The sequence below is a fragment of the Geotrypetes seraphini genome, chromosome 5 (genome assembly GCF_902459505.1).
Source record: "Geotrypetes seraphini chromosome 5, aGeoSer1.1, whole genome shotgun sequence".
In the NCBI taxonomy this organism is placed as follows: domain Eukaryota; kingdom Metazoa; phylum Chordata; class Amphibia; order Gymnophiona; family Dermophiidae; genus Geotrypetes; species Geotrypetes seraphini.
The window spans coordinates 2,698,729-2,987,086 of NC_047088.1; the positions used below are offsets into that span (position 1 = coordinate 2,698,729).

A 288,358-nucleotide genomic window follows, 5' to 3' on the forward strand; every position below is an offset into this window, starting at 1 on the left:
ACATATTCCTCCGCTTCACTTTTGAGTCTCATAATGCCACTTTTGTACTTCTTCCTACCACTGATATATATCTAAAAAATGTTTTGTCTCCCCATTTGATTGTGTCAGCTGTTTTTTCTTCCATTTGTATCTTTGCTTTCCTGACTTCTTGACCAGCCTCAGCGTTTCCAAATATTTTTGCCTGTCTTCCTCTTTCTGCAATATTTTGTAGTTTATGAAAGCTAACTTCATTATTCCTTAACTTCTCAGCTACTCCTTTTGAAAGTGAAAGTGGCCTTCTTTTCTTCTTACTTTTACTTACTTGCCTCACAAAAAGATTTGTTGCCCTTACAATAATGCCTTTCAATTTTGCCCACTGCATTTCTACTCCTTCCAGATGTTCCCATCCGGACAACAATTCCTTGATATAATCCCCCATCCAAACAAAGTTAGCTGGGTTTTTTTTTAAGTCTAGAAAGTTTACTTTTGAATGAGCTCTCTCTATACCTGTCTTAATAGTAAACTGTACCATACAATGATCACTGGATGCCAGATGATCACCCACTGTAACATCAGAAACACTTTCCCTGTTTGTAAGCACTAAGTCCAGTATGACCCTTTCTCGGGTGGGTTCCATTACCAACTGCTGGAACAGTTCTCCTTGTAGAGAATTCAGGATCTCCCTACTGCTAGAAGACCCCGCAATAAGAATACCCTAATCAACATCCAGCATGTTAAAATTACCTATTAGTAAAACATCCCCTTTTTAGATATATTCTGAATGTCTACTATTAAATCTCTGTCCACTTCTTCCGTGAAGAAGGCCTGTATATAACACCAATATAAATATATTTACCATTCCCTCTTTCCAAATTGATCCACAGTGCCTCTTCCTTGCCCTGCAGATCCTGCAATCGTGTGGCTTTACTATGATCTTTAACATATAATGCTACTCCCCCTCCTTTTCTTCCTACCCTGTCTTTCCTAAACAGATTATAGCCTAGTATAACTACATCCTAGTCATGGTTCTCCGTGAACTATGTCTCTGTGATCACTATTCTATCCAACCTGGATTGGCCACCATGAGAATGGGCTACTGGGCTTGATGGACCATTGGTCTGACCCAGTAAGGCTATTCTTATATTCAACTCATCTTCTTCCATTACTGCTTCTAGATCCAGAGTCTTGATTCCGATACCTCAAGCATTAGTATATACTGCTTTCCAGACATTGCTCCCTTTCCCATCCATGTAGAGATATTCAGTGATTTATAAGAACATAAGAATTGCCGCTGCTGGGTCAGACCAGTGGCCCATCATATCCAGCAGTCCGCTCACGTGGCGGCCCTTAGGTCAAAGACCAGTGTCCTAATTGAGTCTAGCCTTACCTGTGTATGTTCTGGTTCAGCAGGAACTTGTCTAACCTTGTCTTGAATCCCTGGAGGGTGCTTTCCCCTATAACAGCCTCTGGAAGAGCAGTCCAAATTTCTACCACTCGCTGGGTAAAGAAGAACTTCCTTACGTTTGTACGGAATCTATCCCCTTTTAACTTTAGAGAGTGCTTATACTCACCCAGTGGCTTTGATCACCCTGCCCAATCACTTCTAGTTTAGAGCCCTCTTCAGTAGATTAGCCAGCCTGTCGCTGAAGACATTTTTTCCCTTCTTTGATAGATGTATACCATTCCTACTCAGCAATCCTAATCATCTCAAGGTCCAGGAAGCCAAAATGCTCTTGACAACACCATCCATGTAGACTGTGTCTAAATTCAAGAGGGCCTGGGATAGGCACGTGGGATCGCTCAGAGACAGAAAAAGATAATGGTTACTATGGATGGGCAGACTAGATGGGCCATTTGGCTGTTATCTGCCATCATGTTTCTATATAGCCATGCATTCATCTCCAGGATACGTGCTTCTCTGACCTGGGAGGATGGATGAGAATATCACCTGTGCACCTGACTTCTTCACCTTCTCTCTCAGAGCTACAAAGTCACTTTTGATATGTTTGCAAGGGGAACCTGGCAGTATCATTAGTGCCAATGTGGATGAGCAGCACTGGATAATAGTCATCAAGCTTGATGAGTCTTGGCGATCACTCTGTAACATCTTGGATTTTAGGACCAGGTTGACAGCGTTCCTCCCAGGTTAATCCGGCAGATGTACTGTACTAAACCAAACCAGCAAGTTAAAAATCAACTGGACTGGATAGTATACATCCCAGGATACTAAAAGAGCACAAACATGAAATTTGAGTCCTGCTGTTAGTGATCTGTAACCTGTTGCTAAAATTATCTGTAGTATCTGAAAATTGAAAGGTGGCCAATGTTACACCGATTTTAAAAAGGGTTCCAGGGAGATCTGGGAAATTACAGACCAGTAAGCCTGACTTCAGTGCTGGGCAATATGGTGGAAACAATTATAAAAAATAAAATTGTGGAACATGTAGACAAACAGGATTTAATGAGACGGAGTCAGCATGGGTTCAGCCGTGGGAGATCTTGCCTTACAAATTTGCTTGACTTCTTTGAAGGTGTGAATAAACATGTGAACCGGTTTATTTATTTATTTTTAAAATTTCTATACCGTTTTTATCCAAAATGGTTCCTAAGGGGTTATATATATATATAAAATGTTAAGTCTATACAAAATAAGAAGATAAAATAGACATATTCAGTGTAGCATAAATTCAGTAATTAATTGGTTACAAAAAATGCATTAACAAATAGCTGAGTCTTCAACATTTTCCTAAAAGAATTCCTCTCTCCACATTTTCAAATTTGGCCAACAAAGCCATTCCATAGCATAACTCCTGCACATGTAAAAGTCATAGCGTTCGTATCTACATGTTTAGGATTGCAGAACGCAGGGACCTTTGTGGTTGATAACGAGACATATTCTTAAAAATTTCAGGCATCGTACCATATAAGAATTGATGATATAACATGATTGTCTTGTACTGAATTCGAAATGCAATTGGCAACCAATTAAATTGTTGAAGATATGGAGTAATATGCTCATATCTTGATGTTCCAGTTATCAACCTAGCTGCGGTATTCTGATGTAATGTATTTAGATTTTCAGAAAGCTTTTGACAAAGTTCCTCATAATAGGCTCCTGAAAATATTAAAGAGTCATGGGATAGAAACATAGAAAGATGACGGCAGAAAAGGGCTATAGCCCATCAAGTCTGCCCACTCTACTGACCCACCCCAATAAGTCTAGATGCTAGTGATTCGTCCTACGTAGGGATCCCACGTAAATGTCCCATTTACTCTTAAAGTCGAGCACGCTGGTGGCCTCGACCACCTGCACCGGAAGCTTATTCCAGTGATCTACCACCCTTTCCGTGAAAAAATACTTCCTGGTGTCACTACTAAATTTCCCCCCTCTGAGTTTAAGCGGATGCCCTCTTGTGGTCGAGGGTCCTTTGGGGAAGAGGATGTCATCTTCCACCTCGACACATCCTGTGATGTATTTAAATGTCTCAATCATGTCCCCCCTCTCCCTGCGTTCCTCTAGAGTGTAAAGCCGCAGTCTGCTCAGTCTCTCTTCGTACGAGAGACCCTTGAACCCCAAGATCATCCTAGTGGCCATCCGCTGAACAGACTCGACTCTAAGCACGTCTTTACGGTAATGTGGCCTCCAGAATTGCACACAGTATTCCAGATGAGGTCTCACCATGGTTCTGTACAGCGGCATTATGACTTCTGGTTTCCGACTGACGAAACTTCTGTTGATACATCCCATCATTCGCCTTGCCTTGGATGTGGCCTTCTCTACCTGTTTGGCAGCCTTCATGTCTGCACTGATGATTACTCCCAAATCTCGTTCTACTGAGGTCCTAGCTAATGTTACTCCATTTAAGGTGTAAGTTCTGCACGGATTTCTACTACCGAGGTGCATGACCTTACATTTCATAGCATTGAAGCCTAGCTGCCATGTCGAGGACCAGTGTTCAGTTGACCAGGTGACAAAGTTCAGTTGTGGATTAGGAATTGGTTATCGGATAGAAAACAGGGTAGGATTAAATGGTCATTTTTCTCAATTATTTAAGAATGGAGTAACAAAAAACAGAAACTAAAGTGATGATGTACAGGACGCCAAGACTTTATTAGATTATCATAAAAAACATAAAACAGTTTGTTTCCAAAAGAACTAACCTTTTGGCCCTGCGTCGCACAAGAGCATTTACAGATATTCACTGCTGTTTCCAGTTTTTGTACAGTTGTTATCCATCAGGTTATTTTGTTGTGATATGCATTAGGACCCCTGAGGAAGGAGTGTTTCTTCAAAACACAGACCGTGTTGGGTCCGGTCTTATCAGTCCTTATCAGGAAGAATAACCTGAATCACAGTTACCGGATGGTAGAGTCCACCTTGGGGGTTAGCGCCCAAGAAAAGGATCTGGGTGTTATTGTAGACAATATGATGAAACCTTCCGCCCAATGTGTGGCAGTGGCCAAAAAAGCAAATAAGATGCTAGGAATTATTTAAAAAATGGATGGTTAACAAGACTAAGAATGTTATAATGTCTCTGTATCGCTCCATGGTGTGATCTCACCTAGAGTATTGCATTCAATTCTGGTCTCCTTATCTCAAGAAAGATATAGTGGCACTAGAAAAGGTTCAAAGAAGAGCAACTAACTTTACAGTTACTTTACAGTTAACACAACTAAACAAGCTAACAGGCAGACCAGCTAGCACACAGCTAGCAACAGCTAGCACACAGCTAGCAACAGCTAGCACCCAGCAGAGAGACAACACCAGCACCACCAAGCAGGCCCAACTGACACGGCCAAGAGTACCCAGTCGAGAGACACAACCAGACAGACCCAGTCGAGGACACAAACAGGCAGTCCCAGCAGACAACACAGCTAACCAAATTAACAGTTAACACAGTAGTAGTCACTCAACCAGGCAGACACAGCTAACCAGCTAGCAGGCAGACCAGAGTAAAGATAAGATCAAGATAAGATAAGAGCAAGAATGGTGGGGAAGACTAAAAGCACCAAGACCAAGACTAGAAGCACCAAGATATGAGCAATCAAAACCAGCATTCTGGTTGCCGAAGAGATCAAAAGGACAGCCACAATCTCTGTGCAGACTGAGGAGGACCCCCGACGGATGACGGAGGTCTCTGTACAGACCAAAGTTGTGCCCCAGCTGAAGACTTCGGTTTCTGTGCAGACAGAAGTCATCCAGCAACAGCCTGATGGAGACATCCTGCAAGAGCTGATGAGTCTGAGGGAAGAAGTGCTGCTCCTGAGAAGTATCCGGGAAGATGAGGTATTCATCGATGAAGTCCTCTAAGAGCTGTCCCAAGTGTTCCAAGTCTCCGAGCAAGCGCATGAAGACAGGACCATCTTCAAGACACCCAAACCAACAAGACATACAGTGTTGGAAGTAACGGCTGGGGTACAAGAAGAGACTAGAGACGACACCTGGCAGCTAGTCACCTCTGCAAGCAAACACAGAAGGCAGTCCTCTTCTTCATGCAAGCACAGCAACCTTACATCGACCCCACAGATCACCTTGAGGAACAGATTCCAGCTTCTACAGGAAAAACCTGCCAACAGAATTCAAGAGGATATCCAGGAGTGTGATCTTGAGGCCCAGCGGAAGACTCCAACTCCAGAAGCAACGCAGACCCCAGCTCCAGAAGCAACAGATAAGCACCCCCCCCCCCCAAGAAGCGCAGAGTGGTTGTCATTGGGGACTCCCTGCTGCGGGGTACCGAGGGACCAGTATGTAGACCAGATCAACAATCAAGAGAAGTTTTCTGTCTGCCAGGAGCCAAGATCCGGAATGTGACCACCTGCTTAGGAAGACTGATCAAGCCCCAAGACTACTACCCAATGCTCCTCATCCATCTTGGGACAAATGACACCGCCAGGAACTCCCCGGAGAGGATTCTGTAGACTTTAGTGCCCTGGGTGAGAAGCTGAAGCAGATGGAAGTGCAGGTGGTCTTCTCCTCCATCCTTCCAGTAAGAGACAAGGGGAGAGCTAGGGAAGAACATATCCAGAGGACAAACGAGTGGCTAGCGGATGGTGTAAAGAGATGAACTTCGGCTTCCTGGACCACGGAGAGGCACTTCAAGGACTGCAGGGATCAGACGGGCTACACCTGACCAGAAGAGGGAAGAACGTCTTTGGACGACATCTGGCTCGCCTGCTCCAGAAGGCCTTAAACTAGGTGAGCTGGAGGAGAGGACCCACTCTCATCCTAGTAGGGTAAATAAATCCATCTTTGAGTCTGAGGTAAGTATTTGCATCAAAGGCAATACTGAGGTAAGTATCTGCGTCAAAGGCAATACTGAGGGGGACAAACTAACTCGAACAGGAAAATCTCCATGCAAACCGGACAAACATAAAGATTGGACGGCCATGTATGTTAATGCACGTAGTTTGAGCAATAAAATTCTGAAACTGGAAACAGAAATGAGAAATGACCTAGATGTGGTGGTGATAACAGAAACCTGGTTCTTGGAGTTCCATGGATGGGATATGACTATACCAGGATATAACTTGCTCCGTTGAGACAGAGAAGGCAAAACAGCAGGAGGAGTAGCATTATACATTAGAGAGGACATCAAAGTTACTAGGATCACAGACATCAAGTATACAGGAGAATCCCTCTGGGTGAACCTTGCCAGGGGCACTAACAAATGCCTGTATCTTGGTGTATACAGACTTCCAAGACAACAGAATAACATAGACAAAGAATTAATCGAAGACATCGAGATCATCATTCTGCGTGGAGACACAGTGCTGTTGGTGGACTTCAATATACCTGATGTAGACTGGAACAAACTTTCTGCTATGACCAGCGGCAGGAAGAGGCTACTATCCTCCTTACGGGGAGCATGCCTCAAACAGATGGTATTGGAACCCACCAGGGATCAGGCGATTCTGGACCTGTTACTCACCAATGGAGACAGAGTCACAGAAGTTTCAGTAGGAGATGCTTTGGCCTCCAGTGACCACAACATGGTGTGGTTTCACCTCAGGAAAAGAATCACTAGGTCAAATACATCGACAAAGGTCCTTAATTTTAAGGGAGCTAACTTCCAGAGCATGGGAGATTTTGTCTATGAGGCACTGCAAAACCAGGGCACGACGGACAGTGTGGAGGTACTGTGGTCAACTCTGAAATCTACCCTGCAAGAAGCAACTAATCTCTACATAAAAACCGTGAGTAAACGACGGAGAAATAGTAGACCCCAGTGGTTCTCCGCGGAGATCTCGGAACTAATAAAGCAAAAGAAAAAAGCATTTGTATCCTACAAACAATCACAACGACCGGAAGCTAAAAAAACCTATCTGATAAAATCTAGAACTGTTAAAACAGCAGTCAGGGATGCCAAACTCCGGATGGAAGAAAATATAGCTAGGCAGGTTAAAAAAGAGGATAAATCCTTTTTCAAGTATGTTAGCGACAGAAGAAAGAGCACAGATGAGATTGTGCGCCTAAGGAAACCTGACGGTAACTCACGGATCTCACGTATGAAGAAAGGCTAAATAAATTGCAACTGTACTCACGAGGAACTAAGAGAGAGGGGAGACATGATTGAGACGTTTAAGTATATCACGGGCCGTATCAAGGTGGAAGATGATATCTTCTGTCTTAGAGGACCCTCGATCACCAGAGGGCATCCGCTGAAAATCATGGGAGGGAATTTTCATGGTGATTCCAGGAAGTAATTCTTCACCGAAAGGGTGGTCGATCATTGGAACGAACTACCTCTGCAGGTGATTGAGGCCAACAGCATGTCAGATTTTTTTTTAAAAATGGGATACTCACTTGGGATCTCTAGGGGAGTAAAGTCGGGGTGGGTCATTAGAGTGGGCAGACTTGATGGGCTATGGCCCTTTTCTGTCATCATTTTCTATGTTTCTATGTTTCTAACTTTGTAGACTCGGACTCAGATAAAGCCGAACTACTCAATAGCTACTTCTGCTCAGTCTTTACCTGTGAGGTGCCAGGATCTGGACCGCAGCTACAGACAAGGGGGTGCTCGGAGGACCTGTTCTGGGATTTTGAATTTACCGCGAGCAACATCTACCATGAGCTATCGAAGCTATAAGTGAACAAAGCCATGGGACCGGATAATCTACACCCCAGAGTACTTAGGGAATTGAGAGATGTCCTGGTGGAGCCGTTAGCCGCGCTTTTCAATCTTTCTCTAAGCAAGGGAAAAGTTCCCTTGGACTGGAAAACTGCTAACGTCATTCCACTCCACAAAAAGGGATGCAGATCAGAGGCTGAAAATTACAGACCGGTGAGTCTCACATCAATAGTGTGTAAACTTATGGAAACGTTGATTAAAAACAGATTGGATACGATTCTGGGTGACAAACGACTGAGGGATCACCACCAGCATGGATTTACGAAGGGAAGGTCTTGTCAGTCCAATCTGATAAGCTTCTTTGACTGGGTAACAAAACAACTGGATGGGGGAGAGTCCCTGGATGTCGTGTATTTAGACTTCAGTAAGGCTTTTGATAGTGTCCCACACCGTATGTTATTAAATAAGATGAATACGATGGGACTAGGAGAAACATTGACCACATGGGTTAAAGACTGGCTTAGTGGTAGACTTCAAAGGGTGGTGGTAAATGGTACTCCATCAGAAACGTCGGAAGTGACCAGTGGAGTGCCGCAGGACTCGGTCTTGGGTCCGATCCTATTTAATATCTTTGTAAGGGATCTGCCTCAGGGACTTCGAGGTAAAATTACATTATTTGCCGATGACGCTAAGCTATGCAACGTTGTGGGCAGCGCAACCGAGCCCGACAGCGCAACCGTGCCCGACACTATGAGGCAGGACCTATGTTTACTGGAACAATGGTCCAATACTTGGCAACTGAGTTTTAATGCCAAAAAGTGTAAGGTTATGCACCTTGGTAGCGGTAACCCCTGCAGAACATACACCCTGAATGGTGGCAGAACGAGACCTGGGTGTAATCATTAGTGAAGATATGAAAACTTCCAATCAGGTGGAGAAAGCTATAGCCAAGGCTAGATAAATGCTGAGTTGCATCCGAAGAAGTTTTATCAGCCAAAAGCCTGAAGTTATAATGCCGTTGTACAGGTCCATGGTGAGACCTCATCTGGAGTACTGTGTTTAGGCCACATTATCAAAAGGATGTGAAGAGAATGGAGTCGGTTCAGCAAATGGCCACTAAGATGATCTCAGGACTTAAGGATCTCCCATATAAAGAACGTCTAAGCAGGCTGCAGTTATATTCTCTCGAAGAACGCAGAGAGAGGGGTGACATGATAGAAACATTCAAATATCTTACGGGCCGTATTGAGGTGGAGGAAGATATCTTTTTCCTTACAGGTCCCAAGGCAACAAGAGGGCATCCGCTCAAACTCAAGAGTGGGAGATTTCATGGTGACATCAGGAAATACTTCTTCACTGAGAGGGTGGTTGATCAATGGAATATTCTTCCACATAAGGTAGTTGAAGCCAGTAACGCGCTCGACTTCAAGGGACGATGGGATAAACATGTGGGTTCGATCCGGGGAAATGCTTAGAAGGAGGGTTCTTGTTAAGAGAGGGTTCTTTGAGTGGGCAGACTTGTTGAGCCGACGGCCCTTTTCTGCCGTTATACTCTGTTTGTATGTAACCAAGATGATAAAGGGGATGGAAATCCTCTCGTATGAGGAAAGACTAAAAAGGTTAGGGCTCTTCAGCTTGAAAAAGAGACGGCTGAGGGGAGATATGATTGAAGTCTACAAAATTTTGATTGGAGTAGAACAGGTAGAAGTGGATCGATTTTTCACTGTCAAAAATTACAAAGACTAGGGGGTACTGGATGAATTTATAGGGAAATACTTTTAAAACCAATAGGAGGAAATATTTTTTCACTCTTAGAATAGTTAAGCTCTGGAATGCATTGCCAGAGGTTGTGGTAAGAGCGGATATCGTAGCTGGTTTTTAGAAGGGTTTGGACAATTTTCTGGAGGAAAAGTCCATAGTCTGTTATTGAGAAAGACATGGAGCAAGCCACTGCTTACCCTGGATCGGTAGCATGGAATGTTGCTACTCTTTGGGTTTTGGCCAGATACTAGTGAACTGGATTGGCCACCCTGAGAATGGGCTACAGGGCTTGATGGCTTGATGGTCTGACCCATTAAGGCTTTTCTTATGTTCCTATTATGTCTGGTCTGTAGTCTTTATCTCTACTACCTTCACCAGGAGGCCATTCTATGAACTCACCATCCTTTCCATTAAATATTTCTTGGGTTACTCATGAGTCTGTCCCCTTTCACCTTTACCCTTACTTTATTGATTGCATTTGAGCCCTTTGGGGGGAATAGCTGACTAGTTTAGTTATATTTGTCTTATGCGGATGATAGTTTTATTTTGAATCAAACTTAGAAAATTTTGAGGAGACTTTTAGATTTATTCAGAATACAATAACATTAGTTGTTAGTTTTTTTCTTTTTGTTTAAGCGTTTTGGAATCTTTTTTTTAAGCCAAAACAGCAGCCAGCTTGAATTTTCCAATTTTTGTAAATCACCTTGTTTTGCCTCAAAACTGGCAAGGAAGGAGTCCTCAGGTTCTTTTAACCCTCTTTCATGCCAGGTTTGCACTGGATGGGTGCCCGAAGAGTGGCTGTGCGCCATATGCTGCACAGCACATGAAGGGTCAGCTTAACCTCCCCTTTGCTCTCTAGGGTTGAGAAACAGCTAGGTAGTCTATTGGTTGAGGTTAAATTTCTTCAGGAGCCCCAGAATGGTGTTTGTCCTAAATGCAGGGGCGTGGGGGCCATGGAGCCCAAGAGACACTGAGGTCAACTATAGGAGGCTCCTTGCTGCTTAATAAGCGATATTCTCTGGAATTAGTACATTTGGTGTGGAGTGCCTTCAGGATGGCCGCAATCCATAGGGAGAGTCACATCCAGTGTTCCCTCTAAGCGGGCGGGTGTTGTGAGCAAACTTTTTTCACCGTGAGCCAAAAATATCGGGCGCCAGCAAGTTATGAGCCAACTCGCCCGATTCTCCTCTCGCCGCCCTGCCATCTGCCGTACGCCTCTTCCGATCGTGCGCTGTGACGAGAAACGTGTGCGCTGCGATGTAATATTTTGTGCGCCAGCGCACGCCAGCGCAGCTTAGCGGGAACACTGGTTCAAATGGTTTTATTTATTTCCCCAAATTTATTTTTGTTATACGCATTGAAAATATTTGATATTGCGTTTAAATCAAAATCTCAATAAACTTGAAACGAGTGCCCGTGAGATTGTGGGAGGGTTAAATACTCAAAACTTAGAAGTTTTTGCTACGCCAGCTTTCTGGTATCTTTACATACAGTGGCGTACCTAGCATATGTAACATCCGGGGCCCATCATTTTTTGGCACCCCCCCCCCCCATCTGTAAGAAAAACATGATTTTTAGTAACAAACCACACGTCACACATGAGTACCTAGGAAAAGGCAGCATCTTACATATTGCAGTGAGCAGTACATCAATACACCCATTGTAAAACTAAACAAGCCAGACCAGCACAGATCAATCCTACACCGTCAATCCTAACAGAAAACCATGTCTTTCGAACACACAGAACACAGAAAACACCTTCGCCTAGTAAGGAATATGTAATCACAAACTAACCCCTCCCTCTTTTACAAAACTGTAGTGTGGATTTTAGCTACGGAGGTAACAGCTCTGATGCTCATAAAATTCTGAGCATCAGAGCTGCTACCACCAAGGCTGGTGCTAAAAACGCTTCACAGTTTTGTAAAAGGGGGGATAAAATAAAAATACATAGACAAAGGTTAAATTGAACCAGCAAGAAGCTGGACTCTGCATACAATGCTTCACAGAAACAGTGACACATGTCTCCTAAAGCAATAAATAAATAGAAATTTTTTTCTACCTTTGTCTTCTGTGGTTTCTCCTTTCCTCATCTTCTTGTAACTCTCTTCCTTCCATCCACTGTCTGCCGTCTCTCTTCCCCTATATGGCATCTTCTCTCCTTCTATGCCCCTTCCAGAAACTGTATGCCTCCCCCTTCCATCTCTCCTTTCACCCCATTGGTCTGGCATCTCTCTCCTCGCCTTCCCTCTCCCACACCTCTCCTCATAGTCTGGTATCTCCCCTTCCCTGATTCTCTGGCATCTCTCTCCTTTCCTTTTCTTCCATCTTTCGCTCCCCCTCCATGCTCTCACATCTCCCCCTTCCTTTTCCCTTAGACTGGCATACCTTCCTCCTACGCTCCAAGCCCTGGCATCTCCTTTAATTCCCTCCCTCATCTTCCTTCTCCCTCCAGCTGGGTACCGCAACCCTCTTCCCTGCAGCTCTGCACTTCCCCACAATTGCCATGCTTCGGTTCCTCTTCTTCCTTCCTCCCTCCCCCCCCCCCCCCCCCGCGGGACCCTGCGGCACCATCAACTCTTACTCCCTCTAATGTCGGCCCTGCAGCTCCAGACTTCCTCGCACCTTCTCCCCTCCCCCTTTGGATCGCTATTATTTTAAATGTTATAGCCGCGGAGCTGTATCCATCAGTGGAGATGTCTAACCTCGGCCTGCCCCGGAACTCTTACTGCAACAGTGACTTCCTGTTCCTGCCTAGACGGGCGTCTGCTGCAGTAAGAGTTCCGGGGCAGGCCGAGGTTAGACATCTCCACTGATGGATACAGCTCCGCGGCTATAACATTTAAAATAATAGCGATCCAAAGGGGGAGGGGAGAAGGTGCGAGGAAGTCTGGAGCTGCAGGGCCGACATTAGAGGGAGTAAGAGTTGATGGTGCCGCAGGGTCCCGCGGGGGGGGGAGGAAGGAAGGAAGAAGAGGAACCGAAGCATGGCAATTGTGGGGAAGTGCAATCCCCCCAATGCGTCCCCTTACCTTACCGACGCGTGTGTGCGCTGTGAAGAGAAACTTTGCGCTGCGATGTAATATTTTGTGCGCGAGCGCAGGCCAACGCAGCTTAGCGGGAACACTGGTCACATCTGGAGGCATTTTTTCGGTATTCGCTCCAAAGATCTGGAATGCCCTACCATTATTCGCCGATGACGCCAAACTGTGTAACATAGTAGGTAATAGCAATTTGCCCGATGGTATGACACAGGACCTACTCTTGTTGGAACGTTGGTCCTCGACTTGACAACTTAGTTTCAATGCTAAGAAATGTAAGGTCATGCACCTTGGCAGCAAAAATCCGTGCAGAAATTACATTCTTAATGGTGAAACCTTAGCTAGGACCGCAGCAGAGCGCAATTTAGGAGTAATCATTAGTGAAGACCTGAAAGCTGCCAATCAAGTGGAGAAGGCTTCATCCAAAGCTAGACAAATGTTGGGATGTATCCATAGAAGTTTCGTCAGCCAGAAGCCCGAGGTCATAATGCCATTGTACAGATCCATGGTGAGACCTCATCTGGAATACTGTGTGCAATTCTGGAGGCCACACTACCATAAAGATGTACTGAGAGTCGAGTCGGTTCAGTGTATGGCAACCATGATGGTCTCAGGGCTCAAGGATCTCTCATACGAGGAGAGGCTGAATAAACTGCAGCTGTACTCTCTTGAAGAACGTAGGGAGAGGGGAGACGTGATTGAGACATTTAAGTATATCACCGGTCGTATCAAGGAGGAAGATTATATTTTCTTTCTTAAATGACCCTCGGCCACAAGAGGGCATCCGCTAAAAATCAGGGACGGGAAATTTCATGGCGACATCAGGAAGTATTTCTTCACCGAAAGAGTGGTTGATCATTGGAATAGACTTCCTGTGCAGGTGGTCAAGGCCAGCAGTGTGCCAGATTTTAAGAATAAATGGGATGCGCATGTGGGATCTCTAAGAGGGTAAAAGTAGGGGGAGGGTCATCAGAATAGGCAGACTTGATGAGATATAGGATATCTGGGAGGATAAATTTAGGGAAGGGGATCTTTAGTGTGGGCAAATTTGATGGGCTATGGCCCTGTTCTGCCGTCATTTTTCTATGTTTCTATATCTAAGGGAAGATAAGAACATGGACCACTTCTAAAGTAACCTAAAGTGTTTCCTATGTAAGGACGCTTACAGCTGCTAAATGTTTCCTTAGCCCTATTTACTTTTTACCCCATTCCTGTCGTATTTGCCTTTATTGTTCTTTTCTTCAGAAAAATTGTATTTCTCTCTTTCTTTATCTTTTCTACGAATCTGCCTCCGGTTCATAATAATAATAACAATAATAATAACTTTATTTTTCTATACCGCCATAGTCAGGCGACTTCTAGGCGGTTAACATGGTAAGAAGGCTGGACATTCAGCGAATTACAATTACAAGAGGTCTTTAAGCAATACAATAATTCTGCATACAATACAATACACTGAGTCTGAATACAGTACAATACAATACAATGAGTCTGATTAGAATACAATACAATGAGTCTAAGTACAATACCATATAATGAGTCTAAATATTTTACAATAATCTAAATGGGAAACTTACATTCTAATTGGAGTTCTATGGGTTATGAATACCTGAATACTTTAGTACTAACATATTAATTGGAGTTCTATGGGTAGAGAATACCTAGTACGTGAAAGGAGCTGCTTGAGAGAAAGAAAGGTGATTACAGGGGGGAAGTTCTAGTGAGGGAGGGGACTGTTTTAGTCAATGAATTTGGCGAAAAGGGCGGTTTTGATCGATTTTCGGAATGCACTGTACGTCAGATTGGGTTCGTTTATGTAGTTTTTCAGCCAAACTTGCTGTCTGTTCGCTTGGAACTTAAAGGTTCTATCCAGGAATGATATGTACCTGCAGCCTGTAATTTTTGGGTATGTAAAGAAGTTTTTGTTTCTAGTTGCTCGCGTGGGGTTATGTAGGATGGCCAGGTTCTGGTGGGCTTTTCCTAGGGAGTTTCAGAAGATGAAGGGTCTCTTCTATGCCCTTACTTTCACAGAGCAAGCTCTCCCTATCGGGAGCTGCAGGGTCAAGGTGCGTGTGCACCAGATACCCAATGGTGACCCTCAATCAAGGGGATGCCTCCATGTTCAGCTGACTGTTCAGACTCTCAGCTTTCTTAGATGTTTTACTGATACTTTGCAGGAGGTTTTTGGCGGTAAAATTCTGTATAGGGCGGCAGCTGAGAATCATATCAGCATCCTATACAGAATCGTATAGACACCTATCCTTGCCTAATTGATTGTCTAACCAGTGCCCATATCAAAGGTGCCGGTTAGAGAATCACATTTCCATCAGCTGATCACAGCAAGGGAATCTCCCTGCCATGATCAATTGAGCAGCAGTGGCTGTGGCAGGGAGCCCCACCCCCAAGAATGTCTGCGATAAGAGGAATGCCCAATCCCTCCTGCCACCCGTGAAACACCCCCCTTCCCCCAGACTGTTCCTGGAAGGAGTGATGCCCACTCCCTCCTGCCGAAACCTCCCAACTGCAATGGCAGAAGGGATGTCCCCTCCCTCCTGCCAGCACGCCCCCCCAAAACCAATGACTCCCCAATCAATGACACCCCCAAAAAAACCCTGTACCTTTTGTAGTATGACCGGCCAGAGGAATAATAATAATAACAACTTTATTCTTCTATACTGCCACAATCTTGCAACTTCTAGACTTTCAAAGGATTAAGCCACAACCACGAGGAAAAACAGCAAGAAAGGCGAACAAACGGGACTTACTTTGCTTATACACTAATGCTAGGAGCCTAAGGGCCAAAATGGGAGAGCTGGAAGTTCTAGCCAGCAAAAAGGGACTAGACATAATTGGAGTCACAGAAACGTGGTGGACTGATGACAATAAATAGGATGTGGCTTTACCAGGTTTTAAACTATACAGGAGCGATAGGTCACACAAAAAGGGTGGAGGAATAACGTTATACATAAAAGAATCCATACCTTCAACCAGGATGGAAACAACAGTAAGGGCGGGCGACTTGGAATCACTATGGGTTAAGCTACCAGGAGGAACTGGAGCAGACACAAAATAAGTTCTGTACTATCGCCCACCTGGACAAACGGAAGAAATCGACCAGGATCTGGAGGCTGAACTGAGGCAGGTATGCAAAAGCGGAAGTGTGGTGGTGATGGGAGACTTCAACTTCCCAGGAATAAACTGGAGCATTGGGCACTCGAACTGCATGAGGGAGACCAAATTCCTGGAGGTCACAAGGGATTGTTTCATGGAACAGCTGGTCACGGAACCAACACGGGGTGATGCCACTCTTGACCTAATCCTCAAGGGACTAGGGGGACCCGCTAAGGAGGTGGCGGTACTAGCCCCACTAGGAAACAGCGATCACAACACGATCCAGTACAGGCTAGAGATTGGATCATCAAAGGTAAAAAGAACTACAACGACTGCACTTAACTTCAAAAAAGGGAATTATGATGCCATGAGGAAAATGGTGAGAAAGAAACTCAACGACAGCGCAAGGAAGATGGTCTCCGTAGAAAATGCTTGGGCCCTACTCAAGGGCACAGTGCACGAAGCACAGAACCTGTGCATCCCCAAGTACAGGAAAGGGTGCAAAAAAAATAGAACAAAAAACCCAGTGTGGATAACAAATGCAGTAAAAAAGGCGATAAGTGACAAGAAAGCATCATTCAAAAAATGGAAAAAGGACAAAACAGAGGAGAACCAAAAGGAGCATAAAAAACACCAAAAGGAGTGTCACCGAGTGGTTAGGAATATGAAGAGAGACTGGCGGGGGAAGCAACAAACTTCAAATCATTCTTCAGGTACATTAAGGGGAAGCAACCAGCAAGGGAGGAAGTGGGACACTTGAATGATGGGGATAGAAAGGGAGTGGTAAAAGAAGAAAAGGAGATAGCTGACAGGCTAAATAAGTTCTTCACGTCAGTGTTCACGAGGGAGGACACAACCAACATTCCGGAACCTGAGGAGATCGTAAAGGGGGAGCAGGATGAAAATCTGGTCCAACTAGAGGTAAGCAAGGTGGATGTCCTCCGGCAGATAGACAGGCTAAAGAGCGACAAATCGCCAGGTCCGGATGGCATTCACCCAAGGGTACTCAAGGAACTAAGGAACGAAATAGCTGAACCACTTCGACAAATATGCAACCTATCCTTAAAAACTGGAGAGTTTCCGGAAGACTGGAAAATAACAAATGTCACGCCCATCTTCAAAAAAGGCTCAAGGGGAGACCCAGGAAACTACAGGCCGGTGAGCTTGACCTTGGTCCCGGGAAAGATGATGGAAGCACTGATTAAAGACAGCATCTGGGAACACATCGACAACTATGGGCAGCTAAAGTCGAGCCAGCATGGCTTCTGCAAGGGCAGGTCATGCCTCACGAACTTATTATACTTCTTTGAGGGGGTAACCAGCCAGGTGGATAAAGGGGAATCCATAGATATCATTTACCTTGACTTCCAAAAAGCCTTCGACAAGGTGCCACATGAAAGACTACTAAGGAAGCTATGGAACCACGGGGTGCAAGGGGAGGTCCACCGATGGATCAAAAACTGGTTGGCAGACAGGAAACAGAGGGTTGGAGTAAAGGGCCATTACTCAGACTGGCAATGGGTCACGAGCGGAGTTCCACAGGGGTCGGTGCTGGGACCGCTACTTTTCAACCTATTCATTAATGTCCTGGAGGCAGGAACAAAATGTGAGGTTATTAAATTTGCGGATGACACCAAACTATATCGCAAGGTAAATAACATGGAGGACTGCGAAGATCTCCAAAAGGATCTGACAACACTGGAAGAATGGGCCAAAAAATGGCAAATGAGTTTCAACATAGGGAAATGCAAAGTCGTACATATAGGGAAAAAAACCCCGATGTTCACTTACAAAATGGGGGGATCAGCGCTAGGGGTGAGCGACCTTGAAAGAGACCTGGGAGTGATGGTAGACACAACATTGAAGGCGTCGGCGCAGTGTGCAACAGCCTCAAGGAAAGCAAACAAAATGTTGGGTATCATTAAGAAGGGTATCACGATCAGAAAGAAGGAAGTCATCCTGCCACTGTATCGTGCTATGGTGCGCCCGCACCTGGAGTACTGTGTTCAGTTCTGGTCGCCATACCTCAAGAACGACATGGAGGTACTTGAGAGAGTTCAAAGAAGAGCAACTAAGCTAATAAAGGGTATGGAGGACCTCTCATATACTGACAGACTGAAAAGGCTAGGGCTTTTCTCCCTGGAAAAGCGGAGACTTAGAGGAGACATGATAGAAACCTTCAAGATCATGAAGGGCATAGAAAAAATAGACAGGGACAGATTTTTCAAATTAAGGGGATCAACAAGTACAAGGGGGCACTCAGAGAAATTGAAAGGGGAGAAGTTTAGAACAAACGCTAGGAAGTTCTTTTTCACACAGAGGGTGGTGGATACATGGAACGCGCTACCAGAGAATGTGATAAACAGGAGCACGCTACAGGGGTTCAAAGAAGTTTTGGATAGGTACTTGGAAGACAAAGGGATTGAGGGATACAGATAAGAGTAGAGGTAGATTATAGGGATGGGATTAGAGGTAAGTTATAAAATTAATCAGGGATCACTGTTCAGGCACTAGGCCTGATGAGCTGCCGCGGGAGCGGACTGCTGAGCAAGATGGACCTCTGGTCTGACTCAGCGGGAGCAACTTCTTATCTTCTTATGTTCTTAAGAGAGCTGGACATTGGCCTACTCCCTCTGGCCAGTGGGCCTTTCCCTTCCCAATGCTTCCTGGGATGCACCAGGGAGAGGCCTAGGATCCTGATTGGCCCAGGTGCTTAAGGCCCTTCCCACAGGAGAAGCCTTAAGCGCCTGGGCCAACTGGAGTCATAGGCCTCCCCAGTGCATTCTGGGATGCACCAGGGAGAGGCCTAGGGTCCCGATTGGCCTAGGTGCTTAAGGCCCTTCCCATAGGAGGGGCCTTAAGCGCCTGGGCCAACCGGAGTTATAGGCCTCCCCAGTGCATTCTGGGATGCTTAGAGAGTATCCTAAGAATGATTGGCCAGATACTTAAAGTCCCTCTCATGGGAGTAGCCTTGGGTATCTGGCCAATCAGAGTCTTTGGCCTCTCCCGGTACATCCCAGAATGCACTGGGAAGGAGGCCTAAGACTCCAGATGCCTAAGGCCCCTCAGCCAATCAGGGTCTTATGCCCCTTCCTGGGGCATCCCCGCCATTGTGAAGATATGGACCTGCCAGCCAGAGGAATCCTGGGCAAATCACTTAATCCTCCAGTGCCCACCACTTTGAATATCAAAGCCACAAAAAGACGGTATACAAGTCCCCATTCCCTTTCCCCTTAAATAGTATAGTTGATTGGGAGGTATTTTTCTGACAAAACTTTATTATGAGAACAATATAATTCAGAGCTAGTGAGATTGCACATATTGGTAGAGTATGAAACATGGTTGAATAAACAAGCTTATTGGGACATCATACGAGGAATATAAGAGAAAAACAAGTGTAAAATCGTTATATGTCACAGAAGTGCTAGTTTAAAGCTGTGTAAATCGCTGAAATATATTTGGCATATTTGTTCAAACAGGGTTTATTGAAGTTGAAGTGCATACATTGCTTAAGGATATATTGAAAGCTGAAATTAAGCGTAATTAACTTCAATGCGCATGCACTAGCATTTGCAATAAAAGCACCATTTTGAGAGTATGGTTCAGCAAAGAGAATGAGCTAAACGCCATCACACTGAGATTGAGTAAGCTTCTATTAGTTGTTTGGGGGCTTTGGTTAAATGTTTCCGCTTAGATTTTATAACATTTTTCTAGATAAAGCATGATTGTCACTGCACATTTGAATCCCTGAGGAAGCCATAAGGTGAAATGGTCCACATTGGGCTTGGAGAGTGCAGTTTTTTAAAGAAAATAAAAAATTGATGAAGATAAGTTAATTTTGCTTATCAAGTATGGATTATGTGGTGTGAAGTACAATATATTTGGTTTTCCTCACTAATGGTCTCAGATCTTTTCCTCCTATAACATTAGTTATAGTGATTGAAATTATAAGTTAATTTTGATCAGATCTTGCTCTGTAGGAGTGTTCCCAGTACGTCACCTTTTTCTGCAATTGAGACCTATGAACCAAACTCTTACTAGACCTGAATCAAACTGTCATGGTTGCCTTCTTCCTGCATCTACATTCTGACTACCATCAAGGACACTGGCGTATCAAGAAGCATCTGCTCTTCATCTCTGAGTGTAAAGTTGCTAAAAGGACAGATTTACAATGACTAAGGTGACCATACATCCTATTTTGAACGGGACTGTCCCCTTTTTAGATCCCCTGTCCCGTTGTCCCCACACATAACTTCGAGATGCCAAAATGTACCGTTTTCAGGGATAGCGTGCCGAAGCTGTCCGTGGGGACAACAGGACAGGTGACCGCTTCTCCTCCCTCTAGCACCGAAGCCGAAGCCTGCCCCCCCAGACCGGCCCACGCTGCTACTGCCTACCGCTGCTTCAACCCCCCCCCCCCCAGTTTTGAAGGTGACGTTGGACCGGCACGCTTAACTGCTCTGTTCTCACTTCCTCTAACGCCAGCCCTGCAGCTCCGGACTTTAAGAATAAATGGGATAAATATGTGGGTTCACTTCGAGGAAGTGCTTAGGGGGGGGGTTATTCGAGTGGGCAGACTTGTTGGGCCGACGGCCCTTTTCTGCCGTCATACTCTATGTTTCTATGCCAGGGAATTGGAGAAGGGATGATGCCAGACCGTGGGGTTGGAAGGAAAGGAGAAAAGAGATGTCAGAGCATAGGGGATGGGGTGGTGACAGAGAGAGAAAAATGGAGAGGTGGCAGAGCTGAGGGCACAGGATAGATAGTTTATGGAAGGAGCATAGAAAGAGGGAAGATGCCATATGGAAGAAGAGAGAGAGTGCAGACACTGGATGGAAAGGGCAGAGAGGGCAATGAAAAGAAGGGGTGAGACAGAGGGTGAACAGTAGATGGAAGGGGTAGAGAGAGGGAGACAGACACTGAATGGAAGTGTGGGGGAGAGGTGGGACAGCCGCTGAATGGAAGTGTGAGGGAGAGGAGGAGCAGACGCTGGAAGGAAGTGGGGAGGATAAAGAAAAAAGGGCACATGCTGGATTGAGGGAAGAGGATAGAGTTAGATACTGGAAGGAGTGAGGGAAAGAGGTGGCAAGCTATAGGTAGACACAGTGAAAGAGGGAAATTGAGGACTGAATAGTAAAAAAGAATTTAGACAGAGGCAGAAAATAAATTGAGAAGGAAGATCAGGGAATAACAGGAGGAAGGGAGCGGAGAGAGATGCCAGAGCAGGGGGGGAAGGGGAGGAGACAGATACCAGACCTGGGAGGAGGAAAAGAGGAAGGAGACAGATACTAGATCTGAGGGGAAAAAGGAGGAGAGAGAGATGCTAAAATCTGCTGGGAAGGAGGAAGGAATGAGGCAGAGAAAGGAGGGTGGGTTGTAAGCAGATTAGAAAGACTTCAGAGAGAAAGGCCTGGACAAAAGGGAAAAAACAGGAGGCAGATGCAGGACTATGGGAGGTTCAGACAGAGAGAGAGAGAGAGAGACCTGGAACAAAGGTACAAAATCTCCCATGCGGTTGAAATCTGTGCCTCTAAAGTTGAGAACCCTCGTTGCTGTGTTAGACTTAGAGAAACCTTTCTTGAGGTTGAGCCATACCATATTATGGTCGCTGGAGGCCAGTGTATCACCTACTGAGACTTCCGAGACGCTATCTCTGTTGGTGAGTACTAGGTCTAGTATCGCCTGGTCCCTGGTGGGCTCCAATACCATTTGCTTGAGACGTGCACCCTTTATGGAGATTAAAATTCTTTTGCTGCTACATGTAGTCGCAGAGAGTGTGTTCCAATCTGCATCGGGCATGTTGAAGTCTCCTAGCATTACTGTGTCCCCGCGCAGTGTGATGTTCTCTATGTCCTCGATTAATTCCATGTCTTTGTCTTCCTGTTGCCTGGGAGGTCTGTATATCACACCAAAGTATAGGCATTTTTCATTCCCTCTGGCCAGGTTCATCCAGAGGGATTCCCCGGTGTATCTAACATCTGCGATTCTGGTAGTTTTGATGCTTTTCTTAGTGTACAGTGCTACACCTCCTCCCAATTTACCCTCTCTGTCGCAACGAAGTAGGTTGTAGCCTGGTATAACCATATCCCACCCATGCGAGTCCGTGAACCAGGTTTCGGATATCGCTATCACGTCTAGATCGGCATTTATTATTTCAGTCTCCAATTCTAGAATTTTATTGCCCAAGCTGTGTGCATTAACATACATAGCCTCCATATCTGTGAAGAGATTCCCTTATGAGTTAGTGTGGCTCCTAAATTATCATTGATAATTCTCCCTGGATATCATGGGTATCGTGGATACCTTAGACTCAGAAGTGTGGGTGCGACTTGCCTCCTCAGGGTGGTTTCTTACTGCTCTGGGATATAAGTATGTACCCTCCCCCAACTTACCTAGTTTAAAGCCCTATGGAGTAGGCGGGCCAGTTGATGTCCAAATACGTATGAAGAAAGACTAAAAAAATTGCGGCTGTACACACTTGAGGAACGAAGAGAGAGGGGAGACATGATTGAAATGTTTAAGTACATCACGGGACGTATCGAGTCGGAAGATGATATCTTCTGTCTCATGGGACCCTCGACCACCAGAGGGCATCCGCTGAAAATCAGGGGAGGGAAGTTTCATAGCGACTCCAGAAAGTACTTCTTCACCGAAAGAGTGGTGGATCATTGGAACAGACTCCCACTGCAGGTGATTGAGGCCAGCAGCATGACGGATTTTAAGAGAAAATGGGATACTCACGTGGGATCTTTAAGGGAGTGAATTCAGGGGGGCGGATACTTGGAATGGGCAGACTTGGTGGGCTATAGCCCTTTTCTGCCGCCATTTTCTATGTTTCTAAAGGATAACTGACACTGGATCTGGGGAGGGTAATAGAGGGAAAAGAGAGAGAGACCTGGACCCAAAGGGTATAGGGCTGGATTGTGAAAGAAATGTTGAATGCAAAAGAAAGAAAGATTGGATGCACAATCAGAAGGAAGTGCAATCAAGAGACTCATGAAATCACCAAACAAAGGTAGGAAAAATTATTTTATTTTCAATTTAGTAATCAAAATGTGTCTGTTTTGAGAATTTATATCTGCTGTCTATATTTTGCACTATATTTGTTTATTTTTCTATAGTTACTGAGGTAACATTGCATATTTTAAAGTAATCTGCCTTGACATCTTTGAAAAAACCCGAAACTTGTAAATGATAATTAACATTTTCTCTGCGTACAGTGACCTTTGTGTTTTTTTATATATTTTATGTTTACCATTATGAATTAATAAGATATTGTGTGTACATGAAAATGAATGGAAGAAATTGGGGGCGGGACTGGGGGTGGGGCTTGGGCGGTATTTGGGAGGGACTGAATATTAATAGATGTCCCATTTTGATGAAAAAATAAATGGTCACATTAGTCATCCTGAGACCAAAAGGACAATTTCCAACTGGTTGGCTCTCTGTATATCATTCTGCTATACTCAGACCGGACTGCCTCTGGAGAGTCGTGTCACTGCTCACAAAGTCAGTTATGGCAGCTTCTGTAGCTTTCCTCAGATCCACTCCTATTGAGGAAATCTGCAAAGCTGCCACCTGGTCCTCAGTTCATACCTTCACTTCACATTACTGTCTGAAAACTTTTTCCAGATGGAATGGGCAATTCGGCCAGTCAGTTTTGCAAAATTTGTTTTCTTAAACGCCAACTCTCCCTCCATTCCTTCCTAGTTAGCTTGGAGGTCACCCAAGTGTGAGAATATCTGACTGCTGTTCCTGGATAACACCTGTTACAGTAAGTAATTGTGCTTTATCTGGGGTCAGCAGGCAGTTATTCTCACATCCCTCCCACCCACCCACCTCTGGTTGACTTCTTAGCTTGTTTACCGAGCTGAGGAACCACGAGCCTACGTCGAAGGAGAAGACACTCACGTATGTGCAGTGCAGACAGTTTTGAAGTTTTTTAAAACTCTGTGAGTTCATTTTTAACACTGTCCGTACCAGGCTCCGTGGATGACAAGACCCACATGTAAGAATATCTGCTTGCTGTCCCCGGATAACACCTGTTATGGTTAGTAACTGTACTACAGTGGATAAATCTAAGCTTTTCAGAAGTGTATAAAGTTGGTTGATCTTCTACCTGTTTCTTGCCCTCAATACAAATGCAGTGGCTCAGGATATATAGTTCTTTACTTTAACAGTTTTTGGGTAAAGTCACAAGATATTTAGAGCATTCAAGCAAGAAGCAGATATCTCTGTTTATATTAAGAAAAATTTGAACCAGTAGCATACCTAGCATACCTGATACCTGGGGCCCATCATTTTTTGGCACCCCTCCCCCCATCTGTACGAAAAACATGATTTTTATTAACAAGCCACACGTCACACATGAGTACCTAGGAAAAGGCAGCATCTTACATACTGCAGTGAGCAGTACAACATCAATACACCCATTGTAAAACTAAACAAGCCAGACTAGTACAGATCAATCCTAACAGAAAACCATGTCTTTTGAACACACAGAACACAGAAAACACCTTCGCCTAGTATGGAATATGTCATCACAAACTAACCCCTCCCCCTTTTACAAAACTGTAGTGTGGATTTTAGCCACGGTGGTAACAGCTCTGACGCTAAAAAACACTCCACAGTTTTGTAAAAGGGGGGAATAAAATAGAAATATTTAGACAAAGGTTAAATTGAACCAGCAAGAAGCTGGACTCTGCATACAATGCAACACCACAGAAACAGTGACACATGTCTCCTAAAGCAATAAATAAATAGAAAATTTTTGTTCTACCTTTGTTTTCTCTGGTTTCTGCTTTCCTCATTTTCTTGTTACTCTATTCTTTCCATCCACTGTCTGCCATCTATCTGCCCCTATATGGCATCTTCTCTCCTTCTATGCCCCTTCCAGAAACTGTATGCCTCCCCTTCCATCTCTCCTTTCACCTCCATTGGTCTGGCATCTCTCTTATCTCCTTCCCTCTCCCACACCTCTCTCCTGCAATCCCTTTCTTCCCTCATTTTCCTTTTCAATTTATTTTCTGCATCCATCTAGATTACGTTCTTACTACCCTCTCATCAATTTCCTTTTTTACTGTCTACCTACAGCTCGCCATCTCTTTCCCTCCCCCCCTCTAGTATTTCCCTAATTCAATCCTTTCCCCCCATCATGTGCCTTCCTTTTATTTATTCCCTTCTTCCATCATCTGCCCTCTTCTCTCTCCCCCTTCTCTCCATTTCCATCATCTGCCCCTTCTCTCTTTTACCCCCACTACCATCATCTGCCCTCTTCTCTCTCCCCACTTCTATCATCTGCCCCTTCTCCCCACTTCCATGATATGCCCTCTTCTCTCTCCCCCTTCTCTCCATGTCCATCATCTGCCCTTTCTTTCTCTTTCCGCCCATTTCCATCATCTTCCCTCTTCTCTCTCCCCACTTCCATCATCTGCCCTTTCTCCCCACTTCCGTCATCTGCCCTCTTCTCTCTCCCCCTTCTCTCCACTTCCATCATCTGCCCCTTCTCTCTCTTTCCCCCCACTTCCATCATCTGCCCTCTTCTCTCTCCCCACTTCCATCATTTGCCCCTTCTCTCTCTTTCCCCCCACTTCCATCATCTGCCCTCTTCTCTCAATCTCCCATCCACCACAGGCCCATCTTTCTCCCTTCCTCACCTTTCTGATTTTGGCAACAAGATCGGCAATGCCCCCCCCCCCCCCGCAATGATACTTAAGATTGGCAACGGGCCTCCTTCTACCCCCAGCATTAATAGAACTTCAGATCGGCAACGCGATACTCAATCAAAAGCTTCCCTCTGACTGAACTGCCTGGACGGAAACAGGAAGCTGAGTCAGAGGGAAGTTTTTGACTGAGCACCTGTTGCCGATCTGAAGTTCTGTTGATGCCGGTAGAAGGAGGCCAAACTTGAGTGCTGTCGCATGGGAGGGTCGCCGATGCCGCTGAGTGCTGTCGCGGGGGGGGGGGGCGCTGATGCCGCTGAGTGCCGTTGCAGCCTAGGAATTTTCCAGATCTGGCTAGCTGTGCACCCCCCTAAGGCTGCCCCTGGGGCGGATCGCCTCCCCTTGGTACGCCACTGATTTGAACAAGGGGTTTAATATTTTATTGTAGTAGTTCTGCAAGTTATATTCTTTCATTCCCTGACTTCTCAGAATATATAAACCATGATGTTACATGCTCTTTTAAAATAAATATTGTTTATATGTAATTTTAATGATAATAAAAAGTCTGGATTTGGTGGAGTGTGCTGGCTCTGCATCCTCACTCTCCGGAAGTTCCTCAGATTGCCAGATCACTAGACCTGGACTTGGTAGATTGTTCACAGTCTTTGTTTGCGCGTCTCTTCTCTTTTTCAATATTCTCCAACCTGACCACCTTCTCACCAACCTGGTTCTCCTTACAGGCATCATGTTGCTGGGAAAGTTGGCTAATATCAGCATTGTATAACAGTCCATGTTCTAAGTCATAGCCATATTCCTTGGGTCCCTTCTGTGAGGAATATTGGGGGTGAGGTGGAATTAAATGTGTTACTGTGTCAGAAGTCTTGCAGTCTAGGTTTAGCTTGTAATGAAAGGAAAGGCCCTCCTTGCACTTGGTGCAGGCCAGATAATACATTTCAATCAGGTTGAGCAGCAGAGAGAGACTGGCAACCCCTAACATGAAAAGGATGAAGATCGTTTTCTCGGTTGGGCGAGAGATGTAGCAGTTCACTGTGTTGGGACAGGGCCAGTGGCTGCAGGTGTACAGGGGTTTCAGCTCAAAGCCATATAGGTAATACTGGGCCACAATGAAACCTATTTCAAATAAAGTTTTGAAGATGATGTTAAATATATAGGTCCTAAGAATGGCACCCTGCATGCAGATTTTGTCTTGCTTATCTTTCAGTGGATGGTTGCTGGATGAGGGCAGCCTCTTTCTCTGCTCCTCCTGTACACGCACCAAGTGCAGGATGTGTCCTAAGTAAATGAGGGTAGGGGTGGACACAAAAACTATCTGTAGTACCCAGAGTCGTATGTGTGAGATTGGGAACATTTTGTCATAGCACACATTCTGACAACCTGGCTGCTTTGTGTCGCAGGAAAAGCCAGACTGCTCATCTCCCCAGACTTTCTCTGCAGCAGTTCCTAAAACCAAGATCCGAAAAATAAAGAGCACAGTAAGCCAGACTTTCCCCACCACAGTAGAATGTTCTTGGGCACTTTCCAGAAGCTTTCCCAGGAGACTCCAGTCTCCCATCTATGCAGCAGTATCTTACCTATGGAAGAGAAGGATAAACCAGTATCGTGAGAGAGATGCACCAGAATATAAGAAGAATCATGCTGATTCAGACAGGTCCATCTAGCCAACATTGGCCAGACAGAATCCCAAAAAGCAGATCTATTTCTCATAGTTCATTTCTGGGGTGAGTACATTTTTATAAATGGCATTGTAGAAGGGTTACTTTATAAGGTTTGCCTCTTTATTGTTTGTTTTTATTAAAAGACTTTCAAAGTGGTGTACAGTCTAAAAATAGGATAGAAAGGAACTATAGAACAGAACAAAGGAATCATACAGTACATACCAAATTACATAAAAGACTAAAATCTAAAAAAAACCCAAAAAGAAAATAAAAATTATACAAATGCTGTTACTTGTTCCAGGACACCACTACACATGCTGCTCCAACACTAAGACCAAAGAAAAGCCTGATACAGAATAGGATTTTAAAGCTTGCATAAAGTGCGTGAAACGGATCAATAAGAGGAGGGAGTTCCATAACCGTGAGGCTAAAAAGGAAAATACAGGCCTGGTTCTATTAACAGCGCTTAAATCAGCTAGCACCTAGAAAAATGGTGCCAGCCACATGTCAATCACACTTGGGCTCCATTTACACAATCACGCTTATGTAAAAATGTAGGTGCTGGAAATGTAGACCAGCACCTAAGTTTTTGGAGAATCATGCTTAGCGGTGCTTAAGTCATAAAAACACCCACATAGGCATTAGGTGCTGCTAAATGCCATGCAATCGCTGCCTTAAGAAGGGACGAGCAAAAGAAGGAACACTAAGGAAGGACACCTATACAGGCAAGTAGTAGATAAACACAGTAGTAGCACAGGGCAATCACAGCAGACAAAGAGGACACATACAAGCAACAGGAGTAGCAGGTTTAAAATCAAGAAAAGGACTTCACAGTAACACCAAGGATGCTACACGGATTCCTACACAAGGAGAAGCCACTTCAGACAATAGTCCGGCAAGCGGACAGCAATGGATGCAGCAGACAGAAGCAGGATGTTGAGCTACCCAGTTTTCTGCACCGTTTGCCATATGTATGACTATCTCCCCTCTGGGAGACGGCCTTATGTATGCACTCGATACGAGGAACTGGAGGGCCTAAAGAAGCAAGTCAGACTCCTGGAGGGCAGAATACTGGAACTAGAAGCACTTCGTGCAGTAGAAGAGGAGGACAGAGAGGCAGAAAACTTCATGACAGAGGAAACCATTGAAGAAGTCAGGGAGTTAGAGAAATTCATCAAACAGGCATATAGGGAGGCCGTGGAAAATTAACAACAGTGGAGCTACCAAGATACACCCACAGTGAGCGAGGACCAGGATACACCTACAGTGAGTAAGGACCACCTGGAGGAACACCACAAGGAAGACGAGTCTGGTGCAAGCCAACGCCAGAATGAGGGAAGATGGAAGTGCACAGAGGATACAGACCTACGGCTGGAGAGATGGCCATACACCAGGGACACAGACCTGCAGCTAGAGAGGCAAGAGAAGATAGAGAGGACAGCAATCATCATGGGGGACTCCATCATCAGACAAGTTGATAGCCACATAGCGGGAAGAAGACAGGATCGGCTGGTGACCTGCCTACCAGGAACCAAGGTAGAAGATATAGTGAGCCGCATTGGCAGCGTGGAAGAGGAAGATACGGCGGTGGTGATCCACGTGGGGACAAATAATGTGAGAAACAGGAACTACTGCAGGGAAGGACTGAAGGACCATTTAGGGATGCTAGGAGGGAAGCTGAAGGGCAGAATGCCGAGGGTAGCATTCTCGGTGATCCTGCCGGTATCCAGGGCTGACAAGAAGAGGCAGACAGAGCTGCAAGCAGTCAACGTGTGGATGAGGCGCTGGTGTGAGGAAGAAGGATTTCACTTCATGCGCAACTGGACGACCTCAGCGGCGACGGAATGAGGCTGCTTGCAAGCAACATCAAGAGAGAAATTGAGAAGTTTTTAAACTAGGAAGAAGGGGAAAGCTGACAGTCGACCAAGAGTCGATAGTTCGGCAACCGGTATACCCAGAAGATACTGTGCAGAAAATAGTGGGGAAGACTCACCAGATCATAGACAAGACAGAAATCCTGACAGATCGAAAGGGACACAAGAGGGAAGGAAATGCAAGAAAGTAACGCCGCAAACTCAAGTGTATGTACATGAACGCAAGGAGCCTAAGGAATAAGATGGGGGAATTGGAAGCTATAACACAAAAAGATAACCTCGACATCATCAGCATCAGGGAAACATGATGGAACAAGGAAAAAGTCTAGGACACTATGCTACAGGGATACAAGCTATACCGCAGAGACAGAGTGGGTCAAAAAGGTGGGGGTATTGCCCTATACGTCAAAAAGGGAATTGAGTCTACTGGAGACAACACGCCGGAAACAAAAAATAAGGTACAGTCTCTATGGGTCAAAATTCCGGAAAAAAATGGAACGCAAACGAAGATCTGCATCTACTTCCGACCCCCAGGGCATTCCGAAGAAATTGATGGAGAAATAACGGATGAGATTAAATGCAACTGTAAGGGAGGAAATGCAGTTATCTTGGGTGACTTCAGTTATCCGGGGATAGACTGGAACCTAGGTACCTCCGGCTGTGGTAGGGAGACCAAGTTCCTGGATGCTGTAGGCGATTGCTTCCTGGAGCAACTTATCATGGAAAATACGAGAGGAAATGCAATTCTGGACTTAATTCTAAATGGACTATGAGGACCGATGCAAGGTGTAGAAGTAAAAGGGACGCTGGGAAGCAATGATCACAATATGATCTGCTTCAACCTGGACACAGGGGCAAAACATCGATCCAGAATGACAGCCACGGCACTGAACTTTCAAAAAGGGAATTATGAAGGGATGAGTCTCATGGTGGGGAAGAAGATTAAGAAGAGGAGAAGTACTGTAAAAACGCTAGCGCAAGCATGGTCCCTTTTTAAGGACAGAGTCACCGAGGCGCAAAATCTATATATACCGCTTATCAACAAGGGATCCAAGAGGAAAAAGAACAAAGAACCGGCGTGGCTCACTGTAGAGGTGAAGGAAGCGATCAGAGACAAGAAAACTTTAAGGAATGGAAAAGGTCAAAAACGGACGAAAACTGGAACAAACACAAACAACATCAACACAAGTGCCATAAGGCAGTAAAAGGGGCCAAAGGGGACTACAAGAAAAAAATAGCCAAGGAGGCAAAGAACTTCAAGCCGTTCTTTCTATATATTAAGGGGAAACGACCTGTGAATGTAGTGGTGGGGACCATTGGATGACCATGGAATAAAGGGAGCGCTAAAGGACGACAAAGCAATCGCCAACAAACTGAACACATTTTTTGCATCTGTATTTACCGAAGAAGATTTACACAGCATACCGGAACCCATCAGGCTATATGCTGGAAACGAAGACGGAAAGCTGACAGGATTGACGGTCAGTAAAGAGGAGGTGTGTAGGCAGATTGATAGGCTTAAGAGCGATAAATTCCTGGGACCGGATAGCATCCATCCGAAGGTCATCAAGGAACTGAAAGGGATCATAGCTGAACTGCTTCAACTAATAGCCAATCTGTCGATTGAATCGGGAAAGATTCCAGAAAACTGGAAGATGGCAAATGTTATGCCGATCTTCAAGAAAGGTTCGAGGGGAGATCCAGGAAACTACAGACCGGTGAGTCTGACCTCAGTACCGGGAAAGATGATAGAGTCTCTGTAAAGGACCGCATCATGATCATCTTGACAGACACGGGCTGATGAGGACCAGTCAGCACGGTTTTAGCAAACGCAGATCATGTTTGATGAACTTGCTGCACTTCTTTGAGGGAGTAAACAGACAGATAAACAAGGACAACCTGGTAGACATTGTATATCTGGATTTTCAGAAGGCGTTTCACAAGGTTCCTCATGAACGACTACTTCGGAAAATTGCGAGCCATGGAATCGAGGGTGAAATACTCACGTGGTTTAAAAACTGGCTGGAGCATAGGAAACAGTGAGTGGGGGTAAATGGACAATACTCGGACTGGAAGAGCGTCACCAGTGGGGTGCCACAGGGCTCAGTGCTTGGACCTGTGCTCTTCAATATCTTTATAAATAATCTGGACATTGGTACGACGAGTGAGGTGATTAACTTTGCGAATGATACACAAGAACATAAGAACATAAGCAATGCCTCTGTGGGGTCAGACCTGAGGTCCATCGTGCCCAGCAGTCCGCTCATGCGGCGACCCAACAGGTCCAGGACCTGTGCAGTAATCCTCTATTTATACCCTTCTATCCCCTTTTCCAGGAGGAAATTGTCCAATCCTTTCTTAAACCCCAGTACCGTACTCTGCCCTATTAAGGCCTCTGGAAGCGCATTCCAGGTGTCCACCACACGTTGGGTAAAGAAGAACTTCCTAGCATTTGTTTTGAACCTGTTCCCTTTCAACTTGTCCGAATGCTCTCTTGTTCTATTATTTTTTGAAAGTTTGAAGAATCTGTTCCTCTCTACTCTCTCTATGCCCCTCATGATCTTATAAGTCTCTATCATATCCCCTCTAAGTCTCCTCTTCTCCAGGGAAAAGAGCCCAAGTTTCTCCAATCTCTCAGCGTATGAAAGGTTTTCCATCCCTTTTATCAAACGTGTCGCTCTCCTCTGAACCCTCTCGAGTAACGCTATGTGCTTCTTAAGGTACGGCGACCAATATTGAATGCATTATTCCAGATGCGGGCGCACCATCGCCCGATAAAAGCGGCAGGATAACTTCTTTCGTCCTGGTTGTAATACCCTTCTTGATTATACCTAGCATTCTATTTGCTCTCTTAGCGACCGCTACGCACTGTGCCGTCGGCTTCATTGTCATGTCCACCATTACCCCCAAGTCCCTTTCTTGGGTACTCTCATTCAATAACATCCCTCCCATCGTATAGTTGTACCTCAGGTTTCTGCTTCCCACATGCAATACTTTACATTTTTCAACGTTGAACTTCATCTGCCATCTCGTTGCCCATTCCCCTAGTTTGTTCAAGTCTCTTTTCAATTCTTTGCAGTCCTCTTTAGTCCGAGCTCCACTAAATAGTTTGATGTCATCCGCAAATTTTATTATCTCACACTTCGTCCCTGTTTCTAGATCATTTATAAATAGATTAAATAGCAGCAGCCCGAGCACCAAGCCCTGCGGAACACCACTTGTGACCCTTCTCCAGTCCGAGTAGTGGCTCTTAACTCCTACCCGCCAACCAGTTTCTGATCCATCTATGTACATCTCCGTCCACCCGCATATTTCTTCAGTTTCCGGAGTAGACGCTCGTGAGGCACCTTGTCAAAGGCTTTTTGGAAATCAAGGTATATGATGTTTATGGGGTCTCCTATGTCCATCTGTTTGTAAATTCCTTCAAAGAAGTGCAATAAGTTAGTTAGGCATGATCTCCCCCTGCAGAAACCATGTTGGCTTGTTTTCAGAAGTTTGTTTCTTTCCAAATGTTCATCGATGTTTTCTTTTATCAGTACTTCCGCCATTTTCCCCGGAACCAAGGTCAGACTCACCGGTCTGTAGTTTCCCGGGTCACCTCTTGATCCCTTTTTAAAGATGGGCGTGATGTTGGCTATCTTCCAATCCTCCGGGATAACGCCTGTTTTCAGGGATAGGTTGCAAATTTGCTGCAATAGTTCCGCTATCTCCTCCTTTAATTCTTTCAGAACCCTTGGATGGATTCCGTCCAGACCCGGGGATTTGTCAGTTTTTAGTTTTTCTATCTGCCTGCGCACATCTTCAAAGCTCACTTCCATGGATGTTAATTTTTCTGCTAGATTTTCATTGAAGAATTGCTCAGATTATGGTATGTTGGTTGTGTCTTCATTCGGAAATACAGACGAAATGAACATGTTATGTCTTTCCGCGACTTCTTTCTCCTCCTTAACTGCTCCCTTCCTGTCTCCGTCGTCCAGCGATCCCACCTCCTCCCTAGCCGGCTCTTTCCCTTTAACATATCTGAAGAATGGTTTGAAATTTCGTGCCTCCCTGGCTAGCCTCTCTTCATACTCTCTTTTAGCTTTTCGAACCACACGGTGACATTCTTTTTGAAACTTCCTGTGCTCTTTCCAGGAGTTATTCATAGTGATGACGCAGGGGGATTGCGAAGATCTGCAACGTATCATAATCAGCCTCGAGGAATGGGCATCAACATGGCAGATGAGGTTCAACGTGGATAAGTGTAAAGTGATGCATGTAGGTAACAAAAATCTCATGCACGAATACAGGATGTCCGGGGCGGTACTCGGAGAGACCTCCCAGGAAAGAGACTTGGGAGTTCTGATCGACAAGTCGATGAAGCCATCTGCGCAATGTGTGACGGCGGCAGCAAAAAGGGCAAACAGAATGCTAGGAATGATAAAGAAAGGGATCACGTACAGATCAGAGAGAGTTATCATGCCACTGTACCAGGCCATGGTATGCCCTCACCTGGAGTACTGCGTCCAGCACTGGTCGCCGTACATGAAGAAGGACACGGTACTACTTGAAAGGGTCCAGAGAAGAGCAACTAAGATGGTTAAGGGGCTGGAGGAGTTGCCGTACAGCGAAAGATTAGAGAAACTGGGTCTATTCTCCTTTAAACAGAGGATATTGAGAGGGGACATGATCGAAACATTCAAGGTACTGAAGGGAATAGACTTTGTAGATAAGGGCAGGTTGTTCACCCTCTCCAAGGCAGGGAGAACGAGAGGGCACTCTCTAAAATTGAAAGGGGGTAGATTCTGTACGAACATAAGGAAGTTCTTCTTCCCCCAGAGAGTGGTAGAAAATTGGAATGCTCTTCTGGAGTCTGTCATAGGGGAAAACACTCTCCAGGGATTCAAGACAAAGTTAGACAAGTTCCTGCTGAACCAGAACGTATGCAGATAGGGCTAGTCTCAGTTAGGGTACTGGTCTTTGATCAGAGGGCCGCCGCGTGAACGGACTTCTGGGCACGATGGACTACGGGTCTGACTCAGCAGCGGCAATTCTTATGTTCTTATAAGCTCATTAATATTGAAATACCATGTAAACTAGCAGAGCGTTTGATGATCTATCATGGCTTCCCGATGCACAAAAAAAAAAAGTGATCGCTTTTAGCGAGCAAAAAAAACACAACTGGTCAAGACTAGTTGCTTACCTAGCTTAGTGATAGGTCAGTCCATTTTTTTTAAATGGGCATATCTCTCATTTAAAAAATCAGAAAAAAGCCCCCCTCCGCTAAAGATGGCCTCCCCGACATCCCCCCGACAAATAGTACCAGGGACTGATCCCTCCGGTGCCAGCAAAAATTGGCAGGAAGGATGGTCACTCCCCCCTGGCATGAGAAAAAATTGACAGGAGAAATGCCCACTCCCTCCTGCCACCGGATGCTTCCCTGAACCCCCGTACCTTAAAAGGAGCAAGAGAGAAGCTCGGTCTCTACTGCTCCTAGGTCTCCCAATCCAAAATGGTGGGCCTTCCCGTCACTGGTGCACCATGTGATGCATGGGGAGGGACCTAAGCCCCTGATTGGCTCAGATGCCTAAGGCCCCTCCCCTTGCATCACATGATGCAGAGGGAGGGGAAGATCCACCATTTTGGATTGACGGGCCTAGGAGCAGGAGCAGTTTCTCTCCCAAATTCTAACTAAGGTATAGGGAGTCGAGGTGGTTCAGGGGAGCATCCAGTGGCAGAAGGGAGTGGGCATCCTTCCTACTAATTTTTTTCTCACGCAGGGGGGTCAGCATGGCAGGGAGGGAGTGGGCATCCCTCCTGATTTTTCATAGTGTGGGGGGGAGTTGGTCCCAATTTCTAATACATGAGAGGGATGTCGGGGAAGGCTGTCATTGGTGGGGGGTGGCTTTTTTAAAATGAGACAAATATTGTGCATGTGTAACACGCCCATAACTTTGTGTCCATTAAAGGAAAAAGATTTCCTGACCCGAACAGCTGAGTGGCAGGAGGCTGCCCCTGCATATCAGCTGTTCGGGCTTCCCCTGCCGGCTCTGTACATGTGTGAGAGTCACAATGATCAATCAGATGGGAGAGACAGGGATTATGACAAACCTCCACGTGAATCATTTGCATGCAAAATTTATGGTGCATTAAAAGCTCTTTTAGAATCAGCCAAAAATAGGATTTGTGCAGACCCACGCGGTCTTACTGATCCTGTTTAGTGCCTCCAACTCTAAGTAAGAAATTTAAAACAAACCAGAGAAAATATTTCTTCACTCGCATGTAATTAAACTCTGAAATTCGTTGCTTATCAAGATTTAAAAAGGGGTTGACTAATTCCTTAAAACTTCCTAAAATAAAAGTCCATAAGCCATTATTAAGATGGACTTGGGAAAATCCATTGCTAATTCCTAGGATAAGCAACAGCATCTGAGACCCAGACAACTGCAACAATTATGACGCCAGCCATGGAAGCCTAAGAGAGCATAAAATCTGTTTTACTCCATGCCAGGTATCTGTTACCTGGATTTGCCACTGTTGGAATCAGGATACTGGGCTTGATGAAAGACTTAAAAACTTTCTTTACTCAATTACAATCTCCCTTCACCTACTCAAACACATGAAAAAGGCCATCATTTAGATGTGGTAGCGATGTCCATAAAGGAGATCATAAATCCTCCCATCTCTCTTTCGGACGGTACTTGGTGTCATTATATCTGGTCTGACCATTTCACTTATTATTTCAATCTATTCTGGACTCGGCTAAAATCTAAGACACGCCTATGGACAAAAAGAGAACACCTCACAAGGGGCCATATCAACCCAGAGGAATATTGGTCACAATATGATCTACAAGCGAAGATAGAAGAAGTTGATTTCTATGATCATTGGTTGAAAACTAGCACCTCCATTTTAGATAAAATTGCCCCTAAACGAAATAGTAAAAGCTGCTCAAACAAATACAACAAATGGTTTGACATCGAACTCCTAACAATGAAACAATCAGTAAGACGATTAGAAAGAATCTGGAAAAAACGGGAAAGCTGTCAGACTGGGACAACTGGAGATCCAACATAAAACTCTACAAACAACAGATAAAAGAAAAATGTAAAACATTTTACTCATCCAAAATTAACTCATCAAACACTAGCTCAAAAGGAACTAATACTAAAGAACTGTTCAACATAGTTACGAATTTATTTGACACCACATGCTACACTCAACCCATGCATAACATCAAATTACCCTCAGCAAATGATCTAGCACATTTCGATTCAAAAATTAAAAACCTAAAAAATAACTACTCGATAATTCCCGAATACGAACATCAATCAACTGATATACAAAGAAATGAAATACCAGCGGACATGATTTGGAGTTCCTTCCGCAATTTAGAATGGAATAACTACATCAAGTTATATAACAAATACTCTAAATCATACTGTGTCCTGGACTCATGTCCCCCAAAAATTATGAAAGCAGCTCCATTAGACTTTAAACTATCTCTATTGAATTACCTAACCAATAACCTAAACAATGGAAAATTCCTCACTAATAATGGTCATATTATAATAACCCCAATTCCAAAAAATCGTAAAGAATCACCAACATCGGTAACCAACTATAGACCAGTAGCATCCATCCCATTTATTGTAAAAATCATGGAAGGAATAGTACACACCCAACTGATGGAATATCTCGACCAGTTCTCTCTCGCACGAAACTCAATCTGGTTTTAGGCCTCTGTGTAGCACTGAGACAGTAATTGCGGCTATCCTGGACAATGTGCGCTACTTGTTTAGTAAGGGCCTCAACACCCTAATCATGCAATTTGACATGAGCTCTGCCTTCGACTTGGTGGACCATGGGAAACTATTACTAAACTAAACCTTAAGTTTATATACCGCATCATCTCCACGGATGTTGTGGAGCTCGGCACGGTTTACAAGAACTTAAAATATAGGAAAAGAAGGAAAAAAAGGTTTACATGAACTTATATATAGAAGAGAAGAGTAAGGGGGGATAGAATTACATTTTAGTGAAAAGCCAGGTTTTCAGTTGCTTGCGGAATAATTGAAGGGAGCCCAGGTTCCGCAGCGGGGTAGTAAGGTCGTTCCAAAGACCTGTGATTCTGAAGAGAAGGGATTTTCCCAGTTTGCCTGCATAGCGAATACCATGTAGAGAGGGGAAGGATAATTTATACCTTTGGGCGGGTCTGGTAGAGTCAGGACTCGAGGAGTTATAAGATAGTGGGATTAAGAGAGGAAGGATGCCGTGAATGATCTTAAAAGCCAGGCAGGAGCATTTAAAATGGATTCTGGAAATCACTGGGAGCCAGTGAAGTTTGGCTAGGAGTGGGGAGACATGGTCAGACTTGCATTTTGCAAAGATCAACTTGGCTGCAGTATTCTGGATTAGCTGGAGTCTTTGAAGACTTTTTTTTTATAGGCTTAAGTAGATGGCATTGCAGTAGTCTAATTTGGAGAGGATGATGGATTGGACAAGGACAGCGAAATGCTGTTGGCGAAAATAGGATCTTACTTTTCTCAGCATGTGGAGGCTGAAAAAGCATGATTTAGCCAAGGAGTTTAGGTGGTCATTGAGGGAGAGAGAAGAATCGATAATGATGCCAAGGACCTTGCTTGAGAACTCAAGCTGCAGTGCAGCGCCTGAGGGTAGTGCGAAGAGGGTGGGCAGGTGTTCTAATTTTTGGCTGAGCCAGAGTAATTTTGTTTTTGATTCATTCAATTTCATCTGTACCGAGAAGGACCAGGAATGGAGTCTCATTATGCAAGCTGTAATGTTCTCGTTGAGGTTGGTGAGGTTCTGGTCTGTCCCAAGGAGAACAAGGAAGTCATCAGGGTATGTGTAGATTGTTTCAAGGGGGGATAATTGGAGGAGTTTCAGGGAGGACATATAGATGTTAAAGAGAATAGGGGATAGGGGTAATCCCTGAGGGACACCGCAAGATGGTGGCTATTAAACTCTATGAAAGGAGCAAGCCTCAGGCAACTGGTGTTGGAACCGACAAGGTATCAGGCAATACTGGACCTGATACTTACCAATGGAGAAAGTGTCACAGAGGTCTCGGTGGGCGACACATTGGCCTCCAGTGACCACAACATGGTATGGTTCAATATCAGGAAAGGTTTCACTAAATCTACTACACTAACCAAAGTCCTCAAATTCAAGGACACAAATTTCAAAGAAATGGGAGACTTCGTTCACCAGGCGCTACAAAGCCAAGAAGAAACCGATAACGTGGAAGACATGTGGTCGACTTTGAAAGCAACCATACAAGAAGCAACAAACCGCTATGTAAAATCAGTAAGTAAACGGCGAAGGAACAATAAGCCACAGTGGTTTACTGCGGAGATCTCAGACCTGATCAAGGAGAAGAAAAAAGCATTCATCTCTTACAAACAATCAGGGAAGCAGGACTCTAGAGCAGACTACCTGGCCAAATCAAAAGCCGTCAAAACAGCAGTCAGGGAGGCTAAATTCCTCATGGAGGAGTCTCTAGCAAAGAACATCCAGAAGGGAGATAAATCCTTCTTCAGGTATATCAGTGATAGAAGAAAAAACTCAGGCGGGATTGTACGTCTTAGGAAACCAGACGGAGACTATGTGGAAAAGGATTCGGAAAAAGCCCAACTATTAAATGAATACTTCTGCTCAGTCTTCACCCGAGAAGCGCCAGGGCTCGGCCCTCAGCTACAGACAAGGGTTGGCTCAGTTGACCCGTTTAGTAACTTTGAGTTTACGCCCAGCAGTGTCTACGGTGAGCTGTCAAGGCTCAAGGTTAGCAAGGCAATGGGGCCGGACAACCTGCACCCCAGGGTGCTTAGGGAGCTGAATGATGTCTTGGCGGAGCCACTGTCTGCGCTCTTCAACCTCTCCCTTAGTACAGGCAGCGTCCCGTTGGACTGGAGGACGGCTAACGTCATTCCACTCCACAAGAAAGGCTCAAAGATGGAGACAGCAAACTACAGACCAGTGAGTCTAACATCGATAGTGAGCAAACTAATGGAAACTCTAATCAAACACCAATTAGATAAGATCCTGGATGAGGAGAATCTACGGGATCCCCGACAACATGGATTTACTAAGGGGAGATCCTGCCAATCCAACCTGATCAGCTTCTTTGACTGGGTAACGGGGAAGCTGGATATTGGGGAGTCCCTGGACATCGTGTACCTGGACTTTAGCAAAGCATTCGATAGCGTACCACACCGCAGGTTACTGAGCAAGATGAGTTCTATAGGATTAGGTGACACATTGACGAAATGGGTTGGGAGCTGGCTTGGAGGTAGGCTCCAAAGGGTGGTGGTGAACGGCACCCCCTCCGAAATGACGGAGGTGATTAGTGGAGTACCACAGGGCTCAGTCTTGGGCCCAATCCTATTCAACATCTTTATAAGAGACTTGGCAGAAGGGCTTCGAGGTAAAATAACATTATTCGCCGATGACGCCAAACTGAGTAATGTAGTGGGCAAATGCACAACAGACGAAGATTCAGTGCCCGACAACATGATGCACGACCTACTCCTACTGGAGCGATGGTCTAGGACATGGCAACTCAACTTCAATGCCAAAAAATGCAAAGTTATGCACCTGGGCAGCCAGAATCCATGCAAGTCTTATACCCTTAATGGCGAGATCCTAGCAAAAACGGTAGCAGAACGAGACTTGGGGGTAATCGTCAGTGAGGACATGAAGTCTGCCAATCAAGTGGAGCAGGCTTCGTCCAAGGCAAGACAAATCATGGGCTGCATACGAAGGGGTTTCGTCAGTCGTAAGGCAGAAGTCATTATGCCATTGTATAGATCCATGGTGAGGCCCCACCTGGAATACTGTGTGCAATTCTGGAGGCCGCATTATAGCAAGGATGTGCTGAGACTGGAGTCGGTGCAAAGAATGGCCACCCAGATGGTCTCGGGACTCAAGGATCTACCATACGAAAAACGGCTTGACAAATTACAGCTATACTCGCTCGAGGAGCACAGAGAGAGGGGGGACATGATCGAGACGTTCAAGTATCTTACGGGCCGCATCGAGGCGGAGGAAGATATCTTCTTTTTCAAGGGTCCCCCGACAACAAGAGGGCATCCGTTGAAAATCAGGGGCGGGAAACTACGAGGTGACACCAGGAAATTCTTTTTCACTGAAAGAGTGGTTGATCGCTGGAATAGTCTTCCACTACAGGTGATTGAGGCCAGCAGCGTGCCTGATTTTAAGGCCAAATGGGATCGGCACATGGGATCTATTCACAGGGCAAAGGTAGGGGAGGGACATTAAGGTGGGCAGACTAGATGGGCCGTGGGCCCTTATCTGCCGTCTATTTCTATGTTTCTATGTGTCCAAGGAAAGGACATGGTGCCATTTGTGTTGACAGTGTAGGAGCGAGAGCGTAGGAAGTTTGAGAACCACTTTAGGACGGTGGATTCAATTCCTATCTTGGAAAGTTGATAAAGTAGTATGTCGTGGTGGACAACATCGAAAGCTGCAGAGAGATCGAATTGTAATAGGACAGCGAATTTGTTACGAGAATGTAGTTGTTGCACCTTAGAAATTAAGGACACTAGGAGGGATTCAGTGCTGAAGCTGGGTCTGAAGCCATATTGGTAGGGATGGAGGATGGAGAATCTCTCTAGGTAAGAAGAGAGCTGGGTGGTGACTATGGCCTCAAGCAGTTTAGTTAGGAGAGGGATATTTGCTATGGGGCGGTAGTTAGATGGTAAGGAAGGGTCGAGATTGGCTTTTTTCAGAAGAGGGGACAAGGCAATGTGTCCCATTTCTGTGGAGAACAGGCCCGATAGTAAAGCAGAATTTATAAGCCTGGTAAGGGAGGAGATGGCCTGCGCGGGAATGTTTTCGTAAAAGTAGGAAGGGAAAGGATCCAGGATGCAATTGCAGGATTTCAGTTTGAGACAGAGTTTAGAGATCTGGGATTTGGATACAAGTTCAAAGGCAATCCAGGATCCATCAGCAGGGATAGGGTCGGAGTCGTTGGGAGGCAGAGAATTGTAAGAGACTGCTGGGGGGAAAGAACTCCGTAAGGTAGTAATCTTTTAATTGAAAAATTTAGCTAGGTCGTTTGCGGATGGGGGAAAGGGGAAAGGTGGAGTCGTTTTTTGAGGTTAGGTGCGCCAGATGTTGAACAGTGTACTATTTTGGTTTCTTGATCTGGTGATTTTATCTCCATAGAAATTCTTCCTTGCTTTTTTTAGTACTGTGTTATAGAACTTGATGTTGTCTCTCCAGGATTGTCTGTCTGAAGGGGATTTTGATTTTTTCCATTTACGTTCCAGGGCTTGACATTTCTGCTTTAATTCCCTGTGGTATGGAAGATACCAGGGAGCCTTGTGGGAGTGGGAGATAGGTTTAGTAGACAAAGGGGCAAGAGCACGGTAGGTAACATAGAAACATAGAAAGATGACGGCAGAAAAGGGCTATAGCCCATCAAGTCTGCCCACACTACTGACCCATCCTCTTAAGTCTATACCTAGTGACCAGTTCTTTAGTTCGACCCTCGTAGGGATCCCACATAGGCATCCCATTTATGCTTAAAGTCCAGCACGCTGCCGGCCTTGATCACCTGCACTGGAAGCTTATTCCATCGGTCAACCACTCTTTCTGTGAAGAAATACTTCCTGATGTCACCATGAAATTTCCCGCCCCTGAGTTTGAGCGGATGCCCTCTTGTGGCCGAGGGTCCTTTGAGAAGGAAGATATCATCTTCCACCTCGATACGTCCTGTGATGTATTTAAATGTCTCAATCATGTCTCCCCTCTCCCTACGTTACCTCTAGAGTGTAGAGCTGCAATTTGTTTAGTCTCTCTTCATACGAGAGACCCTTGAGCCCCGAGATCATCCTGGTGGCCATCCGCTGAACCGATTCGACTCTGAGCACATCTTTACGGTAATGTGGCCTCCAGAATTGTACACAGTATTCCAGATGAGGTCTCACCATGGTTCTGTACAATGGCATTATGACTTCAGGCTTCCTGCTGACGAAACTTCTATTGATACATCCCATCATCTGCCTTGCCTTAGATGAGGCCTTCTCTACTTGATTGGCAGTTTTCATGTCTGCACTGATGATTACTCCTAAATCTCGTTCTGCTGAAGTCCTAGTTAAAGTTTCCCCATTCAAGGTGTAAGTTCTGCATGGATTTCCGCTACCGAGGTGCATAACCTTACATTTCTTAGCGTTGAAGCCCAGCTGCCAGGTCGAAGACCATCTTTCCAATGTAAGAAGGTCCTGTGCCATACTATCCTGCAAATTGCATTCACTTACTATATTACATAGTTTGGCGTCATCGGCAAATAATGTTATTTTACCCTGAAGCCCCTGAGTCAGATCCCCTATGAATATGTTGAAAAGGAGTGGACCCGGAAAGGGTTACCCAATTATGCCAGTTAGAATCTGGGTCGGCATGTTTAGGAAAAGGGGGGAGTTGGTTGAGAAATTGGGTCCAGAACAGTTCACTCGTGATTTTTTTGCAGTAGGTGATAGAGTTTGTGAGTCGTGGTGGAGTGCCAAGATGAGACATGAAAATGGGAAGGCAGAAAGAGCCTAGAAGGTGATCAGACCAGGGGACATGTTCCCAAAGGGCCTCTTCGGCAGAAGTTTTGTGCTCGGTCAGGTCAAGGAAGCTGATGATGTCTAGTGTATGCCCCTTATCGTGGGTAGGGGTGGGCGAAGGAGCGGTGAAGCCTAGGGAGGTGAGGAAGTCTTTGAATTCGGTTGCATCCTTGCTAGTGTTATCGTCTAGATGGAGATTATATCTCCAATGATCAGTAATCTCTGGAATTTTAGGAAGGCCCTTGTTATGGTCTCGAGAACGAGTTCAGAGGATTTGTTCCAGGGGGTTGGTGGGCAGTAAAGTAACAGGATACCTAATGGGTAGGGATGAAGTTCATCGTTGACTGAAGCTAACATGAATTCTAAAGAGGTATGGCTGCCCTTTTCAAGGAGCTGGACATCGAAGAATGATTTGTAAAGCAGAGCCAGGCCTCCTCTTTTCCGGTTGATTCTAGGTGAGAAGAGGCCATAGTAGCCAGGGGGACAGAGTTCGTTTTGTATGAATATTACAATGCTTAGACGCAATTGGAATCAGAGGAGAGGTATTAAACTGATTTCGAGGTTTCCTTATATCACGCACCTACCAAGTCCGTTTTAATTACAATCTCTCTGATACATGGAGCAATCCATCTGGCATGCCACAGGGATCACCATTATCCCCACTGCTCTTCAATGTTTACATGGCCTCATTGGATGCGAAATTGTCCCAACTGGGGATAAAACTATTTAGCTACGCTGATGACTGCAGGTTAGAGTCCAGGAGCTGGAGGGACTCTGCACCATAGACGAACAGTGCTGGGCAACTGAAGACACCACCAGGGAGAGCCACATCACGGAACAAGTTAGAGAGCTCGAGAAGTTCATCGAGGAGGCCTGCAGGATGGTGGAGGCACAGGACCACCAGCACACTAGGAGAGAACCAACAGTTGGACGACAGAATCCACCAGATGCCATGGGAGTAGGACCTTGCGGAGGATCTGGATAGACAGATGAGGTGGAGACCCAACAGAGCCCGGAGGAAGGACTAGCGGACTGCGCCACTGACACAGACCTTAGACCAGAGAGACAGTTGAGGAAGGGGAGATCTGCTATCGTAGTGGGAGACTCAATCCTGAGAGAAGTGGACAGTCACATAGCCGGAGAGAGAGAGGACCGACTAGTGACATGTCTCCCGGGGGCAAGAACGAAGGACGTCATCGACAGAATTGAGAGGATCCTGGAGGGAGCCGAGACGGAGGAGACAGCAGTAGTAATCCACATTGGAACCAATGACGTCAGCAGGAGGAACTACAACAGGACTACACTAACTGACCAGTTCAGGATCCTGGGGAGGAAACTGAAACTGAGGACAAGGAAGATAGCCTTCTCAGAGATCCTGCCAGTACCGAGAGCGGACGCAAGGAGGCAGAGCGAACTACAAGCAATAAACGGTTGGCTGAGGAGATGGTGCAAAGAGGAGGGTTTCCCTTTGTTTGGAACTGGACAACTTTCTTGGGGAAGAACAGGCTCTACAGGAGAGACGGACTGCACCTGAGCACGGCTGGGACGAGGATGCTGGCACACAATGTCCAGAGCGTCATAGACTTGGCTTTAAACTGAGGAGAAGGGGAAAGCCGATAGTCGATCTGACCTCGACACATCAGACAATAGTATCAAATAAGGATACTGAGCAAGGACATTGTAAAGGAGGGCTCGGGACTGAGTGGGAATTTTTGGAAAAAGGACCTAAGGACGCAATGCAGGGGCCCAGGGCACAAATGAAACTAGCAAGCAGGATCAACAGAGAACAACGGGAGCCAGAGGGGCAACCAAAAATGGGGAAACAGGCTGAGGACGAAACAGACACACCGCAGGAGGAGGATGACCGAGACAAGGCTCAGGGATTGGCAACCCATGAGGGGGTCGGCAAGAGTGCCAAACCACGAGGAAAACCAGCAGAGAGGGCAAACAACCGGGACTTACATTGCCTATACACTAATGCTAGGAGCCTAAGGGCCAAAATGGGAGAGCTGGAAGTCATAGCCAGCAAGAAGGACCTAGACATAATTGGAGTCACAGAAACGTGGTGGACTGATGACAATAAATGGGATGTGGCCATACCAGGGTACAAACTCTACAGGAGAGACAGGACACACAAAAAGGATGGAGGAATAGCACTATATATAAAAGACACCATACCCTCAACCAGGATGGAAACAACAGTAAGGGTGGATGGCTTGGAATCACTATGGGTTAAGCTACCGGGAGGAACTGGAGCAGACATAAAATTGGGTCTGTACTATCGCCCACCTGGACAACCAGAAGAAATTGACCAGGACCTGGAGGCTGAACTGAGGCAGGTATGCAAAAGCGGAAGTGTGGTGGTGATGGGGGACTTCAACTACCCTGGGATAGACTGGAATATCGGGCACTCAAACTGCACGAGGGAGACCAAATTCCTGGAGGTCACGAGGGACTGTTTCATGGAACAGCTGGTCACAGAACCAACACGGGGAGATGCCACTCTTGACCTAATCTTCAACGGACTAGGGGGACCCGCAAAGGAGATGGCGGTACTAGCCCCACTAGGAAACAGCGATCACAACACGATCCAGTGCAGGCTAGAAATTGGATCATCAAAGGTGAAAAGAACCACAACGACGGCACTCAACTTCAAAAAAGGGAATTATGATGCCATGAGGAAAATGGTGGGAAAGAAACTCAACGGCAACACAAGGAAGATGGAGTCCGTAGAAAAAGCCTGGACCCTACTCAAGGGCACTGTGCACGAAGCACAGAACCTGTGCGTCCCCAAGTTCAGGAAAGGGTGCAAAAAAAATAGAATAAAAAACCCAGTGTGGATAACAAATGCAGTGAAAAAGGCGATAAGTGACAAGAAAGCATCGTTCAAAAAATGGAAAAAGGACCAAACAAAGGACAACCAAAAGGAGCACAAAGAACACCAAAGGGAGTGTCACCGAGTGGTTAGGAAAGCAAAAAGAGAATATGAAGAGAGACTGGCGGGGGAAGCAACAAACTTCAAATCATTCTTCAAGTACATTAAGGGGAAGCAACTAGCAAGGGAGGAAGTGGGACCCTTGGATGATGGAGACAGAAAGGGAGTGGTAAAAGAGGAAAAAGAGATAGCTGACAAGTTAAATGAGTTCTTCACGTCAGTCTTCACGAGGGAAGACACAACCAACATTCCGGAACCCGAAGAGATTGTAAATGGAGATCAGGATGATAAGCTGGTCCAACTAGAGGTAAGCCAAGAGAATGTCCTCAGGCAGATAGACAGGCTAAAGAGCGACAAATCGCCAGGTCCGGATGGCATTCACCCAAGGGTACTCAAGGAATCAAGGAACGAAATAGCAGAGCCACTTCGAAAAATATGCAACCTATCGTTAAAAACTGGAGAGATCCCGGAGGACTGGAAAATAGCAAATGTCACGCCCATCTTCAAGAAAGGCTCAAGGGGTGACCCAGGAAACTACAGGCCGGTGAGCTTGACCTCGGTCCCGGGAAAGATGATGGAAGCGCTGATTAAGGACAGCATCTGTGAACACATCGAAAACAATGGACAGCTAAAGTCGAGTCAGCATGGCTTCTGCAAGGGTAGGTCATGCCTCACAAACTTATTGTACTTCTTTGAGGGGGTAAATAGCCAGGTGGATAAAGGGGAATCCATAGACATCATTTACCTTGACTTCCAAAAAGCCTTCGACAAGGTACCATACGAAAGATTGCTTAAGAAGCTATGGAACCACGGGGTGCAAGGGGAGGTCCACCGATGGATCAAAAACTGGCTGGCAGACAGGAAACAGAGGGTTGGAGTAAAGGGCCATTACTCAGACTGGCAATGGGTCACGAGCGGAGTTCTGCAGGGGTCGGTGCTGGGACCGCTCCTGTTCAATATATTCATTAACGACCTGGAGGCGGGAACAAAATGTGAGGTCATTAAATTTGTGGATGACACCAAACTATACAGCAGGGTTAAAACCACGGCAGACTGCGAAGATCTCCAAAAGGATCTGACGACACTGGAAGAGTGGGCCAAAAAGTGGCAAATGAGCTTCAACATAGGGAAATGCAAGGTCATGCATGTAGGGAAAAAGAACCCGATGTTCACTTACAAAATGGGGGGATCACTGCTAGGGGTAAGTAACCTTGAAAGAGACCTGGGAGTGATGGTAGACACAACATTGAAGGCGTCGGCACAGTGCTCCACAGCCTCAAGGAAAGCAAACAAAATGTTGGGTATCATTAAAAAGGGTATCACGACCAGGACGAAGGAAGTCATCCTGCCACTGTATCATGCAATGGTGCACCCACATCTGGAATACTGTGTCCAGTACTGGTCGCCGTACCTCAAGAAGGACATGGCAGTACTTGAGGGAGTCCAGAGAAGAGCAACTAAGCTGATAAAGGGTATGGAAAATCTCTCCTATACTGACAGACTAAAAAAGTTGGGGCTGTTCTCCCTGGAGAAGCGGAGACTTAGAGGAGACTTGATAGAAATATTCAAGATCCTGAAGGGCATAGAAAAAGTAGACAGGGACAGATTTTTCAAATTATGGGGAACCACAAGTACAAGGGGGCACTCGGAGAAATTGAAAGGGGACAAGTTTAGAACAAACGCTAGGAAGTTCTTTTTCACCCAGAGGGTGGTGGATACATGGAACGCGCTTCCGGAGGCTGTGGTAGGCAGGAGCACGTTAAAGAGCTTCAAAGAAGGTTTGGATAGGTTCCTAGAGGACAAAGGGATTGAGGGGTACAGATAGGAGTAGAGGTAGGTTATAGGGATAGGAGTAGAGGTAGGTTATAGAAATAGTCAGGGACCACTGCTCAGGCAATAGGCCTGATGGGCCGCGGCGGGAGCGGACTACTGGGCGAGATGGACCTCTGGTCTGCCTCAACGGAGGCAACTTCTTATGTTCTTATGTTCTTACTACCTCTGTCTCAGAAGTCACCCCAAAGCAACAGAAGCACTAAATCAGATGGAGCAATGGATGACTGAATTCAGACTAAAGCTAAATTCAGAGAAAACAAAATTTTTTATATCATCGCCACGCCCATTTGACACAAGCATCATTGTGCATTAATAACCTTAGTTATCCCATTCACTATGAAGATATTGGGAGTAACACTGGACCAGAGCCTGACCATGAAAGACCAGATAGACTCCCTGATTAGAAAGCTTCGGTCCATCAGAGCTTACTTCGATGTCTTATCATTTAGAATTCTGGTACAATCCCTCATACTGAGTCAACTTGATTATTGTAACATCTCCTACTTGGCACTCTCCCAGAAGAACATGCGGCGATTGCAACTGGTACAAAATGCAGCAGTTAGGTTACTTTGTGGACTGAAGAAGTTTGATCACGTGACACCTTCCTATCGACTTCTGCACTGGCTGCCGATGGAGGCACGTGTGAAATTCAAGTTTGGTTGTTTTTGCTTCAAGGTACTTTACGGCTTAGCCCCTAAATATATAACAGACCTTTTCTCCTTCACAACCAACAGATTCAGGAAAACCTCACATCCGAACTTTGTTTCTACACCGGTTAGAAGTTATAAAATTTAAAAGTCATCACCAACATCTTTTCTCACATCAAGCAGCATTATGGGGTAAAGACCTGGAACAACTGCTCGTGCCTACTATAGGGAATTCAGGAAACGCCTAAAAACATACCTGTTCCTGAAGTACTTAGGTAACTGACCTATACAATCTTAGTCCTCAACAAATGATCTTTAGAACTTTGTTTATTCCACTCGATCTGTAATACCTTTTAATCATTGTAAACCGCATAGAACTTCACGGTCCTGCGGTATATAAACTGTTATTATTATTATTATTCAGTCTGTTGTGGTGTGGCAACTCTTATGTTCTTAATATCATCGCCAAGGTCAGTTTCACGCTACACTGTCATTGTGATAGCTGGACTAAATGGGAGAGAGAAGAGAGAGCTAAAAATGGAGGAAATTCTTGAATAAATATGTATGTTAACCTGTAACCCGTCCTGAGCTCTTTGGGGAGGAAGGGATAGAAAATTCAATAAATCAATATTGTTATGTGACCTCTAGGTGTCACTATCAGCCCTGTATAATTTCTTTGGTGGTACTGCCTGGATGCAGCATGAATAGAAAAGCCCCTTGAGATTTCTAGCTCAGTGCTCAAAGGGATGTGCTTAGTGAAGGACCTAGATGGGTTTCCTTAGTTTATTTGGAGGGAAAATAGTGTTTTCTGGATTTATTTTCTGCCAGCCAGAAATAGTAAAGCTTGCAGAGAAAAGCCGAGAACCTTGTAGATCTTGGAGCAAATGAAAGGGAGATTCACCATTTGAAGTGGTGGCTGGCCAAGCTTATATTTCAGAGCAGAAGCAGCCTGAGTTCTAATCAGGGAAGATTGTGGAGGTAACCCTGAGCCACCCACAGTGGAGAGTGCTTGGATTGAATAAAGCCTGGGACATAAGGATATATGCTAGTTGCTAAACTCAGGACTGATACAGGATTGAAACCCATACGAATATGAAATACACATGACACCAAACAGTTATGGATCGGCAATGAGTCGTCCTTTCTACAGAAGAGGAGTGAGAGGTAGCACATGAATGCCCCATGGAGTAGAGAAGATATCTGGAAAGGAGACTGTAGCTACACCTAAGATCATAGGTGTACAGATGTTTTACTCAGTACCTTCTCTGTGTGGAGTTATCACGGTTTAATATAAAATTTCTGTTCTGTGGATGTATTTGTGGACAAGAGAGAACATGACCTGAAGAGAGAAGAGGCCTTAGACAGAAGTCTTCCCCCCCCCTCATGCCCTTGGGATTCATAAAATAAATATAAGTCTTAGTTACATAGCCCTAGAATCTACCTCAAATAATAGGGGGGAGGGTCACTGTGGACCCACTACAATTTTAAGCCCAAAAGTGGCTAGGTCTGATTAATATGAACCTCAAAAAGTAGCAAAGCAAACAACCAGAGAAAAAGGAAAAGCACCAAAGTGTCAAGTTGTGTTGCTATCTGGGTTCTAGGTATAGGGCAGCAACCTCCAGTCCCTGTGGGTCATACAGTTAGTTTATTTGACAAATATAAAAACAATACACGTATGATCTACTAAATCTGAGAGGGTACCAGCCCTGCCTATGTAATGCTTTGAGGTATCATGTTTTGGAAATTAACTGGTCAATGATTTAACTGGCCAGAAATAGCCGCTAACCAGTTAAATCCCTTATTCCGGGCTATTCGCTAATTTTGGACAGCACTTAACTGGTTATTGTTCTTGAAAATGAGCAGCCAGCACCTAAGTGAAGATTGGCTCTATTGGGGACGTTTTGGGGGGGTGGAGTCGTCACTTGGCTGCTCTTAACCCGCCAAGGGAATTGTTCTGAATGTGGACTTAACTGGCTCCCCATAAACTTCATATTCAAGAGCAAAGCCCGGCATTGAATATCCGGGAATAACGCTCCCGAAGTCTATAATTGTATAACTGAAATTCCTTCGTCATTTCTATGCATAGGATCCTTCTTTCACTTTCTCCCCACCCCCAGCCTAATCATTCATTGCTCCCCAATTCCTGCTCTCAACCTTTTCCTTGGGCGAATCTCTACCCCAGCCCATCTTTTTACCTAACAACAAATACAGCTACACTGCTATTGCAATGAGATCTATGATTAATACCTGTATGTTAGAGCATCAGCGTCCCAGCTTATTCTGCACTAAGCACTGAGCTGACATGATTCAAACGGAACTTGCCTTGGAAAAATGTGTGAGCTAAATGCTTAAGAAAGAATCTATGAAATAACAAAGACTAAAATGCAGCTGAGGAGCTTGTCTGCGTTCTTTTCCTCTCTTTACACACCAGTCTGGAATGTTGTCTCACTCACGCTGTCCGCCTTCGTGCTGCTTGCGGGGACCTTTGACTGTATTCCTCAGAGAATTTGAGACTTTCCCTGCATGAATGATTGTACAATTAAATTGTATTTGTACAAATTGGCAGCAGAGGAGCTGCCAAAGAAAAAAAGAACCAAGCCTGCATGTACTGCTCCCTTCTGGCAAGATGTTCAGACTTTGGGTGACTTTGAGTCTTGGCCATCGGGTCATAGTTGCTCTTTTCCGTTTCAGTCAGTGTCAGCAGTCTCTCTGTGCAGGGTTCTTGAGTTCACATGCTCCTGCCCTGCTCTGCAGTCTGAAAATAACTTCTCAGAGGAGCTGGTGTCCCAGAATGGCTACAGAAATCTCAGGCATGACAGGCCAGGCTGAAGCCCCCCACCCTTCCCCACACCTGTCTGCTGGTTCCTGCTGACAGCCACAGTCCATATATTTGATATTCTCATTAATCTCTGCCCAAATGCTATTCTAAATATACAGCATCTATCACTGAAGAAAAGATGAAAGAACAGAGCCAGTCCTCTCAGCCAGAGAGAATCGTCACCAAAATAAAACAATGATCAATCCAACCCAACAAAACGTCTCTAGAGAACTCCCCTAAGCTGAAGGACTAGTACACCAGTTGTATCATTCAAGATACTGTGACCGATTTTTACATGAAACAATTGTCCAGAAAGTTTTTCTATACTAAAAATATTAGTAACATTGTACATGATGGCAGATACCTGAACTATCTATCCAGTCTGGTCAATCTTCTATATTGACAAGGATATGTGCCTCCTTATCCCAGGACAAGCAGACAGCATGTCTTCACATGTGGGTGACATCATCTATGGAGCCCCAGTAAGGACAGCTGCAAAAGCGCTGTTGCACTTTAAGAACTTAAAAATGTTCACAACTGACCACACCGCACATGCACGAGTGCCTTCCCGCCCGACATAGGCGCATCTCCTCAGGTCTCAGTTTTCCACAGAGCTACAAAGTCATATGTGAAATGTTCTGCATTTTATTTTTGCCTTCCCGCTTGCAAAACGACTGATTTTAATATGGTTTTTCTTTTCTGTTACTAAATCATTAAAAAAAACTTTCTTTTTCTTTTTACATTTGGCTGAGGTGGTTTTCCCTCCCATGTCCCACCCATTAACTGGTTTTAAAAAGTGCCAGCACACTATTTCTTTGATCCCCACAAGTGGTGTATCCAATGCCTGGGCCCAGACCATCGCATAGAGTCTTGTTTGCGCTGCTGGATGCTTCAGAAGCATTCTATGAAAAGGTATAGAGTAGTCGTACCAGCCAAACAGAGACTGTTGATGCGGCTTGCTTCGATTTCGAGGAGTGCATCTTCATCCATGTCATCCTCTCCAGAGCGAGCCGCAGCACCATTGATACCGGCATCCAAGCCACAGATATCGGTGCAGGCCTTCAAAGAGAAACTCAATGCTGTCTTTAAATTGGAGTATGGGGATATGTTCAAAATTATTACTCCCATGTCAGCTCCTCCGGTACCGGGCTAGCCTGAGCGTCACTCCATGTGAGATGCAGATACCACCACTGCCTCATCAGTACCACCTTCTCGGCACTGATCATTGTCATCGAGCCATGCTTTTAGACACCGTCCTTCACACTGGTCTCCTTCACCGAAGCATTGCTCCTCAAGACACTGATCTCCTTCCCCGAAGCATCGCTCCTCAACGCACCAGCCTCCTTCACCGCAGCATCGTTCTTCAAGGTACAGATCACCTTCTCCAGAACGTATGTCTAAGAAGTGTCATTCTTCTGGGCATAGATCCAGTCATTCCAGACATTCCTCTCCACATCTTCCATCTACTAAATTTGGCAAACATTCTTCTAAGTCCAAGCATATTTCTCCTACGCACTCAGTCAAGCACAAAAAGTCTGTTTCACCTGCTTCATCGGGTCGGTACTTGTCCAAATGTGAACACTGTTCTCCCTCCATTCCTGTGGTTTCAGATCTTCATCTTCAGTCTGTTCTGCGGAAGCTTATGGTTCTCAGGAAGAGCATTTTCCTCCCTCTACTTCTTATGGAAAGCCTTCTCTTTCTCAACCGGTCTCATTTACTCATTTCATCAGACAGATGAGTAAAGACTTGACAGTAAAATTGGAGGCAGATTCCAAGTATTCAGCGGAGTTTCTAGAAACCATGGACATTAAATATCCTCCTAAGGAGCTTCTCAAACTTCCTTTGCAGGGTATCCTAAAAGAAACTCTTCGTAAGAATTGGGACTCCCCTTATTCTGTTCTGACTGCTCCTTGATTCTCAATATAAGATTATCCCGATTCCTGGTTTCAATAAGCCTCAGCTCTCTCACCAGTCTCTCGTAATGGAGTCCACTCTCTTAAAATCTGCTTCTTCTGAGGTCTATGCTACTATCCCTCCAGGACATGAAGGTCGATCAATGGACAGGTTTGGTAGACATCTGTAACAGAATTCCATGCTGGCTAATAGAGTCATCAATTACAATTTTTATTTCACTTGTTATTTGAAGTACTGGGTCAAAACTATGCCAGCTTACTTCAAATATCTGCCATCACATCAGAAGTCAGAGTTTCAACACATGTTCCATACTCTCACACAGCTCAGGCAGCACATGGTACAATTCTCTTATGATGCCTTTGAGCTGTCTTATAGATTGTCTGCAATCTCGATGGCCATGAGAAGACTTGCATGGTTAAGGGTAGCAGATATGGATACTAACCTTCAAGACCAGTTAGCTCAGGGATCTCAAAAGTCCCTCCTTGAGGGCCGCAATCCAGTCGGGTTTTCAGGATTTCCCCAATGAATATGCATTGAAAGCAGTGCATGCACATAGATCTCATGCATATTCATTGGGGAAATCCTGAAAACCCAACTGGATTGTGGCCCTCAAGGAGGGACTTTGAGACCCCTGAGTTAGCTAATATCCCCTGCCTAGGAGATGAACTTTTTGGGGACACTATTCAGAATGCAACTAAACAAGTACACAAGCAGATAGACAAGGGCGACCCGATCGACATTGTATATCTGGACTTTCAGAACCGCCCACGGCGAGCAGCCATTTGCCGGGCCCTCTCACAGCCACCAGCAGAGCCGCCGGAGATCCGAGGAGAGGAAAGCGTGGGAGCTCTGCTCCGCCCCTCTCCCTTGACCAGCGAGGGACAGATCGTTAAATTTTGACTGCCCACGGCGAGCAGCCATTTGCTGGGCCCTCTCACAGCCACCAGCAGAGCCGCCGGAGATCCGAGGAGAGGAAAGCATGGGAGCTCTGCTCCGCCCCTCTCCCTTGACCAGCGAGGGACAGTTCAATAAATTTGACTCGCCCACGGCGCGCAGCCGTTCGGCGCGCCGAGTATGCGCCTTTGTGAAGCGTCGGCAGTGAAGCAAACAAGAAACAAACAGCTCACTGGTTCTCCAGTAACGGAAAAAGCCACAGCCAAGAGATAAACATCTCTGTCAGATCACACACATCGATTATCTAGCAACCAACTCCCCAGCAACTTTACTCACCAACAATGGCAATCCGCCCTCCCAAAATCCTGCTTGTCCTCCTGTTGCTCGCCCTCCTCATATCCAACTGGAAAACAGCAGGTTACCATACATACTCCATCCCAATCATGACAACAGCTTACAGGCAAACCCTACCAGCTAGGAAACTCCACTCCCTCAGATCTCTGACACCATGTCCTATCTCCAGCCTAGAAAGCATTCCGACATTCTGGGGCAAACGACCTCCGCCAAAACCCAAGACAAACAACCAAACACACCTGACACCTCCAAGAATCTCCCTCAACTCAATCAGTACACCATTCTCCCTCACAAACTTCGCACCAATAAAATGTGCATACATGAACATAAGATCAATCAGTCCGAAGGTGGAACTAATCAAAGATTGGCTGACTAAAGAACAACTAGGCTGCCTATTCTTATCTGAAACCTGGCTCACATCAGACTCTGACCCAAGCATAATAGATCTCTGCCCAAAAGGATATAAACGGGGAGGGTTAGCCGTCATAGTAAAAAACAACCTTAACCTAAAAGTCCTAGCCAAGCAATCATCCCCTCACCTGGACCTTCTATCCTGTCAACTCTCCGATAACATTCTCACAGGAAACCTGACTTGCATCCTCTGCTATGTCACACCAGGAAAATGGTCCGCATCAAAACAAGAACTCAAAGAATTCATTTTCCAGAATTCACTAACTTCCACCCACAATTTACTCCTCGGAGACATAAATCTCCATCTAGAAGACCACTCCTCCAAACAAGTAGAGGGAATACTCTCATATCTCAATACTCTATCCTATCAGATCCTTAACCCCGAACCCACACACGAAAAAGGCCACCAACTGGACATTGCAGCATTCACGTCCCCTAACCTTGACACTCAAAACATACACATATCCAACGGTGTATGGCACCCCTCTCTCTGGTCAGACCACTACAAATACACTTTCACTATAAACTGGGCTCAAAACAACCACAAACCCGCACTCCAAAAAATACTCATCAACACACGACAGAAAATCAATCCTAATACCTTTTGGGATAAAGTAGACCCAGCAATCGACCACATCAACCCCAAAGAATTCGTAACCCACTGGCGTACCCTAAGCGAAGCTACTATGAACGAGCTAGCACCAATAAAAACTAAAAACAAAATCTGTAGACCCTCAGACAAATGGTTCAACTCCGAACTACTCCATCTAAAAAGGCAATGTAGACACCTCGAAAGAATATGGAAAAAACAGAAACAAGACCAAACAAAAGTAGCATGGAGAAACCAAATCAAACAGTACAATATCAAACTAAAGGAAAAAAGGAAAGCATACTACGCCAAACTAATTGGCACTGAAACTCCAGACTCAAAAATACTCTTCAATCTTGTAAGAAAACTCACTGACACTAAACCTTTCCTAGCTACCCAAGGTAACCAATCTCCTTCAGCCCACCAATTAGCAGACTACTTCAAGCACAAAATCACCAATATCAGAACCACCTTCAACAATTCATTAACCATCCTCGATGAGATTATAATAACGCCAACAACAGATGAAGCCTTAGTAGCAGACAGAACGTGGACTAACTTCCCTAAAGTACAATGGAGCGACATGATCCGACTCTACAACAAATACAGTAAAACATCATGTGACCTGAACAACTGCCCATCGTACCTGCTAACAACCGCATCCACCAAGTTCAAAGCCAACCTCATGATCTGGTTACAATCCACGCTCACAGATGGTCAGTTCCCACCAGAACTAGGCAAGATTATTATCACCCCCATACCGAAAGACCTCAAAGCCCCACACAATAACCCAGCCAACTACAGACCCATAGCTTCAATCCCATTATATGTCAAACTACTAGAAGGTCTTGTAGCACAATACTTCTCCAACTACCTAGAAGACCACAACATACTACATGCATCACAATCAGGATTCAGAAAAAAACACAGCACAGAGACACTGCTTGTATCTCTAATGGATATAGCCCGTCAACACCTCAGTAAAGGAAACAGGATACTAATCATCCAACTAGATCTCTCAGCAGCATTCGACCTAGTTGATCACTCCATACTACTCCAGATACTAGACGCCATAGGGATCTCAGGTATGGTACTCAACTGGTTTCAAGGCTTCCTTAAAACTAGAACATATAAAGTAAAGACAAAAGATCTCATATCGGACCCTTGGTCAAACCCCTGCGGAGTACCGCAAGGATCTCCATTATCACCCATACTTTTCAACCTCTTCGTATCCTCACTGGGCACCACCCTAGACACCCTAAATATAATATCATTCAGCTACGCAGACGACATAACAATCCTTCTCCCCTTCAATATTCAAGACCCCAATTCATCAGGACGACTGAAAACAACATTGGAAACGGTAGAAACATGGATAACGAACCACAAACTGAAATTGAACACGGATAAAACCAAATTCCTTCTGCTAGAAAAAAACAAAGAACCAACCTTAACTGAATTGGTGACAAATGCAATCAAATACCCAATACAGCCCGCGCTCAAAATTCTGGGAGTAACAATAGACAGGAGCTGCACAATGCAGATTCATACCAACAAAACTATCCAAAAAGCTTTCTACACCATGCGCAACCTGCGGAAAATAAGAAAATTATTTGACAAAGTACATTACAGGATCATAGTCCAATCACTTGTGCTAGGACTTGTAGACTACTGCAATAGCCTTTATCTACCATGCCCCACTTACATGATCAAACAATTACAGACAGTACAGAACACAGCTCTCAGACTCATCTATTCACTAGGAAAATATGATCACATCACTAATGCCTATCTCAACTCGCACTGGCTACCGATACGAGCAAGAACCCAATTCAAACTATACTGTCTATTATTCAAAGCACTAAACGGAACAGCACCTCTCTACCTAAACAGCCGCCTAAACCGAAACCTCTCATCTAGAGTAAGGAGAACCCAGATCCCATTCACCTACCCCCCACTCAAAAGCACAAGATGCAAAAAACTATATGACAACCTACTTGCTACACAGGTGTCAGATGTGGAGGACAAGGCCCAGATGGTAGAGGCGGAGGTGGAGGTACAGGTGGTGGCGGAGGTGGACCAGCAGCATGTGGTCGAGGAGCAGGGATCATGGGAGGTCCCTGATGTATATGCAGACATGCCCCTCTTGAAGGGGATGAGGAGGTGGTTGTGGAGGCAGCAGCCCCGGCCCCAATAGTTGCTCCCCCTCCTGAGGCATATGGAGAGCTGCTGAACATTGTGGGCCAAATGTGCAGTGAACTGCAGGAGGGGAGGCGCGAAACAATGCAGACCCTGCAGGAAATTGTCAGCCTTCTGCGGCAGCTGGTTGCCATATTCAAGGAGCCACTATAGAGGGTGAAGGGGCTAAACTGAAGGCCAAGCTGCCAATGGGCCATTGAGGCCCAAATCATGTTACCAACAGTGTCCCTGACAGCTCACAAGTAGCTGCCAGAAAGCCAATGACTGAAAGGACATCACACGGCCTCTCCTTCACATATTCAGGAGACTTTACCTACTGTATCTCATTGGGACATACTTGGATGTTAACTTACTTGATGTTACTGGCTGTCGTGTACAATGCTGTCATCTATTTCTCTGCCAATGATTGCAAGTGTTGAGATGTGATGTACAGATGCAAACTGTACAGTGATGGTTAAGGTGTGCAATAGTTGCACTAAAGGTGTGTTCCAATCCCATGACTAGTGTAGGAAGACATGCATATGGTGGGACAGTGCTATACGCAATAGAGGGTACCTTCCCCATATCAGTGGAAAACAGGTATGCAGTGAAATGAAAAGACCCTACTATCAGATGGGATGTGGTGAGGAGGCCATAAAGATTGACACGGAGAAAGTGGGAATGCTAGGCTGCATTTCTGAGGTCACAAATAGCTTCTATAACCTATAGCCAATGGATGATGATGATGTAACCAGGCCAGGGGTACAGGGAGCACCATTGAGATTAGAAGCCACAACCTCTGGAGACAGAGGCTGCTGCAGCAGGACAGCCCTCACAGATATTTGCTGACCCTTACAAATGAAAAGGTATGTGAGGCTCAGAACTGCTCGCTTACTTTGCACAGGTTGGAGCAGTGTTAGTCATGTTGGGGCAATTGGACAGGCATGTACCATAAGTATGATATTGTATGTTCTCATAATGCATACATATTTGTCTTTTGTGACCAGGTGTTCTACCATTCATGTCTACCTCAGCAAAGATCTTGACTACAAAAACAGACCAAAATAAATAGCAGATATCTACTGCTAAACTGGATGTCATGTGTGATCCCTTGATATCATGTCACTGACCTGCACCTAACCAAAGGGCAGGCAGGCAGCCAACTGAAAGTGGGAACGTGGCCATCTTGTAAGTAAGTTCTGGATGAGACCAGGACCATGTCACATGCAGGACCTGAGACAGAGGTTGTGTTAGTAACAGTTCAAGAAAAAGGGGAGAGATGTAGACTTGGGAGTTCCATGATTTGCAATGGATGTAACACCTGATTGTCTGAATAGCTCCCCCTCTTTCTAGAGGCCTCTGCTAACCCTCGACTGAAGGGACTCATGTAAAAGAGAGCTGCTGACTGCTGTACAATGCTGCCGGTCATATGCAATCAGTTAGATCCCATCAGAGCTACACATGTGCGAGGTGAGGCACTAGGAAGCAGACCAGTGTCAACTGAGAGGGTATTCTACCCCCCCCCACGACACCAAAAAGCTGTAACAGCTGAGCCACCAACAAGGCCACACATACACCTGTGGCCAGGATCAAGGGTGTGTAAGGAACGAATCCCAGGGGAGGGGGAGGGGAGGGGGGGTAAGGTGAAGCAATCATTGGAGGAAGGAGGTGGCATTGTGGGATATGGAGCCCTCCCCCTAGGCAGGGATGGAGGATGGGGAGAGTGAAGAGGTGTGTTCCAGGAGGCTCACCCAGTCTTTGCCCTTACCCTGTTATGGCCCCTATACAGATTGCTCCTCCCCTGTTCTTCTAAACGCTGTTTCAAACAGGCTTTCCAGAGGGTAACCAGCAACATGAGGCCCAGACATCTCTATAAGCATGTAAGACATCATAGATGAAGCAGGAATACTTGCTTACCTGAATACAGCCACAGGCTTGAAAAGGCAGATCATGTAATCTGTAACATCCAGCAAACGAGTTAGGATTGCATCAGTAGATAGGAAGGTGTCTCCGAACAGATAGGAGACGGACGTTTGTGCTGATGTAGACGTATCCCGGCCCCCTGGATTTAAACGTACCAATAAACGTGTCCTAGACGTCTTTCGGATTTGTCCATAACCGACCAGATGGACGTACTTAATTGTCAATAAATACATCTAACCTCATATTATCAAAAGTGTGAGTACTTTGACACCATGCCTCCCATACCAGTCAAAGCTCTGTCCCAAAAGCCTAACTTCTCCCAGGCTGAGACAGAAATGCTGGTGCAGGAGGTGCACACAGTGGCGTACCAAGGGGGGGGCGGGAGGGGCGGTCCGTCCCAGGTGCCAGCCCTGAGGGGGTGTTCCGGGCCTTGCCGTTCAGTCCCCCCCCACCCCCGAAGGACCGCTCGCCCCACTGACCTTCCTGCACCACCTGTGAAGCAGCCCGCAGCAGGATCGCGACATCAGCGATCCCTGAGTTGCTTGGGCGCTGCTTCCTGCGCCGCGGTCCTGCCCTTCCTCTGACGTCAGAGGAGGGGCGGGACCGCAGCGCAGGAAGCAGCGCAGGGATCGCTGACGTCGCGATCCTGCTGCGGCTGCTTCATAGGTGGTGTGGGGAGGCCAGGGGGGCGAGCAGTCCTTCGGGGTGGGTCGGGGCATCAGGCCTTCAGGGTGGGGCGGGCAGGCAGGCAGGCTTTCAAGGGGGGGGGGGGTGACAGGCAGGCCTTCAAGGGGGGGGACAGGCCTTCCGTGGGGGGGGGGGGCAGACCTTCAAGGGGTGCAGGCCTTCAAGGGGGGGCAGGCAGGCCTTCAAGGGGGGGACAGGCCTACAAGGGGGTGGGACAGGCCTACAAGGGGAAAGGCCTTCGGGGGGGTGCAGGCCTTCAGGGGGTGCAGGCCTTCAAGGGGGGGCACAGGCCTTCAAGGGGGGGACAGGCAGGCAGGCCTTCAAGGGGGGGACAGGCCTACAAGGGGGGGACAGGCCTTCAAGGGGGGACAGGCCTTTGGGGGGGACCCTGGTTTAGAAGTACACAGAGGGAAGGGAGTGTTCAAAGAGACATGCATATGCCAAACTGGGGGGGAAGAAATAATGGGTCTGAAAATAGAGGAGAGGGAGAGAGATGATGGACCATGGGATTTAGGGAGGGAAGGAACAGAAAGGGAGAGAAATTGGACACAAGGGATGGTGTGGAGGAGGGATAGAGATACTGGATAGGAGGGTAATTGGGAAAAGAAAGGGAGAGATGGTGGACTCTGGGATGATGGGGAAGGAGGGAAAGATGCCGGATGAAAGGGTAGTTAAGAAAAGGTGGATCTGTGGAGGGAGATGAAAAAAAGGAAAGATACCAGACTTCCTGGGGAAGGAAGGGAAATGGAAAGGGAGGACAGAGTTGGCAGATGGATGGTTAGCATGCAGAAAGAAGAAAGAAGGAGACCCTGGCAAGCAAGTTATCAGAAGAAAACCAGAGCCTTGGACCAACAAGATTTGAAATATAACCAGACAACAAAAGGTAGAAAAATTAATTTTATTTTCTGTTTTGTGATTATAATATGTCAGATTTGAAATGTGTATCCTGCCAGAGCTGGTGTTGGACTGCAAATGTGAGCTAGGATTTAACAGAGAGAGGAAAAGTCCTTTTTGTTTCTTTATTTTATTTACATCACAGCGCCAGTGTGGTTAGGAGAAGCCAAAGGGGGTAAAAAAGCTATAAAACCCACCAGGAGTTTTGAAAAAAAATCACCCAACTGGGCAGGAAAATCGAATTGAAAAACCAATTCAATAGGCTGAATCGAATCAAAATTTTTTTTCCTGAATCTGGCAGCATTAGTTTGCGCTACTGTCTTAGACTTTAGGACCTGGGATTGGGGAGAGATGGCATACTCAGTACTTTATAAAGCAAGTGAAATGAGGATTTGGTCAGACTTTTGAAGGGTCTGCAGAAAAAAAATATTGTATAGGCCGGGGACATGAGACAGCAGGAAATGGGAACTTTTCTTCCTTCTATTTTTGTGAATGGAAAGGCTGAGGATGTCAGAGAGTTCAGTTAAAATATGTGCTTTATAAGAAAATATAATAATGTGTTTTATAAAGTTTATAGCATAGCTGGCCTACCCAGTGAGGTGTTCCTAGTGGTGGTGGTGGCAGCGTGTCAATGTGTTGAGAGGAAGAGGTGGTCTGGGAAATTCTGCTGAGCAAACTCTGGGCCCATTTCCACCCCCTAGTTAGTCCACTCCACTCAACTGGTTCACACACTGAGTGGGTCTTTGGGTGTTGTTTGGGATCTCTTCCAGTGGTTTATCAGTATCTCCTTCTGGTCCAAGGAAGGAAACTTTGTTATCCTTAGCATTGATCTACAGAATATGTTTATAACAGCGCTGCTTGTGTGGCATTAGGCTATGTAGTGATCGAAAGAAAAAAACAGACCTTTGCACATTTTTGCACTATATGGTGGGTGTATGAGGAGATTCACATTTCCTGCACAGCTAAGTCCATGTGAAGTTACCTTGTGCTGTATTTGACATCTAGCAAGGTCTCTGTTTGAAAGGAAAGATCTAAACTTAAAAATGAAGTGGCCAGAAGTTATGGTAAAAGCAGATAGTGTAGCTGGTTTTAAGAAAGATTTGGACAAATTCCTGGAGGAAAAGTCCATAATCTGTTATTAAGACATGGGGGAAGTGTCTGCTTGCCCTGGATCGGTAGCATGGAATGTTGCTACTCTTTGGGTTTTGACCAGGTATTAGTGTCCTGGATTGGCTACCATGAGAATGGGCTACTGGGCATGATGGACCATTGGTCTGACCCAGTTAGGCTATTCTTATGTTATGTTCTCATCTGTAGGGGCCTTTGTTTTCACTTCTTATTTTAATGTATTTTTTTTCTGGGAACTTATCAGTGTTTTTTATAATGGGAACAAAAATGGAAGAGAATTAATGTGTGTGGAATGGGGGGTAACTAATTTCTTCAGCTAAATAATTCAATCCACTTCAAACAGACATAGGAGAACTCACGCACCATTCACACACCCTCCAACCAAAAACGTCAAAAGAAAAAAACTGTTCGACAACCTCCTAGCCATTCGAGCTGCAACACTCAACCCCCAACCCTACAACCAATTGACATCGACCACATACTGCAAAACCTTCAAAAAGAAATACAATCCCTTCTATTCAAAAAACACATAAAACCGAACTAACACAATCAGAACTGTCCCAAGCATCACCTGCAACTACTCCATATGTACTTCTGATGTCATGACAATTCAGACATAATTTATGTTATGTTATGTTTGGAATATAAGAAAATTTTCACTGCCTGTTTCTATTCTGACCATTTATTCCATTTCATGGTCATTACAAAAAATATTTTTTTACATGGGGGGGGGTGTCAAAAAATGATGGGCCCCGGGTGCCACATACCCTAGGTACGCCACTGGGTGCACACACACCATCAGCAGCTCTTCTCACCCCAAGGAGAAAGACTCGGAGCATACTCAAAGAGCAAAGTCTGGACAGCAATAGCTCAGTGCCTGAATGCAGTCCACCGCCATAAGCGAGATGTGGAGGACTGCAAGAAAAAATGGAGAGCCATCAAAAGGGAGTTCCGAGCTAAGGTGGGCAACCGGCCTCCAGATGCTGACATGGCAGACCTCAGCCCCAAGAACCAGCTAGTGCTCACCTATGGTGTGGGCACACAGGACACATCAGCTGCCCCAACTGCACAGCGTTCTGGTATGTACGTGTCTTCATCCCCAGACTCCCAGCTATGTCCCATATTCTGAGAGACCTCTCTTTCATCCTCCTTCTTCTACTCCTCTAATGGGGTAGTGAGTACACCTGCTCTTCAAACCTTTCCATAACACCTGTTTGGTACTGCTCCATGTGCTGATGGCAGAGCATGGAATTAGATTCCTACACCCTTATACTGACAATTTGGAACATTTGCTATGATCAGCAGGTGTGCTCATGTAAGGTGTCTGCACATATACTGCTTTCATCCCCTTCATAATGTCACCAACACACCGCCCTATGGTAGCTGGATATGTAGTCACACACCTTTGGGATGTATGTTACTGCCAACTCCTCTCACGTAGACACAGGTAGCGCACCTGTGGTATGCTGTGACATCTATATGTGCTTTTCCACTATGTAGATGCCAGCTCTGACGAGGATGAGGCTGGATGTAGTGGCATTGACACACTGACTGTGCAGGGACAGCAGGATGAGGCGGATGTGCAGGCAGCTGCAACACTCAACCAGCAGGAGCCTGACGAGTCCCAGGACACCCAAACACAGGAGCCTGCCAATGGGGATGATGAGGACATGCCAATTCCCCCACCACCTGAGCGGTTTGCCAATGTGGCTGTGGATACTGAGGAGGGCAGTGAGGGACCACAGCCTGGCCACTGGAGGGCACCCAGTCACCACCTACTGAGACTGGCCCAGAAGCTACTGGGGCACAATCTGACCCTGGAGGAAGAAGCTCCAGCTGCTGAGAGAGGGTGTGAAGGCAAGACAGCAGTTACTGGAGGCAAAACAGTTGTCACTGGAGGCCCAACGGGAAACCAATCAACTTCTGAGGCAGCTTTCATATGCCAACACTGGCATCGTTGCAAAGCTGGAAGGCCTCCACAGTGAGCTCAGAGCTCGATCGAAACCGTACTCCCTCCACAAGCCAGCACACTGATCAGGTGCCTGCACCACCCTCCAGCACTGGCTCAGTGGCAACAGGACGCAAAGCCACAGAGAAAAGAAAGCACCCCAGATGTTGGGGCCTGCCTAGAGGTGGAGCTGGGAGGGCTGTCAGGGGCCGTGGGAGACCATGTGGGCGAGGGAAGGGGAAGGGGAGGTAGGTAAGGGGCTGGTGTGGTTCGTGTATGTGGGTGAGGATGGGTGTATGTAAGGGTGGTGTTTTGCACAAAATGTGGGAAAATAAAGGTGTTTCTTTAAAAGAGCCTACTGTCCGTGCTGTTTACAAGCTTCAGCTTATGTACATTGAAGCTGACTATTGTCCGTGCTGGTTACAAGCTTCAGCTTATGTACACTGAAGCTGACAGCCTGGGCTGGTTGTGCAGTCCAGTAAAACGGCACTGGACTGATATACAGTCAGATGGCTAGGGTAGAGCGTCCATTTCACAGGAAGTGGGTCTGTATTAGATGGTGCCTGGCGTTGACCCCTTCCTGGCTGGCACTCTGCTCGGCTCTGTGCTGTGGGGGTGGGGGAGGCTCCTCAACATCGCCATCAGGTGGCTGCTGAAGTTGTTGCTGTGGGGGATCTGGCAGTGGCTGGTGTTTGCGTACTGCAAGGTTATGTAACATGCAGTATGCCACGAAGATCTGAGCTGCCTTCTGAGGCCTGTACAGCAGCTGGCCCCCCGATCGATCCAGGCATCTAAAGCGTTTTTTTAACTGGCCAAATGTTCTCTCGATGATGCTCCTGGTGGCTTTGTGATGCCAATTGTATTCCTCCTCAGCTGCAGTGTGAGGGTGGACAATTGGAGTCATCAGCCAGACTCGCTGAGGATACCCCCTGTCACCTATGAGACATAGAGAAAAAGAGAGAGAGAACAATGAGTGGCAGTGATTTGCAGGTGCAGGAAGAGAGTGTTGGAATGGGGGGGGAACAGTGTGTCCCTGAGGTGCTTATCAAGAAGCCAAGCGTCATTGAATTGCCCCTGGGTTGCTCTCTTGTGGAAGCTATAATGCTGCACTATATAGGCGTCGTGTGTGGAGCCTGGGTATCTGGCACACACATCCAGGATCTCTCCCTGTGCATTGCACACCACCTGCATATATATTGAGTGGAACGCCTTCCTATTCTGGTAACTGGCCTCATCTGCCCAAGGGGGTCTGAGGGCAATATGTGTGCAGTCTACCACTCCGATGACGGAGGGGAATTGTGCCACATTGTAGAACTGCCTCATACTGCCCTGTAGGGCCTGGAGAGTGGTGGGGAGGGAGATGTAGTCATGGGTGTGGGTTAGGAAGGCATTAAGAAATTAAGTGAGGCAGTTGGAAATGGCAGGCTGAGTGAGTCCAGTGTTGGCTGCCAGAACAGACTGGAAGCTCCCAGTTGCCAGGAAAGTGAGGGCTGCTGTTACTTTTAAATGCACTGGAATTGGGTAATTCCGCCGAGTGCGGGCCTGTAGCAGGGGCTGCAATTGGAGGCAGAGATCCTGGATGGTGGCCTTGTCAAAGCAGTATCGCTCCAGGCACTGCTGGTCAGTAAGCTCAAGGAAGCAGGAGCGAGGTCTAAACAGCCTCCTGTGGTGGACTCGGTGATGGGGCCTCTCATTCTCCAACTCCTCTTCCTGCAGAAGGATCTCTACTACAACAAGCACATTGACCCCTTCCATCGCCCGCAAAGAAATCACCTGGCAAAGAAAGCAGAGCTCATTACAGTCTAAACAGGCCCCAGCCAAGCAGTCACCTGACACCACCCCTCCCCCCAGGGATTGAGCCAGGTGGTGAAACTGAACACTTACTAGTGTGCAGCTTGAGATAGATAACCTGGACATACAGATGGATAAACTGGACACACTGGCCTCACTTGTGTATGCTGGACACTACAGACATTTTAAACATATTTTCCCATAGCCAGGCCCAGCCTGTACCTTGCTGTCTGTGAACACATGTATCCTTTGAAATGCTAACCCAGCTGGCTGCAAAGTTCCTGTCTCCATTCCCTGCTGGGAGTATATTTCTCCAAGGTTCTGCTGAACTGTTATCAGTGCTGTATGACTTCACATATGCCAGGCACCCTGGAAAGCCATAAAACATTTATAACGAGCAGGACGATGTGGGTGTAGAGAGATGAGAGAACTTGGTACCACAACATTTGCTGCCTCTGAAACGCGTTATGGGAACCAAGCACAGCTGGGGTATTGAAAGGTTACCCTTGCCAACTTTCTGCATACAAGGACGCCATCCTGAAGATGTACAGTGGTGTAAAACCACAAATTAGCATCTGCAAGGTGATAAGGATCTCAGAGCTGGAGGAAGAAAGTTCATGAAGAATTCTCTGTTTCTGCAAGGGCCCCTCTCCTGGGGGGGAAGTGAGAGAGGCGTGGACTGAGGGGAGGAATAGTTAGGTATATATTTTTGTACCAATAGGGAAGTATATGACCAGAGTTCGGGGATGTGCTTTTTGAAACAAAGGAAGAATTTATCTGTATAAAAAAACACGTGCATCACAGGTAGAGCCAGAGAGATTCACTTACGGTACTTGTGCTATGGGGAACTGCTAGCCCCCTGCTAAGCGTATGAGTGCAAGTTCTACTCTCCATTGCATATTCTGAACTGACAATATATTTTTTTCTGCTATGCTTTTGCTGCTGTAATTTTGTAAGTTTTTATACTAACAATAAAACAATATTGTCTGTTTTGGAAATACAATGCCGTCTCGTAGTCATTCCAATGAGGTAAAATAAGTGGCATTACTTCAAGCTCATGCCACACGATAGAGACCACAGTGAATGAGTAAGCTGAACTAGATGTAAGAGAATGAGCTGATGATGCTGATAGGAGGTAAGTGGGATGAGAGAGGGTTTTTGCAGAGGTGAATGATACGTGGGAAGACACACAGCAGTGAGAAAATAGGTGGGGAGGTTGAGATAGAGATGGTCAGAGTGAGGGGGTACACACACACAAAATTACACACCCATTACCTGTACACACTCAGGAACAGGTTAGACGTTGTGAAAGCAGCTCTAAGTTGAAACGCTACTTTGAACACCAGCTTTGGTTATCGTATTTGTACGTTTGGGGCCTAACCCTGCCCCCGGAACGCCCCATATTATATGTCTTAAGTTGGACATTTTGCGGCATAGGACGTGCAGCTGGCCAACTTTTGATTATGGTCGCTTGGACGTTTTGTCGGGTAAAACGTCCAAACTCCGACTTAGGCAGTTTTTTAGACGTTTTTGTGTTTTGATTATGAATTAGAGAGCTGAACGGGGACGACAGGAATCCCGCGGGACCTGCGGAGATCCCACGGGTTCCCCCTTCGGGTCGCAGAGATCCTGTGGGGATGCCCCCTTTGGGTCGCGGGGATCCCGTGGGGACGCCCCCTAGGGTCGCGGGATTCCTGCGGGGTTGTATGTACTCGAGTCGCGAGGCTTGTCTTCTTTTCCCTACCTGTCCTGCCGCAGCACACAGCCAACCGGAAGTCTTCCAGGATGTCAGCGCTGACGTCGGAGGGAGGGCTTAAGCAAAGCCCTCCCTCCCTCCGACGTCAGCGCTGACATCGGGAAGACTTCCGGTCGGCTGTGTGCTGCGGCAGGACAGATAGGGAAAATTCAAGGCAATGGCGTACCAAAGGGGGGGGGTGGTCCGCCCCGGGGCAGCCTTAGGGAAGGGTGCAGAGCCAGCCAGATCCCCTTACCTTCGTGGCGCTTCCCCCGACCGACCGACAACAGGCCCGGTCCAACAAAGCTCCCTGCCCTGTAGCCACGAATCTAAATTACCTTCTTACAGCAGATGGATTCAGGGCAGGGAGGTTTGTCGGACCGGGCTTGTTCTGTTGGGCAGGCGGGGAAGCGCCACTAAGGTAAGGGGCAGGGAGGGAGAAAGGGAGGAAAGGTGTAGTGGAGAGGAAAAGACGCTTAAGGGAAATGGGTAAAACTGAGGGGGGAGAAGGACGCTGAAAGCACATGGGGAAGACAAAGGGGGGGGGAGAAGGACTCTGAAAGCACATGGGGAAGACAAAGGGGGGGAGAAGGACGCTGAAAGCACTGGGGGAGAAGGATGCTGAAAGGACATGGGGAAGACGGGGGGGAGAAGGACGCTGAAAGGACATGGGGAAGACAGAGAGGGAGAAGGATACTGAAAGCACATGGGGAAGACAGGGAGGAGAAGGACGCTGACAGGCTATGGGGAAGACGGGGGGGGGGAGAAGGACGTTGAAAGGAAATGGGGAAGAGAGTTTGGGGCGAAGACGCTGGCAGGGAAGAAGACAGAGATGCCAGACTATGGGGGGAGCGGAGGGAAGAAGATGGGTGCCAGACCAATTTGGATTGGGGGAGAAAGGGAGAAGCACAGTAACAGAGCAAATGGAAGACGCAGAGAGAAGAGAGATAGTGGATGGAAGGAATTGAATGAGAACATGAGGAAAGCAGAAACCAGGCAACAAAGGTAGGAAAAAAATTCTATTTCTTTTTTTTTTTTTTGCTTCAGGATAAAGTAGTATATTAGTTGTGTTGATAAAAATTTATAAACATTAGAGGCTCTGGTAGTATGTATTCTTCCCAATTAATATTTCCAAATTAATAAAGTCTCTTTGCTTATTTGTAAATGGGTTTGTACCAGAGCCTTTAATTCAGTAGCATAATTAAATGAAATAACTATTTCTGAAGTTTATAGGGACGGGCGGGGATGGAGGGGATTCCTCATGGGGATGGGTTGGGATGGAAGGATTTCTCACGGAGACGGGTGGGGACGGGTTGGATTTCTGTCCCCGCGCAACTCTCTATTATGAACCCCAATGCTTCTTCTAACGACTGACCAGGTGCATGGAAATTTTTTCTCACATGAATGACAAATTCAAAATTTTTGTTGTTGCATAAGCAACAAGTTCTAAAAACCAACAATTTTCCAGATTTCCAAGTGTTTTTGTGAGTGGCACTCCTGGAATGTTTGAACGATTGCTTGTGTGCTCAGCTTAGAGGGAATATATATATATATATACACACACACAGTATAGAATACTAGCTTGGCATCTAGCCTAAATTTTAGCACTCTGTATACAACTGCCCTTTCCCTTCCTTAGTGTAAGGCTACAAAATGCCCTGAAAGATCCAGAGAGGGAAGTGAGCTTGTGTCGAGATTTCTCTCGTCACTAACTACACAATTGTCAGAAGCTGTTTAAACACAAAAATCAGCAATTTGTCATGAAAGATCAGCTTTAATAACCTTCATGCACACTGCCTCATCCAAGGTGATAGGAACATTTTACAAAAAACATTTGATTAATCAGTAATATATAGACTCCCTCAATCGTAACAGATTTGCCTCATAAGTCAATGCTTGTATGAGGAGGTTCTTCCAGGCATTTCCTTGGGGCCAGGTCTTTAGTGAGGCATGAAATACTGAACAGACTCTGGGAGAAGCTTCAGGAGCTCAGGATCCTTCCCACTCAGACTGATGTCTCCTTTCCCCTTGGCAGTAGCTCTGAAGCGTTTACTCACTCATTACTGCAATGGCAAGGACCCCACTAGTTTCTTCACTGGAAATCAGTCCACCCTCTAGAAATAAATATTGCATTGTAATAAATGAAAGACTGGGGCAATAGAGGAATACACTCAGACTCCAGGTGTCGCCAGCTCCAGTCTGTGTCCTGTACACCTCCCCTAAGAGGTGGAACAGTGAGCTCCCTTCTCATGCCCAGCGCTCCTCTTTAAACCATCTTCTGTGAGCATTAGGTTGTTCTCATTCTGTTTGTACTCTTTGCTGCTATAGAAAGAGCATTTCCCTGATGGCTCACTTCCCCACTGCCTCCGCCTAGCACAGGCACTTGCAATCAGGAAAACTAACTCTGCCACATTCAGCAAGATGCAGATTGCAGAGGTTGCCAGCATGAACACAGTGAAGATGGTCTTCTCTGTGGGCCGGGAGATGAAGCAGTCGACAGTGTTGGGACAGGGGTAGGCCTCACATTTCACCAGTCGAATCATCTTGTATCCAGGGTAGATCATATAGAATATGAACATGAAAGCTGCTTCAAAGATAATCCTGAAAAAGACGCTCAGGGTATAGGTCCACCAGAGGGTCCCTGAGATGCGAAATTTGTGCTTCTTTACCTCCTCTAGCTGCTTTGCATCGCTGTGACCAGACATTCGTAGCATCTTCTTTTCCTGATGCTGCTGATGGGCCACGTGCATGGCAACTAGCAGTGCTGGTGTGGAAACGATGATCAGCTGCAGTGCCCAGAGCCGGATATGAGAGATGGGGAAGAAGTGGTCATAGCAGACACTGTTGCAGCCGGGTTGCTGTGTGTTACAGGTGAAAGCGGACTTCTCATCTCCCCATACACTTTCCGCCGCCACAACTAGCACCATGATTCGGAAAATGAAGACAACAGACAGCCAGATACGACCGATGCCGGTGGAATGCCGGCTCACTCCACTCAGAAGAGTGTAGAAACCTGCCCAGTTCATCTTTCAAATCTGTAAGGGAAAAAGAGTGAAGAATTAGTCCCAAAACATGTCCTAAACATGCCTAATACATGATTCATCATAACATCTGTGTTCCTCAGCCAAATCACAAACTTTCGGGGTACCACAAGGTTCTATACTATCTCCTTTATTATTCAATGTATTTCTCTCTCCCCTCCTTACACTAGCCCAATCCATCGGATTCACCATATTCGCCTACGCCGACGATATTCAACTCCTCCACCCTATCAATACTACTAATATTTCAGATACAAAAGACATAAATAATAAACTGGATAACATACATGATTGGCTATATACAAACAAACTCGCACTCAACATAAATAAATCTCGTGTACTTCTACTTCCCATCAAAAAATCAGAATCATTACTCGGAACTATTTCTATCAAATCCACTCCATTACAAATGGAAACAAAAATTAAATTACTCGGCGTCATCATCGATAGCAATCTCACCTTCCATGAGCATATCAGCTCTGTAGTAAAAGTATGTTTTTTTAAACTCCGCATTATCAGATCTTTAACATCCATTCTGAACACTGACTCTATCACTATCTTGACCCACTCTCTGGTAATCTCTCACCTAGATTACTGCAATTCCCTCCTTAACGGCCTCTCACAAAAAGAACTACGACGTCTCCAGCTAATACAAAATACCGCTATAAAACTTATCTATAAAAAAAGCAAATATGACCACGTCACCCCTCTTTTAAAGGAAGCTCATTGGCTTCCCATCTCCTACCGTATTACTTACAAAATCATTCTTCTCACTTTCAAAATCAAACTTCTACATCAACCAACTTTTCTTGATAAGCTTCTTATACCTCAAAGTTCCCCGCGCACTTTGAGATCTTCAGACCAAAAGCTCCTCTTTATACCGTCCCTAAAAGACTCTTATTATACTCGTAAAACCAATTTCGCTGTTACCGCCCCAACATTGTGGAACTCACTGCCACAACATCTCCGTGATGAACAACAACTTGCTAAATTTAAAATAAATCTAAAGACATTCTTATTTCAGGATGCATTTAACCAAACCTAAAAAAAAAAAAAAAAAAATGCTCTTTTTTATTTATTAGACAAATATCCATTATTCATTACATTAACGTTCCCCCCTCCTAATGTTCATCCCCTCCCCACTCTCTCCATTTCTTCTATACAATGTAACTTTTTTCCCTTCCCCCACAATTTCCTCACATTCAAGTATGTCAAGTCTTTGTCATTTATGTTTAATTTAAGATATTTCCATTCACATCCTATTACTATTAATTCTTTTTTTAAGCTGATTGTTAACCGGCCAGACAATTGTTTGATGGTCGGGATATTAAAAACCAATAAACTTGGAAACTTGGAAACTTCCTGGGCTGAATCCAACTAGAATATTCAGAACATGACCCATTATAACACCTGTGGAAGGATGATGTCCGATAGTTGAAAACTCCAAAACCACTCTGGCACTATCCAGGGCAGAGTGAGGGAGGAATGAGGGGCTTTCACCCAGCTCTATGGACAATGGCACTATTTGTATAGTGGAGCAGTTTGTTAGGCCTGAAAAATTGCCTTGTACTCTAAACTGCTTTTAGCACCCTATATACAACCAAAAATGTCAATGTGTGTAAGTGTTGACCCACAAGCGTTGTTTGTCTTCTAGGAAGGATGCTGGCCTGGAGAAGTGGCCAATTCCTTAGAGCAGAGGTGTCAAATGTCGGTCCTCAAGGGCCGCAATCCTGTTGAGTTTTCAGGATTTTTCCAATGAATATGCATGAGATCTATTAGCATACAATGAAAGCAGTGCATGCAAATAGATCTCATGCATATTCATTGGGTAAATCCGGAAAATCCGACTGGATTGCAGCCCTCGAGGACCGATATTTGACACCCCTGCCTTAGAGCTATGTGGGCTAATTACTGGAGAAATCCAGCAGTCACATCCAACTGCTGAGTTCATAACCTTTCTGTAAAATTATTATAAACCAAAAGAGTACAGATATTTGAAGAAACAATACTGCTTAAATCAGGGGTGTCAAAGTCCCTCCTCGAGGGCCGTAATCCAGTTGGGTTTTCAGGATTTCCCCAATGAATATGAATGAGATCTATCTAATCTAACCTTTGGTTTATATACCAGTCATCTCCCAGTGGAGCTTGACTCGGTTCACATATAATTAAGACTAGAGTACATAGCAGAAAACATAAGAAAAGGAAGAACTAATTAAAAACTAAAGTACATAAGAAAAATAACTATAATATTATCATTTTGTTGAGGCTGTAGTTAAACCATTTAAAAATTGCGAGAACAACAAAGTTTTCAGGAATTTACGAATATATTTGCATGCATTGTTTTCATTGTATGCCAATAGATCTCATACATATTCATTGGGGAAATCCTGAAAACCCGACTGGATTGCAGCCCTCAAGGACTGACTTTGACACCTGTGGCTTAAATCATCATTGCAGAGAAGGTATAAAAAGAAGGCTTCTGTCTGGATTCAACAAAGCTAGCCAGGGATCCATCAAGACCAACAAGGACAGGTAAAAGCTGATTTTATTTTGTGTACCCTCACAGTTTTAATTCAGACCCATCCATAGACCATCCACATGTGACCTTAAATTTTCACCTGTATTCTACCACCTCCTTATTGACTTAGGTGCCAGGCTCAGTATTACCTCTATCACTGACTGTAATCTTCAGGAAATGCCAAATCCATCCTTTCAGACAGGCACAGTGTACTCATTGGTATATTTTATTAATTTGGGCTAAATAAAATACAATCTTAGGGCCCCTTTTACAAATGTAACAGGAAGAAAAAATTTTTTTAAGCATTTACAGGGGAAAGGTAGGAGGGAAATGCAAGAGCTGTTCAGGCTGGGCCCATGCACAGAACCTGGGAGATGGAGAGTCTGCAGCAGGAAGCTTGGGGGAAGTTATACTTAATAGCATCTGTCTTATTAAGAGCCCCAGGACTGTTATTGTGAGCTGGAGAGCAAAGAGTTTAAAGCAGTATAAGAAATTAATGAGGAAATGGTGTGTGGCTGCTGTAAAAATGTCTATGTCAGCTCTGGAGTGTGTGTGTGGGAGGGGGGGGGGGGAGGAGTTAAATATTTTTAAAATAATATTTCCAAAAAAATGTTTGATTTAATGATAAATGCTGCAAATTAAACTTGCTTATTGGCTGTTGAGCTGAGGTGAGTAATGAGAAGGCTGTGAAGAAGGATGCAGCTGAGTTTATTTAATGCAATGGGAGAGTATCTGAAGAAAGAGCTGTTAGGATGGGAGGACATAAGAGAAGTGGAAAGACAGTGGTCTAAGCTGAAAGGAGCGATAACAATGGCTACGGACCTTTATGTGAAGAAATCAATAAAAAAAACAAGAGAAAAAGGAAGCCAATATGATTCTCCAAACTAGTGGCGGAGAAAATAAAGGCGAAAGAGTTGGCGTTCATGAAATATAAAAAAAACCAAGAAGAGGAGAGCAGAAAGGACAACAGAGTGAAACTGAAAGAAGCCAAGAGAGAGATATGTTTGGCGAAGGCACAGGCGGAAGAACAAATGGCTAAAAATGTAAAACAGGGAGATAAAAATTTTTTCAGATATATTAGTGAAAGGAGGAAGATAAAAAATGGAATTGCTAGGCTAAAAGATGCTGGGAACAAATATGTGGAGAGTGATGAGGAGAAAGCAAATGTGCTAAACAAATACTTCTGTTCTGTGTTCACAGAAGAAAATCCTGGAGAAGGACCGAGATTGTCTGGCAAAGTTACACAAGAAAATGGAGTAGATTCTGCGCCGTTCACGGAGGAGGGTGTTTATGAGCAACTTGAAAAACTGAAGGTGGACAAAGCGATGGGACCAAACGGGATCCATCCCAGGATACTAAGGGAGCTCAGAGAGGTTCTGGCGAGTCCTATTAAAGACTTGTTCAACAAATCTCTGGAGACAGGAGTGATTCCTGGGGATTGGAGGAGAGCGGATGTGGTCCCTATTCATAAAAGTGGTCACAGGGATGAGGCAGGAAACTACAGGCCAGTGAGCCTCACTTCAGTTGTTGGAAAAATAATGGAAGTGTTGCTGAAAGAAAGGATAGTGTACTTCCTTGAATCCCTGTAGTACTGTGTCCCATTTGTTTTCTTCATTCCACCATGTTTCTGTTATGCCAATGATATCCAATATGTCACGTCTTGCTATTGTCTCTAGTTCCCCCATTTTGTTACCCAGACTTCTAGCATTTGTATACATACATCTAAGTTCTCTTCGTGTTACCTTTTTGGACCTTCTACTCTTGGCCGTCCCTGTAGCTTCAATTTTGGTATCCTTTACTGCTCCTGTGTTATCACCCTTTTTTGCTGTGTGGTCGTCCCCTCCTATGTCTGAGTTGTCCCTTCCTGCTTTTTCTCCCTTATTGGCTGTGAGGTCGTCTTCTCTTGTGTAGGTGTAGTTGTCCTTGGCTTCTTCGTCGGGGCATCCTGCTATCCGTACCATCGACCGGTGGTCGACTGTCGGCTTTCCCCTATCTATCAGTTTAAAGCCTTCTCGATTGCCTTCTTCATGTTGCCTGCCAAAACTCTTGCTCCTTCCTTGTCGGACTACACCTCAACAAGGAAGGAGCAAGAGTTTTGGCAGGCAACATGAAGAAGGCAATCGAGAAGGCTTTAAACTGATAGATAGGGGAAAGCCGACAGTCGACCACCGGTCGATGGTACGGATAGCAGGATGCCCCGACGAAGAAGCCAAGGACAACTACACCTACACAAGAGAAGACAACCTCACAGCCAATAAGGGAGAAAAAGCAGGAAGGGACAACTCAGACATAGGAGGGGACGACCACACAGCAAAAAAGGGTGATAACACAGGAGCAGTAAAGGATACCAAAATTGAAGCTACAGGGACGGCCAAGAGTAGAAGGTCCAAAAAGGTAACACGAAGAGAACTTAGATGTATGTATACAAATGCTAGAAGTCTGGGTAACAAAATGGGGGAACTAGAGACAATAGCAAGACGTGACATATTGGATATCATTGGCATAACAGAAACATGGTGGAATGAAGAAAACAAATGGGACACAGTACTACAGGGATACAAACTGTATAGAAGAGATCGAATAGGGCAGAAAGGTGGAGGTATTGCTCTATATGTTAAGGAGGGGATAGATTCTGTTGAAATGGTTAAAACAGAAAGGAAAGAGAAGCTTGAGTCACTCTGGATCAAAATTCCTGGTCAATATGGCGCAGATACGAAAATTGGCCTTTACTATCGTCCACCAGGACAGGCGGAGGAAACTGACGCAGAAATGATGGAGGAAATCAAACAAGAATGCAAGTCAGGCAATGTAATTATATTGGGAGACTTCAATTTCCCAGGGATAGACTGGAAACTAGCAACCTCCAACTGCGGCAAGGAAGCCAAGTTCTTGGAGGTGCTAGGGGATTGCTTCCTGGAACAAATGGTAAAAGAGCCGACAAGAGGCAACGCCACCTTGGACTTGGTCCTAAATGGCCTCACGGGACCGATAACAGAAGTGGAAGTCATAGTTCCACTGGGAACGAGTGATCATAATGTAATCAACTTTAAACTACACATCAGGAAAGGGAAACATGCCAAAACCTTAACCACCACCTTGAACTTTAAAAAGGGTAAATACGATAGCATGAGAGCCATGGTAGAAAAACGACTCGAGAAGATGATGGACAAACTTGAAACGGTTGATCAGGCATGGACACTACTGAAAAATACTATCACAGAAGCACAAGATCTCTACATTCCGAAGATTTCCAAAGATCGGAGAACAAAGAGCAAAAGAGAACCGGCATGGCTTACCATACAGGTGAAGGAAGCCATAAAAGAAAAGAAGGACTCTTTCAAAAAATGGAAATGCATAAAGACAACCGAAGCCTGGAACAAACATAAAGATGATCAGAAGAAATGTCACAAGGCGGTGAGGAATGCAAAACAGGAATATGAGGAAAAAATAGCCCAGGAGGCCAAAAACTTCAAGCCCTTCTTTAGATACGTGAAAGGGAAAAAACCTGCAAAAGAGGCAGTGGGACCCCTGGACGACCAGGGAAGAAAAGGGTACGTCAAGGAAGATAAACAAATCGCAGACAAACTAAATTCCTTCTTTGCGTCCGTCTTTACGAAGGAGGACACCTCAACAATACCTGAAGCGGAGAAAGTGTTTGCAGGAGAAATAGAAGACAGCCTCACCACAGTTGAAGTGGACTTAGACCAGATATACTATCAGATCGACAAACTTAAAAGCGACAAATCCCCTGGACCGGATGGGATTCATCCGAGAGTCTTAAAGGAATTGAAGGTTGAAATCGGAGAGTTATTGCAAAAACTTGCAAACCTGACAATCAGAACTGGACAGATACCGGACGACTGGAGGATAGCGAACGTCACCCCAATTTTCAAAAAAGGATCGAGAGGGGAACCGAGCAACTATAGACCTGTGAGTCTTACGTCTGTCCCTGGCAAGATGGTTGAAGCACTGATCAAGGATAGCATAGTCCGGCACTTGGACGCATATGACTTAATGAAACCCAGTCAACATGGATTCAGGAAAGGGAAATCATGTTTGACTAATTTACTCCAATTTTTTGAGACCGTGAACGAGCAAATCGATAGTGGGAAGCCGGTGGACATAATATATTTGGACTTCCAGAAAGCGTTTGACAAAGTTCCACACGAAAGACTTCTCAGGAAACTACATAGCCATGGCATAGAGGGGGATATACAAAGATGGATAGGCAAATGGCTGGAAAACCGAAAGCAGAGAGTGGGCATAAATGGGAAGTTCTCCGACTGGGAGAAAGTGACTAGTGGTGTGCCCCAGGGCTCGGTACTTGGGCCGATCCTTTTTAATATTTATATCAATGACCTAGAGGAAGGAACATCCAGTGAGATCATCAAGTTTGCAGACGATACAAAACTATGCCGGGCAATCAGATCGCAGGATGATAGAGAGAAACTCCAGAGCGACTTGTGTCAGTTAGAAACATGGGCGGAGAAATGGCAGATGAAATTCAATGTGGAGAAATGCAAGGTAATGCATTTAGGCAATAAAAATAAGGAATACGAGTATACAATGTCAGGTGCAACTCTGGGGAAGAGTGAACAAGAAAAGGACCTGGGTGTGCTGATAGATAGGACCCTGAAGCCGTCGGCACAATGCGCGGCAGCGGCAAAGAAGGCAAATAGAATGTTGGGCATGATAAAGAAAGGAATCTCGAGTAGATCGGAGAAAGTTATAATGCCGCTATATAGGGCAATGGTCAGACCACACTTGGAATACTGCGTCCAACATTGGTCTCCCTACCTAAAGAAGGATATAAAACTGCTGGAGAGGGTGCAGAGACGAGCAACAAAACTGGTGAAGGGTATGGAGAAACTGGAATACGAGGACAGACTTATAACACTAGGATTGTTCTCCCTTGAGAAAAGGAGACTGCGTGGGGATATGATCGAGACCTTCAAAATACTGAAAGGAATCGACAAAATAGAGCAGAGAAGATTATTTACATTGTCCAATTTGACACGGACTAGAGGACATGTAATGAAGCTAAGGGGGGACAGGTTCAGGACTAATGTCAGGAAGTTCTGCTTCACTCAGAGAGTGGTTGACACCTGGAATGCTCTCCCAGAGGAGATTATTGCGGAATCTACCGTCCTAGGCTTCAAGAGCAAACTAGATGCATATCTCCTTAAGAGAGGCATATAAGGATATGGTGGAATATAAATTACGCCAGGTGTACACCTGGCAGGGCCTCCGCGTGTGCGGATCGCCGGACTTGATGGACCGAAGGTCTGATCCGGAGAAGGCAGTTCTTATGTTCTTATGTTCTTATGTTCTTATGTTAATGGGTTACAGGATCTGAGGCAACAGGCTTTACAAAAGGTAAATTATGCCAAACGAACCTGATTTAATTTTTTGTTTGGGTGACCAGAGAGCTGGATCAATGACATTTGCTAGATGTAATTTACTTAGATTTCAGCAAAGCCTTTGATCCAGTTCCTCATAGGAGACTGTTGAACAAACTTGAAGGGCTGAAGTTAGGACCCAAAGTGGTGAACTGGGTCAGAAACTGGCTGTCGGACAGACGCCAGAGGGTGGTGGTTAATGGAAGTCGCTCGGAGGAAGGAAAGGTGAGTAGTGGAGTCCCTCAGGTTTCGGTGCTGGGGCCGATCATGCTCAATATGTTTGTGAGTGACATTGCTGAAGGGTTAGAAGGAAAAGTATGCCTTTTTGCAGATGATACCAAGATTTGTAACAGAGTAGACACCGAAGAGGGAGTGGAAAATATGAGAAAGGATCTTCAAAAGTTAGAGGAATGGTCTAATGCCTGGGAACTAAAATTTAATGCAAAGAAATGCAGAATAATGCATTTGGGGATTAATAATCGGAAGGAACCGTATATGCTGGGAGGTGAGAAGCTGATATGCACGGACGGGGAGAGGGACCTTGGGGTGATAGTGTCCGAAGATCTAAAGGCGAAAAAACAGTGTGTCAAGGCAGTGGCTGCTGCCAGAAGGATGCTGGTCTGTATAAAGAGAGGCGTAGCCAGTAGAAAGAAGAAGGTGTTGATGTCCCTGTACAGGTCATTGGTGAGGCCCCACTTGGAGTATTCTGTTCAGTTTTGGAGAATGTATCTCGCGAAGGACATAAGAAGACTTGAGGCAATCCAGAGGAGGGTGACGAAAATGATAGGAGGCTTGCGCCAGAAGATGTATGAGGAGAGACTGGAAGCCCTGAATATGTATACCCTAGAGGAAAGGAGGGACAGGGGAGATATGATTCAGACGTTCAAATACTTGAAGGGTATTAACGTAGAACAAAATCTTTTCCAGAGAAAGGAAAATGGTAAAACCAGAGGACATAATTTGAGGTTGAGGGGTGGTAGATTCAGGGGCAATGTTAGGAAATTCTACTTTACGGAGAATACCTGGAATGCGCTCCTGAGAAAGGTGGTGGAGAGTAAAACTGTGATTGAGTTCAAAGACGATGAACACAGAGGATCTAGAATCAGAAAATAATATTAAATATTGAACTAAGGCCAGTACTGGGCAGACTTGCATGGTCTATGTCTGTGTATGGCCGTTTGGTGGGGGATTGGCTGGGGAGGCTTCAGTGGCTGGGAATGTGTAGATGGGCTGGAGTAAGTTTTAACGGAGATTTTGGCAGTTGGAACCCAAGCACAGTACCGGGTAGAGCTTTGGATTTTTGCCCAGAAATAGCTAAGAAAAAAATTTAAAAATTTAAATTGAATCAGGGTTGGCAGACTGGATGGACCATTCGGGTCTTTATCTGCTGTCGTCTACTATGTTATTATGTTATGTTACTATGTATTTGAGTTGTGTATATGAAGCTTATCCGATACCTGCTGCTTCTCATGATTTATTGAGCTTTCTAAATTAAGTAGTTCAAAGAAAAATTCATAAGAACTTTTAGGGGTCCTTTCACTAAGGCGTGCTAGTGTTTCTTAGGGCGCTGTGACAGAGACCTGCAGATGGCTGAGCGAATGCCTACACAGTGTCACAAGGTCAAGATGGCTACTTGGTCTTACTCCTGATTTCCCTTTCCCCAGTATCTCCCAAGGCACACCAGGACTCTTAGAAAGAAAACAAGACTGGTTTATTAGCACACAAAAACCCACCAACAATTTTTCCTTCTTCAGTATGTCAGGTTGTCAGAATTTTCAAACACATAATCAACAGAGAAAAAAAACAACCCGGCAAGAGCAATTTTCAACATGCATTCAAAGTGTCTCACATTGCTTTAGAATCCTCCCCCCCCCCCCCCCCCCAGTTCTCTGGAATCAGAGCAAGGCTCAGATTCCTCAGTTCATTTCCCCTGTTCTGAACAAGAAAGTCCAACAAAAGAAAAATATCCTGCTATGGATTTCCTTTTTAGTTTCCTGGTATGTAGCACAATACAGGATTTGAACCAGTAAGTTCACTTTAGTACTGTTCGTTTTCTTAATTCCAAACTGGAACACAGGGCTCTGGAGCAGCCCAGCTGCCAGCATCAACAGCCAAAACAAAACATTTCACAAAAATGCTTCTCTCTCCCTTCTAGCTCTGACCTTAGCAAGGCAGGGCTTTTTGCCATGTCATATGGTAGAGCTAATACCCACTGGTCTTTATACCCTCCCCAAAAGTATACAGCTTCCAACCCTCCAAAGTCCTTGCTGGTAGCTTTCAAACAGAGCATAGTTCTCTTCAGAGAAGAAAAAAATGTTTGGCAAAAGTACACAAGGAGCATATGTTTTCCCTTCCTGGGTTTTATCACCAGCAATCAATTAGCTTTAAGTACTTCTTCAAGATAATAAAGCCAAAAAATGCCCCATATCAGCTTCAGTCTTTTCAGCAGAAAAAAAATCCATCCAAACACTTGTGCAGTTGCTCACAGTTCCTCCATGTTCTCAGGACATTGTTCAAAGTCCATGCTTTCCTCTACATTTCCCAGTGTTTCAGGAGCAGGCTGCCAGTCCATTACTTCCCCTTGTGGGTTACAAACAGCCTCTTCTGAATCCAATTCCTGCATTTCAATATCATGCAATTCTACCTGCTTGTGTTTTCTCTCTAGCAGTTTTCTTAGCAGCTCTACATTTGCCTTTCTGGACTGCTTCCTTCCTCCTTGGCCAGGTGCTGGGTCTCTCCTTGAGGAGGAAAGCTGCTCTCTAAAGTTCTATGCTCCAGGGTCCTACCCCCTTTCTCTAGCTGGGCCAGGAGAATATTTAAAGGAACCTGCACTCTTAAACTGGGGCTCAGCTTTTGCAGACTTTATAGTGACAGCTTTATAACTGGGACTTTTAATTTGGTTCTGCCTTTCTCTTAGGGGTTCTAAACCTTTCCTTCTGGGATGCTGGTAGGACTAGGTTCATATTCCTGAGGTTCAAGCTCAGAGTTTGCAGGGCCTCTATCAAAGCGCACTGAATGCTAACGCGTCCATTATATCCTATGGATGCATTAGCACTAGTGCGCCTTAGTAAAAGGACCCCTTAAAGGGAATTTCAGAATTTCAACTGGATTTTTGTGACACTTGTTGTTAAAAGGAAGTATTATGTACTGGGAAATAAAGAATGTTAATTCCTTCATTGTGTAAGTCTACTGATTCAACTCAGATGGCCTAATATCATTGGTGTTTAAAGCAAATGTTTTATATTTAATTTCATATTCAGCTCTTTTTTTCTGCTGCAGTGTTGGAGAGTATTTCTGCAGTCTCTTATGATTACTAATCTGCTGAGACATTGTGTGAAGCTTGATGAATCTGATACTATTTTTTTCTTTTTTGAAAGCTAAATGTTCTTTTGATAACTGAAGGTCAAGAGTTATTTCTTGCCTTAGAATTCTAAGAAGTTCTGTGGTACAGAAAGACCTGTGTACAGTCAGTATTCCTAATACTCTATATACTAGCAGGATCTGTGTGAGGAAACCATGAGATAATTACCTTAAGTTTAATTATTTCTGAATCAAAGATACTTGGATATACAGATAAAGCTGAGGTTGCTCAGATATTGTGTGAATCTGTGTTGAAACTCTGTGAGCTGAATTTAATATCAGAAGCTTTTTTATTCCTGAGGGGGTCAGCTTATCTGTTCTTTTGCACATGTAGTTAGAAATACATGGCCTTAGCCTACGATTACACTGACTTTAGCCTGCATTCATCCAGAGAGGTTAGGGCTTTGCTTCCTTTCATTTCTATTCAGATAGGATAGTAGCAACCATCCAGATCTTCAGAGGAGCTGCTGGTTCCAGACAGGTGACAGGACAACTCGGTAGTACCCAATGTAAGGAAGCAGTTTTTTTATAATACGTACTTTATTTTCATGTACACGCATATATACTGGTTTGTTTGTTTTTTTATTGAACTGAAACTGAAAAATGCTCTCTGGTTTTGAAAGTCACCTAGTCAAATACCTGTGTTTTTGGATATTCTAGGGCAAAGTTAGTAGCTGAAAAGCATGACATGTTTGTTTGAGGTTTGAATATTATCACTAACTATAATGGTGTAATCAATGTAAATTTGATTACATGTGAATGGTAAATTAGCCTTGCGATTCATTTATATTTAAATTTAATTTACCTTATTTAAACAACATCTGATAACAACTGTTGAACATACTTATTTAGCTTTCTTTCACCCTCAGTTGTTTAAAAGTTTAACCTCTCTGTTTGTGTGAATTGAAGGGGAACTCTATTGAAACATCTGACTGTATGCCCGCAGGGATACAAAATAACAGTGACCTGCAGAGAGAAAAAAAGAAGAGGAGGACTAGCAATAATCAAGGACTCCCTAACCCTAAGCATACTAGAAAAAACATCCACCCCGCAAATGGACTTCCTCACCTGTCATCTCACAAACCCTACGCTAAAAAATTCACTAAACTGCATGCTCTGTTATATAACACCAGGTAACTGGACCACAGTGAGACCCGAATTTGAAAACTTCATTTACCAAACTCATTAACAGCAGAATATAACCTTATCCTAGGAGACCTAAACCTTCACCTAGAAGACACAACATCCACACCAGCAAATAACTGTCTATCCTTTCTCAATGCCTTATCCTTCCATATCCTAAACCCACAAACCACTCATGAAAAAGGTCATCAACTGGACATTGCAGCATTCATGACTCACCAACCATCCAACCCAGCAATCCAAACTCCCAACGGAACCTGGTCCCCATCCCTATGGTCAGACCACTACACATACAACTTCAACATCAACTGGACTAAGACCAAAACCACACCTCAATCCAAAAAAATCACATACACCTCACGCAAACATATCGAGCCAACCATTTTCTGGTCAAAAGTAGATGAAACTATCCAAGACTGCGACCCAAAAGACTTCATCTCTCACTGGAAGAATCTGACCACCAACATCCTTGATGAACTGGCCCCACTACAAACCAAAACCAGAACCAGCAGGAAATCAGACCAATGGTTTGACAATTAATTGCTCCAACTCAAAAGACAGTGTAGAAGATTAGAAAGAAAATGGAGAAAAACTAACCTAGATCAAACAAAAACTGATTGGAAAAAAATCAACAAACAATATAAACATCTACTAAAGGACAAGAGGAAAACTCATTACACTAATCTTATAGGCACAGAAACCCAAGATTCCAAAAAACTATTCCAAATCCTGAAAGATCTAACAGACACCAAACCCTACACAACCACCAACAACACCTCCCCCCCTCAGCTATCCTCTTAGCAGAACACTTCAAGAACAAAATTACCAATGCCAGAGCCACCCTCAATCTTACCCCACCCCATCAAAACGCAATCACAATTCACCCCTCAGAAAAAGATTCAACTGCAGCAGACAGAACATGGTCTCAGTTCCCCAACATACAATGGTCCGAACTCAATAAACTCTACAAAAAATACAGCCATGCCTCCTGTGACCTCAACCACTGCCCTTCATATCTCCTTACTACCTCCAGTGTAAAATTCCGCACTATACTTCTACAATGGATTCAATCCATGCTCACAGACGGCATTTTCCCTACTGACCTCGGTGAAATCGTCATCACCCCAATCCAAAAAGACCCAAAAGAACCACCAGACCACCCATCCAACTTCAGACCTATTGCCTCAATACCCCTATACGTCAAAATTACAGAAGGCCTAGTAGCCAAACTCCTCACCAACTACCTAGATGACCATAACCTACTCCACCCCATGCAATCAGGCTTCAGAATAAACTTCAGCACAGAGACACTACTAGGCTCCCTAATGGACACAATCAGACAACACCTTAGCACAGGGAAAAAAATGCTTCTCATACAACTGGACCTAACTGCAGCATTCAACCTAGTTGATCATAACATCCTTCTACAGATCTTGGATGCAATAGGTATCTCAGATAAAGTATACTCTTGGTTTGAAGGCTTCCTAAAATCCAGAACCTACAGTGTAAAATCAAACAAAGAAAAATCAGAACCTTGGTCAAACCCCTGTGGCGTACCACAAGGATCCCGACTATCCCCTACCCTCTTCAACCTATACACTGCTTCTCTAGGAACACATCTGGACAATCTAGGCATAACCACCTATAGTTATACAGATGACATTACCATCCTCATCCCTTATGATCAGCCTTATCCCACTATGACAAACACACTACATCAAACATTAGAAACAGTCACGACCTGGATGAAAGATCACAAACTTAAACTCAACCCAGACAAAACCAAATTCATCCTACTTGAAAATGACAAAGTCCATACCATAACCAATTTAGAACTCAACTCAATCAACTATCCCATCCAAACCACTATAAAACTACTTGGCATGACTATAGACAGATGCTGCTCCATGCAACCGCAAATAAATAAAACAATGCAGAAATCCTTCGCAATCATGAGAAATCTGAGACTAGTCCGGAAATTCTTTGAAAAAACACAATTCCAGCTTATAGTACAATCCCTAATTCTAGGACTGCTGGACTACTGCAACAACCTCTTCCTTCCATGCCCAGCTACTATGACTAGACAACTTCAAACAATCCAAGATACAGCTTTGAGAAAACATGACCATATCACAGAAGCCTACATGAACTCACATTGGCTACCAATCCAAGAAAGAATACAATTTAAATTCTACTGCATGTTATTTAAAACCCTAAACGGAGACAGCCCATCCTACCTGAACAACCTCCTCATCCAAGCATCCACTACCAGACACAGAAAAACGCACTCCCCATTCATACCTCCCCTGATCAAAGAAGTAAAACGATCAAAACTACACGACGGCCTACTAGCCACTCAAGCCGCAAGACTGGACAACCAGATCTCCATCCTTCTGACGACCACCCCAGACTACAAGACATTAAGAAAAGAAATAAAAACAATACTTTTCAAGAAATTCCTGAAACAGCCATAACATCACGTACTCTTAATAACTCTACAATTTACAATTGATCTGCTCTTTACTTCACTAGTAACAACTATTGTGCTTCCATTGTTACCCCCTTTTAATTCTTTTGTAAGCTGCCTTACCCTTAACAACCCGAGAAATGTTAAAAGATCTACTCCTTACCTCTCTAGTTAATCAATAGTTCTCCCATTGTAACCCCCATTTTATTCATCTTTTGTAAGCCGCCTTGAACCGCAAGGTAATGGCGGAATAGAAATCCCTAATGTAATGTAATAACATCACATACATTTAATTATAAAAATTAAATTGTAATGTAATTACATCACATCACCACTAGGGTATTTTTATACAAAGCCATGGTAGCGATTCCTGGCACAGCAAATGTGATACAGCCCATTCAATTCCTATGGGCTGTGTCACATTTGCCACACCAGGACTTACTACCGTGTCATTCTCCGTTATAATATATATTCACTTTTTTAAATCAAGGATAAAATTATGAATGTTTTAAATGAACCCATCTTAGGTATGTGTATTATACATAATCAGCTTTCTCTTTCACCATATCCCTTATTCCTATTGATCCCTGTCCATGACTTCCCAGCTGTACGAACAGATCTGCCAAGTTCCCAGTTCCAGGAGGGAGATCTTAGGCCACTCCTGGATTTCAGACAGCTCTATTTTGCAGCATTTTGAGACCCATCAGTGCAGATTTCAGTGGATAGAATCAGAGACTATAAATACTGCACTGAATTGAGATGTGAGTTCAAATCAAGAACTGCGCAAAAAGTCTTCCTCCTGGAACTGGATACCTTGGAAGCTCTGAAACTGCTTGGAGCATCATTTGGAAATGTGGTTAAACTGAAAACTTGTTATACTGACTGAACAGGGATTTCAACTTAAGTTGAGATGGAGAGCAACAACCTTTTACAATTTGATTTGATATTTATTTGTATTTTATACCTCTAGGAGAAGGGAGAATCATTAGCGAGGTATTGGCTATTCCAGTGCAATAGGTGAGACATTTTAATCTAGACCATAGAGTTATTTCTCTTTACCCGCATGGATTGCAGAAGAGAACCATTCCAGGTTTTCCACTCCGCCTCTAGAGTACTTCACAGGTTAGCTTAGTTCCTCCCATCAGTTTTTCTCTTCTATAAGCATGGTTGCAGGTGTTGGAGTTATGCTCTCCCACATTTATTATTTTTAATTCAGTGAAGAATCGTTCCCTTTTGCGGTTCTTTCGCATGTCAAGCAATTTTAACAAGCTGCCTGCTTGAGAATTCACAGTCTTTGGTCTGTAGCTGACAGGCCGATCCCTTCGGGGTACCTGTTAGCCAATCTGCTAGTCTTCCTTGGAGCTCAGGGCTATCCCTGATTAGGTCTCGCTCCCTGTTAAGGGGGGGGGGGTTGGCCACGGACTGTTTAGCATGCTTAGGGGGCTCAGCGAGATTCCGCAGTGTGCAGGTTGCGTTTTGCTCCTCCGCCCGTCCTGGTGCGCAGTCGGTGGTCCGCAGGGGTGGAGGCATAGTCAGACAGTGGGTCTGACCAGCAGCCCGAAGAATCAGCTTGGTATCAGCTTTCCTGGCAGTGTGGCAGTGAATTCTGAGTCTGGCTTCTCACAGAGGCTAGAAAGCAGGTGCAGTGTCTATCTTCAGTACTGTGAGTAAGAGGCATTGACAATTTTCAAAACCTAATTTCGACAGGTTTGGGGGGTTTTCTAGTGTTCCCTTGGGTTCCCACACCTGAAATATACAATTTTTGGAATTTTTTAATTTGGGGAAGGCCGGTTTTATTTAGCATTTTTTGGCACGAATTTGATCTGGGGGCCATCTTGGATTTTTTTGCGATATTTTTTTTCAATTTTTCCCTGCTTCATTTTTTTAATTTTTGCAAGGAAAATTGCTGGGATAGAGTCCTCAGGGTCTCCAAGTGTGGATTCATGTACAATTTGTGCACATTTGCCACTTTTGGAGCATCTGTGCACCACGTGCTGCACGGCGCGGTCCGGTGGGGGGGGGGTAACTTCGGGTTCAGCCTCCCCTCTGCAGAAGCAGATGATAACACGCTCAACTAGTCCATTGGGGCAGCCGCCTTTATTTTTAGGACTTGGGTCCGCACCATTATTGTCGAGCCACGAGATGGACTCTCCGCAGCCTAAGAAGTGCAAATCTAAGTCATCTAAGGATGACTCTATGCCCAAGGGTCTAGATGCCTTCTTGGAGTTCATGAAATTTTTATGGTCCGAGTTTCAATCAAGGGGTCTGGCTGCTGAATGTTCATCTGTTGCCCCGCCACCATTTCACAATACCAGTATTTCTTCAGGGACATCAGTTTCTCAGACCATCCCAGGCTGTTTCATAGACTGTTCAGGAGACTGCAGCGACGGATCCAGACCTCGCTGATCATTTATTCCCCAGATTTGAGGATCCGGATTGGGATACTGGATCCATAGATCCCTTAGAGGCTCCGGATCCTGGAGAAGACCCGACTGTGGAGTGCTTGTTTAAAGTTGCAGCCCTCCCTAACTTGATTGCTGAATCTTTACAGGAATTGGGCTTGGATGACAAGCCCACTCCTTCCTCTTCTTCAGCTTCTTCTCCATGGCTCCACAGTTCGCGCACCAATCTGCCATTTTTCCATGCCATCTGAATTTGAGTTTTTTAGTCACAGAACAGTTTGACTTTCCGGAAGGTTCCTTGCGGAATGCTCGGGTCATGTCTTGTTTGTATCTTCTGGCGCAGGAGTGTCAGCAGCTGCTGGGACAGCCCAAGGTGGATTCCTTGGTGACCTAGGTGACCCAGCGCACTTCGCTACCTAGTGACGGGGGCGTTGTGTTAAAAGATATGCATGTAATCCTCAGGAAAAATTTTGAGACAGCTAATTTATTTATTAAAAAAATTTCTATACCATTTTATATCAAAATGGTTTACAAAATGGTTACATACATAAAATGTTAAAGCAAATCAGGACAAGTAGAAACAGACAGCATTAATTCTAACAATGATCAATACTCAGAAAAATGCATCAACAAATAATTGTGTTTTTAACAGTTTTCTAAATGAACTCCTGTCACTTCATTTCCGAATTTGGCCAACAAGGGCATTCCATAGTTTTACCCCTGCACATGAAAAGGTCATTACATTGGTTTCTGCATATTTTGGGTTGACATTTATTTTCAACAATGCAGACTTTTCTGAATGCAGTGACCTTGTTGGTTGATAATTAGACATCTTACTCTTAAAGAATTCTGGAATCATGCCATATAGAAATTGGTGACAGATCATAATTGCTTTGTATTGGATTCTAAATACACCTGGAAACCAGTGAAGTTGTCGAAGATATGGCGTAATGTGCTCATATCTTGATGTTCCTGTTATCAATCTAGCCATGGCATTCTATACCACCTGCAATACCATGCACCTGGCTTTGGCTATTCCCAGGTACAGGACATTGCTGTGGCTATGTCATTTGTGGCCCGCACCTGTATGGCTCGGCTGCATACACTAGAGATTGAGGCAGTAGATCCTCCTCCTCAGCTTCTTATGGCTGGGTTTGGCAGTAGGCTGGAGATTCAACCTTCAAGGCAACCCTGAAGGGTTGAATGATCTCATGGATGCTGTGATGGACCGTTGCCCTAAGTCGCTGCCAGACCTAAGGGGCCTGGGCATTCTACTTTTCTAAACTAAACTAAAACTTAAATTTATAGATCGTGTCATCTCTATACAAATAGAGCTCGACTCGGTTTACAGTAAAATCAATGATAATTAAAAAACGGAAAAAGCTGTATAATGGCCACCTATTAGACCGCCAACTCTCTACTTTGCTGATAGCGACCCCTGACTACAGAACATTTAGAAAAGAAATAAAAACCATACTATTAAAAAAATCCCTGATTCAAAACCAACCTAACGCCACAAGAACCACCTCATCTCTATGAACCAAGTTGAATTCTAGAATTGCTCTGGAAATGGCCAGATAGATTCTTTTTGTAACCCGCCTTGAACCGCAAGGTAACAGCGGAATAGAAATCACTAATATAATGTCAAGTTTTACAATTTTGAGAATATTTGAAGAGAGCCCAGATCTCACAGCTGTAAAGAAATATTCTTCCATAGATCAGTTATTTTGAAAAATAACCTTTGCCCCAGGTGACACCTTTCAGTGAAGTGAAGGAAAGGTTTAGGACTCCTTTTACTAAGCCACGCTAGCGGTTTAACGTGCGTAATAGCGCTCGCTAAACCACAGGACGCGCTAGCCGCTACCGCCTCCTCTTGAGCAGGCAGTAGTTTTTGGCCAGTACGGGGGTTAGCGTGTGATGAAAAGTCAGCACGGCTTAGTAAAAGGAGCCCTAAGTTTTTGAATGGTTCTGATACTACCACATCGTAAAGGGCAGATGCCAAACAGGATCTTAAATGTTAGACAGGCACATTTGAAGTAAATCCTAGAGATTATTGGAAGCCAATGAAGGTTAGTCAAGAGCGGAGATAAGTGCTCGAATTTGCTTTTACCGAAAATTAACCTAGCCGCAGCCATGTCTTTGTAGACTTTTTTTGCACATACTTAAATAGTCTGCAAAATAATAATTGATTGGACAAGACCTAACTTTTCTCAGCATGTGGAGGCTGAAGAAATTTTTTTTACCAGAGAATTCATGTGTTCGTTAAATTAGAGTGATGAATAAATAATGAAACCCAAAACTGTATTGAGAAGTCAATCTGCAAGGATGTCCCTGATGGTAATAAGATAGAAGCAGGAAAATGATCTAACTTTGGGCCAAACCATAACTTAATTTGAACAGAAAGGGCCCAAGATTGAAGTTTTCTTATGCATTCGATTATGTTTATGGATAGGTTAGAAATAGTCAAGCCTATCTCAAGGAAAACAAAAATGTTGTCAGAGATAATTTGATAGATTGCAGAGTGGTCATGTAAATGTTGAAAAGAATGGGAGAAAGAGGTGATCCCTGAGATACCCCGCATAACAGCTTCCAGGGAAGAGACATAGTGCCATTCATATTAACAACATAAGATTGAGATTGCAAAAATTTAGAAAACCAATCTAAGACTGTAAGATCGAGGCCTATCTCAGAAAGCCGATGGATCGGGATATTATGGTGGACGATATCAAAAGCCACAGACAGATCAAACTGTAGTAATAGTGCATATTTATTGCTCAGGTGTAATTGCTGAACCTTTAATATTAATGGATCTAGTTCTCACAAATGGGGAGAGTATATCTAATGTTTGAGTGGGTGCTCACTTGGGAAGTAGTGATCATCAAACAGGTTGGTTTGATATAACAGCTAAAGTGGAGAGCAGCCGCACAGTACTTAAAGTTCTAGATTTCAAACGTACGGATTTTAATAAAATGGGAGAGTACCTGAAGAAAAGCTGTTAGGATGGGAGGACATAAGAGAAGTGGAAAAACAGTGGTCTAAGCTGAAAGGAGCGATAAAAATGGCTATGGACCTTTATGTGAAGAAAATAAATAAAAACAAGAGAAAAAGGAAATCGATATGGTTCTCCAAACTAGTGGCAGAGAAAATAAAGGCAAAAGAGTTGGCGTTCCTAAAATATAAAAAAACCCAAGAAGAAGAGGTGAAACTGAAAGAAGCCAAGAGGGAGATATGTCTGGCAAAAGCGCAGGCGGAAGAGCAAATAGCTAAAGGGTGGCGACGTGGTCATCTCTTCACATGTTTGCCAAATTTTACAGAGTGGATGTTGCTGCCAGATGGGACATGGCTTTCGGGTCCTTGGTTTTGAAGGCCGGCGCAGCAAGCCCACTCTGACTCTGTGGGGGGACTGCTTTTGTACATCCCTATGGTCTAGAATGTGTCACCTATTGCACTGGAAAAGGAGATTATGTTCTTACCCTGTATCTACTTTCCAGTAGATAGGTGAGACATTCTAGACTCCCTGCCCTGTCCTTGCTGTCCCTGCTTTCAGTTTTCAGATTCAGATTTCAAACTTCATTGTCACACTTCAGTCTCCTTCGCTGTTACCATCTTGTTTTGTAGAGACCGGTCAGCCCTTAGAGGCTGGAAAGTAGTTGTACATAAGTTCACCCTGTTTTGGGAGTAATTCCTGAGGTCATTTGAAGCCTATGTTGGCGGTTACAGGTGCTATTTAGTTGTTTCGAGCAGAACAATGTTTATCCTATCGTTACAAGTGCCTCTACTTCATGGATATGAGTGTCCGTTCATGGTTGGGTACTGACTGATGGGAGGAGCTAAGCTAGCCTGTGAAGTACTCTAGAGGCGGAGTGGAAAACCTGGAATGGTTCTCTTCTGCAGTCCATGCAGGCAAAGGGAAATAACTCTATGGTCTAGAACAGGGGTGCCCAATACGTCGATCGCTTAGGCAACCCTGGTCGATTGCTGAGCCATGCGGTTTCCCTTCTGCACTGTCCGGCTTTCTCTCTGGCCTCCCGCGCATCCCTTTACCTAATTTTAGCAGGGAGCAACCTGAAGAAAAGATCACCAGTAATTTAGCGATCCTTGTAGGTTGCCATAGGCCTCAGAAACTATCTTCCCTCTGCTGCAATCCTGCCTCTGACATCAGAGGAGGGGTGGGACCGCAGCAGAGGGACGACAGCTCCTGAGGCCTATGGAAACCTGCAAGGATTGCTAAAGTACTGGCGATCCTCTCTGCAGGCTGCTCCCTGCTAAAATTAGATAAAGGGATGTGTGGGAGGTCAAGGAGGAACACACAGGCCTTTTGGGGGGTAGTCCTTCGGGGGGGGGGGGGGGACAGGCCTTCAGGTGTGGTGCATTTGGATGGGGGTGCAGGCCTTCAGGGGGGACAGGCAGGCCTTTGGGGTGGGGTGCAGATCTTCATGAGGGTAGTGCAGGCTTTCAGGGGTGGGGTGCAGGCCCTCAGGGGGGACAGGCAGGTCTTCAGGGATGGGGTGCAGGCCTTCAGTGGTGGGGTGCAGGCTTTCAGGGGGGACAGGCAGGCCTTCAGGGATGGTGTGCAGGCCTTCAGGGGTGGGGTGCAGGCTTTCAGGGGGCACAGGTAGGCCTTCAGGGATGGGGTGCAGGCCTTCAGGGGGGGACAGGCCTTCAGGAGAGTATGGCCATGGTGTAGAAGGGGGGTTCAAAGAGACGTGCATATGCCAGACTTTGGGGGAAATAAATAATGGATCTAAAAACAGAGGCATGGGAGAGAGATGGTGGACAATTGAATTTAGGGAGGGAAGGAACAGAAAGGGAGAGAAGTTGGACATAAGGGATGGTGTGGAGGGGGGGATAGAAATACTGGATAGGAGGGTAGTTGGGAAAAGAAAGGGAGAGATGATGAAACCTGGGGTGGTGGGGAAGGAGGGAGAGATGCTGGATGAAAAGATAGTTGAGAAAAGGTGGATCTGTGGATGGAGACGGAAAAAAAAGGAAAGATGCCAGACTTCTAGGGGAGGAAAGGGAAACGGAAGGGGAGGACAGAGATAGAAAATGGATGGATAGGACAGAGAAAGAAGAAAGAAGGAGACCCTGGCAAGCAAGTTATCAGAAGACAACCAGAGCCTGGGACCAAGATTTGAATAATGACCAGACAACAAAGGTAGGAAAATGGTTTTATTTTCAATTTAGTGATCAAAATGTGGCCGTTTTGAGAATTTATATCTGCTGTCTATATTTTGCACTATGACCCCCTTTTACTAAACCCCAATAGCGGTTTTTAGCGCAGGGCATTCAGCGCAGCTCCCTGAGCTAAAAACCGCTATCGCGGTTTAGTGAAAAGGGAGGGGGTATATTTGTCTATTTTTGTATAGTTGTTACTGAAGTGACATTGCATAAAGTCATCTGCCTTGATATCTTTGGAAAAAACCCAGAATATAAATGATAATTAACATTTTCTCTGCATACAGTGTGCTTTGTGTTTTTTAAAATTTTATTCTTGGTAGATCATTTTGACTTGGTCATTTTAAAAGTAGCTCGCAAGCCCAAAAAGTGTGGGCACCCCTGGCCTAGAATAATTCACCTATCTACTGGAAAAGATCTTACATTACATTACATTACATTAGTGATTTCTATTCCGCTTGTGCCTTGCGGTTCTAAGCGGATTACAATTAGAAGAGATCTGGACATTACCGAGAGAATTACATAAACAATGATTCAAGTAAGTTACATGTTATGGTAGAATATTACAAATTTAAAGATATCAGGAATTTATCCGAGAGAGTTACATAGCAAGATTCAGGTAATTACAGGATACAGTGTGGAATAACATTAAATTCGGGTAACAGAAGAGAGTTACATATCATTGAGGTTATTAAAGGATACAGTGGGGAATTTTTTCTGATAAAATTACATAGCAAGAATCAGGTATTTATAGGATACAGTGGGAAATAACAGGGTAAGTACATAATGTCCTTTTCTGCTGAAGAGAAATGGAGTTCTGAGAAGATATGAATTAATGCCTCGGATAAGTCAGTGTTGCATACATGGTATAGAATTGCAGGAAATTTTAAATGAGATATGAGAGGTTATTGGTAGCCAGTGAAGTTTACGAAAGTAATCTGATAATCTGTCAAATTTTTTTGAGCCTGAAAATGAACCTGGTTACAACTGATACAAAATACAGCAATCTGCATATTCCCATCAGCTGCTGCCCCAGGATTCTGTGACCTTCACCACTCCCCCCTCCATATCATGGTTAATTCCCTTTCAAGGGGAGGCGTAACACTGGAAGTAAAAAGTTGCTTCTAGCTAGAAAGAAGGTGTCAAAAGAAGGTAAAAAGTAAATATTAACCCAAAACAATCAAAGCAGAGCCTCAAAGACATTTCTGAGCCCTTGCTCCTAACTTGTGCAGGATGTCCATCCAAATGAGTGCCTGTTCTTATCTCCAATTTAGCCAGAACTGTAAATGGCCCTGCAATGCAGAAAGTGAGCAATGTGTGACTGATGGTCAGTGGGGTGGAGCTTTTCATCTCCCCATAGTCAGTTAAGCCTGAGACTGAAGAGGGAGGTGTCCTGAGTATGGATATGCAGATATTTGAAATGACATGGGAAATGTCAAAAATTTCCAGGTTATTTTTGCCAGAAACAATAGGGAGCTTTTACTAGATTGCGGTTTTTGCACTTAACACACATTTAACATAAAATGAATGTGTGGTAAGTGTAAGGGATGTGCCTTGAACCTGCCCAGCATTCAGGGCACAGCGTTAATGCACAGTCACATGATGTGCCTGGGCCGATTAATGCACTTTATCTGATAGCTACCCACGACGGTATAGGTACTACCTGTTCATAACCCCAACCCCCCAGATAAGCAAACCAACCTCCTGATCTAAGCCTCCTCTTCCAGAAGCCCCCTAAGAAGAAATTCTACCTCCTGTAACCTACTCTGCCCTTACCCCTAACTCCTCCATGACTTGTTCAGGGGATCAACAGTGGTGAATCACTGGTCCCGGGTGATAGAGATCCATATCACCTAGAGATAGACTCCTGCTATGGGTCATCAGCAGCATTTTGGATTATGGTGCCAATCCGAGCAGCAGTGGAGGAGGATTGCTGCCATGTGGGACCAGTGATCCCCAGGTAAATCCAGGACAGGGGATCAATGTTAAAATCGGTGCACTGGTTACTGATAAAACATCCCTTGACATATAAAATTATACTGCTGGTCTTCAAACACATTATAATCGGTCACCACCATACCTAGATGACTATTTAATATCTTATTCATCAATACATACACTTTGTTCTCTACAGCAAAACCTCTTAGTAATTCCATTGATTAGGCAAATTGTGTATTTATCCACTGGAGATCACTGTTATGCAGTCATTGGCCCCCAGCTTTGGAATACCTTTCCAAATTACATTCAAACAGAAAACAATCTTGAATATTTTAAAACATTATTAAAAACTTTCCTATTTGCAGATGCATTTAATCAATCATTTGTAAAATGAGATAAGAAGCTTTATTGAGACCAGTCCGAATCAGCTTTTAACCCTACATTTCTTGACTTTCTTCCTTGCAAGTCCCAACCACAAACTAACATCCACCACCCTGCAACTTAATGGCTTAACGTATCCAATCAACTCTACTATAAAAATCCTCGGAGTCATCTTGGACCGATGCCTCACTTTAGAAGAACACACTAACACCCAGGTCAAAAAATGTTTTTCCACCCTGTGGAAACTCCGCTCCATCAAACATTACTTTGATTTTCCCACCTTCAGATTGCTGGTCCAATCCCTAATTCTAAACTCCCTGGATTACTGCAATATCATATATCTGGGCTCCTACAAGAAAACCATTAAACGACTACGACTTATTCAGAATACCGCCGTCCGCCTCATCTACGGGCTCAAAAAATCAGACCACATCAGCCCTTTCTACAGGAAACTTCACTGGCTACCGTTCGAAGCAAGGATCATCTTCAAATTCGCCTGCCTCTGCTTCAAAACCCTAACGGGCTCAGCCCCGATATATCTTTCACGCCACTTCACCTTCCCAGGCTCTAACCGTACACGCAATGCACACCTGTTTGCCTACCCCTCCCCAAAAGGATGCATCCACAAAAGATTCTTCGACAAAACCCTCTCTTTCCAAGCTGGCAAATGGAATGACTGCCTGTCCACTCTCATCTCTCTTGCCCCAACTTATCAATCCTTCAGGAAATCTCTAAAAACATACCTCTTTGATAAATTCCTCTAACCCCCCCCCCCCCCCCCCGACCAAACTAAAAATCCCTTGCCTCCCTCCCTACCCTTCCCCTCCCCCCATGCAACAATTATTGGATCATTTTGTAATTGTCACTGGTTTATACCATATAATTGTTAACTAATTCTCTGCACCTACATTGTATAAATCGCTCTGAACTGTTTTTCGATATGCTGTAACCTCGATGTAACTTCGCTATAACTAAGCTGTAACTTCGCTGTAAATGTACAGTCTCTTATCCTGTAAACCGCTCTGAACTGTTTTGTGGTATTGCGGTATAGAAAAATAAAGTTATTATTATTATTATTTACTATTGATATTGTAGTTCTACCTTTACTTATATTATTTTACTTATTAGTTTTATACGTAAACCGCATAGATGTTCTTCCATTGTAGTATATCAAGTGTTAAACTTGGAAACTTGAATGGAAAGGGGAAAGCACAGGGGATAGCATATCCTGTTGTTTGGGTACAGCATCATGAAGAGGTGGATATTTGGGGATTGTGGGGGTCAGGTTGCTTATTTGAAAGGTCAAGTCTTAGATCAGGGGGTTGAGTTAGAACCTAAAAACATGAGTTGCCATTCTGGGACACATAGAAGGTCCATCTGGCCCAGTACCCAGTTTCCAACAGTGGCCATCCCAAGTCACAAATACCAGGCAGAAACCCAAAGAGTAGCAACATTACAGAGCTGAGATTGTGAGCAAGGACTAAGATACACCTACAGTGAGTGAGGACCACCTGGAGGACAACCAAAAGTAAGACAAGTCCAGTGCAAGCCAACACTAGGATGAGGGAAGATGTAAGTGCACAGAGGACACGGACATATGGCTGGAGAGATGATCAATAAACAGGGACACGGACCTGTGGCTAGAGAGGCAAGAGAAAATAGAGAGGACAGCAATCGTAATGGGGGACTCCATCATCAGACAAGTCGACAGCCACATAGTGAAAGCAAGACAGGATCGGCTGGTGACCTGCCTACTGGGAGCCAAGGTAGAAGATAAAGTGAGCCGCATCGACAGGATCATTGACAGCATGGAAGAGGAAGATACGGCGATGGTGATCCACGTGGGGACAAACAACGTGAGCAACAGGAACTACAGCAGGGAAGGACTGAAGGACCAGTTTCGGATGCTAGGAGGGAAGCTGAAGACCAGAACACCAAGGGTAGCGTTCTTGGAGATCCTGCCGGTACCCAGGGCTGACGAGAAGAGGCAGACGGAGCTGCAAGCAGTCAACGCATGGATGTGTGAGGAAGAAAGATTATACTTTGTGCGCAACTGGATGGCATTCTGGAAGAACGGATGGCATACAGGAAGAACGGACTCCACCTCAGCGGAGACGGAATGAGGCTACTTGCAAGCAACATCAATTGAGAAATTGAGAACTTTTTTTTTTGAAAAGTATATTTTATTAAATTTTTTCAATAAGAAAAAAACAACAACAAAGCACTCAAGTGCACATGGTGTACAACAAGTTTCATGAATACCAAAATTCTGCTCAAATTCACCAACACATTCTTGAGCCCTCCCCCCCCATCCCACCCACTCTCCCCCCCCTCCCATAACCCAAACAAACAAATCATAACAAAAGTCCACTCCATTACAGTCCAAATTATATAGTCAAACATTTAACAAATGACTTCGAGCTCTAGATGTTAAAGTATCCCAGAAGGGAGCCCAACATTGACAGAACAATCTGCCCTGTGCGGAGTCCAGACTAGAAAAGCAAAGTCGCTCCATGGAGGCTTGCTGTATCATCAATGTCCGCCAGCGAGAAAGCGTCGGAGATTCAGACGAAATCCAGTTAAGTAGAATAGTCTTCTTCCCCAATAGTATAGAGCGGGCGAGAAAGCTCCTAAACCCCTTAGGAGCTGACAGAGGCACAGAATCAAGGGTAAACAGCATCTGTTGATCTAAGGAAAAGTTGTAATTCCACATGTTTTGAATATGCTCACACAGCTGTTGCCAAAAAGCTTGAATCCGAGGACACATCCAGAACTGATGTCCCAAAGTGGAAGGAGAATGAGAACATTTAAGGCAACCATCAGACAAGCACAGCTTTGCACGATATTGGTATGAAGTAGATCTATACAAACGATGTAAAAATTTATAATTCATTTCAAACAGAGTCACACTGTGCGAAACTCGAGCCGTTCGAAAGACCCCCCCTGCGGATCATAGTAGCTGTTACCTCACAGGAAAGGTCGTGTGACCATTTTAAAGCATAAGAGTCATAGGAAGGCTCGCCCAGACATTCCTGTAGATGACGATGATGAAATCGCAAAGGAATCTGTACCTGAGCAGATAAACTCAGCGCTTCAGATAAATGTTCCATACAACGGTCCACTATAGAATCCCGTGGCAAGGAGCCAATGTAAGAGGAAAGTTGAAGGTAAGAGAACCAATCAGTAGGCCTCCAGCCATGGTCCCGCTGAAGTTCTTCAAACGATTTCAAGGCGCCAGTGGAATGTACCAGTTGAAAGATATATTGATTAGTAGGCAATGTCCACACTTGAGAAGAAACTGGGTCCATGCCCGCTGTAAAGTCACCATTACCCCGCAATGGTAAGTAAGGAGTAACCTGAGAGGTAATCTTGAGCTGATTACAAAGTACTTTCCAAAGACGCCGCAAAGGCAGTAGAAATAAGTCTCGTGCTGATGAGGTCTTCCTTGGCAGGTGGGAAGTGTGTAGCAGGTAACTAAAATGGTATGGAGCACAGAGCAACAATTCCTGCGTGGAAGCCGAAAAATGTGTAGTCCCCCGGTACCAGTCATTCAAATGTCTCATCTGGCACGCCCAGGATAATAAACGAAGACTCCGGAGACCAAATCCTCCGCGATCCCTAGGGCGCGCCAGATGAGCCAAAGACATACGGGCCCTCCTCCCACCCCACAGGAACTTTTGCAAATATTTCCCAAGAATTTTATCATGACGTGAGGATAATAATACAGGTATCATTTGAAACACATAGAGCCATTGAGGGCACAATTATCATATTATACAACGCTATTCTACCCATTAAAGAACTTTTTAAACTAGGAAGAAGGGGAAAGCTGACAATCAACCAAGAGTCGATGGTTCGAGAAAGGTATACCCAGAGGATACCATGCAGGAAGATAGCTGGGAAGACTCATCGGATCATAGGCAAGACAGAAATCCTAACGGATCGAAAGGGACACAAGAGGGAAGGAAATGCAAGAAAGTAACAGGCTGCAAACTCAAATGTATGTACACGAACGCAGGGAGCCTAAAGAATAAAATGGGGGAATTGGAAGCTATGGCACAAAAAGATAACCTCGACATCATCGACATCACGGAAACATGGTGGAACGGGGAAAACGTATGGGACACTGTGCTACCAGGATACAAGCTATACCACAGAGACAGAGTAGGTCAGAAAAGTGGAGGTATTGCCCTATACATCAAAGAGGGAATTGAGTCTACCGTAGAGAACACGCCGGAAACGAAAAATAAGGTAGAGTCTCTATGGATCAAAATTCCAGGAACAAATGGAACGGAAATGAAGATCGGCATGTACTACCGACCCCCAGGGCAGTCCGAAGAAATTGATGGAGAAATGACGGACGAGATTAAACGCAACTGCAAGGGAGGCAAAGCAGTTATGGGTGACTTCAGTTATCCGGGGATAGACTGGAACCTAGGCATCTCCGGCTGCGGTAGGGAGACCAAGTTCCTGGATGCTGTAGTCGATTGCTTCCTGGAACAACTTGTCAAGGAAAATACAAGAGGAAATGCAATTCTGGACTTAATTCTAAATGGACTACGAGGACCAGCGCAAGGTGTAGTAGCAGAAGGGACGCTGGGAAGCAGTGATCACAATATGATCCGCTTCAACCTGGACATGGGGGCAAAAGATCGATCCAGAACGATGGCCATGGTACTGAACTTCTGAAAAGGGAATTATGAAGAGATGAGACTCATGGTGGGGAAGAAGATTAAGAAGAGGATAAGCACTGTAAAAACGCTAGAACAAGCATGGTCCCTTTTTAAGTACACAGTCACCGAGGTACAAAATCTATATATACCGCGTAACAACAAGGGGAAAAAGAACAAGGAACCGGCATGGCTCACTGTAGCGGTGAAGGAAGCAATTAGAGACATGAAGACTTCGTTTAAGGAATGGAAAAAAGTCAAAAATGGACGAAAACTGGAAAAAGCACAAACAATATCAAAGCAGGTGCCATAAGGCGGTAAGAGGGGCCACAAGAGACTATGAGGAAAAAATAGCCAAGGAGGCAAAAAACTTCAAGCCGCTCTTTTGCTATATTAAGGGGAAAAGACCTGCGAAGGAAGCGGTGATGCCCTTGGATGACCAAGGAATAAAGGGAGTGCTAAAGGAGGACAAAGCCATCGCCGACAAACTGAACACATTTTTTGCGTCTGTATTTACCAAAGAGGATATATACAACATACTGGAAGCCGACAGGCTATACGCAGGAAACGAAGATGGGAAACTGCCAGGGTTGACGGTCAGTCTAGAAGAGGTATGCAGGCAGATTCATAGGATTAAAAATGATAAATCCCTGGGACTGGATGGCATCCATCCGAGGGTAGTCAAGGAACTGAAAGGAGCTATAGCTGAACTGCTTCAACTAATAGCCAATCTGTCGATCAAATCAGGAAGCTTTCCAGAAGCCTGGAAAGTGGTGAATGTTACGCTGATCTTCAAGAAAGGTTTGAAGGAGATCCAGGAAACTACAGACCGGTGAGTCTGACCTCGGTATCAGGAAAGAAGGTAGAGGCGCTGATAAAGGACCACATCATTGATCACCTTGATGTACATAATCTGATGAGGTCCAGTCAGCATGGCTTCAGCAAAAGAAGATCTTGCTTGACGAACTTGCTGCACTTCTTCGAGGGAGTAAACAGGCAGATAGACAAGGGTCACCCGGTTGACATTGTATATCTGGATTTTCAGAAGGCGTTTGACAATGTTCCGCATGAACATCTACTTTGAAAAATTGCAAGCCATGGAATCGAGGGTAAAATACTCATGTGGATTAAAAACTGGCTGGCGGATAGAAAACAGAGAGTGGGGGGAAATGGAGAATACTTGGACTGGTAAAGCGTCACGAGTGGAGAGCCACAGGGTTCAGTGCTTGGACCTGTGCTCTTCAACAGATTTATAAATGACCTGGAAATTGGTATGACGAGTGAGGTGATTAAATTTGCAGATGATATGAACTTATTCAGAGTAATGAAGACGCAGGAGGATTGCGAAGACCTGCAACGTGACATAAATATGCTCGAGAAATGGGCCACGACATGGCAAATGAGGTTTAATGTGGATAAGTGTAAAGTGGTGCATGTTGGTAACAAAAATCTCATGCACGAATACAGGATGTCCGGGGTGGTACTTGGAAAGACCTCCCAGGAAAAAGACTTGGGAGTTCTGATGGACAAGTTGATGAAGCTGTCTGCGCAATGTGCGGTAGCGAAAAGGGCAAACAGAATGCTAAAAATGATAAAGAAGGGGACCACAAACAGATCGGAGAAGGTTATCATGCCGCTGTACCGGGCTATGGTAAGCCCCCACCTGGAATACTGCATCCAGCATTAGTCGCCGTACATGAAGAAAGACACGGTACTACTCAAAAGGGTCCAGAGAAGAGCGACTAAATGGTTAAGGGGCTGGAGGAGTTTCTGTACAGTGAGAGACAGGAGAAACTGGGCATCTTCTCCCTTGAAAAGAGGAGACTAAGAGGGGACATGATCGAAACATTCAGAATACTGAAGGGAATAGACTTAGCAGATAAAGACAGATTGTTCACCCTCTCCGAGGTAGGACGAAAGAGAGGGCACTCTCTAAAGTTGAAAGGGGATAGATTCTGTACAAATGTAAGGAAGTTCTTCTTCACCCAGAGAGTGATAGAAAACTGGAACGCTCTTCTGGAGTCTGTTATAGGGGAAAACACCCTCCAGGGATTCAAGACAAAGTTGGACAAGTTCCTGCTAAACTGGAACATACGCAAGTGAGGCTGGACTCATTTAGAGCACTGGTCTTTGACATGGGGGCTGCCGTGTGAGAGAATGTTGGGCACGATGGACTACTGGTCTGACCCAGCAGCAGCAATTCTTATGTTCTTATAAGTGTAAGGTGATGCATGTCAGTAACAAAAATCTTATACACGAATACAGGATGGTGCAGTACTTGGAGAGACCTCCCCAGGAAAGAGACTTGGGAGTACTGGTTGACAAGTCAATGAAGCCATCCGCGGGACGTGATTGAGACATTCAAGATACTGAAAGGAATATACTTAGTAGATAAAGACAGGTAGGTTGTTCACCCTCTCCAAGGTAGAGAGAACGAGAGGGCACTCTCTAAAGTTATAAGAGGATAGATTCCGTACGAACGTAAGGAAGTTCTTCATCCAGAGAGTGGTGGAAAACTGGAACGCTCTTCTGGAGGCTGTTATAGGAGAAAACACCCTCCAGGGATTCAAGACAAAGTTAGACAAGTTCCTGTTGAACCAGAACGTACGAAGGTAAGGCTAGTCTCAGTTAGGGCACTGGTCTTTGACCTAAGGGCCACCGTGTGAGCGGACTGCTGGTCACGATGGTCTGACCCAGCAGTGGCAATTCTTATGTTCTTAATGCCCCATTCCACCAATGCTTAAGAGCCAACCTCATCAGTGATATCACAATGGCTTGATTGTCCTATACTTGGCTCACATAAGAACATAAAAGCTATTCTGGAACAGATCAAAGGTCCATCAAGCCCAGTATCCTTTTCCCAAAAGTGGCCACCCAGGTCCCAACTACCTGTCAAGATTCCAAGGAGAAAAACAAGATTTTATGCTTCTTATCCTAGGAACAAGCAGTGGATTTCCCCAAGACTACCTTAATAATGGTTTATGGACTTCTCTTTTAGGAAGCTATCCAAACCTTTTTAAACTCTGCTAAGCTAACTGCTATCACCACATTCTCTGGCAACGAATTCCAGAGTTTAATTACATGTTGTGTGAAGAAATATTTTCTCTGGTTTGTTTTAAATTTACTACTTCGTAGCTTAATCGCATGCCCCCTAGCCCTAGTATTTTTGGAAAGAGTGAACAAGCGAGTCACCTCTACCTTTTCCACTCTATTTGCAGAACCATCATATTCTTGATGATCATCGGTATGCTTTCAGGAAACACCATATCACTGAGATGTTGTTGGTTTCTATGCTTGATGAGATGAGGTGTGGATTAGATGACAGTAAACAGTTTCTGGTGGCATTTTTAGATATTTCAGCAGCATTTGATGCCGTAGATCACACCATACTGTTAACCAGATTGAGGAGTTGTGGAATCTGTGGGACTGTATTGGCATAGTTTGAATCTTTCTGAGTGGGAGAATGCAAGAAGTCTTGGTTGGAGGAAGTCTCTCATGTTGTAGAGAGGTCAGGACAGGGATTCCACAAGGGTCTTCTTTGTCTGCTGTTTTGTTTACTCTGTATTTGGTGCCTCTCTGCAAACTATTATTGAGTCTTGGTGTTTCATATCGACTTTTTCCTGGTTGAGAGAAATTTCAGTGAGGCAGTCGGTTGTAGCTGCAATTAAGAAGTGGATGGACTGCAGCAGGCTTAAGTTAAGCATCCAGAAAACAAGGATAATGTGCATCGGGAGGTCATTTGGCCCAGATGTTCCAGTTTATCTTGATTTGCCAGTAATGCAGGAGGTAAAATATTTGGGTGTTCTTGTTGACTCGGGGCTTACATTTAAGGGGCAGGAGCAGGCAGTAGTATGGAAAGTGTTCTTTCAACTTCGTTTGGTGAATGGATTTAGGCCCTATTTGTCAGCCCATTTGTTTAAATCAGTTCTGTAAGTGACAGTTCTTTCGGTTCTTGACTACTGTAATTTGGTACTCCTGTGGGTACTGATGTCAGCATTATGTGCCCTCCAGGTAGCCCAAAATTCGGATCAGAACTTTGTTTAGGCTGGGAAGACGTGAGCATGTGACAGAGTGCTATGTGAGCTTGTTTTGGTTGAGATTGATGGATAGGATTCATTGTAAGCTAATGCTAAATGTCTATATGTGCGTGCACAATCTGGCACCCAAACATCTCATTGAGAGCGTTCTGCCACGTCCTCTTCGATCTGCAGAACAATTGGAGTTACAAATTCCATCTGTCAGGCAGCTGAAACTGACAGTATCTAGAGACAGTATATTTCATTGCATAGGGCCTAGGGAAGGGGTGCCCACACTTTTTGGGCTTGCGAGCTACTTTTAAAATGACCAAGTCAAAATGATCTACCAACAATAAAATCTAAAAAAAACACAAAGCACACTGTATGCAGAGAAAATGTTAATTATCATTTATATTTTGCGGGTTTTCAAAGAGGTCAAGGCAGACGATTCTATGCAATGTCACCTCAGGAACAACTATACAAAAATAGACAAATATACCCCCTCCCTTTTTACTAAACCGCAATAGTGGTTTTTAGTGCAGGGAGCTGTGCTGAATGCCCTGCGCTGCTCTCGACGCTCGTAGGCTTCCTGCGCTAAAACCGCTATTGCGGTTTAGTAAAAGGGGGCCATAGTGCAAAATGTAGACAGCAAATATAAATTCTCAAAACGGACACATTTTGATCACTAAATTGAAAATGAAATCATTTTTTCTACCTTTGTTGTCTGTTGATTTCATGAGTCTCTGGTTGCACTTTATTCTTCTGACTGTGCATCCAATATTTCTTCCTTTCTTTCAGCCTGCTGTATGCTTCCAGACCTCATTACCTCCACCAACTTTTTCTTCCTCTCTCCCTGCCCCCTCCTCTTTCTTTCTGTCTTTCTCTCTCCATGCCCCTTTCTTTCTGTCTCCCTGCTCCCCCTTCTTTCTGTCTCCCTGCCTGCTCCCAAGCCACTGCTGCTGCCATCAGGGAACAGGCCTCCAAACCACCACCGTCACCATCGGGGAACAGGCCTTCAAACCACAGCCGCCCCAAGTTCTCCCTGCTTCCCCACACAGAAGCATCAGGCCGACCAGATTTCCTCTCCCCGACGTCATTTCTAAAGTCGGAGAGGAAGTTCCAGGCCAGCCAGGCAGCGATTGGCTGGCCCAGAACTTCCTCTCCGTTGTCAGAATTGACGTTGGGTGGGGAAAGTTGGTCGGCTCAGCGCTTCTGAGTTGGGAAGCAAGTAGAACGCGAAGGCAATGCAATCGACTTGCGTTGCCTTCGCAATCTACCGGTTGATCCTGATCGACCTTTTGGCCACCCCTGGCCTAGGAATGGTATATTCAACGGCAGCAGAATACATAAGAACTTTATGAAAGATAAGGTTTGAGACAACAAATATCTCATATCATGACTGTGATAGAGCAGTGGACAACTAATTTTAAATTGAAACTTAATACAGAAAAGACTAAACTTTTTTTGGCTAGGTTCAAATGATAAAATAACTAAACCATCACTTCACTTGAATGGCTATGACTACCCGATTTTAAACTCTATAAAAATACTGGGAGTCTCTAACCATGACAGAACATAAGGATTCAGTGATAAAAAAAATGCTTTTTTTGCACTATGGCAATTAAAGACCATAAAAATGACTTCGATCCTTTGGTGCAGGCTTTGGTTTTATCTGTTCTGGATTATTGCAATATTGTCAAAACCATATACCAAAACCATACTATTCAAAAAACACATCCCAACAACCTAATCTCCCCTCATTTCCTATCCCTACCGCACTTTCCTTGCAATTCCTCCCTTTCAGGCAACATCTAATCAAGTCTCTATGACGATACGTCAATACATACCCGGAAACATTGTAACCACTAAATATCTCAAAACGTCCGATACCTCTACTTATAAACTGAATCTAGCTTTCTGTAATGTAAAGTAATGCAAAGTAAATCTATGTAAATCTATGTAAAGTAATGTATGTAAAGTTATGTAAAGTAAGGTATGCAAAGTTTGTAAAGTATTGTATTGTCATTGCCTGGAAATGACCAGCCATCTTCTAATTAGAACCGCAAGGTACAAGTGGAATAGAAATCACTAATGTAATGTAATGTAATTGTCTATTTGGGAGCTCCACAGAAAGTACTGAGAAAATTGAGAATAGTACAGAATATGGCTATTCAACTAATATTTGGATTGAAGAAACATGACCATATCAGTCCTTACTATCGTTTGCTGCATTGGCTGCCGGTGGAGGCGTGAGTACTATTAAGATTTTCTTGTATCTGTTTTAAGTTGATTTGGGGATTGGCCCCAACCTATCTTTGATCTCATTTCGTGTTGTATAGTCCTATAAGGAAAACTAGGAATTCACATTTATTTGCTTCTCCAAAAATTACTGGTTGCAGATACAAGACTTTTTTGGATAAGACTCTCACATTTCAAGCAGGTAAATAGCAATTTTGGCTGGGTAAATACATTGGGGAAGCTATGTTGTCTTATGGTGCATTTTGTAAAGAAATTAAGTCAGCGCTGTTTAACAAATTTATTTCTTAAATAATAATAATAATAACTTTATTTTTGTATACCGCAGTACAACAACAGCTCAGAGCGGTTTACAGAGGAAGAGACTGTACACAGACAGCGATTTTACATACAAGACATTCAGAGTAGCTTAGCAGTTGGGATTAGTCGGGTATATCCAGAAGCATATCAGGGATACGAGGCAGGGAGGGAGTCAGAGAAATTTGTCAAAGAGATAGGTTTTAATTGATTTCCTTAAAGTTTGGTAGGAGGGTGAATTTGAAATGAGGGTGGTTAGACATTTATTCCATTTGCCTGCTTGGAATGACAGAGATCTATCAAGGAATCTCTTGTAGATGCAGGACGGGAAGGCAAACAGGTAGGCATTACATGTGCGGGAGGGGCCTGAGAATTCAAAATGATCTGACAGGTAGATAGGGGAAGAACCTGTTAAGGTTTTGAAGCAGAGGCAAGCAAATTTGAAGATGATCCTTGCCTCCATCGGCAGCCAGTGCAGTTTTCTGTAATAAGGGCTTACATGATCTGATTTTTTAAGATCGTAGATGAGGCGAACGGCAGCATTCTGTATGATTCTCAAGCGTTTGATGGTTTTCTTAAAAGATCCCAGGTATATAATGTTGCAGTAATCTAAGATGCTTAAGATTACTGATTAGACCAGCAGTCGAAAGGAGAGGAAGTCGAAATAGTGTTTGATGGTACGGAGTTTCCAGAGGGTACAAAAGCATTTTTTAACCTGAGCATTAGTATGGACTTTGAAAGTCAGGCAACGGTTCAGGATGACTCCAAGGATTTTGATAGTAGAGCTGATTGGGTAGTTTAACCCGTTTAATTTCAAAGAAGTATTTGTTAACTTGTTGGTAGGACTTGCCAAGAAAATCTTGGTTTTTTCTGGGTTCAGTTTTAATTTGAATAGTGTGGTCCATTGTTCTATCTTGGTGAGGACGGATGAGGTGAATTGTTCCGTCTCTTGTGTTAGAGAGGTTATGGGAATGATAATTGTGATATCATCTGCGTATATATATGATTTCAGTTTTAAGTCAGATGACATATGTCCCAATGAAGCCATGTAGACATTGAATAGAGAGGGGGATAGAGGGGAACCCTGTGGAACTCCGCAGGGATTGTACCAGGATTGGGAGAAGGTTCCGTTACAGTGAACCTGGTAAGTGCAGTTTTTTAAGAAGCTTGTGAACCAGTGTAATACCTGATGCCAATGGAGTCGAGGCATCTGAGCAAAATGTCATGGTCAACCAGATCAAAGGCACTGCTCAAGTCGAACTGAAGTACCAGGGCGTTTTTCCCAGTGAAAACAGATGGAAAAGGTAATTAGTCAGTGAAGCTAAGACAGTTTCTGTGCTATGATTTGACATCGGTTCCGGGCAAGATGGTAGAAGCACTGATAAAGGACTGCATCCGTGAGCACATTGAAAAAAATGGGCTGATGAAAGCGAGCCAACATGACTTCTGCAAGGGAAGATCGTGCCAAACAAATTTACTGCACTTCTTTGAGGGGGTAAATAGCCAGTTGGACAAAGGGGAACCCGTGGACATCATTTACCTCGACTTCCAAAAGTCTTTGACAAGGTACCCCATGAGTGGCTACTTAGGAAGCTGTGGAACCACGGGGTGGAAGGGGACGTACACAGATGGGTCAAACACTGGTTGGCAGGCAGAAGGCACAGGGTTGGAGTGAAGGGTCACTACTCGGGCTGGAGGAGGTTCACGAGCGGAGTTCCACAGGGGTCGGTACTCGGACCGCTGCTGTTCAATGTATTTATTAATGACCTGGAAACGGGGACAAAGTGTGAAGTTATAAAATTTGCGGATGACACTAAACTCTGTAGAAAGGTTAGAACTGCGGAAGAGTGTGAGGACCTACAAAGGGACCTGAACAAACTGGAGGAGTGGGCGAATAAATGGCAGATGGACTTCAATAAATATCTTAAAAATACGTATTGTGAAATCCAGTTATGAGTAGGGATTCATCCAGACCATATATACCAAAGATATAGCTGACATACTAGAAATCAAAAAGGTGAAAAGGAGAAAAATAAACCTCAATTGAGGGATGTTGGGACTACACAAGTACCCAACCCTCCACTCATCATCACGGGTTTATAAAAAACTCCAAAACATGTATAAATAATCAATTCTCACGTTTTTCATTCATACAAAATCTTCTTTTTGTTATTTTCTCAAAGTCTTTTTTATAAATTCAATGTAAATGTCAAGCAATAGAAGGCCCGAATCCCAAACTTAACCACATTAATTGGCGAGGACTCCAGCTGGATACAATAAGTGTAAGCAGTTTTTAGAGATATGAAGCATACAAATGGAACTGTGAAAAAATACACTCATCTGAAATCGAGGGTTTTCACCAAAGGCTTCCAACTCAAAATCCCGACAGAAAAGACTTTCTGTTTCGGCCGGCAAGGGCTACTTCAGGGGAAAAGTGCCAACTCGAATATCTCTCTGCTTCTTACTGTCTACTGGTAGTCGTATTTGTAACACCAAGGACAAATTTGCACAAGAAGCAAAAATACTGGAACAAAAATTATTGTCAAGAGACTATCCTGAAAACATAGTAAAACGAGCCAAAAAACGTGCGTTATACAACCCTAGGGAAACATTGTTAGATTACAAAAAACCTCATTCAGATGACATCATAATTCCATGTGTGATTAAACAAACTCGTATGTCATCACAAGTGATCAAGAAAATTGGGAGCCTGATAGTAGTGCTTGTGTTTAGCCTATCGTGCATCACGTAGTTGATGACGTCATGACGCCCGGTTCGTGTTTTATTCGAGCCGGGCGCGTCTCACAGTCCCAGCACCGTCCTGAGAGGAGTCGGCTTTACTACCAGTAGACAGTAAGAAGCAGAGAGATATTCGAGTTGGCACTTTTCCCCTGAAGTAGCCCTTGCCGGGCGAAACAGAAAGTCTTTTCTGTCGGGATTTTGAGTTGGAAGCCTTTGGTGAAAACCCTCGATTTCAGATGAGTGTATTTTTTCACAGTTCCATTTGTATGCTTCATATCTCTAAAAACTGCTTACACTTATTGTATCCAGCTGGAGTCCTCGCCAATTAATGTGGTTAAGTTTGGGATTCGGGCCTTCTATTGCTTGACATTTACATTGAATTTATAAAAAAGACTTTGAGAAAATAACAAAAAGAAGATTTTGTATGAATGAAAAACGTGAGAATTGATTATTTATACATGTTTTGGAGTTTTTTATAAACCCGTGATGATGAGTGGAGGGTTGGGTACTTGTGTAGTCCCAACATCCCTCAATTGAGGTTTATTTTTCTCCTTTTCACCTTTTTGATTTCTAGTATGTCAGCTATATCTTTGGTATATATGGTCTGGATGAATCCCTACTCATAACTGGATTTCACAATACGTATTTTTAAGATATTTATTATTAGTTTCACGTTTGTGCCTCAACAAATTGTAGATGGACTTCAATGACATATAGGGTGAAACAGACCAATGAAAACGGGAAGCAGAACGCTGTCAGTACCTGAACTAATTTAAACAAGCTGGGACTCCCAGCGTTCTTTCCTTTCTGCTGTTCCCCCTTTGAGTTTCAATTAACTCCCTGGCCGCATCAGTAAGTGGATGTATTATATACTATATTACAGGTTTTTGATTTTGGTTAAGTTTATGATTAGATTTGATTTTTATCAAACAGCTTTAGTGTGTTGTTTTTTGAGTATGTATTTTTTATTTATTTCTGTTTTTTTCATTTATTTCTAGTGCCCCCTTCTTTGATTATTGTTACATGAATATTGGTTGGGTAAGGGAGTTATAAAATTATAGCTAGTTAGATAACTCTATAAATTTCTTATATGCATGAACTTATTAATTAATATTAATCACTAGTCTTAATTGTGGTTGTTAAAAATCATTTTAGAATCCTTTTATTTATTACCTTTAGTACTCAAGTTTTTACTATATTATTATTGTATTCTAGGGTGGTTGTTAATGATAATTTTTAGGGGGAAATACTTAGGATGCCTGGGGGGGCTGGGCTGCTTGTCTGTATGTGCGCTTTCAAGTTGTCGTATGATTTTGGGGAGGGGGCAGGTGGATTTTATGGTAGGGGTATGGACGTGTATTGATCAAGGGGTGTTGTTAGGTATTAATGGAATTAAGAGTAGATCTATAAAAATGTGTGTTTTATGTTTATCATATTTAAAAGGCATCACAAAGTACAGATCCGGACAAGCAACACAAGAAAGAGTCTCTCAAGACAATCATATGACATGCCTTCCCCCATCAGACCCCCTACAGCAGAGCCAAGTGCTACAGAAAAGCAGAAAACAACATTTCATATCACAAATCTAAGAACAAAACTGAGCAAACAGGAGTCAGTTCATAGAGCAGAAGCTCATTGACCCTTACCAGGGAATCTCGGAATGAAAATGTAAGAAGCATTTAAGTACATCATAAAATAATCTGAAGGGGATTGGCAGAGAAATCACTTCTTGCTGCTTTGTGCAAGCTGCTATCAGGAAGGAGGGTCAGTGTTAATGCTGACGCTCTTATCTTGTGTACTCTGCGCTTGTTAATCTTCAGAAATGGACAACATGACCTCTTGCACACACGTGTTCAAAGCATGTCTGGAATTTGCAGTGATGCAAGCTGCTATGAATCACAGGAGTCAGTCCTCAGTGTCCAGGTCTTTTCTGTCTTTGTCCCCCTTCCCGCCAGTAAAGGGAGGCATTGCAGAAGCTGTTGGGATGCTCAGAGCAGGCCCAATATTATCTGCCGGCTTCCATGGCAGGAATTAGGGAGGCATCCCCAGAGCCAACTGGCAGGTTGTACCTTCTCCCCCCTTTGAGCAAGCACTTTGCAAAATTCAATGCCAACATTCCAATTTCCTTCCCTGACATTCTGTGAACATCTCTTTTTAATGTACTCTAGAAACCTATAAACACGTTGATCCCCTCTGAAGAGATCAACCCCAGCCAGGGTGTTCTACAAGATAACATCCCCTGTCCTTCAGTAAATTCCTTTTTTATGGGGGCAGGGTGGTTTTATCCTCTGCCTGCTCATAAGAACATAAGAGCTGCCATCCTGGGTCAGACTGAGGGACCATCAAGGCCATCCTCTTTTCCAGCAGTGGCTAACTCAGGTCCCAAGTACCTGAATACTTTTATGCAAGGGCCGCAGTACTTGGGCTGATTTTTACTTAAGAGATCTTCAAAAAGAACCACCCAAATTAGTAGCACTTGGGGGCCAGGGTGCACTGTGTCTGCTCCCTTGCTGGAGACACCCCACATCACTGAAGTCCTGTGACTTTCCAGCACCCTCTCTAGGAGGCCTCTTCTCACCCCCACCTTGTCCACGCACCTCTTTGTTTCCCTCATTCTCTCTTGGTGAAAACAGCCACATTATGGCCTACCTCTGGAAGGCCATCCCATGAATTTCCCATGATATAAGAGAAGGTATACCTGAAAGATGGATGACTCTCCTCTCTGCACAGCCTCTAAGACATGCTTAGCTGGAAACGGAGCCCTTAGCTGTCCTCATCTGCAGTCTCTACCCTGCACCGAGGAGTCCAGCTGAATTATAAACTCCATCTTACAATAGAGCCTTTATCAGGCTTCCACAACACATTTACCATTCACATCAAACGCTGTGACTTCCGCCCACACTCCGTGTGATCCCATTCCTTATTGTGTCCAGAGCCTGTGGCATGGCGCAATCAGGAACCTTTCTAATGCTAATTACATCTAGGGCACACTTCCCCACTCCACACACTTCTGAGTAACATTCAGACCGCCTTTTCACATTACCTCAAATTCTAAGCAAAGATATTCATCAAACCAAGATCTTAACTCTCCTTACTTAGCCCAAATCAGAGATCCTCTGTATGATTGATTTTCACCTTCTGTGACCATGTAAAAATCACACCACCACTACCTTCATTCTGTACATGTCACAAATCCCCAACACACACCTATAGCTACAATTGCTCTGTCACACCCTCCAGCCACTGCCTTCACCTTGTCACACACCTATAGCTACACTCGCTCTTGCTTGGTCACACCCTCCAGCCACTGCCTTCACCCCGTCACACACCTATAGCTACACTCGCTCTTGCTTGGTCACACCCTCCAGCCACTGCCTTCACCCCGTCACACACCTATAGCTACACTCGCTCTTGCTTGGTCACACCCTCCAGCCACTGCCTTCACCCCGTCACACACCTATAGCTACACTCGCTCTTGCTTGGTCACACCCTCCAGCCACTGCCTTCACCCCGTCACACACTTAAGAACATAAGAACATAAGAATTGCCACTGCTAGATCAGACCAGTGGTCCATCGTGCCCAGCAGTCCGCTCATGCGGCGACCCTTTGGTCAAAGACATAGAAACATAGAAGATGACGGCAGAAAAGGGCTACAGCCCATCAAGTCTGCCCACTCTGCTTACCCACCCCCTGTCTATGCCCTAATGACCCAATTTCCTTATCTTGACCCTCGTAGGGATCCCACATGGGTATCCCATTTATTCTTAAAGTCTGGCACGCTGTCTGCCTCGATCACCTGTACTGGAAGCTTGTTCCAATGATCAACCACTCTCTCTGTGAAGAAATACTTTCTGGTGTCGCCATGAAATTTTCCGCCCCTGAGTTTGAGCGGGTGCCCTCTTGTGGCCGAGGGTCCCTTGAGAAAGAAAATATCATCTTCCACTTCGACACGTCCCATGAGGTACTTAAATGTTTCGATCATGTCTCCCCTCTCCCTACGTTCCTCGAGAGTGTAGAGCTGCAATTTGTTCAGTCTCTCTTCGTACGAGAGACCCTTGAGCCCCGAGATCATCCTGGTGGCCGTCCGCTGAACCGATTCAATTCTGCGCATATCTTTACTGTAATGTGGCCTCCAGAATTGCACACAGTACTCCAGATGAGTCTCACCATGGCCCTGTACAACGGCATTATAACTTCAGGCTTTCAGCTGACAAAACTTCTATTGATACAATCCAATATCTGCCTTGCCTTAGATGAAGCCTTCTCCACTTGATTGGCAGTTTTCATGTCTGCACTGATGATTACTCCTAAATCTCGTTCTGCTGAAGTCCTAGTTAAAGTTTCTCCGTTCAAGAAGTACGTCTTGCATGGATTTCCGCTTCCGAGGTGCATGACCTTACATTTCTTAGCATTGAAGCCTAGCTGCCAGGTTGAGGACCAACTTTCCAATGTAAGCAGGTCCTGCGCCATATAATTCTGTAAACTGCATTCACTTACTATATTACATATTTGGTGTCATCAGCGAATAGTGTTATTTTACCTTGAAGCCCTTGAGTCAGATCCCCTATGAATATGTTGAAAAGGAGTGGACCCAGGACCGAGCCCTGCGGTACTCCACTGGTCACCTCCGATGTTTTAGAGAGGTACCATTAACCACCACCCTCTGAAGTCTGCCACTCAGCCAATCATTGACCCATGCAGTTAGTGTCTCTCTTAACCCCATCGATTCCATCTTGCTTAGCAGCCTGCGGTGTGGGACACTGTCAAAAGCTTTACTGAAGTCCAGGTACACGACGTCCAAAGACTCTCCCAAGTCCAACTTTCTTGTTACCCAGTCAAAGAAGCTGATGAGATTGGATTGGCAGGACCTACCCTTGGTGAATCCATGCTGACTGGGATCCCGAAGATTCCCTTCATTCAAGATCGTGTCCAATTTGCTTTTAATTAGTGTTTCCATGAGTTTGCACACTATTGATGTGAGACTCACCGGTCTATAATTTGCAGCCTCTGCCCTGCAACCCTTTTTATGCAGAGGAACGACATTAGCTAATTTCCAGTGCTCTAAATGAGTCCAGCCGCACCTGTGTACGTTCCGGTTTAGCAGAAACTTGTCCAACTTTGTCTTGAATCCCTGGAAGAGCGTTCCAGTTTTCTACCACTCTCTGGGTGAAGAAGAACTTCCTTACATTTGTACGGAATCTATCCCCTTTTAACTTCAGAGAGTGTCCTCTCGTTCTCCCTACCTTGGAAAGGGTGACCAACCTGTCTTTATCTACTAAGTCTATTCCCTTCAGTATTTTGAATGTTTTGATCATGTCCCCTTTCAGTCTCCTCTTTTCAAGGGAGAAGAGGCCCAGTTTCTCCAATCTCTCACTGTACAGCAACTCCTCCAGCCCCTTAACCATTTTAGTCTTCTCTGGACCCTTTCGAGTAGTACCGTGTCCTTCTTCATGTACGGCAACCAGTGCTGGACACAGTATTCCAGGTGAGTCGCACCATGGCCCAGTACAGCGGCATGATAACCTTCTCCGATCTGTTCGTGATCCCCTTCTTAATCATTCTTAGCATTCTGTTCACCCTTTTCGCCACCGTCGCACATTGCGCGGATGGCTTCATTGACTTGTCGATCAGAACTCCCAAGTCTCTTTCCTAGGAGGTCTCTCCAAGTACCGCCCCAGACATCCTGTATTCATGTATGAGATTTTTGTTACCGACATGCATCACTTTACACTTATCAACGTTGAACCTCATTTGCTATGTCACTGCCCATTTCTCGAGCTTGATTATGTCACGTTACAGATCTTCGCATTCCCCCTGTGTCTTCACTACTCAGAATAACTTTGTATCATCCGCAAATTTAATCACCTCACTCATCATACCAATGTCCAGATCGTTTATAAAGATGTTGAAGAGTGCGGGGATCACGTGATGCTGAGCTAGAGAGCAGACGTGTGTGCCTCAAGCTCCCGAGCCCCTCTCTCTTTATCGGCACTTTGGCCTTGTCATTTTATTTTTCTCCCTGCTCAGTCTTGGCGACGCGCGATCTTACCGGCAGTAGCTCTCAGCCCGTGGACCTTTATGGCTGCTAAAACGCTTTGTCGGGAGAAGGAGAAGTTGAAGCCCGCGGATCCCAAGATGGAGGAGGGAGAGGGCCTGGAGGGGATGCCGGTGAGCACTGCATGGCTGCAGGAAATTGTTTCTGAGGTGAAGGAAGCCATTAAATCCTCCTTGGATCCGCGTCTTCAATCCATCACTGATAAGCTGGAGGTAGTGGATGGCCATTTGGAGTCTCTGAAGGGAGAGTGATGCCAGAGAGTGTCCGCGTTGGAGGATACGGTGGCTCAGGTTACCACTACGCAGACCGACTTGCAATCCCGGGTTCGATCTCTTGAGGATAAGCTGGATGATGTTGAGAATCGCTCCAGACGGGTGAATCTGCGGCTGGTAGGCCTACCGGAATCCATCACCGAAGCGGAACTCTGCAAATTTTTGGAGCACTGGTTGGTTGAGACCTTGGAGTTGCGTTCTGCAGCGGGTCCCCTTCAGATTGAGCGAGCGCACCGTCTTGGGCCTCGGTGTGCCCCTTCTGAAAAACCGCGGGTGGTGATTCTTAAGCTTCTTAATTATGTGCACAAGATGGAGATACTCCGCGCCATCCGACAGAAGGGGCCGCTTCTGTACGAAAACCACCGCATCCTCTGTTTCCAGGATTATTCCCCTCGGGTCTCCGGTCAACGGCGAGCCTATGCCTCCCTCTGCGCGGATCTGCACCGCAAACACGTGCAGTTCGCATTGTTATATCCTGCCAAGCTTAAGTTTCAATTTTTTATTGGTATTTAATGGATCGCTTATTTAATTTACTAAGCGATGTACAATTTAATAAATCAAAACAGACAAACAGGGAGTGCTGACGAACAAAATAACTTCAAAGTTATTGGGTAAAACTTACATGAGTCATGAGGAAAAGGGGGGAAAAAGTTACAATTCTGTGATAGAGAAGAAGAAAAACAGTGATGGGAAGAACAAAAGGAAGAGTGAATTTGATTTAAAACTTGAGACGTCATTTTATTGGATGGAAGGTAAAAGATTGAATGCATCTTTAAAAAGGTGAGTTTAAAAATTTTTTTTAAACGATGATAAGATGATTAAGATCTTTTATGAGGGCAAGCCACACTTCTTTGATACTCTGCAGGATGCCTCGCGATTTGTGGCCCAGATGGCGATCCCATCTACTAGCTCTTCAACCCCATAATGCTGACAGGCTACCTGCTGTGGACTGCTGGCATTTCGGAGCTCTGAGCTGGATTCCTGATTTCGTGACTCCTGGGATTGCTGTCTCCTACCATCCATGTTGGACAGCCTGTTGACTATTCTGGTAGTCTAGGGTGGAGGGGGGGTGTTCCCCCCTTTCTCTTCCCTTGGAGTTTTGGATGGATGGAGCCTACTGTTCCTGGTCTGGAGGAGTTGTGACCTGCATATGGACCACCATTTTGAACTTTGGGTTGCTATGCATTGCCTTTGTTTAATTTCTTTTCTTTCTGGGACCCTTTAGTTGAATGAAGGGGTGTTTCGGGTGGTGTCTTGCTTGTTGGGGTGAGGTGTGTATGTGTTGAGGATGCGCTAGGGTGATTGGTTTGGTTGTAGTGGAGCTGTGAGAGTGGGAGCGGGTGTTACTGATGGTTCGTTCCTTTCTATTTCTTGTACCTTTGGGATTGTTTGGTTGATGGGGTGTATAGACTTGGGGTCTGGATGGCTGTGATCCCTTATGGTGTCTGGTATGGATCAGCGGACACCCCTATCACCTGGATTTGGTTATAGCTGAATGGGGCTTTTTGGCAGGCGGGTGATTGTTGTGGGGGAGACCCCCTTTTTGCAGCAGTGCTATGCCTTTTCTCTGTTTTTGTAGGGGCTCCTTAGTAAGGTTCTTGGGCTGGGTTGTGGGGGAATGTTGTTTTCTCTGTTTCTTTCTGGTTTTGGGCATAGAGAGAGGGACTATGGGGGGCTTGAGGCAGCCCTGGGCTGTCCTCTGGGACACCGGTGTTTCGTGGGTGGTATGGGGGATAGGGGAGTGGGGGGTGGTTGGGAGTGGGGAGGGTGCTGGGGATTGTTTTTTTTCTTTCTGTTTTCCTTTTCTGTTTGGTATGGTGGTTTTTTTGTTTGTGTTTCTCTTTTTCTACTGGCTTGGAGGTCCGGCTGGGGGGTGGCTCTTCAGGGGCTCGATGCTTCAGTAGGCATCTTGGGTTGTTGCTCACCGCTTGGATAGAGTTGAGGAGTTGGTGGTCTGTAGGCTGGGACAGCCTCACCATCCTTTTACTCAGTTAATGGGTTGCCTTTTGTTCTGGGTCTTTTTGGATCCTGATGGTTAAATTCATATCTTGGAATGTTAACGGGGCTACCTCACCTGTTAAGAGACAGAAGATATTGCAGACCTTAAATCGACACAGGGCATATATTGCATTTCTACAGGAGATGCACCTGACCTCTCAGGAACATGAGAAATTCGCTCGCTGGTGGGTGGGGAGGGTGGTGGGCGCGGCCGCTGTACACTGTAAGGCTGGGATATTGATTCTCTTGTGAAGGACCATGGACACTTTAGTGCACGGGGTCTATGCGGACCCGCTCGGATGGTTTGTGCTGGCTCACGTTACGTTGGCTAGGACATCTTTTCTCCTTTGTAATATTTACGCGCCGAATGTCTATGATAAAGTATTTTACACTCGCCTGTTTAATGCGCTGAGCGCATATTCTGGTGTACCATTGGTGTTGGAGTGACTTTAATATTGTCCATGATCCATGTTTGGATAAGTCCGATCCCCTTCCCCATGAGCGCATGGATTCTTCTAAGGGCATTCCCTTTCTTTGTTCTTCTTTAGATCTGGTGGACGTTTGGCGCATGTTGCATCCCGGGGAACGTGATTATACTCATTTGTCCCGGGCTCATGGTACTCAATCCCGGATAGATTATTGGCTTTTATCTTCTAGCCTTTTCTCTTCTACGAGAGATGCGGAGATTGGTCCGTATTGCGTTTCTGATCATGCTTTCATTTGGTGTGCTTTGGATTTAGGGTTGGATAATGTGGGTTCCCGGAGTTGGCGGTTTCCGCCCACGTTGTATAAAGACCCCGGGTTCTCTGATCATCTGCTTCAGAAGTGGACAGATTATAAGCTTCACAATGTGGGCCATATGGATGATCTTGTCCTGTTCTGGGATGCAGCCAAGGTTGTGCTCCGTGGGAAAATAATAGCGTATGCTAGTTTCAAGAAGAAGGCATGGGACCGTGAGATATTACGCTTGGAAAAACAGGTGAGGGCTGATCGGATGTGGTATGCTTGTAATCTGACCCCCCCGGCGATGCAGCAATTTGTTGGCTTCTCAGGCCTCTTTGAACGATTTGCTGCAGGCTTGATCTGCTTGCTCATTGCTATATTTTAAACATCAATTCCATTTGCATGGCAACAAGGGAGGTAGGCTTTTGGCTAACCTGGCACATATTGCGGACGGGTGTTGCGGGTGGTGGGGGACGGGGGTGGGGGCGGGTTGGTTAGCTCGGATGCTGCGATAGTGAAGGTTTTTCGCACGTTTTATCAGCAGTTGTATTCACGGTCTGAGCCCGACCTACCTAGTGCTCTTTATTTAGATAATGTTTCTGTGCCTCTAGTGACTGCTCTTCAACAACAACGGTTGAATGCGCCTATATCCACTGATGAAGTGGCTTTGGCAATTCAATCTACTCAGTTGTGGAAAGCTCCGGGACCTGATGGCTTTCGAGCTGAATTCTATAAATTGCTTTCGTTGGAGATTACTCATATTCTGGCATCCACCTTTACTATCTACATAGCACAGGGGTCTCTGCCGCTGTCTTTACGCGACGCTCACATTGTGATACTTTTGAAACCAGGCTGCGATCCTACCTTGCCGGGTTCCTACCATCCGATTTCCCTCCTTAACTTGGAAGCCAAATTTTTTGCGAAAATCCTGGCCAACAGATTAGCTCGTGTCCTCCCGGACCTTGTAGAAACATAGAAACAGAAAAATGACAGCAGAAAAGGGCCAAAGCCCATCAAGTCTGCACACTCTAGTGACCCTTCTCCTTGATTTTGCTCACCCCCCCCTGCCCTTACCTCATTAGAGATCCCACATGAATATCCCATTTATTTTTGAAATCTGCCACGCTGTTGGCCTCAATCACCTGCTGTGGGAGTTCATTCCAATGATCGACCACCCTCTCAGTGAAGAAATACTTTCTGGAGTCACCATGAAATTTCCCTCCCCTGATTTTCAGCGGATGCCCTCTGGTGGACGAAGGTCCCATAAGACAGAAGATATCCTCTTCCACCTCGATACGACCCGTGATATATTTAAATGTCTCAATCGTGTCCCCTCTCTCTCTTTGTTCTTCAAGTGAGTACAGCTGCAATTTATTCAGCCTTACTTCATACGGAAGATCCTTGAGCCCCGAGACCATCCTGGTGGCCATCCGCTGAACTGACTCAATTCTCAGCACATCTTTCCGGTAATGTGGTCTCCAGAATTGAACACAATTTTCCAAATGAGGTCTCACCATGGACCTGTACAGTGGCATTATGACCTCTACAGTGGCATCCTGCTGATAAAACCTCTACGGATACAACCCATCATTTGCCTTGCCTTGGAGGAAGCCTTTTCCACTTGATTGGCAGTTTTCATGTCATCACTAATGATTACTCCTAAATCCCGTTCTTCCGTGGTCCTAACTAAGGTCTCACCATTTAACGTGTAAGTCCTGCACAGATTTCTTTTACCCAGGTGCATCACTTTGCATTTTTTAGCATTGAAGTTAAGCTGCCAAGTCGATGACCATTGTTCTAATAGTAGTAGGTCCTACGTCATACTGCTTTTACCTACTATGTTGCACAGTTTGGCGTCGTCGGCGAACAATGATATTTTTCCTCTGAGCCCTTGGGTCATATCACTTATGAATATGTTGAATAGGATTGGACCCAAGACCGAGCCCTGCGGTATTCCACTGGTCACATCCGATGTTTTGGATGGGGTACCATTTACCATCACCCTCTGAAGTCTACCGCTCAGCCAATCCTTAACCCATGCAGCTAGTGTTTCCCCTAATCCCAGTGATTTCAACTTGTTCAATAACCTGCGGTGTGGGACGCTGTCAAAAGCTTTGCTGAAGTCCAAATACACTACGTCCAGGGACTCCCCGGCATCCAGTTGTCTTGTTACTCAGTCGAAGAAGCTAATCAGATTTGATTGGCAGGACCTGCCTTTGGTAAATTCATGTTGATGGGGATCATGTAGATCTTCTTCATCCAGGATTGTATCAAGTTTCTGTTTGATCAGTGTTTCCATGAGTTTGCATACTATGGATGTGAGACTTACCGGTCTGTAATTCGCCGTCTCTGTCCTGCAGCCCTTTTTGTGGAGTGGAATAACGTTAGCTGTTTTCCAGTCCAAGGGGACTCTTCCTGTGCTTAGGGAGAGATTGAAGAGCACAGATAATGGTTCCGCTAGGACTTCCCTCAACTCTCTGAGCACCCTGGGGTGTAGGTTGTCTGGTCCCATGGCTTTGTTTACTTTGAGTCTTGAAAGTTCGCAGTATACGCTACTGGGCGTAAACTTGAAGTCATGAAATGGGTCTTTCTGGCTTTCCCTTGTCCGTAAAAGTGGACCGGATCCCGGCGCCTCGCAGGTGAAAACAGAGCAGAAGTATTCATTTAGTAGTTCGGCCTTAGTGGAATCCGATTCTGCATAATTCCCGTCCGATTTCCTGAGTTGTTCTATCCCATCTTTGTTTCTTTTCCTGTCACTAATATACCTAAAGACAGATTTATCCCCTTTCTTAATGTTCCGCGCTAGATTCTCCTCTATTCGGAGCTTGGTCTCTCTGACTGCCTTCTTGACAGCTTTAGACCTGTCCTGATAGTCTTCTTTTGCCTCCTGCTTTCCTAAATGTTTGTAGGCAATAAATGCTTTTTTCTTCTCCTTAATGAGGTCCGAAATTTCAGTACTGAACCACTGGGGTCTTTTGTTTCTCCGACTTTTGCTGACCGTTTTTGCGTAGCGATTTGTTGCTTCATGCAGGGTGGATTTCAGAGTCAACCACATATTCTCCACGTTGTCAGTTTGTGCTTGGTTTTGCAGCTCCCGATGGACAAAATCTCCCATGCGTTCGAAGTCTGTGCCTCTAAAGTTGAGGACTCTCGTCACTGTATTTGATCTAGAGAAACCCCACTTGAGGTTAAGCCATACCATGTTATGGTCGCTGGAGGCCAGCGTATCGCCTACCAATACTTCTGTGACGCTGTCTTCGTTGGTGAATACCAGGTCCAGTATCGCCTGGTTTCTAGTGGGCTCCAGTACCATTTGTTTGAGTCGTGCACCCTTTATGGAGGTTAATATTCTTCTGCTGCCACAGGTAGTCGCAGAGAGTGTGTTCCAATCTGCATCGGGCATGTTGAAGTCCCCTAGCAGAACTGTATCCCCACGCAAAGTGATGTTCTCTATATCTTTGATCAGTTCTATATCCTTGTCTATATACCACACCAAGGTATAGGCATTTTTCGTTCCCTCTGGCCAGGTTCACCCAGAGGGATTCCCCGGAGTATCTAACATCCGTGATTCTAGTAGTCTTGATGTTTTGTAGATGATTCTCAGGTTGGGTTTGTTTGGAACCGACAGAGTTCTAGAAACATACGCCGTCTTTTGACTTCCTTGTAGTTTGTCGCTTCTCGTCGAACGCCTTCTTTGTTGGTCAGTTTTGACGCAGAGAAGGCCTTTGATAGGGTCTCTTGGCGCTTCATGTTTGCCACGCTTCGGCATTATGGTTTTGATGGGTTCTTTCTTGAGGCAATTACTGCTCTTTATGCTTCTCCGTTGGCGGTGCTTTGGTGAATGGTTTCCTTTCTGAGTCTTTTGATATCCAGAAGGGTACGCGGCAGGGATGTTCTTTATCCCCTCTCTTGTTTGTTCTTACTCTGGATCCTTTGATTCGGGATGTTTTACAGAACCCTGACATTTGTGGGGTTCGCATTGGTCGGGAGTCCTTTGTGGTTTCGGCTTTTGCGGATGATCTCCTTGTACATCTTACTAATCCGGTTACAGCCTTACCTGCTCTTTTGATGGTGATGGCTGAGTATGGGGATTTTTCCGGTTTTCGGTTGAATTTAGACAAGTCCCTGGCCCTTCCAATCTCTCTGGAGGTCCAGGATACTTGGCTGGGGATTTTCCCATTGCGCTGGGCGGACGGTGCTTTTTGGTACTTAGGAATCCAATTGACCTCTTCGGTTGACTCCCTTAAGCGGATTAACTTACGCCTGCTTTTTGATTATACTCGTCAACGGCTGGACCAATGGAGATTTTTTCCCCTTTCGGTGCATGGTCGTATTCACCTTTTCAATATGATTATTTTTCCAAAATGGCTTTATGTCCTGCAGTTATTGCCTATACGTTTACTGCAGAAGGATCTTCGGGCGTTTTATAGACTTCTCTCTCGGTTTCTTTGGAATGGGAAAAAACCGCGGATGAAGTTCCACTTTTTGATAGGGTCTTGGTTGAGGGGGGGCATGGGTGTCCCCGATCTGCAGAAATATAATCAGGCTTGCCTACTCCGTTATCTTGGGGATTGGATTTTGGACCAAGACATTTACACCTGCTTTGCTTATGAACGGGCGTACTATTATCCTTGGCATTTATCTTCCCTGTTACATGTACCTCGGTCTTCTCTTCCTTGTGCTCTAGCTTATTGTTAGGATCTTTATGTGATATCTGGAAGATTTTGGTGTTGAATTTGGGGGGGCAGCCGGGGGTGTCTGACCAGTTGCCTTTGCAGGGGAATCTTCAGTTCTTGCCAGGTAACTCTTCGGCTTCCTTTAGACATTGGGCCCAAATCGGAATGATTACTTTGGAGCATGTCCTCACCGAGGCTGGAACTCTCTGCTCTTGGCCGGCATTTCGACTCCAGACAGGGGTTCAGGAAACTGACTTTTTTGCATATCTACAATTGGACCATTATGTTCATTCCTTGCGGGCGGAGGACTTGCAGCTAGGTCTGGGCGGCCGGCTTCGCTCATTTTTCGCTAGTTTTGCAGATGGGGGGCTTTCTGTTTCAGCGTTGCATAAAGCTCTCTGTTTGTTGGCCCCGCCTCGCTCTTGGGACTCTTTGTGTGTTCGGTGGGCCCCAGAATTGGGTCTCCTCCCGGCGGACTTGGATGTGGGAGGCCTTATTCGGCGCACCCCGACTATTTCTGTCTTTGCTGAACTTCGGGAGTGCCAGTTTCGGGTGCTCCATAGGGCGTACTTCACGAGGATTCAGCTGTTCCGTTCTGGTTTGGCTGACTCGGCTCAATGTGAGAAATGTACTGCTGCCCCTAAATCCTTCTTTCACGCTTTTTGGAGTTGTCCGGTAGTTCAGTCCTTCTGGAGGAGGGTGGTCCGTTTTTTGGAGGCTCTGTTGGGCTGTTCTATTCCTCTCAACCCAGTGGGGTTTCTTTTAGACAAATTTGAGGCTTTTCATTTGTTGCCTGGTATCGGCAGTTTATTCCTGCGGAAGGCAGGCTTGGTGGCTAAAAAGGTTATCTTGACCGAGTGGGTGTCAGCTGAACATCCTGCGTATTGGGCATGGCGCAATCGGCTGCATGCTTTGATGTTGCTTGAGAGGGGTCGGGTGCATGCTTCCTTCCGTCAGTCCAAGTTTTTTCTGCGGGTCTGGAGGCCCTATATCTATTCTCTGTCTCCTAGAATTCGGAGTTCGATTCTTAATATTCTGAGGCTTTGAGCTGCTCTAAGTGGTGGGCATGGGGGCTCGGGATTGCCCCTCCCTGGCTATGGACCTCCTTTGAACTTTTTTTTTTTTTTTTGTAGGGTGTTGGGGAGGGGAGAGGCCTTGCATTTCTTCTCAGGGCTCATCAGAGTACTGGGCTCTGTTTGTATGGTATTTTGGCCTATATTGTCTAGGCCTTTCCAATGGTGTAGGCTTGAAGTTTTGTCTGTTATTAGCCCTGCATAGTGTTGCTTCCCCCCTTTCCTTTTTTTTTGGGGGGGAGGAGCTGGTTCTGGTAGGGGGGTGGGCTGGGGAGTGAGGGGGGGAGTTGGGGAAGGAGTTGTATATTCTCTACACCACCTGTGCCTTTCTTGTGTTTTTCTCTGTTCCGTAAATGTTGATTTCCAGTAACATATCTGTATTTCAATTTATGAGATTATAGACAATTTCCCTGATATATGTTAATGCTTTCAATGACTTTCCTGAACTGTATATGTTCTATGATGTTCCTGTATATTATTATTGAAAATTTAATAAAACAGTTTGAACTAAAAAAAAAGATGTTGAAGAGCACGGGTCCAAGCACCGAGCCCTGCGGCACACCACTGGTGACGCTCTTCCAGTCTGAGTATTGTCCATTTATCCCCACTCTCTGTTTCCTATCCTCCAGTCAGTTTTTAATCCATGTGAGTATTTCACCCTCGATTCCATGGCTCGCAATTTTCCGAAGTAGTCGTTCATGTGGAACCTTGTTGAACGCCTTCTGAAAATCTAAATATACAATGTCGACCAGGTCACCCTTGTCTATCTGCCTGTTTACTCCCTTGAAGAAGTGCAGCAAGTTCATCAAACAGGATCTGCCTTTCTGAAGCCGTGCTGGCTGGTCCTCATCATATCGTGTCAGTCAAAGTGATCAATAATGTGGTCCTTTATCAGCACCTCTACCATCTTTCCCGGTACTGAGGTCAGACTCACTGGTCTGTACTTTCCCGGATCTCCCCTCAAACCTTTTTTTTTTTTTATCAATAAATGTTTATTGAAAAAAGTTTTGTGGAAAATATACAAACCAGAATATAAATATCAGAGACATCAACAGATAGGAGAGCAAGCATATAAAAGCTCCCAAGTCACAGAATGCTCCCCCAGCAGTACAAACAGTAGAAATTGCTCCCAACAAAACCCAAACAGCCCCCAGTACTTATCATCAATCAGAACTCCACAATACCCCCCCCCCCATCTTACCAACTGTATTACCCTCAGAGAGGGACTCCCTGTGGTTTCTTCAGGGAAGTCCCCCTGTACACAATCCCTCCCCCCCCCAGAAAAAAAGCTCAGTGTAAAGATTCGATTTTTTCTAATATTCTTGTCCAAGTCCTGGTGTAAGTATAATAATACCCATGTCGCTTTGCAATAGATAATTCCATTTGAAAAATAAACTGAAGCTTCAAAGTCCAATCCAAATGATTAGGTGCCAGTCCCTGTTTCCAATGAGCAGCAATCAAACATTTTGCTGCCGCCAAACCCCAACGTCGGAGCTTTGTCTGCCAAGAATACAGACTAACATTATAAAGGCCTAATAAACATCCCTGTGGAGAAAAAGGCAAGGAAATCTGTAACAATTGTGATAAACATCCCACAACAGTCCTCCAAAAGGGCTTTAAAACTGGACAATCCCACCATATATGTAAAAAGGTCCCCCTATCCACCCCACATCTCCAACATAAGGCAGATACTGTAGGAAACATACGATGGAGACGGGCAGGTGTGTAATACCAGCGCATGGTTACTTTATAGGCATTTTCCTTAATAAGTGCACAAGAAGAGGCTTTTCCCACTTCGATATGAATTCTAAACCACTCCTCAACAGAAAAGGTACAGTGCAAGTCTACCTCCCAAGCCCGTTGATAGAGAGCCGGAAAGGAAAAGGAGCCCCGAATATATTGGTAAAGAACAGAAATGGGTTTAGGTAAGTTCCGAAGAGTGACCCACAAGTGAGCGAAGGGGTCTAGAGATTGAATGGGTCCCCTATCCCACTTTTGAGAGTGAAGGAAATGACGTATCTGAGAATAAGCCAAAAAGTCTCCCCTGGGCAAATCAGCACTAATCTGGAAGGTTTCAAAAGACACCAGGACCCCCTTCTGAAGCACATCTCGAAAGGTAGACAACCCCAACCGTTCCCACCGCACAAACACAGAACTCTCCCCACCCGCCGGGAACATAGGCTCACCGCGCACCGCACCAAGAATCGAGGGGCCTACCCCAGCCCCCCAACGCCGTTTAGTAACCCCCCACACTCTCAGAAGATGTTCCAAAAACGGATTTCCTGGGACCGCCAGTCGCTCAAGATCAATAGAGGAGGACCAAAGCCAGCGTTTCAAACATGGGCGTCCCACAAAATGTTGTTCAATACGCACCGCCAACTTAAAATCAGCAATCTCCCAATCCAATAATAGCCGCAGCTGTGCAGCCCGGTAGTACCACAATAAATTAGGTACCGCGCGCCCCCCCTCTATCCCTAGCTGCCCACAAAGCAGCTCTGGAGATACGAGGAGATTTCCCCTGCCAAATAAAGCGAAAAAACAAAGCATGTAATTGCTTCAACACCAAATGTGGGACTGCAACCGGCAACGTTTGAAAGAGAAAGAGCAACCGGGGTAGGACATTCATTTTCAACACTGCTATGCGACCCCACCAAGACAACCAAAACCCATTCCAGCGTTGAATATCAGTCCTAATTTGTTGAATAATTCTAGCATAGTTAGCTGTATACAATTGAGATAGATCGGTTGGTAAACGAATTCCCAGGTAGCGAATAACCCCCGGAGCCCAGCGAAAAGGAAACCGGACAGCTAAGCGACGTTGATCCTCCTCCCCCAGGGTTACATTCAACAATTCAGATTTATCCATGTTTACCATGAACCCCGAAAGCTGCCCATATTCTAAAAATAGATCAACTAAAATTGGTAACGAGTCCTCCGGGTCCCGAACATACAATAACACATCATCAGCAAAGAGTGCAATACGATGTTCAATATCTCCCACTCGTAACCCCATTAAGTCACCATGTTCCCGAATACGAATGGCCAGAGGTTCCATAGAAAGGGCAAACAACAGAGGAGATAAAGGGCACCCCTGTCGAGTACCTCTCGCAATGGAAAAAAAGTCGCTATAAATCCCATTAATACACACAGTAGCTTTTGGAGCTGCATAAAAGGCCTGTACCCATGCCAAAAAGAAAACTCCCAACCCCATCTTCGACATCACCTGCCATAAAAAGGTCCAATCAACCTGATCGAAAGCCTTCTCGGCATCAATCGACAGAAAAGCTACTTTAGCAGATGTCCGCTGAGCAGCCCACATAAGGTGTAAAGTGCGTCTAATATTATCACATACCTGTCTATTATGCACAAATCCAGATTGATCCAAGTGTACCAAAGACGGCAGTACCTTCCCCAACCGAAGGGCCAACACTTTAGCAAGGATTTTTGCATCAGTATTTAGTAACGAAATCGGTCGGTAAGACCCGCAGCCCATCGGATCTTTGTTTGGTTTAAGCAGGACCGAAATCCCAGCCTCCCCCATGGTGGACGGCAACGAAGAGCCATCCCTCACCCCATTCGCAACCCGAACCAGCAACGGAGCCAGGACCTCCCGGAAAAGTTTATAAAACTGATTAGAATAGCCATCCAAGCCCGGCGATTTCCCTAACTTCAACTCAGCAATGACTCCCAAGACTTCCCCTAACTCTATAGGCTCATTAAGCAATTCCCTATCCTCATCCGAAAGTCGAGGAAGCCGCATCTGGGAAAGGTATTTTTCAATAGCAGCCGGATCTCGCCCCTGTGAGGGTCTGTATAAATCAGAATAAAAATTAAGAAAATCTGATCTAATATCTGAGTCAGTCCGATGCACCGTCCCTCCTGCATCCCGTATCTGAGTAATAGCCGCTCTCGCCTGTTTCAGCTTAATCAACCGAGCCAAGCGAGATCCAGGGGTATTATTATATTCATAGACCGATTGCCGCAAACGTGTCCTCAAAAACTCATATTCCTCCATCTGCAGTAGGGAGAGCTCCGCCCGTGCCTTAACTAATTGTTCATATATTAAGGGGTCCTGGTGTCTCTGGTGCAGCCTCCCCAACCGTTCCAATTGTTCCCTTAACCTCAGGTTGCGCTGAGCCCGGAAGCGCTTACGACGAGCACCCCATTTGATAAAGATACCCCGTATTACCACCTTCAGAGCATCCCACAATATCGCATCAGTAACCGTAGCATTATCATTAATCTGAAGGTATTGGTCCACAGTGTCGTACACCTCCCGGACCACAGCTGGATCTTTCAATAGAGATTCATTAAGTCTCCAGAAACGGCATCCCTCCCCTGTCCAGTACCCCACACTAGTTACCCACACAGGCGCATGATCAGAAATTTGAATAGTTCCAATTTCCGCCTGGCGAATCCCTCCCCACGAATTGCGGTGGACCAACAACCCGTCTATGCGTGTGTATGATTTATGTGCATGTGAGTAGTGAGTATAAGTTCGTTGTGTAGGATGCAACAACCTCCAGCTATCCACCAAGCCCAGAGAAGAGAATAGGGACAGTAAAGCCCGTCTAGCAGCCCTAGACGGAGACCTAGTCCCACCCCCAGAATGATCCAGAGCAACATCAGGTGTAACATTAAAGTCCCCACCGAGATACACCGACCCCTTTGCAAAACCAACCAGTTCTTCTTTGATAGACCCAAAATAACTAGCTTGACCCTTATTGGGGCCGTACAAATTGATAAGGGTAATTGTGCAACCCTGCAACGTAGCCACGAGAGCCAAACATCTCCCTGCACCATCCCGATATACATGATCGACCACCAACCCCAAGCCCTTTCGTACCAAAATGGCCAAACCCCCCACCCTCCTCCCTGGGGTCGACCCCTGGTGGGTCCAAATCTGATCATAATAGCGTGATTTTAAAACCCCCACATCTCAAGGCCTCAAATGTGTTTCCTGAAGTAAACAAACATCCCATTGCATGCGATTCAATTCCTTAGTCACAATACTACGCTTCCCAGGACTATTAAGTCCATTAACATTCCACGAACCTATAGTAAACAGCTTCTCCTCTACCCTCCCCCTCCCCCCTCCCACCTGAACCCCCCCTAACCCCTCCCCCCGCCCCCCACCCCTACGCTGCATCGAACCCTGTAGGGTAGGATTCGCCAGCTGACAGAAAGTGCTATCCCTCCCAAAGGCATGTATCCCACTTTCAGAAGCATTGAAACCCCCAAAGTGTAAAACCACACACTTATATTCCAAACGCCACCCTTCCCCCCCCCACCTACATTCAAGTCTCAAGCATTCCCCACACTCACCAAGCCCCTTTCAACCCAGCCAAATACCCCCCCTGTCTCCCAACATCAAACAATTATGAACCAGTACAACACTTCCTGGAATAAAATACAGTGCGTTAGAGAAAGTCATACAACGTTGAGAGCGCAGGAAGCCCCCAAAATCTCCAACACCACCGAACATATGTATGCAGGCTGCACGAAAGCCAAGGGATCAACTCCCTCCCTGCAAAAGCAGGGCAATGTCCAAGCTCTGTCAGGATGGAGGTTTCGCTGGTTTCTTCCCGGACCGCAATGCCGTGCTCCATGAGGCACCCTGTGTTGATGTAGATGCTACTGCAGGGGGCCGATCTTCCACTTGCGAAGTCCCGCATCCCAAGGCTCGCATCTCCGCCCAGGCTTCCGACACTGTACTCACCCTCCGGGATGCCCCATTAACAGTCATCCACATCCCAAAGGGGAAAAGCCAGCGGTATTTATGGCCCCCAGTACGCAGGGCAGAGGTGACATCTTTGAATGCCCTGCGCTTCTGCAATGTAGACCACGCTAGGTTTTGGAATACACCCACCGCCATATCCTTCCACCGGAGTGTGGCCTGTCGCCGGCCAGCCAGCAAGATCCGTTCCTTCAATGTTAATTCTCCAAAGCACGCAATGATATCACGCGTGTTCTGAGCTCGTGCAGCTCCCAGACTGCGGTGGGCCCGCACCAGAATCATATTATCAGGCAGGTCAGCCCCATCAGCTCTCAACAAATGCTCACAGAAGTCCCGTACCACCGCCTTGCAATCCTTGTACTCCTCCGTTTCAGGGATGCCCTTAAAGCGCAGGTTGCAGCGCCGAGACCTATTTTCCAGATCTTCAACTTGAGTCTGGAGGTCCCGCAGTTCAGAGGACAGGCGAGCCGAATCTTCTGTGGTAGTTGTCACCACCGTATTTAGGGTAGCCACGTGGTCTTCTGTTGCTGTAACTCTTGCTCCCAGCTCGCCGACATCTGCCCGCAGCTCCGCTATCGCCGCTCTCACGTCACTCCGCACCCCATTAATATCTGCCTTGAGCTCCTTAAACCAGTCTGTTATAGACTTCTGGGGCGCATCACCGACCTCCCTCCTCTGATCGGGGATACCCTCATCTTCCGACTCCGATTGAGTCGCTGGTCCAGTCGCCATTTTCTTTTTCTCTCTTTCCCCCATGCTGCCCGCCGCCTCCGGAGCCGATTTCTCCGGCGGATCGCCGAAGAACTTAAATTTTTCCAGGCGCTTTCGAGTGGCCATAGAAAAGGGAGCCTGTGCAGGCGAAGGTTGTGGCAAAAAAGCGCACTTTGGAAGCGCCAAGCGCTATTATGCACAGAAGCCCGACGGAGCTCCTGTTTCACTCAGCCATTTGCGAGATGACGTCACTTCCGTCTCCCCCCTCAAACCTTTTTTGAAGAGCGGCGTAACATTCACCACCTTCCAGTCTTACGGAATCTTTCCCGATTTGATCGACAGATTGGCAGTTCAACTATAGTCCCTTTCAGTTCCTTGATGACCCTCGGATGGATGCCATCCGGTCCCGGGGATTTATCGCTTTTAAGCCTATCAATCTGCCTGCATACCTCTTCTAGACTGACCGTCAACTCTGTCAGTTTCCCGTCTTCATTCCCAGCATATAGCCTGATGGGTTCTGGTATGTTGTTTTAAGTTTATTAAAAAAAATTTTAAACCGCTTAATCAGATTTCTAAGTGGTGTACAATATAAAAATTACATAAAAACAGATTAAAAGTTAGGGATACTAGACAATACCAAAATAGCTTAGTGAAACACATAATAAGACAAATGAACCTTAAGTTCTAACACTGTATGTTATAAATTTTTGCTCTTTAAAAAATTTTTGTTAAGAATTTTTGTTTTTAATACTGTTTGTTATCTTATATGATGTTTTAAATTGTACATCGCTTAGAAAGTGTTATAGGCGATTCATCAAATAAAATTGAACTTGAACTTGAACTTTAAACAGTAGGAAAGAAAAGGGAGAAACAATCGTGAAAGAAATAGCACAACAAAAAGGGAAAAGAACAATAGGTTAGGGTAAAAAGTTATAAAACTTGTTTGTTTTTGTCCTTAAGAGGACAGTTATTGTCCAAAGGCATCCTGGAACAAAAATGTTTTTAGTTTTGATTTTAATTGTTTTAGTACGGATTCACTGCGCAAATGATTGGGCAGTGAATTCCAGAGAGAAGGGGCAGTGACAGCAAAATTATTGGAACGCAATGTGTTGATTAATTTTAATGCTGGTATGACAAGAAGGTTTTTTTTACATTGAACAAAGTGATTTTGAAGGATTATAAGGAATTAAAAGTCTGTAATTGAACTCTGGTTGATTATTTAAACGTGTTGTAAAAGTTAAAAGTAAGATTTTATAACTAATTCTATGTTCAACGGGTAACCAATGTGTGCTGAACAGGAGAGGTGAAACATGATCGTATTTCTTGGCGCCACAAATAATCTTGATAACTGTGTTCTGCACAATCTGAAGCCATCTAATATCCTCTTCGGTAAATACAGATGCATAAAATGTGTTAAGTTTGTTGGCGATAGCTTTGTCCTCCTTTAACGCTCCCTTTATTACATGGTCATCCAACGGTCCCACCACTTCCTTCGTGGGTTGTTTCCCCTTAATATAGCAAAAGAACGGCTTGAAGTTTTTTGCCTCCTTGGCTATTTTTTTCCTCATAGTCTCTTTTAGCCCCTTTTACCACCTTATGGCACCTGCGTTGATGTTGTTTGTGCTTATTCCAGTTTCGTCCGTTTTTGACCTTTTCCAATCCTTAAATGAAGTTTTCTTGTCTCTGATTGCTTCCTTCACCGCTACAGTGAGTCACACCGGTTCTTTGTTCTTTTTCCTCTTGGATCCCTTGTTGATACGCGGTATATATAGATTTTGCGCCTCGGTGACTGTGTCCTTAAAAAGGGACCATGCTTGCTCTAGCGTTTTTACAGTGCTTATCCTCTTCTTAATCTTCTTCCCCACCATGAGTCTCATCCCTTCGTAATTCCCTTTTCAGAAGTTCAGTGCCATGGCCATCATTCTGGAACGATGTTTTGCCCCTGCGTCCAGATCGAAGCGGATCATATTGTGATCACTGTTTCCAAGCATCCCTTCTACTTCTACACCTTGTGCCGGTTCTCGCAGTCCATTTAGAATTAAGTCCAGAATTGCATTTCCTCTTGTATTTTCCTTGACAAGTTGTTCCAGGAAACAATTACCTACAGCATCCAGGAACTTGGTCTCCCTAGCGCAGTTGGAGGTGCTGAGGTTCCAGTCTATCCCCGGATAGTTGAAGTCACCCATGATAACTGTGTTGTCTCCCTTGCAGTTGCGTTTAATCTCGTCCGTCATTTCTCCATCAAATTTCTTTGGACTTCCCTGGGGGTTGGTAGTAGATGTTGATCTTTGTTTCCAGTCCATTTGTTCCCGGAATTTTGACCCATAGAGACTCTAACTTCATCAGTTGTGGCGTGTTCTCTCCAGCAGATTCAATTCCTGCTTTGACGTATATGGCAATGCCCCCATCTGTCTCTGCGGTATAGTTTGTATCCCAGTAGCACAGTGTCCCAGACATTTTCCTCAGTCCACCATGTTTCCGTAATGCCGATGATGTCAATGTTATTTTTTTGTGCCATAGCTTCTAGTTCACCCATCTTATTCCTTAGGCTCCTTGCGTTCGTGTACATACACTTGAGTTTGCGGCCTGTTCATTTCTTGCATTTCCTTCCTGCTTGTGTCCCTTTTGATCTGTCTTGCCTGTGATCCAGTGAGTCTTCTCCTCTATTTTCCTACATGGTATCCTCCGGATATACCAGTTCCCGAACCATCGACTCTCTCGGTCGACTGTTGGCTTTCCCCTTTTTCCTAGTTTAAAAACTTCTCAATTTCTCTCATGATGTTGCTTGCAAATAGCCTCGTTCCATCTCTGCTGAGGTGGAATCTGTCCTTCCTGAATAGCTTGCTCTTCCCTCAGAACATCATCCAGTTGCGTATAAAATGGAATCCTTCTTCCTCACACCAGCGCCGCATCCACATGTTGACTGCTTGCAGCTCCATCTGCCTCTTCTCGTCGGCCCTGGGTACCGGCAGGATCTCTGAGAATGCTATCCTCTGCGTTCTGGTTTTCAGCTTCCTTCCCAGCTACACTCGCTCTCGCTCGGTCACACCCTCCAGCCACTGCCTTCACTCCATCACACACCTACACTCGCTCTCGCTCTCATACACCTATAATAACTACATCTTGAGAGTCCTGCTCTATCCAGAACAGAAAGAAAAAGATATTTGTTGTCAGCAGGATTTCCGTTTTAAATTCTTTATTCATTTTTGCACATTACAACAAGTGTAGCAGATAAACTCATATGAACTTATAAATACACACTTGATTAATTCTCATATAACACTTTAAGTATAACATTTCATTACAAATATTCTATAATATTTTGAATATTATGTAATAAACCTAATATTTAAACTATTCTTATTAAATAGAAAATCCTCCCCTCCCATCCCGCCCATCACAATATTACATACAAGTACCATTACAATGAAACTATTGATATAATCATATATTATGAAATACTAAAAATAACCCCCCCCATATTTCCCCTCTAATCAAATATCTTATCTTGGGAAAAGTTTATCATTCATTACAAAAATTTGTTAATGGTCCCCATATCTTCTGAAATTTACCAAAATATCCTTTTTGTGTTGCTATTGTACGTTCCATTTTATATATATGACATACAGAATTCCACCAAAAGTTATAATTTAACCTGTCATACTTTTTCCAATTGTATGTTATTTGCTGTATTGCTACTCCAGTCAAAATAAATAAAAGTTTGTTATTATTTGACGAGATTTGACTCCTTGCTCTCATTGTTGTTCCAAATAAGATAGTATCCTATGTTAAGGCTACCGGATTTTCCAACATCCTATTTATTTGAGGCCAAATTGATTTCCAAAATAATAAAATAAATGGACAATAGAATAAAAGATGATCTAATGTCCCAGCTTCAAGATGACAATGCCAACATCTATTAGACTTAGAGCTATCAGCAGGATTTCCAAGGAGCACCCTAAGAAAACAAGAGGATCTCTACAACATAAGATAACAGCTTCCAGACGAGCCACAGTGTGTCTAATGAACTGCCTGCAAATTGTAAGTTTCAAGTTTATTATGTCTTGATATACTGCTTTTACTTTCCAAAGCGGTTTACGTCTTTACTGTGTTAAAAATAATTAATTAAAATTCGGAGGAATAGACAAACTAAACTAAAAGTAATTATTGAGACAAAAAATGAAACAAAGGGAGAAAGGGTAAGGATACAATATTAAAAATAAAAAGGAAAGGGAGTTGACTGGAGCAAGGATCTTTGCTTTTTTTTTTTCATTATCAATCGTAAATCTCATAAGCGTCTTTGAAGAGAAAAGTTTTAAGATTTATTTTAAAGTTATTTAAACTAGTTTTTTGCCTTAGTGTAAGGAGAAGAGCGTTCCATAGTGTTAGCGCAACTACCGTGTTGTGTCGTAGAAAAGCTGTCGGATTGAGGGAATAGTCAGAAGATGTTGCTGAGATGATCTCAGTGACCTTGAGGATTCGTAATAATAATAACAACTGTGACGTTCTATGTGGTTTACAATGATTAAAAGATGTTACAGATTGAGTAGAATTAACAAAGTTAGATCAGTTGTTGTGGACTAAGATTGTATAGGTCAGTTACCTAAATACTTCAAGAACAGATATTTCCTAGAGTCCCCATAAGTAGTATGCAGAAGAAGTTGTTCCAGATCTTTACCCCATAATGCTGCTTGATGTGAGAAAAGATGTTGATGATGACTTTTAAATTTAAATCCTCTAACCACTGGGGAAACAAAATTCAGATGTGAGCTTCTCTTATGTCTTTTGGTTGTGAAAGAGAAAAGGTCAGTTATATATTTAGGGGTTAAACCGTGTAGTACCTTAAAGCAAAAACATCCAAACTTGAACTTCACACATACCTCCATCGGCAGCCAGTATAGAAGTCGGTAGGAAGGTGTTACATGATCAAACTTCTTCAACCAACAAAGTAGCCTGACCGCCGCATTTTGTACCAGTTGCAATCGCCGCATATTCTGGGAAATTGCCAAATAGGCGATGTTACAGTAATCAAGTTGGCTAAGTATAAGGGATTGTACCATAATTCTTGTGATGGGGTGTATGTCCCATCACGTGAGAGAGGGCCGCCCCAAGGGAAGGCTACATCAGAGCCTACCTCTCCCCAGAGTGCCCAGGGGTTAAACAGGGAATAGCTGGGTTCAGTCAGGGCAGGATTAATTATTCGAGGGCCTCCTAGGCACACAAGTATACTGGGCCCCCCTGGCCCTGCCCCGCCCCTAACCCGCCCATGTCCTGTCCCATTTATCTGTTTTCTTCTTTACTTCTTTATTTCCACTTGTATTTCTTTTTAAAAAAAATTCAAAACAAACAAAGATTAGTATGCCAGTGCACAGTTTTTCTTCTATGCAACCCCCAAACATCTCTGAACAAAACCCCCTTCCTTCCCTTCCCACCTACTTACCCAGGAATTTAACTTTGAACCCTTTCCATGCATATATGAAAGTGTTCAAATATTTGTAAAGCAGTAATACTATCCGAAATATAAGTCTATATTAATAACCAAGTTTACAACCCCTCTCAACTGCCTCACTCTACATCAACCAACTGTAACCCATATGTATGTATAAACAACCAAATCTGATACTCCTCTAGTACGTTCCACTCCATGTATGTTAACTTGCAACAAAACAACAAGGCAAGCAGTCCACCAAAGAATCCAACATGAAACAAGAGAAGATTGGCAGAAAATAAGGAGATTCAAATCAGGTTAATTCAAGGTGCTCCCAAGAACCATGCCTGATGCATTTCGCCAAACAAGGCTAGTCAATGCTAACAAAAAAACCATATCTTTCATACAAACAGGTCACAGAAAACACCTTCACCTAGTATGGAATATATAATCACAAACTAACCTCTCCCCCCTTTTACAAAACTGTGGTATGGTTTTTAGCCACGGCCCATGCTAAAAAAAATGCTCTACAGTTTTGTAAAAGGGGGGATAAAATAGACAAAGGTTAAATAAAACCACCAAGAAGCTGGACTCTGCATACAATGCAACACCACAGAAAGATGCATATCCCCTAAAGCAAAAAAATAAATAAATAGAAATTTTTTTTCTAACTTTGTCTTGTCTGGTTTCTGCTCTCCTCATCTTCTTGTTAATATCTTCCTTTCATCTTTTGTCCTTCTGTGCCACTTCCAGAAACTGTATGCCTCCCCCTTCCAACTTACCCTTCACCCTCATTGGTCTGGCATCCATCTTCTTCCATTCCCTCCTCCAATGGTCTGGCATCTCTCTCCTCTCTTCTTCCCTTCCCTCTCCCACACCCCCATGGTCTAGCATTTCACTCTCTCCTCTCCCTTCTCCCCACTTCCATCAGCATCAGCCCCCTTTCTTTCCCTCCAACCCAATTCCATCCAGTATCCTTCCCTTTCCCTGCACACAATTCCATTAGCATCTGCCCCCTTTCTCTCCCTCCACCACCCTTCCATACCACGCTGCCCCACCATCCTTCCCACCACCCTAACATACCACCCTGCCCCCTTTCTCTTCCCCCACTACCCTTCCATACCATCCTTCTCACAACCCTTCCATACCACCCTGCCCCCTTTCTCTTCCTCCACCACCCTTCCATACCATCCTTCTCACAACCCTTCCATACCACCCTGCCCCCTTTCTCTTCCTCCACCACCCTTCCATACCATCCTTCTCACAACCCTTCCATACCACCCTGCCTTCTTTCTCTTCCTCCACCACCCTTCCATGCTCCTTTCTCCCCCTCCAAACAACATTGCTGCTGGCTCTGCCCTCCGAGCTTCTTTGCCCGAAAGCAGCATTATAACAGCTGATGGCAACAGACCCCCCCCAGAAACGGCAACAGCCCCCCCACAGCAACGGCAACGGGCCCCCCTCCCAGTTTCAACTGCGATACAGCCGGATCTATTACTGGAATGTCCTGCGATGACTGCTTATGCCGGTTCATCCCCCTCCGACGTCACTTATTTGCTCCGAAAGAAGTGACGTTGGAGGGGGATGGAAGCAGTCATTGCAGGGCCTTCCAGGAACAGATCCGGCTGTATTGCGGTTGCTGCTGGGAGGGGGGCCTGTTGCGGTTGCTGCTGGGAGGGGGGCCCGTAGCGGTTGCTGCCGGGAGGGGGGGCCCGTAGCGGTTGCTGCCGGGAGGGGGGGCCCATTGCAGTTGCTGCCAGGAGGGGGCCCGTTGCGGTTGCTGCCGGGAGGGGGGACCCCGTTGCCGGCAAGGTGAGTCATCCTCCTTCAGCGGGCCCCCCCTCATTGTTTCGGGCCCTATTGATTAATCCGGCCCTAGGTTCAACTAGTTCCTAATGGGGTGGTTCTAGTCATAGTGGAAGACTAGGTGGGTGGTGTTAGGCACCAGCTACCCCTATTGCTCCGGAGTATTCTGTTGCCCCATAGTAAAGACTGAATGACCTTGCCATTGGACTTGAATAACTAATTTGCAACCTAATTTGCATAAGAATAAAGTGGCAGAGAAAAGTGGTGATTTGTAAAGAAAAGAGACTCCTAGAACCTTAAACTGGACTCCTGATAGGGAGAGGAGCTCTGGCTTGGACCCCTCAATCCTTGGGGGGACATTTTGAGGGGGGTCAAGAGGGACCTCACCCTGAACTGACAGGAGGGGGGTTCATTAATGGATTCCCAGCACAAAAGAGCATAGTGAGAGTTCCTGGAAACAGAAGTTCCTGGCGGCCCTCAAGGGAAGGAATGTGGGCCTAGCTCTCAGTAAGCCCAAAAGCCTCTCCGAGCATAAGAGCTCCAGTGAATGGACACTTGGCCTGGCCTATTCCCTGAACAGACACTTGGCCTACACCTTGGTAGGCGGTGCCAGGATCATGACAATTCTAAATGATGAAACATCAAAATATGTTCTAATGGACCGAAGCTTCCAGAGGGTGAGGAAATTCTTTCTAACCAAGGAGTCCACCTGGCCTTTCATGGTCAGGCTCTGGTCTAATGTTACACCCAATACCTTCATAGTAGATTGAATAGGATAGCTAAGATTATTGATGCACATTGATGTTTTAGTAAGAACCTAAGCAATGCCTCCGCGGGGTCAGACCTGAGGTCCATCGTGTCCAGCAGTCCACTCACACGGTGGCCCAACAGGTCCAGGACCTGTGTAGTAATCCTCTATCTATACCCCTCTATCCCCTTTTCAAGCAGGAAATTGTCCAATCCTTTCTTGAACCCCAGTACCGTACTCTGCCCTATTACGCCCTCTGGAAGCGCATTCCAGGTGTCCACCACACGTTGTGTAAAGAAGAACTTCCTAGCATTCGTTTTGAATCTGTCCCCTTTCAACTTTTCCGAATGCCCTCGTTCTTTTATTTTTCGAAAGTTTGAAGAATCTGTCCCTCTCTACTCTCTCTATGCCCTTCATGATCTTGTAAGTCTTTATCATATCCCCTCTAAGTCTCCTCTTCTCCAGGGAAAAGAGTCCCAGTTTTTCCAATCTCTCAGCGTATGAAAGGTTTTCCAAACCCTTCATCAGACCTGTCGCTCTCCTCTGACTCTCTCGAGCAATGCCATATCCTGCTTAAGGTACGGCGACCAATATTGGACGCAGTACTCAAGATGCGGACGCACCATCGCCCGGTACAGCGGCAGGATAACTTCTTTCGTTCTGGCTGTAATACCCTTCTTGATTATACCTAGCATTCTATTCGCTCTCTTAGTGGCCGCAGCGCACTGTGCTGTTGGTTTCATTGTCATGTCCACCATTATCCCCAAGTCCCTTTCTTGGGTACTCTCATTCAATAACTTTCCTCCCATCGTATAATTGTACCTCAGGTTTCTGCTTCCCACATGCAATACTTTACACTTCTCAACGTTGAACTTCATCTGCCATCTCGTTGCTCATTCCCCTAGTTTGCCCAAGTCCCTTTGCAATTCGCAGTCCTCCGTTGTCCAAGCTCCACTAAATAGTTTGGTATCGTCTGCAAATTTTATTATCTCACACTTCGTCCCTGTTTCTAAATTATTTATGAATATATAAATAGCAGTGGCCCGAACACCGAGCCCTGCGGAACACCACGCGTGACCTTCCTCCAGTCCGAGTAGTGGCCCTTCACCCCTACCCTCTGTTTCCTACCCTCTAACCAGTTTCTGATCCATTTATGCACGTCTCCGTCCACCCCAGTTTCCGGAGTAGACATTCATGGGGCACCTTGTCAAAGGCTTTCTGGAAATCTAGATATATGTATATGGGGTCTCCTCTGTCCATCCGTTTGTTAATTCCATCTAAGAAGTGCAATAAGTTAGTCAGGCACGATCTCCCCCTGCAGAAACCATGTTGGCTGGTTATCAGAAGTTTGTTTTTTTCAAAATGTTCATCGATGTTTTCTTTTATCAGTGCTTCCGCCATTTTCCCCGGAACCGAGGTCAGACTCACCGGTCTATAGTTTCCCGGGTCACCTCTTGATCCCTTTTTAAAGATGGGCGTAACGTTGGCTATCTTCCAGTCCTCCGGGATCACGCCTGTTTTCAGGGATAGGTTGCAAATTTGCTGCAGTAGTTCCGCTATTTCCTTCTTAAGTTATTTCAGAACCCTTGGATGGATTCCATCCGGACCCGGGGATTTGTCAGTTTTTAGTTTTCCTAACTGCCTGCGCACATCATCAAGGCTCACTTCCATGGATGTTAACTTTTGTGCTTGATTTCCGTTGAAGATTTGCTCAGGTTCCGGTATGTTGGTTGTGTCTTCGCTTGTAAATACAGATGAAAAGAACATGTTAAGTCTTTCTGTCACTTCTTTCTCCTTCTTCACCACTCCCTTCCTGTCTCCAGCGGTCCCACCTTCTCCCTAGCCGGCTGCTTCCCTTTAACATATCTAAAGAATGGTATGAAATTTTGTGCTTCCCCGGCTAGTCTCTCTTCATACTCTCTTTTGGCTTTTCGAACCACACGGTGACATTCTTTTTGTTACTTCCTGTGCTCTTTCCAGTTTCCCTCAGTTTTGTCCTTTTTCCATTTTCTGAATGAATTTTTCTTATTGCCTATCGCTTCCTTCACTTTTTTAGTTATCCACGCCGGGTCTTTTGTTCGACTCTTTTTGCACCCCTTTCTGAATCTGGGGATATACAGATTTTGTGCCTCTCTCACCGTGTCCTTGAAAAAGGACCAGGCATGTTCTACCGTTTGCCATTTTTTGGAAGTGTTCCTAAGTTTCTTCTTTACCATTCCCCTCATTGCTTCGTAGTTTCCTTTCCTGAAGTTAAAAGTTGTCGCTATGGTTCTCTTTCCTTTTGGTATTCCTACTTCAACCTTGAATTTGATCATATTATGATCGCTGTTTCCCAACGGTCCCACTATTTCTACTTCCTTTGCAGGTCCCCTTAGTCCATTTAGGATTAGATCCAGAGTGGCATTTCCTCTCGTCGGTTCTCTAACAAGCTGATCCATGAAGCAATCCTGTATAGCCTCCAGGAATTCTGTCTCCCTAGTGCATCTTGAGCTTCCAAGACTCCAGTCTATCCCGGGGTAGTTGAAGTCTCCCATAATAACCATGTTACCGCTTTTGCATTCTCGCTTCATCTCGGCTTCCATTTCTTCATCGATATCTCCGGTTTGTCCAGGTGGACGATAGTATAGGCCTATCTTTATTTCAGGCCCTTTCCTTCCCGGTATTTTAACCCTTAGCGATTCTAGTTTGTTGGTCGTCTCTGCTGTGTCCATTCTTGTCGATTGTATGCTTTCTTTTATGTATAGTGCTATTCCACCACCTTTCTGTCCTGACCTGTCCTGGCGATAGAGCTTGTACCCCGGCAGTGCTGTATCCCATTTGCTTTCCTCATTCCACCATGTTTCAGAGATTCCAATGATATCTATGTCCTCTGCATTGGCCATGGCTTCTAATTCCCCCATTTTGTTTTGATTCTTAGGCTCCTTGCATTAGTATATATGCAATTTAGCTCCTGGTATTTTGTTGCCTTCATTTCCTTTCCCTGTGCTTCGGTCTTTAGTTTCTTCTCTTTTGCTATAATCTTTCTAACCTCTTCTTCTGGGTTAGTCGACTCCTGCAATTTGTCCCTCAATTCTTCCTAGCCTTTTTTCCCCTTAATATCTTCACGGGATACCTTCTTCCAAATCATCGATGCTTGGTCGACTGTCGGCTTTCCCCTTCTTCTTAGTTTAAAGCCTGTTCTATTCCTCTCTTGACGTTGTTTGCTAGAAGTCTAGTTCCCGCCGTGCTCAGGTGAAGTCCATCTCTCCTGTAGAGCTTGCTCTTGTCCCAGAATGTTGTCCTGTTCCTCACGAAGTGGAATCCTTCTTCTTCACACCATCTCCTCATCCACGCATTTATTGATTGTAGTTCCTCCTGCCTTTTCACATCTGCCCTCGGTACCGGTAGGATCTCCGAGAACGCTATCTTCTGGGTCCTCATCTTCAGCTTCCTTCCCAGAATCTTGAACTGTTCTATCAGTGTGCTTCTTCTGTAGTCTCTCCTGCTCACATCGTTCGTCCCAATGTGGATTATTATTGCAGTCTCTTCCGTCTCCGTTCCTTCCAGGATCTTTCCAATTTTGTCCACGATGTGCTTGGTTCTTGCTCCTGGCAGGCAGGTCACCAGTCGATCCTCTCTCCCTCCTGCTATGTGGCTGTCCACATGCCTCAGGATCGAGTCTCCCACTAGTATCGCTGACTTTCCCTTCTTCAATTTCCACTTCGGTCTCAGGTCAATGTCTTCGGTGTGCTTCTCTCCTCCTTCTGGGCATCGACTAGCCAATTCCTCCCCCTCGTGCGGTATTCCTCTGTGGGTGTCTTCTTTGAGGTCATCTGTACCTTGTTCGCCCTTCTATGCTGGTGCTGGTATTACTTCATCTTTCATCTGAAGTTCGTTCTCTTCCACCCTCCTCCTGTATGCTTCCTCAATGAATTCCTCGAGTTCCCTGACTTCCTCCTTGATGTGTGTCTCGCTCATGAAGTCTTCAGTGTCAAGTGGTGTGGCGAAGCTACAAAAAATTTTGTTTTTTTCTGAATTAAGCTTTAGTCTGAATTCAATCATCCATTGCTCCATCAAATTTAGTACTTCTGTTGCTTTAGGGGTAGCTTCCGAGAAAGAAGTAGTGAATGGGATAATGATCGTAAAGTTTCAAGTTAAGCGGATGGTTATATCCGAAGGTGCTGAAGGAACTTAGGGAAGTTCAGGTAGCTCCACTGACTGACCTTTTCAATAAGTCTCTAAAGTCGGGAGTGGAGGACTGGAGAAGGGCAGATGTGGTCCCTCTCCACAAAAGTGGAAGTAAGGAAGAAGTAGGGAATTATAGGCTGGTAAGCCTGACTTCTGTGGTAAGCAAATTAATGGAAATGCAACAGAGAATGGTGAAGTTTCTGTAATCCTGTCAATTACAGGACTGGAGGCAACATGGATTCACTAGAGGTAGGTCGTTAGACAAATCTGATCAATTTCTTTGACTGGGTGACCAGAGAATTGGAAAGAGGATGTGTGCTAGATGTGATTTATTTAGATTTTAGCAAAGCCTTTGACAGTGTTCCACACAGATGTCTGATAAATAAAATGAGTGCTCTTGGGATGGGCCCGAAAGTGACGGGCTGGGTCAAGAACTGGTTGAGTGGAAGGCGACAGAGGAAAGGGATGTTACCGGTGGTATGCCTCAAAGTTCTGTTCTTGGCCTGTTCTTTTTAACATTTTTATAAATTATATTGCTGAAGGGTTGTCGGGTAAGATTTGCCTCTTTGCGGATGATACCAAAATCTTCAATAGAATAGACATGCCAGATGATGTGAATAACATGAAGAAAGATCTGGTGAAACTTGAAGAAAGGTCTGAAATTTGGCAGCTAAAATTTAATGCTAAGAAGTGCAAGGTCATGAATTTGGGCTGCAAAAACCCGAGGGAATGGTACAGTTTAGGGGGTGAAGAACTTAAGTACACAACAAAGGAATGGGACTTTGGTGTGATTGTATGTGATGATCTTAAGGTGGCCAAACAGGTTGAAAAGGTGACAGCGAAAGCTAGAAGGATGCTAGGAAGCATTGGGATAGGTATAGCCAGTAGGAAAAAGGAGGTATTGATGCCCCAGTATAGGACTCTGGTGAGACCTCATTTAGAATATTGTGTACAATTCTGGAGGCCGCACCTTCAAAAAGATATAAAAAGGATGGAGTTGGTCCAGAGGAAGGCTACTAAAATGGTATGTGGTCTTCATCATAAGGCATATGGGGACAGACACAATCTGTATACTTGGGAGGAAAGGCGGGAGAGGGGAGATATGATAGAGACGTTTAAATACCTAAGTGATGTAAATGCGCATGAGTCGAGTCTCTTTCATTTGAAAGGAAGCTCTGGAATGAGAGGTCATAGTATGAAGTTAAGAGGTGATAGGCTCCGGAGTAATCTAAGGAAATACTTTTTTACAGCAAGGGTGGTAGATGTGTGGAACAGCTTCCTGGTAGAGAGTCTCCTGGTGATTTCTTAGGGAGAGGAGGAAATAGTGGCTGGTGCGGATGGACAGAGTGGAGGGGCCATTTGCCATGTTTCTATGCTGTGTGTATTTGTGGTGTTCCTGTTTCCTGAAGAACAGCTGAAGTCCTACTGTGTAAACATGATTCAGTTATGACAGTACTGCTGGGCTTATCCCCACCTATAGTTTTAGATAGGAGTAAATATGTTTGTTCCCTGGGACAGAGCAAAGGTCCATCAAGCCCGGGATCCTGTTTCCAACAGTGGCCAACCCAAGTACCTGGCAAGATCTCAAGGAATAAAACAGATTGTATGCTGCCTATTTCCTCAAGCCATCTTTTAGGAAATTATCCAAACCTTTTTTTTTTTTTTATTAATCCTGGTAAGCTAATTAATTTCACCACATTCTCTGGCAATTAATTCCAGAGTTTAATTACACATTGTGTGAAGAAATATTTTCTCTGTTTTTGGTTGTTTTTTTTAAATCTACTACTTAGTAGCTTCATCACATGTCCCCTAGTATTTTTGGAAAGAGTAAATAAGAGATTCCCATCTACCTTTTCTCCTCCACTCAGTATTTTATCGACCTCTATCATATCACCCCTCAGCTATCTCTTCTCCAAACTAAAGAGCCCTAGCTACTTTCGCCTTTCCTCAAAGGGAAGTTGTCCCATCCTTTTAAAACTTTCTGTTGCCCTTCTCTGCACCTTTTCTAATTCTGCTGTATCTATTTTGAGATGTAGTGACCAGAATTCGAGGTGCGGCTATACCATAGAGCGATCCAAGGGCATTATAACATTTCCATTCCTTTCCTGATAATCCCTAACACACTATTTGCTTTCTGAGGGTTTCAACTTATCCTCAACAATGACATCTAGATCCTTTTCTTGGGCAGTGACTCCTAACACAGAACTCATAATCCCATAGCTATAGTTCGGGTTCCTCTTTCCCACCCACATTACTGACATGGGAGAGAGAGGCCCTAATCTCTCATTCTGACACAAGGCAGAGGTAAGAGAAACCTCTAATATACAACCTTTCCCACTGACATGAGAAACAGACTCTACTCCCTCGTACTGACAAAATCCAGAGAGACCTTGACCCTGCTTAGTTTCACTGCAAATCCAGCCTCTCTAAATTCTAACTGCTCTCAGGGTTGTTCCCTTCTTGGGTGATCTATATGTGCCCCTGCTTCTGATATTTAAACTCTGCATTCAATTACCACAACATCATCTATCCAGAACAATGCGATCAAAAATCATAATTGGAGCATTCTTTTGAATATTAAACGGAGACAATTTCCAATTATTTGAAAATGCTGACCTCTGCCTCAGTGATGATGCATCATTACTCATGTGACTGTCAGGAGCAGTTATTTTGCTTTGCTTCCCTTAGAAGCTGCCACCCAAAGTGAATGCCTAATTTTGCCTAATCATCAAGCCGATCCTGGAGCTGCAGCCTGGGCAGAAGACTGTTCTGTCCCAGACAAGTAGTTGTGAGTTTCAAAGAGGATGAGTTAATCTTTGAACAGTCACGGAACTTAACTGGTGACAGAAGTCCAATTGTATACTGTGAATGGTTAGCATAGAAAACAGCCCCCCTAAAAAGAAGAGGAGGTGATTGGCTCAGGAATAATCTAAGGAAAATACTTGTTTTTACAGAAAGACAGAGACTGTCTGAATTCAAGAAAGCGTGAGACAGGCATGTGGAATCTTTTAGAGAGAGGAAGAGATAATGGTTACTGTGGATGGGCAAATTGGATGGGCCCTCATGTTTCTATGTTTCAGTAAGATTAATGCAATAACAGTGAATAATAATAATGAATGATAATAACTTTCAATGTACAGGTATCAGGTGCTTTTCTGGAAAGACGGTCATCCTTCCTCTTATTCCCTGATTCATATATTTATAAAGCAAAATATCAATTTCTAGCTTTGAAATTGCTGGACTGAGACAAGACCCTGAAGCTCCTTCACACACAAGCCAAAAGCTGGTCCCTATGTCCTAGGATTAGTTTCTTAATTTTGCAGTCAGTGGCAAAGAGGAGAAGAAAATCTGCTCCACTTGTGTGAGTGAATTAAATGGTCTTGCTATTCTAGGCAGAGAAGACTCACCTGGGATCTGCAGCTGAAATGTGACCCTGAGAGGATACAGGCCTCAGAGAAAGGGTTTCTGTTGCGCAGGACCTTTATATTTGCCCAGCCATGGTCAAACTCCACAGCCCTGCCTTGAACAGTAATTAATGACTAATAAACACGAGTTCATGTCTCTCCTCTTCTCAGGAACGCGTTCTTTTGCTGTTATTCCGAGCTCTATCAATACCAGCAAAGCAACTCATTGCATCACCCAACAAAAGCTCTCCAGCCCTGGAATATTTATTACATACCTCTGTAGTGAAAAGTCAATGTTATAAGCTTTTTATGGTTATAGTTTCATCTCATATTTAGGCAGAGGAAGAGACAGTGGATGTAGCGGATGGGCCATTTGGCCTGTATCTGCCATTGTTTTTCTCGGTTTCCATTTACATTCCACTTAAATCTGAGGCAGAGTACACATATTACATACATAGCGTATTAAAACAAGATCAAAATATAGACCCTTCCCCATTGCTGTGCAGAAAAGCGGAGCAACCAAGAAGGCAATTTCAGGAGGGAACATTTCCCAGTGGGCATCAAACACTAAGTGCAGGGGTATAGTGAGCCCATTTAATGTGTGTACAGCACTGTGTACATCTAGTCACGCTAGAGAAATGATTCGTAGCAGGGCTATGTGATGTCTGCTCTTTCAGGCCCTTTATCTGTATTTTTTTAAGTGGAGTTTCTTTTTGGTTCCACAATTTTGGTATTTCTCTTTTAAATAATTTTGGTCAGAAGAAGCAGTAAATGTTTAACTTCACTGAAGCTCTAACGGTTCAAAGGGGCAAAGAACGATTTACAGAAGAATCTGAATAAACTTCAAAGTCCCAAATATGCTGGAAGTGAATCAGAGACAGAAAAATCTCTCATTAACCCTTGTTCCATGATTTACCCCCTAGAGGTTTTTAGAGCAGGCTGATGGTTTGAAGAACTGTATTGGATCTCTTAAAAACACTCAGGCTGTTATGGCTGACCAGAGAATTGGATAGAGGATGTGTGCCAGATGTGGTGTATTTAGGTTTTAGCAAAGCCTTTGACAGTGTTCCACATAGACGTCTAATAAAGAAACTGAGTGCCCTTGGGATGGGTCCCAAAGTGATGGGCTGGGTCAAGAACTGGTTGAGTGGAAGGCGACATTTGCTTTGGAGTTTTCTGTTTGTATTTCCGTAATATTAATCAGCAGTTTAAGGGTTCAAATATTCAGATTTTTCCTGATTTGTCTAGCGACACACAAAAGACATGCCAGTAATTGGGGGCTAATTTTGAACTGAAATTTCCTTGTATTTGTATTGTTTTGTTTGAGGGTTTAACTTTTACTTTCTTTGACCCTAAACAGCTTTTGGATTTTCTTGTAGCTAAAGAGGAGATTAAGGTGACTGTAAGACTCTCTAATGGGGGGAGGGAATGCCGTGCTCGGGCTGAGACAATGATGTGGGGAAGCCTTGAAAGAATATTTTCCTTTTCCTTTTGATTATTTCTATGTATCTTGGATCCTATTTCCAACAAATTGTGGACTGTCTAAAGATTTTTTTCTTCCTGATATTTTGATTTCTTTTTCTTATATTACAGCAAAATGGTCACTATATGTTTTTTTGAACAGTCACAGCTGAGATTTTTCTTGGAAGGGAAAAGTGTTGATATAGGAAACGTAAAACTTCAATGGTTTTCCCACTAGGGACAGAGGAAGCATCTGCATAAAATAAATGTAAATCAGTTTGGTTGTACCATAGAAAGGCGGGATATCAAATCCATGACACTTGACCCCTGACCCCTTTATATGTAGTAAAGTTTAGATATCAGTCCTAAGACTTGACATAATGTGGACTATTTCAATTTCTTTCTCATTAACTCTTTTGTATGTTCTAAAAGAATCAGCTCATTAACAAAATATTTGTGCACATATGTGCCTAATACTTGGTGCAAAATTAACAACACCCAAATCAAGCCCTGCAGAGATCTGTGGTTTCTCAGCTTTTGTTTATGTGAATTGTGGGCTGTGTTCTGGGACATGTACCAGTAAGAAGAGAAAAAAAAGATGGTTCACTATAATTTGGAGATTAAATATTATAACAAAAAACAGAAAGCACATGAAAAATCTTCCAAAATCAAGAAATAAATATGTGGAGGGGCATAACCAATAGAACGTACCTATGCACATGTATGCCGCCAACGCTGGAGTCTCCCGAAAGCATGCGATAACGAAAAGATGTCTAACACAATTCAATTATATGAGGCATGGACGTTTTGTAGGGAAATGTACAGGGGTGACCGTAAAAGATGTCCAAAGTCATCCAAAGACCCCCTAGACCACATGTGTCAAACACAAGGCCCGCAGGCTGAATCTGGCCCGCCTGCGGTGACCGTGCACCTGACACTGTAGTGAAACCCTCTCCAGGAATCTCCTTGACTCCCGATTCCCCCACCTACCACCTCCCTGCCGCTGAAATTTAAAATCTTTAGGCAGCCGACGTGAAGTCAGCCTCCCGCTGTCAGCATGCTCCAGAAGTGTTCTTTCTGCAGCGTCCTGCCTACGAGGGATGAGGAAGTGCTGCAGAAAGGACACTTCTAGGGCAGGCCGATGGCGGGAGGCTGGCTTCACATCAGCTTCTTGAAGATTTAAAATTTCAGCAGTGGGGGAGTCGAGAACTGGGGACTGTGTTTTAGATTTTGACTCCTTATGTGATTGAGTTTTACACCCCTGACTGAGACGTACACACAGCCTTCTATTAGTTGTCCTGGCACATGTCCCTAATGATGTCAAAACGTTGTCGCATGGGTGTGACTAGCGTCCTTCATGTCCATATATATCCTTGCCCGTGGCACGACGATTCTTTGTGGGTGGAAGAGGGAGAATTAGAATTGTGGTGGAGGTTGTTGCTCTTGGTCTTGGATTGCAAAAAATTTGAGTTCAGTGAGAAAGTGTGACAGGAGAGAGATTGAGAGAATGCCAGTGTGAGAGAAAGTGAGAGAGAGAGAAGTGAGGGTAAAAGATGTGAGAGATTGGGAGAGTGAGAGAAGGTGCAGTGAAAAGGGTGTGATAGGGAGAGTGAGGGTGTGAGAGAGTTTGATAGTGGGTCAGTGAGAGAGTGTGGGGTGATGGTGGAAAGACGGGAGCCTATTTACCTGTGCTTACATTACAAGAGTCACAGGCCACCCCGTTGTGTGACCATGAGGGCTTGAACCCGTATCCGTGACACCCTCCATAGGTGAGCATTAGCCACTTTCCATCACTATGGAAGCCCATACAGATAGCCTGTGCTCCTTAATGCTCAAGAGCTGTCAGCAATGGCCTCTTAATATGAGGGCACCCCATCCCTTCTTGCAAGAAAGCTCTTGCTATAGTCTGCCAATAAAGAAATAATAATAATAATAATAATCAGTTTATATACCGCAAGGCCATAAAGTTCTATGCGGTTTACAATAGTTAAAAAAAAACCAAACAATAAAAGAAGCTGAATAGAACTAAAAAAGTTAAAAGCCAATAATTAGAGACACTAAAATGATCAAAAGAGTGCATAATAAAATTTTTACTAATTAGCTGCCTAAATACTTCGAAAACAGATAAGTTCCTAAATTCCCCACAAGTGTCAGTAAGCCAAAGCAATTGTTCTAAATCCTTACTCCATAACGCTGCTTGACAGGCAATATAATTATATTGGGAGACTTCAATTTCCCAGGGATAGACTGGAAACTAGCAACCTCCAACTGCGGCAAGGAGGCCAAGTTCCTGGAGGTGTTAGGGGATTGCTTCCTGGAACAAATGGTAAAAGAGCCGACAAGAGGCAACGCCACCTTGGACTTGGTCCTAAATGGCCTCACGGGACCGATAACAGAAGTGGAAGTCGTGGTTCCACTGGGAACGAGTGATCACAATGTAATCAACTTTAAACTTGACATCGGGAAAGGGAAACATGCCAAAACCTTAACCACCACCTTGAACTTTAAAAAGGGTAAATACGATCGCATGAGAGCCATGGTAGAAAAACGACTCGAGAAGATGGTGGACAAACTCGAAACGGTAGATCAGGCATGGTCCCTACTGAAAAATACTATCACAGAAGCACAAGATCTCTACATTCCGAGGATTTCCAAAGATCGGAGAACAAAGAGCAAAAGAGAACCGGCATGGCTTACCATAAAGGTGAAGGAAGCCATAAAAGAAAAGAAGGACTCTTTCAAAAAATGGAAATGCATAAAGACAACCGAAGCCTGGAACAAACATAAAGATGATCAGAAGAAATGTCACAAGGCGGTGAGGGATGCAAAACAGGAATATGAGGAAAAAATAGCCCAGGAGGCCAAAAACTTCAAGCCCTTCTTTAGATACGTGAAAGGGAAAAAACCTGCAAAAGAGGCAGTGGGACCCCTGGACGACCAGGGAAGAAAAGGGTACATCAAGGAAGATAAACAAATCGCAGACAAACTAAATTCCTTCTTTGCGTCCGTCTTTACGAAAGAGGACACCTCAACAATACCTGAAGCGGAGAAAGTGTTTGCAGGAGAAATAGAAGACAGCCTCACCACAGTTGAAGTGGACTTAGACCAGATATACTATCAGATCGACAAACTTAAAAGTGACAAATCCCCTGGACCGGATGGAATTCACCCGAGAGTCTTAAAGGAATTGAAGGTTGAAATCGGAGAGTTATTGCAAAAACTTGCAAACCTGACAATCAGAACTGGACAGATACCGGACGACTGGAGGATAGCGAACGTCACCCCAATTTTCAAAAAAGGATCGAGAGGGGAACCGGGCAACTATAGACCTGTGAGTCTTACGTCTGTCCCCGGCAAGATGGTTGAAGCACTGATCAAGGATAGCATAGTCCGGCACTTGGACGCACACGACTTGATGAAACCCAGTCAACATGGATTCAGGAAAGGGAAATCATGTTTGACGAATTTACTCCAATTTTTTGAGACCGTGAACGAGCAAATTGATAGTGGGAAGCCGGTGGACATAATATACTTGGACTTCCAGAAAGCGTTCGACAAAGTTCCACACGAAAGACTTCTCAGGAAACTACAAAGCCATGGCATAGAGGGGGATATACAAAGATGGATAGGCAAATGGCTGGAAAACCGAAAGCAGAGAGTGGGCATAAATGGGAAGTTCTCCGACTGGGAGAAAGTGACTAGTGGTGTACCCCAGGGCTCGGTACTTGGGCCGATCCTTTTTAATATTTATATCAATGACCTGGAGGAAGGAACATCCAGTGAGATCATCAAGTTTGCAGACGATACAAAACTATGCCGGGCGATCAGATCGCAGGAGGATAGAGAGAAACTCCAGAGTGACTTGTGTCGGTTAGAAACATGGGCAGAGAAATGGCAGATGAAGTTCAATGTGGAGAAATGCAAGGTAATGCATTTAGGCAATAAGAATAAGGAATACGAGTATACAATGTCAGGTGCAACTCTGGGGAAGAGTGAACAAGAAAAGGACCTGGGTGTACTGATAGATAGGACCCTGAAGCCGTCGGCACAATGCGCGGCAGCGGCAAAGAAGGCAAATAGAATGTTGGGCATGATAAAGAAAGGAATCTCGAGTAGATCGGAGAAAGTTATAATGCCGCTTTATAGGGCAATGGTCAGACCACACTTGGAATACTGCGTCCAACATTGGTCTCCTTACCTAAAGAAGGATATAAAACTGCTGGAGAGGGTGCAGAGACGAGCAACAAAACTGGTGAAGGGTATGGAGAAACTGGAATACGAGGACAGACTTATAACACTAGGATTGTTCTCCCTTGAGAAAAGGAGACTGCGTGGGGATATGATCGAGACATTCAAAATACTGAAAGGAATCGACAAAATAGAGCAGAGAAGATTATTTACATTGTCCAATTTGACACGGACTAGAGGACATGTAATGAAGCTATGGGGGGACAGGTTCAGGACTAATGTCAGGAAGTTCTGCTTCACTCAGAGAGTGGTTGACACCTGGAATGCCCTCCCAGAGGAGATTATTGCGGAATCAACCGTCCTAGGCTTCAAGAGCAAACTAGATGCATATCTCCTTAAGAGAGGCATATAAGGATATGGTGGACTATAAATTACGCCAGGTGTACACCTGGCAGGGCCTCCGCGTGTGCGGATCGCCGGACTTGATGGACCGAAGGTCTGATCCGGAGATGGCAGTTCTTATGTTCTTATGTTCTTATGTTATATGAAAAACAAAATAGTAATAAGAACATAAGAACATAAGCAATGCCTCTGCTGGGTCAGACCTGAGGTCCATCGTGCCCAGCAGTCTGCTCACGCGGTGGCCCAACAGGTCCAGGATCTGTGCAGTAATCCTCTATCTATACCCCTCTATCCTCTTTTCCAGGAGGAAATTGTCCAGTCCTTTCTTGAACCCCAGTACCGTACTCTGCCTATTACGCCCTCTGGAAGCGCATTCCAGGTGTCCACCACACGTTGGGTAAAGAAGAACTTCCTAGCATTCATTTTGAATCTGTCCCCTTTCAACTTTTCTGAATGCCCTCTTGTTCTTTTATTTTTTTAAAGTTTGAAAAATCTGTCCCTCTCTACTCTCTCTATGCCCTTCATGATCTTATAAGTCTCTATCATATCTCCTCTAAGTCTCCTCTTCTCCAGGGAATAGAGACCCAGTTTCTCCAATCTCTCAGCATATGAAAGGTTTTCCATCCCCTTTATCAGACGCGTTGCTCTCCTCTGAACCCTCTCGAGTAATGCCATGTCCTTCTTAAGGTACGGGGACCAATATTGGACGCAGTACTCCAGATGCGGACGCACCATCGCCCGATACAATGGCAGGATAACTTATTTTGTTCTGGTTGTAATATCCTTCTTGATTATGCCTAGCATTCTGTTTGCCTTCTTAGTGGCCGCTGCGCACTGTGCCGTTGGCTTCATTGTCATGTCCACCATTACCACCAAGTCCCTTTCTTGGGTACTCTCATTTAATAACATCCCTCCCATCGTATAGTTGTACCTCGTATTTCTGTTTCCCACATGTAATACTTTACATTTCTCAATGTTGAACTTCATCTGCCATCTCGTCGCCCTTTCCCCTAGTTTGTTCAAGTCTCTTTGCAATTCTTCGCAGTCCTCTTTAGTCCGAGCTCCACTAAATAGTTTGGTGTCGTCTGCAAATTTTATTATTTCGCACTTCATCCCTGTTTCTAGATCATTTATGAATATATTAAATAGCAGCGGCCTGAGCACCGAGCCCTGCAGGACCCCACTCGTGACTCTCCTCCAGTCCGAGTAGTGGCCCTTCACTCCTACCCTCTGTTTCCTACCCGCCAACCAGTTTCTGATCAATCTATGTACTAAAACTAAACGCAGAAAAAACAAAAGTCTTCCTGGCTAGTCCTAATGATACTATTACGAGAACATCGCTAAAAATAAACAACCACGAATACCCAATTTCCAAAAACATAAAAATACTGGGTATCACTCTTGACACTCACCTAACTATGACCGACCACACAAATTCACTAGTGAAAAAATGCTTTTACACGCTATGGAAACTAAGAACCATAAAAAAATACTTCGACCCTACATCATTCAGGCTCCTGGTACAGGCACTGACCCTATCCCTCCTCGACTACTGCAATATCATCTACCTGGGCATCCCACAAAAGACAATAAAAAAACTGAAATTAATACAAAACACCGCCGTCCGCCTAATTTTCGGTCTAAGAAAAAACGACCACATCAGCCCCTACTATAAAAAGCTGCATTGGCTTCCAATAGAAGCGAGAATTCTTTTCAAATTTGCTTGCACCTGTTTCAAGCAAGCCTGGGGACTAGCACCATCATACCTACAAACTCACTTCAGCCTACACAACCCCACTAGAACGACCAGAAATAAAAACATCTTTGCTTACCCAAAGATTACAGGCTGCAGATACAAATCCTTCTTGGACAGAACCTTTAAGTTCCAAGCGAACAGACAACAAATTTGGCTGAAAAACCACATAAACGAACCCAATACGACTTATAGTGCATTCCGCAAATCAATCAAAACCGCCCTTTTCGCAAAATTCATTGACTAAAACAGCCCCCTCCCTCACTAGGACTCCTCCTCAACAAACGCCCTTCTCTTTCTCAAGAAGCCCCTCCTTTTTTGATCTCCTCTACCCTTAGGACTCCATCTGATGGATGTCCTAAATCTCTCAGATACTCTTTGCCCATAGATCTCCAATTTAACACGCAAGTTTCCCATCCAGACTATCGTACTACATTAAGACTCCTTGTACGGTATTATATTTAGACTTTTATATGCTATTGTATTTAGACACACTGTATTCTATACTATTGAATTTAAACTGTATTATATGTTATTGTATTTAGACTCACTATATTGTATCGTAAGTCGATCTATAACACCGTATTGTATTAAGATTTTTGCTATTCGCTGAATGTCCAGCCTTCTTATATTGTAAACCGCCTAGAAGTCGCCTGACTATGGCGGTATAGAAAAATAAAGTTATTATTATTATTATTATTATTATCTCCTTCCACCCCATGGTTCTTCAGTTTCTGGAGTAGATGTTCATGGGGCACCTTGTCAAAGGCTTTTTGGAAATCTAAATATATGGTGTCTATGGGGTCTCCTTTGTCCATCCGTTTGTTAATTCCTTCGAAGAAATGCAATAAGTTCGTTAGGCACGATCTCCCCTTGCAGAAACCATGTTGGCTGGTTATCAGAAGTTTGTTTCTTTCAAAATGTTCATCGATGTTTTCTTTTATCAGTGCTTCCGCCATTTTCCTCGGAACCAAGGTCAGACTCACCGGTCTGTAGTTTCCAGGGTCACCTCTTGATCCCTTTTTAAAGATGGGCGTAACATTGGCTATCTTCCAGTCCTCCGGGATCATGCCTGTTTTCAGGGATAGATTGCAAATTTGCTGCAGTAGTTCCGCTATCTCCTCCTTTAATTCCTTTAGAACCCTTGGATGGATTCCATCTGGACCCGGGGATTTGTCAGTTTTTAGTTTTTCTATCTGCCTGCGTACATCTTCAAGGCTCAAGTAATATGTATATATAAAAAATATTTGCTTGCCGATCAAAATAGTCATGAGAAATATAATGTGCTCGGTGCCCTCATAACCCTGCAGATAGTATGTTTGATTGTTGGAATCATAGACCTGTCGCCTGACCCCATTCTCCACAATGGTTTTCTGGCAGGCGCTTTGGTGTCTACAGGAAGGTGAATAGAGACTACCTGGCCCTCATCCAGATGCCGACATAAGTTGTCACCCCCCTCCCTCCGCAGTAACTCTACAACTGGCCAGGTTTTCCATCATGTCTCCTATCTCTTTTCTGCACCAGGACTTTTAACAATGAGATGATATGGGAAGAACTGTGGCAGGGAAGGAAGGCATAGATGCAGAGAAAACCAAAAAAACTCTTGTGGAGTGATGATGTTCCTAAATGGACTTTATTTGAAAGTGTCAAAGTTCCAAAGGTACACTGAAATCATCCACATAAAAATAAATCATCCACATAAGAGCCTTAAAGGACCTAGTCCGCTAGGGATACAGGACCCAACACGGTCCGCGTTTCAACAAAAAGTCTTCTTCAGGGGTCCCTGGGGGTCCTATAAAGGTGAGTACATGAGAAACAATTGTGTGGTGAGCTGGAAGTGAGACACTGCTTGCATTTGCAATGGAAAGGGCATAGATGCAGAACAGATATATTCTCTCACACGCTCCTATATTATTCATTGCTGCAGCTTGGCTAAAAACCCCAAAATACATTTACCAACAGTGGGTATCAAACCCTGTCAGTGGATCACCTCATCCCAAACCACTACACCACAACAGATAAAAGACAAGACAGTAACAGAGGCCACTCACTGTATCCCTGGCCCTTTGAACTCATAACCCCTCACCCCCCCCCCCCCCCATATTGCACTCATTGCATTGATGACCGCAGATAAAGATCTGGATGGTCCAACCTGATTCAATTTAAAAATGATTATTATTTTTTCTTCTTCTAGAATCCAAAGCTTTGCCCAGTACTGTGCTTAGGTTCCAACTACTGAAGTCTCTGTCCAAGCTCACTCCAGCCCAGACAAGTCTGCCTAGTTCTTATTCTTCTTATTTTCTGCTTCTAGATCCTCTGTGTTCATCCATGCTTTTTTGAACTCTGTCACCGTTTTCCTCTCTACCACCTCTCTCGGGAGTGCATTCCAGCCTCTCCGTAAATAAAAATTTCCTTACATTGCTCTTGAGTCTCCCACCCTTCAACCTCTAATTATGTCCTCTGGTTTTACCATTGTCTTTTCTCTGGAAAAGATTTTGTTCTGAATCATATCTTTCCTCTAAGGTATACATATTCAGGGCTTCCAGTCTCTCCTCATACATCTTTTAGCGCAAACCTCCTATCGTTTTCGTTGCCCACCTCTGGAGAGCAGGTCCTTGTGGACGCAACACAGAGTAGGAGTGTCACTCATCTACTGAAGAGGGAATGTACCTGCATGCTCACATGATTTCCTCCCTCCAAAATGAAACCTTTCCCCTACCACCCTTCTGGTTTTCCAGCACACCTCCCACATTTACTCTGTCTGTGCATGCTCACCTTCAACTGATTGTGTGAGGCTCATTGACATCACTGGGACATTGGCCTCTGGTGGTACACTAACTAAAACGCACACTGACGATGGTGTACAGGACTTATGCAGTGCGGATTAAAAGTTACAGTAAGCACTCCGAGGGGGAACCCTCCAATTAAACTTACAAGTGTATGCGCTCCCTTTGGGGGTGGGGGGGTTCCCCACTCACTGGGAGCGTGAACACTTCTAAAATCCCCCCATCGGAGCACTTACAGTAACTTTTAATCTGGCACACATAAGTCCTGCGTGCGTTTGTCCTACGCAGTTATGACGGGTCACCCCTCTGCTAGGTGTATATGTAGTGGACGAGAGCTTAGGGGGGCATGACAGAAACATTGCTTTAGGCTTGCGCTAGAAGAGCACATGGAGATGCAAACAATTTGTATGCTGTGATAGGTGACTGAGAAGGGCAGGATCCACACATGCTCCTCTTTCCTGAGGAGGATGCAGGACCTAGTGGCCAGCAATGTCATGGTGGGCCAGGAGACAGAGCAGCCGAGGAGGCAATAGCTGCAGTGACGTGGATGATGGTGTGCAGAGGAGAGAGCTGCTCCGTGTCGCTAGGAGGCTGCTGCCCTAGACACCTAGCGCCAGAATTTGGAGGTGCGGCAGCTGGTACATAACGCCACATCCATGCGTCAGGACTCCCCAGAGCACTGTGCCCCTCCACCACTGTGCAGGCAACCCAGGAACCAACAGCTAAACGCCAACATGTCCCACGTCAGGCTACTCAGCACACCGACACACCACTGAGAACTCTGAGCACAGGCTAGAAGGGGGTCAGGGGGGATTTCCCTTTCCCATTTATCTCGATGTATTTATGAACCTCTCCTTATGTATCATATACATCTATGTGTAAATATTCCTCATTTTCTTAGCTTTTAAATATTTTTTGATATACAGTTCATTTTATTGTAAACCGTTTAGATACCTGTGTGATAAACAGTATATCAAAAATAAAGGAACTTGAAACTTGATGTGGCAGAGGGAGGTGCCGAGTCAAGGGGAGAGTAGGCAAGGGGTCGTACCCTGTTGCTTTGGTGATGGTGGTGTTGCTAGGGGTATGACACATGTTCACCAGAATAAACACTTAGGGGCTCAAAATCGAGAGAAAAACGTCCAAAAACCAGCCTAAGTCGGCACTTGGACGAACATTTCTCAAAAACATCCAAGTGCCAATAATAAAACCGGATTTTGGATGTATTTCTAACCGACCTAGGCCTTCATAGTGCCGCTCAACGTCCAAAGCTAAACGGGGCGTTTCGGGAGGCGTGTCGAGGGCGGGAGTTGGGCCGGCTTAGACTTAATCATACAACATGTATAACCGAAAGTTTAACAACAGAGCCTAGACGGAACTTGGACGTTGTGACTTAGACCATGTTAAACATGGTCTAAGTCACAAAAACCCACCTACACTCATCAGATAAGCACTTCAAACACATAATACAGACCCTCCCACACTACCCCAGTGATCACCAACCCCCCACCCCCATAAAAATTATATTCAAAACTTTAAATTTCAGCTTCCAGATCATCATCACCTGGCCACCTGGCATAGGAAAGCCTAGTCGTCCAGCCCAGAGGCAGCTTAAGCCATCTTGGGGGTGGGTTAGGGACCCATAGAGAGGAGGACCCATGCCCATAAACCCCTGTAATCACTGCATTGATACAGAAACATGTGCACTGCCCTATACACCCCCAAAACCCTTTTTGAGTGGCATATAAGTGGTTCCTGCAGCCATAAGGGCTATTGGGGTGGTAGATAAGTGGGTCTAGGGAATTCTGGAGGTGGTTTGGGGGGGCTCACCATGGCACCCTTTTTGTGAAGTTCACAGCAGTGCCCTGTAAGGTACCCCACTATTTAGGTGGCTTGTCTGGGTGTTCAATCCATCACTTTGCAGACCCCTCCCACGTCCAACAGGGCTTGTTCTAGGCGTTTTGGACTTGGATGGAAAGTTGGACAGAAATGTGGTATAAAGATGGACGAAGTAGCAACTTGGACGATCAGATCGGCAGGACGTATAATTAGACGATTTTCAAAAGTAAAAAAAAGTTAGAAGCATCTTTTGAAAATGTGTCTTAGGCTCTTTTTAACTTTGGACGACTTGCGAGATGGACGTAAATGAACTTGAGACGTCCCTTTTGATTAGGCCCCTCTGAATTTCACTGATCCTTACTAAAAGTTTCTGTAATATCTGTTAACATCAGAACATAAGAACTGCCGCTGCTGGGTCAGACCAGTGGTCCATCGTGCCCAGCAGTCCTCTCACGCAGCGGCCCTCTGGTCAAAGACCAGTGCCCTCACTGAGACTAGCCCTACCTGCGTATGTTCTGGTTCAGCAGGAACTTGTCTAACTTGGTCTTGAATCCCTGGAGGGTGTTTTCCCCTATGACAGACTCCAGAAGAGTGTTCCAGTTTTCCACCACTTTCTGGGTGAAGAAGAACTTCCTTACATTCGTACAGAATCTATCCCCTTTCGGTTTTAGAGAGTGCCCTCTCATTCTCCCTACCTTGGAGAGGGTGAACAACCTGTCCTTGGTTGGGGACACTGGGACAGGCTGCCTTTCTTGGAGCATGTAGCAGGCCATGAATATCTGAGCCTCCTTCTCTGGTCAGTAGAGCAGTTCCCCACCCCCTAAGGTGAGCTGAAGAATGGTTCTGGTGTTCCTCTGCAGCATTTTGTGGGTTCACTAAGATGAAAGCTTGTAGAGCAGGGGTGTACATGGTGTGTCCCTGGGGTGCTTACCTAGCAGCCAAGCACCATTGAGCTCTCCTGTACATTGTTGCTGTTGTTGGTAGAGCCAGCGTATCAGGCACACACAGATGAGACAATCAGCATTCCCTCTGAAGCTCCATGCATGTGGCACAGAGAGCATGGTGAGTATGTGGAAATAGAAGTGAAGGGGACAGGTAGAAATGCAGATATGTTGGGGAGGTGAGATGGCAGATAGCTGTGTGGGGTGAGAATTGAATGCAGCTTAGGTTAATGTAGACATAGGAGCACAGGGAGCTGGACTCTGCAGTTATTAACACCAACGCTTGGCTTAAGCTTTCCCACAAAGACAGATCGCTAATAGGTTAAAAATGAGTGTGTCATTAACTGGTCAAGGAAAACAGAAAAGCTTGCTTGTCTTAGTTTTCTTTATAGTACTTGACCCATGGAACGTGTCTATTTTGGACATGTTCACATGAACGTAGTGCCTTCCTAGACGTTTTTTTAAAATACATTTGATTATACGACTTGAATGTATCTGCATGATTTGGACGTGCACGTAGGATTTTTGACCCTTTTTGGATGTGTTTGGTTTTTTGATTATGAACTCCATAATCGATAAAAAAAGGTTGAGATGTAAAGTATGTGTGTGGATAATACCAAAAAGGAAGGTAGTGCTGAAGTGGAGTGCCACAGGGTTCAGTCCTGGGCCCACTCCTCTTCAACATATTCATTGGGGATCTAACTCAAGGGCTTCAAGGCAAGGTAACCTTATTCGCTGATGACGCCAAACTATGCAATATAGTAAACGGCTATAATCTACAGGATGCTATGGAGCAAGACCTGCGTACTTTAGAAAAATGGTCCTTGATCTGGCAGCTTGGCTTCAACGCCAAGAAATGTAAGGTCATGCATCTCGGTAACAGAAATCCTTGCAGAACCTACACCCTGAATGGAGAAACTTTAACAAGGACTACAGAAGAACGAGACTTGGGAGTGATCATCAGTGCTGACATGAAGGCAGCCACTCAGGTGGAGAAGGCTTCATCTAAAGCACGGCAGATGATAGGTTGTATCAAGAGAAGCTTCGTCAACAGGAAACCTGAAGTCATGATGCCATTGTACAGAGCCATGGTGAGACCTCATCTGGAATACTGTGTGCAATTCTGGAGGCCACATTACCGTAAGGATGTGCTCAGAATTGAATCGGTTCAGCGGATGGCCACCAGGTTGGTCTCGGGGCTAAAGGGTCTCCCGTACGAAGAAAGATTGAGCAAATTGCAGCTCTACACTCTCGAAGAGCGTAGGGAGAGGGGAGACATGATTGAGACTTTTAAGTACATCACAGGACGGGTCGAGGTGGAAGAGGATATCTTTCTTCTCAAGGGACCCTCGACCACAAGAGGACATCCGCTCAAACTCAAGGGAGGGAAGTTTAGTGGAGACGCCAGGAAGTACTTCTTCACGGAGAGAGTGATTGAGCATTGGAACAAGCTTCCAGTGCAGGTGGTCGAGGCACGCAGCATCCCAGACTTCAAGAACAAATGGGATACCTATGTGGGATCCCTACGAGGTCATGCCAAGGGATAGGGTCACTAGGACTTGAATTGGCGGGTCAGTAGAATGACAGTACAATTATTGTACTTTAGGGGTCAGTAGACTTAAGAGGGTGGGTAAATGGTGTGGGCAGACTTGATGGGCTATGGCCCTTATCTGCCGTCATCTTTCTATGTTTCTATGTTTCTATCTTAAAGGTATTCTAAGAGAAAAGCAGGAGGACCCTTACTAGAACAGTCACCCCAAATATAATACCCTTCAAGGTAAAGGACAGAGGCCTACAGGCAGCAGAGGGCATTCTCGGGCCTTCAGGGATTGGTTAATCAAGCAGCATGTAATGGATCTTCTCACAAGGAGGCAGGCCTTTAAAAGTGCCACAGCCTGGGCTGAAAAGGACTGTTTGGCAACTAGACTAAGATTGATATAGTGTCCCCCTGGCTTTGCCCCAGCATGCAACACAGGGCTCTCTGAGTTGGAGGTCCACAAAAAGAAAGGTCTCTACTGCCACAGCCACTCAATTTACACATTGAGCTTGGGTGCAGGCCGTAGGACTGCTCTCCCCTCCACCTAGATAGCAAGAAGCAGGCAGCCATTGGAATGAACTTGATTGCAGAACAAAGTTCATCGTTATTTACATCTGGTTCAGAAAACTTGGTTTTGACTTCAGAATCATTTACTACTGGGAGAAACTGGGTAAAAAGGGGATCTCCTTCTGTGATCCGGGCTCAGCAAAATAGGTAATTAAGCCTTTCCAACAATTTAAAGCAGTTTGCCACTTGTCCTCTGTCCCCTCTCTGGGTAACACAGTCTCCTTTGGGCAGGATAACCACAAGCTCTTTCTTTCTGTTCCCTCCCAAGTAATTTAGGAGTCCCCTCGGTCATCGGTAGGGTTGCCAGATTTTACTCCTGTAAAATCCAGACTCGCTTCACTTTGAGATTCAGACAGTCCAACAAAAGGCAAGGGAGACGTCTTTTTCAACCAACAAGGATCCTAGTTTCAGGGTAATCGATACGCCTTCCTTGATGAGTGCTTTGAAAATACTGAGGAGTAATATCTTGTGTAAAAACTGAGAGGAATGCTTCTGCAACTCAGAGCGGTTCCTCTCAGCTCAAGTGTCCCCCGAAGAAGGTGTATCGATTACGTTGAAACTCGGATCCTTCTTGGGACATTTTTGAGCAAGGTCTCTGTCATTGGTTGAAAAAGATGTCTCCCTTGTCTTTTGTTGGAGGGTCTGTTTCTCAAGGCAAGGTGTTCTTCTTTCTGCCTATCTTACAAGGAAATGGGGCATTTTGAGCAGTGAGTCTGTCCACAGGGCGGTTTGATAAGCTCAACTAGGAGAGATATATAGATGTAGCACTGTCTTATAATTACTATTATTTCTAGAGTGCTACCAGATGTACACAGCGCTGTACAGAGTCAAGAAGGAGACAGTCCCTACTCATAGAAGCTTACAACCTAGACAGACAAACAGGATGCTATGGATACAGTTAGGGTGAATGATTAAGTTGTTCAAATAGTGGCACATCTGCACTGTGGATTTCAAAAAAATCTTTAACAGATTGTCTGTAATAAGCATGCCCAAATCTGCCGTCCAGCTCTCTCCCCCTCACTTAAGGGTCCAGCTTCCATCCAACCCCCGTCCCCTGCTGATCCTTCTAGACCCTCACCCCACATACAATTCTGATGCACTTCTCTCCCTCCCTCCATGCAGATCTAGCCTCCTGGACCCCCTCCCTTACCCAGCAGAGGTAGTGCTATAAACAGGCTGCTTGCGGTCAGCCCTAGCATGTCGGAAGTGACGCAGCAGAGGAAAGGCCCTGTGGAGGCTGGCCGTGAGTAGCCTGTTTACAGTACTGCCTTTAATGACTGGCTGCTGCTTCAGGGGCTGTATGGAAAGACAGGAGGGGGAGGGGGGTTGTCTGAACAGGACCGTTGCCGCTGCCTTGGGGGCTGTATGGAGGGATTGGGGAGGGGGGTTGTCTGGTCAGGATTGCTGCCATTGTTGCTTTGGGGGCTGGAGGGAGGGATGGGGCGGAGGGTTGTGGAGACAAGAGGAGTTAGGAATTGAAAGCACTCTCAGAGGTGGGCTTTTGACATGGACTTGAACACTGCTATCGACGGGGCATGCCATAGGAATTCAGGCAGTTTGTTCCAGGCATACAGTGCAGCAAGATAGATGGGACGGAGTCTGGAGTTGGCAGAGGAGGGACTTACCAGCTGAGCTGCAGAGATGTAGTGAGGGGCAGCTGAGTGAATACATTTGAAAGTCAGTAAGAGGAGTTTGAAATGAATTGTATTCAGAAATGGATGGGGTAACGTGAGTATAGCGGCTCTTAAGGAATCTGAGTCATGCAGCTGAATTCTGGACAGATTGAAGGGGAGAAAGAAGGCAGAGCAGAAGACCTGAGATTAGTGAGTTGAAGTAATCTAAGCGCGAGGTGATGAGGCATGGGGGGAGAGAAAGGACAAGCTGGATGGAAGTGGATCGAGGAATAAGAGGAAGGGAAATGAGAAGTGTGGTGTGAGAGAAGAGACAAAGCTGTAGGTAGACAGTAAAAAGAGGGAACTTGAAGCCTATAGAATAAGAATGAAGAGAGGGAGAAAAAGAAATGGAAGAACACTGAAAGGAAAAAAATCCATTGTTAGAGATGAATGTAGTATTTATTATGATTTGTTTTTATGTAAGTATTTATACATTCAGGTAGTCAAGCATTTTTCCCTATCTGTCCCAGTGGGTTCACACTTTTATCTAATGCACCTGGGTCAATGGGGGATTACGTGACTTGCTCAGGGTCACAAGGAGCAGCATGGGATTTGAACCCACAACCTCAGGGGGCTGGGGCTGTAGCTTTAACCACTGTGCCACACAGTCCCCTAGTAAAGGAGAGAGAAAAACGACAAATGAACACAAAACCCTGGTACGAGAGTTAAGAGAAGACAGAGGAAAGCTGAAAGCAGAAACTGAGACCAACATGATTAGAAAAGCAGAAAAAAGGATTGAATAAAGTATAAAACTCACAACTGAAAGTCTGATATATCATAGGGAAGAGGAGCAATTATAACTTGCTACGGTCCTGGCTGCACACGGCAGGCAACTGCCTAGGGGAGGGGGCGGAATTGGGGGCGTGGCCATGTGTTGTCTTTTTTGGTAACCCTATTCCTTCTGCTGCCCCTCAATATCTCTTCTTTCTCCTTATACACTTCCCAGAGAACGCCGTTCCTCAGATTTTCTTCGCTGTGTGCGTCTGGTAGCGCTATAGATACAATTCATAGTAGTAGTAGTGTGAAGAGTTTCAGTCTTTGGGAAGCAGAGCTGAGATTGTGATGTCATAATGCCTCATTCCACCAATAAGAGCCAACCTCATCAGTGATGTCACAATGGCTTATTGTCCTGTGCTCCCCTCTGCCCTCCAACCCAGCCATCAGATAAACCCTTTCCCTTAACTGTATCCATGACATCCTGTTTGTCTGTTTAGATTGTAAGCTCTTTGGAGCAGGGACTGTCTTCTTTGTGAATCTGTATAGCGCTGCATGCGTCTGGTAGCGCTATAGATACAATTCATAGTAGTAGTAGTAGTGGTGTGAAGAGTTTCAGTCTTTGGGAAGCAGAGCTGAGATTGTGATGTCATAATGCCTCATTCCACCAATAAGAGCCAACCTCATCAGTGATGTCACAATGGCTTATTGTCCTGTGCTCCCCTCTGCCCTCCAACCCAGCCATCAGATAAACCCTTTCCCTTAACTGTATCCATGACATCCTGTTTGTCTGTTTAGATTGTAAGCTCTTTGGAGCAGGGACTGTCTTCTTTGTGAATCTGTATAGCGCTGCATGCGTCTGGTAGCGCTATAGATACAATTCATAGTAGTAGTAGTAGTGGTGTGAAGAGTTTCAGTCTTTGGGAAGCAGAGCTGAGATTGTGATGTCATAATGCCTCATTCCACCAGTAAGAGCCAACCTCATCAGTGATGTCACAATGGCTTATTGTCCTGTGCTCCCCTCTGCCCTCCAACCCAGCCATCAGATAAACCCTTTCCCTTAACTGTATCCATGACATCCTGTTTGTCTGTTTAGATTGTAAGCTCTTTGGAGCAGGGACTGTCTTCTTTGTGAATCTGTATAGCGCTGCATGCGTCTGGTAGCGCTATAGATACAATTCATAGTAGTAGTAGTAGTGGTGTGAAGAGTTTCAGTCTTTGGGAAGCAGAGCTGAGATTGTGATGTCATAATGCCTCATTCCACCAGTAAGAGCCAACCTCATCAGTGATGTCACAATGGCTTATTGTCCTGTGCTCCCCTCTGCCCTCCAACCCAGCCATCAGATAAACCCTTTCCCTTAACTGTATCCATGACATCCTGTTTGTCTGTTTAGATTGTAAGCTCTTTGGAGCAGGGACTGTCTTCTTTGTGAATCTGTATAGCGCTGCATGCGTCTGGTAGCGCTATAGATACAATTCATAGTAGTAGTAGTAGTGGTGTGAAGAGTTTCAGTCTTTGGGAAGCAGAGCTGAGATTGTGATGTCATAATGCCTCATTCCACCAGTAAGAGCCAACCTCATCAGTGATGTCACAATGGCTTATTGTCCTGTGCTCCCCTCTGCCCTCCAACCCAGCCATCAGATAAACCCTTTCCCTTAACTGTATCCATGACATCCTGTTTGTCTGTTTAGATTGTAAGCTCTTTGGAGCAGGGACTGTCTTCTTTGTGAATCTGTATAGCGCTGCATGCGTCTGGTAGCGCTATAGATACAATTCATAATAGTAGTAGTAGTGGTGTGAAGAGTTTCAGTCTTTGGGAAGCAGAGCTGAGATTGTGATGTCATAATGCCTCATTCCACCAGTAAGAGCCAACCTCATCAGTGATGTCACAATGGCTTATTGTCCTGTGCTCCCCTCTGCCCTCCAACCCAGCCATCAGATAAACCCTTTCCCTTAACTGTATCCATGACATCCTGTTTGTCTGTTTAGATTGTAAGCTCTTTGGAGCAGGGACTGTCTTCTTTGTGAATCTGTATAGCGCTGCATGCGTCTGGTAGCGCTATAGATACAATTCATAGTAGTAGTAGTAGTGGTGTGAAGAGTTTCAGTCTTTGGGAAGCAGAGCTGAGATTGTGATGTCATAATGCCTCATTCCACCAGTAAGAGCCAACCTCATCAGTGATGTCACAATGGCTTATTGTCCTGTGCTCCCCTCTGCCCTCCAACCCAGCCATCAGATAAACCCTTTCCCTTAACTGTATCCATGACATCCTGTTTGTCTGTTTAGATTGTAAGCTCTTTGGAGCAGGGACTGTCTTCTTTGTGAATCTGTATAGCGCTGCATGCGTCTGGTAGCGCTATAGATACAATTCATAGTAGTAGTAGTAGTGGTGTGAAGAGTTTCAGTCTTTGGGATGCAGAACTGAGATTGTGATGTCATAATGCCTCATTCCACCAGTAAGAGCCAACCTCATCAGTGATGTCACAATGGCTTATTGTCCTGTGCTCCCCTCTGCCCTCCAACCCAGCCATCAGATAAACCCTTTCCCTTAACTGTATCCATGACATCCTGTTTGTCTGTTTAGATTGTAAGCTCTTTGGAGCAGGGACTGTCTTCTTTGTGAATCTGTATAGCGCTGCATGCGTCTGGTAGCGCTATAGATACAATTCATAGTAGTAGTAGTAGTGGTGTGAAGAGTTTCAGTCTTTGGGAAGCAGAGCTGAGATTGTGATGTCATAATGCCTCATTCCACCAGTAAGAGCCAACCTCATCAGTGATGTCACAATGGCTTATTGTCCTGTGCTCCCCTCTGCCCTCCAACCCAGCCATCAGATAAACCCTTTCCCTTAACTGTATCCATGACATCCTGTTTGTCTGTTTAGATTGTAAGCTCTTTGGAGCAGGGACTGTCTTCTTTGTGAATCTGTATAGCGCTGCATGCGTCTGGTAGCGCTATAGATACAATTCATAGTAGTAGTAGTAGTGGTGTGAAGAGTTTCAGTCTTTGGGAAGCAGAGCTGAGATTGTGATGTCATAATGCCTCATTCCACCAGTAAGAGCCAACCTCATCAGTGATGTCACAATGGCTTATTGTCCTGTGCTCCCCTCTGCCCTCCAACCCAGCCATCAGATAAACCCTTTCCCTTAACTGTATCCATGACATCCTGTTTGTCTGTTTAGATTGTAAGCTCTTTGGAGCAGGGACTGTCTTCTTTGTGAATCTGTATAGCGCTGCATGCGTCTGGTAGCGCTATAGATACAATTCATAGTAGTAGTAGTAGTGGTGTGAAGAGTTTCAGTCTTTGGGAAGCAGAGCTGAGATTGTGATGTCATAATGCCTCATTCCACCAGTAAGAGCCAACCTCATCAGTGATGTCACAATGGCTTATTGTCCTGTGCTCCCCTCTGCCCTCCAACCCAGCCATCAGATAAACCCTTTCCCTTAACTGTATCCATGACATCCTGTTTGTCTGTTTAGATTGTAAGCTCTTTGGAGCAGGGACTGTCTTCTTTGTGAATCTGTATAGCGCTGCATGCGTCTGGTAGCGCTATAGATACAATTCATAGTAGTAGTAGTAGTGGTGTGAAGAGTTTCAGTCTTTGGGAAGCAGAGCTGAGATTGTGATGTCATAATGCCTCATTCCACCAGTAAGAGCCAACCTCATCAGTGATGTCACAATGGCTTATTGTCCTGTGCTCCCCTCTGCCCTCCAACCCAGCCATCAGATAAACCCTTTCCCTTAACTGTATCCATGACATCCTGTTTAGATTGTAAGCTCTTTGGAGCAGGGACTGTCTCCTTCTTCTTAGTAACTCAGTACAGCGCTAGAGAAATCATTAATGAGCCAACGGTTTGCCTCGAGGGACGAAGGGGCTCGAGAGCGGCGCGTGACGTCGGAAGGGGTGGGCGTGGCGCGCGCGCGCGCTCTGGAGCAGCCGCTGCGTGGACGTCGTGACGGAAGTGTCCGCGCGGAAGCGGCAATGGCGGCGTTCGGGGTGCTGAGTTACGAGCACCGAGCCCTGAAACGACCGCGGCTCGGGCCGCCCGACGTCTATCCGCAGGACCCGAAGCAGAAGGAGGTGAGAAGAGGGGCGGGGCGAGGCGAGCGAGCGAGCGAAGACCCCTGGCCCTCGTGCGCTGCGCTCGAGCGACTTCCTCGAGGGGGAGGGGCCTTCAACGTCCTGCTCGACCGTGTCAAGGAAGGGGCCACGTGACCGCTCGCGACCTCTGACCTCCCGCCTGGGGCCTCTCGTGAGATGAGCCCTAGGGATTGAACCCCATCCGGGGTAACTTTTTGCTCCAAGTTACTTTTGAGAGAAGTGGCTGGTTTAGTTGTAGAACTTTAAAAGCAGCAGCAAAAATAACGCAATGGGGTTCAATCCCTAAAGAGCTTCATGTCTCTGAGCCTGTCAGGTATTGAAGCTATGGATTGATGTATGAGTGAGATTTATCAACTTTTTCTCCTCATTTTTTTTCAATTATTTGATACCCTGTTGACTAGTGATCTGATGCTTGGCAGGATTTTAGTCCATAGTCTGCGTAAAAAGTGAGAGTAAACTTGTTTGCAGGCATTTTCTAGTAGAAGGGCTCATGCTGACGGAACAGCAAATCTTTTGTAGAAGTCAGTTACAAATATGGGTTGATAGTTTTCCTGACATGTAGGCTGGGACCTTTTTTTCAAAGAATTTGAAGGCTAGAGTCAGCACTTTGAAGAATCAGTGGTTCCGAATGGGGGGTCACAGATATTCAGATTTTTCAGTAGACAAACCTCATATGAGAGGAGTTCCATCCCCTTTACCATCTTGGTCACTTTTCTTTGAACCTTTTCTAGCGCCACTATATCTTTCTTGAGATAAGGAGACCAGAATTGAATGCAATACTCCAGATGAGGTCACACCATGGAGCGATACAGGGGCATTATGACATTCTTAGTCTTGTTAACCATCCCTTTTTTAATAATTCCCAACATCCTGTTTGCTTTTTTGGCTGCCGCTGCACATTAGGCAGAAGATTTCATCGTATTGTCTAAGATGACACTCAGATCCTTTTCTTGGGCACTAATCCCCAAAGTGGACCCTAGCATCCGGTAACTGAGATTCAGGTAATTCTTCCCAATGTGCATCACTTTGCATTTGCCCACATTAAATTTCATCTGCCATTTCCTAAAAGAAATGACCCAAACCTTTTTTAAACCCTGCTAAGCTAACTGATTTCACCACATTCTCCAGCAACAAATTCCAGAGTTTAAGTACCCATTGTGTGAAGAAATATTTTCTCTGGTTTGTTTTAACCTTTTCCTATCGTAATAAATTTTACGTTACGCTGGTTCCAATCGTAATTATTTTAGCAAAGTTTTGTTATCATTTACGGCTATTGTAAACATAATGTAAATATGTCATAAGTCTGTAAATTCATATATTTTGTGTTCTTGTCGTGTACTGTTTGTCTCATGCCATGGGACATACGATGGCAATGACATTTTTGGAATGTCCCGTCAGCAGGGACACATGATAGGAAAAGGTTAAATCTACGAAGTAACTTCATCACATGCCCCCCCCCTAGTTCTCCTCTCCCACCATCCATCCCCCTCCCTTCATAAGAGCCGCTAGTCTGGATGGATCAGCAGTTGTCAATCCAGCAAGATAATAATAATAATAACAGTTTATATACCGCAATACTGTTAAGTTCTATGCGGTTTACAATAGATTAAGCGAGGTACAAATTGATTGAATTTAAGAGGGGATAAGAGGAGAGTTAATAGGACCGGAAATGCGTTGTTGAGGAGAAAGATTAATAGGACAGAGGAATCACTATGGAGGAGAAAGAAGATGAGTGGGTTAGTTGTCTAGATACTTTAGGAACAGTTGAGTTTTTAGACGTTTTCTGAATTCCTCATAAGTAGTGGGCGAAAGCAGTTGATCTAGGTCTTTACCCCACAATGCTGCTTGATGTGAAAGAAGGTGTTCATGGTGTTTTTTCAGTTTACAACCTCTAACTGGGGGGGAAATGAAGTAGGAATGAGAGCTTCTCTTGTGTCTGTTGGCAGAGAAGGAGAAAAGGTCAATTATGTATTTAGGGGCAAGTCCGTTTAGCGCTTTAAAGCAGAAGCAGGTGAATTTAAACTTTATGCGTGCTTCCATCGGTAGCCAATGTAACTGCCAGTAGTAGGGTGATACATGATCGAATTTCTTTAGTCCGAAGATTAGTCTGACCGCTGCATTTTGCATTAGTTGTAAACGTCGCATATTTCTTGGGGAAATGGCTATAAGTAGGCAATGTTACAGTAGTCAAGTTGACTTAGTACGAGGGATTGGACTAGGGTTCTGAATGCCGACGTATCGAAATAAGCTTTAATGGATCTGAGTTTCCAGAGAGTGAAGAAACCCTTTCTGATTAAGGAGTCCACCTAATCTTTCATGGTTAGGCATTGATCTAGAGCAGTGATTCCCAACCCTGTCCTGGAGGAACACATGTAGATGTTAAATAGCAATGGTGACCCTTGTGGCACACCGGATGGATTGCTCCAGGTATCGGAAAGCTCATAATTGAAGCGTACCTGATAGGTGCGGGATGTAAGGAAGCCACGAAATCTATCTATCCAGGCAGCAAGTTTTACCTTCCAAACAAACAAAAACATTGCAAGAAATGAAGTTGAACCAGGGATCTAAGTTACATATCTAATCCATTTGGGCTGGATTAATGTCTCTCCTTTCCCTCTACTTTTATATGTAAATTATAGTACCTTAAAGCAGGTATTCTAGCTAGGATCTATTTTTGTGTGGGCTGTTTGAATAAATTATATATGATTAGGAGTATATAACAATGTATATTGCCAGTACAAACTGTAAAACTACTTCAAATCGATAACCAGCTTCTTTTAAAAAAAAATATTTTTTCAATTGCTTAATAGCTGATGTTTCTCTACTCAAAACATAAATTTTTATTATAATGTTTCTATATTAAAATTATTTCTTACTATCATTATTAAGTGCTCAGTCTGTGAGATCATATCGGGACCATCATCGCACTTATTGGCCCCCGTATTTTGTATCAGATCTCAGAATCTTAAACATCCAACCTGTGCTGATCTTCTATATTATTTCATTATGCTTTTCTATTAAAGATAATAAATCAAGCACTTATCTTCTCCAGCATGGATGATTGTTTAGTGTGGCTTCGCAGGCTTGCTTATTCCATGTGATCAAAATAAATATGTGCAAAACTGCAAATTGGTGAATTCTCCTACTCAGTCCTGAGTTTCGCTGTGAGGGCTTCTTCAGGAGGAGTAATAACTTATTGATCTCACTTTCTCGAACATTTCTTCATCTGATACAAAATATGGGGGCCAATAAGTGCGATGATGGTCCCGATATGATCTCACAGACTGAGCACTTATTAATGATAGTAAGAAATAATTTTAATATAGAAACATTATAATAAAAATTTATGTTTTGAGTAGAGAAACATCAACTATTAAGCAATTGAAAAAATATTTTTGAAAAATTGAATAAAAGAAGCTGGTAATCGATTTGAAGCTGTTTGAATAAATGCCATGCCTGGGGTCTATTTCTTCATTTTTATTTTTACCCTTATGCACTAAGCTGTCTGTCTGAGCCACATGCCAGTTGGCTTTTCCTGACTCTTGTGGTCACTGTGTTGCATCCTGTTACAAAACACAGGGATCCCTATGACTTGTTTTTCATCAAGACTAAAAACCGCCATGAAAGAATTTTGTAATCATTCATATGCTGCCAATTTCAGTTTAAAGGAAATTACGTTACAGAACACTGCAAGTGTATCTTGACATAATTTACAAATTTAACCCCCTTTTACGAACCCGTGTTAGGCTTTTTTGTCTCCAGCTGCAGTGGCAGTATTAGCTCCGACACCCATAGGAATTCTATGAGCATTGGAGATAATACTGCCAGGGCCGCCAATAAAAAAGCCTAACATGGCATTGTAAAAGGGAGGGGGGGGGTAATAGCTATAAAAATACCTTTGGTCTATACCAGTGTCCCACAAGCTTTCTTGAGTTGTGGCGTTACCGTGATAACATCACACGCATGCACGAAGGCCCTTCAGACGGGCCTGAGACGCCAGCGGGCGGTGCCAGCAGGGAAGAGGGCTGGAGAGAAGGAGATGCACCGGCTGATTGCCTACAGGACGTGCCTCTCGCTACGAGAGGCACGTCATGTAGGCAGTCAGCTGGCGCCTCTCCTCCCATGTGCTGTGTGTGGCACACCTGAAATCTCAGGAGGCACACAGTTTGCAATATACTGGTCTACACAGTTACATAAAGCATTTTCAACCCCTCTAATCCCATCATCTAAAATTGCATTAAGTCTTTCCAACTGCCAACAAAAAAGATACTGTGTTCCGTTATTAAAACGTGCTTTCAAATTCAATGGAAAAACTTTCACCTTAAAGACAAAATTCAAAATGTGTTTCTCTCTAAGAAAGGGGCAAAACACTCCATATTATTGATACTACTTAAGAACATAAGAATAGCCTTACTGGATCAGACCAATGGTCCATCAAGCCCAGCAACCCATTCTCAAAGTGGCCAATCCAGGTCACTAGTACCTGGCCAAAACCCAAGGAATAGCAATATTCCATGGTACCGATACAGGGCAAGCAGTTTCTTCCCCCATGTCTTTCTCAATAACAGACTATGGACTTTTCCTCCAGGAACTTGTCCAAACCTTTCTTAAAAATATGACAAGGATGTGATACATTTTTGCTTAAGGAGCAATTATATTTTAAGACTTGGCTAATACAATGGTGATGTTTTTATTATGCAAATATTCATAGTCTTGTGTTAAATTATAATTACAATTAAAGGTATGTTTGTTTCCACCCCAACCCCCTGCTGTGACTTGTGACTCTGGGCAAGTCACTTAACATTGCATTGCCCAAAGTCACAAGGAGCTGCAGTAGGAAAAATAACCAACATACTGTTAATCACAATTACAGATTTTAATTGAAATGAAACCTTAAAAAAATTAAACAATGAAAAGATAAATACAAGATTCAAATTAAAGAATATAAAACAACATGCAGAATAGCTATAAACAGCCTCACAGTTTACAAAGCCTACTTCAGAAAACCAGGCCTAGATTTAGATTTAATACTGTCTTTTTAAATATGAACGCAAGGTTCCAGACAGATTTGGAGAATTATTGTAATTTTCGCTCCAGACGCACCTGACCATAAGACGCACCCTAGATTTAGAGGAGGAAAACAAGAAAAAACCCCATTCTGAACCAAATTCTCCCTGCCAGGCTCTGCACCCAACCCCACACTCCTTGCCAGGCTCTGCACCCTGTCCCCCTTCTTGTGGTCTAGTGGTAGACTGGGACAGGGCAGTGCCTAATGGCGGGCAGGCAGGTAAGGACAGAGCAGGCAGGGAAGTCTTTCTGTTTCCTGCTCAGCTTTGGAAATGCCTTTTCATATTTATTTCCTTTTTTATTTTTTTTAAAGCAATTCACATGTCCAGCACAAGGCCTCTTGCCTCAGCTGTACATTTGTTGTAAATTTACTGTAATTCCAGAACAAGGGACCCTTACCCCGGTACCTTTCTGCAGGACCCCCCTCCCTCTCCCCCCCGGTACCTCCATTAAATTAAACAGTAAAAAAGCAGGGACAATGAAAATCTGACAGCATTCTTACAACAGCCAAACGGATGTCCCTCCAGAGCAGGGCAGCCTGGTGTTTAGTGCAGTAGACTAAACCAAGGGACCCAGGTTAAAATACCATTAACTACTTTTATTTTTTTGTGAGCACTCCAGGAACAGAAATACCGCATTTTTCACTCCTGTGAGAGGCAGGTGCGAGCTCCGAGTGCGCCTGTCTAGTCCTGCGCCGCCACTCGAAGGCGCCATCAGCTCGGTCCAGCGCTGCATCGGCAGATGGAAGTGAAAGACAGACGCGAGCCCCGAGTGCGCCTGCCTGGTCCCGTGCCGCCACTCGAATGGTGCTGTCAGCTCCCACGAGTCTCGTGAGAACCAATGGCACCATTCAGGCGGCAGGGCAGGACCAGGCAGGCTCGCACCTGCCATTCACTTCCGTGGCAAATGGGGGAGCCTGCCGATGCAGTGCTGGACTGAGCTGATGACACCATTTGGGTGGTGCGGGACCAGCAGGCGCGCTCAGGGCTTGCGCCTGCCTCTCACTGCCGCTGCAGGACTGCCAGAATTACATAAAGGTACTGGGGGGGGGGGGCGATATTCGCTCCATAAGACGCATCCTTATTTCCACCCCCTTTTTGGGGGTGGAAAAAGTGCATCTTATGGAGCGAAAAATACGATAGTTGAAGATAAACAAAACGCAGAAAGAGAAACTGGGACCAAGATGATGGAAAAACAAAATATCCAGACAACAAGGTAGAAAAAATTGTTTTATTTTGAATTTATTAACTGGAATATGTTAGCTTTGGGATATGTGCATCACAATTATTTTTGTATTCAGTGGCGTAGTCATATACAGCTGATTTAGGGGAGCCCAGAATTAGTACGGTAGATAAGCATCAAAGTTTCTCCCTGCCTGAATGCAATTTATAAATACTTGAGCTATGGGGGGATTCCGAAGCCCTGCCACCTGAAGACATCTTCCTTCAGTCTGGCAACCCAAAATCTCCAAGCTTTGCAGCCAATTGAAATATCCTCAATGTACCACTGCTTTCATGCATGCATGAAAGCCAAAGTGTGTGTGTGTTGGGGGGGGGGGGCAGGGAGGAGGGAAGGCAGCAGCTCTGCAATATTTCTGCCAGCTGCAGAACTTGGGAAGTCAGAGGGGAGGAGGTGGCCGTCAGTTGGTGAGGCTTGGGGATCCCTACTAGCTACAGTAGGGGAGATGTTCAAAAAAACAGTAATATTTACCCTGACTGAATGATCCTCCACGTGCGCCGCTGACAGCTGATGCAGCATCCCTGCTCGGATGAGGCCATTGTTCACATTAAATGTGTGTTTTGTCATAAGAACATAAGAATTTCCGCTGCTGGGTCAGACCAATGGTCCTGCCCAGCAGTTTGCTCACATGGCGGCCCCAAGGTCAAGACCAGTGCTCCAAATGAGTTCAGTCTCACCAGTTTAGCATGAACTTGTCCAACTTTGTCTTGAATCCCTGGAGGGTGTTTTCCCCTACGACAGACTCCGGAAGAGCGTTCCAGTTTTCTGCCACTCTCTGAGTGAAGAAGAACTTTCTTATGTTCATATGGAATCTATCTCCTTTCAACTTTAGAGAGTGTCCTCTCATTCTCCCTATCTTGGAGAGGGTGAACAGTCTTTCTTTCTCTACTAAGTCTATTCCCTTCAGTATTTTGAATGTTTCGATCATGTCCCCTCGCAGTCTCCTCTTTTCAAGGGAGAAGAGGCCCAGCTTCTCCAATCTCTCACTGTATGGCAACTCCTCCATTCCCTTAACCATATTAGTCACTCTTCTCTGGACCCTTTCGAGTAGTACCATGTCCTTCTTCATGTACGGCGACCAGCGCTGGACGCAGTACTCCAGGTGAGGGTGCAACATGGCCCGGTACAGCGGCATGATAACCTTCTCTGATCCCCTTTCTTGATTATTCCTAGCATTCTATTCGCCCTTTTCACCGCCATAGCACATTGTGCAGATGATTTCATGGACTTGTCGATCAGAACTACCAAGTCCCTTTCCTGGGAGGTCTCTCCAAGTACCACCCCAGACATCCTGTATTCGTGCATGAGATTTTTGTTCCCGACATGCATCACGTTGCACTTATCCACATTAAACCTCATCTGCCCTGTCGATATATTTTTTTGTCAATAAGATTATTAGGATGATGATATCTGGTTTTATTTAATGTTAGTAGCTAGTTTAGGTTCAAACAATTTTTATTGAGGCAAACAACAGCAAATGCACAGCAAAAGCACACAAAGTGCTCAGTACAAACAATGATGCATCATAAATAACAGTAAATCAAAGGATACAGAGAAAAAGGAGAAACAGCAACGAAACCCCCCTCTCTAATTCACATATGCCTAGCGAGGCCAAAGGGAATGGAAAGGCACTCCCAGGCCCTAGACTCTTATGAGCCCCAAAGAAGTCACATCATCCCCTTCCTCCTCATATCCCCAAAGAACATGCCCGTGTCCAAAAGACCAAACTGTTCAGAACACCCCCCCATCCCAAGACCCCCCAAACTCCCCCCCCCGGTGGTACTCTCCACCCTGCCCCACCATTACTCTTCAGTGTTCTCTCATTCCAACAAACTGAGCGCCCAGATTAGGACACCCATCTTAAGACCTCACTGCGTTCCTTTGGATGCAAGGACTGCAGATATGGCTCCCAGATATTCAAGAACATCATCTTCCGCTTCTGAGCCCCTCCGGTATCTCTTGCCTCCCAGGTGGCCAACTGATACAACTGGTTCCGCCAATGCCAAAACGCCGGAGGGTCCTGGACCGTCCAGCACTGAAGAACACATTTCCTGGCCAGTAAGCTCATCTTCCTATAGTTAGTAGCTAGTTTAAACCGACTCCTAAAAACATGGTTCTTGAAAAGAAATTTGGCTCTCAAAAGAAATCTTAATCGATGTACTGCTGATCTTTGGCTCTTTTGACGAATGAGTTTGCCTACCATTTCTCTAGGGTATACACGTTCAGGTCTTCTATTCTCTTCTCATATCTTTTTGTTACCTTTTTATCACCTTCCTCTGATCTGCTTCAGGTTTTTTTTACATCCTTAATCCAAAACTGAACACAGTATTCCACGTGGGGCTCCACCAATGATTTGTACAGGGGCATCAATACCTCCTTTTCGGGGTGGACTTTGGTCTGTCAGTATGCCTTTCCTTAGCAACAGCAGCAGATGAATCCAGAGACCAATGGGATAGCATACATCTACCAGCAGGCGGAGATAGAGAAACTGATTAACAGGTGGTCCTATTGACTGGCACTCCTCCTGTATCTCCAGTATTCTCTATCTCCCAGCAGGAAATGGTCGCTATTCAACTAGCTCCTGAATTCTGGCTGTGACTGGAACTTTATTTTCTCCTGTTGAGGTTTCTCTTCAGTGAGACTGCCATTCTGTTTCTCCTGTTGAGGTTTCTCTTCAGTGAGCTGGCAATGCTGTTTCTCCTGTTGAGGTTTCTCTTCAGTGAGCTGGCAATGCTATTTCTCCTGTTGAGATTTTCTCTTCAGTGAGACAGGGGTGTCCGGCTGAACGGTGCCGGCTTTAGGGGTTACACCTGGGCCCCCCAGGTCCCTGCCTCACCCCCCCTCCATTGCTAGATGGTCTGACTGGGTCTCGATTTTTTCTTATTTCCCTTCTCTGTTTAAAAAAAAAAAAGGAGACCACAGTTGCTACTTTCTGCTCTGTTAGTGCTGCTCATCCAGCTCTAACTGGCTTCAACTGGCCCTAACAACAAGCTTGTGAGTATATCTGTTTGAACTTCAGGTTCTGTTTGGGAGTCTTAGTACTGTGGGTTCGGTCAATATACGTTTAAGGAATGGATATTTTATTGAGGCTAAGTTTTATGACTAGAATCCGTTGAGGGAGCCGGGACTTTCCCGCCCTTTGCATGCACGCGCTTGGTTTCCTTGTTGGTTACAGCGCGACAGTAGCGGTGCGATTTCATGCTTGCACTTGTACTCCTCGTTGAGTTTCAGTGCAGCAGTAGTAGTCCTGTTTATTCCAAGGCTCTCTTTCGTCGGTGTTTGTCACGGCCATGTGCAGCTGATTGTGCAGGTGCCGGTTTATAGCAGCACGCATGAGATGGGACATGTTTTTTCCGGTGCTGTGGGAAGCACCCCACCGTTCTTCTGGTTATTCCCCGAGTCTTTCTTTCTATGCATCTAATCTAATCTAATCCTTAGGTTTGTATACCGCATCATCTCCACGTTCGTAGAGCTCGACGCGGTTTACAGTAGGAGAAATAGAAAGGAACTACAACAGAGGGTTAGAGGTAGAAGTGTGAAGAAAATTTAGAGGACTTGGGATGCCAAGATATAAGAGTTTCCTTGATTCCTAAGTTGGAGGGAGACTTACATTTTTTGAGAAAAGCCAGGTTTTCAGATGTTTGCGGAAAACTTGGAGAGAGCTCAAGTTCCGAAGAGGGGAGGTAAGGTTGTTCCAGAGCTCAGTGATTTTGAAGTGGAGGGAGATCCCTAGCTTTCCTGTGTGGGAAATGCCTTTTAGCGAGGGGAAGGATAGTTTTAATTTGTGGGAGGATCTGGTGGTATTAGGGTTTGAGGAATTCCAAGAAAGAAGGATAAAGGGAGGGAGGATACCATATAGAATTTTGAAAGTTAAACAGGCGCATTTATAGTGGACCCTGGCGATTATCGGAAGCCAGTGGAGCTTGGCCAGGAGCGGGGAGACATGGTCAAATTTACTTTTAGCGAAGATGAGCTTGGCCGCGACATTCTGAATCCGTTGGAGTCTGTGGAGGTTTTTCTTAGTTAGGCTTAAGTAGATAGAGTTGCAATAGTCCAATCTGGAGAGGATGATGGATTGGACAAGGAGGGTAAAATGTTTTTGATGGAAGCAGGATCTAACTTTCCTCAGCATGTGAAGGCAGAAAAAGCATTTTTTTTTACCAAGGATTGGAGGTGGTCATTGAAGGACAATGTGGAATCAATGATGATGCCCAAGACCTTGCTCGAGAACTCAAGCTGCAGAGAAGAGCCAGAGGGTAGTGGGATGGAGGTGGGTAGGTGATCTAGTTTTGGACCGAGCCAAAGAAGTCTTGTTTTGGACTCATTCAATTTCATTTGCACAGTGTGGGGCCAGGATTGTAGGTTCATTATACAAGAGGATATGTTCTTAGACAGGTCGGTGAGATTCAAATCGGTCTCGAGGAGGACGAGGATGTCGTCTGCATAAGTGTAAATTGTTTCAAGGGGGGATAGGTGGAGGAGTTTTAGGGAGGACATATAGACGTTAAAAAAGATAGGGGATAGTGGAGAGCCTTGCGGGACTCCACAATTCGGTTTCCAGGGGGAGGATGAGGTACCATTCATGTTAACAATGTAAGAACGAGAGCGGAGGAATTTAGAGAACCAACCTAGGACTGTGGAGTTGATACCTATCTCAGAGAGTTGGTAAACAAGAATATCATGGTGAACAACGTCGAAAGCAGCGGAAAGGTCAAATTGTAGGAGGATGGCGAACTTGTTTCGAGAGTGAAGTTGTTGAACCCTTGAAATCAGGGAAGACAGTAGGGTTTCGGTGCTGAAGTTAGGACGAAAGCCATATTGATAGGTTAAAAGAATAGAGAATCTCTCTAAGTATGATGAGAGTTGGGAAGAAATGATGGACTCTAGCATCTTGGTTAGGAGAGGGATATTTGCAATTGGGCGATAGCTGGATGGTATGGAAGGGTCAAGGTCAGATTTTTTCAGTAGTGGGGTCAAGGCGATATGACCCATTTCTGGGGAGAAATGGCCCGACTGAAGGGCGGAGTTTATGAGAATGGTGATAGAAGAAATAGCCTGATCGGGAATGTTCTCGTATAGGTAGGAGGGGAATGGGTCCAAGGAGCAATTACAGGATTTCAGTTTGAGGCAGAGATTGAGGACCAGGGATTCAGATATGCGCTCAAAGGTGGTCCAGGATCTGTCAGCTGGGGTAGGGTTGGGGACCATTAGGGTGGGAGTGGAATCGGTGGGCACTAGGGAGTTGTAAGAGACTGAAGGAGGGAAAGAGCATCTCAAGGAAGAAACCTTATCGTTGAAGAATTTTGCTAGAACATTGGCTGAGGGAGAGGAGGGGAGCAAGGTGGGGTCTCTTTTGGAGGTTAGGGAGCGCCAGATGTTGAATAGAGTACTGCTTTGATTGTTTTACCTGGAGATTTTGTCACCATAGAAGTTCTTTCTTGCTTTTTTTAGTGCTGTATTGTACAGCTTGATATTGACTCTCCAGGACTGTCTGTGTATAGGACATTTTGATTTTTTCCATATGCGCTCCAGAGATCGACATTTCTGTTTTAGCTCTCTGTGATATGGGAGGAAGCAGGGTAAATTTTGCGGGGCTTGAATCCGACTATGTTTCTAGGAGTGTTGATGTGGCGGCCACGTGTCAGCGAGAATCAGGCGTGCACTTGGGTCTCCGGTGATGGAGGGAGAGCTGCAGCGTTCCGGTAGTTTATTTACAGCTGACTTTGGTCAGGGTATGCCGCGGCTTCTCTCCTTTCCGGTTCAGACAAGTTGTACGTGTTTCACCAGCTTTGGGACAAGCTTGGGCAGATTTTATATGTCTATGTCTGTGTTCCTGCTGTATTACTTTGAAGGAAGCTGCTAGTTTAATCGGACTCAAGGGGATTACCAGAGAGACTCTGATCTGTGCTAGGTCACCCAGTCTCGGTTTGTCTCCAGACTGAGCTGACATACGGCAACTCACAGCACAGTGAGATCAGCAGTAAGATAGTGCCCTGTATTTCACACGGGTATATCATTGTCTCTCTTGGGGTCCCTGCAGATTGAGCCTTTGTCTGTTGGTAACTGTCCTTCTTATTTGGGCCTCTGTGCTGCGCTGCATGTGTCTAGTAGTGGCTTAGAATATATATGCCTAAAGGTAGTACTAATGGTTTCCAAGTTCAGGCTGTCTCTAGGGGCATAATGACACTTCGCATCTTTCTGCGGCCAGGACTCTCTTTCTCTATTTCTGAGGGGGCCTGGACTTCAGATTTCCATGCTTATCACGCTGGTTTCTCCTGTCGTCATTTTCTCATGGCATATGCTAGACGGACCCCCTGACCAGACAGGAAGGGCTGTACAGCTCCTTCTAACCAGGAGCCAGTTACCTATTCTATCAAACGCGCGGAGGAGCTCGCGCTGTGTGGCGGTTAGCCTCATCCCTGAAGCTCTCATTAGCGATGTGAGCTTTGTCTGATACCTGTTAGGATGCTGTTGTTTTCCACGGGGCGGTAGAGGCAGCATCTTGATTGCGTCTAGTACGTATTCACTTTAAAGGACATACGTATTTTGCTCACGTTGCATGGAGTTAGTACTGTTTTCATAGTTCCAGTATATTCCTCTTTACATTGCGAAACTTGATTTTTCCTAGGAGAATTTCTTTCTTCTTACAGATCCTTCAGTTCTCATCCTGCCGTTCCCTGACCTTCTGCACTTCATTCTGAGGGATCTAGACTTCTTCCAATGACTCTTCAGGCTTTCTCATGATGAAGAAGATGCTATAATGTCAGGTCAGGGGGCTGTGAACTTTTTTCAGGATGCTTGCAACTTTGCATCCTCCTCAGGTTTCCGGTTAGTTCTTGGAATCTCTATGTTTTGTGTTTCCCTTTTAAGTGTTACTGGTCCTCAGGGCAGTTCTTGTAGTTCTTCAGGAACTAAGGGACGTTGTTCCACTTATTGCATGGTGCCCAAGACGGGGGCATTGGGCAAGCTGGATCCCATTCTGCTGAATTAGTTTCTCAGGGTTACACATTTCTGCAGAAAAACTGGGAGAATATTTACATTTTCACTATGGACTCCGAATCTGCACTAGGTTTGCTTGCCTCTCTTGGAGCAGCACTTTCGGTTTAGGCACATGCTATTTCACCTACCCAAGGCTTCATGAACATTTTAGAAAATGTGAGCAGTGGTACCGTTTTGGCGCTACCAGGCGATTCACCTAATTTCTTCTTGACTGACTGCTTGATTCGGACGTCTTCCAGTCGGGCCATTTGACTGACACGAAAAGGGTGGTTTCTTTTCCTCAGTTCTTTGGACATGAATCTTCGAATTGGCACAGCGCTCTTTTCTCCTGTACTATTTATAGGTATAACGGGGAGATGTTTTTATTCATATAGGAGAGAAATGTGTTTCTTCCCAGAGACTAGAGTGATGGGCCACAGTCTCAGGTTTGCATTCTTCTTTGGTTACCATGACCAAGAGTATGGGATTCTATACAGGTTCTAGGATCCATGTTGCTGACTCCACAGAGAACTTCGGCTTGCTTTCCCATTATATCACTACAGCAGTCGCTTTTGTTCCGGTGGTTCCCGGTATCTCAGGCTCCAATTATTTGGTAGGCTCCTCAAGCATCGCTCTGTATGATTTGGTGGCTCGGCGAGATTTCTCTTTTCAAAGGCATGCCTCGGTCTTTGCTGGACTAGCTTATGGCCACCAATAATCCCGGGCTGTCGGGTTGGGGGGCTCGGTACCTTCCATCCTCAGCTCTAGGAGTCTGGTCTTAAGAGGAGATTCAGTACTTGTTCATTCTTCTACTCTGGTGCATGGTCAGGCTACCGTTTCCGGAGCTTCAGACCATTCTTCCAGAATGACGCTGAAGGTCTTTTCAGTCAGCATTATGATGGGGATATTTCTCTACAGCCTGGGCAGTAGGTGATGTGCTCAGTTGGCAGGTAAAGTTGTGGTTCTAATTCAATGGGTGGACCCTCATCTTCCTTTTCTGTTGGCAGATCATTTTATGGGTCAGGAAAAGAGTTTGGATAGACTTTCTCTCCACGAAATCTGTGCATGGCCCATTTATTCTATGTTACAGTGTACAGCGCTGTGTACGCTCTAGAAAGTGTAAATGTTAGTAGTAGTGAAATCTTCTACATCCTGGTTATTGAAAATTTTGGTTCAGGCGTTCCAGCTCTTTTTATGGAAGTGAGATCTCCTGGAACTAGACCTCATGGCCTCGTCTCAAAATTATAAGCTTCCTAGCTTCTTCGGCGGGCACAGGGAGTGGGAGTCAGAGGGGGTAGCAGCGTGGCTTCTTTCTCGCCTCTGATTTCTCTTTTTTCAGTGTTTTCCCCTGGCTGATGATGGCTTGGATTTGCCATCTCAAGCTCGCTTTCAGGGCACAGTTTTTGTAGAATCTCTGGATTGGCTGCACCATCCTTGCTATGCGGATCTGATGAGTCTTTCGGCAGCCGGACTGTTGAGTTTCCTGGTATCTCTGGATTTGCTCATCTATGGTCCGATCAACATAGATATTCATACTACTTTGGTATTGCGACCTAGCTTTTGAAAAGTCATGGCTGACGTGTAAGGGTTATGCGAAGCAGGTTGTTTCTTCTCTTTTTCAGGCGATACAGACGTCTTCACCTGTGACTTCTGCTTCCTTTTGGAGGTTTTTCCTTTCTTGGATACTTATCAAAATTTGCACCCTTCCAGAGTTCTTTTTTGGCACATGTGTATTGCCAAGGGCTTAGCGTTCAATTCCTTCAGCTTCAAGTGCCATTCTTAGCTTGTTACAAGGTATATTGCTCTTCGATTACTTCTCAGCTTCATATAGTTCAGTTCCTAAACGGAGTACAATATATTCGTACACCTCTTAGAAAGCCCTGTCCAGAGTACAGTCTTAAGGTACTTCTTCGCAGTTTCCGAAGGCTTCATTTCATCCTTGTCTTTATAAAGGGCTGTGCCGTTGAACACCGGGTTTCTTGTGGCCATGGCTTCAGCTCGGCGATTTTCTGAGTTGCAGGCCTTGTTTGTCGGGGATTCCTATTTCTGATTTAGAAAATCTGGGGTGTCAGTTCGGATGGTACCACAATTTCGGTGTCATCCTTTCTTTTATGACACTCTCACTTTTCCTTCCTTCTTCCTGGGAGGAAAAATGGGGAGACGTGCTTTTATTCACTGCATTTTTTTGAAAGTGCGTAGCGTTCTCCACGAGCTAGGTTTCTAACGACTTTTAGTTGTTTAGATCACCTTTTTGTATTATTCACGGGACGCCTCAAACGTATGGTGGCGTCCATAGCCTCCATCGCTCGATGGGTCCAGGAGGACATTCTTTACGCTTGCTTGATGGCAGGGAAGCGGTTGGCGAAGGAACTTCATGACCATTTTGCCAGAACGATGGCTACTTCTTGGACTCGGTCCAGAGGTTTTTTCCTTGGAGGAGTTTTGTCCCGTGGCTACTTGGTCTTCCAAGAGTGCTTTCTCTCAGCATTACTGGTTGAATGTGGGGGCGCATGTGGTAGATGCGTTTAGTGCTTCGGTTGTTGCGGAAGTGGCGTTTGCTTCCCACCCAGATTGAGGATTGCTTTGCTACATCCCATTGGTCTCTGGATTCATCTGCTGCTGTTGCTAAGGAAGGAAAAATTATGTTCTTACCTGTTAATTTTCTTTCCTTTAGACACAGCAGATGAATCCAGAGCCCCACCCTTTCTGGATATTGTCTGTCGTTTTTTTTTTCTTTTCCAACTTTCGAAGTTTGTTATTATTGATGGTTGTATTCTGTATTATTGCCTTTTGAGATTTGTTATGGGAAAGAAGTTTTTTACATGCTATGCCTATTGATGGTTATGGATGCTTGGGCAAGGAGCTATACTGGAAATACAGGAGGAGTGCCAGCCAATAGGACCACATTAATCAGTTTCTCTATCTCCGCCTGCTGGTAGATGTGTGCTATCCCATTGGTCTCTGATTTCATCTGCTGCGTCTAAAGGAAAGAAAATTAACAGGTAAGAAAATAATTTTTCCTTCTTATGAGGATCTGAATTTCAGCACACAGTTCTAATGCATGGCTTGTTAGGTTAGTTTCTTAGTAGTGGGTAATAATCAATCAGTTATAACAGCTATGATAACTCTGTGCTGAACTTTTTTCATCCTAAATAGTTGGGCCTTAATTTCATGCATTGTATTCAATGTTATTTTGCAGTGCTCTATTTTTGAAATATTTAGAACAATTAATCCTATGCATTAAGGTACGGAATAATCTGCAAATGCAAATTTGCTTGCTATATCCAGACATAATGCACATTATTTGCAATAAGGCATACCATTTCCACATGTAGCTCTTGAAACTTCATGTGTAAATATTGTAAATTGCAAATTACATTGACATTTGATTCAAATCTGATGGAATTGCTGTAATACAAAATAACAGAAAGCTTTTTTACATGTCTAGGAAAAAAAAAAGGTTTTCTAATATATCAAGTTTCAAGTTTCAAGTTTATTAGGATTTTATATACCGCCTATCAAGGTTATCTAAGCGGTTTTTACAATCAGGTACTCAAGCATTTTCCCTATCTGTCCCGGTGGGCTCACAATCTATCTAACGTACCTGGGGCAGGGGAGAATTAAGTGACTTGCCCAGGGTCACAAGGAGCAGCGTGGGGTTTGAACCCACAACCCCAGGGTGCTGAGGCTGTAGATCCAACCGCCGCGCCACACACTATCTGGAAAAAGAAGCTTCCCAGGGTTCAGCGTGGTGTGCTTTATCATCTTAGGTATCAGGAAGGTGACAGTCCCTAATTTTTTTGACTTTAATACCAAGCGGTGCAACTGCATTAGTTGTCTTCCTATAGTCACGAACTTTGCAGAAGGGTGTCACTCGCATCTTTCAACTCCTCCTCTTTACCAGTGGAGAATAGCTTCTCTTCAGTTTTTCCTTCTGTAAGTGAACTGAAAAGGTGTGTTCTGCTCTGCTCTGCTTCTTTTTATTATTTTTGGCTATTTTTGTTCTTCAGCTTTCTTTTTCTGTGTGACTTTGGTACCCAGAGGTCCCTTTCTTGAGGTTACTCTGCCAGGGAAAGGACATGGACCTGCAAGGATGGGCCGCTACTTGCAGTCCAATCTCTTAGAGTACCTGTGAAGCCAGCTTGCTTTGTGATCCATCGAGAGCTCAGGGTTCATTCTCTTTGGAGCTTGCTCACCTGCTGATTTATTAGAAGCTGCAGCGCAGACTGTGGAGCCCCTATGAAACAGACCTTTGAGTATCATGGAGCCCCTGTCATGTTGCGTAGATCTATGGAGGTTGGAGTCTTTGGTCACAGTTCTCTTGACTGGAGTTGTTTTCATCAGTTTTCTGAGGCAGAACTCCTTTCCCTGCGGGCAAGCTGACAAGGCACCAGAGAAGCCTCCTGTTATTTCCTATGTGGAAACTGAGGTGGTCAGAAAAAGAATTAAGGGTTTCTGGGGTTAGTGTAGGTTCCAACTACACAAATCACACAACTCACTTATTTAGGTTCAATTAAAGGATGGCAAGAGAGCTTTCAAAGCCATTCACATCTGTATGAAGGATCTGTTAAAATGTCCTGCTTTGACTCCTCTAATTGCCTCCTTCTTGAATGTAGATAATTTGCTTGTTGTATATCTTGCTATTACTATTCAAAAATAAATACTAAACAACAGCATTTCTTTATTGTCAAATATATTTTATTGAGCTCAACAAAAAGGAATACAGAATCACAATGAAATACAGAAAACAGAATCACAATGAAATACAGAAAACAAGCTCACTTTTTGGCAATGCTAGACACAAAAGTATGCATCCACTCTCACCCGCTCAACTCCCAATCCCCTTGTGATTCCTAACGCAGATACAAGTGAAAAAACTGACCAAGAACAAGTACCAAGAAAACAGCCAAGCAAACATGGTAAGCTCAGAGTAGGCTCAAGTAACAACCCCCCCACCCCAGTCCTCCTTCAAGCCCAACCCAGAAGATACCAATCAAGAAAAAGAGGCAGGTAGCCCCATAACAAACAACAGGTGCAGTAAGTAGTCCAAAGCAGCAGATCAACAATTCAGCAGGCGGCTATGAGCCACCGGAGTCATAGTGTTCCAAAAAGGCTCCCAGGTAAGTTGAAAGACGCGCCCAGGTAGGGAAGAAATGTCCTGTACATCTCTGTGTTCCCACATCAGAAGGGTGATCAGGCGACACTGCTAGTCACGACCCTCCACCTCCAACCACTTGAGCAAAATACACTTGAGGGCTATCACTACAGTCCATGGAAGAAATGCAGCAGTCCCCGGTCTGCGAGGAGAAAAATGGAGGGGGACACCAAAGAGAAGCAAGGGGGAGCATTGAATAGTAATATTCCAAATACTTTCCATGAAAAGAAAAATGGCATCCCAAAAAGACTGGTCCAGAACATATGTCCCAAAACCAGCTTCAGGAGCATCACAACGTGGACAAGCAGCAGATGCTTGGAACCCCGAAAGGTGAGCCCTTTTAGGAGAGATATACAAGCGCAAGACCAATTTGTAATGTTGTTTCCAAAAGGTAGTATATTTGCGAAAAGTAGGTAATTTGCGTACAGCGCAGAGAACTACATCATCAGGCAGTACTACAGAAAGATCACGAGCCCAAGCAGCCCTCAGTCTGACATGGTCAAGCAGGGGGGACTCATCCTTCAGATGTCTATGATGAAATTTGAGAGGAACAGAGAGCACAGCATTTCTTTATTTCCTTATCCTTTTAATGCAGTGTCTCTAGCATGCCCCGATGGGACCCGTTTCGCCCACAAGGGCTTTCTCAAGGGTTCACAAAGGAGCTCTGCATAATACAAGAACAGTATTTCAAAAACTAATTATAGCATACAATATTGACACCCTTACGACTGTGTTAAAAACTTCCATGAATTTCATGCATAGCTAATTCATACCACATATAACTTTACCAAATACTCGAATACTGTGCAAAGAGATCTAAAAACTCATTTAAAAAACATGATAATCTGATTTATATAACAATTCATAATTGAAAATACATATTTCATCATATAAATAAATCAAAGTTAAGTAAATATCCTTAAATAAATTTCATACATACATACTCTCTATCAGGCTATAAGTTACTTAATACATCACACAACTTAAAAAATAACAAGATCAGTGACTCTAAGGGCTCCTTTTACAAAGGTGCGCTAGCATTTGTGTGCGCTACCCGAAAACTACCACCTGCTCAAGAGGAGGCGGTAGCGGATAGTGTGTGCGGCATTTTAGCCCGTGCTATTCCGTGCATTAGGGCCCTAACACACCTTTGTAAAAGGAGCCCTAAAAGATAAAATCAAGTGAATATAACACATCATCAATTAATTAAATATGAAGATAACTACCACCCCCTTGTCATAGTGGATAAAACATATACAAGCCCGAACTTTTTCAGTTCTTAACCGCTGGTTTAGCAAACTCATACTAGCTAAACTTAATGCTATCAAACTTATATCGGGCTCTCCTAGCTATACAAGATTAAAACCATATTAAACCATGAGGGGACAGTTTCTGGAGGTGAAAAACCGCATAATTACTTGATTCACATAGCTACCACTCTTTAAAAGCATTATTTTTAACTCATTACAACGGGCTCTCTTAAATTTAAAGCATTGAGACACTGAATCACAGTAGAGCATACTTTCAAAGTTTTCGTAAATCTCATTCAGCATAAGACTCAGCATTAGATTATCACATCAAAGTAAACTTTACTTAATTATATTTGGGCACAACATCAAATCCAAATAAACTTTAAACAATTAAATACAGACTCCCCTCCTTCAGCATCCTTACTCATTTGGGGCTAGAGTTAATCTGCATGCCTGCCATGTTGTGTTGCCTCTTGAAAAACCTCTGCACAAGCGCATTTCACTAATCATATGCACGAGTCAAAAACACTGTCTTATGAATCTCAATTCTCTCACTCACTGACTAGTACTGTTTTATTGAAAAACAATCACTGGTTGAACATTGCATACAACATCAACATGTTTGGCTATTGACTATGTAGCACCTGACAATAGAGGAGGTAAGAGAAAGAATAAATTGCTCCAGAAAGAAACAAGATGGACAGACTTGTTAAATTCAGTGGAACCAATTGGACTTAATTTGAACATTTCTTTGTTGATTCTCTTCAGGATGTATATTTTTTGCTAGCTATGCATATAGATTTTAGCAAATGCCATAGACGATGATATTGGAAACATTTCACTGTTTTAGATTGTTAATGATATTTATATTTAATACTGGGTTGATTTTAATTCAGTTATTTTTAAGGATCAGCAGCACGTTTTCTAACAACACGTGAGAATTTATTTCTGCACTTAGTTGATATAAAGAGAGAGTTTTTTTACACTGGATTAAATGGTAAAAAGGAATTTATTTATTTTGTGTTTTTAACTATCATATATGTTTAGTTATCCCAGGACAAGCAGGCAGATATTCTCACAAGTGGGTGACGTGATCCAACGGAGCCCTGATGCGGACGCCTTACAAGCAGTCTTGCTTGAAGAAACTTGAAGTTTCGAGTTGCCCACACCGCACATGCGTGAGTGCCTTCCCGCCCAGCGCAGGACGCGTCTCCTCCGTTCTTACTTTTCCGCGGAGCCGAGAAGTCCGTCTTCAACTCTCTGCGTGAAGTTTTCTTCACTTGTGCCTTCTAAGTCCGCGGTTTTGGGTTTATTTTCTCATAATCGCTGATTTTCGTCGTGTTTTGTTATTAAAAAAAAAAAAAAAAATTTCTTCCATCCGTTCGACTGGGCAGGCCACATGGCCGCAGCCTCGCGGCTTCGATCTTGCGGTGGAGCTCTTCTGGCCTATGTCCCGGCCTGCTACCGGTTTTAAAAAGTGTTCCAAGTGCCAGCGCGCGATTTCACTGACGGATCCTCATCGACGCTGTCTTTGGTGTCTCGGGTCTCAACACCTTCCGAAATCGTGCCGGCCTTGCTCAACACTTACAGCCTGTGCTTTCAAGCGTCGTTGCATCTTGTGGGAGTCGCTGTACAGCATGGAGTCTTCGATGGAGCTGTCGTCATCGAAGGGCGCTTCGCCTTCGACCTCATCCGAAGCTCTCCAGCTTTCTACGTCTGCTGCTCCGAGCCTCATCAAACCTGCTTCGTTTGTACCGGCTGAGCCTTCGACGCCAGCTGCGGTACCTTCCTCTGTCTCTTCAGGTCAGATAGCGCAGCAGCCCATTCCCCTGGTGGTGCTCAAAGTGCCCAAGGCTTCTAAGTCCAAGCACTTTCACACTGCCTCGAGGGAGCACGAAGCCCGTGCAGGTGGTCCCGTTGGTGACGTGGATCCATCCTTGCCGGCTTCGTTCCAGACCTTACTTGAGAAGCAATTCATTCAGTTCTTTACCACAATGGGGCCGAAGCTTCTCTCCCAACTCCAGCCTGGACATGCGGAGGTCTCCCGCGAGGTCGAGCCGCCTCCTGTGCCTCAGCTGTACGCACACTCTCTACAGGGAGCAGAGTCTCTGTGAGTGTCTGGTCTGGCATCTATGCATGCACCGCAAGGAGCAGAGTCTTTGCCCATGCCTCCATTGGAACCGATTCACTCGATGCAAGGAGTAGAGTCTTTGCGAGTGCCTCCATTGGAACCAATCCACTCGATGCAAGGGCTCGAGTCCTTGCGAGTGCCTCGAGGTGCTTCCAGCCATCCACCTCTGCTTCGATCCATCGCTTCCAGCCCCATCCACTCTCTGGGGGCCTCAGCAAAGACACACTCGCCTCGTCTGTCGAGGCCTGCTTCCAGGCATAGCTCGCACCATCGATCGAGACATTCTTCGAGGCATTCGTCCAGGCATGCCTCGCCTCATCAGAAGCAGCCTTTTCTTCAGTATTCACCACCGGCTACTTCACCTCCTCCTCTGCCGGAGCTCGAGGACACAATGGGATCTTTTTCCCCATCTAGATCCCCGTCCTCATTGGACCCTGAGGCCTCGACGTCCTCAAGTCCCTCTCGAGGCCAGGCTTTGGCTGACCAGCTGTCTTTTTCTTCTTTTCTCCGTCAGATGGCAGCTGATTTGGACATTCAACTGGACACTGGATCAAAATTTTCAAAGGAATATCTCGAGACAATGCATCTCCCTCAACCTCCTGCTGAATCCCTCAAGCTTCCTCTTCACAAGTTGTTGGATCAGACCTTTGTCCGCTGTCTGGAGACCCCCTATTCCATCCCCGCTGTTCCGGGAAAACTGGATGTCAGATACCACATGGTTCATCATAAGGGGTTTGACTGTGCCCAGCTATCCCATCAATCCCTTTTGGTGGAATCTTCCTTGAAGAGGTCTCACCCCTCCCAGGTCTATGCCACTGTTCCACCTGGCAGGGAGGGCAAGACAATGGACAGATTCGGCAGGCGCATTTATCAGAACTCTATGATGACATCCCGAGTTCTCAATTACAATTGGGAAATTCCATGTCAAGTGATCAGATTCTTGGAAAGTGCCCTGCATGACCATCACGGATTTTGATGAAACTTCATATGCAGAGTCCACCATGTCTCAAACGAACTTTGGTAAAGTTTTAGTTTCGCCTGTGGAATATTCGTGGAGATATAGCCATTTGTTTGACCCCATACCACAATGAAATACAGTACGACAATGACATTCTGACAACTTTGAGACACAATATCTCCTGAGCTGTGTTTCCAAAAAAACTGAAACTTAGCTACCCTGCACAACTTTTGGAGCTCTATTCAGTGCTACCAATAATAATTTTTGTCGAGCACTGAGTGAATGGCTGAATTACAGTAAACTTGGCCGAAAAAATTAGTGCTCCAAAAAAAGTCAAAGTTTGACATTACTTAGCTCCCACAATAATTGAGTAATAAATGCGAAATTTGGCGCATAATGTCTCAGTACAACGTTGTTTTCAAAAGTATTCAACCTCCAAGCTCTTTCCATTAGTTTACAAATTAAGTGTAAAGTTGCTAATTTGTGTAAAAAGGCCAAAAATAGGGTATTTTCAGCCTGCTTTTACAGAAAAATACCTTTTAGAAACTCTTTCAAATCAGTCTCATTAGAAAGAGCATATTTCAAACCCCCTAGAAAAGTGGACTTCATTTTTCAACGCAGGTTAACAATGGCTGAAAAAGGGGGACAAAGTTGGGAGACGTTGCCACGGCAACAACCTCTATTTCAACATAGTTCTGTCATTTTTAAAGTTACAGTTTTGTATTGACGTAGTATTACTACTACTCTATTGCGTTGGTCCATGGTGACATTGTCACTACCAGTTCAAGAGTTTGAACTGGCAACCCCATCGCCATAGGGGTCACGCCCGATAGCTGTGCAATACCAGCCACGGGTGGGCCACTTCGTCCAGGTTCCCAAGCCTCGCATTTGGTTTCTTTGTCAAGGTTCCAAAGCCTTTTGTTGGTATCTTTCTGGTTCCAAAGCCAATGATTAGGGTGTCTTATCCTAGGTTCGCAAGCCTAAATTGGGTATCTTATATGGTTCCCAAGCTGAAGTGAAGTCCACTTTGTTGGCATCGATTAGTTGGCATCCATTTTAAACTGAATTAATAATAATGTGGATCTGAAAAAGAAAACAAGTTGTAATTTGTGATCTGCATGCAACAAAATTATCACCTCAATTTCTAGTTAGGAATAATCATTAATTAAGAACACTATAATTGTACCCAAAGCTTGAGTAAAAATAAACAGGGAAAAACAGTGTGAAAAGTGACATAATTGTAAGTTGAAACATCTCCCAACTTTGTCCCCCTTTTTCGGGCATTGTTAACCTGCGTTGAAAAATGAAGCCCACTTTTCTAAGGGGTTTGAAATATGCTCTTTCTAATGAGACTGATTTGAAAGAGTTTCTAAAAGGTATTTTTCTGTAAAAGCAGGCTGAAAATACCCTATTTTGGCCTTTTTACACAAATTAGCAACTTTACACTTAATTTGTAAACTAATGGAAAGAGCTTGGAGGTTGAAATTGTACTTTTGAAAACAACGTTGTACTGAGACATGCGCCAAATTTCGCATTTAATACTCAATTATTGTGGGAGCTAAGTAATGTCAAACTTTGACTTTTTTTGGAGCACTAATTTTTTCGGCCAAGTTTACTGTAATTCAGCCATTCACTCAGTGCTCGACAAAAATTATTATTGGTAGCATTGAATAGAGCTCCAAAAGTTGTGCAGGGTAGCTAAGTTTCAGTTTTTTTGGAAACATAGCCCGTGAGATATTGTGTCTCAAAGTTGTCAGAATGTCACTGTCGTACTGTATGTCATTGCAGTATGGGGTCAAACAAATGGCTATATCTCCACGAATATTCCACAGGCGAAACTAAAACTTTACCAAGTTCGTTTGAGACATGGTGGACTCTGCATATGAAGTTTCATCAAAATCCGTGATGGTCATGCAGGGAGCCCTTGATCACTTGACATGGAATAACCCAATTTTCATTTTGTTACATATTTTGAATTTTTCCTGTCTGTTCTTCCCAAGTTCATGCCCTACTTGGATTCTCGGGCACATTTTGAATACCAAGAGGTCCTGACTTCTTTGACCCAACTTCAGTTGCAATTGATGCAGTCCTCATACGATGCCTTTGAGTTGTCTGCTCGGGCTACTGCTTGCTCGGTGGCCATGCGCCGCCTTGCGTGGCTCCGGACCATCGATATGGACCCAAATCTCCAGGACAGGCTGGCTAATGTCCCGTGCGTGGGTGCTGACCTCTTCGATGAGTCCATTGAGGTGGCAACCAAGAAGCTTTCGAACCACGAGAAGTCTTTCCAGTCTATTCTCCGTCCGAAGCCTAAGCCAGCTTCTCCTCGTCCTTCACACCCGCCTTTAATTTACCAGCGGCGTTTTCCATCTAAACAGGCTCCTGCCATCCGTCAGCCTGTTAAGAGGCAGCATCCACAGAAACAACAGTAGAAGCCTCAATCCCCTGCTGTCCCCAAGGCTCCTCAGCCTTTTTGACTATCTCCTTCAAAGCATAACGTCAGTCGTTCTGCCTTTCCCCGTTTTTCCCCCTATCGGTGGTCGTCTCCATAATTTTTACCACCGATGGACGACTATTACCTCCTACCTCTGGGTCCTTTCTATCGTAAGGGAAGGATACTCTCTTCAGTTCCATCAAGTTCCTCCGGAACATCCTCCAAGAGAGTATCCTGCCTCCTCTGCCCAAACCGCCCTTCTTCTTCAGAAAGCTCATGCTTTGCTCCAGCTCGGTAGTGTGGCCTTCAGAATTGCACACAGTATTCCAAATGAGGTCTCACCATTGTTCTGTATAATGGCATTATGACTTCAGGCTTCCGGCTGACGAAACTCCTGCGGATGCAACCTAATAACTGTCTTGCCTTAGATGAAGCCTTTTCCACATGATCAGCAGTTTTCATGTCTGTGCTGATGATCACTCTCAAGTCTCGTTCTGTTGAAGTTCTAGCTAAGGTCTCACCATTCAAGGTGTAAGTTCTGCACGGATTTCTGCTGCCGAGCTGCATGATCTTGCAATTCTTAGCGTTAAAGCCCAGCTGCCAGGTTGAGGACCAAAGCTCCAACAAATGTAGGTCTTGTGTCATACTATCGGGTGAATTGCCGTCTCTCACTATATTGCATAGTTTGGCGTCGTCAGTGAATAACGTTATCTTACCTTGAAGCCCCTGAGTTAGGTCCCCTATGAATATGTTGAAAAGGAGCGGGCCCAAGACTGAGCCCTGCGGTACTCCACTGGTCACCTAAGATGTTTTAGAGAGGGTACCGTTAACTATCACCCTCTGAAGTCTGCCACTCAGCCAGTCATTGACCCATGTAGTTAGTGTTTCTCCCAGCCCCATTGATTTCATCTTGCTCAACAGCCTGCCCAAGAGTGTAAATGGCTACCTCAGTTAGTAACTGCAAACCACCTTCTTATTGCCTCAGGCTTGACAGGCTTATTGCAAAAGATAAAAGATATTTACTTGATGTCTTGACTGCTTTGAAAAGGCAACAGCTTTCTCAACTTAGCAAAATATGGTACTTGTACTGAGTGGCTCGAGGCCCTCTCGGGCAGATCACTTGCAAATGAATAATGGGTTCCCTTCACTGGGGGTGGGGGTATATTTATTATTGTGTTTGGTGTTCCTAATCAAAGCCATGTACTGAAGGGTTACAGCACATCTTAGTTTGCAATAATGTTTTATGATTTTTTTTTTTTGTATATGATTGATGCTACATATTCAATAAAAAAGAACACAAAACAAAATAACGGAAAGCAGTTCATTCACTGAATTTGGTACAAAAACAACATAAAAAGAACCTTTGCAAACTCTTTATTGCAATAAAAAAAGCTTATAGGCTTTATAGAGATGCAGTCCAATTATGTAAAAGCATCACCATATTTTCAGAGGCTTTTTTTTTTTACATAGCTCATTTGTATTTGCAGACTTAGTGATATTGCTAGCTTATTTTTGTAACTGTTGTGAAAATTCATTGCATACTGTTTGATCGTGTTGTAATGCATCTCTTTCTCCTCTTTGCAGGATGAGTTGACGGCTTTGAATGTGAAGCAGGGCTTTAATAACCAGCCAGCTGTCTCTGGCGATGAGCATGGAAGTGCCAAAAATGTAAACTTTAACCCCGCTAAAGTGAGTTTTGTTTTATCTTCTTGTAGATTGGATAAAGTCATGTGGTACCAGTGCTAGTCCATTTTAAAGGTTAATAAATAGAAATAAAGGAAAGGGAATGGGACTTGATGTACTTGCCTGTCTGTGTTTACAATCAAAGTGGTTTGCAAACCAAATCCAGACCCAGCAGAAGATCAGATAAATGGTTCGACTCCGAACTGCTACAACTCAAAAGACAATGTAGACGACTAGAGAGAAAATGGGGAAAATTGAACTCGGATCATACAAAATCTGCCTGGAAAAAAATCAACAAACAATACAAATCACAATTAAAGGACAAGAGAAAAGCACACTACACTAACCTAATAGGCACTGAAACCTAAGACACCAAAAAACTATTTCAAATTCTAAAAACCCTAACCGACACCAAACCCTACCTGACCACTAACAATACTACCCCCCCCCCCTCAGCCACTCTATTAGCAGAACACTTCCAAAATAAAATTACCAATGCAAGAGCTACCCTCAATGACACCTCTACCCATCCTAATGAATTCACAATTCTCCCCATAGATAGAGATTCTACTGCAGCAGATAGAATATGGTCTCAATTCCCCAACAATACAATGGCCTGAATTCAACAAATACTACAAAAAATACAGCCATGCAACAACTGTCCACCATATCTCCTAAAAAACATCCAGCACAAAATTCCGCGCTCTTCTTCTAAACTGGATACAAATCTCGCTAATAAACGGCCACTACCCTACCAACCTCAGCGAAATCATCATCACCCCGATCCTCAAAGACCCCAAAGGACCGATAGACCAAACAGCCAACTACAGACCCATTGCCTCTATTCCACTCTACGTCAAAATAATAGAAGGACTAGTTGCCAAATTCCTCTCCAATTACCTAGAAAACCATAACATACTCCATCCCACACAATCCGGCTTCAGAAACAACTTCAGCACGGAAACACTACTAGGATCTCTCTTGGACACAGCCAGACAACATCTCAGCACAGGAAAAAAAATGATGCTCATACAACTAGACCTTACCGCTGCATTTGACTTGGTGGACCATAACATTCTACTACAAATCTTGGATACAATAGGTATCACAGATAAAGTATACACATGGTTTGAAGGATTCCTTAAATCAAGAACCTATAGAGTAAAATCAGACAAACAAAAATCTGAACCTTGGTCAAACCCCTGCGGAGTTCCCCAAGGATCCCCTCTATCCCCGACTCTCTTCAATCTCTATACAGCCTCCCTCAGCTCTCACCTGGACAAACAAGGCATAACCTCCTACAGCTATGCCGATGACATTACCATTCTCATACCCTTTGATCAACCTGAACTCTCCATGACGAACACAATATACCAAACACTAAAATCAATAGCAACCTGGATGAAAGATCACAAACTGAAATTGAACCCAGATAAAACTAAATTCATCCTCCTAGAAAACAACAAAATACCAACCATAACCAATATTGAAATCAACGCAATCAACTACCCCATACAAACCACCCTAAAACTGCTAAGAATAACTATCGACAGCCGTAAACCTGAAGTCATAATGCCACTGTACAGAGCCATGGTGAGACCTCATCTGGAGTACTGTGTGCAATTCTGGAGGCCACATTACCGTAAAGATGTACTTCGAGTTGAGTCAGTCCAGCGAATGGCCACTAGGATGGTCTCTGGACTCAAGGGTCTCTCTTACGAGGAAAGACTGGGCAAGTTGCAGCTCTACTCTCTAGAGGAGCGCAGGGAGAGGGGTGACATGATTGAGACATTTAAGTACGTCACGGGTCGTGTCGAGGTGGAAAACGACATATTCTTTCCTAAGGGACCTTCAGTCACAAGGGGGCACCCGCTCAAACTCAGAGGAGGGAGATTTGGTGGTGACACCAGGAAGTATTTCTTTACAGAAAGGGTGGTGGATCACTGGAACAAACTACCGGTGCAGGTGATCAAGGCCACTAGCGTGCTCGACTTTAAGAATAAATGGGACATCCACGTGGGATCTCTACGTGGGTCGAGCAGCACTCTGACTTAATGGGGTGGGACAGTAGAGTGTGCAGACTTGATGGGCTATAGCCCTTTTCTGCCGTCATCTTTCTTTCTATGTTTCTATGATGCTGCACCATGCAACCGCAAATCAATAAAACAATACAAAAGTCATTCTTAGTCATGAAAAACTTAAGACAAGTTCGGAAATTCTTTGAGAAAACTCAATTCCAGCTCATAGTTCAGTCCTTAATACTAGGCCTACTTGACTACTGTAATATCCTCTTCCTCCCATGCCCTACAACCATAACAAAACAACTACAAACTATCCAAAACACAGCACTAAGACTCATCTACTCATTAAAGAAACATGATCACATTACAGAAGCATATCTCCAATCGCACTGGCTTCCGATCCCAGCAAGAATACAATTTAAATTCTACTGCCTACTATTTAAGACTTTATACAGAGACAGTCCAAACTACCTGAATAACCGCCTTATCCACAACACCGCAGCCAGACGTAGGAAAACTCACACCCCATTCTCATACCCCCCCAATTAAGGAGGTCAAACGGAAAAAACTATATGATGGCCTCCTGGCCACTCAAGCAGCCAAACTAGACAACCAAATCGCCAATCTACTGACGGCATCCCTCGACTACAAGACATTTAGAAAAGAAATAAAGACCATACTCTTCAAGAAAACTCTGAAAAAAGAAATAATACCACACGTCTCAAACTCCACCTCTCACTAAAGCCAACTACCCCAAACAAATAACCTTACCCATTTCTTACTCCTTTTGAAAATGACCAATTTTTTTTTTTTTTTTTTTTGTAAGTTACATCTTGGATAATTCTTTTGTAATCCGTCTTGAACTGCAAGGTAATGGCGGAATAGAAATCCCTAATGTGATGTAATATACAAACGAGTGCCTGGGGCAATGGAGGGTTAAGTGACTTACTCCCTCTTTTACCAAACCGCGATAGCGGTTATTAGCACAGGGATGCTCCACTCTGCTCCAGACACTCATAGGAACTCTATGAGCGTCGGGAGCAGCGCGGCCACCCTTGCAATAATCGCTATCGGGGTTAGTCTTTTTTGGGTTTTACTTCCATTTATTAACCAGTTGTGCATTAGATATAGGTTTCTTTATTTTAAAATCTTTTATGTACCTCTGTTCTTGACTATGCCATTCAAGATGGTGTACAATTTTTGCATTAATACATCTTCTAAGCTGCTAAATATTAAGGTGGGAGGAGGGGTTGGGTAAGGGTTATCAGAGTCAAAGCCCTGGGTGGCTACATTTGTTGCTTAGAGTAGGTTTATGGGCTTGGGGTGGATAATAGTTATATAAAATGGAATTTTTGCAAAAGTTTGTCTCTTATAATCTTTAATAAGATTTTAACTGTTAGCTAATTGGCTGCTGCAAGTTCACAGCAGCCATTCAGCTACCACCAGAGATTCTAAAGGTGCGTGGGGGAGGCAGGAGGGAGGTAAAAATTCTTAGAATTGGCTGGGACAGGAGACAGGAGGGATCCCTGTTGTCCTGGCCCAACACTGGCCCACCTTGGATTTAAAAGGTACACTGGGGAGGGGGATGGGGAGGGAGGTAAAAGTTATTAGAGCCAGCCAGGAGAGGCGACGGAAGGGATCTCTCCTGTTCCAGCCCACCACTGGACAACCAGGTCTCACGGCAGGCCCGGCAGAGGGGCGGGTCAGTGCTAATATGAATATAAACTGAGACCCCCATTTTGGGGCCATTTTTGTTTATACCGTTTGAACGGTTTACATAATTTATATATATAATTTTAAAACAAAAACATGATAAAATAAACATACAAATAATCCTCAGAAATCATGTCTACAAAATAATACCATAGCTTGCATAGTAAAGATCATGAATAATTCATCTACTCTGCCAGAGAGGAAAATTATTGGCTAGAGAAAGGCATCTACAAATAACTGTGTCTTAAGTAGTTTTCTAAACATACCCCTTTCACCAAAGAGTTCCATATCCTAACTCCTGCACAACAAAAAGTAATTTTACCAGTCTCAACAAGCCTCGGATTCACAGTTTATATTTGAGTATACTGTGTACAGTATCTGCTTAGACTATGGAAATCCATGGTGTCTGGGATTTTGTGCTGAATTGACATTGCTGTAGCTCGTGATACTTGCTTAAACCTGGTTCCAGTCCTGACAGCATTTTGCATGTAGAATTCTTCCATTATAAAGATCAGTCCTCCCCCAGGTCTGACAACCTTCTACTTCCGTCCTGCTCAGTCTAGGATTATCCCCACCCTTGCAAGTTTCGCTCCTCAGCTTAGCTTGAAACCCTCCTGCAGGTTCCACCTTAGTTTGTAGCATGGACATCCCCTGATTTCTTTTCTCTGTCCATTCCCCAACAAGACCCCCAATTTGTTCTCCTCAAATATCTTCTTGCCACACATACCCACCCTATAGCTTTCCCTAGTGCTCTCTGAAACCCATTTCCCCATCTGTGTCAAATTCCTGTGCATCCCCCCATCCATAGTACTCTTAAACCTTGCCTGTCATGTATCCCAGCACCCACAATCCCCAAAGCACTCACCCTGGTATAGCTCTCTCTTAGCCCCCAAATGCAACCAGTCAACTCTCTTAGCTGCTTCTCCTGAATCTTGTTGTGGCACTTTCCCAGCTTTCTTTCACCTGGTACCTACTCTGACCATAGCCTCTCCCATTCCAGGCAAATACCACCTGTTCTATACCCCCCACTACACAAGGCATACATTATGTCCTAAGTTCTCTTCCAAGGCACATACCTATCCAGTTGTCTCTCCCCCCACATCGCGAACCTCTGAGCTTAGCCCCTCTTTCACTATGTTCTGCACCACAGCCACAATCTTGCAATACCCCCACCACTAAGAACATAAGAATTGTCACTGCTGGGTCAGACCAGTCGTCCTTTGTGCCCAGCAGTCCACTCACGTGGTGGCCCTTAGGTCAAAGACCAGTACCCTATTTGAGTCTAGCCTTACTTGCGTATGTTCTGCCCCGCCCACTCCCCCCCCCCCCCAATGTGGCTACCTGTTAGGCACATCTTCCTCCTTCACTGCTTGGGCCAGCTGCAGTATAAAAACTGCATGGGATACTACAGGGGTCTGTGAACAGTGGAGGAGGAAGATGCAGCCTGACAGGCAGTCACTTTTCGTTTCTCTGGTGTTTATAGCTTTGGCTAACTTGGGGGAGATGTAAGGCAAATATTGCAGGTTGAGAGAAACTTGATCATGTCAGCTACCTTCTGAAAACTGAACACGCGTATAAAATTATCGTTGTCTACAATATTCAGCATATGCTTCTTGTGTTCTCTGTTCCAACAGGTTAAAATCTTCTCTCTATTCTCACCTTCCATCAAGTAGTTTTGCAATTCTGTAGTGTTATAAGCTTAACTTTGCACTGCTATTGACACCTTTAATTCAAAAATTTAAGGGGTTATTAAAGACATAACTATTTAAGGTGGTCCATCTGGCCCAGTGTCTGTCTTCAGGGCGGCTGGTCCGAGTTGCCAGTGCCTGGCAGGGACCCAAGTGGTGGCAACATTCCAAGCTAACAAATCCAGGGTAAGCAGTGGCCCTTAGGAAATTGGAAAACTGGGCATTGGCAACACTTAAACTCACTCACTTTCAGTTATGAGCACAGGCTGAGAGGCTCATTGGTGTTTTTTTCAGGATTGGGGCCAACTGCTTGGGTGAGGTCGAGTGGAGGTTGAGGTCTTTGGCCAGTTTGTTGGACCCATGAGGTAGTCCGAAGACACAAGCAGTCTGGATTCCAGGCTTGTTGAGGCAGAAGTTCTCCCTGTAAGCTGTTTGCAGCTTCAGCACTTGAAGTTCCCAGTATGGCACAATAAGTAAACAGGCTGAAAGCCTGAAAAAGAAAATCGGGGAGGTCTTAAAATCAGTTTGGTTTTTTGGAGAAGGGATTCTGGGGTCAGAGTCAGGTTTCCCCACTTCTAAAATCCCCAAATCGCTAGTTCTTAGACCCCAGTGTAGCTCCCCTGGGTCATTTTTTGGTGTTAAAATTGCTGCTGCGGGGGCCATCTTGAATTTCCCAGTTTGAAAATAAAAAAATCTTTCTGCTTAAAAACAGGTGTGATGGACTGCTCAGACCAGGATCCCTTGAATTCATGCCAAATTTGTGATAGATGGCCAAATTTGTGTTGGAAGATCATCGGTGTGGCACGCGACACATGAAGGGGTGATGGGAGCTTGGGGCTTAGCATCCTCTAGTCTCTTGGGGGGGGGGGGGGTAGTGCCCAGATTTTTCAAGGGCAAGGAAAAAAGTCCATGTTTGAGTTGGAGAGTAGCGCAAGTACGTCCCTGGCAAAGCAGAGCCATGGCGCGGCCTCAAAACCCCCAGAAAGGAACTTGTGAATAGAGAATGACGCGGGGAAAAGTTTGTTGTCTGGTCATTTTATTTTTCAGACAATGTTGGTCCTAGGTTCTGGTTTCTGTTTCCCTCTGTCATCTCTTAACTCACTCGCCAGGGTCTCCTGCTCATTTGACATATCTTCTTCTCTGTGCTCACCATCCATCTTCGTGTACCTATCTTTCCTTTCTCTGGGTCCCCTATACCTCCCCATCCAACATCTCCCCTGTATCCATCTCCCTGTATTTATGATCACTAATCTATGTCCTGCATTACTCATCTCCCTTCTGTATTCCTATTCTCTCCCACATCGAGCACATTCGCTCTGTGTCCAAATACCACCTCCCATGTTTGGCATTGCCCTTCTCTGTCCATGTACCACTCCCATGCAGCATCTCCCTTTGTATCCCTGTCTCTATTCTCCTCTCCATGCCCATTGTGTCCCCTCTATTTCTGGTAACTCTGTGTCTTTCTTTCTGCTGTGTTCAGTATTTCATTCCCTATTCCTTCATTTGCTTAGTATGTCATCTCTTTTTCCATCCTCTTCCCCAACACATCCAGCACCTATCCCCCTTCTCTCCAGCTCCCCCTCCTGCAGGTCCTGTAGCTCTCTCCCTTCCCTTCAGCTCCAGCCCTCCCCTCCATAGGTCAAGTACCTCTCACTCCTTTACCTTCAGTTCCAGCCCTGTGCCCTTTCGTCCAGCCCCAACTCCTTTCCTGTGCCAATTCCTCCCACTTTGCCTTACATTGCTCTCTCTCTTCATCGGAGGCAATGGCTCCAGCTCCTCCACTTGCTCATGGGTCCAGAGGCTTCCCTCCCTCCCTTCTTGCCACGGGCACACACCTTGCAGAGCGAGCCAATCTCTACACAGGCTTGCTCATAGTAACATAGTAACTACAGAGAGGCGACCCGGGATACTACAGACCGGTGAGCTTAACCTCCGTTCCAGGGAAGATGGTCGAATCAATGATCAGGGAAGGTATCAATGAGCATATAGAAAAAAATAATCTGATGAGATCGAGCCAGCATGGTTTCTGTAAAGGCCGATCATGCCAGACAAATCTACTGCATTTCTTTGAGGGGATAAGTAAGCAATTGGACCAAGGTGACCCAGTAGACATTATATATCTAGATTTCCAAAAAGCCTTTGACAAGGTGCCCCATGAACGATTACTGAAGAAACTGTGGAGTCACGGGGTGGAAGGGGACGTGTACAGATGGATCAAAAATTGGCTGGCGGACAGGAAACAGAGGGTAGGAGTAAAGGGGCACTACTCTGACTGGATAGGGGTCACAAGTGGTGTTCCGCAAGGGTCAGTGCTGGGACCATTGCTGTTCAATATATTTATTAATGATCTAGAAACGGGGACAAAGTGCGAAGTTATCAAGTTCGCGGATGACACAAAACTCTCCAGCAGGGCCAGAACTGTTGAGGAATGCAAAGAATTGCAAAGCGACCTGAACAAGCTGAGTGAGTGGGCAAAAAAATGGCAGATGAGCTTCAATGTGGAGAAATGTAAGGTCTTGCACATAGGGAAGGGGAACTCCATGTACAGCTATACGATGGGAGGGAGGGTACTCGGGAAAGGCAGCCAGGAAAAAGATCTGGGGGTATTGGTAGATAACACAATGAAGCCGGCGGCACAATGTGCAGCGGCCTCAAAAAAAGCGAACAGAATGTTGGGCATTATCAAAAAAGGTATCACTACCAGAACAAAAGAAGTTATCCTGCCACTGTATCGAGCAATGGTGCGCCCACATCTGGAATACTGCGTCCAATACTGGTCGCCATACCTCAAGAAGGACATGGCAATACTCGAAAGGGTCCAGAGGAGGGCAACGAGGATGATAAAGGGTATGGAGAACCTTTCATATGCCGAACGGTTAGACAGGCTGGGGCTCTTTACCCTGGAGAAGCGGAGACTGAGAGGGGACATGATAGAAACTTATAAAATCATGAAAGGCATAGAGAAGGTGGAGAGGGACAGATTCTTTAGACTAGCAGGGACAACTAAAACAAGAGGTCATTCAGAAAAACTGAGAGGAGACAGATTCATAACGAATGCAAGGAGGTTCTTCTTCACTCAGAGGGTGGTGGACACCTGGAACGCGCTTCCCGGAGAGGTAATAAGACAGAGTACAATTCTGGGGTTCAAAAAGGGACTGGATGACTTCCTGGAAGCGAAGGGGATAACAGGGTACAGATAGAGGTTTACCGTACAGGACATTGAGCGAATAGGGTATGGATATTTCAGGTTAGGTAGGGAACACTTTCAGGTCATGGACCTGGGGGGCCGCCGCGGGAGCGGACTGCCGGGCACGATGGACCCCTGGTCTGACCCGGCAGAGGCAACGCTTATGTTCTTATGTTCTTATGTAACATAGTAGATGACGGCAGATAAAGACCCGAATGGTCCATCCAGTCTACCCAACCTGATTAAATTTAAATTTAAATTTTTTTTTTTTTTCTTCTTAGCTATTTCTGGGCAAGAATCCAAAGCTTTACCCGGTACTGTGCTTGGGTTCCAACTGCTGAAATCTCTGTTAAGACTTACTCCAGCCCATCTACACCCTCCCAGCCATTGAAACCCTCCCCTGCCCATCCTCCACCAAACGGCCATACACAGACACAGACCTGCAAGTCTGCCCAGTACTGGCCTAGTTCAATATTTAATATTATTTTCTGATTCTAAATCTTCTGTGTTCATCCCACGCTTCTTTGAACTCAGTCACAGTTTTACTCTCCACCACTTCTCTGGGGAGCGCATTCCAGGCATCCACTACCCTCTCCGTAAAGTAGAATTTCCTAACATTGGCCCTGAATCTACCACCCCTCAACCTCAAATTATGTCCTCTGGTTTTACCATTTTCCTTTCTCTGGAAAAGATTTTGTTCTACGTTAATACCCTTCAAGTATTTGAACGTCTGAATCATATCTCCCCTGTCTCTCCTTTCCTCTAGGGTATACATATTCAGGGCTTCCAGTCTCTCCTCATACGTCTTCTGGCGCAAGCCTCCTATCATTTTCGTCGCCCTCCTCTGGACCGCCTCAAGTCTTCTTACGTCTTTCGCCAGATACGGTCTCCAAAACTGAACACAATACTCCAAGTGGGGTCTCACCAATGACCTGAACAGGGGCATCAACACCTTCTTCCTTCTACTGACTACGCCTCTCTTTATACAGCCCAGCATCCTTCTGGCAGCAGCCACTGCCTTGTCACACTGTTTTTTCGCCTTTAGATCTTCGGACACTATAACCCCAAGGTCCCTCTCCCTGTCCGTGCATATCAGCTTCTCTCCTCCCAGCATATACGGTTCCTTCCTATTATTAATCCCCAAATGCATTACTCTGCATTTCTTTGCATTGAATTTTAGTTGCCAGGCTCCATGGTGTTTGCGGCCCTCCCTCTGCCGTGTTCCTCCTTATGATTTAACTTCCTTTCTTTGCGAAAAAAGGAAGTTGTGTCATAAGGAGGAGCCCGTCAGAGGGAAGGTCGTGAGCACCGTCGAGCAGGTCTGTATAGAGATCGGCTCACATTGTGTGTGCCAGCAGCAGGGAGGGAGGGAAGTCGGCTGGAGCCACTGGACCTGCGAGAGAGAGGGGTGGGCTGGAGCTGCCAGATCTGCCAGACTTGCGATGGTTGGAGGGATGGTGGGATATTGGGGAGCTGTGGTGGATGGAGTTTCCCGTGGAACAAAGCCTTTTACTGCTCTATAGAGTGGTGAAAAGCTTTGTTCCTGTGCCGGCAGTGAACAGATATTGGCTTTACCCATTCCTGCGGTTTTACTGTGGTTTCCCACTGGACAGGGTCACCATGTCATTCTCTACTTGTGAGCATCCGTAGAGGCCGTCTGGATGTCCTGGACAGGGGGTTCCCCCTTCATTAATCAATATCATATTTGAAGCTTACAGGATTAATAAGAGCCATTCTGGTGCCAGGGGTTCCTCCCCCTCATGAGTGCAATTCCCCAGCAACAGTGCTTTGCGCAAGATAGGGATGTCCAGTCAAGTATTTGAACGTCTGAATCATATCTCCCCTGTCCTTCCTTTCCTCTAAGGTATACATATTCAGGGCTTCCAGTCTCTCCTCATACGTCTTCTGGTACAAGCTCCTATCATTTTCGTCGCCCTCCTCTGGACCGCTTCAAGTCTTCTTACGTCCTTTGCCAGGTATGGTCTTCAAAACTGAACATAGTACTCCAAGTGGGGCCTCACCAATGACCTGTACAGGGGCATCAACACCTTCTTCCTTCTACTGGCTACGCCTCTTTATACAGCCCAGCATTCTTCTGGCAGCAGCCACCGCATTGTCACACTGTTTTTTCACCTTTAGATCTTCGGACTAGTGCTACCCGATTCAGGAAAAAAAATTTCGATTTGATTTTCCTGCCTAATTGGGTGTTTTTGTCAAACATCCTGGTGGGTTTATTTTATAGCCTCTTCACCCCTTTTATAGCCTCTTCACTCCCTTTACCTTCTCCTAACCTCAATGGTGCTGTGGTGTAAACAAAATAAACAAACAAAAAAGACTTTTCCTCTCTCTCTTAAATCCTAGTTCACGTTTGCGGTCTAACAGCAGCTCTGGCAGGATACACGTTTCAAATCTGACATATTGTAATCACAAAATGGAAAATAAAATTAGTTTTTCTACCTTTTGTTGTCTGCTCATTATTCAAATCTTGTTGGTCCCAGGCTCTGGTTGTCTTCTGATAACATGCTTGCCAGGGTCTCCTTCTTTCTTCTTTCTCCGTTCTAACCATCCATCTGCCTTCTCTGTCCTCCCCTTCCGTTTCCCTTCCCTCCCCTGGAGGTCTTGTATCTTTCTTTTTTTTTTCGTCTCCATCCACAGATCCATCTTTTCTTAACTACCCTTTCATTCAGCATCTCTCCCTCCTTCCCCACCACCCCAGGGTCCACCATTTCTCCCTTTCTTTTCCCAACTACCCTCCTATCCAGTATCTCTATCACCCCTCCATACCATCTCTTGTGTCCAACTTCTCTCCCTTTCTGTTCCTTCCCTCCCTAAATCCCATTGTCCATCATCTCTCCCTCTCCTCTATTTTTAGACCCATTATTTCTTCCGCCCCCAAAGTCCGGCATATACACGTCTCTTTGAACCCCCCTTCCTTCCCTCTATGTACTTCTACACCAGGTTCCCATTCCCCTAAAGGTGTGTCCCCCTGAAGGCCTGCACCTCCCACCTGAAGGCCTGTACCCCCATCCCTGAAGGTCTGTCCCCCCATCCCTGAAGGTCTGTCCCCCCCCTTGAAGGCCTGCCTGTCCCCCCTGAAGGCCTATGCCACCATCCTTGGCCTGACCCCCTTTGAAGACCTGTCCCCCCCCTCTGAGATGTGTCCCCCCCCTTTAAAGGCCTGCTTGTCCCCCCCTTAAAGGCTTGTCCCCCCCCCTTGAAGGCCTGTCCCCCCATGAAGGCCTATGCCACCATCCCTGGCCTGTTCCCCCTTTAAAGATCTGTCCCCCCTTTGAAGACCTGTCACCCCTTTGAAGACCTGTCCCCCCCCTGGAAGGCCTGTCCCCCCTTAAAAGCCTGTCTGTCCCCCCCCTTAAAGGCCTGCCTATCCCCCCTTGAAGGCCTGTCCCCCCTTGAAGGCCTGTCCCCCCTTAAAGGCCTGTTCCCTCCTTGAAGACCTGCACCCCCCCCAAGGCCTGTCCCACCCCCTGAAGACCTGCCCCCTCGAAGGACTGCACCCCCCCCCCCCGGAAGGCCTCCGTGTTCCCTCTTGCCTCCCCGTAGCATTTACCTTATAGCTGTAGCCTGCAGCAAAGATCGCGGTTACAGCGTCTTTGTAAACTTGCTTTCAGCTGTTTCCTCTGCTGCGGTCCCGCCCCTCCTCTGACGTCAGAGGCAGGATCAGGGCGGATGAAACAACTGAAAGCAAGTTTTCAAACACGTGGTAACCGCGATCTTCGCTGCAGGCTGCAGCTATAAGGTAAAAGCTGCAGGGAGGCCAGAGGGAACACGGAGGCCTTCTGGGGGGTGGGGGGGGGAGGGATGTGATGAGATGTGCAGTCCTTCGGGGAGGCCAGGGAGGAAGCCGACAGCAGCACTTCCCGACTGACCCTTCCTCCTGCCCTCTAAAGCAGATGCGGCAGCGGCTGGCCAGCAAGAGTAGCGCTGCCGCTCCTGCTTTAGGGGGCGAGGGAGGAGGGTCCGAATCGGGAAGCCGATTTTTTTTAAATTTAAATTGATTCGAATTGATTCACCCAAAGTGAATCGGTGAACTAATTCGAATCGTAAATCGGGCAGCACTACTTCGGACACTATCACCCCAAAGTCCCTCTCCTCGTCCGTGCATATCAGCTTCTCACCTCCCAGCATATAAGGTTCCTTCTGATTATTAATCCCCAAATGCATTACTCTGCATTTCTTTGCATTGAATTTTATTTTCCAGGCATTTGACCATTCCTCTAACTTTTGCAGATCCTTTTTCATGTTTTCCACTCCCTCTTCGGTGTCTGCTCTGTTACAAATCTTGGTGTCATCTGCAAAAAGGCACACTTTTCCTTCTAACCCTTCAGCAATGTCACTCACAAACATATTGCACAGGATAAGCCCCAGCACCGAACCCTGAGGGACTCCACTACTCACCTTTCCTTCCTCCGAGCGACTTCCATTAACCACCACCCTCTGGCGTCTATCTGACAACAAGTTTCTAACCTAGTTTGGGTCCTAACTTCAGCTCTTCAAGTTTGTTCAACAGCCTCCTATGAGGAACCGTATCAAAGGCTTTGTTGAAATCTAAGTAAATTACATCTAGCATATGTCCTCGATCCATCTCTCTGGTCACCCAATCAAAAAATTCAATCAGGTTCGTTTGACATGATTTATCTTTTGTAAAGCCATGTTGCCTCGGATCCTGTAACCCATTAGATTCAAGTAAGTACACTATCCTTTCTTTCAGCAATACGTCCATTATTTGTCCAACAACCGAAGTGAGGCTTACCGGCCTGTAGTTTCCCGCTTCATCCCTGTGACCACTTTTGTGAATAGGGACCACATTCGCTCTCTTCCAATCCCCGGGAACCACTCCCGTCTCTAGAAATTTGTTGAACAAGTTTTTAATAGGACCCACCAGAACCTCTCTGAGCTCCCTCAGTATCCTAGGATGGATCCCGTCTGGTCCCATCACTTTGTCCACCTTCAGTTTTTCAAGTTGCTCATAACACTCTCCTCTGTGAACGGCGCAGAATCTACTTCATTTTCTCGTGTAACTTTGCCAGACAATCTCGGTCCTTCTCCAAGATTTTCTTCTGTGAATGCAGAACAGAAGTATTTGTTTAGCACATTTGCTTTTTCCTCATCACTCTCCACTCTCCCAGCCTCTTTTAGTTTAGCAATTCCATTTTTCATCTTCCTCCTTTCACTGTGCTCTAGCAGCAGCTGCCTTGGACAGCGGAAGCTTGTCTCAGTCTAGCCTTGTGATTGGAGCCCACGTCTCTCATCAAAAGAGTTCACCTTCGCACCTCTGTATGGGTGATACGACGGATGCCAGCCTGTACAGTTGGGGGGCACATTGCGAGGGGCGTCCGGGTCAGGGATACTGGTCCCCTTCTCAAAGGAAGTGATCAATCAATCACTTGGATCTTCGAGCCATCCACCTGGCGTTTCAGGTGATTCGGGAGCGCGCTGCTGAACAAAGTTGTATGAATTTTCTTGGACAGCCCGATTACAGTAGCCTATGACAATCAGAGGGGGCACTAAGAGTGCTACTTTATTTTGGAGACCCATCTCTTGGCACTCTCAATGGCACATGTGGCAGGTGTGGATAATGTGCAAGCGGATTTCCTCAGTCAGAAGACCCTGGATCTCGGGGAGTAGTCATTGTCTCAGGAAGCCTTCACCTGCATTGTGATTTGGGGGGAGCACCCGACATTCAATTTGATGGCATTGGCAGCCAAAAAGAAGACTCCTCGGTTCTTCAGTCGAAGATCTGATAAAGGAAGCAAAAACCTGGATGCCCTGGTGCAACTGTAGCCAAAGGAGAAGTCTTCTTTATACCTTCCCTCTGTGGCTCATGATAGGCAGACATCTAATCTAAGCCTTAGATTTACATACCGTATCATCTCCTGAAGTAGGGGCTCGACTCGATTTACATAAGACTTCAATAAACAAGGAAATTAGTTTAACTAACGTGAATTACTAACAAAAGACAATTAACACTCCTTAGTACCATTTCCCCAAAACTGTTGAAATAGCATTGTTTTCATTGATTTGCGAAAAATCTGGAGAGAGAAAAGAGTTCTAAAATAACTAGGAATTTCATTCCAAATTGTTGTAAACCTATATGAAAAGGAGCGAGAAATATTACCAACAAACTTTATCCCTTTCACTGAGGTACTTCTGAGAATTCCTTGAAACAAAAGACTGAAGAGAATTCCATGTTAGATGGACTAAAGGCAAAAATAGACCATGGATAATTTTTAATGTCATACAAGCACATTTAAATCAAATTCAAAGATGAACAGGAAGCCAGTGAAGATTTTTCAGTAATGGAAATACATGATCAAAGTTCCTTTTTGGCCACCATATTTTGAATCAGTTGTAACCAGTTGATATTTCCTTTATTCAAGCAAATGTAAATAGAATTGCAATAATCTAACTGAGCCAAAATGATGGCTTGAACCAATACAGCAAAATGTTGCTTACAGAATAGCTGACGCACCCTCTGGAACATGTGAAGACTAAAGAAACATTTTTTTAAAAGATGATTCACCTGACTTTGAAAGGAAACATAAGAATATTCCGGAATTTGGCTGTTGAGAGAATGGCTGCATGATCAGTGCTCTCCCTATCCCTGCTCTTCTAATAGTCATCAGCAACGATTTTTTAAAAACCTTTTTTTCTGGTTTTTTGCTGAGAAAGTATGAGAACTGACTGCTGGTTAATCTTCCCTGCCATTAAGAATAATAATAATAATAATAACTTTATTCTTATATACTGCCATACCCAGCGAGTTCTAGAAGTAGATCAGAAGTACGATTTGGTTAATTGTAAGTTATTGACAGTTGAGTTTTGAATCGCTGACAGTGGTCCTCTGATCCAGCAACTTGAAATCAGCACAAGAAAAGAAGAAGGAGCCTGCTTCTTTAGATAATCAATTTGATCCACTCATCTTCTGAACTAGCGGGGGCTATGTAGCTGTTATCTGCTGACTGGAGCGCTGACTGTGACTGTTGGTGACTGTGGCTGTTGATGTTTATTTTTTTTCCAGCCAGATACATTTCTCTCCCACTCTGAAATCTTTATCTAACTGCTAATTGAAAATCAACACAAATACTAACGAGCAGAATAGTGAAGCTGGTGCCTGAACTAGATAGACGCCGGGCCCGCACCAGTGGCAGGCAACAGAAGCAGCGGCGGGGAAATTAAGAACATAGTTCCGCCCCTCCCCCGATCCAGCAGGAGATAACGGTGAGCACAAGGAGACATCGAGGCCGCACCGAAACCAGCGGCAGGCAGCAGAATCAGCAGCAGGGACTTGGGAGGACAGCTCCGCCACTCCCCCGATCCAACAGGGGATAACGGTTGAACACAAGGAGACTCCGGGGCCGCTCAAAAACCAGCGGCAGGCAGCAGAATCAGCGGCTAGACTTATTAGCACAGCTCCGCCCCTCCCCCGATCCAGTAGGGGATAACGGTGAGCACAAGTAGACGCGAGGGCCGCACCGAAACCAGCGGCAGGCAGTAGAATCAGCGGCTGAGACTTAAGAGCACAGCTCTGCCCCTCCCTCGATCCAGCGGGGGATAACAGTGAGCACAAGGAAACGCCGAGGCCGTACCGAAACCAGCGGCAGACAGCAGAAGCAGTGGCAGGGACTTAAGAGCACAGCTCCACCCCTCCCCCGATTCAGCAGGATTCTATACCATATTAGATATGTTAGGTACAATGAGATTTGCATCTTGCATCACCATGAGAACCACACTTTTAAGTTATACACAAGCAAGCCTTCTGATACTCCTGCTCCTAACAGACTGGAAAACAACTGCACACAACATATATCCAATACCCATCATAGCATACTCCAGAGGAATTACCCAGCCATATTAAACAGAAACAAATACTATCTGCCCTTCACATATCAACCCTCCCCAAAATTAACAACTAGAAAACCAACAAATCCATACAATACCACAATACTACCCCACCAAAGATCACTCATTTACCTGAAAACAACGAACAACTCACCAATAGAATACATCCCTCTCAAATGCGCCTATATGAACATCAGATCCATTGGCCCTAAAACAGAACGCATAAAAAACTGGATAGAAGAAGATAACCTTGATTGCCTTTTCCTCACAGAGACCTGGATCACCTCTGATACAGACCCCAGAATAACTGAAGTCTGTCCAAAAAGCCACAAAATGACACTGGTATGCAGAGAAAATAAGAGAGGAGGAGGAATTGCCATCATAGCCAGAGACACATTAAACATACACCTACTAGACAAAATAACCAAAACATGGATTTACTTGCATGTCAACTCTCAAGCATATCACTTAAAGGAACACTCACATGCATACTATGCTACATAACCCCAAGTAACTGGAGTACTGTCAAGCCAATATTTGAAGAATTTATCTATCGAAACTCCCTAGTAACTACCTACAACCTCCTTCTAGGAGACCTCAACCTTCACCTTGAAAACCATTCCTGCAAAGATGCTGAAACCGTACTAGCACACCTAGAAGCCTTAACATATAAAATCTTAGATCCTCAAATTACACATGAAAAAGGACACCAGCTGGACATTGTAGCATACATGTCCCAACAGACCTCACACCCAGAAATTCAAACCTTAAACGGAAAATGGTACCGTTCCCTTTGGTCTGATCACTACACCTACTCATTTGAAATCAATTGGTCCTGTAACAAACACACTCCGTCTACTCAACAGACTACCTTCCGCTCACGCAAACATATAGATCCCACAGTATTCTGGACAAAAACAGACACCATAATCCAACATTACATATCTAAAGACTTCATTTCAAAATGGAACCTGCTAAGTAAGGCCACCCTAGACGAACTAGCCCCAGAAAAACCTAAAACCAAAATTCACAGGAAATCAAACAAATGGTTCAACAACGAACTTCTCCAACTCAAAAGACAATGCAGACAACTGGAAAGAAAATGGAGAAAAAGCGACCAAGAATCCACAAAAACAGCATGGATAGCAACAAAACGAAAGTACAAACAAAAACTGAAAGAAAAAAGACAGGCATACTACTCGAAACAAATTGGAGATGGACCCCAAGACTCAAAAAAGCTATTCCAGCTACTAAAAGTCCTCACAAACACAACACCATACATAGAGAACAACAATTCGCCCCCACCTACAGCCACCCTCTTAGCTACCTACGTCAAAAACAAAATCGCAAATATCAGAGCCTCTTTCAGCGGAACACCCTCACACATAGAGACATCATTTCTACCAACAGAAAAAGAATCAGTTGCAGCAGATAGAACCTGGTCCCATTTCTCACCTATAGAATGGGCAGAGTTCAACAATCTTTATAATAAATACAGCCATGCAACCTGTGACCTCAACCATTGCCCTCCATACCTACTGAAAAACTCAAGCATATTATTCCGATCCCTACTTCTACAATGGATATACACATCATTACTAGAGGGTTATTTCCCACAAGAATTCAGCGAAATCATAATAACTCCGATATTAAAGGACCCTAAAGGAGCAAAAGACCAACCTTTCAATTACAGATCCATTGCCTCAATCCTATTGTACATCAAGCTGATGGAAGGTCTCATAGCAAAAATTTTAGCCTCTTACCTAGAGAATCACAACATACTCCACCCCACACAATCGGGATTCAGAGCCAGATACAGCACAGAGACATTACTAGGAACACTAATGGACACTGCAAGACAACACCTCTGTACAGGCAAGAAAATCATGCTGATACAACTAGACCTTTCTGCAGCCTTCGACTTGGTAGACCACGACATGCTTCTACAAACTCTCGACTCAATAGGAATCTCAGACAAGGTACTTGCATGATTCAAAGGATTCCTGCAATCAAGAACTTACAGAGTTAAAACAATGCAAGAAAAATCAGAACCATGGTCTAACCCCTGCGGAGTTCCCCAAGGATCATAATAATAATAACTTTATTTTTGTATACCGCCATACCCAAGGAGTTCTAGGCGGTTTACATTAGATTAACAAAAAATTACAAGTGGTTTAAAAAACAATTGAACACTATTAGAAGTAAGCAATAAATAACAAGTGGTTCGAAAACAATTGAACAATATTAGGAGCAAGGAGGTAGATGAAGTTAGGAGAGAGAGGGGGGAGGTAGGTCGGGGGGGTGGGGGTGGGTAGGTTAGGAAAAGAGAGGTGGAAGGGGGCAGGAGGAGATTGTTGTTCATTGGAGAGGGGTGTTAGGTGTCTTGTCCATGGAATAGGTGAGTTTTGAGAGATTTTCTAAACCCGAGGTAGGTGGGGGCCTCAAGGACAATTTGGGCTAGCCATGGGTTCAGTTTGGCAGCCTGGAAGGCAAAAGTTTTATCAAGGAATCTTTTGTAGTGACATAGTTTTAGGGAGGGGAAGGCGAAGAGCTGAATTCTGCGGGAGTGCTTGTTTATGTAATTTAGATAGAAGTAAGGGTTTAAGTAGCTTGGGGATAGGCCAAATACTGTTTTATAGCAGAAGCAGGCAAATTTGAATAGGACTCTGGATTCAAAGGGTAGCCAGTGAAGTTTGTGGTGGAAAGGGGTGACATGTTCCCATTTTTTCAGGCCGAATATGAGGCAGACCGCAGTGTTCTGGATCATTTTGAGTCTTCTAATGGTTTACTTCGTGGAGCTCAAGTAAATAATATTGCAGTAATCCAGTATGCTAAGGATGGAGGATTGTACTAGCAGGCGGAATGAGGTCTCGTCGAAGTATTTTTTAATGGTGCGGAGTTTCCATAGCACCGCGATGCATTTCCTAACTGTGATGTCTGTGTGTTTCTCCAGGGATAAATGTTTATCTAGTGTGACTCCCAGTATTTTTAAGGTTTGTTCGAGGGGGAAAGTAGATCCTTTCACTTGAATTGTGGTGTCTTTGATTTTGTCGTTGGGGGTGGCTAGTAAGAATTTTGTTTTGTCGGGATTTAGTTTTAGTTTGTAGGATAACATCCAGCGTTCAATCTGAGTGAGTATATTTGAGATTGAGATAAGAAACTCTGGTGTGAAATTGGTTAGTGGGATGACTATTGTGATGTCATCCGCGTAGATAAAGAATTTGAGTTTGAGGCTTTGCAGGAGGTTTCCTAGGGAGGTAAGGTAGACATTAAATAAGGTGGGGGACAGGGGGGATCCCTGTGGAACGCCACAGGAGTTGTCCCAGCTATATGAAAGAGAGTTGTTCTTAAACACCCTGTATGATCTGTTTCGTAGGAATCCATGAAACCAGTTGAGAACTTGGCCGGAGATGCCAATGTAAGCAAGGCAGTCTAGTAGGATGGTGTGGTCGACCAGGTCGAATGCACTGCTGAGGTCAAGCTGGATGATCAGGGCACTAGAGCCCTGGCTGAAGAGTGTGTGAAGGTGGTCAAGTAGAGAGGCTATAATGGTTTCAGTGCTGTGATCGGAGCGGAAGCCTGATTGATTATCATTTAGGACATTAAATTTTTCCAGGTGTGTGGTAAGTTCGGCATTTACCATCCCTTCTGCTATTTTGGTGAACAGTGGGATACTAGCGATCGGTCTGTAATTGGATGGGTCATTGGGTGGTTCTTTCGTGTTTTTTATTAATGGGGATATCGAGATGTGGCCCTGCTCTGTTGGGAAACTACCTGTGGATAGTAGGAGGTCTACCCATGCCAACATGTTGGCTTTGAAATGGATTGGTGCGGTTTTCATAATGTTTGGGGGGCAGGTGTCCAGTCTGCAAAAGGAGTTGGAGTACTTATTGTAATATTTGTTGAAGGTTTGCCAGTCTATAGGTTTGAATTGGTTCCAGCTTAGGTCTGTTCTGGACCCGAGGTCCGGATTAGACATTTCGGTGTTGGGGAGTATGGGAAAGTCCTCGTGGGGCTTGGCTGGGGCAGTTATAGATAACCTTAGTTTTTGTATCTTGTTGTTAAAGAAGTCTGCTAGGGTGTTAGCGGTTAGTGTGGATTCTTCATGATTATCAGTGAGAGTCTCAAGATTGTAAAGGTCGTTGACTAGTTTAAAGAGGTTGCTACTGTTAGTTGTGACGTTTCCTATTTTATGGGTGTAGAAATTTTTTCATTTTTCATTGATGAGGTGTTTGTAGTTTTTTAATTTGAGTCTCCAGGCCACTCTATGTTCCTGGGTTCCAGATTTAATCCAAAGTCTTTCAGATTTTCTAAGGTCCCTTTTTACTAGGAGTAGTTATGCGTCAAACCATCCATCCAGGTTAGGAGTTCTGATTCTGCGAGTTTTTATGGGAGCTATTTCGTTTAGAATGTTTGTGCTGTTTTTGATCCAGGAAGTCATAATTTGAGCTGTTTCTTCGTTTTGTTTTGTGATGGTTTCATAGCGGGATCACCCCTATCACCCACACTATTCAATATATACATAGCTTCCCTCAGCTACTACCTAGATAATCATGGCATAAGTTCATATAGCTACGCAGATGACATCACTATTCTCCTGTCCTTTGACCAACCAAAACCCGTCATGACTAGCATAATACACAAAACTCTAAAATCAGTTGAAATTTGGATGACAGAGCACAAATTAAAACTTAACCCTGACAAAACAAATTTCATCCTACTAGAAAACAATAAAACTCCAACATTAACTAATCTTGTAATAAACTCGATCTCATACTCAATACAACCTACACTAAAATTGCTAGGAATCATAATTGACAGAGGCTGCACCATGCAACCCCAAATTAACAAAATAATAAAGGCATCGTTCATGACCATGAGAAATCTAAGAAAAATCTGAACATTCTTCGAAAAGAAGCAATTCCTACTATTGGTACAATCTCTTATCCTTGGGATGATAGACTACTACAACATACTATGCCTACATACTATAAATACTATTCACCAGGCGCTACAAAGTCAAGAAGAAACCGATAACGTGGAAGACATGTGGTCGACTTTGAAAGCAACCATACAAGAAGCAACAAAACGCTATGTAAAATCAGTAAGTAAACGGCGAAGGAACAATAAGCCACAGTGATTTACTGCGGAGATCTCAGACCTGATCAAGGAGAAGAAAAAAGCATTCATCTCTTACAAACAATCAGGGAAGCAGGACTCTAGAGCAGACTACCTGGCCAAATCAAAAGCCGTCAAAACAGCAGTCAGGGAGGCTAAATTCCTCATGGAGGAGTCTCTAGCAAAGAACATCCAGAAGGGAGATAAATCCTTCTTCAGGTATATCAGTGATAGAAGAAAAAACTCAGGCGGGATTGTACGTCTTAGGAAACCAGACGGAGACTATGTGGAAAAGGATTCGGAAAAAGCCCAACTATTAAATGAATACTTCTGCTCAGTCTTCACCCGAGAAGCGCCAGGGCTCGGCCCTCAGCTACAGACAAGGGTTGGCTCAGTTGACCCGTTTAGTAACTTTGAGTTTACGCCCAGCAGTGTCTACGGTGAGCTGTCAAAGCTCAAGGTTAACAAAGTAATGGGGCCGGACAACCTGCACCCCAGGGTGCTTAGGGAGCTGAGTGATGTCTTGGCGGAGCCACTGTCCGCGCTCTTCAACCTCTCCCTTAGTACAGGCAGCGTCCCGTTGGACTGGAGGACGGCTAACGTCATTCCACTCCATAAGAAAGGCTCAAAGATGGAGACAGCAAACTACAGACCAGTGAGTCTAACATCGATAGTGAGCAAACTAATGGAAACTCTAATCAAACACCAATTAGATAAGATCCTGGATGAGGAGAATCTACGGGATCCCCGACAACATGGATTTACTAAGGGGAGATCCTGCCAATCCAACCTGATCAGCTTCTTTGACTGGGTGACAGGGAAGCTGGATATTGGGGAGTCCCTGGACATCGTGTACCTGGACTTTAGCAAAGCATTCGATAGCGTACCACACCACAGGTTACTGAGCAAGATGAGTTCTATAGGATTAGGTAACACATTGACGAAATGGGTTGGGAGCTGGCTTGGAGGTAGGCTCCAAAGGGTGGTGGTGAACGGCACCCCCTCCGAAATGACGGAGGTGATTACCACAGGGCTCAGTCTTGGGCCCAATCCTATTCAACATCTTTATAAGAGACTTGGCAGAAGGGCTTCGAGGTAAAATAACATTATTCGCCGATGACGCCAAACTGAGTAATGTAGTGGGCAAATGCACAACAGAAGAAGATTCAGTGCCCGACAACATGATGCACGACCTACTCCTACTGGAGCGATGGTCTAGGACATGGCAACTCAACTTCAATGCCAATAAATGCAAAGTTATGCACCTGGGCAGCCAGAATCCATGCAAGTCTTATACCCTTAATGGCGAGATCCTAGCAAAAACGGTAGCAGAACGAGACTTGGGGGTAATCGTCAGTGAGGACATGAAGTCTGCCAATCAAGTGGAGCAGGCTTCGTCCAAGGCAAGACAAATCATGGGCTGCATACGAAGGGGTTTCGTCAGTCGTAAGGCGAAAGTCATTATGCCATTGTATAGATCCATGGTGAGGCCCCACCTGGAATACTGTGTGCAATTCTGGAGGCCGCATTATCGCAAGGATGTGCTGAGACTGGAGTCGGTGCAAAGAATGGCCACCCGGATGGTCTCGGGACTCAAGGATCTACCATACGAAAAACGGCTTGACAAATTACAGCTATACTCGCTCGAGGAGCGCAGAGAGAGGGGAGACATGATCGAGACGTTCAAGTATCTTACGGGCCGCATCGAGGCGGAGGAAGATATCTTCTTTTTCAAGGGTCCCACGACAACAAGAGGGCATCCGTTGAAAATCAGGGGCGGGAAAATCAGGGACGAGGTGACACCAGGAAATTCTTTTTCACTGAAAGTGTGGTTGATCGCTGGAATAGTCTTCCACTACAGGTGATTGAGGCCAGCAGCGTGCCTGATTTTAAGGCCAAATGGGATCGGCACATGGGATCTATTCACAGGGCAAAGGTAGGGGAGGGACATTAGGGTGGGCAGACTAGATTGGCCGTGGGCCCTTATCTGCCATCTATTTCTATGTTTCTATGTTTCTAAATGGAAAAAATCTAACTCCCCTATAGACAGACAGGCCTGGAGAGCCAACATTAAGCTCTACAACTCAGCACTAAAAAAAGCAAGGAAGAACTTCTACGGTGAGAAAATCTCCAGATCCAACAACCAGAGCAGTACACTTTTCAAAATCTGGCACTCTCTAATCTCCAAAAAAGACTCCATCTCTATCCCCTCCTCTCCTTCAGCCGAAGTTCTAGCAAATTTCTTCAATGAAAAGGTCACTACCCTACGCTGCTCCTTCCCACTCGCAATCTCCTACAACTCCCTAGTGCTCACTGACACCAACCCTACTCAAATGGCCCCTAGCAGTATCCCAGCCGACAGATTCTGGGCTGTCTTTGAGCACGTATCCGAATCCCACATCCTTAAACTCTGTCTCAAGCTGAAATCTTGCAATTGTTCTTTAGACCCTTTCCCCTCCCACCTCTACGAGGAAATACCCACTCAGGCCATCTCCTCCATTACTAAACTCCTAAACTCCGCCCTACATTCGGGCCTCTTCTCCCCAGAAATGGGCCATATCGCCTTAACCCCTCTATTGAAAAAACCCGACCTCGACCCTTCCACACCATTCAGCTATCGCCCAATAGCAAATATCCCTCTCCTAACCAAGATGCTCGAGACCATCATATCGACCCAACTCTCATCCTATTTAGAGAAATTCTCCATTCTCCTCCCTTACCAATATGGCTTTCGCCCCAATTTCAGCACCGAATCCCTACTGACCTCCCTAATCTCCAAGGTTCAACAACTTCACTCCCGCAACAAGTTCGCCGTCCTCCTGCAATTCGATCTTTCTGCCGCTTTCAACGTAGTTCACCACGATATTCTAATCTACCAATTTTCCGAGATCGGCATCACCTCTACAGTCCTTGAATGGTTCTCAAAATTCCTCCACTCCCGATCCTACACTGTCAATAGGAATGGCACCTCATCCTCCCCCTGGATACCAATCTGCGGAGTCCCGCAAGGCTCACCTTTATCCCCTATCCTTTTCAACATTTATATGACCTCTCTAAAACTCCTCCATCTATCCCCCCGTGAAACAATTTACACCTATGCTGATAACATCCTCGTCCTTCTCGAGACCGACTCGAACCTAACTAATCTCTCAGAGAACATATCCTCTTGTATCTCGAACCTCCAATCCTGGGCCCACACCATTCAAATGAAATTGAATGAATCCAAAACTAAACTACTCTGGCTTGGCCCAAATTTAGCCCAGCTACCCACCTCAATCCCTCTGTCCTCCGGCTCTACTCTGCAGCTCGAATGCTCCAGCAAGGTCCTGGGCGTCATCATTGACTCTATACTGTCCTTCAATGACCACCTCAACTCCCTGGCAAAAAATGCTACTTCAGCCTACACATGCTGAGGAAAGTAAGATCCTGTTTCCACCAAAAACATTTTGCCGTTCTCGTCCAATCCACCATCCTCTCCAGATTGGATTACTGCAATTCTATCTTCATAAGCCTAACAAAGAAAAACCTTCACAGACTCCAACGAATCCAAAATGCCGCGGCCAAGCTTATCTTTGCAAAAAGTAAATTCGATCACTTTTCACCGCTCCTTTCCAAGCTTCATTGGTTCCCAATAACTTCCAGAGTTCACTTCAAATGCATCTGCCTAACTTACAAGATCCTCCACGGCATCCTTCCTCCATTAATTCCACTTTCTTGGAATTCCTCAAATCTTAATACCACCAGACCTACCCAAAAATTGAAATTATCCTTCCCCTCATTAAAAGGCATTTCCCACCCAGGAAAACTGGGGACTTCCCTCTCCTTCAGATTCATCGAGCTCTGGAACAACCTTACCTCCCCCCTTCGAAACCTGAGTGCTCTCCAACCCTTCCGTAAACAGCTGAAAACCTGGCTTTTCTCTAAAACCTAACACTCCCCCCTCCTCTGATATCCTAGCCCTCTAACATTCTCCTCTCCTCTGATCTTCTTCTAGCCCTCCCTTGGAGTTCCTTCCTCATTACAAATCCTGTAAACCGTGCCGAGCTCCACAACTATGGAGATAGTGCGGTATACAAACCCAAGGTTTAGTTTAGTTTAGTCTCCACTGGTGGATGCTCTCTTCCAATCTTTCCAGAGGCTTGCTGTTCCAAACGCCCCCTCATCAGAAGGTTCTCACGACAGATTCCTCAACCTATGCTTGGGGGGCACATCGAGACGGTCTCCGTACTCAAGGCCCTTGGTCCAGTATGGATCGTCAATGTCACATCAATCTGTTGGAACTCAGAGCAATCTTTAATGCTTTAAAAACTTTTCAACATCTTCACGACAAAGTCGTTCTCATTCGAATGGACAATAATGTCGCTATGTACTATGTCAACAAGAAGGGAGGCACAGGTTCTCTCCCTCTTTTCCAGGAAGCTCTGCAGCTTTGGACTTGGGATGTCTCTCACAACATCTTCCTGAAAGCTGTCTACATTCAAGGGAAGAACAATTGTCTGGCAGACAAATTGAGTCGCTTTCTGCAACCTCACAAATGGACTCTCAGTTCGTCATCTCTTCATCACTTCTTCTCTCTGTGGGGGACCCCTCAGATAGATCTCTTCGCGTCTCCCCACAACAACAAATTGCCTCAATTCTGCTTAAGGATATATTCTCCTCGCCGCTTGGTGGTGGATGCTTTTCTTCTGGAATGGACGAACATTCCCTCTGATTCTCAAGACTCTTGTCAAGCTCAAAAACGAACATGCCACCATGATTCTAATAGCTCCTTGGTGGCCTAGGCAACCCTGGATCTCCCTTCTTCTTCAACTCAGCAGCAGGGAGCCATACCTTCTACCAGTTTTTCCATCTCTGCTTACACAGAGTCAAGGATCTCTACTTCATCCCATCCTGCAGTCTCTACACTTGACAGCTTGGTACCTCTCAACTTAACTCCTCGTCAGTTTTCTCAACCTGTTCAGGACATTTTAGAGGCTTCCTGAAAGCCTGCCACTAGACAATGCTACCACCAAAAATGGACTAGATTTTCTACGTGGTGCATCTCTCACAACAAGGAGCCTCAAGCTACTTCCTTGTCTTCCGTCTTGGATTATCTTTTGCACTTTTCTACTTCTGGCCTCAAGTCTACATCCATTCGAATCCATCTTAGTGCAATTGCTGCTTTCCATCAGCCCATCGAAGGAAAACCCCTTTCTCATCCTGTGGTATCCAGATTTATGAAAGGTCTTTTCAATGTCAAACCACCTCTCAAACTGCCTCCAGTGGTTTGGGATCTCAATGTTCTTGCTCAATTGATGAAGCTTCCTTTTGAACCAAAGGCTACGGCTCATCTCAAATACCTCACTTGGAAAGTGGTGTTTCTCGTTGCTCTCGCATCTGCTCGAAGAGTCAGTGAGCTGCAAGCTTTAGTTGCAGTCCCACCTTTCACAGTTTTCCATCATGACAAGGTGGTCCTCCATACTCATTCTAAGTTCTTACCTAAAGTGGTTTCAGAATTTCATCTCAATCAATCCATTGTACTTCCAGTGTTTTTTCCAAGGCTTCACTCTCATCCTGGAGAATCTGTTCTTCATATCCTGGATTGTAAACATGCTTTGGCCTTCTACTTAGAACACACTAAACCACTCAGATCTGCTCCTCAACTTTTTGTCTCCTTCAATCCAAACAAGTTGGGACATCCGATTTCTAAGTGAACCATCTCCAACTGGATGGCTGCTTTTATCTCTTTCTGCTATGCTCAGGCTGGACTTCATCTACAGAGTCGAGTCACAGCCCACAAAGTCAGAATCATGGCGGTTTCAGTAGCTTTCCTCAGATCAATTGCTATTGAGGAAATTTGCAAAGCTGCCACCTGGTCCTCGGTTCATACCTTTACCTCTCATTATTGTCTGGATGCTTTTTCCAGACGGGATGGCCATTTTGGCCAGGCAGTGTTACAAAATTTATTCTCCTGACTTGCCAACACTCCCACCATCCCATTCTGGTTAGTTTGGAGGTCACCCACATGTTGAGAATAAGCTGCCTGCTTGTCCTAGGATAAAGCACAGTTACTTACCGTAACAGGTGTTATCGAGGGAGAGCAGGCAGCTATTCTCACAACCCACCTACCTCCCCTGGTTGGCTTCTCTGCTAGCTATCTGAACATAAGAACATAAGAAACGCCTTCACCGGATCAGACCCTAGGTCCATCCAGTCCGGTGACCCGCACACGCGGAGGCCAAGCCAGGTGCTCCCAGATGGAGACCCTGATTACCCGTATCCCTCAATGTGATTTGCAAGGAGGTGTGCATCCAACTTGCGCTTGAATCCCAGAATGGTAGTCTCCGTCACAACCTCCTCCGGGAGAGCATTCCAAGCATCCACCACTCGCTGTGCGAAACAGAACTTCCTGACATTTGTCCTGAGCCTGCTGCCCCTCAGCTTCAGTCCATGACCTCTTGTCCGTGTCACATTTGACAATGTGAATAATGATGTTTCTTGCTCTAGTTTGTCGAATACTTTTAGTATTTTAAAAGTCTCTATCATATCCCCTCGCAATCTCCTCTTTTCAAGGGTGAACAGTCCCAGTTTTCCGAGGCGTTCTTTGTAGCTTAAATTTTCCATACCTTTTACTAGCTTCGTGGCTTGCCTCTGCACCCTTTCCAGCAGGGTTATATCCTTTTTTAGGTATGGAGACCAGTGTTGGACACAGTATTCCAAGTGTGGTCTGACCATTGCTCTGTAAAGCGGCATTATAACGGCCGCCGATCTACTCATGATCCCCTTCTTTATCATGCCCAACATTCTGTTTGCTTTCTTTGCCGCTGCTGCGCATTGAGCCGACGGCTTCAGGTTCCTGTCTATCAGAACCCCCAGGACCCTTTCTTGTTCGCTTTTGCCCAATGTTATACCTAACATTTTATATTCATGTTCCTTATTTTCCTACCCAGGTGCATCACCTTGCATTTGTCTATGTTAAACTTCATCTGCCACTTTTCCGCCCATTCCTCCAGCTGGTTTAGATCCTTCTGGAGATCCTCGCTGTCCTGTTGTGACCCAACTGCCCGACATAGTTTTGTGTCATCTGCAAACTTGATTATATTACTTGTTGTTTCCTCTTCCAGGTCATTTATGAAGATATTGAATAAGATGGGCCCAAGAACTGAGCCCTGGGGCATGCCGCTAATCACCTTCTCCCAGTCCGAGAATTTCCTATTTATGCTTACCCTCTGCAATCTGTTCTCTAGCTATTTGCCTATCCATCTGAGTATGTCCCCTTCTATTCCGTGACTTAGTAGATTCCTCATAAGCCTTGCGTGCGGGACATTGTCGAACGCTTTCTGGAAGTCCAAGTAAATTATATCCACCGGGTCTCCGCTATCGATTAGTTTGTTCACCTTCTCAAAAAATTGAAGTAAATTCGACAAACATGACTTCCCCTTCCTGAAGCCGTGTTGACTAGCTCTCATCAGGTCGTGATTTTCCAGATGTTGCACTGAACTGAGGAGACGTGCCCTGTGCTGGGCGGGAAGGCACTCACACTTGTGCAATGTAGCAGACTCAAAACTTCTGAGTTTCTTCAAGCAAGTCTGCTTGCGAGGGTGTCTGCATCCGGGCTCAGTGGATGATGTCACCCACATTTGAGAATAGCTTTATCATGATCTACTTCTGCTATTGAGCTGGAAGTCGGGGCCATAGGAGATCAATGAGATAGACGAAACCAATACTCCCTTTAAGGACTGGCCAGGTGTGCATGCAAATATGTTTTTTGTTTGAGCGACAAGTTCTAAAAATTATTTTCGTGTGAGCAATAATTTTCCAGATTTGCACGTATTTTTGTGAGCAACCTTGTAAAATTTATGAGCGACGCTCCTAGAATGCATGAGTGATTGCTCATGCGCTCCACTTAGAGGGAAGATAGGCAGTAAGTAGCTGGTGGGCTGTTCTCGTACTACTTGTCCAGAACCTGTGATTGGATTTGTTTGAAGCTAGATGGAAATCCTTGAATCAGGACTCAGAAAAAGGCTACTAAAATGGTTGCTGGTCTTTGTCTTAAGGTGTATGAGGACAGACTTAAAGGCGGGAGAGGGGAGATGCTGTATCCATGTTTAAGAGCTGTGAATGTGTGGATGCAACATCAAGCAGTTAGTTGTGAACCTGTGCAAAACAGAATTGTTAATGGTAGGGTTAGTAGATGTTATGGAATGAATGGCGTCCATTTTTTCTGGAATTGTCGCTTGAGGTGGTCTCCCAGAATGTTCTTCGTCTTCTCTGCTCCAATATCCTGTTCTAAATGTAGCAACCCAGTTCTTGACTGTGGAGTAGGAAGGGCGCTTATCCCCTAATGTAGCTGACAGATCATCATCATCAATTTGTTTGGCCAAGTTTTCTGTTAGGAAAAGATCTTTCATCACAGCTGGACACTCTTCTGCAGTGAAATCTCCTTTGTTTTGCACCATTTTCATTTCAGATCTGAAAAAAAAATAAATCGGGCTAAATAAATTGAGGTCAGACACATACAAAACAAACTTTGATGTGATGAAAACATTAGTCTAAAAGTAGGTGAAATAGGAAAAGCTGAAGACTTATCAGCACCCCTCATAATAACTACAGTTAATGAGCTGCTGTAGAATGGTTGGAGGCCACAAGTGAAGTGCTTCTGCCGGGCAGTGAGGAATCACAAAGAAAGCATCGGAAAAGTTCATTCTGTAATTGGCAGCACTGTGAGCCAGTGGCAGGGAAAGGCGCTAAGCCACAGTGTCCTAGTAAGTTAGGCTTAAGTCCAAGAGAACTGGCCTGAGAAAGAGCAGAATTTAGGACAGTTCACCTAAACTGGTGTTGACTTATTTCCTTGTTCTGAGTGTAAAAGAGAAGAAAAGGTGTGCTGATTGTTTTCTCTGTTTTCCTTTCTATGCTTGAAGAGATATCTGTGGGAATTGGTAGCAGAGTTTGGTGCTTAGTTCTGTCTCATATGCAGGAAGAAAATGGTCTCATAGGTTGCAGATCTTTCCTGCTTCAGGGGTAAAATTCTCATGGTTTCCCTGGCAGTTCAGCTGGACGTTGTGTGCTTTTTTGTGAGCAGTGAAATGGCTCTGTATCCTGCTCTGGCCTGTTCTCCTGCAGTGAGATATCTTTTGGAGGCTCTTTTTGAGCCCTTGGGGAAGTCTGTAAAACACTTTACCTTAAGATTGTCTTCTTGTTAGCCACTGCCTCAGCCAGGCGAATCTGAGTTGCAGGCTTTGTCCTGCAGTGACCCTTATTTGTCCTTGGACGAAGTCATCTTCTTGCCAATGATTCCTTCCTTTCTCCTTAAGGTAGTTTCTCCTTTTCATGTGAACCAGGCAGTTGCCCCACCTTCTTTGGGGACTCACGAAGAGGCTGCAGACAGCAGTAACTACAGATGATTAATTCCCTCTACCTTTTAGATATCCTTTATCCTGTTTCAGGAGCCCTGTAAAGATCAAGAGGCCTTTATAGCTTGGTGGATTAAGGTGGTCATAAAAGCAGCCAACATCATTCATGGGAAAGTAAGGCCCATTCTACCAGAGCACAGCCAGCTTTCTAGGTAGGGCCCATGTGGTTGAACTGGAAGTTATCTGCAAAACAACGAATCACTCATTGCTGCACTCCTTTGTGAAGCAGTATGAATGATGTACCAGCCAGGCTAATTTGACCTGTGATTCAGGAGGCCCTTGTCTTCCTTTGCCCACTAAGGTATTGCTTGGTTTCCTCCCATTTGTCTAGTCTGGTCTAGCGAGGCAGTAAGGAAAGTGACGTTTCATCACACCTGTTAATTTTCTTTTCTAGAGTCTTGCAATACCAGTCTGTGCAGTTCTATGGATAAGTTCATTGTATATGGTATGCTCATGATTTATGCTGTAGTGGTTATGACAAGATGGACCTAATTCTTCTTTGGCGGTGGAATGCTGGAAATCCTGGGCTGCACCTTAAGTCTAAGCCACTTGGGCTTTCAGTGTGCAAGCAGAAAGACAGGATTACAAATGTTTTGCCTAAACAGTCCAAAGTTGAATTGATAAGTCTTGAAGTTAAAACATTGGTCTTCAGCTAGTAGGTCATATACATATGGGGTTATGCTGCATGTGCAAGCTAAAGTAGAGGAGTGGCCTAGCGATTAGAAGTTGCGGGTTCGATCCCAGTGCTGCTCCTTGGTAACCCTCCATTGCCCCAGGTTAGTTGGATTGTGAGCCCACTTGGAAACAATTGTACTTCTCCAAGATAGGATGGTATATGAAATGCCAATAAACATGAAACATTAAGGGCTCCTTTTACTAAGGTGCCCTAGGGCTTTAATGCGCAGTATAGCGCGCGATAGACCTTAACGCCAGTATTGAGCTGGCATTAGTTCTAGAAGCGTAGCGCATGGTAATTTCCTGCGTGCGCTAAAAACGCTAGCGCACCTTATTAAAAAGTTGTGCGATTTCCTTGCAGAACAAGTTGCAGGTAAGGAATTAGCTTTTCCTAGGAAAATGTTAGACAGATCTCGTTTCTCTTGAATCCTATCAATTGTTGACCATATTTAATGGTTTAAGAATCTTATTATAATCCTTATTGAAATTTGTGGGATATAAGAACAGTGTTCTCCCCAGAAATTTTTTCCAGCCGGGTGGCATGAAAAAGTGGCCGGGCGGGACGGGGAAATTTGGTGGTAGGGAAAATTAAGGGCTCCTTTTACTAAGCTGCAATAGCGTTTTTAGCGCTTACAGAATTGCCGCGCTACACGGCTAGAACTAACGCCAGCTCAATGCTGGCATGCGAGCTAAGCGTGTGGTAAAACCGCTAGCGCAGCTTAGTAAAAGGAGCCCTAAATGTGTACTATTGTTATTAGTTATTTTCCAATGCTCAATATGGCAGCCTTTCTTAAGATTTGACACTTGTTCCATAATTTTTTATTAAATTTAAGAAGTATCCAATTCTAGAAGTGAATACGGTAATTAGATATTTGCCCTCTTTCAAATGGTATAGAGCAGCATCTCTCAAACTTTTTTAACTCCGGCACACTAAACGGAGCAAATGTTTTTTGTGGCACACTAAATGCAGCAAATAGTTTTCATGGCTGGAAAAAATTTCTGGGGAGAACACTGTTGCCGTTAGTTTTCAAGGTCCAATCACGTCAAAGACTGATGCTTATCTGGGCAGCTGTATAATAAAAAGAATGGATAAGATAACATGAGAAGTGAAATTGTCATGAATCAGAGGGATACATACCCTGTAGGTCCTAAAAGCAGGCTTGTGGATTAGATATAAACTATGAAGGCAGTGGTGTACCTAGCATATGTGACACCCATCATTTTTTTACACCCCCCCCCCCCCCATCTGTATGAAAAACATGATTTTTATAACAATCCACACATCACACAAGAGTGTACCTAGGAAAAGGCAGCATCTTACATACTGCAGTGAGCAGTACAACATCAATACACCCATTGTAAAATTAAACAAGCTAGACTAGTACAGATCAATCCTACACAGTCAATCCTAACTGAAAACCATGTCTTTCGAACACACAGAACACAGAAAACACCTTCGCCTAGTATGGAATATGTAATCACAAACTAACCCCTCTCCCTTTTATAAAACTATAATGTGGTTTTTAGCCATGGTGGTAACAACTCAGACTCTCATAGAATTCTGAGCAATTACCACCATGGCCGGTGCTATAAAAAAAACCTCTACAGTTTTGTAAAAGGGGGGATAAAATATAAAAACGTAGACAAAAGTTAAATTGAACCACCAAGAAGCTGGACTCTGTATACAATACAACACCACAGAAACAGCGATGCATCTCCCCTAAAGCAAAAAAATAAATAGAATTTTTTTCTACATTGTCTTCTCTGGTTTCTGCTTTCCTCATAGTCTTGTCACTCTCTTCCTTTCATCCACTGTCTACCCTCTCTCTGCCCCTTCTATATGGCATCTTCTCTCCTTGTATTCCCCTTCCATCTCTCCCTTCACCCCTATTATTCTGCATCCATCTTCTTCCCTTCCCTCCTCCAATGGTCTGGCATCTCTCTCCTGTTCTTCCCTTCCTTCTCCCACACGCCCATGGTCTGGCATTTTACTCTCTCCTCTCCCTTCCCCCCACTTCCATCAGCATCTGCCCCCTTTCTTTCCCTCCAACCCAATTCCATCCAGTATCCTTCCCCCTTATGTCTCTCTCTCCTTTCCCTGCACACCAATTCCATCAGCATCTGCCCCCTTTCTCTCCCTCCACCACCATTCCATACCACCTTGACCCCCTTTTTCTCCCTCTACCACCCTTCTATGCTCCTCTCTCCCTCCAAACCAGCAAGTTCCCATGATGACTGCTTCTGTTGCCTCTGCCTCTGGAAGATGTAAGTGATGTTGGAGGGGGAGGGCCGGCAGACGCAGGGAGTTGTGGCAAGGTACCGCAATGACTGCAGCTGCCAGTCCACCCCTTCCGACGCCACTTACGTCTTCTGGAGGCAGAGGCGGCAAATGCAGTCATAGCAGGACCTTCCTGCACTTCAGTGTGGCTGCTGACTCTGCTTCGGAATAAGTACGGCAGGTGCCATTTAGAGCAGTTCGGAAGGTTCTGGATCCAGCCGGCTATGTACCCCCCTAAGGCTGGCACCCGGGGCGGTCTGCCACTGTATGAGGGGACAAAAAATAATAAAAAGAATGGATAACCTGACCGATTTAGACATGTCATATAATTATAACCACAAAAATATGTCATAAAATGTAATTCTAAACTCAAAAGACTCCAGACGAAAAGCAGATTATAGAAAGGAAACCAGAAAAGACCAGGTAGATGAAAAGTGAAACCTGGGAAAGATCTAAATTATTGTTCAAATGAGCTTCTATTAAAACCAAAGAATAAAACCACAGCACTCGGGAAAGTGAAAAAGGGAGAGTAAAATGGACTTAACGAAAAGGTCTCTGCATTGATGAGATAAACTCGTACGCAGAATAAATGTGAACATGCGACAGTGGGGCTATGATATTTGATCCGTTGAAAGAGGCGCCAAAAAGTGTCGGCATTGGATTGAATGCACACAGATAGGGGAGGGGCATCGGGCTGTTAAAAAAGGCTGCTTTAATAAATAAATGAAAATACTGGTGAAAAACTAAATAAAAAACCAAAACAATGATAAAATGCAGAACCTGACTGCAAGAGGTAGTGAAAGTAGCATAAGGCACCTGTAGTACTGTTAGTGCCAGAGTTGCTTAAAATAAAGAACCGTTCTGTACATGAGGAGAAAAAAAAAAGAATGAGGTGATAAGATGTAAAGTGCTGGCCCCTCACTGCACCACTTGATAAAACTAAGGAGCGATGTTCTAGAGCAGGGGTGCCCATATTTTTTGGGCTTGCGAGCTACTGTTAAAATGACCAAGTCAAAATGATCTACCAACAATAAGATTAAAAAAAAACACCCCACAAAGCACACTGTATGCAGAGAAAATGTTAATAATCATTCCTATTCTGGGGTTTTTTCAAAGAGGTCAAAGCAGATGACTCTATGCACTGTCATCTCAGTAACAACCATACAAAAATAGACAAATACCCCCCTCCCTTTTTACTAAACCATGATAGCAGTTTTTAGCGCAGGGAGCTGCGCTGAATGCCCAGCGCTGCTCTCGACGCTCATAGGCTCCCTGCGCTAAAAACCTCTATTGCGGTTTAGTAAAAGGGGACCTTAGTGTAAAATATAGACAGCAGATATAAATTCAGACACATTTTGATCACTAAATTTAAAATAAAATCATTTTTCCTACCTTGTCTGGTGATTTCATGAGTCTCTGGTTGCACTTTCTTCTTCTGACTGTGCATCCAATCTTTCTTCCCTTCTTTTAGCCTGTATGCTTCCTCTCTAGACCTCATTCCCTCGCCCAACTTTTCCTTCCTATCTCCCTGCCCTTTCTTTCTCTCTGCCTCCCTTTCTTTTTTTTTATGTTTCTCTTCTTTCCTTCTGTCTCCCTGCCTGCCCTTTTTCTTTCTTTCTCCCTGCCCTCCCCCAAGCCACTGCCACTGCCACCAGGGACCAGGACCCAAACCGCCACCAATAACAGGCCCGAAAGCCGATGCTGCCCCAGGCTCTCCCTGCTTCGGCCGACCAGCATTCCTCTCCCCGACGTCAATTCTGCCGTCGGGGAGAGGAAGGCTGATTGGCCCAAGATCGCGATCGACCTGTTGGGGGAAATGCTGTCGGGTCCTGCCTTCGCGGGAACAGAAAGTAGGCAGGACCCGGCAGCAAGAAGAGCAAATGCTTCACTAACCTGTCTCCCGCCTTAGCCCATAGCGAACGCTTGCTTCAGGGCTCTCAACATGTGCGTGCCGGCTTCCCTTCTCTTCCCTCCGAAACCGGAAGTTATGTCCGGGGGGGGAGGGAGAAGGGAAGCCGGCACGCACATGTTGAGAACCCTGAAGCAAGCGTTCGCTACGGGCTAAGGCGGGAGACAGGTTAGTGAAGCATTTGCTCTTCTTGCTGCCGGGTCCTGCCTACTTTCTGTTTCCACGAAGGCAGGATCCGGCAGCATTTCCCCCAATAGAGCCCCGGAGCATAAGTTCGCTACGGGCTGAAATCTCCAAGCCGGGTTTTTTTGGTTTTTTTTTAATGTTCAGCAGCGGCGGCAGCAGCAGATGATAGCCGGGCGCTCGTCTAAATTAGCTGGGCGGACCGCCCAGCTAAAAGGCCCTAGGGAGAACACTGTAAGAAACTGTATGGAATGGTATTTGTTCATGTTTTGTCATCAACCATTGGTCCTTAGTTGGGATGTTTGCAGTCCCTCTGTGTTTACCGTAATTCCACTTCCCCTTTCTTTTGCCCACAGATCAGCTCCAATTTCAGTAGTATTATTGCAGAAAAGCTCCGCTGCAACACGCTACCTGACACTGGACGAAGGAAACCTCAGGTGAACCAGAAGGATAACTTCTGGCTAGTAACAGCGCGCTCACAGAGTGCCATCAACAACTGGTTCACAGATCTCTCTGGAACTAAGCCACTGACTCACCTGGCAAAAAAGGTATGTCTGAGGTAAAATTGTTCTTGCCCGCTTCATTCCACCCCCCTGGCCAATGGAGTTGACTGTTTGCACACTTGTGGCTGATGAGAAAGCTGAGTATCTTCTTAGCTCTCTGCTGGCTGAAGCGACATCTCCTCGTGTTTTTTATGCCTCCTCACACATTTCTTTCTATGATTCCAGGATGATGGTGGTGCTGATATTTGTTGAATAACTCTGCTTTGCTGACAGGTGCCAATCTTCAGTAAGAAGGAGGAAGTCTTTGGCTACTTGGCGAAGTACAATGTGCCTGTAATGAGAGCAGCATGGCTGATCAAGATGACTTGTGCTTACTACGCGGCTATTACGGAGACTAAAGTAAAGAAGCGCCACGTCATTGATCCCTTCATAGGTATCTCCAATAATCCAATACATTAAGCAGTTAAGATTTACAAAGTGCAGAAACATAGAAACATGACGGTAGATAAAGGCCAAATGGCCCATCTAGTCTGCCCATCCGCAGTAATCATTATCTCTTTCTCTCTCTGAGAAATCCCACGTGCCTCAGAGAAATGAGAGTTGGAGGAGTCTGGCCTGGTGGCAGGATACTACATATTTTCCTCTTATCTGACAGAAAGAACAAAAATGCCAGTTTTCCTGCTCAGTCTTTTGGGTGTGTTTATTTTCTGTTAGCTTTAGGCAAGTCTGCATCTCTGATATGTTTTGCTTCTCTTGTTATAGAAGACGGGGCATTTCTCTGTCTCAGCTATTGCACTTCATGTAGAGTTTCTAGCTCAGTTCTTGTCTGCATATTTCTGTTTCTAGTTTATGGTCATTTAATATAGGTTTGTTAGTACTGTATTCTGTGTATGTGACTGAGATGTGGTATTGTGCCAGCATTACTCACGTAGATGTTTGTATAAGTCCAGCTATTTATCCAGTAAGTGAATTGGTGTTCTTGTTTCATACATTTAGGCCACAAAAATGCAACCGGGTGGGCAGGATCATACATGAAATACTTTTAAAACTAATAGGAGGAAATGTTTTTTCACTCAGTAAATAGTTAAGCTCTAGAATTTATTGCCAGAGGATGTGGTAACAGCAGTTAACGTAGATGGGTTTAAAAAAGGTTTGGAGAAGTTCAGACAGACACTAAGGAAGCCACTTCTTGCCCTGGCATCTTTAGCATGAAATGTTGCTACTATTTGGGTTTTTGCCAGATACTTGTGACCTGCATTGGCCACTACTGGAAACAGGATACTGGGCTAGATGGACCATTGGTCTGACTCAGTATGGTTGTTTTTATGTTCATATGAAACATTTAAGGAAAGAACATAAGAATACTACTACTACTTATCATTTCTATAGCGCTGCTAGATGTATGCAGCACTATACGTGAAAACATTCAAGAGATAGTCCCTGCTCTGTAGAGCTTACAATCTAATTAAACAGACAAACAGGACAAGAAGTTTCTCAGGCATATGTACTTTACAAGTAAGTGGGGATTAGGAGTTAAAAACCAGTCTCCAAAAAAAGTGCTTTTAGCCTGGATTTTTTTTTTTTTTTTTTTTTTTTTTTTGAAGTTTAAAATTTTTTTATTAAACAAAATGAAAACAGTACACAGGCAGTATGCCAACAGCAAAAGTACAATGCCCATATGAGACAACAGAACCCCCCCCACCCCCCCCGCCGAGTGATACAATATAAGCCTAAAACAAAGGAAGATGCAAAAGAAAAATATGAAGAGTTTCAAAGTAGACCTCGCCAGGAGCTATAACGAGACCACTGTCGATGAAACGTTCCACAGGAATCATTATTTAAAGCAGTCAATTTGGACATCAAATAAATTTGGTCAACCTTATGTAACAGTTCAGTACGAGAAGGCAAAGAGTCCCGTTTCCAATATGTAGCCACTAAAAGTCTGGCTGCCGTAGTAACCAGGGCCACAAAATGATTCTGATCCACATCCAAACTTCCCAAAGGATAGTTAAGTAAAAATGTTTCCATACGCAATAGGATGGGTAAGCGTAACACATCAATCAGCAATCGTTGAACCATCTTCCAAAAAGGTACAATCTTAATACAATCCCACCACACATGCCCAAAGGAGCCCAGACACCCACAATTGCGCCAACAGTGCCCGTTCCCACAGTGATAGAAACGATGCACCTTTTCTGGCGTGAGGTACCACTGAAATAGCATCTTATACCCCTGCTCCACTAAGGGAGATGCCAAGGAGACTCTCAGCAGTGTACCATAAAGACAGTCCCATTGTCGATAATCCAAAGCCCTCCCCAGTAAGAGTTCCCAACGATGTTCATATGTGTGAGCCTGTGGTCGAGTGTATAAAAGAGCCCTATAGAGACGGGAAATAAGGCCCACCCCAGATCCCATCCTAAAAACTTGTAAGAAAGCAGAGTCTGCCCCTTCCCACTCCGGGATCACCCTCTTCACCATAAAATCTCGAAGTTGGACATAGGCGAAAAAATCAGTCGAGGGGAGATCATATATAGATTGTAAGGCAGCAAAGGGTACCAGTTGTCCACCCACTACCAGCTGACCTAGGACCCTAAGACCCTCCATTTCCCAACGCCGAAAAATCCCAGTATCTTTAGCAGGCAGAAAATCAGGGGCAAATCTAATGGGAGTAGCATAAAAATAGCGCTGACGTGGGAACCAAGCTCGTCTAACCCGGCTCCATGCATGCAAAGTACATTCCATCCCATAAGATGTCTCAGTCTGCAGATCCCGAAGGATATCAAAAGACAGCCAGGGCACTGCTGCCAAAGGGTAAGTAGGCTGTAAGGCCTGTTCTAATGAGACCCAGCGCTGGGAGGGATATGCCCAATGAAACAGTCCCTGCAGTTGGGATGCATAGTAATATGTAGAAAAATCAGGAACACCCATTCCCCCATGTAGTCTGTCCCAGTACATACGCTCCCTCCGCACCCTAGGGGGTTTACGTGTCCAGATATAAGCAAAGGCCCGCCTTTGTAGCCTAAGCAAGAACCGTTTAGGAATTGAGAGAGGTAGGCAGGAGAACAGATACAAAAAACGAGGCAGCACATTCATACGCAAAGCACTAATCCTACCCATCCAAGACAATCTCAATCCTTCCCATCGATCCAGATCAGCAAATACAGTTCTTAGCAACGGAGGGTAATTCAATTCAAAAAGGTCAGTAAGTCGTCTAGATATACGCACACCAAGGTATTTAATGGATTTAGCCGCCCATCGAAACGAGAACCTAGCACGTAAGTCCGTCACCAACAAGTCCGGAAGGGAAACGTTAAGCAATTCAGATTTTTCGATGTTAATTTTAAAGCCAGCCACCACACCAAATGTAGTCAAAACACGAAGCGCCTCCGTCAAAGAACGATGTGGGTGGGTCAAGGTAAACAAAATATCATCAGCATACAATAAAATCTTATGCTCTTCACCACCCACCACAATTCCCTGAATGTCAGCATTCGCACGTATAGAGGCTGCTAAAGGTTCCATGACCAGCGCGAAAATCAGTGGTGACAAAGGGCACCCTTGCCTAGTTCCTCTACGGATCATAAAGTTAGCAGTATATCTTCCATTAACTCTTAAACAAGCCTCCGGGGCAGCATATAGTAAAGTCACCCAGTGTAGAAAAGCACCCGAAATGCCCATTTTCTTCAAGGCCGCTAACATAAACGGCCAATAAACCCTATCAAAGGCTTTTTCAGCGTCAACTGATAACAGGACTGCCGGAACAGAATTTTGATGGGCCACTCCAATAAGATCTAACACTCTTCGGATATTATCACCAGGTTGCCTCCCTGAAATAAAGCCACATTGATCTCCATGGACTAGGTAAGGCAGAAAACGTTGCAACCGGACTGCCAAAATACGAGTAAACAGCTTATAATCAACTCCTAACAATGAAATAGGGCGGTAAGACCCACAAAGGAGGGGATCCTTCCCAGGTTTAAGAAGAAGGGAGACCGCTGCCTGACGAAACGAATACGGCAGACAATCCCCCTCCAGAAAAGAATTAAACAATCTAGTCAGAGGATTGACTATATGGGCCTCCATTTTCTTGTAAAACAGGGGGGAAAAGCCATCAACACCCGGTGCCTTGGAAGCAGCCAAATGACGTATAGCCGCTACCACCTCAGCGGGTTGAATAGGGGAAGAGAGCCACTCCGCATCAACTTCCGCCAAACAAGGCAAGGTGACGCTAGATAGAAAAGCAGCAATCTCCCCCTCCGTGGATTCAATTTCCGGAGTGTACAGAGTCTGATAGAAGGATAAAAAAGCCTGATGGATGTCCCCATCATCCACACAAAGCTGACCCGAATCATTACGAATCCGGGTTATGGAGTGTTGTGCTTGAATTTGCTTGATCTGTGCGGCTAACAAGCGGCCTGCCCTACCACCCCATTCAAAAAACTGTTGTTTCCGCCTCTGCAGGGCCCAAGCCATGCCCTCTAAATCAAGTTCTTGTAAATCTCTCCGGCACTCCGTCAACGCAACCCCCCCAGCCACCGACGGGGCTCTCTTGTGAGCATTCTCTAGGCGTCGAAGGCGAGACACTAATTCTAATCTGCGTGCCACTCGACATTGATTTCTGTACGACCCCCTCGAGATACAACAACCCCTAAGGGTAGCTTTAAAACTTTCCCAAAGAATTGTAACATCAATGCCTGCTATGTCGTTGAATACAAAAAATTCCTCGACATCAGTCTCTAAAAGAGTCAAGGTATTGGGATCTTTTAACAAAGAGTCATTCATACGCCACATGCGACGGCCGCCTCTAACCTGTCCAATCTGTAACTCCAGAGTCAAAGGAGCATGATCTGACCACACCCGGGGCTCAATACTGGAGGCCAGGGCTCGAGGCAAAGCAATACGAGGTAGCATCCACATATCAATTCTAGTATATGAATTATGTTTCGATGAATAAAATGTGTAATCTCGCGTGCCTGGATGTAAATAACGCCACACATCTATCAAATCATGCCTACGCAGGAAGCGCAGCAAAGCTCTTCTGTCGCCTCTAGCGTAGCGGATGGAAGAATTTGAATTATCCTCCTGAGGATAGCAAGTAAGGTTAAAATCTCCACCCACAAGGAGAGTACCTTCTACATGATCCAACAGTACACGTTCTAGCAGTGTAAAGAAGGCCCCCTGACCAGCGTTGGGGGCATAGACATTCAGCAGACTATACAAGGTTCCATCCAGCTCAGCCTTGACCAATATGTAGCGGCCCTCAACATCCCGCACCACCTCTCTCAATACCACCTGGACACGTTTATGTATTAAGATACCCACCCCCTGGGTCTTTTTCCGGACCTTATTAGAGGAAAGGAAAACGTGTGGATAGTTGTGGTGTGTAAGCAATTTCTCATAATGAGATTGAAAATGGGTCTCCTGAATAAATCCAACCGCACTATTCAGGCGGCTCATTTCTTTAAATAGCAAGCGTCGTTTTTGTGGAGAATTCAGTCCATGTACATTATAAGATAGCAAAGTGAGTTTATCCATTTGTACCAGAAAAGAAAAAGCACATCATTACCAAATCGACCATTAGTTCCAAAGCAGCCAAATCAACCAACCCCTGCAATCGTAACCTTAAGAGAAACATTATACAAACAGTCTTCCATACAATCATACAAGAAAGCACTCGGTCACCACTTTGCCCAGCACCAACACCCCCCCCCCCCCCCCAACCCCCCAACAATACCCCACATGGTCCAGCCACCAAAGCACCTGGTAACCATGGTACAGGAAGTGTAGATAAACAGCTCACAAAGGGACCCCCAAAACAAGCCCTATAAACAATCTTCGCGACAGATGCCGCTCAGCAAAGAGAAGAAAAAACAGTCACAGCATAAAATTTCTAAATCACAGTGCACAAATACAAATGTTCAAGTGAGTGAGGATGTAGCCGCCTCCAAAGGGCGACGAGCTGCAGCTGATCTAGCCACTCTCTGCCATCCCAGCCCTCTTCCTGGTTTGGGCACAGGTGACCTCTGAGGAAGGGGAGCCATTTCTGAGGCTGCCATCAAACTTGCTTCCACCATTCGAGCCTGAACATCCGCCACAGTTATTGCAGTGTAGGTCTTGCCTGCATGTGTAAAAGCCAGTCCGATGGGATAGATCCATCTATATCGAACACTGCGCTCCTGTAATATACGGGTACAGTCTCTATACGTGCGACGGCGGGCCAGGGTTGCTGGAGCCACATCAGGATAGACATCAATTTCTGCTTCTTCCCATTTGACGGTTCCCCCAGAGCGCCTCACCGCCCGAAGCACATGTTCTTTATCCATATAGCGATGGAAACAAGCCACAACATCTCGGGGGCGGTTCATATCACGCGGGCCAGGAATGCGGTGTGCCCTATCCAGCAAGGGTTTACCCACCTCCACAGGCAAGCCAGCAGTCTCCAGTGCCTGTATGCATATATGATCAATCACCTCCATACATCGTGGGTCAGAAACAGTGTCAGGCACTCCCCGAAAGCGAAGGTTGCACCGTCTGGAGCGGTTCTCCAGATCCTCCAGTTTTAGGGTGCTCACATCAGCTTTTTCCTCCAGCGCTGCAATTTTGTTTCTCAGCTGTGTCAATTCAGAGCCATGTGTCTCCACTACAGCTTCCGTCTCCCCCACCCGACTCCCGAGGTCACCCACCTCTCGTTTGAGCTCTGCAACTACTGCATGTATATCAGCTCGAACTGCTGTAATCTCAGTTTTTAATTCCTGGAACCAGCCACGCATTTCCAGTTGCAGATTCGGCAACGTTGCAGCATCAGGTGGGCCCTCCGCAGCCGCGGTCGGATCGGGCGCCATTTTCGGACCAGATTTAGGAGGCCCATTTGGGATCGGGGAGGAGAACGTTTTAATATCTGTCTGTTTTTTCCGCGTCGCCATCGAGACGCAGCAGTGTAGTTTCACAGACAAGTTGAGGAAGGCAGACAGTGCAGGCACTCGAGATCGCGCGAAGGTCGCCAAATTTAGCCCGGGGGTCCGCGGAGCTATCGCTCTAGGCTGCCATCAGCCACGATGACGTCACTTCCTCCTTTTAGCCTGGATTTTAATACTGCCAGAGAAGGAGCTTGACTTACTGACTCAAGCAGTCCTTAGATCTGGGATTACTTGGCCTACTGAGGTCCTATTTTATTCCTATTCTTACTTATGGGTTATATGATCTTTTTAGAGTTACCACGTGGCTCTGGAGGGGGGAGGACTAATTGAGACATCCGGGTTTTACTTCCATTGAAAGCAATGGAGGTGGGGCCCGGATGCCTCAGTCCATCCTCCTTTCTCTAGAGCCATATGATAACCCTAATCTTGAGTTATCCATGTGGTTTTAAACATGTTTTTTGCAGACATTTTTCTTGATTTTTGATTGAACTGCTGCTACCTCTTTGTTTTATATGATTTCAATTGCCTCAGTATTAATTGGATAAATATCATGTCAAGAAATACTATGGAGCTGAAATTCCTTGATATAACTATGGGGTCCTTTTATTAAGATGTGCTAACCAATTTAGCACACGCTGAATGATAAGACCTCCATTCTTTCGCTATATTAAGGGGAAACGACTCACGAATGAAGTGGTGGGGCTGTTGGATGACCATGGAATAAAGGGAGTGCTAAAGGAGAACAAAGCCATCGCCGACAAATCGAACACATTTTTTGCGTCTGTATTTACCGAAGAGGATATACAAAACATACTGGAAGCCGACAGGCTATACGCAAGAAACACAGACGGGAAACTGACAGGGTTGACGGTCAGTCTAGAAGAGGTATGCAGGCAGATTGATAGGCTTAAAAACAATAATTCCTTAGCAACAGCAGCAGATGAATCCAGAGACCAATGGGATAGCACACATCTACCAGCAGGCGGAGATAGAGAAACTGATTAACAGGTAGTCCTATTGGCTAGCACTCCTCCTGTATCTCCAGTATTCTCTATCTCCCAGCAGGAAATGGTCGGTTTTCAACTAGCTCCTGAATTCTGGCTGTGACTGGAAAATTATTTTCTCCTGTTGAGGTTTCTCTTCAGCGAGACTGCCATTCTGTTTCTCCTGTTGAGGTTTCTCTTCAGTGGGCTGGCAATGCTATTTCTCCTGTTAAGATTTTCTCTTCAATGAAACAGGGGTGTCCGGCTGAACGGTGCCGGCTTTAGGGGTTACACCTGGGCCCCCCCAGGTCCCTGCCTCACCCTCCCTCCATTGCTAGAGGGTCTGACTGGGTCTCAATTTTTTCTTCTTTCCCTTCTCTGTTTAAAAAAAAAAAGGAGACCACAGTTGCTACATTCTGCTCTGTTAGTGCTGCTCATCCAGCTCTAACTGGCTTCAACCGGCCCTAACAACAAGCTTGTGAGTAGGTATGTGGTTTTTACTGTTTGAACTTCAGATTCTGTTTGGGAATCTTAGTACTGTGGGTTCGGTCAATGTACGTTTAAAGAATGGATTTTTTATTGAGGCTAAGTTTTATTACTAGAAATCCATTGAGGGAGCCGGGACTTTCCCGCCCTTTGCATGCACGCGCTTGGTTTCCTTGTTGGTTACAGCGCGGCAGTAGCGGTGCGATTTCATGCTCGCACTTGTTCTCCTCGTTGGGTTTCAGTGCAGCAATAGTAGTCCTGTTTATTCCGAGACTCTCTTTTGTCGGTGTTTGTCACGTCCATGTGTAGCTGATTGTGCAGATGCTGATTTATAGCAGAGCGCATGAGATAGGACATGTTTTTTTCGGCGCTGTGGGAAGCACTGCACTGTTCTACTTATTCCCCGAGTCTGATTTTCTTTCTATGCAGGCTGCGGCAGGGTAAATTTTGCGGGGCTTGAATCTGACTATGTTTCTAGGAGCGTTGATGCAGCAGCCACGTGTCGATGAGAATCAGGCGTGTGCTTGGGTCTCCGGTGATGGCGGGAGAGCTGCAGCATTCCGGTAGTTTATTTCCAGCTGACTTTGGTCAGGGTATGCTGCGGCTTCGCTCCTTTCCAGTTCAGACAAGTTGTACGTGTTTCACCAGCTTTGGGACAAGCTTGGACAGATTTATATCTCTATGTCAGTGTTCCTGCTGTATTCACTTGAAGGAAGCTGCTAGTTTAATCAGACCCTGGGGTTAGCACTCAAGGCCAGCCGAAGGGAGACTGTAGGAGCTGTGCCTAGTCCTGAGCACATGGTAGAACAGTCCTGAGCACATGGCAGAACAGTGAGTGGAGCAGAGTGTGCTAGCAGGAAGGAGCGGAGAGAGGAGCAGAGAAGGCGGTACTAGCAGGGGAAGAGGCGAGAGCTAACTCCGCCCACCCCCGACGTCACCAACCAAACTCCCCCCAGAAAAGGGGACGAGCCAACGGTGCGCAGCTGTTCGGCGCGCAGCGAAGGCAAGCGGCAGAGGCGCTCGCCTTAGCGAGAGCGCCTTTGCGGAGCCTTAAGAAGAGCCTAATCTTTACCCTATTCTTTAAACTTTATTCTAAACTTTCACCCTAACCCGCAGGCAGACACCCTCTCAAATACCCTAATCTTTCAAACTTTCTCTCTGATCTTTCAATCTCTCACTCTGACTCACAGACAGATATTTCTTCTAACTCTCTAACTTACTCACTATCAGGCAGGCCTCAGCTACAACTTGGTTATGGCAGGGAGAACAAGAAGCGCCATGTCTGCAATCAAGACCAACTGTCCGGTAACTGGGGGGACCCAGGGGGCGACCACGGTATGCGTGCAGAAGGAGGAGGACCCAGGACTGTGGACAGAGGTCTCCGTGCAGACCGAGATCATCCCCCTCCCCCCCTGTTCTCCACAGTCTCTACACAGACAGAGGAGGTCGACCAGCTAGATGGAGACATCATGCAGGAACTTAGGAGTCTCAGGGAGGAGGTGAAATGCCTGAGAAGCATCTGAGAGGATGAGGCCTACATTGACGGAGTCGTCCAGGAGCTGTCCCAAATCACCGAGCTGGCCCATGACATGTCCTCCCTCGAGACACCCAAATCACTAGCTTTGAAACCAACAATTGGGGTACAGGAGATGGCTGGAGACGCTGACTCCTGGCAGCTGGTGACCTCCTCCACGGGCAAACACTGGAGATCCCATCCCCCTCTTTCAATCTCTTCACCCTCTTCTTCTTTTTCTCACCAACAGGGCAGCTTTACATCCACCCCACAACTCACCCTGAGGAACAGATTCTAGATCCTACAGGTAGAAGATGTCGACAAGGAGTAGGAGGATGCCGACAAGGAGCAGGAGGTAGTCCAGCGCACGGCTCCAACTCCGGGGACAATTGATCGGCTCCCCCCAAAGAAGCGCAGAGTAATAGTCATTCAGGACTCTATGCTGAGGGGCAACGAGGGACCAATCTGCAGACCGGATATACAGTCAAGGGAGGTTTGCTGTCTGCCTGGAGCCAGGGTCCGAGATGTCACTGCCTGTCTTGATAGGCTTCTCAAGCCCCAAGATCACTTCCCCATGGTCCTCATCCACATTGGCAAAAACGACACTGCTAAGAACACCCCGGAGAACATAACTAGAGACTTTGGAGCCCAGGGAGAGAGGCTGAAGCAGACAGGAGCGCAGGTGGTCTTCTCCTCGATCCTCCCAGTTAGAGGCAAAGGAAGTGCCAGGGATGAGCGTATACTGAGGACTAACGAGTGGTTTCAAGGATGGTGCCGGGAAATGAACTTTGGATTCCTGAACCATGAAGAGGCGTTGCAAGGATTTCAGGGACCAGACGGACTCCATCTGACCAGCATGTTTAAGCACGTCTTTGGACGCCGACTAGCCCGCCTGCTTCGTAGGGCTTTAAACTAGGTAAGTCGGGGGAGGGTACCCACTCAAATACAAGTGCAGTAAGGAACGATCCTGACGAGGTGAGTCGAAACTCCGATTCAAAGTCCAAAGTAAGTGCTCCCAATGCAAACAATTCTCTAAGAGTCACACTACCCCAGGTGAGAAACTCCCCACAGGGACTTAGCAATCACGAGGTATGGAGGGCTATGTATTTTAATGCACACAGTTTAGGCAATAAGATTCTAGAATTAGAGACCGAAATAATGAATGCCGACCTTTACGTGGTGGCAATATCCGAAACTTGGTTCACAGACTCTCATGGGTGGGATATGGCTATACCGGGATACAACTTATTTTGTCAGGACAGAGAGGGAAAGTCAGGGGGAGGGGTGGCACTATACATTAAAGAAGATATCAAAACTACCAGAATCACAGATGTCAAGTACACCGGGGAATCCCTCTGGCCAGAGGCAGGGAAAAATGCCTATATCTTGGTGTAGTATATAGACCTCCAAGACAACTGGAAGACAAAGACTCTGAATTAATTGAAGACATAGAGAATATCACTCTACGGGGAGATGCTGTTCTGCTAGGGGACTTCAACATGCCTGACGCAGATTGGAACTCATACTCAGCAGCAACCAGCGGCAGCAGGAGACTGTTAATATCCATAAAGGGAGCACGACTCAAACAAATGGTATTGGAACCCACTAGGGCCCAGGCGATCCTGGACCTGGTACTCACCAACGGGGATAGTGTCTTGAAGGTCTCGATAGGAGATACGCTAGCCTCCAGCGACCACAACATAGTATGGTTCAACCTCAGGAAAGGTTTCCCTAGATCAAACATGAAAACAAAAGTACTCAACTTCCGAGGCACTGACTTCGAACGCATGGGAGATTTCGTCCACCGGACACTGCAGAACCAAGCTACGACCAATGATGTGGAAGCTATGTGGTCATCCCTGAAATCTACCATACATGAAGCGACAAGCCTCTACATTAAATCAGTACACAAACAGCGGAGAAACAACAAACCCCAATGTTACTCCGCAGAAATCTCTCACCTCGTCAAGGAGAAGAAAAAAGCATTTATTTCCTACAAACGAACGGAGACTAGGGAAGCTAAACTAGAACATAGAGCGAAGTCTGCAGCGGTCAAAACGGCAGTCAGGGAGGCCAAACTTCTAGTGGAAGAGACTCTGGCAAAGAACATGAAGAAAGGGGACAAATTCTTCTTCAGGTATATTAGTGATAGGAAAAAGAACACAGACGGGATAGTACGCCTTAGAAAACCAGATGGGAACTGCGCAGAATCAGATTCCGATAAAGCAGAACTACTGAATGAATACTTCTGCTCGGTCTTCACCTGCGAGGCACCGGGGCACGGTTCGCAGTTGTAGGCAAGGCCCAGCGTGGAAGACCCGTTTCAAAATTTCGAGTTCACACCTGGCGACGTCTACTACGAACTGGCAAGACTCAAGGTGAACAAAGCCATGGAACCGGACAATCTACACCCCAGGGTGCTCAGTGAGCTGCGTGATGTCCTGGCAGAACCGCTATCAGGACTCTTCAATCTCTCCCTAAGTTCGGGGAGAGTCCCCATAGACTGGAAAACAGCTAACGTCGTTCCACTGCACAAAAAGGGTTGCAGGGCAGAGGCTGCAAACTACAGACCGGTGAGTCTCACATCAATAGTATGCAAACTCATGGAAACACTAATCAAACGTAAATTAGACGCAATCTTGGATGAGGAGAATCTACGGAATCCCAGTCAACATGGATTCACCAAGGGTAGATCCTGCCAATCCAATCTCATCAGCTTCTTTGACTGGGTAACAAAACAGTTAGACTTGAGAGAATCTGTGGACGTCGTATACCTAGACTTCAGCAAAGCTTTCGACAGTGTCCCGTATCGCAGGCTGTTGAGCAAGATGAAATCAATGGGGCTGGAAGAAACACTAACTACATGGGTCAATGACTGGCTGAGTGACAGACTTCAGAGGGTGGTAGTTAACAGTATCCTCTCTAAAACATCGGAGGTGACCAGTGGAGTACCGCAGGGCTCAGTCTTGGGCCCGCTCCTTTTCAACATATTCATAGGTGACCTAACTCAGGGGCTTCAAGGTAAGGTAACATTATTCGCTGACGACGCCAAACTATGCAATATAGTGAGAGATGGCAATTCACCCGATAGTATGACACAGGACCTACATTTGTTGGAGCTTTGGTCCTCGACCTGGCAGCTGGGCTTCAACGCTAAGAAATGCAAGATCATGCACCTCGGCAGCAGAAATCCGTGCAGAACTTACACCTTGAACGGTGAGACCTTAGCTAGAACTTCAACAGAACGAGACTTGGGAGTGATCATCAGCGCAGACATGAAAACTGCTGATCATGTGGAGAAGGCTTCATCTAAGGCAAGACAGTTGTTAGGTTGCATCCACAGGAGTTTCGTCAGCCGGAAGCCTGAAGTCATAATGCCATTATACAGAACCATGGTGAGGCCTAATTTGGAATACTGTGTGCAATTCTGGAGGCCACACTACTGAAAAGATGTGCTGAGAGTAGAGTCGGTGCAATGGATGGCCACCAGGATGGTCTCGGGGCTCAAGGATCTATCGTACGAGGAAAGGCTGAAAAATTTGCGGCTGTACTCACTCGAGGAACGTAGGGAGAGAGGAGACATGATCGAGACGTTTAAGTATATTACCGGCCGTATCGAGATGGAAGAAGAGATTCTCTTTCTGAAAGGACCCTCAGCCACAAGGGGGCATCCGCTCAAACTCAGGGGCGGGAAATTTCATGGCGACACCAGGAAATATTTCTTCACCGAGAGAGTGGTTGATCCTTGGAATGAGCTCCCGGTGCAGGTGATCGAGGCAAACAACGTGCAAGAATTTAAGAGCAAATGGGATGCCCATGTGGGATCCCTTAAGTTTCAAGTTTATTCGAAATTTGATGAATCGCTTATACATAAAATGCTAAGCGATGTACATTAAAATCCAAATTTGAATGTACAATAAAATACAAAATAATGATAACAAATAAAATACTAAGCGAATTACTATAAAATCCAAATTTGAACATACGTTAAGATACAAGGTAATAATAATAATAATAAAATAAAAAAAAAAAGGGGGTTTGACCTACAGACCAACAGACTCAACTGGATGGAAGGAAAGAGGGATTCAGGTTACAGAGGGTTAAGACAAGGGAACCTGTCACCAGGAGTGGGATTCCTAGGATAGTAAACTTGGGGGTGGGTCAGTAGAGTGGGCAGACCTGATGGGCTATGGCCCTTATCTGCCATCATCTTCTATGTTTCTATGACATGTGCTAGGTCACCCAGTCTCGGTTTGTCTCCGGACTGGGTCGACATACTGCAAATCACGGCACAGTGAGATAAGCAGTAAGATAGTGCCTTGTATTTCACACGGGTATCTCATTGTCTCTCTTGGGGTCCCTGCAGATTGAGCCTTTGTTTGTTGGTAACTGTCCTTCTTATTTAGGCCTCTGTGCTGCGCTGCATGTGTCTAGTAGTGGCATAGGATATATATGCATAAAGGTAGTATTAACAGTTTCCAAATTCTGGCTGTCTCAATGGGCATAATGACACTTCGCATCTTCCTGAGGCCAGGGCTCTCTTTCTCTATTTCTGAGAAGGCCTGGACTTCAGATTTCCATGCTTTTCACGCTGGTTTCTCCTGTCGCCATCTTCTCATGGCACATGCTAGACGGACCCACCGACCAGACAAGAAGGGCTGTGCATCTCCTTCTAACCAGGTGCCAGTTACCTTTTCTATCAAACCCGCGGAGGAGCGTGCGCTATGTGGCAGTTAGCCTCATCCCTGAAGCTCTCATTAGCGATGTGAGCTTTGTCTGATACCTGTTAGGATGCTGTTGTTTTCCACAGGGCGGTAGATGCAGCATCTTGATTGCGTCTAGTACCTATTCACTTTAAAGGACATACGTATTTCGCTCATGTTGCATGGAGTTAGTACTGTTTTTATAGTTCCAGTATACTCTTTAGATTGCGAAACTTGATTTTTCCTAGGAGAATTTCTTTCTTCTTACAGATCCTACAGTTCTCATCTTCATGCTCCTGTTCCCTGACCTTCTGCACTTCATTCTAAGGGGATCTTGACTTCTTCCAATGACTTTTCAGGCTTTCTCATGAGGGAAAAGACGCTATAATGTTAGGTCAGGGGGCTGTGAACATTTTTCAGGATGCTTGCAACTTTGCATCCTCCTCAGTTTTCCGGTTTGTTCTTGGAGTCTCTATGTTTTGTGTTTCCCTTTTAAGTGTAACTGGTCCTCAGGGCACTTCTTGTAGTTTTTCAGGAACTAAGGGATGTTGTTCCACTTACTGCATGGTGCCCAAGACGGGGGCATTGGGCAGGCTGGATCCCATTCTGCTGAATTATTTTCTCAGGGTTATACATTTCTGCAGAAAAACTGGGAGAATATTTACATTTTCACTATGGACTCCCAAATCTGCTCTAGGTTTGCTTGCCTCTCTTGGAGCAGTGCTTTTGGTTTTGGCACATGCCATTTCGCCTACCCAAGGCTTCACGAACATTTTAGGAAATGTGGGCAGTGGTGCCGTTTTGGCGCTACGAGGCGATTCACCTAATTTCTTCTTGACTGACTGCTTGATTCGGACGTCTTCCAGTTGGGCCATTTGACTGACACGAAAAGGGTGGTTTCTTTTCCTCAGTTCTTTGGATGTGAATCTTCGAATTTGCATAGTGCTCTTTTCTCCTGTACTATTTAAAGGTATATCGGGGAGATGTGTTTATTTATATAGGAGAGAAATGTGTTTCTTCCTAGAGATTAGGGCGATGGGTCACAGTCTCAGGTTTGCATTCTTCTTTGGTCACCATGACCTAGAGTATGGGATTTTGTACAGGTTCTAGGATCCATATTGCTGACTCCACTGGGAACTTCGGCTTGCTTTCCCATTATAACGCTACAGCAGTCGCTTTTGTTCCGGTGGTTCCTGGTATCTCAGGGCTCCAATTATTTGGTAGGCTCTTCAAGCATTGCTCTGTATGATTTGGTGGCTCGGCGAGATTTCTCTTTTCAAAGACATGCCTTTGCTGGACTAGCTCATGGCCACCAATAATCCCGGGATGTCGGGTTGGGGGGCTCGGTGCCTTCCATCCTCAGCTCTAGGAGTCTGGTCTTAAGAGGCGACTCAGTACTTGTTCATTCTTCTACTCTGGAGCATGGTCAGGCTACCATTTCTGGAGTTTCAGACCATTCTTCCAGTATGACGCTGAAGGTCTTTTCAGTCAGTATTATGATGGAGGTATTTCTCTACAGCCTGGGCAGTAAGTGATGTACTCAGTTGGCGGGTAAAATTGTGGTTCTATTTCAATGGGTTCTATTTCAAGGAATACCCACATAAATGATATTGCAGTAGTCTAGGGTGGATAGAATCAATGATTGTACCAGTAGTCTGAAAGATAGAGGGTCGAAGTATTTTTTGATAGTTTTTAATTTCCAAAGTGTGGGGAAGCACTTTTTTGTCACTGAGTTTGTGTGTTCGATCAAGGTTAGGTGGGTGTCTAAGGTGACTCCTAGAATTTTTATGGTTTTAGATATTGGGAGATCCTTTTTTCTAGAGAGAAGAGCCCCAGCCTATCCAACCTCTCGGCGTATGGGCAGTGTTCCAGCCCTCTTACCAGTTTCGTTGCTCTCCTTTGGATTCTCTCAAGTACCGCCATGTCCTTCCTGAGGTACGGTGACCAATATTGAACGCAGTATTCCAGATGCGGACGCACCATCGCTCATCATGCCATTGTATCGAGCGATGGTGCGTCCGCATCTGGAATACTGCGTTCAATATTGGTCGCCGTACCTCAGGAAGGACATGGCGGTACTTGAGAGAGTCCAAAGGAGAGCAACGAAACTGGTAAGAGGGCTGGAACACTGCCCATATGCTGAGAGGTTGGATAGGCTGGGGCTCTTCTCTCTAGAAAAAAGGAGGCTCAGGGGAGATATGATAGAGACCTTCAAGATCATGAGGGGCATAGAGAGGGTGGATAGGGACAGATTCTTCAGACTGAAGGGGACAACAGGTACGAGGGGGCATTCGGAGAAACTGAAGGGAGATAGGTTCAAAACAAATGCAAGGAAGTTTTTTTTCACCCAAAGGGTCGTGGACACTTGGAATGCGCTACCGGAGGAAGTGATCAGGCAGAGTACGGTACAGGGATTCAAACAGGGATTGGACGGATTCCTGAGGGATAAAGGGATCGTGGGATACTGAGAGAGGTGCTGGGATGTAATACAAGTATAGAAAGCTAACCAGGTAATAAGTATAGAAACCCAACCAGGTCGTGAATGTGCAAGACTGGAGGGTTAGGACTTCGATGGGAAGATAGGACTTCAATGGGAAACCAAGGTGGCAAGGGGGCCCCTTCTGGTGATTCAGACAGGTCGTGACCTGTTTGGGCCGCCGCGAGAGCGGACCGCTGGGCAGGATGGACCTATGGTCTGACCCGGCGGAGGCACTGCTTATGTTCTTATGACCATTTAGGTGTATTGTTGTTGCAGTGATTTTTTCCTTTGGGCTGGCCAAGAAGATTTTTGTCTTTTCTGAGTTAAGTTTCAGTTTAAAATTGATAGTCCATTGTTCAATTTCAGTATGTAATGTAAATCGAAGCACTTCTTCAGCTAAGTGTCATAGAAGTGGTTCTCCCTTCTCAGAAAAATCAGGGGTTCTACTCCAGGTATTTTCTTATTCCAAAGAAGACGGGAGGTTTTTGTCCAATTCTCAATCTCCGAGTCTTAAACAAATATGTAATCAAAGAGAAGTTTTGCATGCTATCTTTAGGGACTTTAAACCCTCTCCTAGAATGAAACGATTGGCTCTGCTCTCTAGACCTCAAAGAGGCTTACACACATATCCACACTTCCTCTTCACAGAATATTATCACAAGCTACTAGATTCAGTTGAGTCACTCTTTTACTGATTGAACCCCACTGGTTCCTCATCGCTTAGGACACACCATAAAATTCTTACTCTGAACATAAGAGTTGCCATCCTGGGACAAGCCCAACATCCTGTTTCCTGCAGTGACCAATCCAGGTCACAAGTTTCTGGTGAGACCTTTGACTTGGGGATCTCTACCTATTTTTTCTCCTTACTTACTCCTTATACCCCTGATAATCTTCTTCAGAGTCCTCCATTTAAACAGGTGCACTACAAATCCACAAAGCACTGAGCTTTCTTGTGCTTTTTCCATCCCTCTAACCCTTGTTTGTCTGCATTCCCACTTATTTATTTATTTGGTTTTATATCCCATCCTCTCAGGGGAGCTCATAACGGGTTCCAAGTTTACGTACACATTTATATGTTTTTATACAGGGGTTTGGCAAACATGGTATGGCAGGACATTGTCTGATAGAGATGGCAAACCAATTAACAAAGCATGGTATAACATAACATAGTATGGTGAGACAAGGCATGATGCATGGCAAAAAACATAGTAGGACAAACATTGTATAACAAGCGTAGTTAACTTGAACCCTCGTATCCCAAATTTAGGACACTTCTGAAGATCTACCTTTTTGAGAAGGCATACAGTATACAGATGGACCATAATGATTGACTGGGGATCCACTAGTTCACACAGTCCTACTGAATATCACCTGCTCCTTCCTCTTTCCTATTTTTTTTTTGTAAATCTTTATTCATTTTCAATCTTACATCAAGTGTACAAACATCAAAACAATAAAATTAAACATATCACTTGACAATCTTACTATTTTATCTTATAATACATAAAATTACCACCCTCCCCTCCCATCATCTTTCCTATTAAATAATGGCATTCCTTTCTCCCCAGGTTTTTTTAAAATTGTATTTTACTGTCTTGCTATTCTGTGAGAGAGGCAGTGTATTCAATGAATTAAACCAATATCGCTTCATTGAAATGCACTGGATTTGTCATTGAGTTTTGATAATGAATGAGATAAAACAAAGTTATTACAACAAGGTTATGGTTGTAAGAAATGCTCATAAGATGTTCTGTAGCAATGGGGCCAAGATGAGCTACTCATCAAAATAGGGGAAGATCAAAAAGGCCTTATTTATTGAGAGAAGCAGCTTTTACAACCACTGTCTCTGTAAACACTTTTGGGAACATCTCCCTTGCTGTGTGAATTTTAGAGAAGTGAGATACTCTTCTGTTCTTGGGGATGAGTGATATGATTATAGCTTAAGAATTCAAGTAGAACTTTTCTTTGTTAATGCATTGGTTGATTTGAGGCTGGGCCCAGAAAAGACTGGAAGGATTTTGAAGAAAGCTGCACATACCCTTACCCGCCCCCATGCATTTATCTAGACAACATAAACACTTCCATCTGTGGAGAGAAGTCCATGAGCCACGTTGTCCTCTAGGCAGCAGGAAAAGAAACATGAGGCCCGGATTCAATAAACAGCATCCCAATTGTAAGTGTCTAACTGCTGCCTAAGCAGCCAATCGGTATGCACGTTTTCTAAAAAAAACCCAAAAAAACCTCCCGAGGCAGGCCGCCTACATTGGAGGTGCCTCTGGGAGCCTAGGGAGGTGCGCAAGCCCACCTAAGCTCGCCTAAGGCTAGGCATGGGCATGGCTTGGCCCGGAAGTAGCCTTAGGCAGACCTAGGCGGAAGTATGCATCTTCCAAGGCCATGGGAGTGGCCTAGGGGATCTGGCCAATCAGAATCCTAGGTTACTCCCGGTGCATCCCAGAATGCACTGGGAGATGGGCCTAAGATTCCGGTTGGCCCAGGTGCTTAAGGCCTCTCCTAAAGGACTTTGGGGGGGGGGGGGGTATCCCGCCTGCTGGTAGTCTTCATAGGGGTGGGGATGGGTTGCTACTAAACTTTTTGTGGCAGGGAGATCCCTTGCCGCGATAAGCTCAGCGCAACCCGATTCTCTAACTGGTGTCTGTAACATGGACATGGGCTAGAGAATCGGGTTCTTAGGTGGGCTTAGGCGCAATTCTGTATAGGATGCCCGTGTGCAATTCTCAAAAGCCGCAAGTCCTATACAGAATCAGGGCTGAAATGTTTGCCTGATTGAAAGTGAAATGGGGGTTTTCTATACATGTATTTAGGCTACTGCACAGAACAAATTTTCTTTGGGTTTGAAAGCAGTAGTTTTAGGCTGTTGATTCTGAAAAATCAGCTGTGTGCTATTAAATGGCATAACTTTGTATGTCTTGTGACCTGAGTAGTTGTTGGATATTTGAAATTGTAGCTGTGGTGCATAATTATTTATAGGCATATCAAATAAAACTATTGTTAAGTAGAATTCCTTATCCTATTTCCAACATTGACTAACCCAGGACCCAAGTGCCTGGCAAAATCCCAAAGAGTAAAACAGCTTTTATGCTACTTATCCTAGGAATAAGCAGTGGATTTCCCCAAGTCCACTTTAATAATGGTTTATGGACTTTTCTTTTAGGAAATTATCTTTTGTAAACCCTTCTAAGCCATTTCTGTCTTTTACGTTAGGAACAAACTACTTGAAACTTGTGAAGAAAATGTATAGCTTAATCTTTGTTTAGTGAAGTTTTCTGTAATTTGATCAGGGCTGGCAAGTTATTTCTTCCTAAATCTGGTCTTCAGGCAAATAAATATTAAAGCAGTTTTTACCTATTTTTCTTGCTTCTGTGTAGAATGGACTCAGATAATCACCAAGTACCTGTGGGAGCAGCTGCAAAAGATTGCTGAATTCTACCGCCAGATGTGTAGTGCTGGCTGCATGTCTCCATCGGGGCCTGCAGGTGTGGGCTGTGTGAATGCCTGGGGAGCCATGCCACCAGAGGTGGAGCAAGGCCTGAAGCAGTGGGAGTATAATGAAAAGCTGGCACTCTTTATGTTCCAAGTAAGTGGCAAACGAAAGGAGAGGCGAGCTTGCAAACTCCTTTTCTTTGCTGTTCTTCCCTTTTCCAATCCATCCCTCTTAGAGGGCTCGACTCGGTTTACAGATATTAAGAATCATAACAAAGATAATCATCATTGACAGATAAAAGGTCTTTTTTTAATCGCAGAAAAGATTGTAAGAATTCTGAAACAGGTGAGTTTTTAACTTTTTATGAAATATTGCTAATTGAGAGATAAATGTAATCACAGATGAAAGCTCATTCCAAGTCTTTGCGAATAAAAAAGTGAAGCAGCAATGGAAATTAACTAGTTTTGATATTCTTTAAGGAGGGAAAGCTGAGTTTATATTTTTGGGCACTTCTGGAATTCGATGGCAGAAAAGAATTAAAGGAAATAGAGATGAGAGGGGAGAAAATCCCATATATAATTTTAAAAATTATGCTAGTACATTTAAAATGTGTTCTCCAATAAACTGGTAGCCAGTGGAGTGCATTTAGCAAAGGAGTTACGTGATCATATTTACGCTTTTCTCTTTCTGTCCTCTTTTTCCATTTTATAAAGTTAGAGAGCATTCATGTTGGTTTCACTTAATTGTTCCAGTGCAATTGGTGAGACATTCTAGACCAGTGTTCTTGAACTGCCGGTCCGCAAAAATTTCCAGCCGGTCTGTGGAGGGCTAAGCATATGCCTCGGGTCTGAGGAGATCAGGGGGGCCCGAGGAGCTGGGTACTCAGTTGTCTCCTTCCCTCCTGTGCAATCAATGCAGTGTTTTCATTGCCGCCTCAGTGTTATCTTCTGGCCGGCTCCCTCTTCCTCACTACCACAGTGCACAAAGCCATGGGCAGCGGCTCCTACGCGCGTGCTGCGCCTGAACCGGAAACCTTCTCTCTGACGTCAGGTCGAATCTGATGTGTAGCCCTGTGGCTGTCAGGGAGTGTCCAAGGGGGGAATGCCAGGGAGTGTTAGAGACAATGGAGCATTTTTGTGTTTTTGCCCCTTTTTAGTTGAGGTGGGGAGGCAGGTGGCCAGGGGTTTGGGGTTTCAGGTGGGTTTGTTTGGAAGTCTGAGTTATGCGGATTGGGTTTATGGGGGGGGGGGGGAATAGGGTGTACGGTGAAACTTTTTTTTATTATTTTGTCCATAATGAAGTATTTCATTTAGAAATAAAGAAACATAGAATATAATGGCAGAAAAGGGCCGACGGCCCAACAAGTCTGCCCACTCAAGAACCCTCCCTCCCAACTAGTCTGCATACTCAAGAATCCTTCTTCCCTGGAGTTTGAGCATACATAGTAACATAGTAGATGATGGCAGATAAAGACCCGAATGGTCCATCCAGCTTGCCCAACCTGATTCAATTTAAATTTTTTAATTTTTTCTTCTTAGCTTTACCCAGTACTGTGCTTGGGTTCCAACTGCCGAAATCTCTCTTAAGACTTACTCCAGCCCATCTACACCCTCCCAGCCATTGAATCCCTCCCCAGCCCATCCTCCATCAAACGGCCATATACAGACACAGACCGTGCAAGTCTGCCCAGTACTGGCCTTAGTTCAATATTTAATCTTATTTTATGATTCTAGATCCTTTGTGTTCATCCCACGCTTCTTTGAACTCGGTCACCATTTTCCTCTCCACTACCTCTGTCGGGAGTGCATTCCAGGCATCCACCACCCTCTCCGTAAAGTAGAATTTCCTAACATTGCCTTTGAATCTACCACCCCTCAACCTCAAATTATGTCCTCTGGTTTTACCATTTTCCTTTCTCTGAAAAAGATTTTGTTCTACATTAATACCCTTCAAGTATTTGAACGTCTGAATCATATCTCCCCTGTCTCTCCTTTCCTCTAGGGCAGGGGTGTCCAATGTCGGTCCTCGAGGGCCGCAGTCCAGTCGGATTTTCAGGATTTCCTCAATGAATATACATGAGGTCTATTTGCATGCACTGCTTTCATTGTATGCTAATAGATCTCATGCATATTCATTGGGGAAATCCTGAAAACCCGACTGGATTGCGGACCTCGAGGACCGACATTGGACACCCCTGCTCTAGGGATACATATTCAGGGCTTCCAGTCTCTCCTCATACGTCTTCTGGCGTAAGCCTCCTATCATTTTCATCGCTCTCCTCTGGACCTCCTCAAGTCTTCTTACGTCCTTCACCAGATACGGTCTCCAAAATTGAACACAATACTCCAAGTGGGGCCTTACCAATGACCTGTACAGGGGCATCAACACCTTCTTCCTTCTACTGACTACGTCTCTCTTTATACAGCCCAGCATCCTTCTGGTAGCAGCCACTGCCTTGTCACACTGTTTTTTCGCCTTTAGATCTTCGGACACTATCACCCCAAGGTCCCTCTCCCCGTCCGTGCATATCAGCTTCTCTCCTCCCAGCATATACGGTTCCTTCCTATTATTAATCCCCAAATGCATTACTCTGCATTTCTTTGCATTGAATTTTAGTTGCCAGGCATTAGACCATTCCTCTAACTTTTGCAGATCCTTTTTCATATTTTCCACTCCCTCTTCGGTGTCTACTCTGTTACAAATCTTGGTATCATCTGCAAAAAGGCACACTTTTCCTTCTAACCCTACAGCAATGTCACTCACAAACATATTGAACAGGATTGGCCCCAGCACTGATCCCTGAGGGACTCCACTACTCACCTTTCCTTCCTTCGAGCGACTTCCATTAACCACCACCCTCTGGCGTCTGTCCGACAGCCAGTTTCTGACCCAGTTCACCACTTTGGGTCCTAACTTCAGCCCTTCAAGTTTGTTCAACAGCCTCCTATGAGGAACTGTATCAAAGGCTTTGCTTAAATCCAAGTAAATTACATCTAGCATATGTCCTCGATCCAGCTCTCTGGTCACCCAATCAAAAAATTCAATCAGGTTCGTTTGGCACGATTTACCTTTTGTAAAGCCATGTTGCCTCAGATCCTGTAACCCATTAGATTCAAGGAAGTACACTATCCTTTCTTTCAGCAACACTTCCATTATTTTTCCAACAACTGAAGTGAGGCTCACCGGCCTGTAGTTTCCTGCTTCATCCCTGTGACCACTTTTATGAATAGGGACCACATCCGCTCTCCTCCAATCCCCAGGAATCACTCCCGTCTCCAGAGATTTGTTGAACAAGTCTTTAATAGGACTTGCCAGAACCTCTCTGAGCTCCCTTAGTATCCTGTGATGGATCCCGTCTGGTCCCATCGCTTTGTCCACCTTCAGTTTTTTAAATTGCTCATAAACACCCTCCTCCGTGAACGGCGCAGAATCTACTCCATTTTCTCGTGTAACTTTGCTAGACAATTTCGGTCCTTCTCCAGGATTTTCTTCTGTGAACACAGAAGTATTTGTTTAGCACATTCGCTTTCTCCTCATCACTTTCCACATATTGGTTCCCAGCATCTTTTAGCCTAGCAATTCCATTTTTCATCTTCCTCCTTTCACAAATATATCTGAAAAAATTTTTATCTCCCTTTTTTACATTTTTAGCCATTTGTTCTTCCGCCTGTGCCTTCGCCAAAAGTATCTCTCTCTTGGCTTCTTTCAGTTTCACCCTGTAGTCCTTTCTGCTCTCCTCTTCTTGGTTTTTTTTATATTTCACGAACGCCAACTCTTTCGCCTTTATTTTCTCAGCCACTAGGTTGGAGAACCATATCGGCTTCCTTTTTCTCTTGTTTTTATTGATTTTCTTCACATAAAGGTCCATAGCCATTTTTATCGCTCCTTTCAGCTTAGACCACTGTCTTTCCACTTCTCTTATGTCCTCCCATCCTAACAACTCTTTCTTCAGGTACTCTCCCATAGCATTAAAGTCCGTACGTTTGAAATCTAGGACTTTAAGTATCGTGCGGCCGCTCTCCACTTTAGCCGATATATCAAACCAAACCGTTTGATGATTGCTACTTCCCAGGTGAGCACCCACTCGAACATTAGAGATACTCTCTCTATTTGTGAGGACCAGATCCAATATCGCTTTTTCCCTTGTGGGTTCCGTCACCATTTGTCTGAGCAGAGCCTCTTGAAAGGCATCCACAATCTCCCTACTTCTTTCCGATTCTGCAGACGGAACATTCCAGTCTGCATCCGGCAGGTTGAAATCTCCCAACAGCAGAACCTCCTCTTTCATTCCAAACTTTTGGATATCCACAATCAGATCCTTATCAATTTGCTGCGATTGAGTCGGAGGTCTGTAGACTACACCCACGTAGAAAGAAGTTCCATCTTCTCTTTTCAGAGCAATCCATATCGCTTCTTCCTCTCCCCAGGTCCCTTGCATTTCGATCGCTTGGATATTGATCTTTACATAGAGAGCTACTCCTCCACCTTTTTGACCATCTCTGTCCTTCCTAAAAAGATTATATCCCGGTATGTTTGCATCCCATCCATGTGATTCACTGAACCATGTCTCTGTGATAGCGACAATATCTAGATCTGCCTCTAACATTAGGGCTTGCAGATCATGAACTTTGTTGCTTAGACTGCGAGCATTTGTGGTCACCGCTTTCCAGCTATTTTTCAGCGATAATCTCCTTTTTCGTATGGATTTTTGTTTCGTTTCACTTTCTGTTGCAATACTAAGAAATGAGTTGCTGATATTGCTTATGTTGCAGTCTTTACTACTATCACGACTTTTCTTTTGCCGGGGGTGGTCTCTATAATTGTCCTTCGTACATACACCACTCCCACCTTCTAGTTTAAATGCCTAGAAAAATATTGTCTAAATTTCTCTGCAAGGTTTCTTTTTCCTGCTGTAGTAATATGTAGCCCATCAGTGCAATATAGCTTCTTGTCCTTCCATGTATTTCCCCATCCTCCTATGAACCTGAAGCCTTCTTGATGACACCAGGCTTTGAGCCATCTATTAAAGTCCTCTGTGTTTTTCACTCTTTGCTCTCCCTTTCCATATGCAGGCAGTATTTCAGAAAAAGCTAAAGTGTTTACAAAAGGTTTCACGCCCTCACCAAGCTCCCGAAAAGCTTTCTGTGCTGCAAGTGTTGAGTTGTTGGCCAGGTCATTTGTTCCCAGATGGATGACAACATCAGTGTTAAAATCCTTAGTTTCTTCCTTAATTATAGTCTGTATTTGCCTGAAACTCCTGGTAGCTGAGGATCCTAGAAGACATTTCACTATTTTGGAAGCTGTGGAACCACGGGGTGGGAGGGGATATACACAGATGGATCGAGCACTGGTTGTTGAGTAGATTGCAGAGGGTCGGAGTGAAGGGCCAATATTCTGACTGGCGGGGAGTCACGAGCGGTGTGCCACAGGGATCGGTGCTGGGGCCGTTACTCTTCAACATATTTATCAATGACCTGGAAAAGGAGGCAAAGTGCGAGGTTATAAAATTTGCAGATGATACCAAACTGTGCGGCAGAGTTAGGTCCAGGGAGGAGTGTGAGGATCTACAAAGGGACCTGGACAAACTGGAAGACTGGGCAAACAAATGGCAAATGCGCTTTAACGTGGAAAAATGCAAGGTCATGCATATAGGGAAAAAGAACCCATTGTTCAACTACAAATTGGGGGGGGGCATTGTTGGGAGACAGCAGTCTTGAGAGAGACTTGGGTGTGCTGGTGGATGCATCACTGAAGCCATCTGCACAGTGCGCAGCAGCCTCGAAAAAAGCCAACAGGATGCTGGGCATCATAAAGAGGGGCATAACAACCAGGACGCGGGAAGTCATCATGCCATTGTATCGAGCGATGGTGTGTCCACATCTGGAATACTGCGTTCAATATTGGTCGCCGTACCTCAAGAAGGACATGGCAGTACTTGAGAGAGTTCAAAGGAGAGCAACAAATCTGGTAAGAGGGCTGGAACACTGCCCATACGCCGAGAGGTTGGATAGGCTGGGGCTCTTCTCTCTGGAAAAAAGGAGGCTCAGGGGAGATATGATAGAGACCTTCAAGATCATGAGGGGCATAGAGAGGGTGGATAGGGACAGATTCTTCAGGCTGATGGGGACAACAGGTACGAGGGGGCATTCGGAGAAACTGAAGGGAGACAGGTTAAAAAAAAAATGCAAGGAAGTTTTTTTTCACACAAAGGGTCGTGGACACTTGGAATGCGCTACCGGAGGAAGTGATCAGGCAGAGTACGGTACAGGGATTCAAACAGGGATTGGACGGATTTCTGAGGGATAAAGGGATCGTGGGATACTGAGAGAGGTGCTGGGATGTAACACAAGTATAGAAAGATAACCAGGTAATAAGTATAGAAACCCAATCAGGTCGTGCATGTGCAAGACCGGAGGGTTAGGACTTCGATGGGAAGATAGGACTTCAATGAAGAAACCAAGGTGGCAAGGGAGCCCCTTCTGGTGATTCAGACAGGTCGTGACCTGTTTGGGCCGCCGCGGGAGCGGACTGCTGGGCAGGATGGACCTATGGTCTGACCCGGCGGAGGCACTGCTTATGTTCTTATGTTCTTATGGTCTCCTCGCCTTGTGTTCCAAGGTTAATGCCTCTGATGATGGAATCCCCCAACAGTAATAGTTTTCTGTTTTTGGCCTTTTTATTTGTGCTTAGGGTGTGCTTGCTCTCTTGAGTTACCTTCATTGGTTCCAGTCCCACCTCCCTTCTGTTTTCTTGAGTATCACTAGTGGAGCGAAGGAATTCTGTAGAGGTAATATTTGTGAAGGTGGATGTTTCTGTGTTACATGTCGCAGTCTTCCTGAGCCTACTGTGACCCATTTATTCCTGGGCTGTTTTATTCTTTGAGGTAGAGGTGGTAAGTTGGTATGATTTTGTGGAGAGATGAAAGCTGCTTTAATTGTATTCAATTCCTGTTTAAGTTTGCAGAGCTCCTCCTTAATACTATCAAGTTGAAGACAGATGGGGCAAGCCTTAAGCCTCCAAATAATGTGTCTTGGAATTAAAGCACCACAGTGATTGCATAGAATAAAGCTCTGTAGTACTCCCACCTGTTTGTCCCATTGACTTTTGAAGTCAAGCACGCTACTGGCGTCTACTACCTGGCGGGGAAGATCATTCCATCGATCAATCACCCATTCGGTGAAGAAGTATTTCCTGGTGTCACCATGAAATCTTCCTCCCTTAAGTTTTAGTGGATGCCCTCTTGTCGCCGTGGGACCCTTTAGAAAAAAGATTCCTCCTCCACTTTGATGTGACCCATAATGTATTTAAATGTTTCTATCATGTCTCCCCTTTCTCTGCGCTTCTCGAGAGAATATAATAATAATAATTTTATTTCTTATATACCGCTGTACTGTGAGGTTCTAAGCTGTTTACAGTAGAAACAGAAGAAATGCAATAAGTAAGATTAATTAAGATGAAGAGAAAGTACTTAGAGTTCCCTGACTGTCCCAAAGGCTCACATTCTTGCTAAAGTACTTGAGAAGAATAAATTAGTTAGGTTATAAACATAGAGTAGCAGAAGGTAGGAAAACAGTTCATAGGAAAATTAATTTCGAATACATTATACATTATATATATATATAAGTGCAGTCTGATCAGGTGTTCTTCTTATGGGATGTCTTTAAGTCCTGAGACCATCCTTGTGGCCATTCTCTGTATCGACTTCATTCTCTTCACATCCTTTTGATAATGTGGCCTCCAAAATTGGACACAGAACTCCAGGTGAGGTCTCACCATAGATCTGTAGAATGGTAGTATGACTTCCGGCTTTTGGCTGATAAAGCTCCTTCTGATGCAACCCAGCATTTGTCTTGCCTTTGCTGAAGCTTTCTTCACCTGATTGGCAGCTTTCATATCTTTCCGGATGAGAACTTCCAAGTCCCTTTCTGCAGTAGTTCTTGTTAAGTTTTCACCGTTCAAGGTGTATGTTTTGCATGGATTTCTGCTCCCAGGGTGCATTACTTTACATTTCTTGGCATTAAAGTTTAGTTGCCAAGTATTGGACCATTTTTCCAATACAAGCAGGTCTTGCTTCATAGTGTTGGGTCTGGTTGTGCTGTCAGGTTCTGAGGCCCTGCCCACAACGCTGCATAGTTTAGCGTCGTCGGCAAATAGTGTAATTTTGCCTCGAAGTCCCTGAGTCAGATCCCCTACAAAGATATTAAATAGCATCGGACCCAAGACCGAGCCCTGCGGCACTCCACTGGTCACTCTCAAAGTTTTTGAGAGGATACCATTTACCACCACTCTTTGAAGCCTGCCGCTAAGCCAGTCTTGTACCCATGCTGTTAGTGTTTCTCCTAGTCCTAGCGAGTTCATCTTATTTAATAACCTTCGGTGTGGAACACTATCAAAAGCCTTACTAAAGTCCAAATACACTATGTCCAGGGACTCGCCCTCATCCAGTTTTTTTGTTACCCAATCGAAGAAGCTTATCAGATTGGATTGACAAGACCTTCCCTTTGTAAAGCCATGCTGGTGGGGATCTCTTAATCTTTCATCATCCAGGAACATGTCTAGTCTGTTCTTAATCAATTTTTCCATGAGTTTACTCACTATTGATGTGAGACTCACCAGTCTATAATTTTCAGCCTCTGACCTACCTCCCTTTTTGTGGAGTGGGATAACGTTGGCAGTTTTCCAGTCTAGGGGTACTTTTCCCTTGCTCAGGGAAAGATTGAAGAGCACGGCCAACGGCTCTGCCAGGACATCGCTCAATTCTCGAAGTACTCTAGGGTGTAGATTGTCCAGGCCCATAGATTTGTTCACTTTTATTTTTGATAGTCTTCGATTGCAGTAAATTCCATGTCCCGGAATGGGTCTTCCGAACCCCCCCTTATCTATAGCTGAGGACCGGATCCTGGCGCTTCACAAGTGAAGACTGAGCAGAAGTAGTTGCCGTCAGGTTTCTTAAGGTGCCCAATATCGCTTGTGTTCTTCTTCCTGTCGCTGTTGGATGGCAGCAACAGCTGGCACTGGATACAGTGGTGATGGATGTGGTACGGGCAGTGTGCCAAATTGCAGAAGCAGAGAGAAAGAGAAGGAGTGAACAGCAGTGGTGTCTACTGTGCAAGGGGGTGCGACTTAACCTCCCTGACGCCTGTGTATGAGTGTTTGAGTTTTTGTTTTAACTGAGTTTTTGTATTTCTGTTTATTTATTGCAGGGAGTTTCTAGTCACTTTGTGTACAGGGTTTGGGGCTGTTTAGTTTTCATATGTACAGGTTTGGTTTGGGGCTAGTGATGCATTAGTTTCTCTTTGTATTATTTGCATGGTATTGGCTGCTTTGACTTTGTAATGCTTTTTGGTGTAAGTCCAGTAGTTGGAACATAAGCACAGTACCAGGTGGACTTCTAAGGTCTATGGGCCAAAAATATCAAAGAGAAAAAGACAATTTAATACATGGATGGACTGTTTAGGTCTAAGTTACTATGTTTCTAAATATGGTGAAAAAGCACAATTTCTGGGGCACGTGTCTGTATTTCCCTTTCTCTATCGAATCCGATGCTGTTGCTTGTCATTGAACCACTGCTGGGTTAACTTTTGCAATAGTTTAAGTGGTCTTCAGTGAAATATTTGCTCAACAGCAGAACACGAAAAATGTCCTAGAAGTACTTTTTTACTCCTTGCTTTGATTCTGTAGAATAGTTTCTGTTGTTCTCTCAGGGTTTCTGCAGCTGGCATTGTGCTTGTTGCAGCTTTCTGGGTCTCGCTGTGCCTTGTCACTATTATGCAAAACTGGCATTATTGAAATAGGAAGTGAAAAAGGCTAAAATAATTGATAAAAAGTCCTAGAATGAGATTTAAAAAGTAAGAAATTCTTTCCAGCTACATTGGGCAGGAAGCTGATACTGGAATGAGAAGTGCGACAGGCTGTTTAATGTGCAAAGCTCGACTTCTGGGCAACCTCAGAAATGCAAACTGTGTGCTGTGATTTAATCTTTGGGGTTAGTAAAGTCACTTTATTTCACTGTGGACAACTGGGTGCATTTCTGGGTCTGTGCAAGGAATCTTGTTACTTTGGGGGATTTGGCCACTGTCTGAGGCGTTATAGCAGCTGCACCGAGCTTCTGTCTTGTGTTGCCAAGTCCATGAATATCATCTAAGAGTGGGGAGAAAATAAAGAAGATAGCAAGTAATGAGGCGAAAGGGTTGTTGAAAGCAGCAGCTAGCATGACGTCATTGTTTGCTTCCCCGAGATTTATTGCTTGGTACAAATTTACCTACTGTAGTTGCCTCTTGGAGACTTTTAGGTAACAGATACCACACTATTTCCAGACTTTTCAATATAGAGATTGCTGCACACGCATTCTGTCATCTAGAGCAGTGTTCTTCAACCACTGGTCCACCAAAATTTCCTGCCGGTCCACAGGGCTGGCATGTGCATCAGGCCCAAAACTGTGTTCTTCAACTGCCAGTCTGCGGTGCGATCAATGCGTTGTTAATAAGATTATATTGTGTGTATATATGAAAAATAAATGGAAAAAATAGTGTTACAATTAGGACTATGGGGGCAGGGTCTGGCCCACGACTTAGCCCAGTGTTCTTCAACCGCCAGTCTGCGGACCGATGCCGGTCCTCAAAATAATTCTTTTATTTCTGCCGGTCCAGAAGTGTAAAAGGTTGAAGAACACTGATCTAGAGCACCCGCCCTAAAGGCTCTTCAAATCAATCTTGCAAGCAGCCTCTTGCTCAGGTATCTCATTTATGGAATTTTCTATTATTGACTATCTATAATAATAAAATGGTAAACATAGAAATAGACGGCAGATAAGGGCCCACGGCCCATCCAGTCTGCCCACCTTAATGTCCCTCCCCTACCTTTGCCCTGTGAATAGATCCCATGTGACGATCCCATTTGGCCTTAAAATCAGGCACGCTGCTGGCCTCAATCACCTGTAGTGGAAGACTATTCCAGCGATCAACCACTCTTTCAGTGAAAAAGAATTTCCTGGTGTCACCTCGTAGTTTCCCGCCCCTGATTTTCAACGGATGTCCTCTTGTTGTCGTGGGACCCTTGAAAAAGAAGATATCTTCCTCCGCCTCGATACGGCCCGTAAGATACTTGAACGTCTCGATCGTGTCTCCCCTCTCTCTGCGCTCCTCGAGCGAGTATAGCTGTAATTTGTCAAGCCGTTTTTCGTATGGTAGATCCTTGAGTCCCGAGACCATCCGGGTGGCCATTCTTTGCACCGACTCCAGTCTCAGCACATCCTTGCGATAATGCGGCCTCCAGAATTGCACACAGTATTCCAGGTGGGGCCTCACCATGGATCTATACAATGGCATAATGACTTCCGCCTTACGACTGACGAAACCCCTTCGTATGCAGCCCATGATTTGTCTTGCCTTGGACGAAGCCTGCTCCACTTGATTGGCAGACTTCATGTCCTCACTGACGATTACCCCCAAGTCTCGTTCTGCTACCGTTTTTGCTAGGATCTCGCCATTAAGGGTATAAGACTTGCATGGATTCTGGCTGCCCAGGTGCATAACTTTGCATTTATTGGCATTGAAGTTGAGTTGCCATGTCCTAGACCATCGCTCCAGTAGGAGTAGGTCGTGCATCATGTTGTCGGGCACTGAATCTTCTTCTGTTGTGCATTTGCCCACTACATTACTCAGTTTGGCGTCATCAGCAAATAATGTTATTTTACCTCGAAGCCCTTCTGCCAAGTCTCTTATAAAGATGTTGAATAGGATTGGGCCCAAGACTGAGCCCTGTGGTACTCCACTAATCACCTCCGTCATTTCGGAGGGGGTGCCGTTCACCACCACCCTTTGGAGCCTACCTCCAAGCCAGCTCCCAACCCATTTCGTCAATGTGTTACCTAATCCTATAGAACTCATCTTGCTCAGTAACCTGCGGTGTGGTACGCTATCGAATGCTTTGCTAAAGTCCAGGTACACGATGTCCAGGAACTCCCCAATATCCAGCTTCCCCGTCACCCAGTCAAAGAAGCTGATCAGGTTGGATTGGCAGGATCTCCCCTTAGTAAATCCATGTTGTCGGGGATCCCGTAGATTCTCCTCATCCAGGATCTTATCTAATTGGTGTTTGATTAGAGTTTCCATTAGTTTGCTCACTATCGATGTTAGACTCACTGGTCTGTAGTTTGCTGTCTCCATCTTTGAGCCTTTCTTGTGGAGTGGAATGACGTTAGCTGTCCTCCAGTCCAACGGGACGCTGCCTGTACTAAGGGAGAGGTTGAAGAGCGCGGACAGTGGCTCCGCCAAGACATCACTCAGCTCCCTAAGCACCCTGGGGTGCAGGTTGTCCGGCCCCATTGCTTTGTTAACCTTGAGCTTTGACAGCTCACCGTAGACACTGCTGGGCGTAAACTCAAAGTCACTAAACGGGTCAACTGAGACAACCCTTGTCTGTAGCTGAGGGCCGAGCCCTGGCGCTTCTCGGGTGAAGACTGAGCAGAAGTATTCATTTAATAGTTGGGCTTTTTCCGAATCCTTTTCCACATAGTCTCCGTCTGGATTCCTAAGACGTACAATCCCGCCTGAGTTTTTTCTTCTGTCACTGATATACCTGAAGAAGGATTTATCTCCCTTCTGGATGTTCTTTGCCAGAGACTCTTCCATGTGGAATTTAGCCTCCCTGACTGCTGTTTTGATGGCTTTTGATTTGGTCAGGTAGTCTGCTCTAGAGTCCTGCTTCCCTGATTGTTTGTAAGAGATGAATGCTTTTTTCTTCTCCTTGATCAGGTCTGAGATCTCCGCAGTAAACCACTGTGGCTTATTGTTCCTTCGCCGTTTACTTACTGATTTTACATAGCGGTTTGTTGCTTCTTGTATGGTTGCTTTCAAAGTCGACCACATGTCTTCCACGGTATCGGTTTCTTCTTGGCTTTGTAGCGCCTGGTGAACGAAGTCTCCCATTTCTTTGAAATTTGTGTCCTTGAATTTGAGGACTTTGGGTTAGTGTAGTAGATTTAGTGAAACCTTTCCTGATATTGAACCATACCATGTTGTGGTCACTGGAGGCCAATGTGTCGCCCACCGAGACCTCTGTGACACTTTCTCCATTGGTAAGTATCAGGTCCAGTATTGCCTGATCCCTTGTCGGTTCCAACACCAGTTGCCTGAGGCTTGCTCCTTTCATAGAGTTTAATAGCCTCCTGCTGCTGCCGGAAGCAGAGGTAAGTGTAACCCAATCCACATCAGGCATGTTGAAGTCACCTAGCAATACTGTGTCCCCACGCAAGGTGATATTTTCTATATCTTCGATTATTTCCATATCCAGGTCATCCTGTTGTCTTGGGGGTCTGTAAATTACGCCAAGATACAAGCATTTGTCCTTCCCTCTGGCCAAATTAACCCAAAGGGATTCCCCAGTATACTGGACATCTGAGATTCTCGTAACCTTAATGTCATCTTTAGTATATAGTGCTACACCCCCTCCCATCCTACCCTCTCTGTCCCGGCGAAGCAAGTTGTAACCCGGTATGACCATGTCCCACCCGTGGAAGTCTGTGAGCCAGGTTTTGGATATCGCCACCACATCCAGGTCGGCATTCCTTATTTCTGTTTCCAATTCCAGGATCTTGTTTCCTAAACTGTGTGCGTTGACGTACATAGCCCTCCATGTTATATTTTTGTTATGTCTCAGTGGGGATATTCCTGTTTGAGCTATTTGAACACCTTTAGCATTGTTTGTGTTATTTGTGCTTTCCTGAGGCTCAGAACCACAATGTGTACTCCCCATATACCCAGAACTACAGTGTGTACTCCCCCTAGACCCGGAATTACAATGTGACCCATAAATATGTTGTGACCCTACTCCCGACTCAAAAGTGTGTGCACTCACCCCTGACCCAGAATTTCGGTGTCTACTTTCCTCAGCCTCATAAATGTATTGGCATTTTAGTTCGCCTGGTATATTGTTTGTGCCTGTACCCTCCCCCGACTTACCTAGTTTAAAGCCCTGTGGAGTAGGCGGGCTAGGCGGTGTCCAAGGACATTCTTCCCTCTTCTGGTTAGGTGTAGCCCGTCGTGTCCCTGTAGTCCTTGCAATGCTTCTCCATGGTAAGCATGCATGCGCACTCTAAAGCCGTGTTCCCTGATCTGTCGCGATGTGGCCACAAGAGTGTGCATGCGCGCTTACCACGCATCGGGCTATGAAATACCGAATGGGGGAAAATGGCTAAATGTGAATCGACTGCTCACTTTTTCAAAATGCGCAAAGACTAGGGAACACACCATGAAGCTACATTGTGCAGGGTTCTCACTCAGTCCTCAAGATATACCCAAGTCAGATCGGGCTTATGCTCAAGCTGCCGCCACGGCTCCTCTCTCGAACCACACCAGGCGGGGATCGAGAGAGGAGCTGGGGCGTCGACTTTGAACTAAAAAATGAAGTTGTTAGAAGGGGATCGGGAACACTTGCAATTACCTGAAAAACTGAATTTTTAAGCCACGCTACAGATCTTCCCCACCGCACCCAGGCCCTGGCGGTCCCCGCCGGCAGGAGGGCTTCAAGAGAGCCGGCTGTCGACGGAGGGCAGACGTGGGCCCAGGATAGACTTGCTCCAGCTTGCGCCACCTTCAAAATTAAAAATAAACGGCCCCACACCGCCTCCCTGCTCGCGCAGACCTCCATCAACGAAAAACGGCACTACCATTTGAAGTTTATTTTAAAAGTTTAAAGTCGCTACGGCTCCTCTCACAAGCCACACCTGCGTTGGAGAAAGCTTCCGATGCAGGCAGCGATCGTGAGAGGAGCCGCCGCAGCAACTTTAAACTTTAAAAATAAACTTCAAATGGTAGTGCCGTTTTTCCATTTCCGGCTGTGCCCTTGCCATCTCTTTTGCTTTCTCCCTAGCCCCCAGTGCCCTACGGGTCTGTACCTTTGTATTTATCCTTTCGAGTGCGCATTTTAATACTCGAGGCAGCAAAACAGCCATGCAGGTGGTGCCTGAGCAACAAGCCTGTCTTGCTGTCTTATCCCACCAGGCCGTCTGTTTCTTAAGGATTAATTATGTGCCAAGAATAAATAGGGAGCCGATGCAGAAGCTATATGGAGGGAGACAGCAGAAAGGGGAGAGGTAAGTGGTACATGCTGAGAGGGAGACCAAGGCAGAAACTGAGGAAGATCCAAAGGCAATTGTCTGACTGGTATAAGGAAAAGAAAGAAGGGAAGAGATGGAAAAAGACCAAAAAAATATAGGGTTCTTCAATAAAGTTTGACTGTCAACCCATTGCTGCTGTGCTTTCCGGTACGCCTCCAAGCCGTGGCTCCTCCCCCCGCCCCTCTCTTTCAGGCTGCGGAAGAGAATGGAGTGTTGGGCTTGGTGGAAGTGTTTGTGTCTGGGTTGCAGGATGGTAAAGCTGTGGAGCTGGCAACAGGTACACGTGCATGCGTTTCTTTCCTCTCTCTCGGCCACAACCCTGTAGATTAATGGCGGCTCTGATTATAGGGGAAGACTTTTGCACTTAAGTTGCGGAGGGAAATGCTGCTGCACATGGAGGGGGAAGGAATGCTGCGCACAGGGAAGTGGGGGGGAGAGAAATGCTGCTGCTGCATAGGAGGCAGGGAGAGAGACAGAAAGACAGACAGCGGGAGGGAGAGAGACAGAAAGAAAGAAAGACAGACAGACATATTCTAGCACCCGTTAATGTAACGGGCTTGCTTTCGGGAGGGGGTAGGGAGACAGAAAGGGGCCACGGAGAGACAGTCAGGCATGGAATAACAGATAAATACAGGTAGGCAGGGGGCCAGGGAGAAAGACAGAGAGACATACAGAAAGAAAGACAGGGGGCCAGGGAGAGAGACAGACAGACATAAAGAAAGACAAACAGACAGGGGGCCAGAGAAACAACAGATAAATACAGGTAGGCAGGGGGGCCAGGGAGAAAGACAGAGAGACATACAGAAAGACTGGGGGCCAGGGAGAGAGACAGACATAAAGAAAGACAAACAGACAGGAGGCCAGAGAGACAGATAGAATAAACACAGGCAGACAGCATGCAAGGAGAGAGACACAAAGAAAAAAAGGCAGACAGCCAGCGGCCAAGGAGAGAGAGAGAAAGAAAGAATGACAAACAAACAGGGGGCCAAGGAGACAGAAAGAAAGACAAACAGCCAGCCAGCATCTAAGGAGAGAGAGAGAGAAAAAGAAACCTCCCCCCCGGACAAACACTAGCCAAGGAGAGAGACAGACAGAAAGAAAGACAGACAGACAGACATCTATTCTAGCACCCATTAATTTAACGGGCTTAAAGACTAGTCTAATATAAAGTGACTTGTATGTCCAGGAAAAAGGTAACTATAGGATTGCTTGTTTTTTTTCCTTCTTTCAGGATGGTATGTTGGATAGACATGAATTCCTCACCTGGGTTCTGGAGTGCTTTGAAAAAATTCGACCAGGGGAAGATGAACTACTGAAACTTCTTCTGCCCCTCTTGCTGCGGGTAAATCATTTTGATATTATTCTCTCTCTTTTTTTTTTTAACGCAGGCCTCTCTCCTCCCTCTTGTTTTCCTTCATGTCAATTTATTAATGAGATTCTTGATCCCTTTTTGTAGTTCAAGCAAAGCAGTTTACATACAGGTACTTTCTATACGATCACAGTCTTAAGATTTTGTACATGGGGATTGGAAGGTCAAGTGACTTGCCCAAGGTCACAAGGAGCCGCACTGGGAATCGAACCCAGTCCCCTGATTCTCAGCCTACTGCGCTAGGTTACTACTCATGCCATATTAGGTCAGACAAATAGGTCTTCTACCTCAGTATCCTGTTTCCAACAATGGCTAATACAGGTCACAAATACCTGGCAGAAACACAAACAGTAGCATCATTCCATGCTACCAACCCCAGGGCAAGCAGTGGCTTCCTCCATGCCTGTCTTGATAGCAGACTATGGATTTTTCCTCCAAAAACTCATCCAAACCTTTTATAAACCCAGCTTTGCTAATCGTTGTTGCCACCTCCTCTGACAATGCGTTCCAGAGCTCAACTATTCTTTGAATGAAAAAAATATTTCCTCCTGTTTGTTTTAAAAGTGAGTGTTCTCTGGTCTTTGTACTTCCTGAAAGAGTTCTTTCTTGGTTTTTCCTGGCCTGCCTACATGCAAGTGTTCTTTCTACTCTGCTCTTCTGAATGTGCTGTCCTATGGAGATTCATTCTTGTCTTTCTCTCCTGCAGTACTCTGGGGAGTTTGTTCAGTCTGCATACCTCTCCAGGCGCCTTGCATATTTCTGCACCCGGAGACTGACAATGCAACTAGATGGTATTTCTGGGCACCCACCCCACATCATCACAGCTCAGGCTGGAGGCACCCTACCATCCACTCCCACCTCTCAACCTCCTGCAGGAAATTTACCCAGCACTCCCTTCAGTGACCTCCTCCTGTGCCCACAGCACCGCCCTGTGGTATTTGGACTTAGCTGCATGTTACAGGTAATGTCATAACTAACCAAGGACATTTTAGCATTGGTAAAGTGTGACTTTTTTGCTATAAATTAAATGTTACCAAAAATCTGAAAAATGACAATTTCCTTTTTGTCCTGACAAATGATTGTGATCTGATCCTACCAGCAGATGAAGGTAGAGATACTGAACTATTCCAGTGACATCACCAGTTTAAGGGCTAGTTCCAGTATTTCTCTACTTCTACTAGATGTTTTAGGTCTGGTCTACTTGCACAAGTACCTTGTCCTGTCCTGACTCCCCTACTACTGCTACTATTAATTATTTTTATCCCCTAATTGGATACTCTTGGGTTTGTGTTATGGTTCCTTTCCAATAGAGCACGGAGGTGAATGTTCCACCTGCTATCCCATGGGCTTCAGCTTAGTGAAGGGCACAGCAAAAACCCCAAAAGAACCACTGGGTTCCACTAGATATGGAAAACCCCAAAACAAGGGCACAATGGAACAGATGATCTGGATGAAAAGATCTTTCTTGGATATCTAGCAAAGTACAATGTCTTTCATATGCATGAAAGTCCACAAGTATGAAAAGAGGGGACTGAGAGGGGACATGATCGAAACATTGAAGATAATGAAGGGAATAGACTTAGTAGATAAAGACAGGTTGTTCACCCTCTCCAAGGTAGAGAGAACGAGAGGGCACTCTCTAATGTTAAAAAGGGATAGATTCCGTACGAACGTAAGGAAGTTCTTCTTCACCCAGAGAGTGGTAGAAAACTGGAACACTCTTCCAGAGGCTGTTATAGGGGAAAACACCCTCCAGGGATTCAAGACAAAGTTAGACAAGTTCCTGCTGAACCAGAACGTACTCAGGTCAGGCTAGTCCCAGTTAGGAAACTGGTCTTTGACCTAAGGGCCGCCGCGGGAGCGGACTACTGGGCACGATGGACCACTTGACCCAGCAGCGGCAATTCTTATGTTCTTAAATGACATGGGACCCAACAAGGTGGTCCGTATTTTGGCCCAAAGGCCTTCCTCAGGGGTCTTAAAACACTTTCTCAGACAATGTAGTGCAGTGGCAAACTCTGATATGTGTCTACAAACGTTTCCTTGGTAAAACGTAAGGAAGTTCTTCTTCACCCAGAGAATGGTAGAAAAGTGGAACGCTCTTCTGGAGGCTGTTATAGGAGAAAGCACCCTTCAGGGATTCAAGAAAAGGTTGGATAAGTTCCTACTGGAACAGGACATACGGCAGTAAAGCTAGACTCAAATAGGGCACTGGTCTTTGACCTAAGGGCCGCCGTGTGAGCGGACTGCTGAGCACGGTTGGCCACTGGTCTGACCCAGCAGCAGCAATTCTTATTTTCTTATGTTCTTAAAATGTTGGCATTTCAGGCAGCTTTATGGGGAAAAAGAAATTAGTATTCATATATCATTTCTCACATTTTATTCAGCCTTTAGAAAAATGTTGAAAACATATCTTTTTGGTAAACATCATGACTAATTTACTGTATTTATTACATTTAAGCTGGAAATATAATCTCTGGTAAACTTAATGATCGATTGTGATCTACATTGTTAGTAATTCTTGTCTTGTAAACCGCACAGAACCGTGAGGTCATTGCGGTATGTAAGAATCTATGTAATGTAATCTCTGATGTGTTAAAATATGTTGCACTTCTGAACATATGAACAGCTCTCCTGCATTTAAGTCTGTTTACTCCCCCCCCCCCAAAAAAAAAAAAATTGGCTTTATTCACCTATTTGTCAGTGGAAGAAACCTGTGATATCAGCGGGGAAGCATGGCTGCTTGAGAATGGGGCTGTGAATTGGGTGAGTTAATTCATCAAAGCATAACACACAAACCTGCAGGAGGAATTACCTTGAGCCACTAGAGGTAGCAGGGGTAGGCAGGAAGCAAGCAGATGAACCCTGGCTGGTGAGCTGCATAAGTGAAGAACTCGCAAGGCGAGATAATGGTGGTGCCACCCACGGCAGTGGGCAGCAGATATCAAAGGTTGATTTCAGGCATTTGAGGGGTGAGTTAAACAAATGGTAAAAGATATCAGGACTCATGTAGCAGAGCTAGCAGGTTGCATGGAGGAGGTGGCATTGTGAGTTGGAGAACAAATGGAGACTTGGTATCTACAAAATACTACCATGAGCCCAGTGGTGTACCAAGGGGGGGGGAGGTCCACCCCGGGTGCAGCCTTAGGGGGGTGCACAGCCGGATAGGTCCGGAAAATTCTGGGACTGCGAAGGCACTCAGCGGCAGCGTCATCGGTGCACCCCTCCCCCTCCGCGACGGCACTCAGCGTCATCGGCGCCCCCCCTGCCCCACGACAGCACTCAAGTTCGGCCTCCTTCTCCCGGCATCAGCAGAACTTCAGATCGGCAACAGGTGCTCAGTCAAAAGCTTCCCCTGACTCAGCTTCCTGTTTCCGCCCAGGCAGTTCAGTCAGGGGAAGCTTTTGACTGAGCACCTGTTGCCGATCTGAAGTTCTGCTGATGCCGGGAGAAGGAGGCCGAACTTGAGTGCTGTCGCGGGGCAGGGGGGGGGCGCCGATGCCGCTGAGTGCCATCGTGGAGGGGGGGCGCCGATGCCGCTGAGTGCCGTCGCGGAGAGGGGGGCGCCGATGCCGCTCAGTGCCGTCACGGGGGGGAGAGGCCTTGCCGATCTTGTTGCCAAAATCGGAAAGGTGAGGGAGAAAGATGGGCCTGTGGTGAATGGAGAGATTGAGAGAAGAGGACAGATGATGGAAGTGGAGAGAAGGGGGAGAGAGAAGAGGGCAGATGATGGAAGTGGGGGAAAGAGAGAGAAGGGGCAGATGATGGAAGTGGGGAGAGAGAAGAGGGCAGATGATGGAAGGAGGGGGAAAGAGTGAGAAGGGGCAGATGATGGAAGTGGGGAGAGAGAAGAAGGCAGATGATGGAAGGAGGGGGGAAGAGAGAGAAGGGGCAGATGATGGAATTGGGGGGGAAATAGAGAGAAGGGGCAAATGATGGAAGTGGAGAGAAGGGGAGAGAGAAGAGGGCAGATGATGGAAGTGGGGGGAAAGAGAGAAGGGGCAGATGATGGAAGTGGAGAGAAGGGGGAGAGAGAAGAGGGCAGATGATGGAAGTGGGGGGGGGAATGAGAGAGAAGGGGCAGTTGATGAAAGTGGGGAGAAGGGGCAGATGATGGAAGTGGGGGGGAATGAGAGAGAAGGGGCAGTTGATGAAAGTGGGGAGAAGGGGCAGATGATGGAAGTGGGGGAAAGAGAAGGGGCAGATGATGGAAGTGGAGAGAAGGAAAAGAGAGAAGAGGGCAGAGGATGGAAGGAGGGGATAAATAAAAGGAGGGCACATGATGGGGGAAAGGATTGAGTTAGGGAAATACTGGAGGGGGTGAGGGAAAGAGGTGGCGAGCTGTAGGTAGACAGTAAAAAAGGAAATTGATGAGAGGATAGTAAGAACGTAATCTAGATGGATGCAGAAAATAAATTGAAAAGGAAAATGAGGGAAGAAAGGGATTTCAGAAGAGAGGTGTGGGAGAGGGAAGGAGAGGAGAGAGATGCCAGACCAATGGGAGTGAAAGGAGAGATGGAAGGATGAGGCATACAGTTTCTGGAAGGGGCATAGAAGGAGAGAAGATGCCATATAGGGGCAGAGAGATGGCAGACAGTGGATGGAAGGAAGAGAGTAACAAGAAGATGAGGAAAGCAGAAACCAGAGAAGACAAAGGTAGAACAAAAATTTTCTATTTATTTGTTGCTTTAGGAGACATGTGTCACTGTTTCTGTGGTGTTGCATTGTATGCAGAGTCCAGCTTCTTGCTGGTTCAATTTAACCTTTGTCTAAATATTTCTATTTTACCCCCCTTTTACAAAACTATGGAGTGTTTTTTAGCACCAGCCGTGGTGGTAGCAGCTCTGATGCTCAGAATTCTATGAGCATCAGAGCTGTTACCACCGTGGCTAAAATCCACACTACAGTTTTTAAAAAAAAATAATTTCTTTATTCATTTTTAAACTTACATCAAGTGTACAGTAAATATCAACCAAATATAATACAACATCACTTGAAAAATTTTCAGTATCATACACCAAGAAGATTTAACCCCACCCCCTCCCAAATTCATATACAACTAATATATACCACATAAAAATAATATCTTACGACAATCATCTATATATTCTTAATGGAAAAACAAGAAATCCCCCCCCCAAATCCACATGTGTATTAAGATTGGGAAAAGTGTAACTTATTCATTACTATAATTTAATAAAGGTCCCCACACATCCTTAAATTTATTATAATAACCTTTTTGAACAGCCAACGCTCTTTCCATTTTATACACATGACAAACTGAAGACCACCAAAAACAATAATTCAGTCTTCTACAGTCCTTCCAATTATGTGTTATTTGTTGGATGGCAACTCCTGTTAATATCAATAATAGCAGTTTTGTAAAAGAGAGAGGGATTAGTTTGTGATGACATTATTCCATACTAGGTGAAGGTATTTTCTGTGTTCTGTGTGTTTGAAAGACATGGTTTTCTGTTAGGATTAACGGTGTAGGATTGATCTGTACTAGTCTGGCTTGTTTAGTTTTACAATGGGTGTATTGATGTTGTACTGCTCACTGCATATGTAAGATGCTGCCTTTTCCTAGGTATTCATGTGTGACGTGTGGCTTGTTACTAAAAATCATGTTTTTTGTACAGATGGGGGGGGGGTGTCAAACAATGATGGGCCCCAGGTGTCACATATGCTAGGTACGCCACTGCATGAGCCTACTGAAGTAAGTAGAGGATTTAGAAAACTGGTAGAGCACTGGACACAGAGGAGTAGAGAGATTTTGTGGCAGTGGTACAAAAGCTCTGCTGGGATGGAATAGGATTTTGTGGTGATAGTGAGGTAGGAAAAGACCAAGATAGACAGAGCACATAGGGTTCTGGGGGAGTATTCGAAAGACATAGTGCCACGCCTTCACAGTTTTACAGCTAAGGATCAGTTTTTCAGCCATTACCTTGCAAAAGGAATTTTATAAAATCTTAAATTATGCACCAAAGCAATATTTCTTTTTGCATTATTAATAACCATTGATGGGAATCATAAAAAGGATGCTACAACTCAAGAAGTATGGACTCTTATTGCAAAAGGAGGGCTATTTTGCTTCCAAATTGGAGAATATGTGCTCAAGGGCCAAACAGACTAGGGTTAAGTGACTTGCCCAAGGTCACTTGGAGTGCACCAGCGTTACTAAAAATGTATACAATCCCTTAGACACCAGATTGCCAGCAAGGAGCTTTTCTAAGATAGTAGAAGTAAAAGATGGAGACTTCTTGGGGGCGGGGGAAGGGGATTTCAATCCAAATGTGGATCTTGGTTTGGTGGTAGGGGGAGCCTTTAATAGGAGTGTTAGGGATCGTATACATTTTTAGAAACCTTCTTGACATAATACGTATTCCTGAATTTACCTTTTATGTATTGATCGAAGCAGAGAGGGAAGATAGACCATCACATAATCTGATTCTTGCACAAGTCTGGATTATTGATGTTCAAATGGGCATCGAGGATTAGGTATTAAATATTAGTGACTAAACGATAATCTTCTCAGAGACCCCCAGCTGATCAGTCAGCTTGAGATGGTCCTAAAATATGATTTGACGACACTCTCTAAAATTAAAAGGGGATAGACTCCGTACAAACATAAGGAAGTTCTTCTTCACCCAGAGAGTGGTAGAAAACTGGAACGTTCTTCCGGAGTCTGTCATAGAGGAAAACACCCTCCAGGGATTCAAGACAAAATTAGACAAGTTCCTACTGAACAAGAACATGCGCTGGTATGGCTCATCTCAGTTAGGGCACTGGTCTTTGACCAGAGGGCCGCCGTGTGAGCGGACTGCTGGGCATGATGGACCACTGATCTGACCCAGCAGCGGCAATTCTTATGTTTTAATGTTCGTAAGATGAAGTTTGTAAAAGCAGCTTTTTATAACAGAACTTACATGATCGTGATAAGTTAACTCTTTGTCTCTGTCTTTACCAATGAGGACACTGCAACAATGCCCGAAACAGGGAGAGTATTCATGGGACAAATAGAGGAAAGCCGCACCACAGTGAATGTGGATTTGGACGAGATATACTATCAGATTGACAAACTAAAAAGTGACAAATCCCCTGGACCGGATGGAATTCACCCGAGAGTGTTAAAGGAGCTTAAGGTAGAAATTAGAGAACTATTACAAACCTTAGCTAACATGTCAATTAGAACCGGGCGAATACTTGACGACTGGAAGATAGTGAATGTCATCCCAATCTTCAAAAAAGGATTGAGAGCAGAACCGGGCAACTACAGACCTGTTAGTCTTACGTCAGTTCCTGGGAAGATGGTTGAGGCACTAATTAAGGATAGCATAGTGCAACACCTGGAAAATCACGACCTGATGAGAGCTAGTCAACATGGCTTCAGGAAGGGAAAGTCATGTTTGACGAATTTACTTCCATTTTTTGAGAAGGTAAACAAACAAATCGATAACGGAGAACCGGTGGATATAATATTCTTGGACTTTCAGAAAGCGTTCGACAAGGTTCCACACGCAAGACTTCTGAGGAAACTACAAAGCCAAGGAATAGAGGGGGATATACTAAGATGGATAGGCAAATGGCTAGAAAACATTGCAGAGGGTTAGCATAAATGGGAAGTTCTCGGACTGGGAGAGGGTTACAAGCGGTGTGTCCCAGGGTTCGGTTCTTGGGCCCATCTTATTCAATATCTTCATAAATGACCTGGAAGATGGAACATCAAGTAATATAATCAAGTTTGCAGATGACACAAAACTATGTGGGGCAGTTGGGTCACAAATGGACAGCGAAGAACTCCAAAGAGATTTGAACCAGCTAGAGAAATTGGCGGAAAAGAGGCAGATGAAGTTTAATATAGAAAAATGCAAAGTGATGCATCTGGGCAAAAAAAAACAAGGAACATAAATACATAATGTTAGGAGCCACATTGGGCAAGAGTGACACCAGGAAATTCTTTTTCACTGAAAGGATGGTTGATCGCTGGAATAGTCTTCCACTTCAGGTGATTGAAGTCAGCAGCGTGCCTGATTTTAAGGCAAATGGGATAGACACATGGGATCTATTCACAGAGAAAGGTAGGGGAGGGTCATTGGGGTGGGCAGACTAGATGGGCCGTGGCCCTTATCTGCCGTCTATTTCTATGTTTCTATGAACAAGAAAAGGACCTGGGAGTGCTGATACACATGACCCTGAAGCCGTCGGCTCAATGTGCACTGGCGGCAAAGAAAGTAAACAGGATGTTGGGAATGAAAAAGAAGGGAATCATGAGCAGATCAGTGGACGTCATAATGCCGCTTTATAGAGCAATGGTCAGACCGCACTTAGAATACTGTATCCAACACTGGTCTCCCTACCTAAAGAAGGATATAACACTTCTGGAGAGGGTGCAGAGAAGAGCCACGAAGCTAGTAAAAGGTATGGAGAACTTGAGCTACCAGGAACGCCTCGGAAAACTGGGGTTGTTCACCCTCGAGAAGAGAAGACTGCGAGGGGATATGATAGAGACTTTTAAAATACTAAAAGAATTCGACAAAATAGAGCAAGAATCATCGTTATTCACGTTGTCAAATGTGTCTCGGACAAGAGGACATGGTCTGAATCTGAGGGGCAGCAGGCCCAGGACAAATGTCAGAAAGTTCTGCTTCACACAGCGAGTGGTGGACGCTTGGAATGCTCTCCTGGAGGAGGTTGTGACGGAGACCACCATTCTAGGTTTCAAGGGCAAGTTGGATGCGCACCTTCTTGCGAATCACACTGAGGGATACGGGTAAACATGGTAATCAACAGGGAACACCTAGCTTAGCGGGTCGCTGGAATAGATGGACCTAAGGTCTAATCCGGTGAAGGCATTTCTTATGTTCTTATGTCTAGGATGACTCCTAGCAATTTTATTTTGGGTTCCATTTGTATTAGGCAGGATTCGATGGAGATTTGTCTGGTTATTGGTTCAGTGTTTCTGGTCGGGAAAAGTATACCATGGGATTTATTTATATTGAGAGAAAGTTTGTTCGAAGCCAATCGCTGATTTTATCCAGTTTCGAGTTTATTTCCTGTATATCATGAATATTGGGAGGATCAATGGGATGAAGAAGTTGGATATCGTCTGCATATGCGAAGATTGTGAATCCAATAGACTGGGTCAGAGTGAGAAGAGGTGCTAGAAAAATGTTGAGGAGTAAAGGGGAGAAAATTGAGCCTTGAGGAACACCCATAGGTTTGATTAATTGGTAACGAAGTCATTTCTTTTGAGTAGACCTTGAAATTACGATCTTCGAAGTAGTAAGTAAACCACTGGAGAGCAGAACCAGTGATACCGCAGTTTTTAAGACAATTAAGGAAGAGGAGATGATCAACAGTGTCAAAAACCACTGACAAATCTAGTGAGATAAGAAGAATGGATTTACGGTGATCAAGAAAGTAGTAGATAGTAGAGATAATTCTATAGAGTGGTTTGAACGAAAGCCAGTTTGGTAAGGATGAAGAGCATTGGTTTTATCAAGGAATTCCATAAGTTGACTGAGTACTAATTTTTCCATAAGTTTGGCAATGAAAGGGAGGTTGGCAATTGGACGATAGTTTACTGGCTGGGATTCATCAAAATTTTGGTTTTTCAGTTTAGGAAAAAGTAGAGCAGATTTCCAATTTTTTGGGACAACATTGGAGGAAAGGCTCTTGGTTATCATTTCTAAGATGAATAGACTGAAGATAGGAAATAATTTTTTTAGGATTGATGGGGGAATGCTCTCTGTTGGATTATTGGAAATGTTTATTGATTGGATGACTTTAAGTAGATCCAGTAAGGATGAAGGGTTGAGGTTAGAAAAATTGCTATAGGATAGAATATTAGTCTGGTCTGTGAGGTCCAGGGACTGTAAAGTTGTTGATTTCCCTAAGTCTTGTCTGATATCTATTATTTTCTGGTCAAAGTAGTTAGCTAATTCTGTGACTGTTGGTTGAATGAGTGGGGAGCAGTGTTTTTCTTTGAGTATAGAGATGATTGTACTATACTGAATAATGCAGAAGAGTTGCGGACGGTGACTATATATTTAGAATAGTTGTCCTTTTTGGCTCTTTGTATTGCATTTTTGTATTGTGTAGCATTAGAAACGGGAACTATAGGACCGAGATTGCCGCCTCTTATGTTCGGAAGAGCGGAGTTGTCGATGAAGAAGGGTTAGGTTTTTGGTGAACCATGGCTTCTTTTTGGGTTGTAAACTGGTTGTTTTTCTTGAGATGGTGCTAGAAAGTCTATTAGGGATTGAGTTAAGTATTTCCAGAGATCGGCTGGTTCATTTGAAATCTCATTGGAAAATTAGTCCAATTGGCACATTTCCGCACAATTCTTCTGTGGCTTCTTGACTGGCTCCCGTGAATTCTTGCAAGAATTCGCGGGAGCAAGTCAGGAAACCGCTCAGCACCCAGCAGCAGCACCAAAGCGCACTCCTGTTCGGTGCCACTCAGCGGCTGAAGAAACCCAATCTTGCGGCAGCCACCACTGACCGGGTTAGCAGTAGGGCAGGAGCACGGAAAACTCGCTCCTGTCCGCTGCACCTTCTCATCCACCATGGATCGGCAGAGAAGGTACGAGGACAGGGCAGAGAGGGGGGACAGGGTGCAGAGCCTGGCGGCAGCCTGCAATAATTCTGGGAGGGGGGGGGTGCTGACCCCCATTTAAAATCCCGGTTTATATTTGAGTATATACAGTAAGTTTTAAAATTGTGATTAGAGAATGACACGGTGACAAAATTCATCACCGTTCCCGTCCCCGCGGATAACCGCGGGAAACCATCTTCATGTCATTCTTTAAGGAGAGAGGGAAGAATCAGAGTATGAATGGCCACAGCTACTGACCCGCAAGCTTTGCTTTGAAGAATGCTGGTGTAGATGGACTGAGGTTAAAATAGACACTATAAAATGACATGGGATTATTTCCCGCGGTTATCCGCGGGGACGGGAACGGTGATGAATTTTGTCACCGTGTCATTGATCTTGTTGTGTAACGGGCTGCAGTTTCATCGAGAGATTAGGTTAGAACAGGGGTAGACAATTCCGGTCCTCGAGAACCACAGGTAGGTCAGGTTTTCAGGATATCCACAAACAATTTTATTGATGCAAACAACATCAAATACAACATAAGACGCTTAATACAATAATGATGCATCAAATACAATGGTACTCTCTACCCCACCTCATCAAAACACACCATATCACCAAGAATTGGAAAAATTATAGTAGACTTAACTATACTTTTTGGTGGAATTTGTTGTGCCATATTTACAAAATGGAAAGAACAATTGCCATACAAAAAGGAAATTATAATAATTTTAAAAAGATATGGGGGCCATTGACAACTTGTTGCAATGATTAGACGCCATTTTCCACAGAAAGTACATTTATAATAGGGGAAAGGGGGGTGGTATAAAGTTCTATTTAAGGTTTAATCATTAGATAAGAATGTAATATTTATACGAAATTTATGTTTAAATATTTGAAGGGTGGGTGGGGAGGGAATAAATTACATGTATTTAAGATAATAATTGAAAGAAATTCAAGTGATGTGTATAAGTACAATTGATGTAATATTGTGTACTTGATGTAAGATGAAAAATGAATAAAGACTTTGGAAAAAAAACAACACACCATTTCTATCTCAATCCTACTAAATGAAAGCCCAATTGGATATCCACAATGCATATATATGAGATGGATTTACATGCACTGCCTCCTTTAGATGCAAATGTATCTCATGCATATTTATTGTGGATATCCTGAAAGCCTGATCTTCCTGTGGCTCTCAAGGACCGAAATTGCCTACCCCTGGATTACAAGATCCAAAAATGCAGACCTGAAGGTTTTTCCATGAATGCAGAATTCAGAGAAGAGGCCTGGTTGTCAGCTAGTCTAGTCGTATTTGGGCTTCAAAAGTGACTGACAGGATAATCTGGTTGTAATGATAGTGCCCTTCAAATGGCCTTTTGGATGAGAATCCTGGTCCTCTGATTGTAATCTTCTGTGGCTCCAGTGATCTAGGATCCTTTTCTTTTCTCCCTTTTGTAATCTGAGGTTAGATATGAGCAATATCCCTTCTCTTATGTTCTTCTATTTCTTTTCTACAGAGCATTGTACTGTGCTGCCCCAGTGCCTTGGTCTGGCACTATTCCCTGACTGACAGCAGGATAAAGACAGGTTCTCCACTTGACCATCTACCTGTTGCACCCTCCAGTCTTCCCATGCCAGGAGGTAACTCTGCTTTCACACAGCAGGTGAGCAGTTGTGTTCCCTGATACTCCCCTATACTAGATTATAGGGTTTTCCTTCTCCCAGGCAGCAGGAGGTACTAATCAAATGTGGAACAAACTATAGGTCCCAGCATGCACTGGGCTATGGAGCTCACTGTTGAGTCACAGGGGCAGGATTCAGAAGAAGGAGGTATTTCTACCCAGGCTGGGTTTATTTTAGCGAGGTCCCTAAGGGAGAAAGAGGAACTCTCAAATTTTCCCTAGAGATAGGCAGAGGCAGGCCTTGGGAAAACAGACTGGGGCCTGTATGTGCTTGGCTGAGGTAAGTAAAACTCATTCTATTTTGTGTAAGGCAAATGATAACAAATAAAAATTATCTTTATATGTAACTGTGTCTTGACTGAATATGTGCTGACCTCTCTGGGAAGCCAGGCTAGTTTCCCACATCCCCCTTTTATATACTATATGTCCAGTGACTTGCATTTGTTAGGAACATTGCAATAATTATGCTGATATGTCTGGATGCATGTGAGGCTAACCTTACTGTGGTTCATGTTACTAGTTGCCAATGCCGACTGGATTAATGATATACTTCTGAGTTTTATGGTGGGCAGGGGTTGCTTTACGTTTTTGAGTATATGTAGTCTTGTTATGAGCTCAGACCAGATAAACTCAAAGGTAGGCAAACTTAATCCTTGAGAACTGAAAACCAGTTATGTGGGTTATGTTTTTAGGATTTTCACAATGAGATCTTTTTGCATACAGTGGAAGGAGTGCATGCAAATAAATGTCAATGCAAATTGTGGGACTCTTACAAGCCAATTGCCCGTCCCGGGGCTAGGGTTATACCAGTGTATGGGTGTGTTACATCTGCTGATAGGCTTTTGTTTTCTTTGTGTTTTTAGGTTCGGGCTAAGTTGCGTGAGATTGAGCAGCAGATAAAAGAGCGGGGTCAGGCTGTGGAAGTCCGATGGTCCTTTGACAAGTGCCAGGAAACCACAGCAGGTAGATTGTGGCTCTGATCCCCTTCCAACTGAAGTGATGGTGTCCTCATAGCAAGGGTGATGTCATTGATGGAACCTCCATAGAAAGCTTCTCCAGCTTCAAATATACTCAGTCATTCCACCATGTATGAGCATCGCTTCCCACCTACAACTGTCATGCTTGCCTTCTCAATTTTCATTTCTCTGCAAAGTTAGAAATGCATCACCAGAGCTCACCTCAAAACATTTTTCTAGTGCAATAGGTGTGCCCTTTTGGATGAGGGACTTATATCCCAGTGCTTGCGATTCTTGCAGAAGGAATCCACTGCAGATTTTGAATCCTTCCTACTTCACAAAGGGTCCTGCTGCCCCCTACAGTTTTTCATTTTCCATACAAGGAATGTTTCTGATCTGCTCTGCATATGTCTTTATTTTTGTTGTTTTTTTTCGCATATTTTCTTCATCTTTCAGTGCTAAGAGCTCACATAGTTGAAGGATCAGCTCTGCCTGAGTGGAGGAGAAGCAGACTGAGGTCTGCAGTTGAAAGGCTAATCCCTTGTGGTACCTGTTATTCAGCCTGCAGAAGCCTTTTTGGAGTTCGGGGCCCTCCCCTGGTAGCACTGCTCACCTACTGCTTACAGGGGTTTGACTGCAGGCTGTTAGGCATCCTTAGGGGACTCAGTGGTGTCTCACAGGATGCTGGCTGTGTTTTGCTTACCCCTCTTTTATGCGCGTCTTCGGGGGGTTGGAGGCTCAGTCAGAAACTGGTTAGACTGACATCCCGAAGATTCAGCGCTTGAAGGATGTTCTGTTTGAGGAAGTGATTTCTTCTCCCTGATCCAGCTACTTTTGGAGCTGAGGCAGGCTGCAGCGCATTGCCAGCACAGTGAGTAAAGCTGTTACAGCTGATGAGGAAGATCAGGGGGGGGTCTGCAAATGTTGTTCTTGAAGGTTTCTGCCTTCTGCCTGTTTCTTGATGTAACCCCACCTCTAAAATCCTAGAATTACTAGTTTTTTCATTTTGTTTTAGCATGTTTGAGTCGTTTTTTGGTGCAAAAACGCTACTGTGACAGCCATCTTGGATTTCCTGATTTTTTTTTTTTTTAATTTATTTTATTTTATTTTTTTCAAAGTTCTCCAGAAGTTTCAAATCACCTCATTTTGCCTCAAAACTGGCAGGGATGGAGACCCTAATTCATGCCAGGTTTGCACTGGATGGGTGCTCGAAGCGTGTCCTTGCACCTCGTACCATGCAACATGTAATTGGGGCGTGTAGGAGTGGCTGGCTTAGCCTCCTGGCTTAGCCTCCCCGTTGCTCTCTAGAGCCGAAGAACAGGCAGGAAGCCCGTTCATTAGGGCAACTTTCCTTTCGGTATCCTGGAAAGGATGTCATTCTAAGCACAGGGGTGCGGAGACCGTGGAGCCTAAGAGATGTAAACTGGAGTCATCAAAGGAGACTGAGTGCTGCCTAGTTTGGTATTTTATCCAGAATTAATTTGATGTGGAGAGCCTTTCAGTACAGCTGATCTTCAGACAGCTCACGAGGGGGCAGGGGCTCCCAGGGTGCATCTATCTCACTGGCTATAGCTGACCAGACTCTAGGAGACTTCCTAGGGGGATTAAGATGATGATGAGTCTCTTACTATGCCATTGATGTCACAGGATGCGTCCTCCCTGTCGGGGGATGCAGGGTTGCAGTCAGGTGCATTAGACCCCATGGTGGCTCTTGATCCAGGAGATGGTCCCATGGTTCTCTGGTTGTTCAAACCCTCAGCTCTGTTGAATCTGATTCGCTTCGGCAGTTAAACTTGGACTCCCAGCAGGTCCCCTCTACTTCCTCCTTTTATTATGAGTGGAGTGAGAGCCTAGTCTTCTACGTTTCCCTGGCATCCTGATATTAATGTGTTGGTCATGGAGCATTGGGATGCTCCAGAAGGGTTCTTTAAAGTTACCAGGACTATTGCTCGGCTGTATCTGATGGCACAGGAGTGTCGTCAACTGTTCACTTAACCCAAGGTGGATTCCTTGGTAGTGCAGGTTACAAAGCGCACCTTCCTTCCGAGCAAGGGAGGCATGGTGTTAAAGGATATGCAGGATTGCAGAGTGGATATGGTTCTTAAGAGGTTGTTCGAGACTTTAGCCACATCCAAATCTGCCATTATAGAAATGGATAATCAAACAAAGATCAAATGGAACAGTACTACCCAGTCACCTGTTTAGCATAATCCTCAGTTTAAAATCCAAGGTCAATACATTGAATGGAAATCATGGCGTAGACTGGGAATATGGTCTTTTGATCACTTGATGGATGGAAATAATAATAATTTTATATACCGCAGGACCGTGAAGTTCTATGCGGTTTACAATGATTAGAAATGTTACAGGTTGAGTGAATAACCAAAGTTACAGATTGAATCAATAAACAAAGTACAGATTTAGCGACAGGTGGTTCTTGCGCTCGGTTATTAAGGACTAAGATTGAATAGGTTGGTTTCCTAAATATTTCAGGAATAGATGTGTTTTCAGGCGTTTCCTGAATTCTCCATAGGTAGTAGGCACAAGCAATTGTTCAAGGTCTTTACCCCATAATGCTGCTTGATGTGCGAGAAGATGTTGATGATGACTTTTAAATTTATAACCTTTAACCGGTGGAGAAACGAAGTTCAGGTGTGAGCTTCGCTTGTGTCTGTTGGTTGAGAAAGAGAAAAGGTCTGCTATGTATTTAGAGGCTAAGCCATAGAGTACCTTGAAGCAAAAACAACCAAACTTGAATTTCATACGTGCCTCCATCGGTAGCCAGTGTAGAAGTCGATAGGAAGGTGTCACATGATCAAACTTCTTCAGTCCACAAAGTAGTCTAACCGCTGTATTTTGAACTAGTTGCAATCGCCGCATGTACTTCTGGGGAAGTGCCAAGTAGGCGATGTTACAATAATCAAGTTGACTCAGAATAAGGGATTGTACTAGAATTCGAAATGAAGAGGCATCGAAGTAAGCTCTGATGGACCGAAGGTTCCAGAGGGTGTGAAAGATTTTTCTGATCAAGGAGTCAACCTTTTGGTTTTGGTCCAGTGTTACACCCATTATCTTCATAGTGGGTTGAATTGGATAACTAAGGTTGTTGATGCACATTTGTGCTTTAGTGTCGAGCGGGTATGGCGCTGCTATGAAAAATTTTGTTTTCTCTGAGTTTAGTTTTAGTCTGAATTTGGTCATCCATCGCTCCATCCGATTTAAAACTTCTGTTGCTTTGGGGGTGACTTCTGAGACAGAGTTGGTGAATGGGATGATTATCGTGAAGTCGTCAACGTAGCTAAATAGTTTTATCCCCAGCTGGGATAGTTGTGTACCCAATGAGGACATGTAAACATTGAAGAGCAAAGGGGATAGCGGTGATCCTTGTGGCACGCCAGATGGATTGCTCCATGTATCTGAGAGATCGTGATTAAAATGGACTTGGTATGTGCGTGATGTAAGGAAACCTCAAAACCAGTTCAGTACTTCTCCTCTGATTCCAAATGCGTCTAGGCATTGTAACAGTTTTCCATGGTCCACCAAGTCAAAGGCGGAACTCATGTCAAATTGCATGATTAGGGCTTTGAGGCCCTTACTGAACAAGTAGCGCAGATTGTCCAGAATGGCCGCAATTAATGTTTCAGTGCTAAATAGAGGCCTAAAACCAGATTGAGTTTCATGCAGGAGGGAGAATTGGTCAAGGTATTCCATTAGTTGGGTGTGTACCAGTCCTTCCATGATTTTTACCATAAATGGAATAGATGCTACAGGTCTATAGTTAGTTATTGATGTTGCTGGTTCTTTTACAATTTTTTGGGATTGGGGTTATTATAATATGATCATTGTTGGTGAGGAAATTTCCATTATATAGGTTATTGGTTAGATAATTCAATAGGGATAATTTAAAGCCTAATGGAGCTGCTTTCATAATCTCTGGGGGACATGAGTCCAAGACACAGTATGAATTAGAGTCTTTGTTATATAATTTGATGTAGTTATTCCAATCTGAGTTGTGGAAGGAACTCCAGATCATATCTGCTGGTATTTCATTTCTTGGTATATCAATTGATTGATGTTCGTATGCAGGAATTGTTGAGTAGTTGTTTCTTAGGTTTTTGATTTTTGAGAAGAAATGTTGTGCTAGTTCGTTTGCTGAGGGTAGTTTGGCATTATGCATGGGTTGAGTGCGGTGTGTGGTGTCGAATAAATTTGTAACTATGTTGAACAGTTCTTTTGTATTGGCTCCTTTTGAGCCAGTATTAGATGAGTTGATTTTGGACGAGTAAAATGTTTTACGTTTTTCTTTTATCTGTTGTTTGTAGAGTTTTATGTTGGATCTCCAGATGTTTCGGTCTGACATTTTTCCTATTTTTTTCCAGATTCTCTCTAATCGTCTTACTGATTGTTTCATTGTTAGGAGTTCGACGTCAAACCATTGGTTGTATTTGTTTGAGCAGCTTTTGCTCTTTTGTATTGGAGCAATTTTATCTAAGATGGACGTGCTAGTTTTCATCCAGTGAGCATGGAAGTCAACTCCTTCTTCTTCTTCTATCTTCGCTTGTAGATCATATTGTGACCAATATTCCTCTGGATTGATATGGCCCCTTGTGAGGTGATCTCTTTTTGTCTGTGGGTGTGTCTTAGTTTTTAGCTGGGTCCAAATTAGATTGAAATAATATGTGAAATGGTCGGACCAGATATCATGACACCAGGTACCGTTTGAGAGAGAGATGGGAGGGTTTGTGTTTTCCTTTATGGACATCGCTACCATATCTAGGTGATGGCCTTTTTCATGCGTTTGAGTGGGTGAAGGGAAATTGTAATTGAGTAGCGAAAGAAAGTTTTTAAAATCTTTCGCTTCTGGATTGTCTATTTCATCTAGATGTAAGTTTATATCTCCTGCGATTAGGTTATGTGATGAAGTGATTGAGTTGTGTAGGACAAATTTGCAAAAGTCCTCTCTAGCTTTTGGCCATCTTTTCGGCGGAACATAGAATAGTATACAAGAAAGGGAGTCTTCTAGTTCCTTATTGCTAATTTTGCAAGCTAATATTTCTAATTGATCGGTCATTTTGGAATCCAGAAGTTCAACTACAAATCCTTCTTTGGCGACAATTGCTAATCCTCCCCCTCTTCTTCCTTCGCGATTTAGCATTTGTATTTTAAAATTATCTGGTATGAGATCATTTATTATTGGGTCAGCTTCAGACAGAAGCCACGTTTCTGTTAGAAAGAGACAGGCTATTTGCTTGTTGGTGATCCAATCTTTAATTAAGAATGCTTTGTTCATAACAGATCTGGTGTTGAGATATGCACAGGGAACGGAAGTAGATGCGATAGGTTTGGTGGTTGTAGTTGTTCTGATAGGTTTTACTTCCCTTATCCTTTTGTTTTTTGGGGTACGTTGATGTCTTCCATTTCTTGAGATTACCTTGATCTGATTTTCTCTATCTTGTTGGTTGATTATAAACCTAGTGTGTAAAACAGGGTAATGGGTTAAGTGTAGCTGTGGATAGAGTGACTTAACATCCTTAATGTTATTGCATATTAAATAGATTAGTAGGAGCGATAGGAGATGCATGCTTGTAGGTTAAACTGACTCCTTCTTGTCCTAGTGGCTATTTGGAGTTTCTGATACTTCCTGTTTCTAGGATAATTAAATAACGGTGAATCAGATAGGTGATTTTAAGTTTCCCACTGGTTCGGGGGTGGGGGGTGGATCGCTTGCCTGCAGGCTTGGGCTTCTGCCTCTCTCTCCTGCTGCCCACTGGTATCTATGCTGATTTATGAGTTTCCCCGCTGGTATAGGTGCTGGTTCTTGAGTTTCCACGCTGGTTCGGGGATGGGTGGATCAATTCTCTTGCCTGCAGGTTCGGGCTCCTGCCTCCGCTGGTATCGGTGCTGATTTATAAGTTTCCTCGCTGGTGTTGGTGCTAGTTTTGAGTTTCCCTGCTGGTTTGGGGGATGGGCGGAAAATTCTCTTGCCTGCAGGGTCGGGCTCCTGCCCACTGGTATTGGTGCTGATTTTTAAGTTTCCCCACTGGTATCGGTGTTGGTTTTAAGTTTCCCCGCTGGTTCAGGGGATGGGCAGATGGGCGTGGAGACACAGTATTGTTAGGAGACTTCAATATGCCTGATGTGGATTGGAACAATCTTTCCGCTACGACCAGCGGCAGCAGGAAGCTATTAACCTCTATAAAGGGAGCGAGACTCAGACAAATGGTATTAGAGCCCACTAGGGATCGGGCGATTCTAGACCTAAACTTACCAACGGAGAAAGTGTCACAGAGATCTTGGTAGGCGATACGTTGGCCTCCAGTGACCACAACATGATATGGTTCAACCTCAGGAAAGGTTTCACTAAGTCAAGCACATCAACCAAGGTCCTCAACTTTAAGGGCACAAACTTCGAAAGCATGGGAGATTTCGTCCATCGGGCACTGCAAAACCATGCCGAAACAGATAATGTAGAGGTAATGTGGTCAACTCTGAAATCAACCTTACACGAAGCAACCAACCGCTACGTCAAATCAGTAAGTAAACGGCGAAGAAACAATAGACCAGTGGTTCTCTGCGGAGATCTCAGACCTCATAAAAAAGAATAAAAGAGCATTCATCCTCTACAAACAATCAGGGAAGTGAGAATCCAAGGAACACTATCTGGCAAAGTCAAAGCGGTCAAAACGGCAGTCAGG

At 44.8% G+C, this 288,358-nt stretch overlaps 3 protein-coding genes across 5 annotated transcripts in view; 1 reads left to right on the forward strand and 2 right to left on the reverse strand.

The window, feature by feature from the left end:
• Nucleotides 1–25,864: 25,864 nt before the first annotated feature.
• LOC117361076 (gap junction alpha-3 protein-like) lies at nucleotides 25,865–50,518 on the reverse strand. The gene is made up of 2 exons (XM_033945922.1): nucleotides 50,401–50,518; nucleotides 25,865–27,212 (listed from the first exon to the last, which is right to left on the reverse strand). Exon 2 carries the CDS (start codon nucleotides 27,191–27,193, stop codon nucleotides 26,237–26,239), a length of 957 nt encoding a protein of 318 aa, XP_033801813.1. The 5' UTR covers nucleotides 27,194–27,212; nucleotides 50,401–50,518; the 3' UTR covers nucleotides 25,865–26,236.
• An 18,653-nt stretch (nucleotides 50,519–69,171) lies between these two features.
• GJB1 (gap junction protein beta 1) lies at nucleotides 69,172–146,125 on the reverse strand. 3 transcript variants are annotated; one of them, XM_033944216.1, is made up of 2 exons: nucleotides 146,028–146,125; nucleotides 69,172–70,452 (listed from the first exon to the last, which is right to left on the reverse strand). In XM_033944216.1, the coding sequence occupies exon 2, from the start codon at nucleotides 70,441–70,443 to the stop codon at nucleotides 69,637–69,639; it is 807 nt and encodes a 268-aa protein (XP_033800107.1). In that variant the 5' UTR covers nucleotides 70,444–70,452; nucleotides 146,028–146,125; the 3' UTR covers nucleotides 69,172–69,636. The 3 variants fall into 3 exon arrangements, with proteins under 3 accessions (XP_033800107.1, XP_033800109.1, XP_033800108.1); XM_033944218.1 differs by lacking the exon at nucleotides 146,028–146,125 and adding an exon at nucleotides 145,237–145,350; XM_033944217.1 differs by lacking the exon at nucleotides 146,028–146,125 and adding an exon at nucleotides 81,020–81,102.
• A 21,674-nt stretch (nucleotides 146,126–167,799) lies between these two features.
• Nucleotides 167,800–288,358, forward strand: part of MED12 (mediator complex subunit 12) — a 708,291-nt gene continuing 587,732 nt past the window's right edge. Inside the window, exons 1-9 of the mRNA XM_033943934.1 lie at nucleotides 167,800–167,967; nucleotides 194,785–194,889; nucleotides 231,264–231,455; nucleotides 231,684–231,843; nucleotides 251,881–252,089; nucleotides 268,286–268,396; nucleotides 269,130–269,384; nucleotides 280,543–280,689; nucleotides 281,571–281,670. Of these exons, the coding sequence (XP_033799825.1) occupies nucleotides 167,869–167,967; nucleotides 194,785–194,889; nucleotides 231,264–231,455; nucleotides 231,684–231,843; nucleotides 251,881–252,089; nucleotides 268,286–268,396; nucleotides 269,130–269,384; nucleotides 280,543–280,689; nucleotides 281,571–281,670 (1,378 nt within the window). The 5' untranslated portion in view covers nucleotides 167,800–167,868. The remainder of the gene's footprint in view (nucleotides 167,968–194,784; nucleotides 194,890–231,263; nucleotides 231,456–231,683; nucleotides 231,844–251,880; nucleotides 252,090–268,285; nucleotides 268,397–269,129; nucleotides 269,385–280,542; nucleotides 280,690–281,570; nucleotides 281,671–288,358) is intronic.

Excerpts from the sequence above, each read along its gene's own strand:
- LOC117361076 (XM_033945922.1), bottom strand. The coding sequence starts at position 27,193 with ATGGGAGACTGGAGTCTCCTGGGAAAGCTTCTGGAAAGTGCCCAAGAA.
- GJB1 (XM_033944216.1), bottom strand. The coding sequence starts at position 70,443 with ATGAACTGGGCAGGTTTCTACACTCTTCTGAGTGGAGTGAGCCGGCAT.